Source organism: Eleutherodactylus coqui, chromosome 4, assembly GCF_035609145.1.
Source record: "Eleutherodactylus coqui strain aEleCoq1 chromosome 4, aEleCoq1.hap1, whole genome shotgun sequence".
Taxonomy (NCBI): Eukaryota; Metazoa; Chordata; class Amphibia; order Anura; family Eleutherodactylidae; genus Eleutherodactylus; species Eleutherodactylus coqui.
The window spans coordinates 227,153,427-227,441,784 of NC_089840.1; the positions used below are offsets into that span (position 1 = coordinate 227,153,427).

Sequence of the window (288,358 nt, forward strand, 5' to 3'; positions counted from 1 at the left end):
CTTTAATGAGCATTGAAATGTATAAACATTGTTTACAAGAGTTATATGACTGAGCCTTGTGGGCCTAAGAAAAATTGCCCGTTCGGCGTGATTACATGAGGTTTCAGGAGGAGGAGCAGGAGGAGGAGGATGAATATAATACACAGATTGATGAAGCTAAAAGGTCCCCATTTTTGATGGTGATAGAGAATGATGCTTCCATCCGCGGGTGCAGCCTACATATTGTTTAGGTATCACTGCTGTCCGCTGGTGGAGAAGAGAAGTCTGGGGAAATCCAGGCTTTGTTCATCTTTATGAGTGTAAGCCTGTCGGCACTGTCGGTTGACAGGCGGGTACGCTTATCCGTGATGATTCCCCCAGCCGCACTAAACACCCTCTCTGACAAGACGCTAGCTCCAGGACAAGCAAGCATCTCCAGGGCATACAGCGTGAGTTCAGGCCACGTGTCCAGCTTCGACACCCAGTAGTTGTAGGGGGCAGAGGCGTCAAGGAGGACGGTCGTGCGATCGGCTACATACTCCCTCACCATCCTTTTACAGTGCTCCCGCTCCCGCCGACTCAGCCTTGACTGGGGAGCGGTGACACAGTCTTGCTGGGGAGCCATAAAGCTGTCAAAGGCCTTGGAGAGTGTTCCCCTGCCTGCGCTGTACATGCTGCATGATCTCCGCGCCTCCCCTGCTACCTGGCCCTCGGAACTGCGCCTTCGGCCACTAGCGCTGTCGGATGGGAATATTACCATCAGTTTGTCCGCCAGGTTCCTGCGGTATAGCATCACTCTCGAACCCCTTTCCTCTTCAGGTATGAGAGTGGAAAGGTTCTCCTTATAACGTGGGTCGAGCAGTGTGTACACCCAGTAATCTGTAGTGGCCAGAATGCGTGTAACGCGAGGGTCACGAGAGAGGCATCCTAACATGAAGTCAGCCATGTGTGCCAGGGTACCTGTACGCAATACATGGCTGTCCTCACTAGGAAGATCACTTTCAGGATCCTCCTCCTCCTCCGCCTCCTCAGGCCATACACGCTGAAAGGATGACAGGCAAGCAGCATGGGTACCCTCAGCAGTGGGCCAAGCTGTCTCTTCCCCCTCCTCCTCATGCTCCTCCCCCTTCTCCTCCTCAACGCGCTGAGATATAGACATGAGGGTGCTCTGACTATCCAGCGACATACTGTCTTCACCCGCCTCCGTTTCCGAGCGCAAAGCGTCTGCCTTTATGCTTTGCAGGAAACTTCTCAAGATGCATAGCAGAGGAATGGTGACGCTAATGATTGCAGCATCCCTGCTCACCATCTGGGTAGACTCCTCAAAATTTCCAAGGACTTGGCAGATGTCTGCCAACCAGGCCCACTCTTCTGTAAAGAATTGAGGAGGCTGACTGTCACTGCGCCGCCCATGTTGGAGTTGGTATTCCACTATAGCTCTACGCTGCTCATAGAGTCTGGCCAACATGTGGAGCGTAGAGTTCCACCGTGTGGGCACGTCGCACAGCAGTCGGTGCACTGGCAGATTAAACCGATGTTGCAGGGTGCGCAGGGTGGCAGCGTCCGTGTTGGACTTGCGGAAATGTGCGCTGAGCCGGCGCACCTTTCCGAGCTGGTCTGACAAGTGTGGGTAGCTTTTCAGAAAGCGCTGAACCACCAAATTAAAGACATGGGCCAGGCATGGCATGTGTGTGAGGCTGCCGAGCTGCAGAGCCGCCACCAGGTTACGGCCGTAGTCACACATGACCATGCCCTGCCCGGTTGGAGGCTCAGCGGCGAAAGCCAGCGGTCGGTCTGCTCTGTCAGACCCTGCAGCAGTTCGTGGGCCATGTGCCTCTTCTCTCCTAAGCTGAGTAGTTTCAGCACGGCCTGCTGACGCTTGCCCACCGCTGTGCTGCCACACCGCGCGACACCGACTGCTGGCGATGTGCTGCTGCTGCTGACACATCTTGATTGCGAGACAGAGGTTGCGTTGGAAGAGGAGGAGGGTGGTTTAGTGGAGGAAGCATACACCGCCACAGATACCAGCACCGAGCTGGGGCCCGCAATTCTGGGGGTGGGTAGGACGTGAGCGGTCCCAGGCTCTGACTCGGTCCCAGCCTCCACTAAATTCACCCAATGTGCCGTCAGGGAGATATAGTGGCCCTGCCCGCCTGTGCTTGTCCACGTGTCCGTTGTTAAGTGGACCTTGGCAGTAACCGCGTTGGTGAGGGCGCGTACAATGTTGCGGGAGACGTGGTCGTGCAGGGCTGGGACGGCACATCGGGAAATGTAGTGGCGACTGGGAACCGAGTAGCGCGGGGCCGCCGCCACCATCATGCTTTTGAAAGCCTCCATTTCCACATCCCTATACGGCAGCATCTCCAGGCTGATCAATTTGGCTATGTGCACGTTTAACGCTTGAGCGTGCGGGTGCATGGCGGCGTACTTGCGCTTGCGCTCAAACACTTGCGCTAGCGACGGCTGGACGGTGCGCTGAGAGACATTGGTGGATGGGGCCGAGGACAGCGGAGGTGAGGGTGTGGGTACAGATCAGGAGACGGTAGTGCCTGTGTCCTGAGAGGGGGGTTGGATCTCAGTGGCAGGTTGGGGCACAGGGGGAGAGGCAGTGGTGCAAACCGGAGGCGGTGAACGGCCTTCGTCCCACCTTGTGGGGTGCTTGGCCATCATATGCCTGCGCATGCTGGTGGTAATACGAGTAGAGCAAATACAGAACGCTGTAATTAAATGAGCCGCTTATTGGCCTGTGGTTGGAGGCTGACTTCGCTTACGGAACGCACAGCAGAGCCAGGAAAGAATTTTGCGCAAGCCTGCTGTAACACTTAGCTGGCTGCGTATTAATTAGGACTACTACCCCCAGCAGAGGCGCAGTACACTCAGGACGGTCACAGGCAGCCCAAATAGAATGTTTTTTCCCAAATTTTTTTGGAAAAGCCCACTGCCTATATAGATAGTATATCTCTTTTACTGTCCCTGCCTCACCACTACTGGCCCTGGACTATGTAAAATTACTGCAGACTGTTTCCCTCTGGACAGGATGACAGCGGTGATGTGACGGGCAACGCAGAGCCAGGAAAGAATTTTGTGCAAGCCCGCTGTAACACTTAGCTGGCTGCGTATTAATTAGGACTACTACCCCCAGCAGAGACTCAGTACACTCAGGACGGTCACAGGCAGCCCAAATAGAATGTTTTTTCCCAAATTTTTTTGGAAAAGCCCACTGCCTATATAGACAGTATATCTCTTTCACTGTCCCTGCCTCAGCACTACTGGCCCTGGACTATGTAAAATTACTGCAGACTGTTTCCCTCTGGACAGGATGACAGCGGTGATGTGACGGGCAACGCAGAGCCAGGAAAGAATTTTGCGCAAGCCTGCTGTAACACTTAGCTGGCTGCGTATTAATTAGGACTACTACCCCCAGCAGAGACGCAGTACACTCAGGACGGTCACAGGCAGCCCAAATACAATGTTTTTTCCCAAATTTTTTTGGAAAAGCCCACTGCCTATATAGACAGTGTATCTCTTTCACTGTCCCTGCCTCACCACTACTGGCCCTGGACTATGTAAAATTACTGCAGACTGAGGACGCAATGCTCTGCACGGCCGATATACAAAAAAAAAAAAAAAAAAGTGCAACACTGCAAAAAGCAGCCTCAACAGTACTGCACACGGTCAGATGTGGCCCTAAGAAGGACCGTTGGGGTTCTTGAAGCCTAAAATAACTCCTAACACTCTCCCTATAGCAACTCCAGCAAGACAGCACTTTCCTTGAATTATGTCAGAATGCATCTGTGGCGAGCCGCGGGAGGGGCCGATTTATATACTCGGGTGACACCTGATCTCCCCAGCCACTCACTGCAGGGGGGTGGTATAGGGCTTGAACGTCACACTGGGAAGTTGTAATGCCTTCCCTGTCTTTCTATTGGCCAGAAAAGCGCGCTAACGTCTCAGAGATGAAAGTGAAAGTAACTTGAACATCGCGTGGTGCTCGCCTCTAGTAACGAGCATCTCGAACACGCTAATACTCGAACGAGTATCAAGCTCGGACGAGTACGTTCGCTCATCTCTATTTGTTATTTAAAAATAACAAAATCTCCAATGAAAGGATTAATCATAAATCCCCCAAACGATGTTCGGGGTCATGTACGGCCCCTGCGATGAGATCGCACGGAGCCATGCGGGTGTCATGGCAATCAGGGACCTTCTGAAAGGCCCCAGGGCTGTCATGGCAGAATGCCTATCAAGCCATCCTTGTGGGATGGCCTGATAGACTGCCTGCCTGATCACAGTATGATGTAATTACATCATACTGCAAGAGCAATTAAAGTATCACAAGTTGTTGTCCCTAGACACCTTTCTTGAGTATAACAATATTACATGCTATATTTCAAAATGGATGGTTACTTCAAAATGGGTGGTGATCCAAGGATTATTCTGATTGTATGAGCCTCGTGTGGTGCAGAGTGTAAACTCTCGCCTACGACCTGAAGGTTGCAAATTCAATCCCCGAATGATTCAGGTAGCCGGTTCATGGTTGACTCATCCTCCCGAGGTTGGTAAAATGAGAACCCAAGGTGGGGGGTAATAAGTAATGGGGACGCTTGGTGGGGGGGTAATAAGTAATAATTACCTGAAAGCGCTGCGGAATAAGTTGGCGCTATACAAATACCAAGATTTATTTTATTTTATTGCCAGATTGGATTTAGGAAGGATTTTTTTACCCTAAAATAAAACAAATTGGCTTCTAACACATTGGGGTTTCTGTTTGCCTTCCTCTGGATCAACATTCAGGGGGAGGGTGAATAGGCTGCACTAGATGGGCATATGTATTTTTATTCAAGCTTACACACTGTTAGGCCTCCTTCACACAAGTGTTTGCAGAAACGCACCCCTTTTAACGCTGTGTTTTCTAATGTTTCAGCAGTGCTGGCATGCGTTTTGCCAAGGAAGCTGAAAAAAAAGCAATACTCATCTAGCAGGCGCCATCCATGCCACTGCTCTCTGGAGCTGCGGGCAGGCTTCTGGGCACTTGTCAGTGCCAACAGAACATCTTTTGCTGGTAACGGGGTTTGAAGACCGCGGCTCAGCCAATCAGAGGCAGCGCTGGATGCACCAATCACAGCTATTCATCGAATGCTGGTTCTGAGGGTCTGAGCCAGCGCTTGAGGAACCAATCAGAACAATCTCTTGCTGGAGGCGGGGGTCTTCAAATCCCAGCAATAGATGCTTTGTCAGTGCTGATGTTATCGGACCACACCGGTACCAATCTGATTTATATTCCATGACACTGACAAGTGCCTGGAAGCCGGACGGAGATCCGGAGAGCAGCGGGAAGGACCCAGATGGCGCCTGCTAGGTAAGTATTGCTTTTTTTTTAGGTAGCATAACTAGGGCTTGTGCTTAGCACTGAAACCGCTGCCCATTAATTTCAATGGGCGACAACGGAAAACTGCTATAAATAGAACATACATTGCTTTCAAAAGTTCAGTATTGAAAACACTGCATTTTGACGCTTGTGTGAGCAGCCCTATTGAAATGAATGGGAGCGCTGTACAGTGTTTAGTGCTGCGCTGAAAAGGCAGCACTAAACGCTGTACAAAAACGCCTGTGTGAGACAGGCCTTAATGTTATGTTACCATGCCCTAGTTAAGTGCCAATGACCCTTTTTTAAGTACGGTAATAAACCTGTTACGGACGTGCAGGCAATAGGACAACGACTTACATGGACATAAAGCCTGCAGAGAGGAAAGAACACCGACAACGTGCATGCAACCAGCAACAACAGAACTACAATGCTATGACGGATAAATGGACATGCAAGCTGAAATCTAACAATGACTGACAAGCTCCAGAACACTTACCAAGAACACCAACACACATTAGCAGATGGAATAACTAATAAATACAATGTATTAGTTAGTGCTTTGGCCAAAGTACAGAAGCTCACAAGCCCACGTCAAGGGTCCTCGTTGTTTGGTGAGTTCCTACTCTAACAAGACAACTAAAACCCAGTAGGGACAGCCCCACACTGGAACCTAGGGGCCTGGCTCACCATAGATGGTAACTGGCATAAACACAAGACAAGGCAATTACAACATACAAACTGAACATGTCACTGTTCACACCAACAAACAGATGAGGGAATTACAGCATAAAAACAGAACAGGACAGTTCATGCCTAATGTCTAGTCACCTACACAGACACTAACCATGTCGCAGTTCACACCAACAACAGGCAAGGGAAATACATATACATGAACAGATAGTTGCTCACACCTCATGTCTGGTCACCTACACAGACACTGAAAACGTTGCTGTTCACACCAACAAACAGACCAGGAAATCCCACCCAGAACCTCAGTCATGCAAGCAACACCAAAGTAGAACATCCATGACTCTAGGCACCAGGGTTCTGAGAGGGAATAAGAATGACAAATGGATAAATGACCAGCACCCTCTAGTAAGAGGGGCTGACAGTTATATGCCGCAGCCAGGTAGTGATTGGTTGACTGGAGAACTCCACACCATTAGCCAGCCAAATCAACCACAACTGCAGCAGTGTGCTCTTAAAAACCCACCGAACCACAGGTCTCAGGAGCACAATGTGACAAAACCCAGTTGAACTTTAGCATGAGCACTCCGGAAAACTCATGCATGTACTTATATTCACCATATCTCCTCCTCCATGCCCCCCCCCCCCAAGCCTTCGACTGCCACAGCAGATTATTGAGGCATTCCAAGACTATTGCTCCCTTTACAAGTTATTTTCCTCCCTTTCAGACTTCAGGAATGTGGCACAACGAGATTGCATATGAACCTAACTTCAAACTTTAGGGTTGGGTCGACTTATACAGAAGTTCATTAACTCTACGGAAGCACTCATTACATGGGAGGAATTAGCCTTAAACTTGAAATACTCTCGTGCTGGCAAGGTGCCCAGTCCAGATGGCCATACTTTATCCTACTATAAAACTTTCTGTGAGCTTCTCTTCCTTCACTTTCTCAAAGCCTTTAATTTACTCACCTCTGGAGGCTCTCTCCCTAGAGACACATTGAAGGCACATGTCACAGTAATGCCAAAAGAAGGGAATGGCCTCTTTTTCTATCAGTTACCACCCAATTTCCCTCCTGAATGTGGAACTAAAACTCTTTGCAAAGATATTGGCAAACAGATTATCTCCCCTCCTTCAGTGTATTATTCATAAAGATCAGGTGGGCTTCATGCCCTGTGATAACACCACCAGGGTCATTAATATAATTCATTAAAGGAGATGTCCCGAGGCAGCAAGTGGGTCTATACACTTCTGTATGGCCATAATAATGCACTTTGTAATGTACATTGTGCATTAATTATGAGCCATACAGAAGTTATAAAAAGTTTTATACTTACCTGCTCCGTTGCTGGCGTCCTCGTCTCCATGGTGCCGACTAATTTTCGCCCTCCGATGGCCAAATTAGCCGCGCTTGCGCAGTCCGGGTCTTCTCCTCTTCTCTATGGGGCTCCGTGTAGCTCCGTGTAGCTCCGCCCCGTCACGTGCCGATTCCAGCCAATCAGGAGGCTGGAATCGGCAATGGACCGCACAGAAGCCCTGCGGTCCATGAAGACAGAGGATCCCGGCGGCCATCTTCAGCAGGTGAGTATGAAGACGCCGGACCGCCGGGATTCAGGTAAGCGCTGTGCGGGTGGTTTTTTTAACCCCTGCATCGGGGTTGTCTCGCGCCGAACGGGGGGGGGGGGGTTTAAAAAAAAAAAACCCGTTTCGGCGCGGGACATCTCCTTTAAGCTAACAAAGCAACCCTGCCACTATGTTTACTCTCCAAAGACGTAGGAACGGCATTTGACAGGGTTAGCTGGGATTTTATATTTGAGACTTTCCAGCATGTTGGACTAGGCGCTAATATGGTCAAATGGATCTCACATCTGTATTCCTCACCTGTAGCATCAGTGAAGGTGAATGGTCATATTTCTGTTCCATTCAAATGGTACCCAGCAGGGGTGCCCCTCAGCTTTATTTTGTACGTGGAGCCTTTCCTTTGCCATGCTTGCTCCAGTCCACACATAATGGGGGTCTTAGTGGTGGGCCCATATGCAGTACCCGCCTATGCAGACAAATAGTTTTTTCTGTCATCTCTGAGTATCTCATTACCAAACCTGATTGTAGATTTTCACAGTTATGCTCTTTTGTCCACCTCCACAAATTGGAGGTGTTGAACATCCACCTACCTCAATCTTTGGTAACTGAACTCATGGATTCCTTCTCATTCCATTGGTCTAAAGACTCTATAAAATATCTAGTTATTCACCTCACCTGAGACGTTTCAAATCTCTATGCAGCTAATTACCCATCTCTCTTAAATAATGTCCAGAATCACCTTGAGTCTTGAACAGAAGGGAACTTTTCTTGGTTTGGATAGTGTTCCATATTTAAAATGAACATTCTCCCTTTGATTCTTCATACAGGCACAGTCTGTTCTTTAAAACTTTACTCTTCCTGCTAACTAGGTTTATCTGGGTAGGCAGACCAACTCTTCTCACGCATTTAACACTTATCAAAAGTTTCAAATGACCTCCTGATGGCCACATCGAGGGGCGACTACTCCCTACTGACACTCCTCCATCTCTCCGCAGCATTTGACACTGTTGAGCATAAACTCCTCCTCAGTATGCTTCGCTCCATCGGACTAAAGGACACTGCTCTCCCCTGGTTCTTCTCCTACCTATCTGACCGCTCCTTCAGTGTCTCCTTTGCTGGCTCTACCTACCCTCCTCTTCCACTTGTTGTTGGGGTCCCCAGGACTTGGTCCTCGGCCCCCTCCTCTTCTCCATCTACACAGCCCCTATTGGACAAACCATCAGGAGTTTTGGCTTTCAGTACCATCTCTACACTGACAAGACCAAGCTACACACCTCCTCCCGTGACATTACAGCAACATTCCTCCAGAACGCCACCGACTGTCTGTCTGCTGTCTCTAACACTATGTCCTCTCTCTACCTAAAACGGAACTTCTCAAAAACTGACCTACTGGTGTTTCTGCCTTCCCAGACAGCATGCCCCATTAGTGGACTACCGGTTTGTGACATTTCCACTAGGTCACCAGATCAACTGTGAGTTAAGTGATCACAAAGTGGAGGAGAGAGACGTGCAACACCTAAACCAAGAACTGGATGACCCAAAAAATTAAATGAAATGGACAAATTGACATCTGGAAGGGATTGTTTGCAGAGCTCGTTTTTCCACTGTCAAGGACGCACTAAGGCTGCCTTCCACGGCCGAGGCGGAATATCGCTAGCGATATTCCGCCGAGGGGGAGCAGGGGGGAGAACTGACAGGTCTCCGCAGTGAGCCTATATAATAGATAGGCTCACCGCAGAAAATCGCGGCATGCCGCGATTTAAATCACAGAATCGTTGTGATTCTCCGCTTGTGAACTTCAGGCTGCTCTTTCTATAGTTCTCCAATGGAAAGCATTCACTGCGTTACCCGTAGACGGATTATCGCTGCGGATAATGCAATGACAACTCGCCCGTGGCAGGCCACCTTAGAATCTGCAAGTGAGTGGAAACCAAGTGGGGACCGCACACTATTGGATGAATGGGGTTATGCTGCTGCACACAAGCCATTCATCCTGAAAACATCATGATTCTTGCTCAGGTGTCCAAATGCTTTTGGTAAGATAGTGTATACCACAGGCTGTAGCTTAGGATATATATAGGAAAATGCAATGAGTTTGCAGTTACGTGACTTATTGTGGAGCCTAAATATGTGTATATGCAGTTTATGTATACTGTAAACTGGTGTTTAACGTTAGACATATGCCTTAAATGGGTTATAAATGTGATAAAATCTATTGTGAGGATACAGGAGGCTGTCAACATTCCACCAACATAAACACATTTTGTATCTGTGTACAGTAAATACACCTCATGTACAGTGATAAATAAAACCCACACCTCCGCAGCATGTAGCTACCACAATCAAAGCTCTCTGGGCCGTATTTGGGACATAGGTGAGCACTGCAATCAACCATGATTAAGGTTATCAATGTTGTTAATATTCTATATAAAAATGCATTGATGAAAACCGCTTCCAAAACTAAATAAAAACCCTCATTATACGTGTCCTATCTCAAGGACAGGAGGACAGCTCTACTCTGCCGGATGCATAAAGTTTCACTTTCTCTCTCCTATTTCTTACAAGTATTCTTGTAGGGCTGATGCACAATGTCCTGCTGTATGCAGCATTAATATGTTGCATCTGCAGCCACTGACTTTTTATTCACATTTATTCTGATTGTAGTTTTATATTTTCACTGTAGACTCCAAGAAAAGACGGCTATTGCTGTTATGGATGGTATGGGCATGGATCTGAGTTTTTTTTTACAGTTAATGGTCCAAGAGACTCGCATTTGGTGGGATCTTACAACATTGGAAAAATACATTAGCAAAAATATGGTCTAAGGATTAAAAAGATTCCGGCACATCTATTCAGATTTGTTCGTATCTGAATGGAACCAAATGCTAACGATTAACCCCTTAAGGACACTGCCTATTTTGGCGTTGAAGACCCAATGATTTTTGGGGGATTTTCATTTCCCCTTTTCGAAAACCATAACTTTTTTATTTTTCCGTTGACATGGACATATAAGGACTTGTTTTTTGAGTGGCGAACTCAAATGGTACCAATGTAGTTTTCATTTGTACCATTTTCAGGTGCATAAAATGTATTGTAAAAGCTTTTTTTTAAAAAAAAAACAAAACATCAATTATGCCTTTGTTTTTATTTTTTTTTTACATTGTTTTATTACACTGTTTATGTCCCTGAAGGGGACCTGTTCCATAGCAGCTATAATCGCTATGGTAAGGCATTGCAGGACTTCCGTACTGAAATGCCTAATTGCTTGTAATAGCGAACATAGGCAGAGGCGAGCCAGGACTCCTGTATCTGGTATCCTGTTGCCATAGCAATCTGTCGGCACTATGCGTTTACATTGCGGGGGTCCGACGACGTCACAGAGGGAGTGACCTTCCTCTGTGAACCCTGTTACCATGCGACGGTTGCTGGTCCTCCCGGGGGGGGGGGGCAGTGTGCAGGGCCCCGCGGTCGGGGCGCGTCCCCCCGGCTTGTTGTCTGGTTGCTGGGGAAGCGGATGCCTGGCCGGCGCCGTGCTGGTGGCACTCGGCGCCGTGCGCGCTCTTGTGAGTGCTGCTGCCATGCACAAGCTCCCTTTCATTATGATCTGTGGGGAGCAGGCTTTCTCCCTCTCTCCGCCTCTGGGCGGAGGCTTTTGTTTAAAGGTCTGGCAGGGACTTGCAGTCACTGCCAGTTATTGGTTTCCTTCAGTGTGCCAGCTAGTCAGCCTCTGTAGGTCTCAGCTTGTCTGCTATTGTTGCTACCATCTGCCAGGTTTTTCCATCTGATTAGTTTGTTCATGTTGGTTGCTTTTCATCTGCCTTTTCTGTCAGTATTCTACCCTTCCATCAGGTATGCCAGCGTCCCATCTCGGTCCCTAGTGAGAGTAGGGACTGCCGCCCAGTTGCCCGCCTGGGGTTAGCCAGGAGTGGAGGCAAGCAGGCAGGGACAGGGGTTGTGGGTAAGATCCAGGGCAACCCGTGCTGGAGTATCAAGGGTAGTATACCGTAACATAATAACTGGCCCTTAAAAATTGCTGAGCAGGTTTTTTGCTCTCCAATGGAGGCCATGAGTACCCTCGCAAGTCAGTTGCAGGATTTGGTGGTCGTAATCTAAGACCTGTCCGGTCATATGGTGGCCCAGGAGCAGCGGGAGTTAGTGCATGTTTCTGCTGCCCCTTCTATTCCTGAGCCCAAGTGTCCTCTTCCTGAGGTGTTTTCAGGGGAGAGGAGCAAGTTTTTTGTTTTTCAGCAGGCATGTAGATTGTTTTTTCGGATGCAGCCCCGCTCATCCGGCTCAGAATCCCAGAAAGTTGGATTGATTATGTCCTTACTTCGTGGTCCCCCCCCTGACATTGGCCTACTCCTTACCCGAGAGTTTGGCTTGCCTGAAGTCAGTTGATTTGTTTTTTCGGGAACTTGGAGGTATTTTTGTTGAGCCGGACCATGCGGGGTTGGCGGTATCGCATCTCATGTCTCTATGTCAGGGGCAGCAGTGGGTTGAGGACTATTGCTCTAAGTTTAGACAGTATGCTGGTGAAACATCTTGCAACAATTGCGTCCTTAAAGATGTGTTTTGTTGGGTCTTTCTGACTCTGTCAAAGATCTACTTATTTCTCATCCCGCCCCCGTGACACTCAATGATGCGATGGAATTGGCAGTCAAAGCTGACAGGAGGCTGAGATCTAGAAAAGAGGAACGTCAGGCCTGTAAAGCTAGGGAATCCAGCAGACCCGCTCCCACTTCTCCCATGCTAACTTCTGATGCCGACCCCATGGAAGTGGACCAGCTAAGTCCCGAGGAACAGTGATGGTTCCGGATAACTCATCGTCTCTGCCTCAATTGTGGGAAAGCCGGACATCATGTAGCGACCTGTCCTCAGAAGCATCTGCAACATCAGTCTAAACTGGCAGAAAACTTCAGATCCTAGGCGATTTTTGTTAAAGAATGCTCTGTCTCTGCACGTAGTAAAAGTTGGCAGCATCATCCGGAGGGGCCTCTGAGACCGTTACCGGTGCCTTCTCGTCTGTGGTCGCATTTATCGGTCGATTTTATCACCCATTTACCTGAGTCTCAGAAGTTTACCACTATCCTAGTTGTTGTAGACCGTTTCTCAAATTTGGCACATTTCATGGCGTTAAAGAAGCTACCTTCTGCGATAGAGTTTTCCAAGATTTTTGTAAAAGAAATCATTTATCTACATGGGGTTCCCAAGAACATTGTATCTGATTGCAGGGTTCAGTTTGTTGCGCAATTTTGGTGAGCTTTCTGTAGAAACCTGGGAATGTCGCTTTCCTTCTCGTCAGCATTCCACCAGCAAACTAACGGTCAGACTGAGCGGAAGAACCAGGATTTAGTGCAATATTTACGGTTGCTTGCTAGCGAAAACGCTCATCAGTGGGCAGAATTCCTGCCATTGGCAGAGTTTGCGCTAAGCAACCGTACTTGTTCTTCCACTGGCGTATCTCCATTCCTTTGCATATATGGTCAGCATCCTCGCTTCCTTACAGATATTTCTAATCCGTCTGCCTGTCCTGCAGCTGATGTCGCCACAGATTCTCTGCAGGCGGTATGGAAAGAAGTTCAGAAGAACCTAAAAGCAACGGAGGCTCGTATGCAGTTGCGTAGTGGGAGGAGTCTGTCAGTATCTGAACCTTACAGGATGGGACAGAAGGTATATTTGTCTTCCAGAAATCTCACATCGAAGGTTCCGTCTTTAAAACTGGCGCTGCGTTACGTGGGTCCCTTTGTCATCACGCATGTAGTAAATCTGCTTGCTTATGAACTTGATTTGCCAGCTACATGGAGGGTTTATAGGGTTTTCATAAGTCTTTATTGAAACCTTTTGTCCCTTCGGTAAGATATTAGCAACGGAAAAGGCTGCATACATCTCAACGACTTTATCTCAATTGTCATATTATAAGAAAAAGTCAAACAAATAATTTAACATATAATCAAAACAGAATAATGGCATTAGTATAAAAATGGCTGACAAAGGAGGGACGGTGGTTGTTATGAATCGGGATTTTCATTGTACACAAGTAGAAAAGCTCTTGAGTGATTCAGGTATTTATCGAAGATTATCTCCTCATCCTACTGAGGTTGTTCAAAAACAGTCACATTGATTCATATTGGAGGTTTTTAATTTGTGGGTTTTGACTTAGGGAGAATGTAGTTTTTTTGATGTCTCCAATCATGTGACACCTGTCATGTAGGCTCTTCCGAAAATACATAAGGATAGTGTTACTTCCCCTATGCATTATATCATCTCCGGCATTGGTTCCTTTTGGGAACTGTTCTCTGGATGGTTGGATTCCTTACTGCAGCCTTTACTCATAAGACTTCTGGGAGACATAGAGGACAGTAAAGAGTTGCTCAAACAATTTGAATCTCTGACTTGGAAGGAACATTACACTTGATTTAAGTTGTGATGTTTCTTTACTGTACACTTCTCTACCCCATCAAGTTGCAATCTTGGCTCCTGAATACCCCGGATTCAGCCCTTATACCCTGGATTTGAGACAATATACTATTTTTAAAGTTTTGTCTTTTTTTCATATCACAATTTTTTTTACCTTTTAATGATATTTTTATATATTCAGGTGTGCAAATGGATAGTAAGTACTCCCCGTCCCTGGTCAATGTGGTCATGGGTTGGTAGGAGGAACCCTATGTTTATGATTTTTCTAATCTATTTTATTCTACTTTGTGCTGGCATGGTAGATACATCGATGGTCTTTTGCTGATTTGGCTGGGAGATGTCTACTATACCAGCTTTCATGGAATATTTAAACAGTAATGATTTCAATGTATCTTTCAATCATTGTTGTGATCTGGTGAGGATTCAGCGACACCTATCGTTGTTGTATGATAATAATATCCTTACATCCTTATGAGATTTTAAGGGAGGGTTGTAGCCTTGTACATCGGAGAGCATGCACATTAGGCAACATTCTGTCACCTATTTTTTTCACGTGTGGTAAACCACATCGATCAACTTGGTTAACGCATAAAGGTTTTTTCAAATGCAGCTCACATCCCTGCCACACCTGTAATTTTGTTACTCCATGCCACACCTTCTTTAATTCCAGAGATACTAGTGAATATAAAGGACTATATAAATTGTAATTCAGATTTCATTGTATATTTCATCACATGCACCATTTTCTAATATGAGATATGTAGAGTGTACTACCGGAAACTTAAGGTTCGATTTTTGGAGCATCCAGCTGATATTAATGATCCTCATAATTGCAATGTTTCCGGTCTACCATGCCATTTCGTAAGTGAACACGATGGTAGAGTAAAATCACTAAGATTATTTGGTATTGAAAGAGTTAAGCATCTGAGGTAGGGTGGTGATCTGTATTAAACAAACAGAGGCCTTTTGGATATTACAACTACAATCTGTTGCACCTTTGGGTCCAAATATGTATAAAATTATTGCTTCAATATTACAGTTCATGTAGTCAAACAGTTTTTTTTAAACTTTTAATACTGGTTGTTTTTAAAAGAATTCTAATTGGTTAATCTATGTACAAGTGATTTACATTTCATTGGTTTGGATTTCTTTAAATTGATACCAGTTTTTTTTTTAGATTATCATGCTATGAGTAAGTTGAATGCTTATTGTCCGAAAGGCACATGATTATCCAATGATGCTCAATTCCGGTATGTCTTCATTATATTTTATTGGAAGTCAATAAATATCTGTTTTTATTATGGAAGATTTGAAGCGTTTGATTTATCTTGTATCCTGGAACAGAGAGACGTGAAGCAATTATCAAGTGAGAAACAAAATGATGACCATCAGTTGAAACCGAGGGTCAAACTGTTATTTGAAAGTATGAATTGGCATATGAAGAATGTTGGCTGCCCAAATAGAAGTTTAGAAGTTCTTAGATGGTCAAACAAGTGTGAATGGCCTGAATAAGACCTGCTCAAACCTTAGTAAGTAGCTGGAGAAGAAAGAAAGAAAAGAAGAAAAGGAAGAAAAGTGCTCTCACGGGGTGGTTGTCTACAGGCAGTCACAGAAGATAAAGTAGGTGGACTTTTGCACCCCTTTATATTGACAGCAAACTTCTGCTGCATTGCAGAGGAAGGACCTAGTCTATCCAGGGGTCTAGAGTTTCAAGAAATTATCATGGCAGTCTACTATCAGATTTTATCATGTAGCATCGGAGTCACCTCTCAGAAGTCTAGAGTTTTTTTTCCCCATGCATAAGCAATTGTTTGGCAGTGAGAAAAAAGACACTAGTTTCCAAGAGTCTAGGAGTAGGTTTTGAATCCTTTTACTTACAAAGACCTCCCATTTCGTATGTTATGGACTGTGACTGAGGGAATGGGAGCATAGACCCAAATCTAGAGTTTCTTTGCATAAGGGCAAACATACCAAGTATGTAGAATGTCTACTGGTAATTGACACCCTCTAAATAAATTAGAAAGGCAACCTGGCACCACATGAGCTTGTCTGAAGGGAACTAAATACCCTCTAAATAGATCTTTAAAGGCTATTCCAAACATGAGCATGTTTTGAGCACTCTTGCATGTAGACTCTCAGATATGTGTCACAAGGGCCAATAATCGCTTGGTTTTTAGGTGAACCAAAAAACAAGTTACTCCGACAAGTGAATGACTCTTGCTCAGGAGACTATCGGCCCATGTCAAAGTACCCTAAAGTTGGTGGGAGTGTACAGTTAAGGGCTCCGGATTTAATATTAATAATTGTGAGGCCTGAGACAAACCAAGCCTGGACAGTTCCAAAAGCAAAATCGGAAGCAATGACAATAGCATTAGGATATCACAAATTTTGTGGTGAATTGGTGCAATTTCAAAGCTTTTAATGTTGAGATTTACAGTTTTTATAAGCAGGAGAGATAAGAGCCTGTTGACATCTCAATTTGGCTTCCATCTCTGGGGTTCTATCATGGTGTTCTGTCTGGACCACTGAAAACTGCATCCAGATGTAGACCTGGTTGGAAACCTAGCTTCCATTACTCAAACTGAGACAAATAAGGATGGGGCTCTCGCCACTGCCGCCTGGCAACTTTTATGTGACGCAGGTGGTGCAATGATGTCATTGAGTCGCCAGCATGATTCCACAGCATGTTGGCTGAAAGAGGCCTGGCGGTGGACAGAAGTCACCGTAGGACTATGGGGGAGGTGAATGACTTCATTATTTTACTATAGTGGAGAATATGGCTGCTATTACAGGAGACATTTTGTATCTCTATGTATTACTGAAGGGGGTTACTATGACTATATACTACTGTAGGGGGACAGTTTTTCCATTTATTACTACAGGGAGACAATATGGCTAAGCATTACTACAAGAGAAAAGTATAGCTATATATTACTGCAGGGAGACAATATGGCTATATATTACAATAGGGGAACAGTCCTTATTTATTGTATTTACCCAAAGGATAAGCGCCAATTATACTTTCAGTTCAAGAAGTAAAGCGAAATTCCTCGCAGCATGCATTGAACTCCACTATTTTTCTTCTAGTATGGGGAGGGGCGGGGGCCATATTATATGTGGGCTGGTGAGGCTTGTGTGCCAGTGCTACTTTTTAATCTCAGACTAGCCCCTGGTCTGCAATCAAATGACAGCTGAGCATCAAGGAGTATGCTCAGCTTCTAACAGCAAGTTGTGCTCCAGATGCCAAGCTACACAGCATTGTTGGAATATAGGCTACCAAGTACATATATAATACTTTTTATTCTTTGTTGTCACTGAAATAATGTTTTATTTTGTTTTTCGGGGGAAGGGTTGCGGTGAAGTGTGTCATTTTGCTATTCTTTGTATGCAGCAGAAAGGCTGGAGCACCCCAGGACACAACTAAGACAGAACTACCCTCATGTGGTACCTGAAAGTATAGACAGGGATCAGCACAAAGGACAACACATGAACAGGATGCCCAATGGGTGTTTGATGCGAGTTGTACCCGAGAATCTCAGGCATAACTTTTTTACCACCCTTGTGCATGTACCCTAACACAGTATGGAGAGTGATTGCTCAGGCTTAACTGGATTGGCTAGAGATGGAAAAAGGTGAGTGTACTCGCTGACCGTTTAAGAAACAAACCATTGACGAATGTATATCCTATGGCCCCACGTCCACACGCAGATCAGATTCTGCATGTGGCAGCCCGCAGCAGAATCCCACCCTGCCCGCGGCTGAGTACCCTGCGTACCTGTGTGGGCAAGCAGCGGGTCTGCGTGGACCTCTCTTCTGCCGGGACATCTGTACTACAGATGGTCGATATGGCTCGCCATCGGACATGCGCAGTACAGAATTTAAAAAAAATACAATACAATTGCGGATCGTACGGCTCCTTTTGACTCCAATGGAAGCCGTCCGTGTAGGCTCCACACTGATTTTTTTTCCAGGCCGATAATTTGCTTTGTCTAAGGGTCATGCACTGCTCTTCTGTATACGTTTAACATAGCGCTCACATGTCAGTCATAAAAAAATTTAATACGGAAAAAAATACATTTGAGATTTACAGTTGAGCTAAAAATATATTCTGCTAAGAGAAAAATGACAAATTGCTCAGTGAAGGTGATATCTCTATTGGCTTGCACATTTCTTAAGCTGGATTTAGGAAGAACATGCAGTTTCCCTGGGGATAGAGTCATTCACCATGGCTGATCATATGAATTATTTTTAAGTCATTTCCAACCCCACCTCTCAGGAATAGAGCACAGACTGACACTGTGCAACTAGAGCACCGAGTACAAATATGCCTAGAAAATGCCATGACTTCATGGTCGTTAGAGGGTTCGACCTTGGATACACCCACAAATCTTGAGAACAAAAAGGCATTTTCTGTGTACTGTGCAAAAAAAAACTGTAATTGGAGTCACTGTACTGCTACCCTCCAGTCCTGGACAAAAAAAGATGGCCACACCAGCTTCTCTGACTACCTGATGCATACACATGCTTTGATTGACCAGCGCTGCCCACGTGAGCAACACTGGGCAGTCAGATCAGAATGTGGTGGTCCTAGACTGCCATTGCATATGTCAGACATGCGGATGTGGATCCGCGTTACTACACACCCGTTTGGCTGTTAGCTGGGCAGCACCTAGGAAACCCTAGATTTTTTGTTTAACCCCTCCAAATGGGATGCCGGCTTTGCTGTGGGGTCCCCAGGCCATTATACGCACAGATAGTCCCGGTGTGGCTGCTGACGCTGCACTGCCCTGAGGCACGGTACCTGAAGGTCTGAACTGACACATAGTAAATAGGCTTGGGTTGGGGTTGGCAGTACAGGTGTATAAACGAAGACCAGGCTTTAGGTCAGGGCAGATAAACAGAATTCATGATGCAGAACCGAAATCAAGAGGTACAGAGGTCAGGATTGTCATGTACAGCAGAGGGTCAGAACCAGGAACACAAATGAGGGCTTTTCCACAACTGATAGGATGAGACCAAATTGCTTTGGCACTCACCCTATGGGGGAGAAGGGTTGGATGCCTAATACAGCAAGTGCAGAAACCAGATTGGAGAGGGACAAGTAATGGGTTCGCGCAGAGGTGTAACTTGAAACTCCTGGGCCCCAATGCAAAACCTGTAACAGGGCCCCCAACTATAATGCTTTATTCATAGTACTCGCCTCCCTATAGGGAGAGGAGAGGCCTTATGGGCCCCCTAAGGCTCTTGGGCCCTGGTGCAACCACATCTCCTGCATAGTTACACCAGTGGGTTCGCGCATTGGCTCTTCAAGATGCTCGGTGGGAGCGTATGTGAACCCTAAGAACACTAATGCACAGCATGCATTCAGAGAAGCGGTTTGGCCATTTTTGTTTGTTGAAGTCTGGGGGGATGTTTTAACTAACCTCTGTTTTGATGACCGAATGAATCCTAGCCGTTGGACCCTAAAGGTTCAGGAAGAAATCAAATATTCTAATAATATGTAATATCATTTTCTGGTGGGAAAATCCCCTTAATGTTGTAAATCCCAACAAGAAGTAAAACTAGATGGTAGAAACTTCAGTTCCTTGTCTGGTCTAGAACTTTACAAAAGTATAGTATAACCTGCTTTTACTAAGTCTAAGAATTTCCATTTTAACTTATATAAAGTAGTATATTTACTACACGGTGGTGGAAAGGTTATTTCTGTGTTCTCAAGGTTGATGTATCACCTGTGCAAAATAAAATACTTTAACCCGTCTAGATAGAACATTAACTAGATCACAAACAATTTACTGGCAATCCAGTCTGATGCCAAAACATGGCGTATCCTGTGTTTGATAAACAGCAGTTCCAAAGTCACCTGATATCATCTCACAAGATTACAAAAATACCTGCTTGCAAAACAAACTTAAAATGGGTTTGGACTTTGATAAACCTTATGTTTTGGGTTACTCAAGAGGAAACTTTGATAGGATTGAGGAAAACATTAAAATATGGTGGGCACATCTTTTATGAACATGATGTGTGTGCCATTTTGAATTGTAGAGTTGGTAGGGACCTCTAGGGTCATCGGGTCCAACCCCCTGCAGGATTTTGAACCCTTTATCATTGCGCTGCCATATAAATATGGCCAACATATAATGAAGTCCTGCAATTTCTTAGATTTACTCAATACTCAATCTATCTATTACGTCAGTTTCATACAAATATATTACAGACACATATATGAACCGATAATACGGACAAAATGTTACAGCCTGAGGTGCTACCTGATCTCAGAGCATCATGGGAATCTATAATACTCTTGAGTTCAGATCAGTAGACCCGCAGTCGGTCCGGAGCCTCACCTGTATTATAGTTGCAAAAATGTGCCTGTAATACGCTCATGTGAAACTGGACTTATACGGCTAGTTTAGCTTTGGTTTACCAGGGTGTTCATAAGAATTTCATGAACAATAATTTTATGTATTAACTAGAGATGACCGAACGTACTCGGTAAGGGCGATTTCGCAATCGAGCACCGCGATTTTCGAGTACTTCACTACTCGGGTGAAAAGTACTCGGGTGCGCCGGGGGTGAGCGGGGGGTTGCAGAGGGGAGTGGGGGGGAGAGGGAGAGAGAGAGGGCTCCCCCCTGTTGCCCGCACCCGAGTACTTTTCACCCGAGTAGTGAAGTACTCGAAAATCGCGGTGCTCGATTGCGAAATCGCCCTTACCGAGTACGTTCGCTCATCTCTAGTATTAACCCTTTCCAATCCACTGTCTGACGTCTTTCAACACTCTGACTGAGGACTGTACAGCTCCGATGTCGGAAGACATCCGGCAAGGTATTCTTACTGTATATTACTGGCCACTCTGTTGGCAGGGGCCTCTCCAGCATGTCCCATACCGCAGTTCTGGCTCTAGCCAGCAGATGGTGATATTATATAACAGCAGAAATAGAAAACCCCCTAGGAAACCTTGATTCCAAAATTGGATTGCAAAGGGTTGAAGAGTTTCGGGACCTAGTTTTTGTTGGCTTATTTTTCCAATAGATCACCAATCGGTGAGGTTCCTGTGACTCCAGGATAATGCAGAGGTCTCTGTGTCTATACTGCATTTTTACGTATTTTCCCCAAAAATTGACTTAAAATTAAACACTACCACATATCTAACCGAAAATGATGCCCAAAAAATATAAAACTTGTCCGGCAAAAAACAAGGCCTCAAATAATTACTTGGCTTTAAGAAGCAGCAACATCACTTTATTTCATAGAAGCTTGTGTTTTACTTGAAGGTGCTTGTAGGTTTTTCTTTGCATTTCCACAAATGTACCCGTCACTTGTGCCAGTAATCGTTCTTGCTCTACCCAACCGTGGTTGGATTTTAACCTATCACTTTACTCTAGTTGGTCAGAGGTTGAACAGAGCTAATTGGCATGTTTTAATTTTCGGATACCTTCATTTTCCTGATTGATAAAGCTGAACTACATTTGCTGGCGGATCCTTTCTTTTTCCTGAGTTTCAGTAACCAGTAAGGTCGATGCGGCCTAGATAAAATGCCAAGAGTTTCTCAAGAGCTAAGAAGGTCACTGACTGTTTATACATAGACACTGACTACAATCATACAAGGAATGTGTGCGGACTCCAGCAATAACTAGAGAATACTTTATTTCATAGGATGCACAAAGTGTAGCATTTAGTCACAATGGATAAAAGTTTGATGGTCACAGAGTCTTTATAAAACTTGCCCGTTGCAGTGTCTGTAAAAGGGCACTTAGCTTGCTGGTTGCAGTTTCTGCTACTTCCATAAGGCACTCACTTGAACAGAACACAGGGCAATCAGTTAAGCCCAACAACCTGCTGCACTTGGCAGCTCCCGCAAGGCTTGATTATCCCACAGTGCAGACTTCTAGGTAATGGTTCAGAGCCACCGAATTTTCTAAAATGGACTCTCTCCAGTTCAACACAAGGCGACAGTAAATAGACTAAGAGGCTAGGGCCAAAGGGTATACACATTTCATCTCTGAAGGTTTTCTGAGGGATCTGGAGCAGGGATAGGGGGGACACCAAGCCTCATAACCTATGTCAATTTAGAAGCAATAAAACGCTCACTCTTTTTTGTGGACCAATTAATGATTTATTCTCCAACCTCATCCTGTTATTATTATTTATTTTACAAATGTAAATTAATCACACCATATCCCTGCTCTCTTGTGCATATATATGTGGCAGGAGCATTAATAACTATAAATCCGAGTTTTCTTGGCAGTTTTTGGCTGCAGAGTCCAGATGTGTATTGCTGTGTATTATTCACATATTGCATTATTTATTGCTATACTTTAAAGTATAAGGTTCTAGGGCTGAGGAGTTTGAGATGTGTAGTAGCCCAGACTTTAGGGCCACACAGCACCTTAATTACCTTATGTGATGTGTGTAATTGTATTTGTGATTACTTGTCTGTCCTCTGTACTGGAGGAGACAGGTGGTGGTTTTGTGTATTGTATAGAGTCATTGTCAGGTCAAATGTCTGGGGCTGTGTTCCTCTAACTTGTATATGTCTGGATGTGTGACTCCCTACCCTCTTGTGAGTCACCCCCAAGGCAGTCCTGGGATTGGATGGAGCAGGTAACCCAGAATCCCTGGGGGTTAGCTAGAGGGGAGTTTATAAATACCAGCGCAAGGGTGCAGACAAGAGAGTCTGAGTCTGTCTGCAGCCTGCCAGAGCCTAAGGAAGAATGAGGAAAAGCTTGTGCCTAGTCTAAAGCCTAGACTAAGAAAAAGGAAGGGGGAGGGAGTGGTCTCAGAAGGAGAGCCACGGTAACCAGAAAGTCTATTTCCGTTCCACTGGAAGAAGCATGCCCAGTGCGGGTAAGACCTTACATGTCCCTGGAGCAACAGTCAACCATGAGTAGAACTACCACTGAAGAGCAGCAGGTTATTAGCCACGGGAGTGCCAGCTTAAGTTTCCTTCATTCCTCCACAAATAACGTTACCTCCGGATCACTTAAGTTTATGGAGTGTCTGAGAGAAGTCCGACAAATTGTTATATCCGTTGAAGAATCAACGTTTTACTTGTTACCATAGAAACTGTTATGGACTTTGTTCAAGAGTTGAGTAAACTTTATACCCTTGGTTTACCATAACTTCTTTGGTCTCGACTGTTTCTATTATCGTCATCACCATAGTTAAGATAAAGGGTATTGGCGTCACGATTAACGGACTATGCCTATTTGCAACCGTTGGGAAGCTGGGCCATGCCATAGCCGAGCTACGGAGCAGAACAGCAGAGCCGCCTGTGACAGCCATCTTCTAAACCCCGCTGTCTCCCTCACCCGGTAAGGTCTGTGCCCGGTTACTGCAGATGTATTTTCAGACATTTGTACTAAATACGGGGTAACAGTTTTAGGAACATTTTCCTCACAAGTTCAGTGAAAGGCACATATAGATAAGTATATTTTTGTACAAAGTTGAAAATTGCAACACCTAATTCTATCTTGAAGAAGTTCTGTCACAATTCTAGACTTCTTTAAGGCCCACCCCCGTTCTCTAGTAGTTTTGGATGAGTTCTGTTCCTTCTGCGGGAAAAGCTCATTATAGCTTTGGACAAACAGAAGTCATTTTACTTTAAATGGCTGTAGCTCTGGTTATATCATGGCTACTAACAAAAAACAAGCCTGATACAAATCTGTTGGCTGAAAAATAAAAATGCCCTGGCCCTGGAATGTGACGCCACACAAAGTACTTTTGTAAAGAAAAAAGTGTTTCTACTGTGCAATAGTAGTAAAACGGAATAAAATCTCATTCCATTTGGTGTCCTAATCATAATGACCTGTATAAATATTATGTTAACTTTATCCTACAACGCTGGGAATGCCATAAAAATAAGTCGCAAAAAAAACAATGAGGACATACATTTTTTTCCATTGCCCAGAGCAAAAATATAAATAAAAGCTTTGTAATACGTTATATGAACTTGAAATTAGTTTCTATAAAAATTGGAACTCAACCCGCAAAATACAAGGTGTCATAAAGTTACTTTAACAAAAAAATAAACAAGTTATGACTGCTAGAACACATAAGGGGACATGAATTACTGGCTCTTAAGAATAAACTTTGTTATGCCAGTAAAGGGGTGGAAAATGCTCCTAAGGCGACTTAGTTCTGCGCGAAATATATTTACATGAGATATTCAAATTCTACAATTAATAAGTGACATTTTGGGAATTGTTTCAATTTTAATGTGACTGTTGAGGGGTAAAATAAATGTATCTACAAGATTACTTAGTAGAACTGCATAAGTGGGTGTAACTGTACCTAATAAATGTTGCGTAAAGGGCTACATGCATCAATATTATAAGGGAAGTAGTAAAGCTTTTCAGATGATCCATCCTGTTGCTGCTGAATGGCGTAGTGTAATCCCTAAGGGAAGGGAAACTCTGCTACCCATATAACCAGGGGCGTAACTATAGAGGATGCAGGGGATGCGGTTGCACTCGGGCCCAGGAGCCTTAGGGGGCCCATAAGGCCTCTCTTCTCCATATAGGGGGCCCAGTACTATGAATAAAGCATTATAGTTGGGGGCCCTGTTCCAGATTTTGCATTGGGGCCCAGGAGCTTCAAGTTACGCCTCTGCATATAACATGGATATCCTTCAGGCTCCTTTCCTGTTGGCACAATGTTCTGTTCCATAAAGAAACTAATGGTTGTCATGGACCTAATAATGTAGTCTGTAGGACTTTTCTTGGTGTCGAAAACATTGAAACCCCAACAGAAACCTGAGTGATTGGTATACATCGTAATTTGTTGGGAAACCTTTGAAAATCCTGTCATTGTTTCAATAAGACTAATAATAAGAATGTTAATCATGACATTAGTGTGAAGAAAGCCATATAATGTATTGAAAATTTAAAAAAATTCTACGCATAGTAAAATGGGAAAAATAATTTAAATTCCACCATCTTTGGGAGGGTATAGTTTTTATGGTGTACATACGGCAGCAATAATAACATAATACCGTTATTCTATGGGTAAGTACGATTACTACGATACCAAACTTCTATAGTTTTTTTTGTTGTACTACTTTTAAAGAACATCTTTGGAACACTTATCAGACCGCAAAATGAAGAGTGCATCGATCAGCTCTCCTGCGTGAATTGGTGGATTATGATCAGGGAACTATGTAAGGAGCTGAATGTTGGCTTCAATGTGGTGGAAACGATCTACCAATTTGCATGGATGAGCTGATCGAGACGCTCTTAATTTTGTGGTGTGACAGCTGTGCATGGCTGTACTGAATGTGGTTTTTCTTTTGCATCGCTGTCACTACTGTTGAAAGGTGCCATCCACCGTGTCACTCTAACATCTACTGAAGGTTCAGCAATAGAGATGAGCGAGTATACTCGCTAAGGCACATTACTCGAGCGAGTAGTGCCTTAGCCGAGTATCTCCCCGCTCGTCTCTAAAGATTCGGGGGGGGGGGGGCGGCGGGGGAGAGCGGGGAGGAGCGGAGGGGAGATCTCTCTCTCCCTCTCTTCCCCCCGCTCCCGGCCGCAACTCACCTGTCACCCGCGCCAGTCCCTGAATCTTTAGAGACGAGCGGGGAGATACTCGGCTAAGGCACTACTCACTTGAGCAATGTGCCTTAGCGAGTATACTCGCTCATCTCTATTCAGCAAGTGCCGATACATGTGCAATGTTTTCTGCATAGAGGAATTCAATGACACACCTTTGCTTTATATGCCCTTCCATGTCAGACTGCCCCTCTGCTGCCACAAGTCAGCAAAATTTTCTGGCTATTAGTGGGAAGGTTCAAACTATTGCCATACTACCAACATCCACTTCGGATGTCATGTGCCAACATTATAAGATAGGAGGCATTAGTTTTGGAGTGACCCCATAAAAATCCAAGCAATGTAAATGTATCTGAAACTTTTAATACAAAATCACAGACAACAAGAATTCTATATTTAAAACAAGTTTATTGACATTTTCTGTAGTTTTTTTTTTTTTTGCAAAATTAAAAACATAAAATAACCACAAAGATAAAGGCCATAGGCTGTATTAACCAAATGAACCAGCCACTTGGTTAAAGAGACTGACATTTAAGATTACAACTGGATATTATTGCATATACCCCAGGTGCGTTCATATAGTTGTAACATTTGGCAAGTTTACAAACTGAGCTTTGGTTGTGTAAAATCGATGACTATTACTTTATTCCTAAAGGGTCACAGCAGACATCAAGGTGTGGATTTAGGTTACCATTCCTTCTTTTTAATACGTCCTGCAACACCTCATGTTGCCTATATGAACATAGAACATATATTCTCCCCCCCGCAGGTCACCAATGAGTCCATTCCATTTCGTTGGTTATTTTTGCTGGTATATCATCAACAGGGGTATCCCGTTTTCATAGCACCTCTATCTACAATGTTAAACGTAAATGGCATTGCCAACATTGAACCCCCGTCGAAAACCTGAAGTTAATTAATGTTATGGCTTTCTGCAACTCTGGGGGAGGGGGGTAAGTAGTGGATTTTAGAGTTCATTAGGCATATCTTACAAATACACCGCTTTTACAAATAGGTGCCAAAATTAACATTTCACAGACAATCTGTCACGGCGACACATTTATTACTGCAGTATGTCCTGTTATGACTCAGGAGCTCCTGCTGTAGATATAGGCCAAAGCCAGGGCAATTGGACCTCTGGACCTTTTCCTATGTGGCCTATACATAACCAACACCATCCAAGATGTTAGTGGCTCACACATAGGTGCAGTAAAGCAAATGACCCATGCAAGTGGTTGGTCGTTTGCTGACGTCTGGGTCTTTGAACCATGGTGGCATCAGAAGCTATCCGGCCATGGCACATTATGTCCTTCCCAGGTGTATTGCCCACAGATTTCGATTGATCTATTCACATGAGCACTTAAAATTCAACAAATGATTTATGCCATCTGTAAAACTATTTACTGACCAAAGGAAACAATCAGCAATGACCCTATATTGGCGTAGTACCACTTAGGCTTTCAATGCAGAAAAGTTTTGATTAGTTGCTATGGCTGAGCGCAACTTTAGTACATGACTGCCCTAAGTGAGTATCATAAACGATATCAATAGGTTACATACAATGAATTAATCTACATTTTAACCTTGATTTACCAAATACTGCAAGACAAGGCAGGATATTCTTGTCTACCAAAATAGTTTTATAGAGGCATGTCACATAGCGTTTGGATCCAATTATGTTTTCAAGTACACTTGTGATTAAGTCATAGTCTGCATTAGCATTAGGAGAAGCATACGGACCAGACAAGGGGATTATTCTTCATATAAAAAGGCCACTAAGCCTAAAATACCGTACATGTTATACGAAAGAATTACTAATAACATTCACAAGCACATTGGGACTCTTTACGAAAGCTCACCTACAACAGCTATATATGTAGACGTAGGTTTCATCGGGTAACCTACGTTCTTGTCTGTAATTTAGAGATAATAGGCACAACATCAGTAATCTCAAAGTCCGCTACTATATGGGACCAGGTAAATCTAATTTGTGAATGTTACCAGGGGTCTTTCCGTATAGTGTTTGTATTTTAGGTTTACAATCTCCTTTTAGTGCCTCTTCACAATGGTGGTCCACCTTTATTTTAGGTTCTGTGGGGCTTAAATGCCACATGACTATTATATAGCAATTATGACAGTATGTATTGGGATGCAATATATTGGCCCAGGAGCAGCTTTGATCCTCCTTTCAACAATATGAATATTTTTTTGAATATATATATAATTAACACTGAAAATTCACACAACGACCAATTTAAATAAGTGAAGAAAGAGAAGATAAGGAAATACTGATATACAGGAAGCAAAATTCACTACGTAACAAAGGGGAGCTTCGTAGGCCCACCCTGGGCACAGTGTTTCAATGAAATGCTATGAAATCCACTCGGCTACAATAGAAGTGACATCCTGGCATTTTCTTTGAAAAAGACCTGTGAAAACCCATAATTTAAAGTGAACCTGATAACAATATTGGGCCGATGTAGCCACTTAATTAAGAATTGATTTGCATGTATGCAAGTGACATCACTGAGACATGAAGTGATATCATAAGATTCTAACCAAAGTATTGGCTGTACTTTCAATTTATATTCATCAGGCCACAAACTGGCTTACAACTTACTTAGATGTAGAGAAAAAATAGTTATGTTACCGTGCCAGCCAGGAAAAATATATGAGGTTAAATACTCTTCTATAAGAAAAAACATAAGTATTATATAGAGACGATAACTTTTTTTGGATAACCAGGAAAATTATATATGCAAGCCTTCATGGCTACTAGGACCTTTCATGGCTATAAGGCCCTTTTATCCTTAACAAAGGGGCCTTATAGCCTTAAAAGCTTGCATATATAATATTTCTGGTTATCCAATAAAGGTATTGCCTCTATATAATACCTATTTATAGAAAAGTATTTAAAATCATAAACTTTCTTAGAAGTAAGGCAGATTTAAGAAGTATGTATATCTTTAAGATATTGTGAATGATCCAAGTCTCAAGAGAATGTAAGGTGAAAAAGTCAACATTCTCTGCATTTTTATATATTCACAGTATATATTATGCAGTACTTTTGAAAAAAAATTTGTACAGGTTCACATTAAACCACCACTAGACCGCACTGAAGGTGGAAGACCACTGTGTAATAAATGGATGATACAACATGAGATAAGTACATATTTAGGTCACAATGACGGTAACATATTTTCTAGCAAGTAGGGTCTATAAAGCACCCTGCATAACCCTGTGAATAAAGCCCTTCTATGTTGAATAGTCTAACCTAGCATAGGCATTTCACATACAGAATATTGTTATATTCCAAGTAAGACAAATATAAAAATGGTTCCTTGCGAAGCTGGAAACCAGGTCATTGCTGGGTTGTTATGTCCAGGTTGATTATTATTTCTCTTCGTGAAAAGTACTTTTTAAATTGGGAATATACTTTCAATTCTTGGCGAAATTAAATTAACTTTTTTTTTTTTATTTCTTTTGAACTATACAGCATGATGATTCAGAATCTGATATACTTTTAGCCAGCAAGCAGACAATATAAAAAGTAGTTTAGTAATATATTTTAAGCCACGCCTTTTGTGCCCTGAGAGTTATACACTGACTTGATTTTCAAGGTATAGCGCAAAGTTAAAAGCCCAACACTGATCGAAACTCAAAGGTTTAGGTTTGACGATAGTTGATCTGAACATACCACTCCCCTTTATGTCATACGTTTAGGGTGGATCTAAGGTTGGCCATCCATATTAGATAGCTGTCAACTGAAAGCTTGTTCAGCCAACAGTTGTTTCCCCATACACATTCACATTCGACCAAGGGTGCATTTGTTCTGTATGGGAAGAGAGGAAGAAGTCAGTCGGCTTATATCCTTGAGCACAGAAAGATTGGGCATATTGAATTCAACGGCCATCAGACGAGAGTCAAGAGATGGTTGCTTAGTCCTACCAAAATCTGCCAAGCTGTGATGTTGGTAGTGTAGGGATGTGCAAAGCCTTGTTAGTGTAAATCTCTATACAACACACAATAGTGGCAGTCTATACAAGCCCATTCTCAGCGCAGTCATTGAATTAGATGGACATATTAGGTCATGTGTGACCACCTTTAAGTGTGAGATAGAGGGGAGGGTGAATAATGAGGTTAATTGTAGTCGCCTAGATTTTCAGATTTTGCCAGGAGTAAGGTTCAACCTTGTATTTGGCCAGTGGCTCTCAAGGACTAAAATGGGCAACTCTTACTAAAAGCGGCATAAACTACTTCTGCTCTGCTTTGCTTGATTATTATAAAGATCGTGCAATTTAGTAATTAAAAAAATACCTGAATCTGAAAAATTTCCGGTTTGCTAGATCGTTAAGCAGAAACGTATGCACAGACGGTTAGGTTTTAAACATGATTGTCGAGCTTTCCACCACTGAGGTTAGCTTGACACACTAGCCTGGATGCTACACAATGTTGATCCCGAGTTTTTAAAAACACAGTTCTAGTAGAGAAGATGGAACCTGTGCTCTACAACATACCGTTATTGTGTGTAAGCACTCGTCCATGTATTGGCTTAGTCTAACCGGAGAGGTTTTGCTCCAAATTGAGACAAATCCCTGTATTGAACATTATGTATATCGCCTTAGATATGTAGATTTACGGTGATCATAATGACCATTCAATTTGCCAACCAATGCCAATGCATTAACCCCTCTCCTAGGACACAAGAGGATCTGCAAGGGCCTTCTCCAGGTAAAGGTAACAAGCTTTTTTTTTTGACCTGCTTGAAGTGAAATTGTGCTTTGATCTTATAAAAAACAATAAATGCACACATGTGGATTCATATCAGTGCTTCAAAGTTAACTACTGTACAGCTTGTTTTAACGTTAAGACAATATTCATTTACATGTGTTTTCAAGTCACCGCTTAGGCAAAGGCCGCTGACGAAGTGCTCCAGAAGCACCACTTGCGCCTTGAACGATGTTTGTTAAGGACGTTGTCTTCCTTCTCCCGCTCCTTCTTCACTCTCTGGTAATGGTCTTCCTCTTTTAAGTACCAAACTGGTGGCCAACGTTGTCTTTCAAAATATTCCTGGTTTTCTGAGAAAAGCGAACATACAAATGTGGTCTGTTAGAAGATGGATGTGCATACCCACGAGTCTTTCAAGAATGACTGTATAGCACAAGTCACGGTACACAAACAGTCCATCAGACGTTCAACCGCTGATGTTTAAAGGGGTTGTACAGACCCTCAAATTTTTCCAGACTGCTCAATGTGTTGGAAATACATTAAATAAAAAATACACAAACTGACCTTACCGGATCCTCCACCGCTCTAAACGGCAGCAGTATTGAAGTCCCAACAAATGAACATGTGACAAAAGGTAGCACCCCAACTAGATACACCGGGGTCATAGCGGATGCGCTGCTCTGACCCCTGTATAGTGGACTCATAATTGAAGTCCATGGGAGCTGCCGCTGCAATTACAGGCACAGCTCCCATTGATTTCAATGACAGCCGTGCCTGCAATTATGAGCGCTGGCCACTACACAGTGGTCAGAGCAGCGCTTCCGCTCCAACCCCGATGTATCCCGATGGGAGTTACTTGGGTAACCCCTTCAATTACTGGCCGAAATGAGTTGGTGATTGGCTACATTAACCCTTTCCAATCCACTGTCTGACGTCTGAAGACATTCTGATTGAAGCCTGTACAGCTCTGATGTCGGAAGACGTCCAGCAGGGTATTCTTACTGTATATTACTGGTCGCCCTGTTGTTGGGGGCCTCTCCAGCATATCCCATACTGCAGTACTGGCTCTAGCCAGCAGATGGCGCCATTGTGAAATGGCAGAAAGAGAAAGCCCCCTAGGAAACCCTGAATCCAAAATTGGATTGCAAAGGGTTAACACGTCAGTGACATCATCAGTCCTGCAGCAGGAAGTGGAAAACAGCAGGAAAGAAGAACAGATGAAACGGGACTGGCAGGGGATCAGGTGAGTTTCAAAAACATTTTAAGGAGGGGGGGGGGGGGTTTGAAAAAAACCTTTAAATCTGTGTAGGTGCAGAATATCATCACATGAAACATTTCAATTCTATATGTACCTTTATCAAGGCTAGCTGTAATAGGCGGTCAGAGGAGATATCAGTGATGTGTAGAGGCATGACTAATCAAGCTAGTTCATAGTGTGATGTCACAATAAAGTGATCCGATACATAAGTTATATTGGAAAACTGTAAAGGCTTTCATTATCTACTGAATAACTTTTGCTTGCTGAAGTCATAGCCTATATGTAAGCTGGCCATACACTGTAAAATGTCTGACCTGCCTGTGCGATTGACAAGGCTTCATTTATTAGAACCCCCCTCAACTGGAAGAACAGCAGGGTTCTGATGCTTTGCAATTTTCTATGTAAAAAGTGAAGGGTTAAATAACTTCCAATAGATTTTCCATCATGTTGAAAAATGACTTCTTGGAGCTTATTCACATGGGTGTGTGCAATTTTGGCCCTTGAAAAAAGCAGTTTTTTATTGTTTGTATGTGCGTTTTTGCTGTGTATTTGGTATATTTTTGGTGCATATGTAACTTTTCTATCTTCGTATTGCATCTGTATTCACTGCATTTTTCAGATGAGCAAAAAAAAATAATGCAAGAGCATTTATTATTTGTATTATTATATATACCCCCGTGTTAATAGGCCCTTAAAGGGTTTATACAGGCAAAATGTTGGGTTTATTTTTGGAAAAGTTGCTCACTGTGATGGAAAAACCTAAAAAGAGGGCAATAAGGCAATCTCACCTCATTCAATCCCCTGCTGCTCCTGTTTCGATGGTGCTGCAGCAGTGATAATGTCCCTACAATGGGACATGTAACTGCTGTAGTAAACCACTGGCTGAAGGGAACTGATTATTATTGGTTGTCCCTGGTGTTGGTGATGTCATTGCTCTTGTGGAAAGTGCAGCACAGCGGGGGGACCAGGTACTGGTGAAGCAGGAGCTGCTTGTGATCGGTTGGGGCTTCTTTCATGCTTTTCCATTACAGTTACCACCTTCCCAAAAATGTTTTGCCTGGACAATACCTAGTAATGAGATATCCTCCCACACTGACTAATTATTACACGGATACCCTGTTTCCTCTAAAATAAGACAGGGTCTTATATTAATTTTTGCTCCAAAATATTTTACTTTTTTACATGTATATCTGCCTGGACACTATTTAAATTGACTTTTTAAAATTACCTGTAACTAGGGCTTGTTTTTGGGGTAGAGTTTATATTACAAACATCTTGTAGAATCATGCTGCATCCTCAAAAATCCTGCTAGGGCTTATTTTTGGGGTAGGTCTTATTTCCAGGGAAACAGGGGCAGTTGCACTGAGCAAAAATATCAGAAAATGTGTGGCCAGTTTTATGGTACCACATGTTGTAAGACTGAAGCAAAATAAATACACTAAGAGAAAAAAACCTGTGAAAATAGTGAAGAAATCACCTTGACGGGCAGCTGTGTGAAGGAGAGGTTAAAAATAGATATGATGGCTCATCTACTGTGGGAAATAGAGCAAAAATGATCGAAAACAGATGATCACAAAAACTAAATACGAGCCGCCAAAACCTACTGCTACAATGTTACTAATGTCAATGCACCGCCCTGGCAGTGTGGCAATATGCCGCAGGTTCCTCTAATGTACGGCCGTACACTTCTAGATCCTATTAGTACCTACCAGTTGATTTGGATTTGATTTCTTTCCTGAACTTTGAGCAGACGCTGTTATAATTGGTACAAATGTGGTGCAGGCACCAGGCCGCCAGCTGATGTGCATTGTGAAACTGGAAGACAAAACGCCGCAAAGTCATCTAAAAATGCATGCCATAAAACAACACATTGCTATATAGTTCAATGTACTGTAAACCACTGCAATCAATTGGATGGGATGTGCCAGTAAACCGTTTACGGCTAACATCTCGCCGCTTGCAATGGGTTATAGCACACTTACATAAACGCAAGATTTGTGCCCTGTTATGAATATCTATGTCTCTCTCATCCGATCAACACAATTCCAGGACCGCCTGATCTTTAGCCAAGATAATCTCTGCTGAAAGATAAAGACATTTACATCTGCTCTCCTGCTGCTGGTGCTTATATAGTAATATCCTCTGTGCTTGATGGAACAGAACCATAATACCAACCTGAGCAATTTCCAGATAGATCAGCACTTCCTGATCAATATCCACCCCGCTCACCGCCGCCTTGGTCAGCTCTTGCACAGCATGTTGTTCTGCAGGACAAAGCACATTTTACACTTTGTGACAACCATTATAAGGAATATAAATAATTCCGGTCGTCCAAAAAAACATGCAAAGCAGATTCTATTAATACTCTACATATAACATGACCTTACAATGCAGCAGAATTGCAATACGGGTATGCATTAAAAGGTTATGTAACAATATAGAATTATGTAACTGGGTGGGTTAACTAGGTGCCAGCGTCTATAATAGACCTAAACAACTATAAAATCTCTGTCTATATCCATTTTCAGTATATCTATCCATAGGAGGACCTCGGTATCAGTTTTACAATTAACAAGTAGGTTCAGCTCAACTGGATCTACACAGATACCCCAATAACGGTCTCTCCAGGGAGAATGTGGAAGGAAAATAGAAATTCATGAATTGAAAAAAAATGCCCAACCTAGGTAATTCAACTTCCTGCCTAGGAGAAGAACTTCTAAGCGTATCTAATGTCATCAATACAGATGGTGGTGGATTTGGCTCTGTTCACATCTGTGTTCATACATTCCAATTTCATGTTCCATAACGAGAACAGGAAAGCAGACTACCAGCCAGGAATATGAAGATGGGCACTGGTTTAGGCTTGGGTTCCCTTCTACTTTCTGAAGGCATCTGCCGGATCGGTTGGGCATCTAGGCGCACTTCCAGGAGCAAGAGGCCCAGCTCCTGCAGAGTCATTGTTCCCCAGTCTGTTTAAGTGAGGCCAACAAGGCCTCATGGTTGTTTTCAGGCCAGACCAGTACAGGGGTAGGCCTCGTTTTTTTAAATAAGCCGGCAGGGTTGCCACAGCCTGCAGCAGCTCAGTGCAGTTCTAGTCCGGGAACCGACCAAGAGGTGTCAGTCACAATCGTCTTTTTCTGCTTAACCGGAGTCTGTGTCCGAGAGAGCAGCTGTGGTTAAGCAAACCATGAAGAGGCAGTTCCTCAATCCCACCCGTAGTGGGCTACTAAGTCTCACAGTACTTTCAGGGGCCACCATAAAACAAGTCCTCACGTTACAACAATCTACAGCTCTCTGCACATCTCTTAGGTTACGGTCAGTGGTTTCCCGCCTGTGGCCAGACGCTTCTTGAACCCTCCCCCTCTGAAGGAGACACTACACAATATCTGAGGACATATCAGCAAACAGACGGAATCAAATGGCACCGGACAGACCCAAATGACTATATTGGGGTCAGTCCGGTTTCCATCATGCCATCTGACTTTTTGTAGACGAATTTGCGCCGAAGGCTTCAAATACATCTTCTTGATGCTGATGTCAACAGAGCCTTAGCAGACCCATATATGGGCTTTGAAACAAAAGCTGCTGAACAACTGTTTGCACAAATAGCAATTTCCAAATGTAATGAGGTGCTTCAATAATAAACTGCAGAAATGCAATGCACTGAACTCAAATGCAATTTCTCATATTACTAATGTAGCTTTAACAATAGAAAACAAAATCAAGCCCAAATCCTGAATAAACTCAGTCTACCACCTTTTCCTAAGCATCTTACCGGTGAGAGCCACCAAACGTGGAAGGCAGATTCTGTTTGCCAGTGCAATCAGCTCCAGCGGGTCCATGTCCAACGTGCACGACAACTGCTTGGTGTAGAGATAATCCAATACAGCTTGCATCGAAGATTTGCCTACATTAGGTAGGATAACCTACAAACGAAGAACAAGATATCAATGAGCAGCCATCTAATCAAAAGAATTTAGACAAAGAAGATATAATGTTCTTTCTTGGCATATCAACAGAATACCAATAGGATAATATGGAATCATGTGTATATTTAACATTGTGAGGTTACTAGCAGTGGTGTACAGAGGGTAGTAGAGAAGGGCACCATAGAACAGATCAAAATAGGCCCTCTGTTACAGTACAGCATTTGCAATCCAGGTCAGAAGATTTTGAATGTTAGCTTCCCCTTCATCTTCTTCCCATAATGCTTGGGCCAATTTCCCAAAAGCATTTTTTGGCTATCAATTGAGTTCCTCTGGAAAGAGACATTTTGCACCTCATCTAAAAGCAAAAAGGGCTTGCCCCTTTGTCTCCAAGGCCCCCATAGCAGGTACAACATTTGCTACTATGGTATGTATGCCCATGAATATTATGGGTAATAGGTTTTTGCTATATAATATTATCTATTACAGATATATACTCTCCTATGGAAAGTTGGAAGTGGGTTTCCCTGTTAGTTCATCAGCTTATTTGTGACCTACTGGAAGATTGGGCCCAATTAATCAAAAAGTGCCTACAGAAAACTGGTCTTGATGCTTATGGTTACATCTCTTAAACCAAAACCAATTTGAATAAATGGGGCCAATTTTAACAGAATGTATTTCGCAGACATCTGAGTTTTTGTTGCAGAGGGCTAATTAGGGGCAAATAGGTCAATAGTTAATTACTGAGAACCTGATGCTTGGGATTCCCGGTTGATCTCCCGGCTTGCTATCAGTGCAGTTGGTTGGACATTGTCTTTGGGGTTGGGAGCAGAGGTGCCTTTACAGCCTTCACTCTCATTGAAATCAATGGGAGCTGAAGCCTTCTATTACGCTTCCACGTCTGGCCCCGGGTTGTGTGGCAGAAGTGCAGCTGACTTTTATTTCTATGGGTGTGAAGTTGGCTAAGGCACTTCCGCTTCTGACTCAAGCTGATGGCCAGGGACCTTGAGCAGTGTGTCTTCAGTGATTAACTATTGACGACCTATCCTGAGGATAGGCTATCAAGAGTTTTTGCCTGGAGAACCTCTTTAAGTGCCCAACAGTCATCCCAGCGATTATTGCTCCTGTGCTTTCACATAGTAGCAATAATCATTCAATGAATGGAGGCTTCCCGCCACCCGCCTCCATTCACCATAAACAGGCAGTTATTCACAGATGAATGGCTGCCTGTTTACCCAGGCTGATCGCAGTTTAATTTTTATGCTTGCCAAAACTGAATGCGGAATGAGAGATGAATGAATTATTATTCGTCATTCACTCGCCGGCAGCTCTTACACTGAACGATCATTCGGATTTGCATGATCCAACGATAATCATTCGGTTTAAAAGAACCCTCATGCAAGGTTGGAGGTGGGTTTGCATGTTAGTTTGCCAGTTTATTTGTGACCTACTGGAACACTGGGCTCACTTTATCAAAAAGGCCAAACAGAAAACTTGGTCTTGTTGCTCACTGTTGCATCTCGTAAGCCAATTTTCATAAATGAGGCCCATTTTTAACAAAATTAGATAGCTGTAGATATCTTAGATTTGGTTGCAGAGGTTAATTCTGCAAATGCACAGGGGTGCTTAATTAAACAACAAGCAAAAAAAACTCCTAGAAATTAGCAAAGGGGTGAAAAAAATACCCTTCATATATATAAATATATACCTCATTATTTGCACTTTCCACAAATGAACCTCCAAACATTGCAGCCATCCATTCACAGCTACAGATTAGAAGCGGCTTATGGGCATTGATGCTTCCATCATCCAATTTAAATGTCACATCTGGAACCAAATATAGAAACATGATCACTAAGCCTGCAGCGACGCAGCTTCCAGGAATACAGGGAGAAGTGTCAGAATAACAGCAAAGCAGGAGAGACAATGTTATCACTTCACAATGCTGCTGGGTACGAATTAAACCATGCCGATGCCCCATGAGGTGCCAGGGAATCAGCTTCTACTGTTTATGTCTTTCATAATCGGTACACAAAATGGAAACAGATATTTTTATTCTACGAGTGAAGGGATTTATACATTCTATATATAATTAAACGTAACTGTAAATCTGCATACATGTTTGTACCTAGCCATTATATACTATTACAGATACAGCAGGGGCGTAACTGTAGAGGATGCAGGGGATGCGGTTGCACCCGGGCCCAGGAGCCTTAGGGGGCCCATAAGGCCTCTCTTCTCTATATAGGGAGCCCAGTACTATGAATAAAGCATTATAGTTGAGGGCCCCATTACAGATTTTGCAATGGGGCCCAGAAGTATCAAGTTACGCCTCTGAGATACATCATTGCATAGCGCAGTAACGCCTAGTAGACAATGAAAGTTTATGTAACTTTGTGATGGGTACAGTACTACTGAACAGCTCCCCCTGTCCCAAACATTGTATGTTAATCACCTCATTCTGGTTGACTGGGGAGGACAAAATGTTTGGCAATTCCATGTAAAAAAGTGTCAATGCTGGGTCAACCTTACAAGCTACATTCTCCAATTAGCATACACCAGGTGCCTTTGAATCCCGGTTTAAAAGAGGACCCGGTCCGTTATAGATCCCATTTAAAGGGGTTGTGCCAAGTTATGAAGTTATCCCCTAGCCACAGGAAACGAGATAACTTTATGATTGGTGGGGATCCGACCACTGGGACCCCCCACCGATCCAAAGAATGTCTCTTTAGTTCCTGAGTGAGTGGAGGACTCTATTCACTTCAAAGACAGAGCCAGAGAGTAAAGGCCCATTTACAACGATTATTGCCCCAATTTGTTTCAACGACTGCAAATGAGCGATAATCATTGCGTATAAACTCGGGCATCGTGCACTTTTCGTCTGAACGATGATTTTAAGGTGAGCTTAAAATCCATCGTTGAGCTGCAGAAAGATAAAGTATCTCTCAACAGACTGCATGCTGTATTCTCAGCGGGAGCTGGGAGATTACATTGTAATCTGCCAGCAGCACAGACGAGAATAATGCAGCTGTGTGCAGAGCCCAGCCCACTTGATATGCTATGCAAACAGCTCCTGGGGGTCTTTTTACATGCAAATGAAGATGATAAAATGTTAATGGACATTAGTGTCCATTAACACTTTATAGAAAATGATTGCTAAAACTTTCAATCATTCCATCATTTGAAAGATTATCTTTGTGTGTAAATGGGCCTTAAATTCAAGCATTGGCTGGCATGCCTATGCAACCTCCACTCCATTTGCTTGGGGGCTGATGGGACCACCAAGGAATTGGTGGGGGTCCCAGTGGTTGAACTCTCACTGACCATTACTTCATAACTTGGCACAATCCCTTTAAGGGAATTCTATAATCAGAATCAGTCATTAGAATGAAGGCTACCATATAAAGCGGATCTGTCATCTTTCCTGCTATAAGGGTATGGAAAGATTAGGGTATGTTCAGACATAGCAGATTTGCTAAAGATTTTCTGCAGCAAAAAAATCCACACGGATCTGCAGTGGAATTCAGTCCTTCAACGGAAGGGTTTAAATATTTTGCAGATGCACATTAAAATTAGCAGCTGCTAAAACCCACCATTGTGAGAACATACCCTAAGTAACTTATTGTAATTCCCTATGAAATAACAATTCTGGAGCATCTATTCTTATAATTCTGTGTTATGCCGTTCCTCTGCTATGGCTCCTAGAAATTTACAAATTAATTAACAACTAGATATTACCAGTCGGGGGTGGAGGGGATCAATATACACAGACACTGTCCAATCAGAGCTGATAGATTGTGTAGGCACAAACTCCCAGCTGGTAACACCCAGTTGTCAATTTATTCATAAATTTCAAGGAGGAATAATGGAGGCTGAAATGCAAGAAAAGGTGCTCTAGAATTGTTATTTCATAGGGATTATAAATATTTCTTAAACAGATATATCAGGAGTGGTGACAGTTACATTATAAACAATCTATATGTTGTCCATGAAACAGCAGACAGACTGATTGGATGACCGGGAAGCTGCAATAACAGGAATTTCCTGTACCTTCCTGTCTCAATAGTTGGGTCACTTTCACTTGTATAAAGAGCAATTCATTAGGGAACTGCGATTTATGGCCTCTCGCATAAGGGCTCAGTCACACGGGCGCATCGGTACCCGTACACCGGCGCCGATGCGCCAGTGTAACTGAGCTGTTACTGCAGAAAGAAGACGGCCGTACCTGAAGACGGATGTCTCTCTGCAGCGCTGATTAAAGAACAGATGACCGGCAATGAAGCTGGTCACATGTTTCCTCCGGCGCTGCAGAGAGACATCCGTCTTCAGGTACGGCCGTCTGCTGCCTGCAGTAACACGGGTACCTATGCGCCCGTGTGACTGAGCCCTGAAGGTGCAGGTTTAATACCAATGCACCTATTATTTATAGGACACCTTTGGGGGAAAAGTTTTTAGTCACCCAAATAATGCATGTACTTTAGGATGACCAGATTTGCAGTAGGGTTTAATTAAAAATTTAGCACCGTTTTTCTTCTGCAGCTTCTGCATATCACTGTATAGAGATACTGCAATCTAAGAGTCAGTAGGCGATCTATCAATGTGCTGGACTGATTTTCAGCCCTTATCTATCCTCTCCTAAATGTTCTTATTAGCAAATTTATGACCACAAAAAACCCTAAAAGAAGGTTCAGGAGGAGAGAACGGAGGAAAAATAAGCAGTCTGTCCAGTCTCACTGCCAGATCTCCTATTAAGACTTACACTGCAGTTTCTATATACAGTGATATGTAGAAGCTGCAGAAGACAAACAGTGCTAAATGTTTAATTAAACCCTATTGGAAAAAGTGATTGTCAGCCCAAAATACATGCATTTATGAGAATACAAATGCCCCCCTCCCAAAGGTGTCCAAAGTCTTTAATATATTCTAGCCGTTCAGTATTTTATCTCTAGTCTTCTAACATCCGTTTTCATGTACTTATAAGGGTTGACATGAGACTAAGGAGCTCAAACATAAATTGCAACTTAAGATTTGACTATTCCATAAGCAGATGTTTCAGAAAGATGTTCTGATGTTCTTTTTTTAGTGGTTAATAACCTGCGAGCATACTTTGTGGAAGATAATTAAAATAATCTTTAAGAAAAGGGATTTACCACTTCAAGATAAAGTATAAGCAGATACGGGTAAAGCATGAGGTCAATGAGGTGATATAGCTGAAAAGGGGTCATCGGCGCTGCCAGGGGCTAAAAACGTGACCAACAAAAGTACAATTTCAGGGCTTGAAGAGGTGTTTAGCAGATGGCACGGATGAATGGAAATCTAATCAAAAGAAAATCTGCTCACCAGAAAAGGTTGACTTAGAGAGACATTCTTTGATTCGATTTGCTTTCCTGACGTGAAACGCTTTTGTAATCTCCTGGTTCATAAAGGCTTCTTTGTTTGTGATGTTCTCTACCATCATCCGTAAATCAAATACTTCTAGAATTTCTGCAATTTGTGCTACTCGCATCAAACCTTTTTCATTTTCATCTAGCTGTCCTGTGTATAGAAACTGTAATACAGTTTTAAAAGGCCCATACTGTATAGAGGAGTCCATTTGGACCACGGTTACCGAACAAGTCCTATTGGAGATTGGGTTGAGCATTATTTCTTGGTGCATACTATGAAAGCCTTTGCTCCAAGACGATAAAGCAACCCAACTTTCATCTTCACAATCTGAAGTTAGTAAGGTATCATCGCTTCTTGAAATTCGAAGACAGGCATTTGATGGCTTCAAGGAAGCCCCATCGGTGTCCTCATCTGTATCAAGGCTTAATGTCCGCAGCAATAAATCCTTTGTAGGCTTTTCCTTCTTGCAAAACCTTTCCACTGGATTTTGAGACTCTTCATGTTCCATTAAAAAAAGGTCATAAAATTTCGAAGAGGAGGTAGCGAGGTAAATTTTATGAGCGAAGATCTGGTTTTGGTCCTGAAGGACAAACATGACATCTGCACACAAAGGATTGTCCAGCAAATCTCCAGCATCATTAATATTAGACTCGTTGGACTCAGGTATCTTTATAACCGGCGGCGGTGATTTAGGGGGGAGAAATGGAGCTTGTAGTAAAGGTCTCTGAACTCTCTTCAGATGAGACTTCCAAAACTGAAGATGTCTCCTGGAGATCAAGGCAGCCCTAATTGCATTGTCAAACACGTCCTTTATCCCAAATTGATCAAACACACTAGTTTCATAATATGGGATTCCAAGTTCCTTTGCAACTTCTCTTCCCCTTTCTGGTGGCAAAATGTCTCCTCTTTTTATTGGTCTGCAATGGGAATAAAACATAATAATCAGTGCATTGTTAACAAATTCCTCTCTTGAATCCTTCTTCACTAACATAGGGTACTTTTACACAGGCCAACAGTTGTCTCAATTGAGCAATTACAGGCAATTTTTGGTCTGCCCGAAAGGGCAAGTGAGCGAGAATTGCTTACTTGTCAAGAGTCTCTTGGTTTCCAGCTCACCCAAAAACCAAGCAACTATTGGCCCCTGTAAACAGGCAGTCGTTCATATATGAATGGCTGCCTGTTTACTTTGAATGGAGGTGGGCAGTCGGAAGAGATAGCACAGGTTCGATAATCATTGGGATGACTGATATTCTGTAAGAGTACCAAAAATACGGCCTGATGAAGAGGCCTAAGTAGCCTCGAAAGCTTGTAAATGTAATTTTTCTGGTTAGCCAATAAAGGTATCATCTCCATATTACTTCTGTCTTTCTTCTACAAGAATATTTAACATCACATAGAGTACTAAAGAGAAATCAGACTAATTACTGCCTACAGCACTTCTTCAACAATACATATTACTCAATGTCAGCTGACAAACTTCCTCCCCTCTGTGTGCACAGCAACAGAAAGGCACTGCGAAACTCCAGGGAAACAGGAAACATTCCAGCACTCCAGATGAATCGTGGATATGAAAGCTACTTTATTATAATACATTCAAGGAATTAAAAGTCATACAAGAAATTGCTGATCACCTACGCATTTCGAGTGAAAGCTTTTACTCATTATTTATTATAGTTATTTGTATGACTTTTAACTTCTTGAATCTATGACAATAAAGTACCTTTCATCTTCGCGATTTATCTAGAGTGCTGGAATGCTTCCTGTTTACCTCTTTAACAATGGTGTAAAATAAGATTTATGACACTTACCTGGCTAATGGCCGCCTTGCCCTGTTAACAGCTTCAAGATCGGCATAACGCAGGTCCAGCTGGCAGCCAACTAGAATGACAGGTGTGCGGGGGCAAAAATGCTTGATCTCCTGAGCCCACATCGTTTTCACATGGTTTAAGGAATTTGGATTTGCAATGGAGAAGCACAGAACAACAACATCGGATCTGAAAAGGAAAGCAAACCAGAATTACTCAATGATAAGAAGTCAATTTTTAAATATACACTTAAAAGTTAAAGGGTTTTTTCAAGACTAAAATACTGATGACCTTTTCTTAGGATAGGCCATCAATATCAGAAAGGTGAAGGGCCAACCCCCAGCATCCCCCGTAATCGGTTATTTGAGGGGGTCATAGAACCGAGGTGAACACTGTGGCCTCCTCTTCAGCCTGTGACAAAACATCCATTGGTACATGGCCTATGTGCAGATCAGTCCCATTCTGGCTGCCTGCATTTTCCTTCTCATGGATTTGAAAAGCCTCACACATTGTTTGCAGGCTCTCCTACATTCAAGTTAACATAACTGATAAGTTGGTTTCTTACACGCACAAGTTCAGTTCCACATTCTCCTCTGCTCTTTCAGAGGCTGTGTAGCATAACCACACCCACTCAATACTACACAGCTATCTCTCCTTCTCTCACTAAGTAGCTGCTGGTCCCCCTCACTGTTGATAAAAGCTGAAAATTCACCCGGAGTGAATTATAGCTCTCTGTAATAGTAGCTTTCTCTGCTCTGTCCTCCTTATCTCCTCCACTATCCCCCGGCATTGTCATACAGCCCTCTGTAATAGATCTGTGGAAAGACAGTGGATACACACTCACAACAGGAGAGCAGGCTAGGAAAGGAATTGTCTGACAGAATTTGCTAATATTTCAGTTCTCCAATCTGCAGTACCTTGGCAAACAATACAAGTATAGATATCAAACAACTGTCATTTAAAGAAAAAAAAGGGAAACTAATTACAAAAATTTTTCATGTCCAAAAACACATTATTTTAAAAAAGTGCAAAGATGTGGCCTTTGATCTAATTAAGACAGGTGATGTGGCAATTCCTAACTAAAATGCCCAATATAGGCAAACTTCTATTAATATTTGTACTTCTTCTGTATCGTTTCCTGTTCCCACAATAGCGGATGTATTGTCTAACTCTAGCAAATAACATCCAAATCTAAAACAAATGATGCACTAAATTCCTACATAGAGGTGCTAAATATAAAAAATGAATTCATTTGGAGCTCCTCTCAGCTTCCAAGTCAGACAGACTGCAGTTATTAACAGTAACAAACGTTCTATTTTAAGTGCTGTTATCGCCCCGATACTGTATGCGCTAATACATAAACAACAGATCCAAGAACTAATTGCCTCGTGATCATACACCTCCTGTTCTTTTTCTAGATCTCAACAGAATGGCAGGAAGATCACGCTAGATACATAGTTTCTAAAAATAATATGCTAATACACCAACACAGCAGGTTTCTCCTCGTTAGAATTACGAAAAAAAAAAAAAAAAAGTATATTTATGGCAAATATAAAATATCCGAAGTCTCGCTGCTTTGGTTGCTTGCTAAAAGGGCACCACCTAACTAATTACGGGTTTGTTATGGCAGTAATTGGTTTCTTTAATTTAATCATAAAACAGGTTTGTGCGCCTCAACCTTTACCAAACGACTTGTTACCGTCACCTAAATGGATGTTAACAAAATCAATAAGGCTACACTGAGCAGATCTCCCGCCGGCTACACAGTAGGCACCCTGTTTAATATTGTTTAGGTCACGAACGTATTCCGAGTCTCCTAGGCCGGGCAGTGGCGTAAGCACCATCATTACTGGCATATATCATATGACTTTATCTGGAACATAAGTGCAGATCCCGCAGTCCATTGCTAGTAATCTCCGTCATTTCAGCCTCTATAATAGTAATTATAGGGAGTTTAGAGAACACTGTTGAGCTCAGGAACACAATCAGTTATTCATTGCTGAACCGTAAAGACCTACTTTGAGCCCTATGAGCTAAGCTGAGTTTGGGGATGTAAGTATTATGCTTACCTCCCCCGTCGTTCCACTGGTTTCAGCGCTGCAAGCTGCCACTGCTATGCATTGAGAGGCACATTAAGTAGTCCACCCATTATGAAAGGAGAATGGGTGGACTACTTAGTGCACTGCTCAATGCATTCAGCGACCACTTTCAGCGCTCAGAACAGGGAAATGAAGGGAAAGGCGAGTACAAAACTTGCACACTGATGGGAGGCAAACACCCCGAAACAGCTGTCTGTGTATGGTTTTCTGGCTTGGTTTCCTATCCCAATCATTGTTTTACAGACTTGTTAACAAGTCATACATCGATTTGCATACTTCCTTACTTGCATAAATTACCCAGAGGAGCATGCATGGCCTTATAAGTCACCTCACTCACCTTTTCGGTGTCTTCTCACACTCCTTCTGGGTGCTCTCCTTGGGGAGAGACGATGCCCCTCTGACCCGCTTACCCCCAAGGTGTCTCTACATATTTGGGGACTCTCCCTAAGTAGAGATGACACCCCCCTTGACCTGTAAAACTTACATCTGACGGACGGAGCAACCATGTAGCCATAAATACTGACCAGATTACATTTACAGTGGCAAATACACATTTGTACTCTGAAAACCCCTTTAAGGTTGCTTTCAGACATCACAGATTTGCCGCAAATCGGCATTACCCTTTCCAATCCAATTTGTATCCTGGTTTTCCTAGGGGGCTTACTCTTTTACTGCTGTTATACAACAGCGCTATATGCTGGCTAAAGTCAGTACTGCATGAGATGACACGTTGGATAGTGTCCGACAGCAGGGAGGCTGGCAATATACAGTAAAAGAACCCTGACGGACGTCTTCCAACATCAGAGCTGCACAGCCTTAAATCATAATGTCTTCAGAAGTCAGACAGTGGATTGGAAAGGGTTAAATTTCATTCCTTCGATTTTAATTCACTTGGAAAGGCGAAATCCGCTGCAGATCGGCACCAAAATCTGCAACAAATCAGCAACGTGTGAACGCACCCTTAGATTTATTTACATAGATGCACAAAACAACTTTTATTTTGGTGTCGTTATATACTTTTAATGATCCTTTACACCTCAACTAAATCAAATATTTCTAAAACTATAACCTGCCACATAGAAAAAAATTACTGCAGGTCTTTAGAAGCTATATGTCATTTCTAGAGGGCTTTGGAAAAAAACGGTGTAGGTCTATACTGAGCAATACTGACCCTTGAACACCATTTTTTATCTAAATCGGTGAAAAATTCCGGACTACCGGCCACTACCACTAGAGGGAGCTTAGGAGCTTGATGGATAATGTTTTCTTGAGTTCCATGTATAAACAGTATATGCTAATCTCCGAGGTTCACCCTAGTCATGGCTCCAGGCAGGTAGAATTTTATCAGTGCCACTACAGAACATTTGGAGTAATGTGTCAATTCAACTTTGACAACTATGAACATTCAATATGTTGGACCTAAAAATGAGGTTAAAAAGTGCCATCACTGCTTCCGACAAATATTACAGCCCTCCTATGTTTTGTGACAAGCACTATCCAAGTCACAATAACAAAAAAAAAATCACTAAATAAAGTGCTTTATATAACTGCTCTACATATTTCTATCCTCAACATAAAAGACTTCTAAAGCTATAAATATCAAACCCAGGCACCGCTCCAAGTGTCTAGGAGATATCCAATAACTTTTTTTTTTTTTTTTTTTTAATAAAAAAATTTCAATCCAAGACTTTGCCCGGGGCTAAGTACTGATTAAGCCAGAGAGTGCACAGAAAAGTACTTAAAAGAGAAGTACAATAAAGGAAGCCAACCTTTTTGTATCCTTTGCTTGTAAAGATTATCATAAGCCGTAATAATAGAAGCTGTACAAATTGTGGCTGTGCCATCTCGCTACAATAATGCAATATACATACATAGAGTTGCTTTTTAGATCTAGGCTATTTAATCCACATCTTCAACCACCGTACAAGGGATGATGTTGGGTTGGATGCGGTAGTCCGTAACGTATAGCCATTATCAATGAAGAAAGGGGTTCTTTAAATAAGAGCAAACAATGATTCAATGCTATTCTATGGTTTTTAGACTGATGTTGTTACTTTAAGTGGTCAGCGGTATGGGTGACGTGGGCAAAATACACAATGGGTCGCGTTCTTTCCAGAATTTAGAGGTCAAGGGAGGACATAGAGGTGAAAAGTGAGGACTCCCTGCTCAGGTAGTGGCACAGTGCTATGTCATGTTCGGCAGAAGGGAAAGACTGTCTCATGGGCTGCTGTATGGAGACGGCCTTGGTCTTGGAAGGCTTGCATAGCCAGACTGTACGGATACGAACATACCAGAGAAGTTTAGATGAGTCCAGATTGCAGAGTTCGCTGTCTGCCCATCCGGGACAGTGTTCCAAGAGAACCGGATACAGACTGCTACCTTGTACCTGTACCCAACGACGGTTGTGAAGTTGTCAAGTTCCAGCATTAAACAAGAGTGAGCATGCAAAGGTGTCCTGAGTATGCAGTGAACCCCTACTGGGGAATGTGTAATTGGGCGTCCTTCAGCCATCAAGGTGCCCCCAACTTCAGTGTCTACAGAAGGGCAGTGCTGGAGAAGTCCCAAACTGAATCACAGCCTGACATTGGCAACCAGAACCCAGGACAAGTGCCTCCTTCCCCTGTGCTTATTCCCGAACCAACATCCCTGAGTAAGACAGTCGGAAAGCTTGTCAGATCATTAACGGATGCGAAGCATGCATTAATTGATTGTAATCTTCATCATCCTAATAAACACCCCAAATTATGAGTCAATGCGCCACTGAGCTAATAGTAGAACACCTATAAACAGATAACACAGGATACACCATTCCCAATAGGTGGTGATGATCACAGCTCACCTCCTCCTCCTCCTTCCTACAAAATGACCTTTGCACTTGTCACAGAGCACGTTCAGGTTATTCTCCCATGGATGTCAATGGGTCATCTCCTTTCTATTGTCTCCAATGGGCTATGAGGCTTCTGTAAAGCATACCTCTAAATGCTGTTTAAGAAAGTCTGTCCGCTGAGCTGATTGTAGCACTATGAGCTAATTTTATGATAACGTGCAAGAGGCAGATGAACATAACGGTACCTTTAATTTTCAAATGCTCCAAAACTGAAATATTTTTATTTCCATGCAGTATGCAAGTGCAGCTAGAGCACTTGAATGGCTGATTCACATCCAGCAGTGGTTCAAGTCCCCCTTCATTGGTGTAAATACACCCATCCAAGTCTAGACTGATGGCTCCAAATGCCTAAGCTGGAAAAACTCTGCATTTTAAATACTCTGTGCCTGCACATTAAAGAAGATGGAGCATGCGCAAGGCATCATCTATGAAGTGCGCGGCCTCAAGAGACGCCCCACATGCGCCAGATCCTCTAGTGTGGCACCAGCGCAGAGTGAAATGCATGGTGTTTCCAGGAAGTTGGAGATGTCAAGCAAGACTCGGGTGGGCATGTTTACACCAAAGAAGGGTGGGAGAGCCTGGACCAGTGGTGGAAATGAGTGACAGAAATGCAGTCCTAAGCTCTCGCTCACGACCTGAAGGTTACAAGTTCGATCCCCGCTGGTTCAGGTAGTTGGCTCAAGCTTGACTCAGCCTTCCATCCTTCGGAGGTCGGTAAAGTGAGCACCCAGCTTGCTGTGGGGGTAAAAGATGATAGGGGGAGGCAATGGCAAACCACGTCGCAAAAAATATCTGCCAAGAAAACGTCACAATGTGACATCACCCTAGGAGTCAGTCACGATTTGGTGCTTGCACCAGAGGACTTTAGCTACCAGATGTAGACCTCTTTTCCAGCCTGAGATCACATACATTGATCACATAGTATATGTGCAGCTCAGCCCCATTCAAGTGAATAGGATTGGTACTGCCAGTACAAAATGTGTCTGGTATATGATGAAGAGGCCAGAGTGCTCACTTGAATGCAGTGGCCTCGTCACACAGCTTATTGGCAGGAGTGACGGGAGTCAGACACCCACCGATTTGATATGGTTGACCTATCCTGAAGATAGGCCTTCAATATTTAAGTCCCAGAAGACCCATCTAAATCTGAGTTGGGGCTATTTTTCAAGGACGCAGGAAAAAAAATTGCTGGATTACATATGTGAAAACTGTGTATTAACTGCATTTGGAAATGCAAAGTTTCAGCCCAGGTACCAGAGGGGCATTTTTTCTTTAAGGACTCCCAGGTCTGCCTTGTAGGTTGCTATGGAGGTTTCTTATTGTAAGTTATACTGAACGTTAAGATACTGAAGAAGAAAGAGTTAATCAAAATGCTTCAGTCCCGAGTCCTGTAAATGTATGGTATGATTCAGTTATGCAGTTAAGCATTCATTACTTGTTTACTTGGTATCAGCCGACGACTATCTTAGAGTCAGTGGTAACTACATTAGGGTCAACGGTAACTACAAACATAAATTGAACTACAGCACAAGTAATAATGCCTCCCATAGAGGGCAGCACTGAACTTGCTTACAATGTAACACTAACTTTAACTTTATTACTTCACAAATCATCCCCAAAGTCCTAAAAACCTAAAATGGAGAAGCGATGCTGATAGACATCATAGAACCTATATGAAATCAAGGGTTTTTAATGCTGGAGCTAAGATCTCTGTCCTCCATATTCACTGCCCCGTGAGCTAGTCATAGCAGCCCTGCACTTCTACACGTAGATTCCAGACTATATTTAATCCTTAGTGTACACAGTTAAGTAATTAAATCTTTACTTGTAGTCGAGGAAGTTGAACCTTCCTGGGGTGAAGCTTCTGTCAACAGATTGCACGTAGTACTTATTCTTACTGCTGACCCTTGGTATAAGAAGACTAGAGTCCGCTGACAGGTGGTGAGGATTTGACATAAGAAGAATTAACCTGAATGAGAAGGTTCTGAATGCTTCTGAGTCTTACCTCTACTGCAGAGTCACTAATAACTTTATGCAAGAGACAAAAACAGGGAATAGGACTTTAAGTTTTGTGCAGTTTTTGTTAAGGGGGTATTCCTATCATTTACAAGAAATGCCATAAATGTCTGACAGGTTCGAATCCCACCTATGGTTGTTGCATACAGAGAAAAACAAGCAGAGCTCGTCTCTTTCTGTAACTCCAAAAGTCTACATCTCTCCAGTAATGTCAAAGGCTGAAGTGGACTCGTCACGGACCCCGTTCTGCTGGTAGGTAATGGCCCCAGAAGTAATCCCTGCACCTATAGTATTAGTGTTTTATGGAACAATGGATGGATATATCATAATGCTTTCTAAACTGCTTCTTTGGAATATCCAGTATGGGAACCATTGAAAGATGTGACATTAGGGGGTTATTTATTTGCTTAGGACCACCATCTTCCACCATAGGATGGTTAGCACATGTTCAGAAAATCAGTCCAATACCAGCAACTTTCTTTAAAGCCGGCTTCTGTTAGGTTTATTGCATCACAGCAATTTCATATGGCATTTCACACATTTATAGTGCTCAGGAACAAAACAAAATCCTGGCCGCCTGGCCTCTTACTACACATTTGCCCCTACCAACAGGCCTAGAGCCTCAAAACGGCTCACTAGTATACCGTAATATATATGTCCCAGCACAGCGGGTGTTTACTTCTCTGTCATGCCTTGTGCACACTGGCACTCTAGCATCAGAGTGAAGTCAAGACCCTGAAGCTAGAGTGGAGACCTCCCATCTCTTTTTCACAAGGCCTCTCAGGTGGTGCACAATGAGGCCATTCCTCAACAAAGAACCCTTTTCTATTGACCTTGTTCCTACACTACGGCCTTGTACCGGCTCAAACCCATTACTACATTGGCTGCGCTGCCACAAGGGGTATTCCCATTTCAGCAAGTTATACCCTATCCACAGGATAACGGATTGGTGGGGGTCAGATCACTAGGACCTTCACAGATCATTAGAATAGTGGTCCTGAAGGCTCCTAACTGAATGCGGAAGTGGTCAAGGAGGGGGCTGCAACTCCATTAATTTTAATCGGACTGCCAGAGATAGCTCAAGTGAGTTCGAGCATTCAGCTATCTCCAGCAATGAATAAAGTGGTGAAGTCCTGTCATTTGGGGACATTCAGGACCCCCCATTCTCATGATTCCCAGGGGTTACAGCAGTTGGACCCCATTGATCGGATAGTTATCCCCTACCCTGTGAATGAGGTATGACTTTTTTGCTGGGAAAACCCCTTTAATAGAATTATAGTTTTTTCAAGCACGTGAACAAAGAACTTAAACTATTTAGAAAATTCTTGAAGCTTGTAGAAATCACTATATGTTCTCCGCCACAGGCTGTCTCTTGGGAATTTCCAAAGCAATTTTGTGAAGTTTCCATAATACCTTAAATTACAGAACATGATTATTCTCATTCATTGTTTTCATAACATTTTCTATTGTTGTTAAACTACTCTTAGCCTTTCACAACTCAGTTGCAGACTGCACTTTGTCCCTGTCAAGTCACATTTTGTTCTGCTTGTCAACACAGACTGCAATAATGTATGTAGATTTATACCTGGACAATAGTTATGTTATTGATTCTAAATTCCATTTTTTTATTGTCAGACCACCCATAAATGGCCATAAATGCCATAAATGGTAAGCACCTACAGTACTGTACATTCAGTTCTATCTGTTTCAGCAACACAATGCTAGACTATAGTGAAGACTAGAGATGAGCGAGCATACTTGCTAAGGACAATTATCGATTGAGCATTGTCCTCAGCGAGTACCTGCCCGCTCGGAGGAAAAGGTTCGGCTGCCGGTGCGGGTGAGAGGTGAGTTACGGCAGTGAGCAGGGGGGAGAGAGATCTGCCCTCCGTTCCTCCCCGCTCTCCCCCGCCCACCGCCGTCAGCCGAACCTTTTCTTCCGAGCGGGCAGGTACTCGCTAAGGACAATGCTCGATTGAGTAATTGTCCTTAGCGAGTATGCTTGCTCATCTCTAGTGAAGACATTTAAATAAGATAGAGCTGGAGGATGACTTTGATCACTCGACAGCAAAACCTCCGCGATCCAGCGAGACTCTGAACGATTATTATTATTCCGTTTTTAAAGGGCCCCTTGGGTGGCTTCACATAGGAGAACTTTTGTCACTCAAAATAGTTGCAAAAGCGTATGAACAAATATTGTTTGTGTACTTTTCCACAAAGAGATGGTTGTTCATTTCTTGTTCAATCTTCCGATGACTTAACGAATAGTCAGGAGCATTTAGATGGGCCAAAATATTGTTCGTTGACTAGTTAGGGGGCCTAAGATTCTCTGGCAGGGGTGCATTTGAAATTTTCACCTCTCCCCAACGCATACTCATTGGCTGCAAAATCCAATGAACGCACATAAATACGTACAAGCTGTATTTGAGTGATGACTTGCTGCCGCGTTCTCTAGCTGATTCGACTAAAAATTTGTGTGTATATCTTCAAAAACCAAAATTAGCTATAAACTGTAGCAGTGAGTATTCTTTGGAAGACCAGCAGGAACTGTTCAGCCGAAGATCACTTGCTCGTATGTGTTTTTAGGAACCAATGAGAGTTAAGTGGGACGGCAAAATGTTAAAAAAAAAGTGGGAGCCAATCAGAGTTCGGTGAGAGGCGCTCAGAAAACAAGCGCACACCTCCCTGTAAAGGCATTTTCTAGTCCTTACAATGGTTACCTGTTTACACCAGATGATAATGAATCAACCAACGACTATTTTTAGGTAAGCTGAAAAGAAGTGACTAGTGAACAAATTCTCACTCGTCACCCAGTTGGTCGCCGTGCTTACATGGAACAACTGTCACTTACATTCGCTCTATTAAGCAACTATTTGGATGATAGTTGCAATCTTCAGTTTTAATTGCTGTGACGAAGGCTTCAGGGCGCCCATGAAAGTCCAGCAAGTGCCAGGACCATCACCTAAAGAGTATTCCGTTATGCGATCGGTTAAATACCAGTGCAGTGCTTGCTCAAGAATGGCAGCAGGCAGCTGTCAGTGCATCTGTAAGTGGCAGCAAAGAAGCCACTTCTCTCCAAGAAAAACATCAAGGCAGCAGCGTAACTATAGAGGATGCAGGGGATGTGATTACACCCAGGCCCAGGAGCCTTGGGTGGCCCATAAGGCCTCTCTTCTCCATATAGGGAGCCCAGTACTATGAATAAAGCATTATAGTTGGGGGCCCCGTTCCAGGTTTTGCATTGGGGCCCAGGAGCTTCAAGTTACGCCTCTGCATCAAGGACAGACTGACATTCTGCAGAAGTACAACGACTGGACTGCAGAGGACCGGGGTAAAGTTATTTTGTCTGATGGAGCCATCTGAAAGAATGATTGTCCAGAGAAGAAAAGGTAAGCACTTCTGTGTCATGGGAACAGTAAAGCATTTGTAGACCATTCATGTGCGGGGTTGCTTTCCATCCATGGGAGGGGGCTCACTAATTTTAACTAAGGACACTGATGTGAATAAAGAATGGGATCTATACATCCTCCAAGAGCAACTTCTCTCAACTATCCAGAAGCAATTTGGTGATGAACAATGTTTTTTTTCCAGCACCATGTCACAAGGCAAGAGTGATAACCAAGGGGCTTGGTGAAATTTGGGGTCAATTGCCAAGAAACTTCCCAGATATCAATTCCAATGACAACCAGTGGTCAATACTCAAAAAGCAGGTGGACAAACAAAAACACAGAAATTGTGATAAGCTCCAAGCACTGATTAGGCAAGAATGGGTTGCCATCAGTCAGGATTTGATCCGGAAGCGGATATCCTGCATGCAGCCAGGGCAAACAGCAGAAGTCTTGAAAAAGAAAGTCAACGCTATAAACATTCAGTATTTACCTAAACGTGATGTATTCGTAAAAAAAAACGTAAAAACTTATGCGATGCTTATAATTGTACTTCAATACCCATAGAAACATCTGACTAGAAGATCTAAAAACACTGAAGCAGTAAACCTCATTAAAAAACAACATTTTTGTCAGTCTCAAAACTTTTGGCCTCGAATGTAGAAAGAAGGGTACAAGGCGATAGCCCATAGGACCGCCGTAAGCGCTTGTCACCCAACATCTGTTGGACCAAGGTAAGTATGGAATAGCCAAATAGAATATAAATGTACTACAGTGCATTGGCGGCCAACAGAGAATCATAGTAGCTTGAAAGCTATATACTATATTGTCACATGAACCTGGAGCTCTTCTACAATCATCTAATAGCTGCACCTATATTTTTGGCTACTGAACAACTATCGAAAAGAAGAACCTATAACTGTATCACAAGAATCTAATGCATCTATTATACCTAAATGCTAAAGAACTATATATTAGACATGCTTACTCTATGAAACTGGATCCCAAACTCTGATTTCAGCATTTTTTAAGCTTGTGAAACCCATTATCCTTTGGATACTGTCATGTCTAATGTTGATATACATTGCTTGTTATGTAGGGAGTAAGCACTAAGTGTTTACCTTCCATAGGCAAAACGCCTGTCCTTGTGATGATCCCCAAAGGTGTCCCACAGCCTGAGAGAAACACTCACTTCATCAACTACGTCACGGGAGCGTTCAAGGACCTGAAGAAAGGATAGAAATATAATGATCAAGGTTTAATGCTGCAGCAACCTCTGTCTGTTCACAATTTCTGCTGATTGTGCTATTTCTAATGACATCACGGAATCTTTGCTGAAATTCAATATGCAGGACTAATAAAGAAAAGGTTTGTTCCAGGTCTGCGATTACTGCTATATGTTATTAGCTAGCAGATATTAAAGGGCACCGTAATGTACAGGGCAAGCCAGCTATAGCTGGAAGAGGACCCTTTAATATAAATATACACTGCATGGCCACTTTATTACAAACGCCCATCTAGTAGCACGTTGGACTAACTTTGGCCTTCAGATCCGCAGTTCTTCGTCATGACATACATTCCACTAGAATTTGAAATTGTTCTTTAGGTATATTAGCCCATGTGGACAGGAAGCTTCTTATAGTTGCTGCAAATCAGATGGAGGTACTGATGTGCTCGGAGGGGTTCATCGATTCATGCTGCTTGCGCCAATTTCTGACCTCCCATCAGCACGGTGCAACAGAAATCTGGATTCATCAGACCAGACATTGTTTTTCCACTCTTAGTGATCCAATTTAGCACTCTTTTACTCCGGAGTTTCGCCTTTTTGTTTCACTTGCACAGCAATGGCACTGGAACTGGTCAACTGTTATAGCCTATCTGTGCTGCGTTAGACACTTTAGGCCGGGCTCACCCTGGTGGATTTGTATTTCGGATTCCACGATCGCCGTCCGCATGGGAGATCCGCGGTAAAATGCGGACATTGAAAGTCATGCATTTTCGCTTTTTCGTTCACACTCGCGGATATGAATTGTGTATTCCATGAGCGGAAGAAAAGTCACAGCATGCTCTATTATGCCACAGAATCCACGCGGATGGCCTTCATTAATGTCAATGGAGTCTGTCTGACCCCAGCCCACACGCAATTAACATTGCGGGTAAGTAACGGCGCGGTAAATACAAATAAACCAAAAAAGAAACCGGCCTGCGCATGACTGCCTGTGAGCCTCCGCAATACAGTTATAGGAGGTACACAGCGTGACCGCTGTGCGCCTCCCGCATGTGGAATCCGACTCGCTCGTGTGAGCCTGGCCTTAGTTCAAGCACCAGTGTTGTATTTAGCTGGATTTGCTGAAGGGTGCTTATACACAAGAGGAAAAAGAACGCAGGATTAAGCATAAATGCAGAATTCAAGCCCTATAGGGACAATATTGTGGTGCAGAAATGTCCATGTGCACTAATTCCCTCCCATGTGAAAGAATCCTTACTGTGTGCCGCCTGTCCTGCAAAGCAATTCTTAACATCCTCCTCTGACAAGCTGTGTACATCTACAGGACCCTCTTTCGCTGGACGTTTTACCTTGATCACACCATTTTTGTTATATTCTCCATAGAGTTGTACGATAAAGCCCCACAAGGTTGGCAGTTTTTGAAATCCTGGCCACCACTCCACTATCCTAGCACCAGGCCGCATTCTAAGTTGCGCACATTGTTCTATTTTCCTTTTCTAATGTACATTCATACTGAAACTGATCCATGAAAAGCTTTCTCACTTAATTTTATGCTGCACTCCAGGGTCTAATATCCATATAGGAAACTCCAACTGTGAAAGGGGCATGTGGCTAATTAAATGACCCTGCAGTGTATATTGTATGCATTCACCATAATTGTTCTTTTGATACTTTACCCTGTGAATTCTGTGTATTGATATTTAACCCTGTTAGCAGGTAAACAGTCAATGTAAGGGTTAATTGCCATTTCAACTGAACACAAATGAATTAAGGTGATCAATGAGTGGAACAGGTTACCACGGGAGGTGGCGAGTTCTCCTTCAATGGAAGTGTTCAAACAAAGGCTGGACAATATGGGATGATTTAGTAAAACCTGCACTGAGCAGCGGGTGGGACCCGATGACCCTGGAGGTCCCTTCCAACTCTACCATTCTATGATTTTATAACACCTTTTGAGACAACACTAGGAAATGTCATAAAAAGCCAATACAGTAAGGATACTTGCATACGGCCCAGAAATCAGACGGACATGGGATCTACTTATGCAGTATCCAGCACATCGGATAGGATGTCTAATGCAAGTATTAGATAATGCAAGTAATGAGAATCTCAGGTGCAACATTAAAATCCCCCATGTGCAAGTAGCCTTAAGGGCTCCTACAGATAAGAGCAGATGTAGATACGCTTGCGAATGTGCGACATACTTGTGCTGTGAAGAGAGTGCTATTGCACGTGTGTTGGGGCATTTTACTGTACTTTTCAACGCTGCTAGGCCCATTCACATCAGAGCGGGACACGCCTGCGCTGTGATTTAAAAGAATGTGCAGGCTAATTAGTCCCTGGTGTTATTGATTTCACTGCAAAATCACGTAGTTAAGGGTGCATTCACATGAATGTATATCGGCTCGGTTTTCACGCCGAGCCGATATACGTCGTCCTCATCTGCAGAGGGGGGAGGCTGGAAGAGCCAGGAGCAGGAACTGAGCTCCCGCCCCCTCTCTGCCTCCTCTCCGCCCCTCTGCACTATTTGCATTAGGGAGAGGCGGGGCTAATTTGCGGAATTTAGCCACGCCCGCATCCCACCTCCTTTCATTGCAAATAGTGCAGAGGGGCGGAGAGGGGGTGGAGAGGAGGCGGGAGCTCAGTTCCTGCTCCTGGCTCTTCCAGCCTCCCCCCCTGCAGATGAGGACGACGTATATCGGTTCGGCGTGAAAACCGAGCCGATATACGTTCGTGTGAATCCAGCCTTAGTGAGCATTTTCGTATGGGTCGGGTGCACATTTGAGCAGCCCTATAGACTCCAATAGGGCCTTTGGTGCGCAAATGTGCACAAAAATAGAGCACATCACATATTTTTTTACACATGCTAAATTTGTGCGCAAAAATGCATTATGTTAGGTAACCCAATGAAATGGGTTCTATTCTCTGCATTTGGCATGTGCAAAAACACCCGTGTGAAGAAGCCCTAACAAAGTAAGCGCTCCTTCACACTGGAGTATTTGCATTTGTTTTTGCATGCATAAAATGTACATGTGTAATACACAAAGAATAGAACCCATTGTTTGTTCTCATTTCCTTTTTTGTGAGCGCAAAAAAAATTCGGCCAGCTCTATTTTATGCACATTTGCGCAACAAGGGTCCCAATAGAAGTGCATGGGAGGTGCGCTAATGCGTGCAGAGATGCGCAATACACTGTGCAATTCTATGAAAAAAAAGAACACATCTGGAACTCATTAGACTAAATAGCCATTTAAACCGGGGTGTGTTGATCTCATGTCTCCATGTGCAAAAAGTACATGAAAATACCCCGATATGCGCACAAAAAAGCCTCTTACATAGCGCTAATATGTTGCTCTGAGGACTGCGCAAAACCGCATCTGCACGTGTGAAGCCACCCTTAGAATCAGAAATCCTCTCTACCCTGTACTTGCTTAATAGTGATGTCAGCAGAATAAAATCTGCAGCTTTCAGTAGCCTGTACTCTGTCGATGGGCAGCAGATTTAACTACTGTTTCCTATTCCCTAGGGAGTAATTTTGGTAATAGGTATATATATCATTTTTATGGTCTTTTACTTCCTAGAGTTGCATGGCAAACAAATAACAGGTTAAAGTAAATCAAACCCAATGAGGAAAAGAGAAGCGATACAAGCAATCTCCTGCTTCAGACATACTAATGACTTACATTTAAAAAGCAGTAAATAGAACTACAGTAATGCAACCTGAGGGCGAGTGCTTGGGCTATAAGAAACATGCATTTGCAGAATTGAGGAACTTACCTCTTGACATACTCGATACTGATCTATTGCCCATACGGTAGGGACGTGGGTGGCCAGCAGCTGGTACTGAGTTAATGTAGTGTTACATGCTCTTGCGCAGATGAGTCGCGTCTTGCCCACCGCATTGTCCCCTACCACCACACACTTGATGGTTTCAACATTGGGTCTTTCGTAGTCCATATCAGTGTCCATTTATACAGCCCTGAGAAGAAGACAATGGTACGATGAGTAAAGAAAGGACAAGACTCTCTGAAGAGTTGCTCTACATTATGTTCCTCCTTTTATACAAAAACGCCTTCAGCTGTGGTGATGCACCTGGATGACATAAACATCATGACACCTATTGTTTGCACTAAACACAGACCAGTCTGTAAAGTGTTTCTGGAATGTGGCTGATCTGTAAGTAAAGTGACTTGTAATTCATTTAAAAAGGACCAAAACTGAAGTAACTGGGAGAAAAACAAACTGAGAAGAGCAAATAAATAACCTAAATGTAACAAATTGTGAAGAGTATATAAATAAACCAAATGTAACAAATTGTGAAGAGCATATAAATAAACCAAATATAAACTGTTCATATAAATACTACAATAGTAACCATAACATAATAGCAACTTTTCAGAAATACATAAAAGCCATGGCATATTGAAAAGAACTTCAAATGCCGTACTTCTATTTTGCTTGCCTTTCTCTCCGCACACATTTCTGGGCTTTTACTGCAGTGCAGTAATTATATCTGTTAATTTTCTACACGTACTCCCATAGGAAATAAGTTAGTATACCACTTCAGCTTCTCTGCTTTCTAGTCCACGCATCTATTCTCAGAGCTTGTTAACCAGCATCAAGAGAAAAATTATTCCACGCATTACAATGCCTTACGAGAGGCGATCTTCACTTGCTTTCTAGAAAACATGATCTGTGCTTAATTTTCTAGAAACCGTGTACTTGGCAGTGTGCAAAGTTAAAATAAGAGCAATATGGCAAGAAGATATAATCAAAGAGAAAACGATTGCTGGAGGTCTCCAAGATGAAGGGCTGCAGTGCTTGGAAGGAAGCTAGGGGAGTCTTAATTCTAGCGACTGAACATGATATGAAGAGCAATCCCACAGTGATGGTAAAATTTTAAAATTTGGGAGATTAAAGGGGTTGTCCCGCGCCAAAATGTTTTTTTTTTTAATTCAATAGGCCCCCCCGTTCGGCGCGAGACAAACCCAATGGATGTGTTAAAAAAAACCCCGTTTAGTACTTACCCGAATCCCTGCGCTGCGGCGACTTCTTCCTTACCTTACTAAGATGGCCACCGGGATCTTCACCCACGATGCACCGCGGGTCTTCTCCCATGGTGCACCGTGGACTCTGTGCGGTCCATTGCCGATTCCAGCCTTCTGATTGGCTGGAATCGGCACACGTGACGGGGCGGAGCTACGAGGACCAGCTCTCCGGCACGAGCGGCCCCATTCACTAGGGAGAAGACCGGACTGCGCAAGCGCGTCTAATCGGGCGATTAGACGCTGAAATTAGACGGCACCATGGAGACGAGGACGCTAGCAACGGAGCAGGTAAGTGAATAACTTCTGTATGGCTCATAATTAATGTACGATGTACATTACAAAGTACATTAATATGGCCATACAGAAGTGTATAACCCCACTTGCTTTCGCGGGACAACCCCTTTAAGTGCAAAAATAGTGGTTATTTATGGATCTATAGAGGCAGATCTCAGTCCGTGAATAAGGAATTCCAGCACCACCGAACGTCTCTCAAAGTCCCTTCTGCTTAGTACAAATTGCTGTAAGCTGGAGGACTTGTCCCTATCAGTGTGCACAGCTAGGATCTGTATTAAGGTCAGTCTCACTTATGGTTTACCATGCTACTTCCACCAATCCACTTCCTTGCACAATTTTGGGGATGAGGAGCACTACTCTCCATCTCCTTGCATTCACTGATGGGCCCTCTGAGGTCCGGGAGCATTGAGGCTCCTCTAGGCCCTCCACCTTCTAGCCTTGTGGTCAGCAGCTCTTTTAGTCTCTTCTCTGGCACCAGCACAGCTTTTTGTACAGCTAAAACTACCCCTACCATGTTTCCCCGAAAATAAGACAGTGTCTTATATTAATTTTTGTTCAAAAAGGTTTAACTTTTTTACATGTATAGCTGCCTGGACACTATTTAAATTGACTTTTTTAATTAACTGTTAGCAGGGCTTAATTTTGCAGTAGGGCTTATATTTCAAGCATCCTCAAAAAGCCTGAAAAATCATTTTGCATCCTCAAAAATTCTGGAAAATCATGCTATGTCTTATTTTCAGGCAGGTCTTATTTTCAGGGAAACAGGGTATTTATATCAATGCATCATCCGATCAAAGTCCAGTGAGCATGCTCAGTTCTGCTGCATGTGGCAATTCTGGCTAAGGTTTGGCCGTATCTCCCCAGTCAATCTCTATAGCAACATTAACCCCTTTAAGGTGAGTGCCCTACAGAGATATGAGGATTAGGGACCAAGTCACCTGTCTGTAAGCTGCCATTGCCTGCAAATAAATAGCAGCAGACCGGAAGCAGCATCACAGAGTGGTGACGAAGACCGGACGTTGCATTAAATTATGCGGTCAAGATGTGGTCCAGAGCCATGGTGCACTACCTACTCCAAAAAGTCTGGTATGTCATATATATTATAATGTATGACTTCTCTATATTCGCTGCAAACAGAGGCTCTATGCTTGTCTTTCCGCGCATGTACTATGGTTGCCATATGTTACAGCTTTGTTATACCTCGCTCAGATGTTTTGTGCAGTTATTTGCCCAAAACGTCATAATTCTGCCTGAATCTGGAGTTTTTCACTAAATCGCCACTATTTTTGCACTTATCTCCCAGTATGTGCAATGCAGTTTTTTTAAATTTTTTTTACTGTTTATGAACCCTTAACAATATGGCTCTCAAATTAGCACCATGCTTGTAGACCACGGGGAAGTGCTACCATCTTGGTTTTGAAGTCCCACAATGACAACCCCTGTCCACCTGACAATAATCCATATTACACACATGTAAACCGAGTTTCTAAAACTCCATTCACACGCAACTGAAATTTCTGTGCAGATTTTTGATACTGCTGAGGAAAACATATGCCACAAAAAAAAGTAGCGTACAATTCTTTTTTTTTTACTACGCAGATACTTGGAAAAGCTGAGGATTAGCCCCATTGAATGACAATGGAGCTCATCCTCATGCAGATCTTTGACCGCTCAAACTGCACATCTACGACACAAATCTGAGGTTAAGATTTTGGCTGTGGAGATACATGTCAGATTAAAATTAGATGTGTGCACATTCCCATATTACAGGTTGTGGTCTGGAGTCCTGTATTCTGACAGATTAGAGTTGAATTAAAGATGAGCGAGTATACTCACTAAAGGCAATTGCTTGAGCGAGCATTGCCCTTAGCGAGTACCTGCCCGCTCGAGGCAAAAGGTTCGGGTGCCGCCGGCGGGCACGGAGCTGCGAGGGAGAGCGGGGAGGAACGGAGGGGAGATCTCTCTCTCCCTCTCCCCCCCCCCCCCCCCCCGCTCCCTCCTGCTGACTGCCGCTACTCACCGCTCCCCCGCGCCGGCACCCGAGCCTTTCGTCTCGAGCGGGCAGGTACTCGCTAAGGGCAATGCTCGCTCGAGCAATTGCCTTTAGCGAGTATACTCGCTCATCTCTAGAGTAGATACTTTGAAATTCCTTCTCTCAAGAGGCTCCTGTAGGAAGGTGTTGGCAAAAATGTGACTAATTTAGGAAATTGCTATTTATCAGTTTCCTCAATTTGTACTATACTGTACTTCCATTTATATCTAAAACAAGTGAGGGAATTTGTGCTACAAGAAAAAGTGATCAACAGGATTATACACTGGTCAATACCTTCAGGCCCTCGAGGCCTGCAGTCATGAGAAACTTTCCCAAAACTGATGACCTACATTGATTATCTTGTAATTTGATGGCTTTGATTAAACTTGACAGTCTGTTGGCCTGGAAAATAGTTGTTAACGATTGTGGAGTCAAGATATTGAGTGTGGTAATTACCGACTGCTCAATATGGCATGTCAGCAGCTCTCTATAATAAATAGGAAGCAGGATACAAGAATGGTCATTTTAGGACCAATCAAGAGACTTTTTAATCTGAAGGCCACAGGGTTGAAAATAATTAAGTTCACATGCAGAAAAGCATTGGCACCCCTATCTTATGTACAAGCAGTAGAATACCCCATAGTATTTGTTTTTTTTTAAGGTCTTCCCAATGCAAAGAACTGCACTGGGCACAGCCTCCACCTTTAAAGAGACCCTCTGGTCCTGGACAAACAAAGATGGTCGCACTGCTTTTCTGACAACCTCATGCACATTGCGCATTAATATGCCTTGGTAGTCTAAAGGCCCATTTACACGCAGATGATCGCTCAAAATTTGTTCAAAAGATAGGGAGATTGACAGTTTTAGCGATCGTTTTGCATAAACTGCTTATGGGCACTAATGCCCATTAGCATATTATTACCGTCATTTGCATGTAAATGAAACTCCAGGAGCTGTATGCAGAGGACAGCAGGTAGTCTCTGCATAGAGCTCCATTGTTCTGCCACGGGGCTTTCAGCTGAATAGAATGTAATCAGCGCTCCCGTGGAGAACACAGCTTGCCGTCCCTGTTATCGACTCTGCGGCCGAATGATGGATTTTATGCTCACCTAAAAATCGTTTGGCCGAAAAGTAAATGATGGTAGCATTTACACGCAACGATCATTGCTCAAAATCCATCGTTTGAGAGAATTTTGAGCGATAATCGCTGTGTGTAAATGGGCCTTAAGACACTACATGCTGCTCACATGCCCAGAACTGCCAATCAAAACAATGGATTAAGTTGCCATAGACTAAGGCAGTCAAAGAAGCGGTGCAGCCATCTTTGTTTGTTCACGACCAGAGGGTTGCTTTAAAAAGATTATGCACACACAAAGCATCTCATGGCTTGTCCGCTTTTGTTCTGCAGTAAGTATGATGTAAATGCAATGCAAAGGGAACTTGTAACTGGCTGCAGAATCCAAGACGAATAGCAGTTTTCATGCAAAGGGAAAAATCTGGTGCAAGTGTCTTGTCACTGGATTGCACATACTAGGAAATGAATCACTATTATTAGTAAGCACTACAATAGAAGGGCAAATAGACAAGTGCGGGATAGTGGGGCGTGACGAGACTCCAGACTGCAAATATGAATGGGATGTCGCTAAATAATGAATGAAGTCTGCAGCGCCAAGTGCTTCATGTGCTGTGGGGGAGGGGATGCCAACCAGCCTCTACCTTAGACCGTATTCACACAGCCATATACATGTTACTTATGAGAATCTAAGGCGCAAAACGCATTGGTCAACCCGTCTGCATGCGGTCCAAGCTCCACGGACAGTGGACATTCCATGTTGTATAATCCGGACCAGAAGAGCACATTTGGTGATTCTTTTTCCAAGGCTGAACTGGCTATAATGGGTCTATGTGCTGTCCATGAAATACGCGGATGGGAAATATGGCCGTCTGAATGCGGCCTTATACTGTACTGTATATGTAAATGTGAGATCATCAATGATCTAGTTCGACCATATGATGGTGTGAAGTTTTCGAAGTTGTCAAAAACTTCCATAGGTTTACATCAAATGTTCATAACGCTGCGTAAATTCCAATGCAATAAAAAATTTGTATTCTACTATGACTTAATTATTTCCTTGTTTCCATTAGACTCTTCAGTCTCGGAAGATCCTGGAAAGCAGGATGCTTGTTTAGTCATTGAGGAAAAGCAACATAGCTTGATAGGAACATGTCTGCAATACAGTTTATATTAGTTCTCAACATAAGTTTACACAACCTGAAATGTCAGATGTCGTAATCCCATAATCCGTCTTACTATTATTTACTTTAAAGCGCCATTAATTGGAGGTTGCTACACATATGAAAACGGGGGTTTAGGTACATTACATAAGGTAAAAACAAGTACAATAAGCATGAACTAAAAGAGTGACTAACTGGCAGGGAGGGAGACAGGACCATGCCCAAGGGAAGGAGACAGTAGGTGAGGGTAGAAGGTACTCCAATGGTGGTGTGGTGGCAGTAGAGAGAATTGTAGGTTGTAAGATGTTTCAAAGAGGTGGGTTTTCAGGTTGCTTTTGAAGATTTAGAAAGTGAGCAGGATTCAAATTTTGGGGATTGCAAGTTCTAGAGTATGGGCGACATACATACCAGAGAAATCTGAAGGACGGCTGTGTTAGGGGCAGGTAGGGGTAGAGCAGAGAACTTGAGAGGACTGGAGATTACATGTGGGTAGGTATCAGGATATTAGGTCAGAGATGTATAGAAGGGACAGGTTGAGGGCAGTCTTGTAGGTCATTGATAATATTTTGTAGACAATATTAAATACACAGCAGCACATGAAGAGAAAATTTCCTGGCATTTCTCAAACCTTATTCCAAAACGAGGAGGGATATGCACAGCCCAACTAGGTCCGGATCAAAACCCAAATAGAGATCCACAGGAAAATATGGTCAAGGCAGCATCAGGTGAATTAAAAAAAAAACAATCAATTTACTCCTCCATAAAATAACTGGCGACGTTTCGACCTATCCAGGGGGTCTTTATCAAGCTCACTGAGATTGATAAAGACCTCTTGGATAGGTCGAAACGTCGCCAGTTATTTTATGGAAGAATAAAGTGATTGATTTTTCTATTCATCTGATGCTGCCTTGACCATATTTTCCGATTGATAATATTTTGGACTGTATTCGTTGGGTCATAGGAAGTCAGTGAAGGCATTGACAGAGAAGTAACACAGAGAGAGGTAGAATAGCCAGACAACAAAATTGAGCAGGACTTAGAAGGATGCAATCTTTTTTGATGGGAGGTCACGGAGGATGTAGTAGTCTAGGCGGGAGATGATGAGGGCATGAACTAGCATTTTTGTAGTCCAACTCCTCAGTAAGAGTAAAGAATGGTGAATACACAACAAGCTGCTAGCTATGCAAGCACTGTGCTGCAACTTTGCACGACTATTACGTAAATGGCAGCACAAAGTATGTAGTATCGCACTCATATTCTCATCCATATGATAATACAGTAACACAGATCCTTTGTGTTGTACTTTATACCACATTCACAGATAATTACATACGGTATTATACAAATCTTCCCAGTCCTCAAAATTTCTCGGGGAACAAATTTAAAGGGGTATTCCCATTTCAGCAAGGTTTTTCCTATCCACGGGATAGGGGAGAATTTAATTATCGTTAGGAGTCCAACCACTGGGACCCTAACTAATCTAAAAATATCTCCCCAATGTGTCCCTGCATTTTTACAGCGGTGGCCACATAAGTGGATCACTGCTCCACTCCAATGGGAACTGCTAAAGAGTTCAAGTGCCCAGCAATTTCTGGTCCCACTAAGGTGAATAGCACTATCGGCAGGGGCATAACTATAGGGGATGCAGGGGATGCAGTTGCACCCGTGTCCAGGAGCCTTAGGGGGCCCATGAGGCCTCTCTTCTCCATATAGGAAGCCCAATACTATAAATAAAGCATTATAGTTGGGGGCCCCGTTCCAGGTTTTGCATTGGGGCCCAGGAGCTTCAACTTATGCCTCTGATTATCGGATATTGGAAAAACCCTGTTAGTTGTATATAAAAAAAAGAGTACATAAGTAATTGGTATTCAAATTTGACCAATTAGTACAATGAGTCATTAATACATGTCATGGTTTTTGACAAAAGTATTCTCAAGCACATCATAACTGTTTATCTCACGGGACATTTATTCTTAACAAGTCATCATATACTTTCCAGTCAGCATAGAAGGTACCAGGTAATTTCCAGTTAAGTCACTGTAGGATGCCTTCCATGACTCACTATTCGTAAAAAGGAAATGAAGGTACTAGAAGATTATCATCATCATCCTTGATTTAATCATACTAATGACACACAAATGTATTCATAGCTTTAATTACACCTGTGCACCGTGTCCATTCAGCTCTAGACAAATACCGTATTTTCCAGACTATAAGATGCACTAGACCGTAAGACACATTTAAAGGGGTTGTCCTGCGGCAGCAAGTGGGTCTATACACTTCTGTATGGCCATATTAATGCACTTTGTAATGTACATTGTGCATTAATTATGAGCCATACAGAAGTTATAAGAAGTTTTTCACTTACCTGCTCCGTTGCTAGCGTCCTCGTTCCCATGGAGCCGACTAATTTTCGCCGTCTAATGGCCAAATTAGCCGCGCTTGCGCAGTCCGGGTCTTCTTCTCTTCTCAATGGGGCTCGGTGTAGCTCCGTGTAGCTCCGCCCCGTCACGTGCCGATTCCAGCAAATCAGGAGGCTGGAATCGGCAATGGACCGCACAGAAGAGCTGCGGTCCACGGAGGTAGAAGATCCCGGCGGCCATCTTCAGCGGGTAAGTAAGAAGTCACCGGAGCGCGGGGATTAAGGTAAGCGCTGTCCGGTGTTCTTTTTTAACCCCTGCATCGGGGTTGTCTCGCGCCGAACGGGAAGGGGGGGGGGGGGGGTTGAAAAAAAAAAAAAACCCGTTTCGGCGCGGGACAACCCCTTTAAGTTTAAGTTTTAGTTGGAAGAAAGAAAAAAAGTATTTTAAACTAAATGGTGTGCAAAAGTGTTTAATAGAGTAGATATCCATAGCCGATACACTTTTAGGGCAACATCTGCGTCCGATACTGATATAGGGACATGGTGGTCTTTCCTATAATGCAAAATATATGTAGATAATAAGGAGAGGGGTATTTGTACCTTGAATATTACACTGTTTCTCTTCTATATAACTTGCTTGGCTATTAACAATATGGAGCAGCAGTATACTGACAGGAGGACTTGTATTATTATGGCTGCCTTCTAGGCCACTCTCACACGGGTCTATTGTCATTACACGACATGCAATGCCAATAGCCTATTGATTTGTTTTTATTCGTGTGCATAGTAGTCGCATGAACAAAATGACACCATGTTTCATCTCAGTGCAAATTATGCGCACATACATGCCAAGATAGTGTATGGGGATTGGAGGCACATGGCAAGTACGCATGTCATTGTGTATTTGCTGCGTGCCTGGCGCAGCACGCCGGTATGCATATTCATCTGCGCCCGGCCTTATATACATAAGCAGGCTAGCTAATCAGGGAATGTTGTGGGGTAAAACAGAAAAAAATGTTGGACTGATTGTAGATTGACAGAGGGCAGAATCTATTCTTTGTCCCTCTGTCTATTACATTCCAAGCCAATGGGATGGCATGGTGTTGGGAATATCAGAAGGGGGGTTTTAAAAGATGATAAAGGTCACTGAAAGTCAGGACAGAGAAATGAAGTGGCAGAGAGACCCCTACTAACCCTCCCTCATCAGCCATAAAACTGACAGCAAGGCAACAAAACTCTCTTAGAAGACTCCAATTATTCAGAGCACATAGGGATCTGGCCTGCCACGCATATCCCTTCCTTCCCCCAGCTACCCCTTCCTTCACCCAGCTACCCCTTCCTTCACCCAGCTACCCCTTCCTTCACCCAGCTACCCCTTCCTTCTCCCAGTTACCCCTTCCTTCTCCCAGTTACCCCTTCCTTCTCCCAGTTACCCCTTCCTTCTCCCAGTTACCCCTTCCTTCTCCCAGTTACCCCTTCCTTCTCCCAGTTACCCCTTCCTTCTCCCAGTTACCTCTTTTTTCCCCCAGCTACCCCTTCCTTCCCCCAGCTACCCCTTCCTTCCCCCAGCCACCCCTTCCTTCCCCCAGCTACCCCTTCCTTCCTACAGCTACCCCGTTCCTTTCCTACAGCTACCCCCTTCCTTCCCAACAGCTACCCCCTTCTTTCCCTACAGCTACCCCCTTCTTTCCCTACAGCTACCCCCTTCTTTCCCTACAGCTACCCCCTTCTTTCCCTACAGCTACCCCCTCCTTTCCCTACAGCTACCCCCTCCTTTCCTCCAGCTACCCCCTCCATTCCTCCAGTTACCCCCTCCTTTCCTCCAGCTACCCCCTTCTTTCCTCCAGCTATCCATTACTCAAGATAATAAAATGTAATACTTAGTTGCACTGTTATGATAGGGGATTAATATGTATACATTGTGATACATACTTTTACCATGCACTTGAAATGTTTGCATGGTTACACTATAGTCATACACTAATGATTTATGGAATGATACAAATAATAATGAGCTTCAGCTTATTTACAGGAGACAATATGACAGATCTATCACTACTGTTTGTACAGATTGTGTTCTTGTTGTTTTGCAAGCTGTTTTCTACAGACGTCACATGATACAGAATATAGCGCCAAGTAACTATAACAGCTGTACTAGCAATGCAATATTCTCCTGACATCTGCCTGAGGGGAGAGCCAGGAGACCCCCATACATGTCAGATAGTCAGCTGATCCTGCAGGAATTAGTAGGTTTGGTCAAGCTTTATCTAATGTGTTAAACTACCATTATGCAAATAAGGGAGATGGAACAATACCTCTGCAGCGCCACCTATTGGAAGGCAGCATTGCGGGAATGCAGCCTTCCAATAGGTGGCGCTGCAGAGGTATGGTTTCAACTTCCTAACTTGCATATTACCCAGAGAAGCATGAATGGCCTTATAGGTCTCCTCACTCACTCACCTTTTAGATGCTCTCCCTAAGGCCCCCTGTACACGGGCGAGGCGGAGTATAGCTGGCAGTTCTCTGCAGTGAGCCTATCTGACAAATAGACTAACCGCGGAGAATCGCAGCATGCTGCGATTTGAGTCCTGTGAGTGGAGAATTGCTATGATTCTCCGCTGGCGGACAGGGGGCTGCGCTTTCCATAGCAACGCTATGGAAAGTGTGCACTGCGTTACTCGCGGACGGATTATCGCCGCGAGTAACGCAATGCAAGATCGCCCGTGTACAGGAGCCCTAAGGAGAAAAAAAAGTGTTCCTGAGACTACCATTAGTGTCTGGCAGCTATATGAGTGCCACACTGGTACTTAAAGCTACTTATTTGTCCACCCTTCTACAGCCTGAATGGCATATCATTTCTATATGGACACTGAATTATTTTAGGGTACAGTCACATATAGTGCAGATTATCTGCAGCATAAAATCCACACCAAAATCAGTATCATTCCCGAGGCACAAACCACGTCACAATCCACACCAGTGGTGCAGATTTTGATGAAGATTTTGGTGTGGATATGCAGCTCAATTCACCCATTCAACAGAAGAGGTGAAGTCTGCTGCGGATCCCCACTAACATTCTCATCAAAATCAGCCCCAATTGTGTGGATCTCACATAGAAATGATGTGGATTTTGGTGTAGATTCTCTACTGCAGAAAATCCACATTCTTTCCACTATGTTTGAATGTACCCTTATAAAGAGTGACATTGTGTTCCAATATTTTCCTGTAACACAAAGTAGGAAGTGGATGTTGGCCTCAAGAATCAAGTGGACTCATCGAGGACATCAAGAGACTCTTGTCAGCTACTTTGAATCCTATAAACACAGCTTGTGGCCTCAAAGTAGCTGACAAGCTGAGTTTAGGGATGCAACTTTTATATTACCCTTCTATGCCATTTCCCCGATGTCACATGTCAAACCCTCTGCTGCAATGCATTGAAAAGCACTGAGTAGTCCTCTCATTCTATGCATAGAACGGGAGGACTACTTTAACTCCATTTACATGGGACGACTGCTGGACAAACGATGCCTGACACTCATCCCTGCATGTACTCGCTCCCGTGCTGTTGCACAGGAGCGAGTATCGTCGACTCACAGCGGATTTCACTCCTCGCTCTCCCCCGCCCCTCTCCATTCACTTAACACAGCGGCCGTTCAGTACTGAAGGGCTGCGGTTTACACTGAATGATCATCGCTCAGAATTTTACTTGCATGTCCACTAGAAGTGGGGAGGGGACAGCAGGGAAACTAAGCATAAAACTTGCATCCCTGGACTCAGCATGTACTTTTAACCCATGAAATTAGTTTGTAGGGCTCATAGTAGCTGATTTCCTTAAAGCTTAGAAAAAAAATCTTAATGTGATCATCATACATGTGAGAGGTTCCCATTGGTAAAATCTCATCTTTGACCACCATTGACTTCAAGGATGACTGATGCATAGCCCTTTGGCACTGTTTAGAGATTTCTATCACTGGAAATCTGAATCGGACGTAACATTCTCAATTAATTCCCCTTTTACACGGCCAGATAAAATGTCCTTTCTAACGACTACTGACTAACAATAAGCATATCGGTCAGGGCTTGTTACCTCAATGTACACAGGCTGATAATCTGTTCTATGGGGACGGCTGATCAACAACACGATTGTTCGCCCCTATACAGCGGTTACTGATCAACTACAAGTCCGCATTCACACAGGAAGATATCTAGCAAGGTAGCGAGTATTTTTATTCTTGCATAAATGAGCCAAATACCCGATTAATGACAATTTAGTCATTCATTGGCTGATCACTGGTCCTTTACATGGTTTGTCGTGCGAATGAGTGTTCTGAGGAACACTTCGGGCCTGATAATTGGCCCACGTAGAAGGACCGTACGATCATTTGTTTTCAAGGTTGTGCAAGATGACTGATCTCTCATCAACGCAGGCTTCTCATATATATTAGTAATATATTAAAAGAACATGGAAGTATTTGGGGGGTATATAGTGGAGTAGGTCACCACGTCTTTCTCCACTTCTCCCCATTGGGACTGGCACATAGCTGTGTTACGAATGCTGTGTTTAGCTGATAACACAACCATGGGACTGGTTCCTAGACCACATCAAACCAAAGTTTTCATTGAAGGGCAAAATTAGGAAACACAGACGCTCACACTTCGGCCAAAGAATTCGAGTTAATTCATTGGAAACATCAAGAATGCTTGGAGTGGTTAGCGGCAAAAGGAGATCCGGCCGCCAAAGAATGCGCTGGTTTGATACTATCACAGCCAACACCAACATGTAAATGATCGAACTGAAAGAAGCAGTTCAAAACAGAAACACGTTATATAATAAAAGGCCGCCACTAGAGATGAGCGAGTATACTCGCTAAGGCTAACTACTCGAGCGAGTAGTGCCTTAGCCGAGTATCTCCCCGCTCGTCTCTAAAGATTCGGCTGCTGGCGCGGGTGACAGGTGAGTTGCGGCGGTGAGCAGGGTGGAGCCGGGGGGGGGGGGGAGAGATCTCCCCTTCGTTGCTCCCTGCTCTCCCCCGCCGCTCCCCGCCGGCCCCCGAATCTTTAGAGACGAGCAGGGAGGATACACGGCTAAGGCACTACTCGCTCGAATAGTTAGCCTTAGCGAGTATACTCGCTCATCTCTAGCTGCCACCTGTCAAGGCGCATTCAGACAGTCGCTTTTCCCGTCAATATGATGTCTATGTATTTTATGGCCCATTATAGCCAATTAGGCTATTCACATGAGCATTTTTTTAACACACAACCAATGGTATGCATGAAAAAACTTGCAGCATGTCCTATTTTGATCCAATTCACGGACCAGAATCGGACACGCAATGTCCACTGCTCATGCATATCGGACAGCACATGGAGATGTGTCCGGTGCTGTCTGGTGCGAGCTACGCCAGAGATTCTCTGTGCCCAAATTTGTCATCTGAATATAGCCTTAGGGTGGACACCCACTTGCGTTTTTTTTCAAGCGATTGTCAATGGGACTTTCTAATGTTAAAAAAAGATCGCACAAAAATCGCAAAGCACAAATTTGCGTTCTTAACATTAGAAAGTCCCATTGACAATCGCTTGAAAAAAATCGCAGTGATTGTCAATGGGACTTTCTAATGTTAAGAACGCATTTCAAATTTGTGCATTGCGATTTTTGTGCGATGCGTTTTTAACATTAGAAAGTCCCATTGACAATCGCGTGAAAAAAAACGCGCAAAAAAAACGCAAGTGGGTGTCCACCCTTAAAGTCATACTTTACAAGAGATGCTGGCAAGCAAGTAAGCAAGCACTTGGACTGCAAATACCTACGTTTCTCAAAAGCCTGGTCTGCCACAAGGCAATGGAGTTGGTAAGCCAAACTTTTGACTCCTCTAATTCTTCCACATCCCAACTCCACCCAGAACTAACTTGGACCCCACAACCCCTAATCTACCAGCTATAACACAGAATATGCCAACAATGAACTGCTCTCCAGCAGGTGTGAAACAAGACAGACCACTTCTCGCAACCTTCTGTTTATAGAACATGCTCAAACTTGTAGTTCTACAGTAACTAGGTAGTTAATTATAACAATAGTATATAAGAAGTCCAGTTAGAGAGTAAAGTTATTCACCTGTAAGTCCAGTTCAAGGTGAAATTTAAGAGTAGCTCTGAACATATGGAAGCATTTCAATCGCTCCTGATTGAGTTGTCAGTTGCGGCGAAACTCTGCTCCTGGCGTTCCCTATTATCGGATGTGGCTTCAGGTCTGATTGGACAGAGGCAGCTCTCTGAGCAGGAGGCAGTCAATAACCGTACTGAGGTTGAACTTTACTAGACAATGGGACAAATATGTGGGCTTGGATCCAGTCATAGGAACCGACATCCCGTGACTCACATTTGATGACAAATCAAAGAAGTTTCCAGGTGTGCCGCTACCTAGTCAGCACCTTACATTACAAGGTGCAGCTCCAAAACTGATAAACGCATTGTAAACTCTCATACATTCTATGCATAGTGAATACATTACTGAACACGGGTATCAGTTAAACACATTATTACAGTGTTTGTTGGGACACGTGTGATAATGTGACATCCCACAAAGGGGGAAAAAAAATGTAGTCATGGATGAATTACGCCACTTTCTTTAGATATTTGAATGGGACATAACTCGATAATGACCGATCAATCGGTCCCTGTTCTGCAGCACTCTTGTGACGGTATTGATACATTTCTATTACTTCCATTAGATACTAAGTAGCTTAATGTACATAAAATAATAATATATACGCATAAAGGTGGATATAATCATATTCCCTGATGAATATGGACTCTATTTTTAACCGATCATATGGCAGGTTTCTTCGCCTCAAGCCCCCTCACGCCTTCCTACAGAACGGTTGTCACAGCAACACACAACACACTCCATAGACACAACACAGCCTGAGCCTACGAATAAAGAAGCGCTGCCATTCAGCGTACACAAAGACAAATTTCTAGCATCATCATCACCCAAACATACACATGCATCCTCTAAATCAGCAGGCAGCGGCTCGTCAGGGTTAAATGCCCCATGACAACGTCCACTAAAAAGGAAAGGACACAAAGCCTCATTACATCCGCCTTGATCTGCTTTATTTCCTGGCTGGACTGAGAACGCCTCTCTTTCTCGTATTACCGTTATTTCAACGTGCCGCACAGCGACAGATCACAGAGTAGAGGAATCCAGAAGCGCATACCTGTGTGTATAGAGATCATGCAACATGTATGTGCCGCCGCATGCAACATCCTACATATCCAACACATGACAAGACATGCAAGCTGTGCATATGCAGGCCAGGGTTAAATGAACTGGCACAGCACTGGCAATCATGGGTTCTGATCTGAATCAAGCAACATCTGCATGGAGTTTGCATGTTCTCCTTGTGTTCCCTTATGGTTTTCTCGCACACTTCTTACGCTAATTGGCTTCCGAAGACATTGTCCCTAGTGTGCTGCCTGATAGAGTGTAATTAAATTGTCACCTTCACTGGGGACATGAGTGCATTCTGCTGGAATATATTGCTGCATAGTATATATATATATATATATATATATATATAGAGTCACATATAACATACCTGGTGTGTTCTCCTCCTTGGATCACTTGTTATCCCCGAGCCTCCAGCTCGCTATTGTTCTCCAGTGCACGCTTGCAAGGATGGAGGTGCCAGGCTAAGACTAGGCACAAGTTTGCAAAGCACCATAGCTCGATCTCATGGTCTTCTTTCTTTGCGATGACAGTCCCTACCCCTATCCATCTTAAGGGGCGATCTTTACCCTTTAAAGCATCTCCACCCACCCCACCCCCCTTTTATTTTTAATCTCCGCCCTCCCGCAGATACTTTAGGAAAGAAGAAAAAAATGTGAATCGAGGAGCGCAGGTCTGTCTAGTGCAAGCCGACCTCCAGCTGCAGTAGCAGCAGCTTCCCTTGTGACGTCAGCGCCCTCCCGTTCTATTTATATCCGCCCGATTGGATTTCATTCATGAAAAACAACGAACGTTCTAAGCAGCGAACGCGCGCGGCCGATTCACAGTGCGCGGCGTGTAATCTACGCGCGGCCCCGTCAATTGTCATTTACCCTGTGCAGCTCGTAAGCCTGCCGGGCACAATAACAGCACAGTGTACAATTAGGGCCGCAGGCTCCTTTTGTCACTTCAAGTGGAGTGACGTCAATGTAATGACAGCTTACATAGAGCATTGCACCTATTTGCAAGTCAATTGCATCACAAGGGCAGTTAAAACGCATGCGTTTTTTGCTTTGCGAGGCGAACAAAAATAGAACCCATTATTTTCAATGCGCCTGTTTTCATGGCCACAAACGAAAAATCGCAGCACGTTCTAGTTTTGTGCGAGTCTTGTACGAGACTAGAACATGCCGAAGTTCGGTCTTACGTACATCACACTGCACATGGACGGAATGGCCATGTCCTGTACAATGCAAGCTGTGGTTGATATTTTCGCGTTCGCCCGTGTGCATTCACCAGGGCGAGTGCAATATCGTCTGAGATACTCAGACTGATGCCGCACATGGAGACCCATGATTTTTATGTGAGTGCGATTCATTTTGCGAGAAAATTGCATCACACGCGCATCGCTACACTTGCGATTTTCATGCGTGTGAAAAGCGAGCATGAAAATCGTCCATTATTCCCTATGCAAGAAAAAAATGTATCACGCTTGCATGTACATGGGTGCACATTTTTTCCTGCACCCATATGGAATAATTGGCGATTCTTCAACAGAATTGCCCAATAATAGGACTGCGTTTTTTCTCTGCAAGATGCACAGAAATTGCATAGGGAAGAATGTATGTTTTTCACGTGCATAAAAATTGCAAGTACAGCACTTTGCATAAAAATCGCGTTTTTGTAAGTGCGATATCGTTCTGAGTTTCAGATATCGCACTTAAATGGGTAAATACACCCTTAAAAACAGTGGGTTCTTTTCCCATGCCATTTCCTGGCTTCTACCAATGTACAGAAATCTGTGGTTGGGGAGGTTGGTCTGTGTAAAGGCACCCTTAGCTGATGGGAGTCACCTCCAGTGTGAGAGCAGGAAACCCTCCTGAAGTTCCAGGCTGTAACCCTTTCACTACTGGAAAGGTGACATGTGCTCCTCACACAGCAGTGAGGACAACTAGTTGGGAGTTTAAGGGTTATTCAATGTCAACATTCCAGGGCCACTGAGCCCTGTAGTATGTATAGAAGGGCCCTGAAAGGGAGGGGCCACATACACTGAGGCAAATCAGGGATTTTCAACAGACGACCACTCAGGGCCCTTCTGCAGTGACAGGAAGAAGGCAGCAGGTTGTGTGTCATTAGTAGGTTTCCACAGAGGGAGGTGTAGTCTATGGAAAGCTTATTGTTTATTACAGTTTATTACACTCCAAGTCATACTTTGCAAAGGAGGTTAAAAAAATAAAACTGCGATACTTTTGGAGCGAGCGCCAAAGTCCTAGGGAAACAAACGTTGCGATATTCCTACATAACTTCCGTCCAATTGCGATATGGATGAAACTCGTACAGGAAAAGAACCCATTGATCCTAAAGCGGTTTGTACATGACTGATAGTCCGGGATCGAAAAAACCCAAAATTGCAGTATCTCCTATTTTGGGGCAGATTTATTATTTCCTATGGAAGCATGAAATAAAAACGCATCACATTTCTATGCCATGAAGTTGCAATTTCTAGCATTTTATGATTGAAACTACTGGCAATTTTTTTCTTTACATGTGTGAAAAATGCAACACGAGCGGGTCGGATTCTGCATGCGTAAGTCGCACAGTGGATTCCAGCTGTGAGCCCGGCCGGTGACTCTGCATACCTCCCTAAACTGTATGCGCAGTACAGTTTTTTTTTTTCAATTTATATTTCCCACGCCGTCGCTTAGCGATGATGCGGGTACATCAATGGAGGCTCTCCACGTGGAATCTGTGGCAAAATAGAACATGCTGCAATTTTTCTTCCATTTGCGGAATACACAATTCTTATCTGCTAGTGTAACCGAAAAATTGAAAATGCATGCCTTTCAATGCTTGCGTTGTACCGCAGATTGTCCACGTGGACAGCGGTCGTGGAATCCGTGTAAATACAGCCGTGTAAATACAGCCTCGGGCCAGTCTCACATGGGCGTATTGTCTGTGCGTGTTGCAATGCCAATAGCCCATTGATTTGCATTGAGCCACTCACAGCTGTGCATTTCCTCATGCATGCACGCCAAGATGTGCATGGGGATTGGCGGCATGCAGCAAGAATGCATGTCATTGTGTTTTTGCTGCATGCTCGCACATGTGGCACGCCTGCACTCACGTTCGTGTGAGCCTGGCCTACGGGGATTTTTCTAATTAGTAAATACATTAATGGCAGTGGGGGGCTGTGAAAGTTATATTAAACTAGGTGATATACCCTGCGTTGCATAGTGATTTTTCCCACTACAGACGTACTGGGACCCACCGCCTCCCCTCTGGAAGACTAGAACCATACAATGATCTTCTACTACAGTACTGCATTGAATATATATATATATATATATATATATATATATATATATATATATATATATATACATACAGTACTGATATACACACACACACCAGGCATTGAAGATGAAGAGTTATGCACACTCTGTCTTGGTTGATTCTCCCCATATTTGCCAAAAACAAAAAAAGAAGACTTCCGGACTTTGTAGAACTGCCCAAAGTGTTAGTTTCTTTCTAAGAATGAAATATACAGCGATAATAAGAGTGATAACGAGACATCCTGTCTAGATCAGCACAGGAAATCAATTAGAACATAGTTAGAAATGTTCATGCAAAGTTCAGTTGCTGAAAAGTTGAGATACAGGAAGGACTGAACATCAGCTCCACAGCATTTCTGAGAATCTATAATATAAAGCAGAACATTTCTAAGTATGCACTATTAAATTACGTGACAACACTTAACAGCACTAACTTTATTTAAAGCGACCCCCCCCCCCCCCCGATTCTGGTGAAAGAAAAATGGCCTCCCTGCTTTTCCTGACTACCTGATGCGAAGACACTTCATGCTGACCTGACTGGTCAGTGTTGTTCATGTGGTCAGTACAAATTCAGCAAAGCAGGTGAGGTGTCTGAGGTCAAAAACACATGACCGTATGCGCACATACGCTCGCTGCAGTTGTGCATGAACGTTTTTTTTTTTTAACCTCAGAGCATTCAAACTTCTCGCTATAGCGCACATGTTTAAATAAAACAGCAGGAAGATAGCTCCTGCCCTATATTTTTCTGCCCATACTACAAATGGGCGAGAATACCGCTAATGAAAATGAAACCATTGAAATCAATGGTTTAGTTTTATCCCGTTATGCAGCCGTGATTATCACAACCGCAGAGCGGGACAAAATCACGCAGATCTCAAGAAGCCCTTAGGATGCTTCTAGATGTAGCAATTACTGTTCAAAAAAATCGTTGACATGAAGTGAATGATAATCGTTTGGTCTAAACGCGAGCAAACGACTGAACGATGAACGGGGATTATTCGCTTTTCATTATTCAGTGTCTGCAGGCATAGAAATCATTGTTGGCTCGTTCACTTATCATTCAGTTTATATAGCAATTGTTCAGTACTAGAGATGAGCGAGTATACTCGCTAAGACACATTACTCGAGGGAGTAGTGCCGTAGCCGAGTATCTCCCTGCTCGTCTCTAAAGATTCGGGGGCCGGCGCGGGTGACAGGTGAGTTGCGGCGGGGAGCGGGGGGGAGTGGGGGGAGTGGGGGGGGGGAGGGAGAGAGAGATCTCCCCTCCGTTCCTTTCAGCTCTCCCCCGCCGCTCCCCGCCGGCCCCCAAATCTTTAGAGACGAGCGGGGAGATACTCGGCTAAGGCACTACTCGCTCGAGTAATGTATACTCGCTCATCTCTATTCAGTACCTCTTACCCGCTTATACAGGGACTAAAGGATTCTGAGCGACTCTGGTTTGAACGAGCCAACAAGATGCACGAGTGCGAACAGGTTAGCGGTGATGCCACTCACTCAGTCAAATAATATAATTGGCTTGTCTGAAAGGACCCTTAGGGCTCCTGCACACTTGCGTTTTTCTTGTGTGTTTTTTTCACGCAAATGTCATTGGGACTTTCTAATGTTAAAAACGCATCGCACCAAAATCGCAAAGCACAAACTTGTGATGCGTTTTTAACATTAGAAAGTCCCATTGACAATCGCATTAAAAAAAACGCAAGTGGGTAAGAGCCCTTAAATTAATGATACATACTAATGGACAGTATGCCTCCAGGGAAAGCTGGTGTGGCCATCTTTGTTTCTCTAGGACCGGAGCGTTGCTTTAACTATTTGGGCTGATTTCACACAGCGAGGAAAATCGTGTGAGATTTGTGCGTTGCGAGACGATCATTTCTTGCATGCTTTTATATGGAGTCCTATACATGAGTGATTTTTTTTCCACATCACATCATGGCGTGGGGAAAAAAAATTAAAAATTGCAGCACCATCGTTTTTTCACCGTTCCCTTAGAACGCCTCACACATCGTTTTCAATGAGGCCAAAAAGCACATTACATGGCGTGCAATTTGCACATGAGTGCGATGTTGGGTGTCCAATTGCAAACAATGAGAAACACTTGCCGATTCTCTGGTGTGGCTGAAAGTTGCACTGGAGGATCGCTACTTTACCTGAAGTCATAGGAGGTGTTTTTAAAGAAAAACACCTCGCATCCGCGGGTAAATCACATGTTCCCGAGTGTGATATCAGGCTGAGTTTCACAGCCCGATATCACGCTCGTCCCGTGTGAAATTAGCCTTAGGCCGCATGCACACAGGCGGGTCAGATTCCGTGTGCCGAATCCGGTACTGGCAGCAGTGGTGTCCGCACATACCTGCTTTCTTTTCGCTGCATCTGTACTGAGGATGGTCCATATGGCTCGCCGTTGGACATGCGCAGTACAGATTTCTTTTTATACTTCTGCTCTTCCCATGTCATCGCCTAGCGATGACGTGGAATCCGTGACATTTCCCAAATGTTAATTGGAATCTGTGGAATGCGTGCTGAGATCTTTCATCCGCGAGTGGAAACCGTAATTGTTTTCCACCCGTGTGCATGAAGAATCACTTTTGCATAACATGCTGTGGGCGGTATTTGCTGCGGAATCCAGAGGCGGACACCCGCTCTGGATTCCGCAATGCAAATCCATCCGCGTTCATGCAGCCTAAGTGTTGTAATTTAAAAACTAATTACGGAGCTTCATAGCATTGAAATAAGGGCTGAGTTAGCTGTGGTAGCACAGTGCTGTATAGAAATCAGGAAGCAAAACATACCAAAAAAGGTTTGATATATAGATGTGCTAACACACACTCAAACACACATATATACATTCATAAGTATACATATATATGGGTATAAGCACATAGATACGCACAGATGTATCCAAAAAACATATGCATACACAAACGTAAATGCACACATGTATGCAAAAACATAAACACACACAAGCATTAACATGTAAACATACATCATATTTTATACATAAATATATGCACACATACACATCAACATAAAACATGTCTACACAAATAAATACATGTATATACTATACACAGGTAAAGTATAATTAAAATAGAACCTGTCACCAGGGTCCCGGGACAGATATGCACTGTGTCTCAATGGAGCTCCGGCCTCTCCACCCACAACATGTTGACTGACAGCTATCTGCCTATAAACGTGGAATCATAACTTGTGCTATGCAGTTTGTGTAACTCCCATTAACCTTTATGGGAGTTATGGAAACAGTGCAAATACATTAGGAGACAATACAAGGATCTCTCCCATGATCTATTTATACCCAGCACTGTGACTGAAACAAGGGGGCATCCTCTACGTCTAGAAGGGGGTTCTTTACTGTAAGAGCAGGGAGACTGTGAAATTCTCTGCCTGAGGACATGGTGATGGCAAAACTCGATCGAGGAGTTTAAGGGGGAACTAGACGTCTTTTTAGAGCGCTACGACATGACAGGATATAGACATTAAATAACCAGAAGGATTGTTGATCCAGGTCTTGGAGTCAGGTTAGGAACCTTTCAAATGAGATTATTCTGACTGCCATCATGGAGTCGGGAAGGAATTTTTCGCCCCAAAATGGGGTAAATTGGCTTCTGCCTCATTGGTTTTTTTTGCCTTCCTTTGGATCAACAAAGGGGGTGGAAACAGGCTGAACTGGATGGACATTGTCTTTTTTCGGCCTACCATACTATGTATGGTACTATGTAACAGAGCTTGGCTGTTTCCATTGTCCTGGGCCACCTCATTATCAGCAGTATTGCCATCCTGGCCATATTTGACTAGAATGGCTAATGTAGTTTCGGAGACGCCACCAAATTCAATCAGCCCCCGGGATTGTTTTGAAATAAAAGAAGCATCCCTCACCTGTTCACTCAGACCATGTTCAAGATCACTATTGCAGTCTATGTTTCCAGTGCTGCAGTGATGACTTCACTGCTACCCACATGACAGCTGGAGCCACTTCTTGACCTGCGTGGGTAGTCGGTGATCTCATGCCGGTCAGCAGCAGCGATGACATGCTAGGCACCTCATGTAACCACTGCAGCCTATCATGTCCTCAGTAGTTATATGGGTATTCGGTGACATCATCACAGTGGTGTTGGAAAACAAAGACCAATGGGGAGCCACAGAGCATCAGAATGGAACGGGGACAGAATGAACTGGTGAACTATGCTCATTTTATTAGAAACCAATGATCTTCTATACTGTTGGTAAAAAATATGCATGCAATGGGGACAGAAAATCTGCCCGTGTGAATGAGCCCTTAGAACTATGCAAGTGTGGTAAAGGGATGGTGTTCTGTACTAAAGAATAAAGGAAAAAAATACTCCGTTTCTGCATTGATTGTTTGAGAGATAAGCAGAGGTGAAGCCCAGAGTTCTATACTGACAACAGGAAATCCTCTGACTTACTACATCAAGGATTTCCTGCAGTGGAAATAACCCTCTTTCAGATCTCCCGTGTCTTCCATGCATGACATGTTCAACATAAATATAACTAGTATAGGGGTGCCCTATGTTCCATTCATTAAAATGGGCAATTAAGTTAATTAGTTCAGTATGTGCTATTGTCATGCGCAAATGTGCAGGAAAATGGAGCATGCTGTGTAATTTTTGGCATGAACGAACCGCACGCGCAACATACGCTTATGTGAACGAACCCATTGAAATCAGTGAGTTCTATTCAATGTGTACTGTGTGCACAAATACGTCTGTGTGACACAAGCCGTGGACTGCTGTCATGGCATCACAGCCTGGTTGTGAATGGTGTATAATAGGATTAACATGGTATGTCAGCTCTTCAATGTACCAAATATAGAGATATTGGTATGTAGCGGTATACCGTAACCGCAGGTAGGTCCGCCTACTGGTCTCTGGGTGTTCATTCATGCCATGATATGTCATCTCTAGACTTCTGACCCAATGCTATGTTGCTCCCAGTTATTAATTAATCAATGGGTAAAGTAGGTTAATGAGGTTACATTTTGGCATTATAGTAGAGTTCTCTGTCCGGTCACATCCTAAGTTTTTCATTAACAAGTTGGCTTAAAAATTGATAGAAAACAGCTCAATTTTTAAAGAATTGCTTGCAAACATTTTTAGGGCAGTTTCACACTGGCTTTTTTTTTAAAGGAACTGCAGTCTTTTTAGCCAAAGCCAGAAGTGGATCCAGCAGGAAGAAGAAGTGAGTTCCCCTACTGGTGGCTGCAGGTAGTGCCAGGCCATATTTCACCATAGGCCCCATGGCAGTGCTTTGTCCTACATTTATATGCTACTGCCTAGTTTGTTCAAGGGGATTGGGGTGGAGGGACAATTCTTAGTTGTGCAATTCGTGTGAGCTCGCCTACGGGAGATTGGTACAGCGTATTATACCAACACGCTTGTGTGAGCCTGACCTTAATATATACCACTAATTAACAATACCATAAGACAAACTAATAACTCTCCAGCAGCAATGTATATTTATAGATTCAGTCCGTGTCATTATGACATTTTTTGAGGTCTTTCACACAGGACTAGAGAGAAAAAGCGAAATCAGAGCTACCAAGGAGGGCAATGAGTCATTGATGCCTCACAGGTTTGTTGCAGTGGGTAGTTCAGGCACGTTTCAATTGTCGACTTCCATTCACTTGTGAAGTTGTTAGATAGGTCAGAGCAAGGTGAAAATGACAAAAGATAGAATTTTGGAACAAAGCAACAAAGAGAAGGTCAGTGGGTTCCTTCTAGCAATGGTTATGCCTATTATGGGCTACCAACCAATCTATAGGGTTCCGCATGTTACTATTTGTCCCACTATAAAAGCAAATATTTAGCTGCATTGACGTGAGGGAAATGTCATTAATTAATTCAAACACCTGGTCGTTAAGGTGCGTCACATAGAGAATGTTAAGCCAAGCCTGTGGGAAGGAAAAACAAAAAACGGACACCTGTTGGTGGACTTACAACATAAAACATGAAGGTATTGGCTATTTTGTCATTACTTTATGCCCTAATGGGTAAGGAGGGGATTTATTTTGTAGAATTACATTAGAAGTTAATGTGTATAATTACGTACTTTGCATCATAATTAGCGGATATAAAACTGGAAATTCAGGATTGAGAATTGATTTCTATCAACACCAAATTTGACTCATTCTTACTCCTACAGGGTGGAGATATCTTGGGTTTTCTCAGTCTCCATGATATAACAACACTATTAGATGTCATGGTCTACCTTTCCAGTGAGTCCCGACTTAAGAACGCTATTAGAGATGAGCGAGCGTACTCGGAAAAGCACTACTCGCTCGAGTAATTTGCTTTATCCGAGTATCGCTGTGCTCGTCCCTGAAGATTCGGGTGCCGCTGCGGCTGACAGGTGAGTCACAGCGGGGAGCAGGGGAGAGCGGGCGGGAGAGAGGGAGAGAAAGATCTCCCCTCCGTTCCTCCCCGCTCTCCCCTGCAGCTCCCCGCTCTGTGCCGGCACCCGAATCTTCAGGGACGAGCACAGCGATACTCGGATAAAGCAAATTACTCGAGCGAGTAGTGCTTTTCCGAGTATGCTCGCTCATCTCTAAACGCTATCTTTTCTCCCTAGGGAGAGCACCTAGAAGGTGAGGGAGTGAGGAGACTTATAAGGTAATTCATGCTCCTCTAGGTAATATGCAATTAAGGGATATGGAACAATACCTCTGCAGCGCCACCTATTAGAAGATAGCATTTCTGCAAGTCAATGTTAGACTCTTTATACAAGCCTTGTTAAATAGTTACAGCACACTTAACTTTTCAGAGCAAGCTGAAGTGTGTGTACATGAGGAGCAGTGCTACTCTGGTTGTCAGGCAGATGGATGTGGACCCGTCTTGCCACACACCGGTTTGGCTGTGGGCTACCTGAGGTGGTAGCACCTGAAGAACACCAGTTGTCATGCTTAACTTTTCCAAGCAGGACATCGGCTTTGCTGTGGGGTCCCCAAGCCATTGTAGATAGTCCTGATTGTGTGGCTGTTGATGCAGAGGAACAGTACCGGATGGTGTGAAAATGTAGCAGAGGTCAGAGCTGACAGCACAGTAGCAATAACAAGGTCCAGGCAGAAGGTCAGGGCAGGCAGCAGGCAATAGCGAAGTCTAGTGAACAATGCCGAGGCCAGGGAGCACAGAAGTCAGAATAGTCAGGAAACAAGCAGGAGTCAGAACCAGAATACACGACTAACTAGGGCTTTGTCACAATGGCTGATGGGACCAGTTGTATCCACCCTAAATCATATGCTCACGTAGAGGTGACATTGTAGGAAAGGTATATGGCTTATATATACCCCATTTAGTTGTGGGTTACAATTGTGAACTAGGATGTGTAGAGGTGAGTGCCAAGTACCTTATCGCTAGTATTATTATGTTTTTAATTCTCCCATCTATCTCCGTCTTTTACTACTGTCTGACGACGTCAGTGCCTCCTGTATAACAGTCCAAAGTTACACTGTCATCATGCATACCGTCAATGCCAAAACACATCTATGAGGAAATAGAAAATAGCATTTCAATTCTGTAAGACAGAAGAAAGTTGTCCAAGTATTTTAATTATTTCTAGAAGATTAGACACAACCACAGTCATCTAATATACAGCATGAGCACCAAAGGAAATGACTCAGTCATTGGATGGAGTTACATAATAGGAGGTATTATGCAATAAACACCGGCTGGATCATTTGTACCATAGGCGGTTCTCTTCTATTACCTCTCTAATCCAAAAGTTGCCAGCTATCTGCAGATTAGTGTTTATTATTTGAGACTTGATATATGAGCTTGGTCTACATATTAATTATCCCATTGTTATATTCCGTAATCATGCAGCAAACAAAGAGAAATAATGTTGTACCACATCAAAGCAGGAAGCCTGTAGTTAAAGATAAGTTGTCAAACAATCCCTCTTTATTAGAAGAGTCTCATGATCATTAGCTGTTAAAAGGTGCTCTGCTGCTTGCACCGCATTGATCAGCTGCAATTTGTGAGACAATCTGGCAGCAAGCGTTCAATTTCCCAACAGTGCTCCCAGAGGGGAAATGAAGCATTACATGCTCACTATATGCAAATAATGAAGATGTAACATGACCTGGGTATGCTAGAGTCATATCCGCTGTGACCCATCCCACAATATCACTCTTTACCCACCGATAAATACACTGAGACCATATTAATTTGGGATATTTTGGCCACAGCAGCCATTTTATTTAAACAAATAACCAAACACATCAACCACTTGGAGGAGGTCCTTGGAATGACAAAAGGTCTGGGGCTTAAACACATAAAACTGAACCTTGCCTCCAACAGTACAACCGGCATGGAGACACTACTAGCCCCCCATCCTGGCCTCCTGGGGTTCCTTCCCTGGCCTTACCCAAAGTACCAGATCCAACCACACTGAAATAAAAGGGGGGAAGTCTTAAAAGGTGAGGCCGTGCCCACCAAACCTCCTCCACCCAATTTAAAAATCCACCTCCAAAGACCCCCCACCCGCCACAGGCTGCTAGGACAAGAAAAAAACACATTTCCCATAAACAGACCTATCTACCGTATCTCTAACCTTCCTAAAATGAATTTACTAGCTCTCAATCCTCTCTAAAAGGGAGGTTGGGCGGGACTCTCTTCTCCCTAAAATGGTGCTCCCACTCAAAGCCCTCCCCCCTTATATAACTTGATTCTCTCTAATTACCATATCCTTATCTACACAAATCCCTTTCTTCACCCTTTTTCATCCCCAACTCTGCCTTAGCCCTTTCCTCTACTCCTGATCCCTAGCCACCCTGTCATGTAAGGCCTCTTCTTAGGGCCCCTGATCCCACCCTGTACTTTACCTCTGCAGTGACAACTATAGGAAAGCAGCATTCCTGTAAATCAATCCAAGTCAGAAAACCATACACATACAGCTGTTTTCGGGATTTTGCCCCTCATCCGTGTGCAGTAGGATACTGCCTTGGCTAGTGAGAGGCCTATGATGTGGGTCGGGATAGGTATAGTTTCACCTTAAGGTTAGCACCTAGAACTTGTTTGAGGAGACACCTAGGAGATGAGTGAGGAGACTTATAAGGCCATGCATGCTCCTCTGGGAAATATGCAAATAAGGAAGATGGAACAATGCTTCTACAGCACTACCTAATGGAAGGCACTGACCTCATAGGTATCTGTTCACACAACTTCTAGGCATTCTCCTTAAGGAGAGACAATACCCTTCCTGACCCACAGTGCGGTAACGTCAAAGGCAACAAAACGCCACGCCATCTAGACCACATGAGTTGAAGTATTTTGCAAAGTTTCTATGAACACAGAGGGATGATTAGAATAATGAAAAAAAAAGTTGGACAACCTCTTTAAAGAGGTTGTACCACAGGAGACTTATCACCTATCCATTAGATGGGTGATGAAAGTCTGATCGGTGGGGATCTCACTGCTGAGATCCTCTCCCATCTATAGAACGAGGGTCCAGTGTCCCCTCTCATCCCCACTGCTCACTGCACCCCTTGTAGCGAGGGAAAGACTTAAAGAAGCGGCTATCTCACACGTGCAGGGAGCTGCTCCATTAATTTTTAATGGGGCTACTGATGGTAGCCAAATGCTTTGTACTCAGCTGTTTCAATCATCTCTATTGAAAAGAAAGGAGCAGCGCCACCCACCTGCGAGAATGGGGATCGTCGGGGACCGTTTAGACTGTTACACCTATCCTGTAGATAGGTGATAAAAGTCTATTGTGGTACAACCCTTTTAAGCGTACAAGCTTATTAGTAGCAAATTTGCGCTCCCAAGCATTCCATGCATGTCACTAACTACAAGCTCTCAAATCACAATACAGTAAAATGTCCAAGTAATAGACGGAATGTGAAATAAATTGCCATGCAGGACACAACAAACACAGGTTATCTAATCTAAAAGTGACAGAATCTTTGATGTGAAATGATAAAATTCTAATAATATTATATTTGTGCACAGACCAATTACATGCCAGACGGAGCACCCAAGCATAGCTATGCCAACGCTAATTAGTCATACTTCCAAGACAAAGACCCAACTCCATCATTGGCAGAATAAAGAGATTAATTCTGTCTAAAACAACAGAGCTCTGTGGAAAGATCAAAGTGATCAGTTTATATTGTCAGACAAACGGAGCATAAAAATAGACGAATTACTGCGACTCCTTCTAACTGAACTTCAACAGTTGTGTCTAACGAGATCTATTGGAAGAAAGCCATGCGCACAGACATTATATTATACATACATACATATACCGTGTTTCCCCGAAAATAAGACAGTGTCTTATATGAATTTTTGTTCAAAAAGGTTTAACTTTTTTACATGTACAGCTGCCTGGACACTATTTAAATTGACTTTTTAAATTAACTGTTAGTAGGGCTTAATTTTGGAATAGGGCTTATATTTCAAGCATCCTCAAAAAGCCTGAAAAATCATTTTGCAAAATCCTGAAATATCATGCTATGTCTTATTTTCAGGGTATGTCTTATTTTCAGGGAAACAGGGTATATGTATACTAGCAGAAATACCCCACTTCGCACGGCTCTATTACGTATAACCGTTTGAGGTTACGATCTTCGTTTGCTGCTGATATGAAGCCAACAGAATGTATTCAGTTCGTTCTTGGTGAGTAAAGAGAAATCATTGGGTTGTTATGCGCCACAATTTGACGTCTTGCCAGTGGTGTCCGGAAGAGATTTCAATTAACAAAGTTATTTGGTTACTGGAAAATCCGTCTTCAATAGGACCTCCCTGTATTAAAATAATAAAGTGGACTATATTTACCCCTCCGTGGCCTCTGGGATGAAGCGCTGCAGTCCCAGTGATTGCTGGAACAGAGGAGGTCACAGGAAAACAGGTGACTGCTGCAGCCCATTTGGGGGGAAGGAAAGGGGAATCCCTGTGGCCAAGCGGCTCTATCTCAGGACGGAACTGAATAGCGCTGAATGGACCCCAATGACTATTATGGGCTCTGCTCACTTTCCATTCAGCTGTCCGGCTTTTTGGGTGACTACCCACTACACTTTTTTTTCACTGCGAAATTCGCAGCGTTTTTTTTTGCAGGGGTCTATGGGACTTGTAATGTTAAAATCGCGATTTCGCGGTAAATTGCGATTTTGCGCGATCGCGATTTTAACATTACAAGTCCCATAGACCCCTACAGAAAAAAAAACGCTGCGAATTTCGCAGTGAAAAAAAAAAAGTGTGGTGGGTAGTCACCCTTAGGGCGCCTACCCACTGGCGATTTTTTTTCCTTTGCGTTTTGCGTTTTTTCTCAAGAGCAATTAGTTTTGAATGTACTCCTGTCCACTGGCGTTTTTTTTTCCAGTCCGTTGCAATTTTTAACATAGGAACTGTCAGTTGCATATGTGTCCTTATTTTTCTCTTAATGCACCCATGAATGTCAATGTAAATTAACGGAAAAAGCCGCGAAAATGCCGCGAAAAACGCGCCAAAACGCGCCGAAAACGCTGCGTTTTTCACGCACGAAAATCGCAAACGCCAGTGGGTGGGCGCCCTTAGATGGGAAAAAAAGCACCTTGTGCAGCACTTTTTCTTGCAGTATTTTGAGCCAGATCTGGGGTGGAACATCCAACCGGAGGTTCCAATGCAGATATGAAACCATCCTTATAGTACTGGGGATGGTCAGCTGCTGAATCTATCAGTTTAAAGGCATCATGACTTACACAGCGCACAACCTGTATTTTTTTGACTGCTAATAAATAAATTTTGATTTCTTAACAGAAGATTGCAGATTACCAAGAATCAGAGCTGATATATAGCGTTGTAAGCACAAGGCAGAATGACTCGCAGGCTTCTTGGTAATTTCTGAGACCGCAATGCATATTAGAAATATCATTACGAGGAAAGATTATGTCAGCAAAATGTGTAGTAGCATTTTATAGAATGATAAAAATCCCACAACATATTTCATGGTAATTTACAAACTACAAAAATAAAGACCAATTGTAAAAACAGATTCTACTACAACATGATGCAATGCAAGTGTAGCCTATACAGCTAATTCACTGATATGGTGTTTTGTCTTCCACACCCACGAACTGGCGAACTCAGACGGAACCACAGAACTGCGAAACAGACTTCATACTCATGGACAGACATAAACTAACGATTGACAAGCACTCAAAATATTCACCTGTGTGCCTACACAGATGGAATAACTATAGAATGTACAAGGTATTAGTTCGTATTTTGACCAGGATACTTAAGCCTGTGAGTCTACTTCAAGGGTCCTCATTGTCTTGTGGGTCCCTACTCTAACGAGACAACTAAGCCCAGGAAATCTGCCTGCATTCGGGGTGATCATCCCGAAAGGGATGACCCCGTGCTGGAACCTAGGGACCTACCCAATCCTAGATGACAAACAATCACCAGCAAGATACAGATCACACCACAGGTATAAAAACCTGCACAGACAAGCAGGAACATGACACTGTTCACACCTAAATACACTGAACAAACAGAGGAAAGAGCAGCAGCCTCTAGCAGAGGAGCTGGTCTATATGAGCAACAGACCTAGTGGATTGGCTGGCTGGAGCAATCCATACCTAGCCAGCACATTCATGGCACACCTGTGGGACTGTACTGCTGGAAACTCATGTAATACAGCAGATCCCAGCAGCACACTCTAACATACGGCAGGTCCTAAATAACCAGAAATTGAGTTTGCGAGCAAGAAACCCCCACCCCCGTCACTGATTTGAAGTGGGCATCCCCTGTTCTGTGCTGACAGTGCGATGTGAAGCAAGCAGTGGATTGGCCTGAGCCCTGCATTCTCAAAGCACTTAAGCATCTTGGCCCAACCCCTTTAATCCCTTAAGGACCAAGCATGATAAATATGCAGCGCTTGGTCCTGGGCTTTAACCTTGGCCAATAGTAGACATATGGTGCGGGATTAAAGCCTCTGCTGCTGCTATCAAGCAGGAGCAGGTTGAGTTGTCATCTGTTAGTCACAGCTGAGAACCCGGAGGAGAAGGTAAGAGTTGTTTTTAACCCCTTCTGGCTTCTCCTTTCCCAGCTACACAGCGCTCAATGAGCACTATGTACTTAGGAGTGAAAGCGGAAGTGTTAGCTCTGCTATGTGACCCGGCGATCACGTGACCGCTGGGTGCCCTCTGTCACAGTAGAGCTGCAGGGTCCAAGCAGTCCTTGATCAGCTCTGTTAGTGACTACTGTCACTACTGGGGGATGTTTTCCCTTGTAACTGGGTCTCCTATGGATGCCCCAGCTACAGTGTAAAAGTGTGTAATAAAAAAAAGACAATGTGAATGACCCACAAAGGTCTTATATGATGTCAGGGGGCTCATAGATGGTAAAAAAAAATTGTTAAAAAAAAAGTAAAGGAAAATTACAGAATAAAATAAAAATATATACATAAAAAAAGAAAAATGACCCACCGCCGCCAACCAAAACCATCGCCATATGTGCCCTGTAATGCGAAACTGTACAAATTATATATCAAAACGTCTGAAACAAGATGAGAAACCCAGTGCCATATTTTATTTTAGCATAAATATACTAATTGTAAAAATAAACAACTATACATTTTTAAAAACAATTTTTTTAGCTTTTTATCCCTAATAAAAACAAAAAAAAAACAGAAAAAGAAGGATGTAAGAAAATAGCCCTATATGTTACAGAAAAAAATGCAGCAAAAATAATTTTGGTAGCTGAGGAATAACAAAATAGGGCATTAAAACCACCACAGGGGGAAATCCCTAAAAAATGTCTGACCCTTAAGGGGTTAACTCAGAATGCCATAGCAGAGTATTTATTGGTGGGTTTTCTAAAGTCCAAACACAATGACCAACAGTTGCAAAAATATATAATGAAATGATTTGCTTATTTTTACTATCCCCTGAAATACCTGAGCTGAGCGTTGGCAGAAATCAGCTGTAGAAGGCGACTATAAATGAATGAGGACATTTGGGGCTGTGAGTACACGAATAAAACACTATTGTAGAATAGCTCCCTCTAGAGGCCATTCGTATTTACACGATGCAGTTTATGTAAGGAATCTTTCAAGATGACTATTTAAATATCCGGTCATAAAAAATAATACGACTGACTGACACAGATTGCCTGTAAACTCATCAGGCCAGTAATCGGGGCCACACAACGTCTTCACACGGATGGTTAGGATTAAACACTAATTAGCAGAAAGTTTTACTCTGCAATTGAATGTAAACACTGCTCTGAGAATTGTGTGGGTGGCCCGGCAGATTAAAGATGTACCAACCTCAATATTTTTCTTTATGTCATTTGCAGCCATGAAAAGCCGAAACTATTATCTGTTTGTATGGACTTACCCCCGCATGAAGCTATGCCATTGAAACCAATTGAGTTTATAAAAAAAATAGCAGATTGTCTGCTTCTCCCTTCTGTCATTTATACTTTACGGACAGGAGGCGTCTTCAGAAATGTGTTTATTAGTCAATTATGTAGAATGAGACGTATGGGGGAGAAAAGATGATGGGAAGATGTAGAATGACTTTAAAGGGTTTTATACTTGGGCTCTTTACACTGGTGAGAAGGGGTTAAAACAGATGCCATAATGCCCCGTCTTTAATACGTAATTCTACGTAATTTTGTACTTGCTACACCTCTTTTAATTGAGCTAAAAGCTGCAACGACTTCTACTTAAATAGCTAAATAGAGCCAGCTGTCTCCTTCACCGAGCGCCGCAGGTAAACTCCCTCCCTTTTTTTAAAGCTCCCATAGGAATCTATGGGAGCTTCCTGGGATTTTTGTCAGAAGATAGGTCCTGGCTTATCTTATGACGCTGCAAAGAAAAATTGGAGCTAAAAATCACTGTTTTTCAGTTGTGATTTTTTTCGCGCCACTAAAAATCGCTCATGTAAATGAATGTATTGGAATCCAATGCTTTACATGGTCTGAATTCTCAGCAACATTTTCTCATGGCTAATAGATGCGAGAAAATGCTCGTCTTAATGAGTCCTTAGGGGACCTTCACAAGGGATGTATTTACTGCCAACTATCCACAGATGAAAATCAGCAGCGAATGCGCAGAAAATCTGCAGGGGGCAAATCTACCCTAAATAGTGCATCTAGACGCACGATCTAAGAGCAGCTTTGTCCCATTTAAGTGAATGGGATTGAGCTACTATACCAAGGTACCACTGCTATGAAATGTATGGCGCTGTGCCTGGCATGCAGTGAAGTGGCTGGCTGCTCACATTAGACAGCTGATCGCCAGACCTTCACTGATCTGTTATATCACGAACGTATATCGGCTCAGTTTTCACGCCGAGCCAATATATGTCGTCCTCGTGTGCAGGGGGGGGGGGGGGGGAGGATGGAAGAGCCAGGAGCAGGAACTGAGGTCCCGTCCCCTCTCTGCCTCCTCTCCGCCCCTCTGAACTATTTGCAATGGGGAGAGGCAGGGCGGGGCTAAGTCTAGGAACATAGCCCAGCCCCCGCCCCTCCTCCTTTCATTGCAAATAGTGCAGAGGGGCGGAGAGGAGGCAGAGAGGGGACGGGACCTCAGTTCCTGCTCCTGGCTCTTCGATCCTTCCCCCCCTGCACATGAGGACGACGTATATCGGCTCGGCGTGAAAACCGAGCCGATATACGTTCGTGTGAATGCAGCCTTAGTTCTGGAAAACCCCTTTAAGTCATCTAGTGCAAGGTCAGCTCTCTCATCTCACTAAACGACGAGGGTCTATACAGAATTCCTTAATAGGCCCTGTATTTTGAGTGCACCTTTCTTTTGACACTTGTACAGCAAGAAGTCAACCAGAAGTTCCATTTTTAGTTACAAAGTCAAACCATGAGGAGCTGTATGCTGAATTCTATGATCTGAGTACAATATGGTCAGATGTAACATTTATTTACTGGTTTGGACAACAATGTTTTAGAGAAATATGCCAATATGTGATTTTATACTACAGTAACTATAAAAGTACATATGTAAATGAGGAATGTGTAGCATTTTACTAATTAGTGTTCAACAATGCAAGTAACAAACTCTTGAAGCATAAAAGTAATCTGCATAATTAACATGTTTTAACTTTAAACTAATTAGCTGTTGCAAGTCATGCTGGTGTTTGGTCACATGTTGAAATACCATGAGTGCTTTTTCGTTGAGCCGTGACTCATGGTACATTTAGAACGCAGTAGGCCTTCACACATCTCAGATATAAGTGGAGGGGTTACCAGGGGACAAAGGAAGTATCATGTATTGAGCACTCGGTGGTTTATTATTTTTAAAGGGGTTGTCCCACAAAATGAAGTTATCCTCTATCCACGGGATCGATGGGGTTCCGACACTGATAGCCAAAACAGGACTCCTAAGGCTGGGTTCACACAGGGTGGATTTGTCGCGGTTTTACTGCGGTTTTTCTGTTGCGGTTTTGACGCAGAAGAACTGCTTCTGCGGCAAAACCGCTTCAAATGTAAATTTTGGCTTGCGGATTTTGCTGCGGTTTTTTCCGCAGCGCTTTTTTACTTTTGTCACGTATTTGTCGTGTATTTGGTGCGGTTTTGGCTGCGTTCATAGAGGTTTATGGACAAAAAAGCGCTGCGGAAACGACCTAAGAATGAACATGCTGCATCTTTTAAAACCGCGCCGCAGTTGCATTTCCGCACTGCGGCTGTGCGGAAAAAATCCGTCCTGTGAGAACAGCTTTTTGGCAAAACTCATTTGTGCTGCATTGCACTGCAAACGCAGCGGTTTTGCCGCAGTGCGAATATGCAACGGCAATCCGCGGCAAAACCGCGGCAAATCCGCCCTGTGTGAACCCAGACTAAATGTGCTTAAGGATGATCTGAAGATTTCCACAGAATGCACTGAAAGACACAGCTTAACCCTTTCCAATCCACTGCCTGACGTCTTCAGACATTCTGATTGAAGGCTGTACAGCTCCGATGTCAGAAGACGTCCGGCAGGGTACTCTTACTGTATTTTACTGGCCGCTCTGTTGTCGGGGGCCCCTCCAGCGTGTCTCATACCGCAGTACCGGCTCTTGCAAGCAGATGGCGCCATTGTAGAATTGCAGAAAGACAGAACCCCCTAGGAAACCCTGAATCCAAAATTGGATTGCAAAGGGTTAATCTGTCTGCCTGTGGATTTTTGGTGCTGAATTTCCCATGTCTTGCGGAAAAATATCACTCATCTGAAAGCAACCTAAAGATCCATTTCATTGGGCCTGCTGAGTACAAGTGCTTGAATATCTTCACAGTCCCGTTGAAATGAATGGAGTGGTGGTGCATATACATATCCTCCACTCTGCCCATTCAGAGACCCTCTGGATCCCCACTCCTGTGATTAGTGGGGGTGGCAAGTCGTTGGAATCCATCAATCACATACCCGTGGATTGGAAATACCTTCATTTTCTGAGACAGCCTCTTCAAAAGGTATTAATACTTAAATCTAGCCCTTATAAATATTTTTTCCATGTTCGCTAATATCCCCAGATATTACAGGACTAATATTAGAGTGATGGCAAATATTACATGTTTGATGTTAGAATAGCGCCACCTGCTGTTTCTATTGAACAGTATTTCTGTGATTGATCCACCTCAGTTAATGTTCCAAGGTGGTCACATCTACTCAGTGTTGCTTCTTTGCAGTAATGCTATCTCACTCTCTTATCACTTGTTCATTATCTCTTCTGACATCAGAGAAGACGCAGCAACTTCTGAAGCAGCCCCTCACCACAACAAGGAACCCTCCCCCAGAGAGAGAAGTAGGACTAAGCGTGTGTGACCACCTGGGAACAATTACTGAGGGGGAAACAGAATAAAGACAGCAGGTGGCGCTATTCTAACATTAGTCCTGGACTCTTTGAGGAAAGAAACATTTTTTTATAGTAAAATGTAAATACAAAAATGTTTATAATTATGGTCTGGATTTAACTGTAAACAATGTTTTTCATTGGACAACCCCTTTAAGACACACACTATTTAGTACACTTGGATTTAGTGGAGAGGTTGTTTGCTGAACGATATTGTAAGCATAGGACAAAACATTCTGCTGAATGAAATATGAGCTGACTCAGCTTGTTTATTATACGTGCAGACAGATGGTGTTCTTGTGTGGGAATTATTGCATATTCTTTTAATTCAAGACTATTCATTTTACAACATAAGTTGGAATATATTGAGGTTACACGGTAAAGCCATAAAGTACTTGTTACATAGTAGGTCACTTCTTAAAGCTAATATACATTGGAAAACAAATAAAGCAATAACTGGGGAGGAAGGAAGGAAATGTGTTCAACAATTTGTAAGCAAATATCTATATCTACTTATTCATCAGATGCAGGTAAATGCCGCTATCCTGCCCATAGAATGTTAGATTATCCTAGTATTACTTAAAGGGGTTTCCCGGGCAGAAAATATTTTAAAAATATTTTAGTCCCAGAAGACCCTTTAACTCTAAGAAGTCCAAATGATGTGCTGATATTTTTTATAGGAACAGGAAATCCATTTTTATGATATAGGGCTTGTTTTCTTCTTCCCTTTACACAGCCGAACAGTTAACTGAATTCCAAACTTCTTTACTCACGACTAGTGGAAAGCTTCAAGTTTTTGTCACTTGTGCATACAACTTATACACTGAATTGAATAATCAATCAGTATGCAGTGAGCTTCTAAGCTCCCCCTAGTGGTGGCTGCAGACAGACAGAATTTTAACCTATGTCTTGTTTCAATCAGTATGCAGTGAGCTTCTAAGCTCCCCCTAGTGGTGGTGCAGACAGACAGAATTTTATTAACTTCAGTTCTATGCAGGTGATTTGTAGCTCTGTATCAGAAAAAATGGCCCAACCAAAATAAAGATCTTAATCAGAACAGAAATTTAAGATAACGTTCGGGCTAAAAATGATATGGTGTTAAAAGGAGGGCATTCCTTTTAATGGACAATCCTAGCAAACCTGAAAACCCAAGTCTGACTGAACCTAACTCCAATTGCCTACTAGTCTTTACAGAGTTATTGACAAGACACAAGGTAAATAGCTTTCTCCGGAAACTGAAGTTGTACTGTGCAGAGCCATTAGATTGATAGGGAACGTAATTCATAGGTTCCCTCCATGTCGACACTGTGGGCGCTGGGACTACTACAGCATCTCGCCGGAGGACCAAACCACACAGCCAAATACAGTAGACCTCAGTTTTCAGTAAGCTTGACTTGGTGTAATTAAGGGTCAAGCTTGTTTCAGTCACTTCTGTATTTTCTTGTTAACTCTTTACTTGTGTTATTCTTTGATAGTAATATTTTGGACGGTGTAGCGGGCAGCCCCACACCCTTCACATTGAGGACTTTATGTTGGCTGTACAACTCAGTTTGTGGTTTGTTTGCACAGTTTTCTTCCTCTTTTAAGAATAAAGAAGTGAAACTATTTTTTAAGAAAATGGTGCTTCCTCTCAAGGAGCTAGAGGAAAAAAGGGGATCTAGACAAGGAAGACGGAAGTAGGCCAGAGCAAGGAACTGGAGAGTGGTTAGTGCAAGAGAAGAGAGGGAGAAGCTGCAGGTCCTCTGCATCGGTCGCTGACCAGCAGGACTGCCTGCAAAGTTCCACAGAACTACGGGGCACCAGAACCTCTACGAGGGGGGAACATTCTCCAAAGGAGGACCCTTAGTGGGAAGAGGGAAATGCTGGGAAAAACGATGCCGGCTGTGTCCTCACGTTGCCTAAACCTATTGATCTGATGCTGGTAAGCGTAACCTATGTCTTGTTTCATTTGGTTTATTAAAAGTTCTGGAACAAGAAAGCGGACTTTGTGCTATGTGGTCGCAGCCCTTTAAAAGCCCCTGTATGTCCTCTTTGTGGGTAACACCTGCTATCGGGCTTTGTCCAGGGCTCACCCACTCCTCTATCCCTGGGGCCCCATGGAATCACATAACCCCGGCTGCCCCTGTGTTGCTGTCCCCCTCGCATGCCCATTGCTGAACTAGTTTTCAACAGTATGTTTTGCAAGTCTATGCAGCCAAGCCATAAAATGCAGCTCTATTACCACATCACAAACTTTGTATATGGGTGTGCAAAGTAGATATATGTGATGGGAAATGTTTTCTTACCACAACAGAGAAAGAAAAACAAGCCATCTTCAAGAATTCCTCAAGGAAAGCTGGCAAAAGGAACTGTTCTCATGCAGTCTGTTTCCTTGTTCCTGATTTGTTGATAGCTGTAAGGTAAAAACATAAAAACAGTGCTATATGAGCAACATAGAAGAAACGATTAAAAATATATCAGACCAATGCAAAAGTTGATGGCTTGGAGGACAACACTAGTGAATTCTGTGAATCCCGACATAGCATAAAGTCATCTCTGTCTATGGTTATGAGCAGGGGCGTAGCTAAAGGCTCATGGGCCAGGGTGCAAAAGTTTATCTTGGGGCCCCCCAACTTCTTTTAACCCCTTAACGCAGAGGCATAACTTGAAGCTCCTGGGCCCCAATGCAAAATCTGTAACAGGGTTCCCAACTATAATGCTTTATTCATAGTACTCGCCTCCCTATAGGGAGAGGAGAGGCCTTATGGGCCCCCTAAGGCTCCTGGGCCAGGTACAACTTCCCTATAGTTATGCCAGTGGTTATGAGTCTTGCCTTTATCACAAGAAGTATTGCGTATAATTAGGAAGTTGACTACAGACATGTGATGACCTCTTAAAATAGGGTGAAGGAGAAGAGCCATTGCCAGACATCCATGTTAGCACATATCTCAATGGAAACCAAACAATTAAACAGGTTAACTCCTGTCCTGCCACATCCCGTAAATATGTCTCATACGGTCGCAAAAGGTGTATGGAGTGGGCTCAGAAGCGGTTTTTGACAGCTGCTGGCAACCATTGTGATCAGAATTAGCTTTGATCATGGTAGTTAACTATTTAGATGCCACATTAAAATTTATTGTGTGTCTAAATAGCCAGCTTGAAGGAGGCCTCATCGGGAGATGCAATCGTAGGGTGCCAATGGGTTAGCATGGCAGCCTGGAGCCTAGTAAATGCTCCCAGGGCTCCAATGTATGAACAGCCAATATTGAAAATTATATACTGCAATGCTTCATGACTTGTGCTATACACTGCAATACTGAAGTATTGCAGTATATAGTACAAGTGATCAAATGATCGCAGACTCAAGTCCCTTATTGGGCCTAAAAATGTAGGAGAAGTTTAATTTTTAGAACCGTTAAAAAAATAAAAGATATTAAAAGTTAAAAACAGGCTTTTCCCATTTCCTCCTTAAAAAATTCTAAACAATGAAAAAAAAGAAATCATATATTTGGTATCTCCATGTTCATAAAAATCTGAAGGGTTAAGATATTGCACTATTTAACTGCTGGGACCCCCACTAATCAATAGAACAGGGGTCCTGAGCGTCCCTGACTGAATGCAGTAGTGGCCAGATAAGCACACTACCGCTCCATTCATTTTAATTGGAGTATGAGACTGCCAGAGATTGACGGATGCAAGTTGCTTTTGTTTTAATACGTATACATAGTATTATGCACTAGATACACATCTACAGATGTAGCAAATTTTAACTCATCTGTGATCACTTAAGGCCCGGGTTACATAAACAATCTATATTCAGCAAGCAGGTTCCTACAGCAGAATCCAGATTTTTTTTTTTTAATATTTGTTTTCCCAGCGCCATTCCTAGGCGATGACACGGGTGCCCGCAGCCCATCCACAATGTCAATTGAGGATGGGCTGCAGTTCGGACAACTTCCTTTGACTTCACTAGAGGCCATCTGTACTGAGTCCGCAGCAATATAGAACATGATGCGATTTTTCTTCCACTCACAGGATGCGCAATTCGTTTTCGCGAGTTTAAAGGAAAAAAGCAATCACGGATTCCACAATAGATATCCGCCCGTGTGAGGCCGGCTTGATGCAGAAAGTTATCTTAAGCCATTAAAAGCATATTCGTCTCTTATGTTAACACAACATATATTATAAACTGTACATTATACAGTTATTGAAAGAGTTAAGTGGTACAAAAAGATATCTTAGCACTAAGAAATAATAGGTTACCCACATTTCAAGCAAGATGGAAAAGATAGATTAAAGAGGTATTCTAGGGAGAATACTACTGATGACCTATCCTGAGGATAAGTCATCAATAGTTGATTGGCTGGGGATATCGACCGCAGCTGATCAACTATTGATGACCTATCAGGAAAGAAAAAAAAAAACACTGCGGAGGAGGGTGGGTGGGGCTAGATGACTTACGGTGCAGGAGGAGGAGCACAGCTACATACCTACTTATGCAAAAGGCAACTACTACTCCATAGCATCTCATTGCTAACATTGTCAGGATTCCCAGATGTATCCAGACCCATTCTTTGATAGGAATGTGAGATTAGAAGACAACTTCCGCACATGTAAACTTCTTCTGGTTCAAACTTTGTACAGTACTAAACATACTAATATAATCTTAGATGAACTGAGATGTATGTGTAGTACTGTAAAACTCGGAGCCAAGTAAGCTCAGATATGCTTACATGTGCAGAAATTGTCTTGCAATCTCACATTCCTAAAGCCGGATTCACACTGGTGTAAGTTTATTTGCGTGTGTTTTTGCACAATTAAAGTTGCGCATTTGCGCGCGCAACTGTTTTTCACTGTACTTTTCGCACCTGCAGAAAAATATGCACCGATGCTCCCGTCCACTGAAATGGTGTCAGATATGTGCAGGAAAATAGAGCCTGCTGCTTTTTTTGCGTAACACAATTGCACATGCAAGATACGTGCTTGTGGATGAACGAGTTCTATTTTCTGCTTATTGCACGCTCAAAAATTTAACACACAAATATGCGTGCAAATACACCCATGTGCATCCGCCTAAGATTTCCATATTTCTTCCTTTACAGAATCCTGTGGAAATTCTGATATTTCATTGCGATTAATTTTCTAGCTCTTTCAGTGCAACCCGCAAGAACTGGAATGAGGCTAATTCCAGAATCGGCCAAGGCTACCTGACAAATGCAAAAAAAACCATTCAGTGATCAAAAACATTTCCTTTGGAGATGATTACTGTGCGTTTTAAAGAGTAGTTCTTATTAAAAAAAATACAGTCACACGCTGGAAGCTTCCCGGGTAGATTCTACTCTTCATACTTGTCACTTTTGTTGAAATGCTGCTTATTCTATTATCACTGAATACTGTTCTGTTTCTACCAAGATTATACCATTAGTCAGACCTGATAAAAGACTTGGATTAATCATTCACTAGGCTATATGTAGCACCATTAGGCTGTTTTCACACATGCAATTTCCTTTTTAGAAAAACAGAGGAATGGATACAGAACAGAAATGTATCAGTCTTTCCTTAATTCTTTTCATTCCTGACTGTAGCTTGAAAAACTGCAGCAAAAATGCTTTAAAAACTGCATGTGTGAATTTAACCTTACGTGTACCTTTGAGAATAAGATGTCTGTGTATACATGAGGAATAACTCAATTTCTGACTGTTTTATGACTTAGCCTGCATTTATCACCAGTTTATCCTTCTGTAGACTCCATCTCTAATAGTCAGTTTTCACTGAGCTGGTCGGTGTAGACAATGATGTTCCCCATACACTACACACAAAGAAGAGGAGATTCTGCTCTCCCTATTTCTAGCTTTCATACACAGAGAATGAGCAGCAGCACAGAATGATCTTATACATCAGTAATATACAGTGTATTTGTGATTCCAGTAGCTCAGAACACTTACTATTACCTGCAGCAGCCTCAGTGTGTGTCTCTCTGCTTTTCTAACACTTCACTCTTCCTTTCCGCCATAGACTTCTATGGGTAGTATGTCTTATGTTTACAACTTTTTTGGAGGATGCAATAGCTTAGGGCGATTTTACATCTGCACTCAGGGTTTGCTTTCCTACTCTGTTGGGGGAGCAGGAAAGGGGAATCCCCATGGCCGAACGGAACCAAACTGCACAGAACGGTGTAACAGTGTAATGGGGTCCATTCGTTTTTCGCTCAGCTGACCAGCTTTTAGACGGAAGAAAAAAGCGATACATGATGTGCTTTTTTTCCCAGTATTTCGAGCTGAATCTGCGGCAGAACCTTTGACCATAAATTCCAACATAGAGGGGGTTAAGGAAAGGTGCCTGATAAGTGAAGAAAGATGTATTTTTTCTGATAAGATATATTACAATATTTCTTATATTCTTGTTCACTATTAACTTTTGCAAATTTTGTTGAAATGCTATGCGCTGCCTCTGATTTGTCACAGTGCTCAGCCAATCAAAGGCAGCACTTTCAGGGGGTGGGGATTTAAATTAAATCCCTGGCCAGAAGACAAGGAGAAGAAAAGTGCCGGCACCTGCAAGAAGACACTCCAGAGATGACAGTGCTTCCCAGGTGATGTATTAGTATTTTTTTTAACAGTCAAGTATTATTTTCGGGAAGGGTGGGGTGGGGTGGTTATATTTCAAGCCACGGCGAATCCTCTGCCACTGCTGTCACAGCAGTGGCAGAGGACTGCGAGCATCGCCCATTCATTTGAATGGGTCTGGCACTGCTGCTAGCCCTATTGAAATGAATAGGTGGGATCGCAAAAAGAATGTAAATGCCACGCATTGCAAGCATTAAAACATCGCAAATGTGCATGGAGACATTTGAAGCCTTTGGCTTCATAATTTTACGATTTCTCACAGCCTCGCAGTGCTGGAAAATCGTGCGATTCCTTCGCCAGTGTGAAGCCACCCTTAGTAGCAAACACACAGAGAACTAGTCTTCAATATTCATGCCACACCTCACCTGACCCTTCAGCCAGTAATTGACAGCTGTCTCTATGAATAGTGGTAGGCACACAGCTGGCAATTAGTGGCTAGAGGGTGGGTTAGGCGGGGTTAGCGTTCAGCTCATGAATATGGAGGACTACTTCCTGTAATCCTCTATGCATGTGCTTCTACTAATAAAATGTAAGTTTCTTCCAAACTACTGCACAGATGCACACAGCAGACATATCCCTGTAATCAGTGTGATTGTCACTATATTAAGCTGTCTCTTTAAGCATTTTAACTGCAGGAGAAAGAAATAACCTACAGGTGAAAGAGAAACAATAGGCAAGGTGATCTAAGGAAGTCTGACCTATACATAGCAATGATATAGACACACCCCAGTGATTAATGGGCGGAATTATTGGCATATGTAATTGAATGAGATTAATATTGTCTTCTATGGATTTGTATCTGCTTACATGTACAAGCATTACTGAAAATGAGTCAACAACCCTGCCTTACAGAAATAGTTCAGACCAGTCTTTCATGCATAACTTCACTCATAACGTATTACATTTGGATTTATCTAGCGGTCATTGATTTCCGTCAGCTGATCTGGTGAATACTGCGACTTGAGGAAAATGTAACTGCAATACTACACATCACCTATTTACATTGATGGTATAATATTTAGTCAGACTGACCGCTGCAGCGCAGAAGAAGCTTGTGCTCTGGCTAATAAGGTGTCATATGAAACAACCCTTTTAATTCAGCATGCAGAGTGCTCCTCCTGTACTGTTCGAAGGTACTACAAGCACGATCAAAGACATAGCGTTTTCAAACTCACGTTATAGCGTTTTATAACACACTCCATTATTGTGATGGGTGATGACGTGCGTTAAAAAAGCGCTAAAACACGCAAAAATTGAGCAGACAGAGCTCGAAAATCACGGCGTTAAAAACGCCTTGTTCGGGCGCTGCTCTGCCAAGCCCCATTGAAATTAATGGGGCTGTTGAACCACGATTAGCGCAGCGTTTGAAATGCCGTGCTAATCCTGGTAAAAAGCGGGCTGTGTGGGAGCAGCCTAAGGCTTCTTTCACAGCATTTTTACGCCTGCTCCGTATAAGCGACTGAATGGGCGTAAGCTGTAAGCTTTTTGCAGCGTTGGGCACTGCAAAAATGCCCCCCCCTCCCTTCTCTTTACCTGCTCCCATAGGAGTCTATAGGACCCTATATTGGCCAAAATATAGTTCTAGAACTATGTTTTGGTTGAGCGTATATACGCCGGCCACTTATATGTTCTATTTATCATGCTGCCATGATATTCGCCCATGTGACTTGCTGCATTGGAAACCAATGCTTCACATGGGTACCGTATATGCGCCCGGCCATGAAAACACGCCGTTCATGCTCTTGTGTAAAAGAAGCCTAAGGGTTCACACGAGTGTATTTTGGCTGCGTAATAGGGCGGTTTCATACGGTAGTATGCGCAACTATGCTTGCTGGTACGGCGCATAGTTGCACCTGAACAATGTTTTTTTCCCTTCTTCGGCCATTAAAGCTCCACGCCATAGTGCAGGAGTTTGAAAAAATACGCAGGAAGATGGGTCCTGCTCTATCTTTACTGCACATAGTATTCACTATGTACGGGAAAGATAGGGCAAGTCCTATCTATTCTCGCTCGTACAATTAACGGGCGAGAATCCCAATAGTGAAAACGAAACCACTGAAATCCATTAAAATCAGTGGTTTGGTTTTGTCCCGTGATTATCACGGAACGTAGCGGGAGAAAAACACATTCATCTGAAACATGATGTGCATATTTTTTATGCACATGACATGCAGAATGCATATAGCAGGTGTATTTACGGTGTAATATAAGCATCTATAGCCTAGAATGGTGCATATTATGTGCGTAATGCTCACCAAAATAGTACATGCTGCAGTTTTCTTTCATGCGTGTAATACATGCATATGACACAACGCAGGTCTGAATGGCCCAATGTAAATGAATGGACTTTTAGCATTGCGTAAAAAAATATGCATGTAATACACAGACAACATACACCCATGTGAGTGCGCTCTGGGTGATGCAGACTAAGGAAGACTGTCTGTCAGCCAGAGTTTTCTCCTTCCATCAGCATCTTGGAGACGGCTCTCTGAGATGCTGATTGGAGGAGAACCACAAGTGTGCTACTTTTCTGACCGCTCCATGGGAGTTCTATGAGACATAGAGCCTGTATATACATACTGTATGTACATTGTATGCTCATATTTGTAAACATGCTGGTAACATTTCCAAGACTTTTGCAACTATTTCCAACTGTCTACATTACCCTAGAGAATCCTATAGTATCAATTTCATTTCCTTGTGGCCAAATACAATACATACACAAAAAATAGAAGTTCCCTCCGTAATATAAACCGCGCAAAATCACTCCAGTCGGTCACATTTTCATCAAGCTGCTTCGTAGAAAGTTCATTTATTCACTGAAAACGTTACACAGCTGCATAATACAACTCTCAATCTAAAGTGGTTGAGCCGTCAGCCAAAGATAATCCTATTGAGATGCAGTTTGCATAGAAAATCCTTGTAGGAGGCATACCTGGTATGATAAAGTCGTCGCTGCCGCAGTCACAGCCTGTCTCTATATCACCTGGTTCATGTGTTTACAACACCTCACCTGTGCAAGCTTTTACTCCGTCCAGACCAAACCCCTAAAGAGGCCGTCACTCCCTCAACACACCTACAATGTCATTTTCTCTTGCAACACAGTTTGTTAAGACAACTGGCCTAGTGCACCTTATGACTGTTGACACGGCCGACTCTGTAGAATTAGGTCTCTGCAAACCAAACAAGCGGCCGTCACCTGATGTGATCGCTAAGTGCACCATTAGTAGAAGTGCTTATGCTCAGCATTATCCCCCAAAGTGAAATACCGCTGTAACGACTGATGCACATAAGCTAATATATTAATTAGTCTTAGCTAATATACCTAGCTGGTATATCAGTTTATTTCACATTTTGCAAACATGTTTTTCTGGTGTTGGAAAACCCCTGAAAAGCTAGTTTTTCACTGCAGTGTTTTGGTCAATATTAATAAGCCAAAACTAGGAGTGCAGAAGTAATACATCAGGCCAATGTCAGACGAGCGTATTATAACGCGTCTGTGATACTGATGGGTAATACAACTGTAGGTCATCAGTGTTTAATCACTCTTTGCCTCCTTTTTGGCTTAGTTTTTACTGGCCCAATAGAAAATAACACCAATATGGAGGCAAAAGCAGGTCATTTTTAAAAAATGACTGTGACAAATAGGGCCATGTGAATAGATACATAGATTTATATTAGCTACATATTATGGTCAACAAAATAGAGAAAAAAGAGTTAAGAATAAATGCTACATGCTGCCTTTTTTTTCGGCCAAAAGGCAGGCAGCTGGGTAGAAAGTGGATGGACCCTATTATAGTCAATGGAGTCCGCCAACGCTGTTCGGTTTCATCCAGAGACGGAACTGTTCGGCCGCGGGGTTTGCCCTTTCCTGCTCCCTGAACTTAGCAGTGAAGAGGGTTCCACAGTGCAAGTGTGAGAGCAGCCTTAGGGCTATTTCCCATGAGCGTATATCGGCCCAATGTTTTCACGGCCACCGATATACGCTGTGATCTGATGCATTGGATTCCAATGCATCAGATCAAATGGCCGTATTCCTTAGACGTAAAAGCGCCCGGCCAGCTGAGTATAGCGCCGGGCGTTTTTACGTCGGGCCCAAAAGATAGTCCGGCAACTATCTTTTGGCCGGAATACGTCGGCTGCTGCATGGGCTCCTATGGGAAGCCATGGCAGCGTCTGCAAGTGGGAGGGAATTTAGCAGTGTGGCTGCTAAACACCCTCCCTCTGCTCTCCTCCCCACCATGCAGGCTCCCCTGTCCTCTCCTCTCCGCTGGCTCTCTGCAATGGGAGAGGGCGGGACAGGAGTGGAGCTAAGCGCCGTCCTGTCCCGCCTCCTCCCATTGCTGGCTGTGGACAAGAGGCGGGATGTAGGTGTAGCTAAGCTCCCGCCCTCTCCCCGCCCCTTGTCCATAGCCATCAATGGGAGGAGGCACGACAGGTCGGCACTTAGCTCCGCTGTCTCCCAGTGCAAAGAATGAGCTGGGAGGAGAATAGAGGTGAGCCTGCAATGGGGAGGGAGGGAAAAGGGGCAACGGCATGGTAGTTTTGGCGCATATGCGCCGGGACCCATGCCATCTGAACGGGTGCACAAACGTTTGATTTCTGCACGTGTTCATCAATTTTATCTCTCCCAACATAGCGTATATCGACCGACTGTGAAAACGGCCAGCTGATATACGCTCGTGGGAAAGAAGCCTTAGAGAGACGTAAAGCCTAAAGCACCTGCACACAGCCGGGTTAGATTCCGCATGCAAGATCCTGCAGCAGAATCTGACCCTGTGCCTAGCCGGTGACCCCTGCGTACCTGTCAGAATCTGTATTGATGATGTGCTGCCGAGGCGCCGGCGCACATGTGCAGCACAGATTTTGCCGTGTTGCTGCTAGGCAATGATGCAGATACCGCGACCTTTTTGCAATGATAATTGCGGCAGGGTCGCTGGGCATATGTCTTCCATTGACTTCAATGGAAGCCGTCCCCTCGGAAGCCGCATAGAATCGCAGCATGCTGTGATTTCTTCGCAAATCACAATTGATTTCCACTTGTGTAGATGAAATCCCGTTTTGTCTCAGCATGCTATGGGTGGCATTTGCTGCGGAATCCGGAGGCGGACGTCCGGTCTGGATTCCGCAATGGAAATCTGCCCATGTGCAGGCAGCCTAAACTGAGCCCTAATGCAGGTGTGAAACCACCCATATAGATGACATTACATCAGAGTATGCCATCAGAATTTCATCAGTATTTAATCAGTATTTGCCTCTGTATTTACTGTAATTGTACCTCTTCTGTGTTTTGGATACATTCCTAGTTTTAGTTTACAAATATTGATGCAAAACACTGACTAAAATATGACCAGGTGAAAGGGACCAAAAGCAAAAAACAAACAAACAAGGCATATAAATAGAGCAGTTCAATTGCCATCTCCTTCTATATTCACCTAAATAAGCTACAGACCATAAGTATAAAGCCATCTGGATGAGCTGTGATCTCCACTATTATAACTGTGGGATAGAAGCTGTGTGATTATCATCCGTAACTGTTATAGGAGTGTCTGTTTCCCCCTCCAGGCAGTTTCTGTGGTGGGTTCCATAAAAACAAAACAACAAAGACTGTTAAACTGACTAGAAACTGAACACAAAACCCCAAGTAAATCTCAGCTAGTCAGAATTGAGATCACATGACCCTCTGAGGAAGCCAGGAGTTTCAGATAGAAATGAATAACTAACCAAGGTAACACTAGCTCACTTATATATACTAGTGGGATATCTACATAATGAATGGAAATAAAAATCACCGGAGTGGCCCTTTAATCAACTTATTTTAGGGTATTTTTTCAGACTTCAAGTCAATAAATCGAAACATACAATAACACTTTTGTACTACATTCTGTGTCCTGTTTGCAAAATATTACTAATAGCTTTCAGCTCACACATTCCAAATTAGTCATTAATTAGCAGTTAATTGCAGGGGATTTACAAGGCCTGAACCCTTATTATGGAGCATGAAATAATTAAGTTCCATTTACAATTTCCTACAGCCTCCACACTTTAGACAAAATGGTATTGAAGCAAACTTAATTAAGCAGCGCCTAGCACTATCTGAAATATTTATATTTACATGAACAGAACCCGCCGTCTCTAACTCCTGTTTCTAAAAAAACATTTTGTACAATCTTTTATTCGTTTGTGGAATGAGTTGACAAAAATAGAAGTGACTGAAGGGGTTGACCAGGATTAGATAAACATGTCTTCCAAAAACAGCGCCACACCTGTGCATGGGTTGCATTTGGTATTGCAGCTCAGCTCCATTGATGTGAGTGGCACTGAGTTGTAAAACCACTTAGAACCCGTGGACAGGTGTGGCACTGCTGTCTGATATTTATTCTCAATATCTCATAGGCCTGACCCTGAAAAAAATTGCTAAAACTCTTTTATTGCATGAACCCAGCCAATAATTGGGCATGAACATTCGTCGAAACGCTAATTTACCAACCCATGTGAAGCCAACGAACAAGCAAATGCTACTTAGTCAGATGTTTGCTGCTGAAAAAACAATCATTTTTGGCAGCACATCTCCCTTTGTGAATAGGGGATGTGCTACCAACATCAATTAAAAAATTGTTCACGTTTTTTTTGAAGGGGGGAGGGGAGGAGGAGGGTTGCTTGCATAATTGCCAACTGTCCAGAAATTCCTGGACAGTCTGTAAATATAGGGCTCTTTTTCCAGTGTCCGTGAAAAAAAAAACATCTGTCCATGATTGTTTTGGAGATTAATGATACTTAAACAGGTTATAAAGACTGTAATTATCATCATATTACAGCTCACATTAAGTACTGGAAATGAGTTCAGATCTATTTCTGTACTACAAACATGTATCACTTATAATCTTGATCATTCATTATGGTTTTCCAATGTGTCCATAAAAATATTGTCTGTCCATATTTTCCGGTTAAGTAGTCCAAAAAAATAAAAATTCAGGTTGGCATCCCTATTGGCTTGTATCCCCGCATTACGGTATGAGTAGTGCCACGTACTTGCCTGACAATTTGTAGAAGACGAAACGGCTCTACTCCCAGCTGCTGACACATCAGTGATCACTGCACTGAACTCCAATTTGACTGCCATGAAGAGTACTTCTCCGCAGCACAGTAGACACTGTTAGGGCTCTTTCACACAGATGCTGTGACTTTTAGCCACCCACATCGCGGCCGAAATTCGCTTGAACGAGAGGCAGCCGCGAACAAGTCACGGCTGCATCCCACATTTTCTTGCACATTCAGAGGGAATACCATCGGACGGGGGAACGAGTTCAGTTCTGCTAAACTCCCTCCCCCTTACCTCCTCTCTGCCCCTTGTGGGCTGCCGGCAATGGTAAGGGGTGGGAGCTTAGCAGAGCAAGTGTGGTAAACTCCCTCCACCTCTCCGCTCCTTGCTGACTGCCGGGGGTGGGATGGGGGTAGGACAGGCTGGAGCTTAGCAGAGCTAGTTGTGCTAAACTCCCTCCCCAGCCTATGGGAGCTGCTGGCAAAGCGAGGGGGAGGGACTTTAGTAACCCGAGACGCTGCTAAACTCCGTCCGCAATCCCTATGGGAACGGCTGATGTATTCCAGCAAAAGATAGGACAAGAACTATCTTTTCCAGCTGGCATGAAAGCGGCCATCTGGAATGCGCTCCATATGGGCTATCTTTTCCGGCTGGACGATTTTATGTACTGGAAAATCGCCTATCTGAACAAATGCATTGGAATCCAACACTTCAGATGGTCACGATTTCCGGACGGTGTTTTATTGCGTGAAACTTGTGTGAAACTAGTCTTAAAGGGGTTGTACCAGGATCACAAGTTGTCCCTACTCCATTCATTTCAATGGGGCTAATGGAAATACAAGAGTGCTTGTTATCTCCGGCAGTCCCATTGAAAGTGAATGGAGCCACAGCATGCTTGTGTGACCAATGCTTCATTCATTCTTCTCACTGCTGGGAGTACAGTAAGCCCATAGTGAGGAGGATAGGGGACATGGGACCCTCATTCTCAGGATCATTTGGGGTCTCAGTGGTAAGATCCCAACCAATCAGCAATTTATCCGCTGTATAGGGAATAGGGAATACCTTGCAATCCTGGTACAAACCTTTTAACTACATGTGCAATAATAATGATGATTAATATAACTGAAATTAATCATAGATTATACAGGGTGTCTCAAAAGTAAGGCGCAATTTAATAAATGTATTACTCAGCAGTGGTTAAGTTATTTCCTGATTTACATCATGCACAAGTATCCTATGTTTTACACATATTACATTGATTCAGTGTGAGCCACCTCGATGTAATGTGCATAAAACATGGAATCCACATGTCATAATTGAGCACAAGCAGGAAATGGAATGTCTTTTGCCTTGTGTCTCACCACAAACCATACAGGCCACACTCTTCTTTGCAGAGTCTGCGGTAACCAGCATATCCCATCTGCATATGCTGGAAAATCGGTTATGGCTGCAAGTAAATGATGGATCTGATGATTATGTCTACCAGCAGGACGGTGCACCACCCCAGTTTCACCTTCAAGTTCGTGCCTACCTCAACAACTTTGGATAGGAAGAGTGGAAAAAAATGACCAGGCCCTCATGCAGTGGCCCCGCAATTACCCGACTTAACTCCATACTTGTGGGACTAGGACAAAACTTGTGTGCCGCCTCTGTCATATAACTTTGATGAGTTGAGAGTAAGAATTTAGGAAGCCACAGACACTATGACACCAGGCATGTTAGGGAGAGTCTGGCAAAGGTTTGATTGCCGCATCAATGTTTGTCACATCACCCACAGATATAATGGTATTAAACTGGGACTTATTTTAGATGCACCCTGTATTTGTTTACGGATTTGAACAAGAATAGTTAGAGGGAGCCTCCAGCCCTGGACAAGCAAAGATGACCAAATCCCTTCTGATGCACGCTGTACATTAATAAGCATTGGTAGTCTAGGACACTACATGCTGCTCCTACTAGTGTTGCTCACATGGGCAGCACTTGTCAAGCAGGTGTAGTGTCTTAGAATAATGATACATACTAATATACAGTGTGCTTCAGGTCGTCAGAGAAGTGGTTCAGCCATCTTTGCTAGCCCAGGCCCAGAAGGTAGCTTTAAACTGGGACAAATTGCATTAAAAGTCATAGGGCGAGAACAATTTACACAGGTACAAAGGTTTTAAAAATAATGGAAGCACCTAAGATTGATAATGCTCTTGGTAATGCATGCAGTAATAATAATACACACATGGACCTTGATACCCCCTATATGTTATTAAAATTGTCCTCCTACAACTCAAAATTCCTTCACAGCAACTTTGTGCTTTTTGATTGCACCTGACCAGGACATGTGACCACTGCAGCCAATCACTGACCACAGCAGTAACCTTCCATACAGGGGCGTAACTATAGAGGATGCAGGGGATGCGGTTGCACCCGGGCCCAGGAGCCTTAGGGGGCCCATAAGGCCTCTCTTCTCCATATAAGGAACCCAGTACTATGAGTAAAGCATTAAAGTTGGGGGCCCTGTTACAAGTTTTGCATCGGGGCCCGGGAGCTTCAAGTTTCACCTCTGCTTCTATAGCGATTGATTGGCTGCAGCAGTCACATGTCAAGGTCTGCAACAACCAAGAAGGACAGAGTGGAATGACTAGTCACAACCACAGACACCAACACCTCGTCCTAGCAAGACATCTACCGAAGGGACAGAATCGGAGGGAAATTCAGGTCACAGCGGCACCTTAGTAACAAGATAGGAAAAGCAAAGAAAAAAGAAATTCCCAGCACTCTAGGTGTAGAAACTGGCTAAAGTGTATAGTAGAAACATAATTAATTACTTTGAAGGGGGGTTGTGATCCACAAGATTACCCCCTACGTTCCAGGTTCGCCTCAAGTGATAGTTCCCAAGATGACCGCAAAGGATTCGGAAGTATTTAGCATCCAAGAAAGTATGTAACCATATCCGGTTTATTCAGAATAGACAGAGTTACAGAGTCTCCTTTCTCAGGCACATTTGATACAAAACGCGGTGCTGACCATTATACACATACATAAGAATTATTTTACTGATCACTGGCAATTAACTTCATTAGTATCAATGAATTGGCGAGACGCCCAGTCTTCTGATACCAGAAAAACACATAGTGATGGGAACTCTAGTTTTGCCTCCTGCTTGATGTCGAATAGGTCAAGGGGTGTTGAATATATGTAAATGGCTGCAAAGGATACAGTCGAGAACACAACAAATAAATATAATAAGTATATGTCAAAATATTTCATCTCGAAATAAATTACTATATGTCAAAATGAATCAATAAAAATTTAAAACCATGTTGTCTCTCTTCAATTTAAATCTAAAGCAATCAATGTACATAGGTTAATATAAATACAATAGAATAAAACTAAACAAAACAGAACGATTCATAACACATGCCATAATAAAACAATCAAGATAAAATAGACCACCAGAAATACAAAAACATATAAATATACAAATATGTAAGAATATGAATAAAAGGATAATAAGTAGAGATGAGCGAGCGTACTCGTCCGAGCTTAATACTCGTTCGAGTATTAGGGTACTCGAGATGCTCGTTACTAGAGGCGAGCACCACGCGATGTTCGGGTTACTTTCATTTTCTTCCCAGAAAATGTTGCACCGTTTTCTGGCCAATAGTAACACAGGGAAGGCATTACAACTTCCTCCTGTGAAGTTCCAGCCCTATCCCACCCCCCTGCAGTGAGTGGCTGGGGAGATCAGGTGCCACCCAAGTATCTAAACAGGGGCCGGCCGCGGCTCGCCACAGATGCATGCTGAGAGACATTAGGGAAAGTGCTGTCTTGCTGTAGCTGCTATAGGGAGAGTGTTAGGCTGTTATATTCGTCTTCAAGAACCCCAACGGTCCTTCTTAGGGCCACATCTGACCGTGTGCAGTACTGTTGAGGCTGCTTTTAGCAGTGTTGCAATTTTTTTTTTTTTTGTATATCGGGCGTGCAGACCATAGCATCCTCAGTCTGCAGTCATTTTACTGAGTATAGGGGCAGTACTGGTGAGGCAGGGACAGTGGTACAGGGAAAGAGGTATACTGGCTATAAAGGCAGTGGGCTTTTTAAAAAAAAATGGAAAAAAAAGTCTTTGGGCTGCCTGTGACCGTCTTCAGTTTACTGCGTGTCTGCTGGGGGTAGTAGTCGCTCACTTATTACCCAGCTAGGTGTTACTGCAGCCTTGCGCATCATTTTTTCTGGCTGCACTGTGCTTTCAATAACCACAGTCATCCTCCAACAGGGAAATCCATATACAGGCTATATAGGCAGTGGGCTTTTTCCCAAAAATTGGAAAAAAATACAATATTTGGGCTGCCTGTGACCGTCTTCAGTTTACTGCGTGTCTGCTGGGGGTACTAGTAGTCGCTCATTATTACCCAGCTAAGTGTTACAGCAGGCTTGCGCATAATTGTTTCCTGGCTCTGCTGTGTCCGTTACATGATTGCCGTCATCCCGCCAGAGGGAAAGAGTATACATATATACGCTGCATACGGTATCTGTCTGGTTTCTCACCTCACCATTTAAAAAAATTGAAGCAAAATACTTAAGGCCTACCACTGGCCTTTGGCCACTTGACTGGTTCTTCGCTATGAATTCCAGTAGCTCAGTCATACGCACCTAGGTCTCACTACAGGCTTGCGCATAATTGTTTCCTGGCTCTGCTGTGTCCGTTACATGACCGCCGTCATCCCGCCAGAGGGAGACAGTATACATATATACGCTGCATACGGTATCTGTCTGGTTTCTCACCTCACCATTTTAAACAATTGAAACAAAATACTTAAAGGGGTTGTCCCGCGCCGAAACGGGTTTTTTTTTTTTTCAACCCCCCCCCCGTTCGGCGCGAGACAACCCCGATGCAGGGAGGTAAAGAAAGCTCACCGGAGCGCTTACCTTAATCCCCGCGCTCCGGTGACTTCTCTACTCACCGCTGAAGATGGCCTCTTCCTCCGTGGACCGCAGCTCTTCTGTGCGGTCTACTGCCGATTCCAGCCTCCTGATTGGCTGGAATCGGCACGTGACGGGGCGGAGCTACACGGAGCTACACGGAGCCCCATAGAAGACTGCAGAAGACCCGGACTGCGCAAGCGCGGCTAATTTGGCCATCGGAGGCCAAAAATTAGTCGGCTCCATGGAGACGAGGACGCCAGCAACGGAGCAGGTAAGTATAAAACTTTTTATAACTTCTGTATGGCTCATAATTAATGCACAATGTACATTACAAAGTGCATTATTATGGCCATACAGAAGTGTATAGACCCACTTGCTGCCTCGGGACATCTCCTTTAAGGCCTACCACTGGCCTTTGGCCACTTAACTGGTTCTTCGCTGTGAATTCCAGTAGCTCAGTCATACGCACCTAGGTCTCACTACAGGCTTGCGCATAATTGTTTCCTGGCTCTGCTGTGTCCGTTACATGATCGCCGTCATTCCGCCAGAGGGAAACAGTATACATATATACGCTGCATTCGGTGTCTATCTGTTTTTTCACCTCACCATTTTAAACAATTGAAGCAAAATACTTAAGGCCTACCACTGGCCTTTGGCCACTTGACTGGTTCTGCGCTGTGAATTCCAGTAGCTCAGTCATACGCACCTAGGTCTCACTACAGGCTTGCGCATAATTGTTTCCTGGCTCTGCTGTGTCCGTTACATGATCGCCGTCATTCTGCCAGAGGGAAACAGTATACATATATACGCTGCATTCGGTGTCTGTCTGGTTTTTCACCTCACCATTTTAAACAATTGAAGCAAAATACTTAAGGCCTACCACTGGCCTTTGGCCACTTGACTGGTTCTGCGCTGTGAATTCCAGTAGCTCAGTCATACGCACCTAGGTCTCACTACAGGCTTGCGCATAATTGTTTCCTGGCTCTGCTGTGTCCGTTACATGATCGCCGTCATTCTGCCAGAGGGAAACAGTATACATATATACGCTGCATTCGGTGTCTGTCTGGTTTTTCACCTCACCATTTTAAACAATTGAAGCAAAATACTTAAGGCCTACCACTGGCCTTTGGCCACTTGACTGGTTCTGCGCTGTTAATTCCAGTAGCTCAGTCATACGCACCTAGGTATCACTACAGGCTTGCGCATAATTGTTTCCTGGCTCTGCTGTGCGCTCCGTAAGCGAAGTCAGCCTCCAAGCACAGGCCAATAAGCGGCACATTTAATTACAGCGTTCTGTTTCTGCTCTACTCGTAATACACCATGCTGAGGGGTAGGGGTAGGCCTAGAGGACGTGCTTCCCCTATACTGCTGCTAGTGATATGTTACTGGGGCCTGTCTAGACTGCAACTACTACTGAAATGGAACTAATACTGTGCTCTCCCTATACTGCTGCTAGTGATATGTTACCGGGGCCTGTCCCTAATGCTACCGCTGAAATGTTACTAATTTTGGGCTCTGCCTATACCGCTGCTAATGCTATGTCACTGGGGTGTGGAAACGGAGGCTTCCCAAAGACATGATGGCGGCGAGGCCATTTCCCACCAACGCGGTTACTGTTAAGGTGCATCTAACCACGGACACGTGGAGAGGACACGTAGTGCCTCAAAAGCATCCCCCTCCTCCTCCAACAATGAAAACATTCTTGGCAAATACCTTTGCATTGGTCCGTCTGGTGGCAGTCCAAGAATTTCACCTTTAACGACACAACAAGAGAGCCCCCCCCACCATCCCCCCGCCACGGCCCACTTAATCCTGGCCACATTCCGAAAACCAGCTAAATAAAACCGCGCAACTAGGTCCGCAGTCGTGACCACATTCCCACCAACGCGGTTACTGTTAAGGTACATATTACCAGTCTGACTGGGGCATGCAGTGTGTGCCGAAGTCCACCTGTATTGTATCTGACGTTAGCTCTGCTGAGCAGGGCACTGCAATGGGATACATTTATGTACCGCCGGTGGGTTCCAGGGAGCCACCCATGCTGTGGGTCCACAGGGACTTCACATTACGGATTTGTACCTGCCAGTGTCTATGTATTAAAAACCCCGGTCAGACTGGGGCATGCAGTGTGGGCCGAAGCCCACCTGCATTTAATCTGACGTTACCTCAGCTGTGCTGGGCACTGCAATGGGATTTGTTTATGTACCGCCGGTGGCTTCCTGGGACCCACTCATGCTGTCGGTCCACACGGACTTCACATTAGGGATTTGTACCTGCCTGTGTCTATGTATTAAAAACGCCGGTCAGACTAGGGCATGCAGTGTGGGCCGAAGCCCACCTGTATTTAATCTGACGTTAGCTCTACTATCCGGGGCACTGCATTGGGACAAACTACAGGATCAATACAGCGCTAATGAGACATGCACAGCTACGCTAGCATTGGAGTCCGATGTAGGCACGTGATTGCTGAGGGCTTGTGCAGAGGCCTATGTCCTGGGTGCAGTGAAAGTCCGCTTCCAGCCTAGGATTGCTGAATCTGTGGGCCGAGGCCGAGGCCTATGCCGTGGGCGCGGTGCAAGTCTGCCATGTTTGGCCGCTCAGATCAATTTTTTGTTCATGTCTTGGGTTTCCTAGGACCCACCTATGCTGTTGGTGCAAACTTAGTTCCCATTGCGGTGTTTGACCTGTCTGGCACAAAGGCACTGACTGACTTGGGTAGGGGGCAGAGCGCTGACGGCTTTCCCCTTGCAGTGTGGATTGAGCTATGTGACACCTTGACAGAATGAATACTGTGTGGCACATGGATTCCCCATTGCTATGCCCACGTTTGCAGCTCCTGACGGAGGTGGCACAGGATTGGAGTTCTCATTGCTTCTGTACAGCATTGTGAGCTATCGCCCCGCCCCTTTTAAAGAGGGTCGCTGCCTGGCCCTGCCAACCCTCTACAGTGTGTGCCTCCGGTTCCTCTTCATGACAGACGCACTTATAAATAGACATGAGGGTGGTGTGGCTATGAGGCCAGCGTGTGGCATGAGGGCAGCTGAAGGCTGCGCTGGGACACTTTGGTGTGCGCTGTGGACACTGGGTCGTGCGGGGGGGGGGGGGGGGTGGGGTTGGGCAGCATGTAACCCAGGAGAAGTGGCAGCGGAGTGTCATGCAGGCAGTGATTGTGCTTTGTTGGAGGTAGTGTGGTGCTTAGCTAAGGTATGCCTTGCTAATGAGGGTTTTTCAGAAGTAAAAATTGTTGGGAGGGGGGAGCCCACTCTTGCCGCTATTGTGGCTTAATAGTGGGACCTGGGAACTTGAGATGCAGCCCAACATGTAGCCCCTCACCTGCCCTATCCGTTTCTGTGTCGTTCCCATCACTTTCTTGAATTTCCCAGATTTTTACAAATGAAAACCTTAGCGAGCATCGGCGATATACAAAAATGCTCGGGTCGCCCATTGACTTCAATGGAGTTCGTTACTTGAAATGAACCCTCGAGCAGCGCGGAAAGTTCGACTCGAGTAACGAGCACCTGAGCATTTTGGTGCTCGCTCATCTCTAATAATAAGCAACCAATTATCTAACACAAAGACCCAGTTATGAGAAATACAGGAGAGGAAGAGAAGATAAATCAGTGAAGTATGGTAATTTTGAAAGCATGAATGGTATAATGAATTAGTGGATGTGGGGCCCTGTCCTTCCAGACAGGTTGCCCACACCACGTGAGTTCATAACACATTCTTCTCTAGTCATACATTCATACCTACAGAGTGTTACGTGTGCTGCTGAGATCTGCAGTTCTAAGCTTCCTAGCCGCACAGCCCTCACAAGGACTCATGACTGCTCACCCTGAACACCAGACAGAGACTGACCAGGAGCTGGGTTTATATGTAAGTACAGAGATTGGCTAGCAGGACGTACCACACCCAGTCATCTCAATCAATTAACCCTGGAGTGCTGTCTTAATTCTTTTATAGCTTTTTATACTACAGGTTCTTCTTGTGTATTCTGGCCTCCGCTTTTTGGATTGAGCGAACCAGGATGGAGATACTATAGAAGGAATGGCCTATCATCCCTGGGAGGATTGTGAAGTCAGTTTTGAATGAACCCGACATTGACCTAAATATTAATGTATCCATGTTCTTGGGGTCCTTTGGGACTGGACATCTCGTGAAGTTTGTTCTTTCAATTCACCCAACTAAATATTGAGTAAAAGACTGCATCAAAACCATACCATACATTGGAGCTATCAGCAAAACAAACCCCCATCATACCCCCCTCCTTCCCAGTAAGTGTAACTCCTATACTTTCTTTGACGGATCACTATTTGTGGTTTCACACTATTTATTGAGCGCAGAAATTTTTGTTTTGCTGATAGCTCTTTTGTATTTCATTTCTTTGGGATCACTCTCTTATGAGAGACCCCAGTTATTTCTGCAGCTCTCCCCCGGGTATTGGAGGATCAAAATAGTGCTGAGTTCCACTGCATGTCAACCTTGAGGCGCTATCTGGTTTACCTTCTCGTGATACCATACATTGGATCTTTTTGACTATGTACAAGGATAATAACATTTCACCAAGGAGCTTGAGGAGCCTCATTCGGTTGGCCTTTCCTACAGGCCCTTCCTTTTCAGCAGAATGGGACTTGATACTAAATATTTTTTCTAATCTAATGCTCAATAAATTAACTAAAAATGTAAACTATTAACCCTTCAGGAAGTAAGTTTACATCCTGGCAGGGTGGTAGTTAACTCAACAAGACATAAACCTACATCCTAGGGAATGGATAGGCTCAGAAGTGAGCCCTTGCCATCCAGCAGTGGGAGCTGGCTTTGACTGACAGCTGGCCTCCTGCTGCAACAGTGATGATCGGCAAGAACACCGATCCCCGCTGTTAACCCTTTACATTCCACGATCAATGTAGATTGTGGCATGTAAAGGGTTCACAAAGGAAACGCGCTCCTGTGATGTCATTGTCCCTCTGCTATGTAATCGCTGAGGGACAATAGGCTGCCATGGCAACCAAATGCCAGACACTTGTGTCCGAGCCTGCCATGATCTGTGATGTTTAAAACATTCCCCTTTTGCACACTTTCCCCTCCTTGTATAAGAAAAAAAATCTCAAAAAACCCACATATTTGAAATCATTGTATCCGTAACCACCTGTACAGTAAATTGAACACATTATTATCTATCTTGCACAGAAATATATAAAAAATAACCCTTAAAGAGCTGAGGCAAAATGTTAACTTTGTTCATTTTGCCTTCCAAAAAAATTCAATTAGGCCTCTTACACATGTCTGTATGCGTATTAACAGTGGCTGCATTGCGGCCGAAAATCACGTGAAAAGAAAATAGCCGCAATCAAGTCCCGAGCTTAAGTAGCATTTTCTTGTCCATTTTCTTGTTCAGCACAGAAATCCCTTGGTCAGCAGAAATCCTCAGAATTACTCCAGTTGCTTAAATAGAGCCAGCTGTAATCTTTTCCCAGCGCTGGACACTGCTAAACTCTCTCCATTTTTTCAGCTCCCATAAAAGTCTATGGGAGCTGCCAGCGTATCTTGGCAAAAAGATAAGACAAGACCTATCTTTCCTGGCAACGTATAAAATTGGTCACTAATTTCAGTTGCATATGTCCTATTAAAGGCCGCAGGTTTTGAAGCTGCGCTTATATCACGTTTTTTCCGTGCGGTCATTCCGTGGGATTTCGGTTCCGTGTGAACTCGGCCTTAGTCCGCCCAGTGGCCCTAATTAATTGGAATTATTTGTTGATCTTGGGATTCTTATCAGGTGGAACACAAAGCTTTTTATAGTAGAGTTTTGAGTGATTTTAAAACTATTTTTTAAAGAGAAACAGGTTCCGTTACAATTAAAAGAAAGAACAAATGGAGATCTTGAAAAAGTTGGCAAACAATAGAGAAATAGTTATTAAGAATGCTGATAAATAATAATCGTCATTATTAAGGACTTTTATGTCCTAGAAGAACAGAGAATATTAGATGATAAGGAGTATTACAAGAAATTGAATGGAAAATGAAAAGTATTTTATTTGTTTTAATACTCCAGAGAGCCCATATTTCATTTTTTTTTTAACCAAAGATTCATAAATCCCTTACCAACCCACCAGGCCGCCCCATCATATCTGGGGTGGGCTCTATTACTAGTCCCCTGTCAGAATATGTAGATCATCAATTGTAACTGTTTGTTTCTTGTTTACCAACATATCTAAAAGCTATAGGACATCTACTTGGCCTGATTAAGAATATCCCATGGGAGGATTCCTTCCGCTGGATTATCCTTGAGGTGGAATCTCTTTCTACCAACATCCCCCATGACAAGGAAATCCTGGCTGTCAAACATTTCCTGAAATAGGATCCCCTGATGCCCACTCACCGGAGGGCTTTTATTTTGGATGCCGTTTATTTTATTCTAACAAATAACTATTTTACTTATAATAACAGTTTTTACTTACAGATGGGGGACTCCGCCATGGGGATGAATGTTTTTGCCAAGTTATGTAAACCTGTACATGGGTACCTTGGAGGAACAGATTATAGGTCCGCATATTAGGTTTTCTAAAAGATTTATTGACAATATTTTAACCATATGGGATGGTCTGGAAAGCAGACTTAGGGATTTTTTCTATAACTTTAATAGAAATTCCTGGGGCCTTGAGTTCTCTGAGTTTCTAGATTTAGAATTATATGTATATCCAATAATACGATCCACATGAGAACCCATTTCAAATCTGTATAGGTGAACAGCTATTTAAACTTTTCGAGGAGTCATGCTAAGAAATGGAAACTAAATATCCCCTATGGTCAATTAAGGAGAATCAGGAGGAATTGTACCACTGATCAAGATTTTATTTAGCAGGCTGAGATTCTTAAAGGTCCCTTTAAGAAAGAAAGCTACCCTGATAAATTAATCGAGCCAGCCTGCCTGAGAGCCCTGACATGAGACCAAGCCCCGTGACTGCAGAGATCTGTGCCAATGAGGGACCACTATTCCAGGACTCCTTTTATGATTTGTTTTAACTCTAGGTACTATATTTCAAGAAATATTAATTGTAAACATTGGGATCTTTTACACGAAGATCCATTATTGACTAACAACATTCCACATATCCTTCAGGTGATCTTCAGGAGAGCGAAACCCTTAAAAATTATTCAGTCCATCCTCATCAACAAAGAACACTACTTCCGATAGCCTCTCCAATCACTAGTATACATATTAGTGGCTCCTACAGAAGTTCAACCAGGAACTGTAAGTGCTGTTTCAACATTTGCCGTAAAAGAAGAAAAATCCCAATTAATAATAAAGAGAAATACCACACTGAGGGATTTTCTCAATTGTGGCACAAATTATGTCATCTGTCTCCTAGAATGACCATGTAGTCTTAAATATGTAGGCTGCACCAAGAATGCCCTCAGGATTCGCGCCAATAATCATTGATCAAACATTGATTCAGACAATGCACCGTAGACAGGGCATCAGCATTACCTTGTGATTTGCCTGGTCTATATTCGAGGGTGAACTTGAAGTTCTGAAGTGAAAGAAACCACCTCGTCACCCTCTCATTCTTTTCCTTATTTTGCTTCATCCAGGTCAAGGGGGCATGGCATAACACCAATTTGAAGTCTCTCCCCAAGAGATAGTATCTCAATGTTTCCAGTGCCCATTTTACTGCTAAACATTCACGTTCAACAATAGCATAATTCTTCTCCACAGGAGATAGCTTCTGGCTTAAATACAGTACTGGATGTTCTTCCCCATTTATGGACCGGGACAACACTGCACCCAACCCTACATTAGAAGCATCCGTCTGCACAATAAACTCTTTCGAGAAGTTAGCCGTTATCAATACTGGCTGTTGGCAAAGAGCAGACTTTAAACTTTGAAAGGCCTGCTCAGCCTCGACTGTCCATGCCCCCTTTCGTCAAGTCCGTAAGTGGTGCTGCAATGGAAGCAAAGTTAGGCACAAACCTATGGTAGTACCCGGTCATTCCTAAAAAAGCTCTGACCTGTTTTTTTGTTAAAGGTCTTGGCCAAGCCTGTATAAACTCTACCTTGTTGACCTGGGGTTTAATGACGCCATGGGCAATAACATTACCAAGGTACTTGGCTTCCTCCAGGGCTAGGGCACATTTTACAGGGTTTAAGGTTAAACCTGCCCTTTTTATGGCATCCATGACCGTCTGTACCTTCCCAAAGTGACTCTCCCAATCAGTACTATAGACTACGACATCGTCTAAGTATGCGGCAGAATAGTTACGGTGAGACCTCAAAATCCAATCCATTAACCTTTGAAAGGTAGCAGGCCCGCCATGTAATCCAAACGGCATGTCTTTGTACTGAAACAAGCCCTCTGCGGTTGAGAAGGCCGTTTTCTCTTTGGCCTTGTCAGTCAGAGGTATTTGCCAGTACCCATTAGTAAGGTCAAGTGTGGTGATATACCTTGCATTACCCAGTCTCTCAATTAATTCATCAACCCTGGGCATGGGATATGCATGAAATTTGGAGATTTCGTTTAACTTCCTGAAATCATTGCAAAACCTCCAAGTACTGTCAGATTTAGGGACTATCACAATGGGGCTTGACCACTTGCTTTTTGATTCCTCTATCACTCCTAATTCCAACATGTGCTTAACCTCGGCAGAAATTGCTTCCCTACGTGCTTTTGGAATCCTATACGGTTTTAAGTTTACCTTCATCCCGGGCTCAATTATGATATTATGTGTTATGACGTGTGTGCGACCGGGCAGGTCAGAGAATTTGTCTCTGTTTCTTTGCAGGAACTTTTTTGCCTCCTGTCTTTGGCACACCGAGAGGGCCTCACCTACTCTAACATCGGGCAGGGAGGGCTGCGGCCCACCCCTCCTGACGCTTGAGGTAGCCAAAGTTTCTCTATCCCTCCAGGGTTTTATTAAATTAACATGGTATACCTGATACGGCTTCCTTTTCCCCAGCTGGTGCACTCTATATTTTACGTTGCCTACCTTCTCAACATTTTCGTAGGGACCCTGCCATCTAGCAAGGAATTTACTCTCTACAGTAGGCACAAAGATGAGAACTTGGTCACCGGGACTAAAAGATCTCACCCTGGCAGAACGATTGAACACCTTGCTTTGGGCCTCCTGTGCCCTCTGCAAGTGTTCCCTGACAATGGGCATTACAGTATTAATGCGATCCTGCATCTGAGCCATGTGCTCTATGATGCTCCTATAGGGAGTAGACTCGGTCTCCCAGGTTTCTCTGGCTATATCCAACAACCCTCTGGGGTGCCGCCCATATAGCAACTCAAATGGCGAGAAGCCTGTGGAAGCCTGTGGTACTACCTGTATGGAGAACATGAGATAAGGTAACAGACGGTCCCAGTCCCGACCATCTTTCTTTACTACTCTCTTTAGCATTTGCTTCGGGGTTTTATTGAACCTCTCCACCAACCCATCCATCTGAGGGTGGTATACCGAGGTTCGTATGTGATCAATTTTAAAGAGTTGACACAATTCTTTCGTTACTTTGGACATGAACGGGGTTTTATTGAACCTCTCCACCAACCCATCCATCTGAGGGTGGTATACCGAGGTTCGTATGTGATCAATTTTAAAGAGTTGACACAATTCTTTCGTTACTTTGGACATGAACGGGGTCCCTTGGTCCGTGAGTATTTCCTTGGGAAGACCTGTTCTGGAGAACATAAGGGACAACTCTCGTGCAATGCTTTTGGCAGTAGGGCTTTTTAAAGGGATTGCCTCAGGGTATTGAGTGGCATAATCTAACACGACCAAAATGTATTGATGTCCTCTAGCCGACTTGACTATGGGACCCACTAAATACATTCCAATTCTTTCAGAGGGAACCTCTATAATCGGGAGAGGCACTAAGGGACTGTGGAAGTGTGACACAGGAGCAGTGATCTAACAGGTGGGGCACGACATACAGTACTCCTTTATGTCCTTGTACACCCCTGGCCAGAAGAACCTTTGAAGAATTATATTCTGCGTTTTTTCCTTTTATCGTTTTATCATATCCTGCGTTCCTAAATGTCCTCCTAATACATGATTATGTGCTAAGTCTAGCACCTTGTGCCTGTACGGCTTTGGCACGACCAACTGTTCCACCACTTCCCCGCTTATTTTTGTTACTCTATACAACAAGTTATTATTCATGGCAAAATGGGGGAACCGTTGGTCAGAACCCGGTTCCTGTGACACACCATTTATCACTACGACAATTTCTTTGGCATGGAGATGAGTGTGGTCCCTTAACTGGGCTGTCCCAAAGTTCCCAGGTGCATGCTCCAGTTCGGACACATCCTGAACCGAGGGGTAGACTTCCTCCTCAGCGTCATCTCCAGCCAAGACCTGTAAAGGCAAAGTTTCATTCTCTGGTTCAACGTCCACATTTACCCCGCTATCCTGCTAAGGTGTAAGGTCAGCTGGGTTTACGTCAGTCTCTTTGGAAGGGATTATCATTTTTACCCACAAGTCCCAGAATACAGGAAAATCACGCCCCAATACATCGTAGGTCACAGTTCCGATATGAGTTTCAAAGTTACACTGTGCCATAGGATACACCCTTGTGTCACCGTGTATACATACCACACTTATGTGCTACCCCGGTATGAAGTCTTCTGCAATCAGGCTAGCATGCACTAAGGTGACCAGGCTACCCGAGTCCAGTAGAGCCTCCACAGAATGGTGGTTTACACTTATGCGACACAGTTGTGGCTCAGTCTCTAGTCTCTGTGAGGCATTGCAAATAGGACGTGCAAACCAGGACCGGTGCCAAGCACCGTCACACTCCATAGGCTCATTGGTCATAGGGCATTTTAGGTCCAACAGTGCCTCTTCCGGTGGCCCGACCTCCTTCTCGCCATGCCACAACTTTCCTCAGGCATCTTGTCGTCTCTTACCCCGTGTAGGCCTAGAAGTTGTAGCGGGGGTCTGGACGGAATTCACGTCCTGGAGATAGTTCTAAGTCGCAGTATAGCGGTCGACCAGATCTACCAGCTGGTTAGCATCCTTGGGTCCTCCATGGCCGATCCAGCGTCTCAGATCTGCTGGCAGGGCACGGGTATAACGATCCACCACGACCTTATCGACCATCTGGACGGCTCTAGACATTTTTTTACCAGATTGTACAAGTCAAACATCTGCGACCTGGCTGATTGGTCGAACCTGTAGCTCCAATTGTGCACTCTCAGAGCCCGGATCGCCACCGTAACACCCAGACGAGCCAGGATCTCTGCTTTTAATCTGGCATAGTCTACCTCGTGAGCACTGAGGTCATGGTACACCTTCTGTGGTTCCGCAGTGAGGAACGGTGCTAGAACCTCGACCTACTCAGCCTTGGGGAGTTTCTTACGTTTGGCGGTTCTCTCAAACACGTCAGATAGGCCTCAATGTCATCATTAGGAGTCATCTTTTGCAGAATTTTCTACACAGTCTCCCTGGGCCTAGCGGTAGTCGAAGCTCCTTCCTTCCTTAAGGCCTGATGCTTTAAGAGGACATCCGTCAGCCGGTCCATCCGCGCCAACAGCTCCTCCATGGCTGGGGTTGGTGCCTGCATTGCAATTGCAGACTTCACCCAGGACATTCACCAGGTGCTGTTGCCCTCAGCAGTCTGGATTGCTGCCCGCATCCAAGCACAAAATGTAACAATGTTCTCCAGGGGTGGGGGTGGCAACGACACACTGGACACAAACGTTCATAGAAAAACTCCCTTTCATCTTTATTTTGACGTATGCTCCAGGCCAAACAAACAGCAACACAAAGTCCATGCAGTATAACAAATGAAAATGCTGCACCATGCAGGGTGCTCAGAGGCTTCCTCCTCAGGCTGTCTGGCACTGACTCCTTGGGAGCTGCAGCCTTTTATGCCCCAAGGGGTCAGTGCCTACAGCTGAGCTTTTTAAGAATCAGAGTGAAGTTGTGGACTGGACCGCCACCCTGTCCAGACTAAGAGCCTGGGAGGGAGATATACTCCATCCACAACTTCCCCCTTTACCTGCCTACAGTTTATATGTTTTTGGTGGTCTATTTATCTTGTTTGGTTTTATTGGGGTACAAATTAGAATTAATGCCAAACACCCCTTCTCCTATTTGACATCAAGCGGGAGGCAAAACTAGGATTCCCTCGTTCCCATGACTATGAGTTCTTCTGGTTTCGGAAGACTGGCCGTCTTAGCAGACCACTGATACCAATGAAGGTCATTGGAAGCAATCAGTAAAAAAAATCTTATGAGTATGTCTAGTGGTCGGCACTACGTTTAGAGAAAGGAGGCTGTGTGGGCCCTCTGAAACGAGTTGTATTATCTTTGGTCTGTCTATTCTGAGTAAGCTAGATATGGTTACATACTCTCTTCGGTGCTGAATATTTCTGAATCCTTTGAGGCCATCTTGGGAAACTATCATTTGAGGAAAACTTGAATCTTAGGGGGACTTGTGTGGATCATGACCCTCCTTTGAAGTAAGTCATTATCTTTCTATTATACACTTGAGTCAATTTTTACACCTGGAGCGCTGGGACTTTTCATTTCTCTACTGTAGCCAGACTGACTGCTGAGCTTGATTATTGTTTCCAACGTCATATCTCAGCCATTACAGTGAGTAGAGGCTACAACAAGATGAATTTTCACAGCAGATAGCAATTTGCAAACACAAACAAATGCATTAAGATGACTACAATGGTGCAATCAGCACAAATCCTGGTCTGCTGATAACTGGAAATGTAGTTTGCTCCGAAAAATCCTCATTTATGTTATTTTCCACCACCGGACATATATATGCCTGGCGAATGCCAAACAAAGCCTATCATCCCTCCTGTTTCCAGAGTCAAACATGATGATGGATCTGTCATGGTTTACATAGTAACATAGTTTGTAAGGCCGAATGAAGACAATGTCCATCTAGTCTAGCCTGTCTATCCTTCTATGTTGTTGATCCAGAGGAAGGAAAAAAACCCCAAGAGCAGAAGCCAATTAGCCCTTTTGGGGGAAAAATTTGGTTTGGTTTGAGCAGACACCTTATGGTTTTCCCCATTGTCACATTAAAAGGGAGAATGACTACCGAGGACTATAAAGACATTTTGGCCAATCAAGTCCACCAAGTGGTGCAGACATTGTTCCCTAATGGAGATGCGTTTTTCCATGATGATTATACCCCTATTCGTGCCGCTCTCTATGTCCAGATGTGGTTTCAGGTGCATGAAGATGAGGTTCAGCGTCTTCCATGACCAGCACAGTCACCAGACCTGAACATTAGCGAACCAATTTTTGGAAACAATACTAAGATCATGTTATCTCCCACCAACATCTCTATTGGGACTTGATAAGTTATTGCAATTGGTCTTATTTTTCATTAGTCACCATTCATGCTGCTTGTATGACTCCATTGCAAAATTCAGGCTGTATTAATTGCCAAAGGCGATCCTACACGGTATTAATGCAGAAAGCTCATGAGACATCTAGGTGTTTCCACTATTTTGATAAACCCCGTATTTGCAGTGTGCACATACCTGATCACAGCTAAGCTAAAACATATACACTGTACAAACAGATTAAAAGATGTTCCATAGACTGATTATAAATACATTTACATACACCAAGCCTAGCCCACTCGCTTACACATACACGAATAAAAACACTATATCAATAAACATTGATTTTCGGATCACAATGCCGCGATGGTCAATTTTGTATCATTATATGGCAACTCCACATACTGCAATAATATTAAAACAATTGGTCACATACCAATATATATCACATCATTATTATATCATAGCGTATTCAAAGTGAAAATGATCCATGATGTGGCCAGTGATCATCTTCTCAAACTCAAGAAGGTCAATATTGAAACTAGTATTTAGCGCAGCTTCACACGGGCATATTTGTGTGCACAATGCACAGAGAATAGAACCTATTGATGGGTTGTTCACATTTCCCTATTTTTATGCATTTCGATTACGCAAAAAAAAACCCAAAAACATGTTCTATTTTTCTGCGTATTTCTGCACAAAAGGTCCCCATAGAAGTCAATGAGGGGTGTGCAAATCCATGCGCAATATCCAAGGAGATGTGTAAGACACAGCGTAATTCCGCTGGAAAAAGAACACATCTGGAACTCATTAAGACTAATTAGCCATTTTAATCGGTGCATCTTTGTTTGCCGCATGCAAATGAACATACCTTGCGAGCGCAAAAAGTACAGTAAATACGCTGATGTGCGTGCAAATAAGCATTGTTCATTCCTCAAAAACGCAATACTTAAATGCATGCAAATACACATACGCTCATGTGAAGCCGGCCTAAGCTTTAGAACTCACTCACACAAGTCTATCTTCTCTGTGTATTATGTGCGTATATTTTAGGCTGGGTTCACACACGGCGTATTCCCCGTGGAAATCTTGCGGTTTGGTCACAGTGAAAAAACGTGAGATTTCCCCCGGGAAAGCGCTGCTTCAAAACCCGCCGATTTTGGAGCGGCTTGGCCGCACGCTTTTCCATTTTAGACGGCGCTCCCATAGAGGAGAGCGTGACCGCAATGGGAAAAAAAAGAATGGACATGCTGCCTGCCGGCGAATCCGCGCTGCAGCGTCGGCTTCTGCCGGCTTTGCCAACACAGGGAAAGCCTAGAAACTCCATGTAAATGAGAAGTAGAAAAAATCCAGCATGTCTCTCTGTTAACCCCTTGAGGACAAGCGTTGTAAATTTAAGGCACCTGGTCCTGGTCTTTAATCCCACCCGATCGCAGAAATACGGTGCAGGATTAAAGTCTCTGCTTCTGAAATCAAGCAGGATTAGGTCAGGTCCTCGGCTGTTTGTCACAGCTGAGAACTTGGAGGGGAAGGGAAAAATGTTTTTTAACTGTTTCTGCCTTTTTGGCCTACTAAAAAGGGAAAGTGGAATTTTTTCTTGCACTACACGAGCTGTTGATCATGTGACCACCGGGATTCCCTGGCCCAGCAGAGCTGCAGGGTCTCAACGGACCCTGATCAGCTCTGCCAGTGACTATTGTTACTACAGGGGGGGGGGGGGGGGTCCCAGTAACTGGGGCTCCTATGGACTCCCCAGCTACAGTGGAAAAGTGTGCAATAAAAATAAAAAAATCCCATGTGAATGTCCCCACAGGACATCATATATGACATCATGGGGGACATAGACAGTAAAAAAATAGCTACACAAATAAGTATGAAAAAAAGAAAAGGAACATAAAAAAGAAAATGACCCAAACCAACACCAACCAAAACCGTTGCCATATGCGCCCTGTAATCTGAACTCATACATTTTATATATCAAAATGTCCGAAACAAAATGAGGAACCCATTCCAATACTTTAGTTTAACGTAAATATACTAATTAAAAAAAAAACTATAAATCTTTTAAAAAATTACTTTTTACCCCCAATAAAACAAAGAAAATGAAAAAAAAAGTCAGTGAAAACGATATAAAAAAATAGCCCTATGTGTCACGAAAAAAAACTGCAGCAAAAATAATTTTGGTAGCTGAAGGTAAAAAAAAGGCAGTAAAACTACCACATGGGTAAAATCTCTGAAAAGTGTCTGGTCCTTAAGGTACAAAACTGGCTGGTCCTTCAGAAGTTAAGTAATTTTTGATGGTGGTCACCTGACCTGTTCAATGTCTGCAGTGCACAGAGATGAAAAGTTGCCAGCATGTATGTTAGAAAAAATGTGCAAAAAATGCAAAAACATTCCTGGATGCCCCATTTGGTATATGAGAGATTTGACGTCTGATACAAGTTTTTAAACTGCAAGTCGTGCTGCCAACATACTGAAGTTGACATGAGACACAAGTGATCAAATACTCTATGTAATGAGTGTTACAATTAGTTTATTGCTTGAGGTTGAATAAATTGCCAAAGACACATGAAATAAATGTTTTTTAGATATGTCGAATCGAACAACACCCGCCTTTGGAAGGTCCACATGTAAATGACCCAGGATGTATTAGCCAGGTGGCCAATGGAGCAATATGGCCAGAAAAAAAGATGATAATAATTGACCCAAGGTTGTGGCTTTCTTGGCTACTTTCCTACGACAATTGCGGAGAACAGATGTGAAAATAGGATCAATATGCAAAATAAGTGTATACTTCCTAACAACTTGGGATATTTCCTGAAATTCAGAACTAAATGTAACAAAAATAACTACTTTTTTTACTGTGAATGGAGCCGGGTGTCAAGAAGACTTCAGTCGCTTTGCCTCCATTGACTGAACATGTACTGCTCTTGTGTGAAAGCATAAAATCAGAAAGACTGTTGGGCACTGAAGTGCCTGACAATTGTCCAATCTTAAAAGACCCTTACTGTCCTTGTGTTTATCAACTACTGATTACCTATCCAAAGGATCCCTTATCAGTAGCTCAGTCCTTGTAAACCCCTCGAAGTCAGTTATTAATTCAGTGCATCACCAATGAGAAATCAACCCTGGTGTTGCAAGAAGTTGTTCCTGAATAGGATGGGTTAAAGGAATATTATCAGTTGACTTCCTCAAGGCTCTTGACAATGTATAGCTGTCCTTGTGGTTTCTACCTCTCCAAACAAGGACTCAATGCCAAAATGTAGTATTTCATGAAAATTGGATGAGAACCAAGTAAAATATTTGCTTCCTATTACTATTGAGGTCAAATGTTTAAAAATGCTCATGTGTAGACCTTTTGTAATCCCAGCACATAATTTGTGCAGAAGATACATCTGTAAACACGGATTGATAGAATAGTTCATTTTTGGACATTACATCATATCAAAATGTTACATGCAAATGTTATTTAGTTGTTTAATGCTTGTTGCATACCGGAGCAAAGACATATTTAGCTACAAAGAACAGATATTTATATATTACTCTCTGATCTTGAAACATTGGGAAGATTTACTAACACTATCTAGTATTCAGATAGTGTCAACGTAGACTAACAATTTCCAATCCACTGTCTGACCTCTGAAGACATTATGATTTAAGGCTGTACAGCTCTGATGTTGGAAGACGCCCGTCGGGGTTTTCTTACTGTATATTGCCAGCCTCTCCGCTGTCGGAGCCTATCTAATGTGTCACCTCATGCAGTACTGGTTTTAGCCAGCAGATATCGCCGTTGTATAACAGCAGAAAAAGAGTAAGCCCCCTAGGAAAACCAGAATACAAATTGGATTGGAAAGGGTTAAAGTGTGCCAGGTTTATCACAGGGAGGCCTCATTCACACAAGCATTTAGCAGAGCTAAAATGTCGGACGAAAATCGTGACCAAGTAAAGCATTGGATTCCAATGCATTCATTCACATGGGCACATAAAAAAATCACACCGTCAAAACGTCAAATCGACGGCCGATCGCCGTTTTTTGACACTGCGTCAAAAGATAGATCTTGACTAAAGTTGAGCAAACATACTCTGCCAAGCTTGATGCTCGTTTGAGCATTAGCGTACTCGATGGTGCTCATTACTCAAATGAGCATCAAATCGTGTTCGATCCCGCCCCAGTTTTTGGCTCCTCCCCGCTGTGACATGCCTGTTTGGCCCCTCCCCGCCGCAACGCAGCCCGCTTTATTGGCAAATTTTTTGTCTGGCAGGCAGGGGGAGAGAGAGAGGAAGAGACACGAACCAAGAAAAAAAAAAAAAGCTTGGCACCTGGCGTCCCACATACAAAAATGCTCTAGTCTCCCATTGTAGTCAATGGGGGTTCGTTATTCGAGTAAAGCTCTCGAATTTTACGAAAAGCTCGACTCGAATAATGCAGACTCGAACATTTGAGTGCTCACTCATCTCTAATCTTGACCTATCTTTTGACGCAAATCGCTGGAGGCTGCCATAGACTCCTGTGGAAGCTGAAAAAAGAGGGAGCCGTTGGGAGTTTACCTGCGTTGGAAAAGAAGACAGCTGACTCTATTTAAGCATTAGAAGTCATTATGCGGATTTCTGCCGACCAACAGAATTCTACGCTGCAGCATATTTTTCACTTGATACGACCGTATGAATGGACAAGAAAATGCTAATCAATCTTGGACCACAATCGCGGCTATTCTCCAGTCATGCGATTTTAGGCCACGATGCGGCCAGCGTAAAATCGCATTGCCCATGTGAATGAGGCCTGACTCTGCTGAAAGATAAATGGGTCAAATTTGAACACTGCCAATTTAATTTTATACCACCTTTTAGTCAGCTTAGTTTAAAACAAAAAATGCTTCACTTTTTTAATGCCATCTTTGGTGCACGGTGTCACATTTGGGCCATGCCCTCTTTTCTATGAAGGAACGCCCCTTTGCCAGACAGTGAAATGTAGTGCAAAGCATGTCAAATTTGCAATATTAAAAAAACCTTAGTAACTTTATCCTCTAAAAAAAACAACCAATCGTGCATGCGTAAATAGTTGCAGAAGTGTCAAAAGTGGCCCGGTTATTGCTGATAGAGATCCAAATAGTAAAAATTATGGGTTTTAATTATGTTTTTATAACATTTTTATTTCTGTGTCATCAAAAAAGCACCATAGAGCTAGGTCCTAATTCAGGGCGCCCTCATTGAGTCAGTCCAAGCAGCTCCCATGGTGGGGTAGGGAAAGGCTGAAATGGGATTACAGCATGGAAAACATTCAACGTATAGTTGCTAAATCGTTATATTAGACCATTGTAGGCACAGCAAGCTTGAGTCTTTTCAAAAGGCTATGCGTGTGCAAATAATGAATGGAAGTGCATACACAGAGCCTTCTGAGAAGAGTTAAGCTTGACATACGAGCACTTACTTTGCCAGGGAACACCACAGGTTTTTAGGGACATCACCTAAACTAGAAGGACCACAATTTAGGAGGCTTTTAAGGAGGCATTTTCTTGAGCATTTTTCCTCTGGACCTCAAGACCCAAGCTCAGCTCACCATACACGCTAGATAAATAGTCAGATGGTAACATTCAGTATACAAATAGAGACTTTTCATTATAAGTCTCTGCTACATTTACTAACATTTACCTACATCTACCAATATTTGTCTGTGATGAAATCAACCTTCAGTACATGGTTATTCTATTGTCTGATGATATCTATCTAATGTGTGTGGTGAGCTTAGGTCTTGAGATCCAGGGAAATATCTCAGGTGTCCCTCTAAGAAAAGGCCTCCTAAGGGCTCCCACACACTTGCGATTGCGTTTTTTGTTAACTCGATTGTCAATGGGACTTTCTAATGTTAAAAATGCAACGCAATGCACCAAAAACGCAGTTGCGTGTGTTGCGTTGCATTTTTTTACAATAGAAAGTCCCATTGACAATCGCGTTAACAAAAAACGCAATCGCAAGTGTGTGGGAGCCCTTAGTCCTTAATTTCATTGTGTTTCATTTCCTCTCAACAACTCGTACACATGCACACTCAGCTCTGCTAAACTTGTATGTGCTCTGAATAGAGAGAGTGATTGTAGGGTACTTTTACATGGGACTGCCCGACAGCCGTCTCAATGATTATCGCTCATATGCTTTCACATAGGAGCGATAATCAATGAATGAATGAAGGTGGAGTGACAGAGATCCCTTTCAGCCGCCTGCCACCATTTAAAATAAGCAGGCAGTCGTTCATCTATGGGCCAACAGTCGCTTGGTTTTTAGGTGACCTAAAAACTAAATAATTCCGATAAGTGAATGATTCTCACTCACTTGCCCTATTGGGTCTCATGTTTATATAGGACAACATAATCACAAATGAAATGTCTCATGAGATGTAGGGGGGTAAAAGGAATTCCCCGCTAAATATCACCTGCCTGATGCAGAGCTGGTTAAAAAAGATTAAAATCAACAACTCGCCGGATCTAGATGGAATACACCTAAGGATTCTAAGGGAACTAAGTGGCATGATTAATAAACTGCTATTTCTTATATTTAGGGACTCTATTGAGACAGGGGTTGTACCACTGGATCGGCACATTGCCAAGGTGGTTCCAATATACAAAAAGGAGTCTAAAAGAGAGCCTGGTAACTACAGGCCGGTAAGTCTAACTTTAATAATTGGGAAAATATTCGAGGGGTTTGTGAGAGATGCCTTGCTGGAATACCTCAAGGAGAACAACGGTATAACTTCTCATCAGCATGGGTTCATGAGGGGTCGATCATGTCAGGCCAATTTGATCAGCTTCTACAATGAAGTAAGTTCTAGGCTGGACCTGGCAGAGTCTATTGATCTTGTGTATATGGACTTCTCTAAAGCATTTGACACCGTGCCGCATAATAGGTTGATATATAAAATGAGGCAGCTCGGACTGGGGGAAAACGTGTGTATCTGGGTAAAGAACTGGCTCAGAGATAGAAAGCAGAGAGTGGTAATAAATGGTTCGTACACTGATTGGGCCACCGTTGCTAGCGGGGTGCCACAGGGTTTCGTTTTAGGCCCCATTCTGTTCAATATATTTATCAATAACCTGATAGAGGGGCTGCACAGTAAAATATCAATATTTACAGATGATACAAAATGATACAAGATAATTAATACAACAGTGGACCAAATAACTATGTTTAAATACATTAGGGGACAATAAGAGGATCTCTCCCATGATCTGTTTATACCCAGGACTGCGACGGTAATGAGAGGGCATCTGCTATGTCTAGAAGAAAGCAAGTTTAATCACCAACACAGAAGGAGGTTCTTTATTGTAAGAGCAGTGAGACTGTGGAACTCTCTTCTTGAGGACGTGGTGATGTCAAAATTGATAGAGGAGGTTAAGTGGGGACTAGATGTCTTTTTAGAGCACTATAACACAGCAGAATATAGACATTAAATAACCAGAGGGGATGTTGATCCGGGTCTTGGAGTCTGATAAGAACTTTCAAACGTTGATCCACGGAGTATGCTGACTGCCATTATGGAGTTGGGAAGGAATTTTTCCGGCCAAATGGGGTAAATCGGCTTCTGCCTCATTGTTTTTTTTTCCCTTCCTCTGGATGAACAAGGGGGTGGAAACAGGCTGAACTACATGGACATTGTCTTCTTTCAGTCTAACATACTATGTTACTATGTCAGCTGGCTTGAGCCAGTTGCAGTATTTATGCCGGCCGAAGGAATTCCATAAAAGTACCCTAAAGGCCCATTTAGACAGGACAAGTGTCGGACAAACGATGCCCGACACTTGTCCCTGCACATACTAGCCCCTGTGCACCTGCAACTGCTGCTGGCGAAAATTCAAACTACTAACGACCACTTGTCTGTTAGTATGTGAGTGAGTGATTCTCATGCTCTGTTCCCTGGTGATGTCATAGCCCCACCCTCTGGCAACATCATAGCCCTTCCCCTGGTGACTTCATAGCTCTGCCCCTGACACCGTCATAGCTGGTCCTAACACACTGAGAATTCAACTAAGCCATTATTATGTCCAACACAACTCAGCGGTCCTGACAGGAGACACTGACCTACCACCACCACAGAGATCTGGTGGGCTGAAGTACCTGTGGTGATGTCACTGCTGTGGGAGGAGCCATTCTGGAGTTTGGTAGTACTGTATACTGAAAAAGCCAACAGAAACTACCAGGACCTGTAATGACGTTACCGTCATGTGATCACTTGTGTGGGTGGAGAAAGGGATCACATAATCAGTGGCTCATTGCTGTATCCAAGAGCTGTGTGTGTAATGTGTGCAGTCAACATAAATGTAGTAGAGTTGCGAGTGGCTGTTTGTCTAATTTGCTGTGCAAGTAATGTGTATAAACAGCATGGATGTATGTCATGTAGCAGAGCTGTGTTTGTAACATGCACATGTCATGTAGCGCAGCTGTGTTTGTGATGCACATGTCATGTAGAAGAGTTGAGTTTGTAACATGCGCATGTACTGTGGCACAGCTGTGTCTGTCACTTGCATGTCATGTAGTAGAGCTGTGTCTGTGCTGTGACACGCATGTCATGTAGCAGAGCTCAGTTTGTATCATGCACATGTACTGTGGCACAGCTATCCTGTCACGCGCATATAATGTAGCAGAGCTGTATTTGTATCATGCGCATGTCATGTCTGTCAGGCACATGTCATGTACCAAAGCTGTGTCTGTGACATGCATGTCCTGCAGCAGAGCTCTTTCTGTGCCACGCATGCCATGTACCAGAGCCATGTCTGTCCGGAGCATGGCATAAAGCGCAGCTCTGTGTGTCTGTCACAGGCCCATGTACCACAGCTGTGTTTGTGTGCGTGATGTGCATGTAGCAGAGCTGTGTGACGCATTGGTACTATAATTTCCTAATAATTACTAGTACACATTAAATAGTCAGCTAGTTCGAATAATTTGGTGGGTTTTTGGTAACATTAATCTAACCCTTGTTGGAGAATTATACGGAAGATACTGTGATCTTCTATCTTTGCACTGATTGTAACACATTGATAAGAGAAAATAATATTAGGATCTAAATAAGATCAAATTTATGTTTCTCGGCATCTTGTCAAGTCCTCTACATATACCTAAAGCTCCATAATAAAAGTGCTATGCTCGGCTGCAGAGAGAGATATATCTTCTCCGAGAAGTAAAATAATGCTTGACTTTCTCTACTTTACCTCACATTTTATACATGCCAGAATCAAAGGGCCTGGCCTCAAGGTAATTCATTTTTGAGTAGACATTTTGGCTTCTCTGAATAGAAGAGACACAAATACCCCGAAGGTGCCTGTAAAAATATACCATAATAAAAATCCATTGTTACAAAAATTCCCTTCTCTTTGTTTATCTAACCAGGAAGCTATTCCATCTCCAGTGGCCCAGAGCAAGATGTAACTCTTCTAAAGGAGCCATTATGTTGCACTGTTACTATTAATATCAACAAATGTGTCTCTGTTATGGCAGCCATTTATAAGGGTAAAAATATTATTTATGCTATCCATTGGAATCGGAGTTTGGTGTAGGCCTCATACACTTGCATTATGAAGCAATTCGTATGCAGCCATATAGTTCTTCCATACGGCGCTGTATTATGGATTTATTTTGCAACTTTCTCCGGAGAAGAAAACTTTCTTAAAGGCCTTAGTCAGACGGGCGTTTTTTCGCGCGATTTGCGCATCGCATGTCGCATGCGCATGCGCAAATCGCGTGACCGGAGGCGAAAAATCGCGGGAAAAATCTGCACCTAGCCGTGTTAATCGTCGCAGCAAAACGCCCGTCTGACCGGAGAAAAATCGCCGTGCGCATCAAACTTAGACTGACCGGCGAAAAAAATGATTTTGGTGCGCACATAAAACGCCGAACGCAGATAGGCGCGATCTGCGAATCGTCGTGTCCTATAATTTATCGCATATCCGCATAAAAAGCGCACATGTGACCGATACCATAGCGAACCATTGGTTCTATATATGCGCGAATTGCATGCGCATGCGCAAATCGCGCGAAAAAACGCCCATCTGACTAAGGCCTAATACAGCATCCATAGGGGTAAGTCACATCAACAGACAGAGAAACTGTATGGGTCAGTATGAAATGGAAAACTCAGGCACGTACAATATGCTCCCGTAGACTTCTCGGACAACTAACCATAATACCATTAGAGATTTGTAAAACAAGCATCCTGTGTACATTGACCGCTTTTATTATAGATTTCTCCTTAAAGGGGTTGTCCCGCGCCGAAACGTTTTGTTTTTTTTTCAATAGGCCCCCCGTTCGGCGCGAGACAAACCCAATGCATGTGTTAAAAAAAAAAACGTTTAGTACTTACCCCACGATGCACCGCGGGTCTTCTCCCATGGTGCACCGTGGGCTCTGTGCAGGCCATTGCCGATTCCAGCCTCCTGATTGGCTGGAATCGGCACACGTGACGGGGCGCAGCTACGAGGACCAGCTCTCCGGCACGAGCGGCCCCATTCACCAGGGAGAAGACCGGACTGCGCAAGCGCGTCTAATCGGGCGATTAGACGCTGAAATTAGACAGCACCATGGCGACGGGGACGCTAGCAACGGAGCAGGTAAGTGAATAACTTCTGTATGGCTCATAATTAATGCAAGATGTACATTACAAAGTGCTTTAATATGGCCATACAGAAGTGCTGAACCCCACTTGCTTTCGCAGGACAACCCCTTTAATGTAATAAAGTAACTATGCTCAAAGCTTTGATGTAAATTTTACTTCCATTTAGATACCACAAATTATATTATCATTAAAACATGGGAGATTGAGAATTGCACGGTTGTTGCAAAGTAACTTTTGGATGCAACAGTCTATATAGATGGGCCGGTGTTCACTAATCAATACCAATGGAAAAACAGAAGGGAATAAGTCTAGATGAGTCTAGATCACGTGAGGTAGTTACCCCCCCTCTACTCTTCCTTAGTCAGACCTCATCTGGAATACTGTGTCCAGTTCTGGGCACCCCACTTCAAAAAAGACATTGATAAACTGGAGCAAGTTCAGAGTAGAGCTACCAGGATGGTGAGCGGTCTGCAAATCATGTCCTATGAGGAACGGTTAAAGGATCTGGGAATGTTTAGCTTGTAAAACAGAAGGCTGAGAGGAGACTTAATAGCGGTCTACAAATATCTGAAGGGCTGTCACAGCGCAGAGGTATCAGCCCTATTCTCATTTGTACAAGGAAAGACTAGAAGCAATGGGATGAAACTGAAAGGGAGGAGACACAGATTAGATATTAGACAGTGAGGGTGATCAATGAGTGGAACAGGTTGCCATGGGAGGTGGTGAGCTCTCCTTCAATGGAAGTCTTCAATTAAAGGCTGGATAGACATCTGTCTGGGATGATTTAGTGATCCTGCATTGAGCAGGGGGTTGGACCTGATGACCCTGGACATCCCTTCCAACACTACCATTCTATGATTCAGTTCCGTGATCCATGATTGAAATATCAGCATGGCATGAATTTCTCGTATTCCGACCAGCAACTATACACCAAGCAACAATTTGACTTGAGAAATGTTTCATTGATGCCAAAATGTTGGTTGATATATAATTCCTGACCTGAATGCAGGAAATTGATGCAATAGAGATGCCTATTCACTTCTGTTTTGCCAAACATATTATATTGGTCTCCTTTCTTTTTGTTTTAAAAGCTTTATTTTATTGACAGAGATTTCCGTATACTGTAGTTAAAGCATAGAACGATGCAACAGTTGGATGAGGCAGCAAGAGGTATGAGTAGGTGAATAATATATAGAAAGTATGCATATGACAACTGATCTACTCATGAAGCAGTCAACTCCATTCGAGATCAGCATTGATTTTTTTTAAAGTCGAATGTACATCTTTACTTTCATTTTTTCATTGTTTCAATCAATTTTAAATGAAAACATGAACAAGTTACCAAATAAATTAAATTAAATTATCATCATGTGTCTCGATTGTAAAACACGCCAAACAAAAACTGGTCTAGCCTGATCATACAATTCGTACTCCCATTCGTTCACTACATCATATTGACATACATTTGGTAGGTGCTAACCACTGAGCACTGAGGTCCTAAAGAGCTGACAGCTTCGGAAGCACCTGATTGAAGGCCTATTTACACGCAACGATTACCGCTCAAAATTCACTCAAACGGTTTCTTTTGAGCGATAATCGTTGCATGTAAATGCTACTATGATTTACTCTTCAGCCGAACAATGATTTTTAGGCGAGCATAAAATCCATTGTTCGGCGGAGAGCTGATAGCAGGGCCCACAAGTTGTGTTCTCCATAGGAAGGCTGACCACATTGTATTCAGCTTGCAGCCCCATGGCAGGACAAAGGAGCTGTATGGAGAGAACAGACCACCAACTGTTCTCTGAATACAACTCCAGAAGGCTCATTTACATGCAAATGAAGGTAATAAGCTGCTAATGGGAACTAGTTGCCATTAGAAGCTTATGCAAAACGATCACTCAAACTGTCATTCTCCCTATCTTTTGAACACATTTTGAGTGATCATCTTTGCGTGTACATAGGGCTAACCTATGTGCCAAATTTGGTGCAGTATGTGTGTATATATATAATTAACAAGAAATACATTGGTAAAAAAGCTGCTGACAAATCATATGTACATTGCATCAGAATTATCAAGCAGTTTCTATTGGGTCTGGAGCTCAGAACAATGTGTGTACAGCTCCTGTGAAGGTTGACCATGTCATTTTATAATTGGTGATTTGGAGTGACTTTTTAGGATGTTTTTATATTGTGATATAATTAAACCCCAAATTTTCAGGTTTCACTACAAAGGAATTTTACACTTCCACTTATTGACAGGTTACACCTACTTAATTCAGTCCTGGGCTGCTGCCAGTCACCACAAATGCACATTGATTATTTTGAGTAACTGAACATTATACTTTCTCAATGAGTCACACTGGCAGTGGTAATTAACCAAAATTTCTTTTCTAGGTCATTCAACTATAGGATAATACTGAGCCTATTGAGTCACCACAGGCTGGATGCTGCACATGGTACTGGGGAAAAAGAGCCAGCATATAATCTGCCATTAAATACACAGAAATTGATTTTTTTCAACGATGATTTAGTAATTAATAAACATTGAGACCAATGCATCTTTTAGAGATGAGCGAGCATACTCGATCGAGCATTGCCCTTAGAGAGTACCTGCCCGCTCGGGAGCAAAGGTTCGGCTGCCGGCGTGGGTGACAGGTGAGTTGTGGCAGTGAGCAGAGGGGAGCGGGGGGGGGGGGGGGGAGGGAGGGAGAGAGAGATCTCCCCTCCGTTCCCCCCTGCTCTCCCCTGCCGCTCCCCGCCCATCGCCGGCAGCCGAATCTTTTCTTCCGAGCGGGCAGGTACTCGCTAAGGGCAATGCTCGATTGAGTCATTGCCCTTAGCGAGTATGCTCGCTCATCTCTAGCATCTTTCTTTTGTGTTTCACTGTCTGTCCCTCTGTCCTTTCAGACAAAGTGCTGAAGAACAGGAAATAAATTAGTAGTTGATCACAGATGTTTTATTCAACATCTTTCTAGTTTTATCACAGTTTCTAAAATCTAATTATTTTGTCATACTTAGTAAAACTGAATGAAGTCATCCATCTATTATTATGGGTTGCAGGTAGAGATGAGCGAACCTAGTCGGCCACGCCCCTTTTTCGCCCGAGCACCGCGATTTTCGAGTACTTCCGTACTCGGGCAAAAAGATTCGGGGGGCGCCGTGGATGAGTGGGGGGTTGCAGCGGGGAGTGGGGGGGGGGAAGAGGGAGAAAGAGAGGGCTCCCCCCTGTTCCCCGCTGCTACCCCCCGCTCCGCCACGCCCCCGGCGCCCCCCCCAAATCTTTTCACCCGAGTATGGAAGTACTCGAAAATCGCGGTGCTCGATCGAGTAATTACTCGAAACGAGTATATTTGCTCATCTCTAGTTGCAGGTAAGATCTCACACATGGCATCCCATAGAACTCTTCTGCAAAAAGTAGTACTGCTAAAAACAGAAGACTTTAAAAAACACATTTCAATCCTTTACTATTGTCTTTTGGGTTTATTTCTGGGCCTTGGAGGGTAAACTCAAAAGTGCCAACTCAGAGGTTTTATTGTGCTTCTCATTATCAAGAAAAACACAAGATAATTGTTCAGCTATGTATTTGCATCAGCAAAGTTGTGAACTTTTGTAATGGATTAGTGCAGTTTTAACTTAGCAAGATAAGAAAAAAAGTTAAGGAACTAATGTAAATATTGGAAAAAAAAGCTTAGCCCACAATTCAGTGCAAGGCTGTGAACAAAGCTACGTGAAGGTGTTATCTGCGAGTTAAAGGAAGGAGATTGATATGGATTTCACAAGAAATTATGTAGAAAATAATGTTAAATATAGTATATAAAGAGTTTTGTCCACTGTGGGCCTCTGTTGCCTGAGTGACAGCTGCCCGACATTGCAGGTTTCAGATTCCCCAATGTATATCTCTGATGCAAGGTTCTGATGCTTGTAACTGTATTGGCAGTGTGGCAAGTTGGGGTTACTTGCCCGGGATCTCCTGCTTACTTTCCCCTGCCTAGGGGTGGCAGCACTGCAATGATGTCCAGAAACAGGGTAAAGTCCAAATGCTGGTTCCTCCAGCGTTTATTTAAGCATAGCAGGGTATTCAGTTTACAAACAGTCCAGCATATCATATGCAACGTGCAACTGCACACTGTTGTCCACCGCAGTGCTCACAGCAACGCACACCGCTTCTTCCAGCGGACCTTCCAGGAAGGCGGATTCGCCCCGACAGGCGATGAGTGAGGGGCCGACTACACCCTGTTTGCTCCATGCTTCCAGGTCCCTCACAGACCAGCACCAAGTCTACATAGACCTCAGGCCCCACAGGCCTCAATGGACCTAAGCTCAACAGGCTTCAAGGACACTGAGCTTGTGAGGGAGGGGAAATTTAAACTGTAGCCGCACCCTTGCAGGTGCAGGTTAACTAAACCAAACACAGTGAATGTGCCCTCTACAGGCCACTTTTGCTACTGCACTGTCACAGCATATATTGACACGCATTTCCTATAGGCTTCTATGTTAGGAAAAAAGAAAAAGCATGTGGTGTATAAAAATATGTATACTATGCATTGTTATACAGGTGAAAAATTGATTAATCAACTTTCACTGGCCCGATGGATTTCAAAAGGACACTTTTTAGCATCTGTGGGTTAAAAGGGGTAATAAGGATACATTTGGCATATGTACTGAACTCGTTTGTAGTGCTTATACCGAATGTAAGGAGAAATGTAATATGGGTATAACCTAACAATGCTCCATTTCATCTTATTTTTATAATAACGCTAAAAACGCTTATTGTTGCCCTCATCCACTCCCGCCTCGATTAGTGAAACTCGTTGCTGAGTGGCCTCCCCTGCTCCAGACTCTACCCCCTCCAATCCATACTGAATTTGGCAGCCAGGCTCATCTTCCTGTCCAGTGGACTACCTAAGTCTTTATTCACACAATACAATTTTGCTTCCTCTCGGCAGCTGAAGATGCACTTTATAGACCTCTATAGACACCTATGCATCCATCTTTAGCTGCCGAGAGGAGCTGACGAGCAACGATGGCAGCCAAAGAGGTACAGAGCTCTTAACACACGGGCATAGTACTCTCAGCACCTGGAGACCACTGAACAAAACTTTTGACATGTCACTCTGACATGTCAAAAGTTTTTAAAATGTGCAGTTACTCTTAAATTTTTTCATTCCAGATGCATTGAGCCAATAAAAAATAGCCTAAAATGTGGACCTTAAAAAAAACTAACTATATTATTACTCAGCGATCCCTTATTATTTTGTCATGTAAATTAATTTTAATGTTTTTTACTAGGTAAAGCCAGATAGTGAAACATATTCCATTTTTTAAAATCTGGTTTTATTATCTGATTGCAGATTTAGTTATTCTATTGTCTGCACATGACTATGAGAGTTAGTACCTGGTCATTAATGCAGAGGGGTTCTAAATAGTAGCTTTAAAAGATATGCTTTACAGCAGTAATCATGGGCCATTCACACTATAGATGGGAGTGGACTTGTTGACTTCTATGGGAGTCTATTTTAGGCGTTTACTGTGACTTGAACAGAAGTCATTATACAGAGAGGGGAGGAGGTAAGCTGTAACCATCAGCTATTGTGAATGCTCTATCCTGTGTTATTTGTTACGGGGGGGGGGCAAAAATATGGAAACACCGTAGAAAATGCATGCCTTATGATTTAGAATCTCATGTAACTTATTTCAATAAGACATATAGAGACTGGGTTTAAGTGGAGGTAATAAGACACAGATGCTGCCAAGCAAACGTGCAAATGTGCCAGAGCAACAAGGTTCTATTGGTCAAGGGTTTGAGCCCCTCAGCTGCTGTTACCAGCTGTTTTCCAAAACCACCCAGAGCAGGGCAAGAGGTGAAGTAAACACAAACCTAGTGGGAAAGCTCTCAGCCAAGCTGGGGTGAATAGGACAGCTCCGTGCAAATGATTAAAATTCTATTAATTCCATATGTGTTTCCATATTTTTGTCCACCCCCTTTAACTTTTATTTTAATTGCAGCATGTGATGATAATGAAATGACCGCTGCCGAATGGCAGCTTGATGTCTATTCACATGATTACAGCAATAGGTGAACTTCACATGACTTGCATAGCTATATAACAGGATTATTTCTCTTGTGAGAAGTTCTGCCTGCTATTAAGTTATTTCTCAGGATAAACTCCCTCAGCCCAGAACCGTTATTCTATATAGCTTATACAATGTTTATGCATACATATCTCCTATAGTAATTTATGAACCTGTTATTTTTGCCCTATAAATTTCCTATCTTCGACATTTATGGAAAATCCATAAACTATCCCCTAAATGTCTGATATGTGGGGGCCCCACTTCCGGGGCTTCTGCCTTCTATGCGAATTATGGTCCCCTGTGTTCTGTTCTTGAAATTGACATGGTCACATCCAGGCACAGACTATTTGGAGAAACTGCCAGTAAGTGAAACAGATGCAGAAGGGTCGTACATTACACAGATAGTGATGAGAGGCCATGTACAGACCTGAGCACCAGTGCAGTGTCTACAGGTAATTGGGTGCCATAGGGAGGGCATATTTTTTAAAACCCGCCATGTATACGCCCATGGATAAGAGGGGAATACAATAAAAAGAGAACCAGGAAAACCGCTTTAAAGGAGCTCCACCAGAAATAACCTTTAGCACCTATTCATAGGATAGGTGATACAAGTCTGATCAGTGGGAGTCTCACCATGAGACCCCAACCGATCCCGAGAACCCTCTCTTCTTGACACTGCGGAGATGTTCCTCCCACTCACAGTGACGTCAGATTGAATGGAAATCTGCAGCACCACCTATTGGAAGGCAGCATTCCTGCAAGTCAATGACTGGGAATTGAAAGCTAAGACAGAATCCATACATGTCTTTGTATGGATTGTGGCTTGACTTTCAACTCCCAATCATTGTTACAAGGCTTGTATAAAGAGTCTAACATTGACTTGCAGGAATGCTGCCTTCCAATAGGTGGCGCTGCAAAGGTATTGTTCCATCTCCCTTATTTGCATATTACCCAGAGGAGCATGAATGGCTATTATAAGTCTCTTCACTCACTCAACTTCTAGGTGCATTCCCTAGGAAGAAAAGATAGCGTTCCTGACCTAGATTGAATGGAGTGATGGCCGCACATGTGTCAGGGTTGGACATAGCATATATGTAGCTACATAGTAGTTCACTATCTTTCGAATATTAAAATGCACACAAGGGATTGTGTTAATGATTCCAGTGACTTGTAACTGTGGGTGGATTGGCACAACAGTGAGGAACTTTTTAAATAGCCAAGAGGATTATATTTAACTTGAAGTTATCTGCTACAGCTGAGTCTTTTTTCCTCTAGTAGCTTCCTCCTCCCCCCTCTTCTCTCCATAGACTGGGCAGCATGAGTCATCATCCACCTTTACTTGCTGTTTTCCATCTTCTTACCTCAGTTACGGAAGATGGACTTCACTTGACAACAAGCAATGGACAGCAAGAAAGGTAGACGCCTTAGTCACCAGCACCTTAATGGGATTATTCATTAATCCTTTCCCGACATACTGCATACACGTATGGCACATGTCTGATGTCTGTCAATGCAGGCTTGACAGCAAAGCCCACTGCATACATGGTGGGAGTCAGCTATCTTTGACGGGCGACAACTGCCAGAAACAGAATAACACAATTCACAACTATTAACCCTTTAAATGCTCTGATTGGCATTAGGGGATTCCGAATAGAATGGCCCCTCCTATGCAATGAGATTGCAGGGAGCCGTCTGGGTGTCATAGCGGGCCTTCTGAAGGCACTTGGGCTGCCCCCCCCTCCTTTCCACCCTTTCCAAGTTGTTGTATTAAAAAAGTATATAAAAAAACTAAAGTGGTATATCTGGGTCCGTATGAGTGCAGATTATTAAAATATCACATACTTAATCCCACACGGTGAATGCTATCAGAAAAAAAATACACTATGATAGAATTATGCTTGTTCGGTCCCCTTGTCTCTAAGACAAAAATTGAAAAAACAGCCATCAAAAGGTCACATGTACCCCAAAATCGTATTAATAAAAACTACGGGTCACCCTGTAAAAAGCAAAACCCTATCAATGAAAAAATAAAAAAGTAATGGGGGTTAAAAGATGGTGACAGAAAGTAGATATTTTTTTAAAAGGTATTTTGTAAGTCTTACTAGAGAAAAACTATATAAATTTGGTATTTCTGTAATTGTACTGACCCAAAGAATAAAAATAACATGTAATTTTTGCTGCACCGTGAATGCTGTGAAAACAAGCCCCACTAAAAAATGTTGCAACTGTACTTTATAATCAACTAGCCGATATAACCGACTTCGCCCAAGTTAATTTGGTACAAGTGTTTACGTGAAGTCACGGTTACTTCAGAGGAATGGAGGAATAAAATATGTATACACATAGAGGAGCGTTAGATTCTCCTCAGGTTGCATGTACCGATGTCCCTCTGCAGAATGTGCCACCCCTCCCACTCTCCTCACTTTATACCCTTAAAGGTAATACCCATTTTATTCAAACTTACCCCCAGAATGGAGGTTGCAGCCCTTTCTTAGCCTTAAAGGCCTGCTCAATCCCCGCAGTCCATGGCCACTTCCTTATGTACTTTACAGCCTTTCAGTATATGCATATAGAGGTCAGTCATATTGTTCCAAGTATATACACATAGAGGTAAGGTAAATTCTCCTCAGTATATATACATAGAGGTGAGGTAGATTCTCCTCAGTATATACACATACAGGTGAAGTAGATGCTCCTCAGTATATACAATAGAGGTGAAATAGATTATCGTCAGTATATATACACAGAGGTCAGTTAGATTGTTGTGCCAAATTTCACTCTTGTACGACAGCGGAAAGTTACATTACATAGGAGTACACTTACTTTTGCACTTAGCATTGAATAATCAAGTACTGACCCCTTAATTTATCCTATTTAAGCCCTAAAGAATGCTCATACCAAATTTCACACTTGTAAGACAGCACGAAGTTACATTACATAGGGGTGCTAATACTTTTGCAATTGGCATTGAACAATCGAGTTGTGACCCCTTTACTTTTCCTATGTAACACCTAAAGAATGGTCATGCCAAATTTCACGCTTGTACAACATCCTGAAGTTACATTACATAGAGGTGCACTTACTTTTCAATTAGCATTGAATAGTCAAGTTGTAACCCCTTTACTTTTCCTATTTAGGACCTAAAGAATGGTCGTGCCAAATTTCATGTTTGTACGATACCGGAAGGTTAGAGAATTAGTGCCGAGTCAGTCAGTCAGTGAGGGCTTTCATCTTTATACATATAGATTCCACTCTAGGGTAAACATGGGCAGAAATCTTATTCTGTTTACGAGGCTTCAAAAAATTACTATGCTATTGAGAAAAATCATCACTTTTATGAATAATTACATTGGAAAACTGTGATTGCTGTTGTTGGATTAAGGCTGCCCGTCCACGGGCGATTTTTCACGGCTGCGGGAAACACAGTAAATGCTTTCCATAGACTACTATGGAAAGCGCAGCCCCGCTGTCCACAAGCAGAGAATCACACCGATTCTCCGCTCGCGGGATTTAAATTGCAGCATGCCACGATTCTCCGCGGTGAGCCTATCTGCCGCGGCATATCGCTACGCCCGTGGACAGGAGGCCTAAGGCTGCTGTCACACCTGTGTTAGGGTCAGTTCAGGGTTTCTGTCTTTCTGATCCATTTTTGGAGTAGAGAAAGTGATATAAAACAGAAAAAAAGGAGAGCCAATGGAAAGGCTTCTCTTTGCTTCCATTCCATCAAGTTTCTGTTTTTTGGACGAAAAAATAAAGCTGCAGAATGCACTATTTTTTCATCCAAAACAACGGAAACCTTACAGAATGGAAGCAAATGGAAACCTTTCAGTTTGCTTTTCATTTTTTTTTTTATAACCCCAATGAGATCAATGGTGAAAAAAAAAAAAAAAAAAAAAAAAAATCGATCTATTTTTTAAAGTTTCTCTCGGAAACCCGGAACTGACCCTAACGCAGATGTGAAAGCAGCCTTACCCTTTAACCAATGGAATACTTTTTACATATTGTCAGGGCAGCTGTAATTGGCAATAGCAGTGGCTGGAGTCTCCTTCACTAATAAACCAATTGAACAGTAGACATAAGTTAATCAATATGGAACCCAACTTAATAAAAATCAATGTATTTTAAATATTTATGGTGTTCTATAGTTATAACTGTGGGATCCAAACCGATTATAAATCACAGCATCTGCCAAAGTGTTTAGGAGACATTAAAACTATTAGGAAGTTTCAGGCTTTCTGATTTATTTCACTAGAGCGAAAGTGAGTGCATTTATTTCTGTCTGTCACTGTGTAATCTATGGAAATCTCATTTCCTGGAAGACAAAAACTAATATACTGCTTACATGAATTTTCACTTTAGCTTACAAAATAAATCATTCCTTATTCTCTGATAAGAGAAATACTGGTCCAAGTCTGAAATAGTCACACAAATGCATTTATAATTACACATACACCATAGACGGTGAATGTTCACTTTCAGATGAGTTTTGCCAAAGGCAAGAGAAAAAGTTTTACTGAGAAGCTGAATCTATTTTTCAAAGGTTCTCCAGGTATAGCCCATTAGTCAGGTGAAAGTCTTCAGTAGTTCTGTACAAAACGGCCATTGAATGAAGAGAGCAGATAGTACAAGGAACAGTCATTTATTTTCTTATACTATGATGTTTGCTACAGGAGACATAGGACAGGTATTTGCATAAGACCTTCATATACCAGGATATTACTTTCAAGTTCTGCACTTGGTTTTATTTTTGCACATGATGATAAGACTTTGCTGATAACTTCATAACTAAAGTTTGTTTCTGGCTCTGGTAAAACTTCATGTGAATTCAACAATGGCGATGGAGCATATGGAAAAACATAAGTTAGGGGATTATAATGAAGCCCTCTTGTCTAATTGGACCATAACTAGTCTATTTGTGACTAGCCTCATTACAAAGCTAGGCGTAAAGTGGCATCTGGTGGCACAGCTTGTAATTAGTGACATAATATGGTAGAGGAGAGTAATGCCCATGCAGCATATTACTAAAGTGTAGTGTTAGCTGAGTGAGGAAGCTGAAGCCCAGTACCAGATCCAGAAGTCATAGATGCCAACTATGACATGATTCCAGAAGATCGGCAATTTTCTTCTAAGAGGCTCTGAATATTTCCAGAGAAAGAGCCATAATTCATGATCATCTGGACATGGAGGAAGGTGTTTTGCCAAGTGGGTCCTGAAATGTTTGTCAGCAGATCAATAGTGTGCCCAAGTGTGATTTACCGATGGACGCCAGTGGTGCTGCATCGGTAGAGGTAGGTTGAGAGTTGGACAACTGTTGAACAAGTAATCGACCAGTAAAGATTAGTTTCGGAGATGCAGCCATACACATTTAGTATTGCAATTCTTCAGACTAGCCATACATGTTCAACAACACTGGGTGATGGACACTAGACCTTTCTCGGAACATTCTTTCAAAGAAAGACTTTTTAGAAGCACAAAAGAACTTTTGTCCGATAATCAGACAAAAATTTTAAATATGGTTGGCTTCTTTCCACAAGATGACAATCTTTCATTGTTTGGCTTAAATAATCGTTCATTATTATATATCACCTGGTTAACAATCGTTTTGGTTGAAATTATCCATTTTCATCAACTTTAGGGCTCTTTCACACAACCGTATGCGTTTTAACGGTCACCCGTACGCGACAGAAAATCGCACGAATAAAGAATTGCTGTGATCGAGTCCCGATCTTTAGCTGTATATTTTCTGTCGATCACATGGGTGCAGTGTGGAATCCCTCAATTGGTAGAAATTCTTGGAATGACCACTCATGCTTAAATAGTGACCGTTGTCTTCTTTACCCAGCATTGTAAGCAGCTAAACTCCCTCCCACTTCCTTTTTTTTCAGCTTCCATAGGAATCTATGGGAGTTTCCAGCGTATCTAAGGCAAAAGATAGGGCAAGACCTTGGATGCAGTATAGAAAATCAGCAAATGTGAAATGTTTGCTAATGTATGATTTTTTTTTATGCGTCCAAAAATTGAGTGAATACATTGGAATCCAATGCTTCGGATGGTTACGATTTTTGAGCGATTTTTTAACATATATGTATGGTCATGTGAATAAGGCCTTAGTCTAAGGTGTATTGGTTATTTAACCCAATAGTGATTGCCTTTTTATGGCTGTCATTAATTGGTTTCCTCTGTTGCAGGAGCACTTTTATAGCACAGCATTGGAAGCTCTCATAGGTGTCTCATGTCGGGTATAGTAGGAGTTTGGCTGTCTAATAACAGCGAGACTCCTGCTTTGTGGTTGGGATTGGAGAAGCCTCTGATCCTGGCTGCTTAATCCTCTATCATGAAGATCCAATGGTTGCTACAACAGTCAAAGGCCTAACAATGGTCTTTGGGTCTGTCTGCTATCTAAGGGTACTCTTATGCCCCTATTACACAGGACAATTCTCGTTTGCTTGAGCGAATGAGTTGGTGACGTCATCATCATCCTTTGTAAAACACTGAACAAGCTGTGTTTAAACTGCCCGGAAAACTGAACATGCCGACATTGATTTTTATGGCAGCCAAAACTGAACGATGAACGAGAAGTGTGCCATTCTCGCTTGTCATTCAGTCATAGGCTATGTTTACAATGAACCATTATAGTTCAGTTTTGCTCATTTCAATGATTTTCTGAATAATCATTCAGTCTAAAATTTAAAAAAACTCCCCCCTCCCTTTAAAGCCCTGGTTATGTAAAAATTGAAAAACAACACAAATTTTCTTTTACTGCATTCATAATGACCCAAAGAAAACGTTATCATGTTATTCAACCTTCACAGTGAAATAAAAACAATATCACAAGTTGCTAATTTTAAATCACGCACTGAACAGAAAAACGTAATAAGGCATTTCTGTATTTTGCGCATGCATTTCGGTCGTGCAAAAAAGAGTAGAACATGTTGTATTTTTCTGGGTATTTGCACACCAAAAGTCCCCACAGAATTCAGTAGGAGAAGGGGTGAGGGAAGTGAGGGGGTTGGGGGTGCCCGAATACATGTGCAAAATGCAATTCTGCCTTAAAAAGAACACATCTGGAACTCATTAGAATAATTAGCCATTTCAATCAGTGCATCTTTGTTTTCCGCATGCAAATGAACATTACCCAGGACTGTGTCTGTAACAAGAGGGCATCCGCTACGTCTAGAAGAAAGCAGGTTTCATCACCAACACAGAAGGGGGTTCTTTACTGTTAGAGCAGTGAGACTGTGGAACTCTGTGCCTGAGGATGTGGTGATGGCAAAATCGATAGAGGAGTTTAAGAGGGGACTAGACGTCTTTCTAGAGCGGAAGGATATTACAGGATATAGACCTTAGGTGACCAGCGGGTTGTAGTTCTGGGTCTTACAGTCAGGTAGCAACTATCAAAGGTTTTTCCAGGGATTATTCTGATTGCCATTATGGAGTCGGGAAGGAATTTTCCCCCAAATGGGCTAAATTGGCTTCTGCCTCTTGGGGTTTTTGCCTTACTCTGGATAAACTAGGGGATTGAAACAGGCTGAACTAGATGGACATTGTCTTCATTCAGCCTAATATACTATGTTACTATGTTATGCTTTGTGGGCGCATAAAGTACAGTGAAATATGGTGCAAAAAGCATCATTCATTCCACGAAAAGGCAGCGTTGCTGGCCTTAAAAGCAATCCAGCAATCCAAAGTCATGTGAAACATAACACGGTACTAATAAAACTACAGCTCACACAGCAAAAACCAGGCCCCACACAGCTCTGTGGACGGAAAAATAAAACTGCCATGGGTCTTTGAACGTGGCAACACAATTTTTTTTTAAGCGTCTTTATTGTGCAAAAGTACTAAAACATGCAAAAATATATATACATTTACTGATTGTGCTAACCTAAAGAATAACGTTATCATGTTCTTTATACCGTACAGTGAATGGTGTAAAAAAAAAAATTAAAAATTAATGTCCCCCTTAGAGATGAGCAAGCATACTCGATAAGGCAAACTACTCGAGCGAGTAGTGCCTTATTCGAGTACCTGCCCGCTCGTCTCTAAAGATTCGGCTGCCGGCGCGGGTGACAGGTGGGTTGCGGGAGTGAGCAGGGAGGAGCAGGGGAAGAGAGTGAGAGAGAAATCTCCCCTCCGTTCTTCCCCGCTCTCCCCCACCCCCCGCCGGCCCCCGAATCTTTAGAGACGAGCGGGCAGGTACTCGCATAAGGCACTACTCGCTCGAGTAGTTTGCCTTAGCGAGTATACTCGCTCATCTCTAGTGCCCCCTAAAAAAATAATAAAAGTGATACATCGTATGCACCCCAAAAGGATGCCATTAAAAAATACAACTAGTTCCGCTAAATATAAGCCCTCATACATCTACGTCGACTGGAAACTAAAAGGTTACGACTCTTGGAATGCATAGATGAGTAAAAATAAAATAGGCCTCTTATTAATGTGGGTTGAAGTGCAGAAATGTTTTCAAAAGAATAAAAACATTGTTGTAAAAAATAATAAAAGAGGAAATATTCTCCGGCCGAAAGAAAAACATGTTAGGTTTGAACTGAATGACATTTGAATGTCGATTTAGTACATGAAGACGTGTAAATAAGCTGTTTATGTCCTCACATGACCTATCGCTGAATCTGGCTGTTTATCCCACCTCCAGCTACTGGTGGCTATATTGATGATTTGCTTCGGTGTTTACCACATTAACCTCAATCTAACCTCAATACTGCGGGTTTAGATTCTGGTTTGGCTTTATGGAATGATCCCTGTTTTCGAAGACAGAAGTGTTTGTCCTTCTCACGGCTGCATTGACTCGACCTGCTCAATAATGGAAAATAGATATGAGCAGGAACCTTTCATTTAACCAGAGTGTTCAATCTGTTACCTTGATCTAGACATCAAAAATAGAAGACTGATGACATGTGTGCTGATAATGCTCTGTCATATCCTTATAATGGGGATACCGGTGCCAAGATGCTTGTCTGCTGGGCTTTTTATATGCCCTCTATTAATAGCTCCTACATTTGATATGTATCCTCTTAATGACAGTTGTTTCTTGCATTGTATTAAATGCAAACATCATCCATAAAGCGTAACAGTCAGGAATCTGGAAGATACAAGATTGTATTTAAGAAAATCAAGAATCAGGTAATCAAGAACTAAACATAGTAAAGAAGAAATCTTCTTAGATTTAGTTCCCTGCTGCTTAGCCCTGAATGGCCGAAGGGGAGCGACAGATAAAATAACAGCCAATTCGAAGAACCGTGGAGAAGCGGAATGCTGATTCGGATTTACCCCCAATGAATGGCCCCCTCTCTCAAAACTTTGACTACCAGAAGCAAAAGCATCTTCGCTGCTCTTCTTACTCACTCAGTACTACTGTTAATGTGGCATGACTCTCTGGATAACCCATACTGACTCCTCTCCATCTCTTCCACTTACTTTGAGAGCATGACATGTGGGAGGAGTCAGGACAGGTTATGTAAAGAGCCACATTGTGTCAGCCGGTAGAGTGAGAAGAGGAGTGAAGATGCATTTACTGCTGGTGGCCAAAGTTTTGGAGGGGGGAGATACTATTCATAATAGGGGCCACATAGGGTATGCTACTACTATGAGGAGCTTAGTGGTTACTCTTACTAAGAAGGGCCACATTGGCAAGATTGTTACTAAGAGGGACCACATAGGGAAGACTATTACTAATTGGGACTACACAAGGGACACGATTATTAAAAGGGGCCACCGAGGCAACAGTATTAGGTTACTTTCACATGGACGAGTGCAATATCAGGCCAAGAATCTCAGCCCGATATTACGCTTGTCAACGTGCGTTTTACATGCAGTCTATGCAGATGAAAGGAGTTTTTCATACAAAAATGCCTTGCATCACTTCTCTGGAATTCCGATCCTCCGGCACTTGTTTCGGAGGATCGGCAAGTGTTTGCCATTGAAAATAATCATATCGATATGCATATGATGTGTTTGACTGTCTCATTGAAAACAGTGGCTGATGCTTTCGGAGGGACACGAAAAAATAAGACATGCAACGATTCTTTGCCTCGCAGCATCGATGTGAAAAAAAAAAAAAAAAAAAAAAATCGCTCATGTGTATGACTGCATTCAACAGAATAGAGTTCATATTCATGCAAGTTCTTTGCATCTCAGAATGAAGAAAACCTGCGTGAGATTCAAGCTCGTGTGAATGTAGCCTTACTAAGATAGGCAATAATACTGCTAAGAGGGGCCACTATTACTAAGAAGAGCCACAGAGGGGCACTAATACTGAGAAAATTATTGGAGATAGCAGCAGGATGGGGAGAGAGTGGGGAGATGAGTTGTGGCTGGCAGAAGTCTTCATGGCACTTAAGGCCCTGGATATAGAAGAAAAACGAAGACAGACGTCACCAATCCGAGAAGACGTCAGCTGTGATCTCTGCGGGTAACTGCACTGTAATCTCTATCACTCTGTAGAGATAGCAGCCGACTATTATTTGGTGACTGCATTATTTAGAGGCCTCCTAGAGCTAAGCCACTGTATCTATTATAAAACTTGTCTTGTAGAATATATGAGTACACCCCTGACCCTGGGGGTGGAGGATAAAACATGCAACATCTCACTAGGAGATGGCTAGGCCAAGGAGATACTTAAAGGGGTATTCTGGTTACCGGACAATGTCACTTTAATATGCCTCCTTGTTCTAAAATAATAAACCGAGCATTACTTACCTCTCCACCACTGCCCGAAACCAAAGCTGCAGCTCAGCTCTGGTAACAGCACTTGTTATGACATCATAATTAGGTGACTTCTGCAGCCAATCAGATGCTGCAGCATCATGCTCCCAAACTCCTGGCATCATGGCATACAGGCTGTGAGCGCAGATGCCAGGAGAACAAGTGGCGTCACTGCAGCCTCTGATTGGCTGCAGCCGTCGCCTGACTTCCTGTGATGTCAGCTGCCACAGCAAACACTATGGCTGCAGTTTTGTTTCCCGGCAGCGGTGGAGAGGTAAGTAATGCTTTGTTTATTATTTAACTACAAGAAGTCATGTTAAATGGAACCAGACAACTCGTTTAATTCTGTATAGATGGAAGGTAAACCTTCAGAATAGTTTCCTCTGGTGGGTCCTAGGTAACCTTGTCTGACACCGCATATGAAGCATGCAGTGTAATGATAAAGTCATCAGAGTTGCCTTGCCATTCTGCAGAAGGCAAGCTTGGCATGCATGTCATTCTGTCCATACACTTGTACAGCTGTGTAAGATGCAAGTGCGATGGTGTGTGATGGCGCAGCAGTGACAGATGGAGGCACTTTAATGCAGCAAAATAAACTTTTACTAAACAGAAATAATATTGCTGAGCTGTGCCATTGGCTGCAGCAGCCTGTGACATCCTGTACACAGGCTACTGCAGCCTATGAACAATCAGTCAGGGGGAAGAGCTGGAGTACTGCACTGGACACAGTTGGGAAACCCCTTTAAGCAATCTTGCTTAAAGGGGTTTCTCCTACTTAACCGTAATTGTCCTTTTGGCAATTAGCCTTTTAACAGCTATCCACCAGTACCCTCTAACTACCAGTACCCTCTAACTACCAGTACCCTGAGTACTGTAGGTTTTGATCTCACTTTTAAAGAAGTCTTCTACACCTAGGCTTATTGCCTGAAAGTATACGTCATTTTTCATTGGTTTGATGACTGGACTTTTTCCAACTGGATGGTCCCTCATTTCTTGTCCATTCTTCCTCTGTCTCAATATCATCTTTCTTTCCCTCCAGAGTTGTTACCGGTTCACACACACCAGCCTCTGGATCTTTTAGGCTCTTGATTGTTCGCCAGTGGGAATTCACTGTTCTTCTCCACCATTACAGTCATCTCTCTTATTCAGCTCAGCTGACCTTCTTTTCCACTGCTTTCTCTTTCTTGCCTGTCAGTTCTCCTCCACTTGCACACCTGGACTCAAACTTACATCTAGTCTTGCACACGGGAACACTTAACATTCCGGGACTGACTTTATATATCTGACTTTGATTTTGCTTCGACTCACAGCTGCTCTCAGCATTTACACCGGTCTCTCTCTATTTCCTTATTCTGGCTCACTGGTTCTTTCATTTTCTATCTCTTCCCAGTGTCTACATCGGCATACACCAACCACCGGCTGTGGCAATTCTCTTTCTCCTATCAAAGTGTTCACCAACTTCTACATGCTGGCCCCCAGCATATCTTCTCCAAATTACAAGAGATTCTGACTTCTCTTCACTTACACTCAATCTCTTTCACTCTCTTCTTACAAGCAGGAGCATCCTGGGTTTGTGCTCTCTGTGATTCACTTCCACCTTCTCTTCATCTCTGCAGTGTCAGTTGTGCAGAACTTTGCAAGGTCCTCTAAGTTTGCGGTTCTCTGTGTGCCTTGACAGTCTGTTTTCCCTGGTTGTGTCACTGGCCAGGGGTGGCACTTAGCTTTGGTGGCTGTTGCATCGGCAGTGGCCACTCAAGCCCTCATCTGAAAGGAGCGGGGAGCTACTTCCACCACCTTCCATTTGTTTAACTGTAGTATAATTGTAGGCTGAACACTAGAGGGTTATTAAAGGTTTAGGGAACTGCACACGACAGGTTAAGATTCTGGAAGTGGGATCCCACACCAGAATCTTACCCTGTGCCTGGCTGGTGACCCCACGTATCTGCCTTTCTTTATCTTTTTCTGTATTGCGGATGGTCTAGACGGCTCGCGTAGGACGTGCACGACCTTTCCACAAAGCTAATTGCACCTGACCGAAATATAAAGTTCAATACAATACAAGAAGAAAGCTCAGCTTCTCAGTTTTATTTTAAATCAGCATAAAGAGACGCGTTTCGAGGCAACGCCCCTTTATCAGTTATAGCTGGGGATACACCTTGTGTTGGCTGTTGATATGTGCATGGTGCACCACTGCATTGTATTGAACTTTATATTTCAGACGGCTGCGCCTACACCCATCACATTTTTTTCTTCGCTAATCCATCAGAATAGCTTCAACTGCCAGTGCGACTATCATTGGGTTGGCTGCACCCAAACAACTAGGTTTTTTCCACGACCCACCATCTTAACGAGAGAGAAGAATCACATCTTCGACATGTTCCTCTACCTATAATTTTTTCAAATCATTCACCCATTCAGGTAGCCCCACCCCTATCTTTCTACGCAAAGTTAATTGCGGAAGGGCCGTGAATCAGACGGCTTCCATTGAGCTCAATGGAAGCTGTCTGTGCGGAGCCCGCACAAAAATAGAACGTGCTGCTATTTTTCCTCCGCAAGCGGAAAATCGCAATTGATTTACATTCTTGTGCAGGAAAAGTGCTTTTCAATAGCATGTCATGGGCGGTATTTACTGCGGAACCTGGGGGCGAACACCTGCCCCATATTCCGCAATTCAAATCCAGCCGTGTGCAGCCGGCCTTAGTCGTCAGTAAGCATTTTAAAAATGGATGCCTAACTGCTAACCATTTTTACAATTGCGAAAATAACATGTATTCATTGGTTAAGACCACATGGATCACAGCATCTTGCACTTTAATATTATATTGGCCGATGTAATTAAAGCAATATATAAAATTACTAGCTGATATACCCGGCTTCGCCGGAGTTAATTTGGTACTGGTGTTTATGTGGTGTTCACACGGAAAATCTTATGAAGTCGTGGTTACTTTAGAGATACCGGAAAAACATATGTTCACCATTTTGCATAGTTCTCTGCGTTACCCAGGAAACACCACGGGGAGGTAACCATGCAACGCTTCCTTTATATAAAATGACATCAGGAAGTGAGAGAATTAGATTACATACATAAAATTTGGATGCTAATTCTTTTGCACTTAGAATTGAATAATCGAGTTGGGACCCATTAACTTTTCCTATTTATGACATAATCAATGCTCGTGCCAAATTTCACGTTTCTATGACACCGGAAAGTGAGAAAATTACATTCCGTACGTAAAATTTGGACGCTCATTCTTTTGCGCATACAATTGAATAATCGAGTTTGGACCCATTAACTTTTCCTATTTATGACATAATCAATGCCCGTGACAAACTTTAAGTTTCTATGACATTGGGAAGTGAGAGATTTAGATTATGTACGTTAAATTTCGACGCTAATTCTTTTGCGCTAGAATTGAATAATCGAGTTGGGACCCAATTACTTTTCCTATTTTGGAGATAATCTATGCTCGTGCCAAAATTCATGTTTCTACGACATCGGGAAGTTGGAGAACTTTTGGCGAGTCAGTCAGTGAGTCAGTGAGTCAGTGAGGGCTTTCGTCTTTATATATATAGATTTAAATGCACAATCGCCCATTTGATCTAAATAGTTAACTCAAAATGCTAATAGCATAATAATTATTGCTGATGACTCATGATGAGGAATGCACCTCAGTCATGTGACTCTACTTTGCATAAATCAGTTAAAATGATCTACAAATTGCAACATTAAATTAAGTGAAAGAAAAATTGATAGGTTTTCCAATCGGTTGGAAATAATAGCTAGAAATGGAACTTCAACTGCTTGTAAAAAATAGTCCATGTAGGTCATCAGTAGTAATTATATACATCTAGAAATGCACACCAGCCTTTGTTAGCATAAAAAAATCTAAGAAAATGCATCCACAAAAAAGCAACATATTTCTAATTTACCCATTTTGACACAAGTAGTAGAATATGCATTGCTCAGAGCTATGTGTGGCTGAGCACCTATTCGTTATGCTGTTTCCCAGCTGTTTTCATGTGTGTCCTTTGCAGGGCAGCAGCTGCCTGCCTTGGAGAGACCAATATGCTCAAAAATAAACTGCTGTCTTCTGATAGAATGGAAGGAGGTTCTATAGGAGCTCTTGGAGGAATTTAGGTAAGGCTGTGCACCATAATTCTGTTGTAGAAAACTCACAAGATTTTTGCACAAGCAGCACCTGTGCAAAAAAAAAATTGCAACTTTTTGCATTTTTCCACTATCGTATTGGTGGGCTTAGTGGAAGAGGGCAGGCAGAAAAATTTGTATCATTTACACAAGAAACTAGCATAAAGTATAGTGCAAATCTTTGCCAGTTTATGGCTGGCATAGAATTGACTTTCTGGTATGTGACAAGTAGAGATGTGGCAATAAATTTGGCACATTTCACTCCAGCAGACTTTAACCCTTTCCAATCCAATTTGTATTCAGGTTTTCCTAGGGGGCTTACTCTTTTTCTGCTGTTATACAACGGCGCTATCTGCTGGCTAAAGCCAGTACTGCATGAGGTGACACGTTGGATAGGCTCCGACAGCAGATGGCAATATACAGTAAGAGAACCCCAACGGACGTCTTTCAACATCGGATGCTGTACAGCCTTAAATCATAATGTCTTCAGACGTCAGACAGTGGATTGGAAAGGGTTAAAATGCCCTCTAAACAAGGGCTTGTCTGCATCGGCATTGCAGGTCTGTTCAGAACCCCTTTAACTGATCTGCATAAAAATCAAAATTTGCATAAAAAGGGCTGCGCTATAGAGCCTATTTGCACATGCGCTCGTCTGTCGAAGCCCTTAGGCCACTCTCACAATGGGGCTTCGCAGACTAACATTCGAACGCCACAATTTGAGTGCTGTAAAAAAAATTTTAAGCACCTCATCGCCCATCGTAATGATGAAGTACATTAGAAAAACACAGTTGAACGCTCTACAATGCGTTTGAAAATGTTGCTCGTAATCGTGGTAAAACGACACGTTTTACCGATGGTGTGTGTGAGAGTGGCCTTTGAAAAAAATGTGTATTCTACTAACCTGGACATTAAAGGGACTGCATGCCATTAGAAAAAGATGGCTGCTTTCTTCTTGAAACAATGCGACTCTAGAAACAGTGCCACTCTTATCGATGGGCTGAGTCTAACATTGCAGCTCAGCCTTCAGGCCTCGGTCACATGAGCGTGATTTTAGCACAGTATAGACGCATGAAAAGATCACAGCTATACCGCGCTAAAAAAAAAAAAACATGAACGGGTGATTTCCAGTTATTACATCTCCAGCTTAATTAGCAGTGAAATTGCCAACTCAATCGATCAGGAGCTACGTCTTTCATGTTATTCAGTTCCTATAGGAGTCTATGGAAACTCCTGCGCAGCTCGCACCAAAGATAGGTCAAGTTTAGTGATGAGCGAGCATACTCGCTAAGGGCAATTGCTTGAGCGAGCATTGCCCTTAGCGAGTACCTGCCCGCTTGAGACAAAAGGTTCGGGTGCCGGCGGCGGGCGGGGAGCTGTAGGGGAGAGCGGGGAGATCTCTCTCTCCCTCTCTCCCCCCCCCCCCCCCCCGCTCCCCACTGCTGACTGCCGCTACTCACCTCTCCGCTGCGCCTGCACCCGAACCTTTTGTCTCGAGCGGGCAGGTACTGGGTAAGGGTAATGCTCGCTCGGGCAATTGCCCTTAGCGAGTATGCTCACTCATCTCTAGTCAAGTTCTATCTTTTCTGGCAGCACAGACCTTAGATGCGAGTTTTGCCCACGCATGTTCTATCTTTGTTAGATGCAAGTTTAAAATTCCTTCATCTAACATTTCCATAGGAAACCATTGGTTCTGTTAGACACGATCTTTTCATGCACCTATTCTGCGCTCGTGTGAACGAGGCCTCATTCATAAGCGGTGCTGTTTCTGGAAGAAAAACAGCCACGTTTGCTAATTTTTTACCACCTTTTTAATGGACTGTTGAAAAAAAACATACGACTGAAAACTATTTTTTTTTTTATTAGCCGTTTTGGTCCTTTTAACTATATTGGTATCCTAGATGTCGAGAGGCTGCCAGTCCAATAAAGCAAGCCCCCAGTATGTTCTTTGCCTCTTGGCAAAACACATCTGAAAAATTTTGATACACGGAGAATTGCAACTGTCTTCCTTCTAGATATATCCTGGGGTTAATCTTGTAACAATATGGCAAGTGGTAAACATCAAAGACTCGTCAGAGCAGCGCCGTAATACTGTGGAAATAAGCTTTGCTATTTATAAACTCAGACGTTGTTGCAGACATGTGCGGCATTGTGATGCCCACCGACGGTTAATATTCTAGTAAGTGCTCTGTGCTCATTGTTTGTAAACGCTGATGAGATTCACTGTAACACTCTAACAGATGTAACAGTCTGCATGGCTTACATCTGCAGCCTTGCTTACCTCTACAGCCTACCTCATCGAGTTCACATCCAGCCAACCGGATTGACATTCAACTGATGTAGCAAACTGAACAGAACGTTTTCATTTCACATCTTTCTTTGGCGCTCAGCACATTCATGTTTTATAACACTTTTCGGTAACCATTTCCACTCTACAGTTCTAATCTTCTACAATAACGATCAAAGCTTTGCATTTCGTTGGTAATGATCATTGTCAGTCGCACATGCGTATTATCATTTATCGTCATTTTATGCTTTTATGTGCCCTGGTTAATTTTACTGTTATATCACAATAACGGAAACCGATAAAGAATGCAATATGTTAATTCTTCATTCCAGTAATTTCACATTCATTTTCCATTGTAAGGCCAGGTTCACGCGAGCATATTCGTCATTGCATGCACGTGTATTTGTAGAACAAGTAATGCTTTTTTGCGCACACATCAGCTTATTTTACTGTACTTTTTCCATGTGCAAGGAAAGTGCATTTGTGCATGGCAAAAAAATACACACTGATGTAAATGGCTAATGAGTTTAATGAGTTCCAGATGTGTTCATTTTCCTGTGCAATTAAGCAGTGTCTCATGCATCTCCTAAAGGCCCATTTAGACAACGATTATCACTCAAAATTTGCTCAAAAGCCATCTTTTGAGGACTAATCGTTCTGTCTAAATAGCTCTGCCATTGTGCACTGTTCGTTCATCGCTCATTTCTAGCCAGCTAGAAATGAGGGATGAGCCTTATCAGTGCCGCACACTGATTTTCTCAGCGGGCAGCACTGATAGCATTCTTTCAGCTGGTATCCCGCTGCGGCTTCCCAGCGGGATACCAGCTGAAAGTTCCAAGAACAAAGGAGCTGTCAGCGCTCCTGCTGTTTCTAAGAGCTAGCAGCTCAGCGGGACACCGCGAGAACAAAGCAGCTGTTTGGATATACAAAACAGCTGCATTGTTCTCGGAGCTATCGCGGGGTATTTGCGCATGCAAATACGCCTGGGTGATTCTGGTCTAAGTAACCCAAAATTGTGTATTGGAGTAATGAAGATTAATATGAAACCCCAGCTTTGAGCATTTATGCCACTTAAAGGGGATCTGTCAGCTGGAACATGCAGGCATCATATTATAGAGAAGAAGGAGCTGAGCAGACTGATGTGTAGTTTTATGAGGAAAGATTTAGTATAACTTGTATTTTATTTATTTATATCTCTGCTCATCCTAGGCGGAAAAGTCCAATGGGTGGTCCTATCAGTGATTGACAGCCTCCCTTGCATGTTCAGTCATTCACAGATAGCTGTCAATCACTGAAAGGTCCGTCCATTGGTTTTCAGCCCAAGATGAGCAAAGATATAAATAAATTAAATACATTTTATACTGAACCTTTTCTCATAAAACTATACATCAGTCTGCTCAGCTCCTCCGGTCCTATAATATGATGCCTGCAGTTCAGACAGCATGCTTCAGCTGACAGATTTCCTTTAAACAGGTTTTCCAGGACAATGGACATAAAATATACCTCTGATATCAATGTACTGCTAAAAGCTGCTTATCCAGAGCTGTAGATATATGTAAACAATACAGAGATAGCGGTGTGATGTCACATCCAAAGGTCACTGGTATGGTCTTAAGCCTATAGCACTGTGTGCATATGGACCAGTCTTATCTGTGCAATGTTGTCACCTATGTTCCATTTACAAGTGATGTCTGTAAAAAAGCTTAATAGTCCTTTTACACGGGCAGATAATTTGCTAAGGACCATTGACCGCCAATGAGCATGTTGCCCAATGCTCATCACATATGTGTGCACAATCAAATTACCTGTTCTACATGGACGAACGATCATCAATGCAATCGTTTGTCCTCTATACAGCTGTCATTTATCGGCTGCACATTTACCCATTTACACGGACAGATGTGTAACCAACCAACAAGCATTTTCATGCTCACATACATGATACAATCAGCCGTTGTTCATTGACTAATCGTTCTCTCTCAGAGTCACCGAATGATAAATATTCCAGACCAGACCCACTAAAACATATAAAAAGTACAACCCTCAGAGCCCCCAAAGCCATACATACATAACCATACATAAGAAACACATAAAAAATACAACTTCCCCCAAGACCAGATACCCTATATAAATACAGATCCTAGATCCCCCATAAATATCACAAACCCATACCCCTTAAATAAATAGAGACGCTAGATCAGATCCACTAAATAATTCTGTCCCCCCCCCCCCCGACCACGCTGCCTTAATCTATATGCACACCTAAAAACTAAGCCTCTAAATAGATACAAGCTCCAAACCAGATCTCCCTAAGTAAATTTAGACCCCTTAAATAAGAACAGACCCCAGATGTACTAAAAAATATATATATATACCCCAGACTAGCCGTGCAGATATTCACTTCTTCCCATTGCTGCAGTCTTATTCACTCCTGGGGGTCTGCCATACACAACCTCAGTAGTGCAAGAAGTAAAGCGGACTGCAGGAATGGCGAGAGACGGTTATATGTTAAAAAGGATGCGTGACATCCCAGAGATTTACTATAGGAAGATCTCCTGTTTTTTTCCCCCCAGATATTGCAGGAGGGCAGGCAAGTATGAAAAGAGCAGGTTAGTTGCAGGAGGTCAAATTACCCACCAAACACCATCAGCAAATAAGCGAGATGGAATAAATCCTCCACAGTGCCACCTATTGAAAGGCAGCATTCCTTCGAGTCAAAGTGGGACTTTTTATACAAGTCTTGTTACAATGACTGGGAATCAAAAGCAAAGCCAGACCCCATGTACATACAGCTGTTTCCGGGTTATTGCCCATCATCAGTGTACAGTAGGAGTCTGGCTTTTGCTAGTGAGAGGCCTGGGACAGGGGTCAGAAACGCTCTTTTCTCCTTAGGGAGAGCAACTATATACTATAAACTAAGTGAGGAGACTCAAATGGCCACGCACGCTCCTCTGGGTAATATGCAAATAAGGGAGATGGAATAAATCCTCCACAGTGCCACCTATTGAAAGGCAGCATTCCTTCGAGTCAAAGTGGGACTTTTTATACAAGTCTTGTTACAATGACTGGGAATCAAAAGCAAAGCCAGACTCCATGTACATACAGCTGTTTCCGGGTTATTGCCCATCATCAGTGTACAGTAGGAGTCTGGCTTTTGCTAGTGAGAGGCCTGGGACAGGAGTCAGAAACGCTCTTTTCTCCTTAGGGAGAGCAACTATATACTATAAACTAAGTGAGGAGACTCAAATGGCCACGTATATAGTTGCTCTCCCTAAGGAGAAAAGAGCGTTTCTGACCCCTGTCCCAGGCCTCTCACTAGCAAAAGCCAGACTCCTACTGTACACTGATGATGGGCAATAACCCGGAAACAGCTGTATGCACATGGAGTCTGGCTTTGCTTTTGATTCCCAGTCATTGTAACAAGACTTGTATAAAAAGTCTCACTTTGGCTCGAAGGAATGCTGCCTTTCAATAGGTGGCACTGTGGAGGATTTATTCCATCTCCCTTATTTGCATATTACCCAGAGGAGCGTGCGTGGCCATTTGAGTCTCCTCACTTAGTTTATAGTATATAGTTGCTCTCCCTATGGAGAAAAGAGCGTTTCTGACACCATCAGCAGACTCATGATAAGAGTCTGTTCAGCGAATGGAGTAAGTAAAGGGGTTGGGGCAGCATTCAGTACATTGGGGCAACTTTTCTGTGCCCTCTAATCACAAAATAAAAGCCACAAAATCAGTGTGTAGTATTCTGTAATATATTGTCTTGTACATCTGCATAATTAAGTTAATCAATCAGTTTACCAACTACATGCTCACTGTTAAATTAAATCGTCGGCCTAAAGCTTGATTGGCCGACTGCCATCTTGGCTGAAACACCCATACACATGCATGCTTGGCTCAAGAGAAGAGAAGGCTGCTGCTGGTGTGGCTTAGGTCCTAAGAACAAAAGGATAGGGCAGTTGAAATTGTTTTTTCCTGAACATTTGGTGTTTAGGGGAGAGTCGGGATGCCCCCATACATATACATGATCCACTGCACCTGCCAAAATCAGAGGGTTAGGTATTCCAAAATCTTAGGGTCCTTTTAGATGAGCCAATTATGAACAAGTGAATGAGCAAGTGACGTCACCGCTAGCTCATTCGCTCTCATGGTAACATAGTACGTAAGGCCGAACATAGACGTATGTCCATCCAGTTTAGCCTAATAACCCCCAATGTTGATCCAGAGGAAGAAAGTAATAGGCTGAACTACATCCTGTTTAAACAGGCAGATACATAATTGGCTCGTTCAAACAAGAATCATACAGCGCGGGCGTCAACTGTTTACTACAGCTGACACCCGCGGGCAATAACCGCGATCGGCCGGTCAGCTATTAACCCTTTAAATGCCGCTGTTAATCCTGACAGCGGCATTTAAAGCCCCCGAACGCTTTGAGATCAGGGGAGCCGTGCAGGTGTCATGGCTGCCGGGGACCTTCAGAAAGGCCCCAGGGCTGCCATGAGAGACTGCCTATCAAGCCATCCCCGTGGGGTGGCTTGATAGGCTGCCTGTCAGAATGCATTATGACGTAATGCTACAGCATTACGTCATACTGCAGGAGCGATGAAAGTATCGCATATTGTAGTCCCCCAGGGGGACTTAAAAGTAAAGTGAAAAAAAGAGCAATAAAGTTTTTTTAATTGTAAAAAAATAATAAAAGTTTAAATCACCCCCCTTTTGCCATATCTATAATTAAAAGTGTAAATAATAAAATAAAAATACATATTTGGTATCACCGTGTCCGTAAAAGTCTGATCTATCAAAATAGTGCATTATTTTCCCTGCACGGTAAACATCGTCCGAAAAAAAAAATAAAGAACACCAGAAATGCACTTTTTCAGTCACCCAGAAAAAACGCAATAAAAAGCGATCAAAAAGTCATACGTATCCTGAATTAGTACTAAGGGAAACTACAGGACATCCCGCAAAAAATGAGCTATTGTTGAACTACGTCTATGGAGAAATAAAAAATTTATTGTGCGCACAAGATGACCGCAGAAAATAATTGAAAAAAATTAAATGTCTTTGAAAAAAAAAAAAGAAAAGTATAGTAAAAAAAAACTATACATGTTTGGTATCGCAGCAATCGTACTGACCCATAGAAAAAAGTTATCATGTCGTTTTTGTTGCAGATTGTGTGCCATAGAAACAAGACGCACTGAAACATGGTGAAATGTATTTTTTTTTTTCATTTTACTCCACTTAGAATTTTTTAAACGTTTTTCAGTACATTACATGGTACTTTAAATAGCACCATTGAAAAATACAACTCATCCCGCAAAAAACAAGCCTTTATATAGTGACGTTGATGGATAAATAAAGGAGTTATGATTTTTTTAAGGGGGGGGGGGAGGAAAAAACGAAAATGGGGAAAAAAAGGGCCGTGTCATGAAGGGGTTAATAAATTGATTTAAAACCATATAGCGGTCTGCTTTATATTATTTAGGAATGTGGATTTTGTTAAAATATGTATTTATCAGTTCTGTGTCAGAAAGAGCATATGCAAAAAAAAAAATTCAAATTTTCTACTGGGGTCACATATTTTGTTTTTATGTCCTCAGGGCGCAGGAAGGAGATACTAATTTTAGGAGAAAGGCTTTAAAATAGACTATTTCTTACCAGTTGGTTAAGGCAGAATGACACATTTCTGAGATGCTGACTTATTACAATAAATTTCCATATTCATAATATCCCGCTGCGATCCCCAGGAGGGAGAAATTTCACCATGTTTTTTCAGGTGCTTTCTAAGCTGCTTAACAGACCGGCAAAGTAGTTTGTTTATTTACGTAGTAGCGCTCATAAATGGCTTCGAAACCTAATGACTGCACGGATCCGTGTTACCTGGATGGCTTTGTAGAAAGAGGTTTCAGAGGAGCATTAAATGTGATTATTCTTTTCTTTTAGAACTTGCTTGGGAGATGAGCGATGAATTCCACAGTCTGGAACATCAAAGGGCTCTACTTTATCACAATACATTTCCAATTCAGACAAACATTAGCAGACGTGGCTCTATTCATCTACGCTTCTGTATATATTGAGAACAATAAAAATTATCTATTCATAGACATCAGTTATACCTTCACCGTGGAGAACATTTGCAATGGAAATGTACACGTTGACTAGTCCCGTGCATATATGATGGCCGTTAAGGTAGAAAGAAGTTGTTGCGATCGATGACCAAAGTGGACTGGGTACGCATACAAGTTGCACACGGTATTCACATGGGTTTCAAGCAACTGACCCTCTGCTACCGAGAGGTTGACCTGGCCCTACCTAAGCAAGGAAATTGCCCCAATAAGGGCAGCCCAGCGGTCTTCGGATCTGCGACCTAGCTGATCCTAATAGCCACGCACCAGAAGAGGACTCATTCACATGCCACATGACAGGGACTAAACCACAGGACACACAGAGCCAGAATACACAGCATACAGCAGCCACAATGCAGACACTAATAGAAGATGATAAGCTGAATATAAATGCAAGGTGTTAGTTCATACATTGGCCAATGAACTTAAGCTGCAAGCCCCGGCAAGGCCCCTTGTATCTTGCAGTCCCTACACTAGCAAGACACATCTACTAGAGGGCCCTAGGGGCCAACCTAGCGTAGACATAGCAAACAAACTCAGCAGACCAAACTGACACAAAATAAATGTACAAACGTACATGAACTGCAAGGCACAGATCACACAGCAAGCTGCAACAGCACACAGATAGCAGGTCACACAGCAAACTTCAACAGTCAAGGATTCATGATTGCTCACCCTGAACACCAGACAGAGACTGACCAGGAGCTGGGTTTATATGTGAGTACAGACCCAGGAGATTGGCTAGCAGGAAGTACCACACCCAGCCAGCTCAATCAATTAACCCTGTGAGGGCTGTGCTGCTAGGAAGCTTAGAACTGCAGATCCAGCAGCACACGTAACAGAAGTGGTGAAAAATTAAGCGAAATGGCTGAAAACTGGTAATTCTTGATTGAGGAGTCCCTCATACTTCCAATTAAATAAGTATTTGGACCCGATGTTGGCTTTGGGGCAGCCCAAATAGTTTTGCGTTGTTGCTGAAGGTATTGATGTATGGCTGGTGAGTATAATGAATTAATGCACTATTCTACCAAGAGTATTTAGACACCGCTATCAGTAGAAAGGATTGTGCCTTATTAGTACCCCACTAAACCATGCTATATAAGATGCAGACCTTTGGAGGTGTCAATCATAGGGCTGTTTCACACGACCGTATGCTTCTTCATTTTCTCCGTAAATTCATATGAATAGATGATTTTCCACGATCACGGCCAGAAGTAATTAGCGTTTTCTTGTCCATTCACGCAATGTAGTTTTTAGTTAAAAAATATGTTGCACCCCGTAATACCCTCACCTGGCATAAATCTTTGGGATGCCTTTAAATGCCTAAATAGAGGAACCTGTAAGATTTTCCCCCAAATCCTCCCCCTCCCTTTTTCTTCCAGCTCCCATAGACTTCTATGGGAGCCGCCGCTGTATATCAGTCAAATGATAGTTCCAGAACTATCTTTTTACCCACCATATATTCGCCACCGCTGCCATATTTCGGTCGCGTATCTTCCATTTTTCATGGTACGACGTTTTTACGTGCGGTATATTCGCCCGTGTGAATGAATGCATTGGAAACCAATGCCTCACTTGGTCGCATATTTCGGTCGACTGTAAAAACGCGCCAATTATGCGTTCGTGTGAATAAAGTCTTAGTTTGTGATGGGAACTGCACATTATCGGATTTACAGGTGTGGCAAGTTGGGGTCTCTCACCTGTCGGATCACTATCTTCATGTCATGATCAGGGGCGTAACTATAGAGGATGCAGGGGATGCGGTTGCACCCTGGCCCAGGAGCCTTGGGGGGCCCATAAGGCCGCTCTTCTCCATATAGGGAACCCAGTACTATGAGTAAAGCATTATAGTTGGGGGCCCTGTTACAAGTTTTGCATCGGGGCCCGAGAGCTTCAAGTTACGCCTCTGGTCATGATGGTTGGCATACGTGCATAAAGGCTCAGGAGACTTGCAGCTCTTTAAGCCAGTATGTATTTCACATACAACAGTCAGTGGTACATACAGTTCCTCATAATTCACAAACCACAGGGTTGCACATCACATGCACATCGCACGCCATGCAATGTGTTTTCCTGTCCCATTGAAAACAATTGGTGATACATTCCAAAGAATGCGAAAAGATAGGACATGCAGCGATATGGGGTTCATATTTGTGCATCTCGCAACGCACATATCTCGCATGAGATGCACGGCTGTGTAAAAAGGCGGCCTTACTCATCCTTCCATCTACCCGACGGGGGGCAAGAGATTCTCCATAGACCTGTAATTGTACTATCCTGTTTAAGTACTCCTGCACGTGAGCGTACTCTTATATATGCTCGCGAGAGCTTTAGGTGATTGCGCTGCGGATGGAACACTCTTACATGCTTTCACGCATGTATGTGTGTATTCTACTGTACTTTTTTGTGTCGTCGGGCCTGTTCACATAGGCGTGGGGCACATGAATTATTGAACTGGGTGAGCAGCCTTATTCGTCCCTGGAGTATGCAAATATGCGATTTTGTGCGTACAGGGTGCTCTTTTGCGCACTTCCATAGATTCTTATGGTTCCTTGGGTGCGCAATTGCACATAAAATCGAGCATATCACGTTTTTTTTCGCACAACGTAAAAAATGTCATGAAAAAGGCTGAATGCGAATGGGTTGTGAATAGAATGGGTTCTATTGTTAGTGGCTTGCACAAGTAATTTTGCATGTGCGAAAATGTGCGCAAAATCACTGGTGTGAAGCTCTAAAAGGAAATATGGAAAATCTGGTCAAGTACTGGGAAGGGCATAAAATAATATGCACCCATTTAATGGTTCTCTGTAGAGATGAGCGAGCGTACTCAGTTCGGGTGTTTTTGCACGCGAGCACCGCTTTTTCCGAGTAACTGACTACTCGAAAGAAAAGATTCGGGGGGCGGCGTGGTGGAGCGGGGGGTTGCAGTGGGGAACAGGGGGAGTGCTCTTTCTCCCCCCCCACTCCCCTCTGCAACCCCCCGCTCACCCCCAGCGCCCCCCGAATCTTTTTGTCGAGTAGTCAGTTACTCGGAAAAAGCGGTGCTCGAGTGCAAAAACACCCGAAAAGAGTACGTTCGCTCATCTCTATTCTCTACTCCAGTGCAGCTGCTCTGGTCTTCGCCGCTCAGGTACTGTAATTTCCTGCAGCGGTCATGTGCCATTAATCATTTACATGGCTGCTGCTATCGCTGGCTTCGGCATTCACATGCTATACATAGCTATATCACCAATGAATCCAGTGATTGAACGCAGCAATCATGTGAATAATGAAGAGCACTTGACGCTTCCGGAGTTTCTGGGACTGGAGTGCTTGTGCTGGAGTGGTGGGACATTTAAAGGGAGAGTTCTGGATAACTTATTACTTCTTATTCTCTGCCCTTTAAAGGCAGCATAGTAGATGGAAATCTCCCTGCAATTCTAAGCCAAACTGAACAAAAACAATATTGTCCCATTTGGCTAACAGAGGCTAATAAAGAATACAATGAACAATATTTTTATGTGCTGTCGGGGCTGAACCTGTCTCCATAATATAATGCGCATAAATAGGGCAGCATACTATGTGACTAACCAGACAGCTGCAAAAAACAAAATTAGTCAGCACATCCATAAGGAGTGAAATAAATCTACTGTGACTACAGCGCAAAAGCAAACAAAGACCGCATTACAGTCACGGCACACATGCACCTGCACTTTGATTTCATTTTATATGGATGTGCTGACTGTGTTTTTTTGAATTGTACACTTGAGCCCATTGACTGTCCCCTTTTTTGTTGCGCACTCCTCCTACCTGTAGAGATTTCCTTCAAAGACTATCATTAGAATGGATGAACCATAATCAAGCAATGTCTAATGTTAATCACTAAGAGAAGAAGAAAAAGGGTGGAATGACTTCTGCTAGGAGAATGGACTAAAGAGTTCTCGCTTTTATGGGAAATAAGGTGCTGCCCGTCCATATATAACTGGATGTAATAACGTAACCTGCTGGAAAAAAAATGTGTGGGTGCAAGGCACAACTCTTTTGAGCAAGAAAGTTGTTGAAAAAACAGAATCAAGGCAATTTTCCTTATTGATTTAATTTAAAACAGCCAATATTGACGCGTTTCGGGGATGCAGCCCCTTCCTCTGAAATGGCTGGTGGTAAAACATCTAAAACTGCAACCAAAAAAAAAATCCTGCACTCCAAGTTTTTAAAGTACGATATAGAGAAACCAAATTGGTGAAACATTAGAGTACTCACTCAGTAGGGGCGTCAGTTCCAGAGATCCCACCTTTGACATCCAGGAATGCCAAAATTCGAATGGTATTCTTCTTCAAACACAAGGCTGAATCCAACGTTGTGTAGAGTATTCAAAATATTTATTATAGACCAAACAGGTACAGTACAGTGTGACACGTTTCGGAGAATTATATTTCCCTTTTTAAGTACAAAGAGTATAATACAGATAAAGTGTTTGAATGCATGACAAGTCATGTGACTCGTACAGAAGCTTAGAGAGCCCTAGGGAAGAATAGCTGATCACCGAGTCTTGCCGTGTGAGTGTGCGCCCGGAGGAGAGAGAGAGCAGACTGTAGGCATCCTCTGCTTCCTCAAAACACGTCTGGTTATGTTGGAACCAAGGCCAGGCCAACATATTTATATCTACAGTAAAAAACACTTTACCCATCCATTTCTGTGGAAAGGGTTGCACCCCTGAAACGCGTTAATGCTGGCTGTTTTGACCAAGAAAATTTTAGAAACAACGAAAGTAACCTGATTCTTCTTTATTGATTTAATTCAAAAGAGTTGCGCCTTGAGTCCACAAATTTTATTTTCGGCAAGTTAATGTTAATCACTGACTTAGGCTAAATTCACATGGGCGAGCGCGATATCGGTCTGACAAACTCGTCTCAATACCGTGCTTGCCAACGTGTTTTTTTTTACATGGATGCAAGGCGTTTTTCATTCAAAAGTGAGTCGCATAAGGCCATCAGAGAATCGCAAGTGTTTCCTATTGATTTCAATGAGAAATATCACATTGCACTCGCATGCACATCACACAGAATGCGTGACTTACTAGGCGACGCTGGGAGGGAGGCAGAAGGCCGAACGTCCCCCTCACAGTGGAAACGGTGCGCCCCGTCTGCAAAGGAGAGGGCAAAGGCAACTGATCATTTTTTAATGGCAGCGGTCGTCACAGAGGTGTGATGTGGCCCGCGGATCGCAGATCACTGCCGCCGGCCGGGAGGGAGGCGCCGTTGACCAGTAATACATGAGCGGCCGTGCGCCTAGCCCTCATGGTTGCACCGCTGCGCCGTCACAGACCTGTCATGCGGCCGGATGAACGGGAAGGAGCCGGCACAGGAAAGGGACAGGTGATCACCCACAAATGCCGGGCGGCCCGAAGCACACAGGCTGCAGCGTGTGCATTGATTTGGCTGTGCTGCAGCCTTAGCCCGACGGTTACTGTTGTTATTTGCCTTACATTATGAGATGAAAATGGTGGCAGGTTACACCGGTAACCTGGTAACCTGGCAGCATTTACAGATAATAATGTAAGGCTAACAAGTATAGTAACCATCAGGCTGCAGCACAGGGCCAAATCTATGTACACTGTGCTGCTAGGACCTTGTAGCCTTGACCCAATCGGGAGCTGGGGGTGTGACAGGGGTGTTCTCCCTATCAAACCCCTAGTTTCCGGTGGCATCAAGATACTCTATTACCCAGTGCATCTAGACAAAAGACATGACATGTATGACAGTTATGGAGGGGCCAAAAAATATAGACTTCGGGCCATTACACTAGAGGAACTTTTAAAAGGTGAGTACAGTTCTATCTTACTTTTACACACTTATCAGCTGTTTGGCCAGTTTTAGAAAATCTCAGAAAACCCTTCACCTTATAGCAACATCACACCCTTATAAGAGGTGGTGGCTCCCTTGCCTACAGGGTACCGGTGTATATGATATGTCTGCCCATCTTGATGTTGTACAATCAAGAGTAGTGGCTTCTAGAACCTCAGTTGTATTCAAACCGTGAAACTATTCCATAGTTTAAAATAAGTCTTCCAGCTATTAAGGCTCATTAAGATCGTCAGAGTTTGCCATCAGATTGTGAGTGCCAGCATAATTGAATTCTGAAATACCAAACCTTTCAGTTGACATACATACCTAGGAAGCAATTTCACATTTCGTTAAAAAGGTAGCAGGAGACATAGCCTTTAGATCAATGTCATGCTATGCCTTTATATACTTTTCGAAGCACTGGTCATTTTTTTTTTTTTAAAGCCATCATTTATCTTCGCCTATTACGCTCAACGCAGACTATTTAACAATCAAGAAACGGTCCTCCATAGGTCATGGGTATTATTAACTGCACGTGAAATGTCAATGGAAGGAGAAGACTCAGCAGGACGCGTGAAAGCAGCTTCCAAGCTTGATAAATGTTATATAAGATGTAAAAAGCATGACGGCACGGACGGTTCTGGAGAAAAACAGTGCGCATTACAGAGATGCCTGGATTGTTTTTGACGAGCGAGGTATACATTTATGACAGGGAAGATCATTTAGTAAGTGCTGCAGGAGATCTTTTTTAAAGATTGAGAAAATAACAGGCTTGTTTTTCATTCAGGTGTCTGGCTAAACCAGACATTCAGGTTCTATCCCAGTGATTGGAAAAGTACTAGGTAGCACATGATACAAATCATTACTATTCTGTGCGGTGCTGGAGAAACAAAAAAAGGGAGATTTTATTTGACACATGTAATGGGGCGAATCGTCAGACATAGAAACACAAATGTATACGATCGGTATCTAAAGGGTTGAGTGGAAAATAACCTCTTTCCTCTACGTAAAACTCCTAAAAATACATATTTTAATATCAGTATACAATGTTTCAGTGAAGACTTTCAGACTCACAGATAGATTAGAGGATACATAACAGTAACTATTATCGGTGTTATCAAATATAGGATATTAGATCTTGGAACAGAAAAATGACACCTACTATATCATGGCAGCTTTTATGTGTGGTGTATAAGTTTCTCATTTTGCAACTGCTGCAAACTAAATATTGGACATTTTTATAGGAGCTTAAAGGGAACCTGTTGCCTTGAAAAGGCCTTGCAATCTGTCGGCTAAATTTATAGAACTGTAGAAGCGGCACAGATTAATAGTTGATGTGGTTTGTGGAAAAAAGTTGAGTATAACTTGTAAATTATTTTTTTATTAAACCCCCTCCCCCCTCTCCCTGGTTCTTTTTGGGCTTAGAGTCCAGTGGGCGGTTCTAGCGGTGATTGACAGCCTTCCCAATACTTGCAGAGATGGCTAACAAGTACTCAGTTGGAATCTTTTCCCAGTGAACTATAGATTAAGCTGCTCAGTTCCTTCTGCTGTATAGCATACTTCTGGCAGATCACATTGCATGTTCAACATGTCAGGTTCTCTTGGCACAACCTGCAGTACTTATTGGAAGTCTGGTGGGGAGGGAGTTAAAACAAAGGGAATTTTTTTTTAATCAGCTGGCCAAGCGCCGCCCCTGGAAGCAGCTGCCCTAGGCACTGGATCTCAGGTCCTATCTTTTGCCAGTGCAATGTTTTTAGTGCATCTAAAAAACGTACATGTGACCACTTTCATTGGAAAGCATTGGTTCTAATAGAGCCAATTTTTTTCGCGCGCTTATACATGCGCTGAAAAAATGCTCATCTGACCGCGGCTTTATGGTGTTGGGTTTTGGCACTTGAAACAGAAAGACCCAAAATTTGGCTTTCACTCTATAGCTTTTACTTTATCCTTGGCTCATACCATGGTTTTAGTGCATTATAGGCGCGTGAAAAGATTGCGTCTAATAGAACCAATGGTTTCCTATGGAAACGTTCAGATGAAGGAATTTTAGAAGTGGAAAAAACTCGTATCTAACAAAGATAGAACATGCAACTGCAAATTTCGCATCTAAAGGCTCTTTCACGCGAGCATAGTCTTTTTTCGGTTAACCGTGTCATGGCCACAGCGTGACAGAAAATCGTGTGAATGGGAGCACAAATCTCCCATTTGTGTGCTCGTTCAGACGGGCCGGGTCCGGCGAGTATACGTTGGGCTCGTGATACCATCGAGTGGGGGGAGACAGTTTAGCTCTGCTAAACTGCCTTTCCGCTTACGTTCTCTTACTGGCTCTCGGCAAGGGAAGGGGCCGTAACAGGGTGGGAGCGAGTGTGCTAAGCTTCCGCCCCCTCTCCACCTCTGTTTTCAATGGGAGGGGGTGGGATGGAGCAGGAGTTTAGTAACTAGTTCCTGCTCTGTCCCACCCCCTCCCATTGCAAACAACTGGAAAGGGGCAGAGAGGAGGGAAAGGGAAGGGGGGGTTAGCAGACACGCTGCTAAGCTTCCTCCCACCTCCCTTCTCTGGTAGATCCCATAAAAGTCTATGGGAGCCGCCGCTGTATTCCGGCCAGGAAGATAGTTCCTGAACTATCTTTCCTGGCCGGTGTAAAAGCACCCAGCCGAAATGGGCACTGTATGCGCTGTATGCGCTATCTTGGCCGAGCGCTTTAACGCAGCGTCAAAACGCCCATCTGAACTAATGCATTGTAAACCAATTAGAGCGTGAAAAGCACACTTGTGTGAATGAGACCTAAGGCTAAACACCTTCTAAAAAAAGGACTCTATAGCAGCCGCACGGGATGCTACTATAATATATACATATTTTAATGAAGTCATTAAGCAGCCTCTTACATGTGATTTGCCCTTCAGTAATCATTTTTGTAAGCAGAGTTCATCACTGGAGAGAGTTTCTTGTACAGAAGGAGTAATTAGCCTTTTCCTGCAAGACATCAATGGGGAAGACTAGCTTAAGATATCTCTACACTGAACAACTATCATTGACATGGTCGCTCCGAAAAAAATCACTGAAGCGTAAGAACAACAGTTGTTTGAAAGCTTTTACACGGAGCGCTTAATGTTCATTAGTTGTTCCCTGACATATTGCTCGTAGGGAGAATTTTCGTCCAAATTAGTTCAAATACGACCAACTTTGACTTTACAGTTTTACCAGTTGACTTTTTGATCAACCAGCGACTATTTTTTTAGGTTGAGCTGAAATGAGACTAGTGAGCAAATTATCGCTTGTCACCCTGTCGGTGGCCATGTTTACATAGATTGAATGTAGTTTGCTTTCATTCTATTGAATGATTCGGACAATAGTCGTCCAATGTACTCTTTTTGGAGTCCCGGACGTCTCTTCTTATGAAACTCCTACTAACCAATAGATATCTAATGTCCGCAGGAAGTAAACACAATACTAATTGTATTAATTGATATTTTTCATTATTTTATATTAGGCCTCATTTAGATGGCAGTATTCTATTCTGTATTTGTGAGCTAAAGCCACAAGTGATACCTGCAGAGAGAAAGCATGATGGAAAGATTTGCGCCTCTTCTGTATTTTGGATCCAAATACTGACTGTTGCGTGAATGGGCCCCCTTACATAAATTGGGATTTTATTCTCATTACTTGTGTTTTTTCGAAGTATGGCTGTGCCTGTATCTTGCGTGGTGTTGGTATGCCTACTCTTAATATCCTTTGTAACAAGGTGACCTCTTTAACTTTAACTTGAGATGCAAGCAGTTAACATCTCATTGTGCTCAGTCATGCATGCATACTGTCTCTGCATTTTAAATTGCTGTGTTCTTTTTTGGTCCACTTCCAAATGTCGCCCTCTGACCCTTATATCTTTACAATATATTACAAATGGCTGTCTTCAAAACGTTATACAATAGAGATAAGGAACATATTCCTATGGAAATAATAATGATTTTTCCAATTTTGCATATTGTCACTTATGGTAGCTAGTGCAAAAAAGAGACAATATTTGGGGCGAAAATTGTTTAGCTTTCCTGCGCCAAATTTTTTTTTGCACATCGTCTGCTACAACAGGAAGCAAAGTATATCTGAGGGGCATAATTATAGGGGGATCACTTGAGACCTGGAGACTCACTGGGTCCAAACAGTCCCTCTTCTCCAAATGGAGAGACATGTACAGCAAATGTGATAGCTTAGTGGGTCACTTATGTACAGAGTTTGCACTGGGACCCAGGACTGTTACTTAGGGTTTTATCATAAGGCATTCTGAATAATAGCGTATTTTGAAGTTGTGTGCTCTCCATCTAATTCCACGGACAGAACACAACCCCATTATAGCCTATTAGGCTATACACATGGACACATTGGTGTGTTCTCTTTAGAAGGGAGTGTTCCACAGGACAGAGAAGCTGCAACTTATTAGGTAGGGGAATGGAGAAGCTGCATGAATGTTACATTCAGGTGCTTAACTATAGGGGATGCGGTTGCACCCGGGCCCAGGAGCCTTAGGGGGCCCATAAGGCCCCTCTTCTCCATATGGGGAGCCCAGTACTATGAATAAAGCTTTTTATTTGGGGGCCCTGTTACAGATTTTGCATTGGGTCCCAGGAGCTTCAAGTTACGTCTCTAGTTATATGCTTATGCAAAACATTCTCTGTACTTTGGGTTAGGAAGAAATAATATGCAGAGGATATATTGCTGTTAATGTGAAATATTGCATATCAGCACAGAACATAAAGTGGGTTGTATTGTAGGGGCCAGAGAAGCTGCATGAACACAATATGCCTATACAAAATGTTTAATGTACTTTAGGCTGGATTCAGACGAACGTATATCGGCTGGGTTTTCACGGCCAGCCGATATACGTCGTCTCTCTCTCTGCAGGAGGGGGAGCCTGGAAGAGCCAGGAGCAGTGCTCTGAGCTCCCGCCCCCTCTCTGCCTTCTCTCCGCCCCTCTGCACTATTTGCAATGGGGAGAGGCGGGATGGGGGCGGGGCTAATTCGTAGAACTTAGCCCCACCCTGTCCCGCCTCCTTTCATTGCAAATAGTGCAGAGGGGCGGAGAGGGGGTGGAGAGGAGGCAGAGAGGGGGTGGGAGCTCAATTCCTGCTCCTGGCTCTTCCATCCTCCCCCCCTGCAGATGAGGACACCGTATATTGGCTCGGCTTGAAAACCAAGCCGATATACGCTCGTCTGAATCCACCCTAAGGAAGAGGTAACCTGAAAAACATATATTTCTGCTGTTGTCACTGTATATAGCAGCAGACACAAACTACACTGTTGCATAGGGGAATATTGCAGTTCTGTCTTAAAGGGGTTGTCCCGAGGCAGCAAGTGGGTCTATACACTTCTGTATGGCCATATTAATGCACTTTGTAATGTACATTGTGCATTAATTATGAGCCATACAGAAGTTATAAAAAGTTTTATACTTACCTGCTCCGTTGCTGGCGTCCTCGTCTCCATGGTGCCGACTAATTTTCGCCCTCCGATGGCCAAATTAGCCGCGCTTGCGCAGTCCGGGTCTTCTCCTCTTCTCTATGGGGCTCCGTGTAGCTCCGTGTAGCTCCGCCCCGTCACGTGCCGATTCCAGCCAATCAGGAGGCTGGAATCGGCAATGGACCGCACAGAAGCCCTGCGGTCCATGAAGACAGAGGATCCCGGCGGCCATCTTCAGCAGGTGAGTATGAAGACGCCGGACCGCCGGGATTCAGGTAAGCGCTGTGCGGGTGGTTTTTTTAACCCCTGCATCGGGGTTGTCTCGCGCCGAACGGGGGGGGGGGGTTTAAAAAAAAAAAAAAACCCGTTTCGGCGCGGGACATCTCCTTTAAGCCTCAGACAATATTGAAAGTTGCAAGTCTGGCCAATTACTAGCATATGTGACACAGCTACTTCTGGGGTGAGGGGAAGTAACTGAAGGTCCCCAAAACAGGGTGGTGGTAGAGGATGGGCTAAGTTGGCATTTCATGCAGCTGTCACTGAAGCAATGACTCCACATTCTGCCGGAGGGGAGGCAGGCCCACTATCATTCCTTAGAAGTGACTCTGCCTATGGGTTACATCTGCAGCATGCAGGACAGGTCGTAGAGCACGCCTCAAGTACCATTACTTCCATTTCCTCCCAATTGCAGCCACACAGCAGTCATTCTGAACCTATCAGCCATAATTATCCCCCCTCTACTTCACCTCATGCCAAATCCCCTGCAGTCTCTAAAGCAGTCCACACGGATCAGTCTAAGGAGCTGTTTGACTATTCAGTGTCACTGATGTCAGCCGGGCAGTCCAAACAACCAGAGGTAGAAGACCAAGACATTGAAAGTACTGATGCCCAACCATTTTTTATTTCCTCTGAAGAGGAAGATGACATGTATACTATGTTATATACAACTTTTTGGACATTGGAGCATGCCCTTCTCTACTTAAGTGCAGCCCAAGCCAAATTCATCAATAGGGCACTACTCTAATGACGAATTGGCCGTAGGCTAAAAGAAACCAGGTTGGACCTTTTTTGATAATATCCCACCAAATTTTTACGTTATATTCAATCGCCATATCCTTTATAAAAGAGAAAACTGGCATAAACACAAACTAGTCCCATTGTCTTCATCTAGTTAGTTTTATTGAACTTTTTGTGTATAACTCCCCCCCACCCCCCCGTACAGCTGCTCTCCAGCTACTAGCCAAGAGATAATATAAAGGGCAATGTGACAGCTCTGGTGTGTATTGACATCCAAACATAGCGCCTTTAATTATCCTTGATAGCTGAATATTCATGTATTTAATATGTTATTTAATGAGCATTGGCTCCAGCAGTTAATTAAACATGTTGTATGGTGGAGTAACAATTTTTGCAATTGATTTTAAATAGGTATCAGGTCAATGAATCATTGAAAATGTATTTATAATCTCAGGCCAAATTCATTATGTCCTCTGAACAGTGAAATTGTTTGTTAATTAAAGGTTGCTGGTTCATTGAGCCATTGGCGACCAGTAGTTATATTGCAGAATCTAAATGTGGCAGAGTACTGGTACTATGTGCAAAGCCTTCACATTTTCATACTGATCCATCGACTAAAGCCTTTTTCAGGTACATGTTAAAATATTCTTCCAAAGATTTAATACAGAATGCATTCTTAGGGTTCGTTCAGACGAGTGCTGATTTAGCGCAGTATAGACACGTGAAAAGATTGCTCCCATACTGCAAGATAGCGTGAACGAGTGAATTCCAGCTATTTGACCTGTTCACACGATCCGAGGTGCGTGCTGGGTACTTTCCAGATCCCATAGGAGTCTATGGAAAGCACGCACCAAAGATAGGTCAGGTCTAGAGATGAGCGAGTATACTCGCTAAAGGCAATTGCTCGAGCGAGCATTGCCTTTAGCGAGTACCTGCCCGCTCGAGACCAAAGGTTCAGGTGTCGGCGGCGGGCAGGGAGCTGCGGGGGAGAGCGGGGCGGAACGGAGGGCAGAAGATCTCTCTCTCCCCCCAACTCCCTCCTGCTGACTGCCGCTACTCATCGCTCCCCCGCGCCGCCACCCGAACCTTTGGTCTCGAGCGGGCAGGTACTCGCTAAAGGCAATGCTCGCTCGAGCAATTGCCTTTAGCGAGTATACTCGCTCATCTCTAGTCAGGTCCTATCTTTTCTCGCAGCACAGACCTTAGATACGTGCCTTGCATTCACGCATGTTCTATCTTTGTTCTATAGGAAACTATTGGTTCTAATAGACGCAATTTTTTGACACACCTATTCTGCGCGAAAACGATGTCCGTGTGAAAGAGCCCTTGCTTTGGCCTCATTCATGTGGGCGTCATTATGAGGATTTCTACCAACGGAATTCGCTGCTGCAGCGTATTTTTCATGTGAATGGACGAGAAAACGCTAATTAATCTTAGGACTTGAGCACGGCTCTACTTCACTGAAGCGATTTTCGGCCGTGATGTGCCCGGCGTACAGCCGATTCACCCATGTGGATTAGGCCTTTATCTGTAGGGCTCACATGCACTGCTCTGTCCTGTTATAATTCCCAGACCCGAGAGCCAAATCACCAATGTAAATCTAGACCATACTGTTGGGGACTTTTCACACAAGACAGAACAGGTTGCATGACGCAATGCAAGCCACTGTTAATTCCGCACTAAATTCTGCAGGCTACCTGCAGACAGCTGGCTTTATTTTCCTGTGCATTAAAAATCCCCATAGAAGTCAATGGGCATGCCACATGCGCACGCAATATGCTGGGAGGTGCGTGAAACACTGCAAAGGAAAAATAACGCTTGTTGAACTCATAAGACTAAATAGCCATTTCAATAGCTGGGGCCACCGGTGTTTTTTTTGGCGCGCACAAAAAAGAACAAGATATATATTGATACGCACGCAAAAAAGCATTGTTCATTCCATAATTACGCAGATGCACGCGACCATATTTATGCATGCAAAATTTGTGCGCACAATATGTAGTGAATAGAACCTATGCGCAAATACACACGCATGCGGTCATGCAAATCTGGCCTTAATGAGTCAAGCTGAATAAGCAGCAGCCGCGTGTTTCTATCAGTAGTAATTAGTATATTACTTTCCGACTAATCCTTTTATCTGGGAATTGCAATGCTTTTTGAATATGTCTGAATGTAATTACATTTCACAGAGTTACTTTTTTCTTGAGTTTCTGTTTTAGAAAAATAATTTCAGTCTGTGCATGTATGAGACCGCTAATGCATTTATATTAAGCACTTCAATTAATCTTACTAAGAGGCTCTTCACGAAACTACAGAGTACCAGAAATTTAGGATATGTTCTCAATGCTCATACAAAATATAGGGCTAAATTTGTGGATCTGAATAGCCACAGCATCATATGCAATATGCATACAACAACTCATTAGAGGGGTTTTCCAGGATTAACCCTTTGCAATCCAATTTTGGATTTAGGGTTTCCTAGGGGGCTTTCTCTTTCTGCCATTATACAATGGCGCCATCTGCCGGCTAGAGCCAGTACTGCGGTATGGGACATGCTGGAGAGGCCCCGACAACAGAGCGGCCAGTAATCTACAGTAAGAATACCCTGCCGGACGTCATCCGACATCGGAGCTGTACAGCTTTCAATCAGAATGTCATCAGACAGTGGATTGGAGAGGGTTAAAACTATTGCTGACCTATCATGGTGGAAAAGTGATGGATTTTAACTGCGGATATCATTTACTGGAATGCAATTATAAAGGAAATAGAGAAGCTTTTCAGATGATTCATCCTGGTGGGGGTTGGTCTATGTCAAGGAGAGACAGGGGGGACCCCGACTGATCCCGCTCCAGTCGCCAATTTGTCATGGATCGACTAATCTGAGCGCCCTTTCCACTACCAAACACCACGGTAGAGCCACGATCAATCACTCTAGTTGGGTTGCAAGCGCAGAATACAAGTGGATTTGTACTCAGCTTTCCCACACATGCAGAACAAAAGCTCAAATCACCCCCTGGACGGTCTAACGTCTCCAGCACTCTACAGTACCAACATGCTACTGCTGCCACCACCAGCTTGTATGTAACTGGTAAGGTGGAATGAGGACTGTGAGTTATGTACACAATTTTCAAAGTTATGGTTCATTTTAAAACGGACAAGGCTTGACTGATGAATTTTAGATTTGTTGTAAAAAAAAGGATTAGTAGTGCTAAATATCTATATGTATACAAAAATATACAGAAAAGGATGTTACAGTGGAGATAAGGTTTACAGACATACACAACAGACAGTGATTTAAAAAGAAACAAGGGGAATATAAAGAAAGGTACCAGATTTGGAATATTTGGCAAGGTTCTGAGTTGTGTGGCGTCACTGAAGCACATGGGAAAGCCTTACGCTGTAACGTATCTCCGAAGTCTGATGAAAGCGGTTTATTGAGCTCCGAGTTATAAAAGATTCCCCAGAACACACCTCTCCCCCGCGCCCCCTGAGATCATTTAGAAAGGAGTGGGCAGATGCAGACGACCTCTGAAAAACCAAAACTCCTCATTTTGGCAATATTTCTGCAGGAAATTCTCTGATCGGGAATATATGTTGGCATATTTCTCGTCATGATTTTATCTATTCAGTGATATCAAGCATGACACGTAAATTGTAACCAGGTACACGGATGCACCAGTTGGGTGTGTTCTGGGGCCTGTACTGCCACATGTGTAGATGTGTTTTATCGTAATAGTGAGAACCCACAGAGGCCCCAGCAGTAATAGTGACACCCCAGAGAGGCCCCAGCAGTAATAGTGACCCCCCCCCACAGTGGCCCCAGCAGTAATAGTGACACCCCAGAGCAGCCCTAGTGGTAATAGTGACCCCCCACAATGGCTGCAGTGATAATAGTGACCGCACACAGCCGCCCCAGTGGTAATAGTGCCAACCTACTGTAGCCCCAGCGGTAATAGTGACACCCCACAGTGGCCCCAGCGGTAATAGTGACCCCCACAGTGGCCCTAGTAGTAATAGTGACCCCCCACAGCCGCCCCAGCGGTAATAGTGATAGCCCACAATGGCCACAGTAGTAATAGTGACATCCCACAATGGCCCCAGTGGTAATAGTGACATCCCACAATGGCCACAGCGGTAATAGTGACATCCCACAGTGGCCCCAGTAGTAATAGTAACATCCCACAGTGGCCCAAGAAGTCACAGTGACATCCCACAATGGCCCCAGTGGTAATAGTGACATCCCACAATGGACCAAGCAGTAATAATGACATTCCACAGTGGCCCCAGTAGTAATAGTGACATCCCACAGTGGCCCCAGCGATAATAGCGACATACCACAGTCGCCCCAGTAGAAAAAAGTGACATCCCACAGTGGTCCCAGTAGTAATGGTGACATCCTACAGTGGCCCCAGTAGTAATAGTGACATCCCACAGTGGCCCCAGTAGTAATGCTATTACTACTGGGGCCAATATAGAGGACACTATTACTAATAGTATTCCCTATATCAGCCCCAGTAGTGCTAGTGCCCCCCTGAGACCCATATATTTACCCCCTCCTCTGCTTGGCACTGCTGCTGGCGCTAACCCCAGGTACACACTGTGACGTCAGAGTGTGCTGCCGGCCACCTCCTCCCCTGCTCCCGCGGAATCATGAATGAGACGACAGGGGAGGGGGAAGGGGAGGAGGATCCCGGCTGCACACTGACATCACAGTGTGCGCCAGGATCAGCGCTGCTAGCAGCGCCACTTAGTGAATACCGGCAGGGGAGCCGTGGCACCCTGTCGGTATTTATTACTATGGTGAGCAGCTGCTGGCGCACATGGCAGCAGGGTGGGCTCTGTGTGCCATAGGTTCGCCACCACTGCACTAGGGCCTCTCAGCGATGCTACTACAGAAGAGCCAGGCTATGTACCGAGGTATATAGAAAGAACTTCTCCCCGACTCTGTGAGTTTGTTTATGGTAGCAGATATCTATATACATGCTGAGGAATAAGTATAAAAATGAATAGAAATATAAGTAGCGTAAGACAAAAGTTCAAGTGAAATATAAAGGAGATACCTGGATTACATAACATTACTTATACTAGTGATCATTAGCTCATACAGAGGAGGAAGGAGTTGGGTTTCAGTGAGAGATCTACCCCTGGGCCACAGGAGACAATGGTGCTTTCATTTTCAGTAAAACAAGATATACGTGTGACATAGAAGGGGATATGACTATTAGAAGAAGATATGATATTCGACAATTCTGCTTCTTACTTCCAATCACAAGGACATCAGACGTGTATATTTCATATAAGCATTGAAAGGGAGCTTTATCATAAAAGATCATGACATACCAAGATAGCAAGCACACCATCGTGATTGGCGTGCTACAGCATTAGTGTAGCTTGCGTATACGGTACTAATTGCATAGTGTGTTGCTCATCCACTATGTATTGGAATGGCCAAGCTACACAAATCCACTATAAGAAAAAATAAGCACTTCCATAATGCAGCATATCACCAAAATAAAATCGTAGGAATCTGATATGAAATTGCTCACCTTGCTGGGTTGATTATCGCCCCTTCTAAAAATCACTTAAAGGGGTTGTCAAGTTGTAAACTACCGATGAACTATCCTCAGAATAGGTCATCAATAGTAGAACGGCGGAGGTCCACCTCCCAGGACCACTGCCAATATTGTGTTCGCTAGGCCGATGCACTTGTACACTAAGCTGATTTCTGCAAGAAGTAGACAGCTCCGTTCTCACTGCAGTGGCCAGGCATGGTATTACAGGCAAAGTTCCTATTTGAGTGAATGAGTACTTTTCCTGTATACCAAGCCTTGCTGCTTCCTCAAGAAATCAGCTCAGTGCAGAAGCAAATCAACCCTAGCAAATAGCTGAGTGGCAGACCCTAGCCAATATACTATTGATGGCCTATCCCGAGGATAGGCCATGAGTAGTTTACAACTGGATAACCCCTTGAAGACTACTGTATGATTCCGAATGTTCTCTAGCTGCTGATATGCCATACGTAGAGATGCTCATTCCTTCACAGTTTATTCCTGCTTTGCTAGATTTTTTACGGTGCCTACCACTCCATCACCGGCTTCGGCCAATGATCCTAATCAGTGTTTTTGACTGGTAACACCATAATGCATCAAAATGGGTTAAAATGTTTACAAAAAGAGTAGTATAAGACTTTATTTCAGGAGATTTACAATGTTGTACTTTGCTTGTTCCTAAAATACATTTTTTTTTGCATTGCATGTACCCAACTCTTCTATTGTGGGAAATGACTTGAGCTGAAACTGAATGGGGCCAGGAAATTCACAGCTGGCCTAGCAATGCTTCATAAACTCCTGGAGTTCGGCTTTGATGAATACGTTTTCACAAATATTCTTCAAAGACATCTGTCCAAATACACACAACTGGAAATTAGCATATAATTAAGATGCAAGGGATCATACGCATATCCAAAACCACAGCTGAGACTGTGCTGGATCCTTCAGTGAATGATTCTCGCATCTTGATTATTATTTGATTATTAGGGTTTGTGCATTGGGCGTCTCGGTGTAGTATAATGTCAAAGGAGATTAAATTGCTTCATATTTCATTGACATTAAAAGAAATCTTTTTCAGATTTAGGCCGCTTTCACACAAGCTACAAAATTGCGCAATTTTCTCGTGATACGATAGCGCTACAAATTGCATGTATGTGAAGCCCATGCTGTCCAGTGGGTTCTTTCACACGAGCGTTGTTTTGTAGGCTGCTGCATTGCGAGAAAAAGAATTGTGTCATGCTGAATATTGCCACGATTTGTGATGTTTTGGAGGCCATGTTTCCCTGTGGAGCCTTCCTTTGTGTTGCATCGCATCGCACAAAAACGTGGTTTTCAAGTACTGTTTGGCTGTTTAGTACAGAACTGTTTAGCGGTGAGACCTCTGTCTAATGCACTGCAGACATAGAAGATATAACTGAAATAGTTTGCAGTGGCCCAGGAAATATCACAGTACTGTTTAGTGGTGAGACCTCGGTTTAATGCACTGCAAGCTGAGAACAGTATAACTGAAAGGCTCTGCACAGGCCTAGATGCGTTAAAAAAAAAATTGGTGCACTACTGCTCCCAGCCAGCCACAGCTATAATGCACACGGTCAGATGTAGCCCTAAAAAGGACCGTTGGGGTTCTTGTAGAGAGGATCCCTACGGTAAAACTTTCTCTGGCCAGAAGAACCTTTTACATGCCCTACTGTAAGCAGCAGGGAAGCTATTGGCAGTGTAGGAGTTTTCTGCTCCTATAGGAGGCAATGGAAACTCCTGCAAAACGCGTACCTATGTCCTATCTTTTTTAGGAGCGCGCTGCTTTGCACTTCATATTCTGCGCATATGAACGCTTCTATCGGAATCCATTGTTTCTTTTAGAAGTGTGCATTATGGATGCGCAAAACACACGCTCGTCTGACCCTGTCTTATGTCAATCATTTGAAATCACAGTTTTAGAGTGCGGGCAGACGAGCGTAGGCGTATTTACGTTCGCACGAGCGCAACGTATAATCGCCCGAGCGATCGTTTTTCACCGACCATGACCAGAGCTAGAAAGCGTATTTTCGTTTGTTCCTACTTTGCAAACGGTCTTTTCGGCGATCGAATATGCGTTGGCACGTATTTCGGTCGCATATGTTCCGTTTTTTTTCGAATTGCCGTTTTTACGCACCGTAAAATCGCCCATGTGAACGAATACATTCGAAACCATTGCCTCAGATGGTCACGTATATACGTTTGGTCGCAAAAACGCGCCGTTTATGCACTCGTCTGCCCGCACCCTTATCATGTAGGCTATCATATAAGCACAAGTTGACTGAGAAGTCACATTATCTTCCATTGATATGTATCACAATTATGCAAAACAATTGATAACACAAATGATGAAACGTATCGTGCACTTTATAAGTTAATGTACATCTTTTATTATAGAAAGTCATAGACTGAAATGTAACACTGACACAATTGTATATACATCGTCTGTTGTACCATGGATTCAAATAGCTTACTTAAAAATATCTTGGCACACAAGCCATTCAAAACCAGCTGCTACCGGATACTCTCAGTATTCCCATAGTGTCACACACACAAACACACACATACATATTACATATACAGTACTGTGCAAAAGTTTTAGGTAGGTATGGAAATTAAAATGCTGCAAAGTAAGAATGCTTTTAAAAATAGAAGTGTTAGTCAATTAACGAAATGCAAAGTGAATGAACAAAAGAGAAATCTAAATGAAGATTTTGTAGGATTATAGATGCATGATTAATCAATTATATGAAAAAAGGTGATAAAGATAATCATTTTCATATGTAGGTTGAAACACTGTCATGAACTGCAACACAACAGAAACAATTGTGTGAGAGGTGTAAAAGTGGGTGAAGACCAGCTGAAGTTTGCTACAAAGGTGAGGCTGTGGAAGACAGTTTAAAACTATCATTTATATATATAGTACAGTGTAAAGGTTTTGGGAAGTTGTGGAACATCTTAAGACCTCATTCTGCTTTCAAATCCTTGCCTGGGAGAGACCTTGCTGATGCAGTACATCTAACTTATGTCTTGTTTGTGTGCTAAAACTTTATGTAGTGTTAAACTGACTTCCACAGCCTCACCTTTGTAGCAGAGTATGGCTGGTCCTCACCCACTTTTACACCTCTTGCACAGCTGTTTCACAGCCTCTTACACAGTCTAAGCCTTAGGGCTCCACAGACAATTGTGCATTGCGTTATTCGCGGTGATAATCCGGCCACGGGTAACGCAGTGCACGCTTTTCATAGCATTGCTATGGAAAGTGCAGCCCCCTGTCCACGAGCGGAATATACAGAGAGAAAATACAATGGAAAGATTTGCATTTCTTCCATATTTTGGACCCGCTCCTGGTTTTGGCTTACAAAATACTGACGTTTGAATAAGCCCTAAGGCTGTCGGTCTCGGGTGTGACTGCATACAATTTGATCCACAGAGTCTCCAGATCCGGCCGATCTCTAGGCACAAAATTAAATTCTAAGCTTGTTAGCAATAGAATCAATTACATCCACACTTACAGCCTTAGAAGACTTGCAGCTCTGCTATGGACCAAGTAGGTTTTTGTTATCGGCACATCTCAGCACGTTCTGCATCTGCAGTCCTTCACATTCTAAGTTCTTCAACTCTTCCTTAGACTTCAACTTCTGCTAGGGTTGCTTCATCCCCCAATTCAAGCTGAAGGATTGCAATATGGCTGGCATAACCAACATTTTTGTTCAGGTTATAACAGAAGGACTTGTAACGATTTCTTATTAAAAAAAGGATATTTATGGAGTCTTCATGAAGATTGCAGAAAAAAAATAGATGTCTGTTATGGAGGAGCCATGTCAGATCCCTCCCCAGCCTCCAGTCTGTGTGCTGTGTATGTCTGCCAGAAGTGTCATATAGTACAAATATAGACGTAACATACTGTACATGGTAGTAATGAGTACATACTGAACTTCCATCCCCCCTTGTGTGCTAAAATAGATGGTATAAATCAACTGCCAATGTCAGCCAAGTTATTAGTTAACCTTTCATCCTTTACATTGAATACCACTTACATTAACCCTTTCCAATCCACTGTCTGACGTCTAAAGACATTCTGATTGAAGGCTATACAGTTTCCGATGTCCGAAGACGTCCAGCAGGGTATTCTTACTGTATAATCCTGGCTGCTCTGTTGTCGGAGACCTCTCCAGCATGTCCCATACCACAGTACTGGCTCTAGCCAGCAGGTGGCACCATTGCATAATGGCAGAAAGAGAAAACCCCCAAGGAAACCCAGGCAACACAGGAACCAGGGCACAATGTGGACACCAGGCTTGCAAAAATATATATTTCTATATAATTCTATATAATAAATAAACTTTGAGGATTAAATGGCAATCAACGATTTTGTCATTTGCACGAAGTTAGGCCATTAGCATGGAAACATCAGATGATCTAACTGGCCCCAATTAAAAGTAGGAGTAGCTTTAACATTAAAGAGATGATATAACAATCTCTGGTTAATCACAACGTTCTGTAATATACTTTAACCATAGGATAAGTAATATTACCACTGAACGTATGAGCCCAGTAAGTAATGGCGGTTTACTGCCCATATTCTGAATATTACTTAAGTATTAACTGATGACTTGTCCACAACTAGCAGATACGTATTTTTGCAATAACAGTCTATAAGTTCCTGGCTTATATATAGTCACACTTTTGTAGTTTTAGTGTTTGCTTGAGCACATATGTTGTGATGGGCAGTTCTGCCTATTCCCTGAAGTCTGGGGGTGTGCACTCAAGTGGGTTTTTTTAAAGGACCGCTCTCAACTTACAGTTCTCTAGGCATCCTGTGCTATGTTTTCTCTCCTTGCTATGTCACAGCTTCTTTCTGCCACCTCACACAGGCCTCAGACCTACAAGGAACCTCTTCCTTTCTTGCTGTAGGAACTTCCCCTGAACCACATGACCTGGCCAGCCAATAACGTTTTTTCTTTTATACAAGAGGTGCGAGCAGTAATGTAACATTGGTACCAGTGGAGGTCATAAGTGACCCACATTATGCACGGATCAATACAATGGTAACAATTAAAACAGAAAACTCAACAAGCTTTCAACAATGGAAGGTCAGCATCAAGGTGTCGGTTTAACAGCATGTCACTCCTGTTACATGGGCACAGAAATTGTGCCTGTGCGACTAAAAAACACTATGACAAATTAGCTTTTTTTCTCATTACTATTAAAATAGTACCACTGAAAACTACAACAGTTCCTGCAAAAAAAAACCAAGCCCTTTCACAATGTTGACAGAAATATAAAAAAACATATGGCTGTCGGAATGCTACAACACATAAAGGACTTGTTTCCATAGGGCTGGAGTTACATGATAACTTTGACCGCAGCCCACGTGGGCCAAACTTAGTAGTGTTGCCCTGCCTTTGTCACAAGTAATGCATCTCAATGAAAGTGAATGCCACGTTGCAAACTGCAAGTTGCTGTGATTGCGACAGTCAAAAAGCCCAGCAAGTGTTATGTTTTAGAAGGATGCCAAACACCTTGTTTGGAACGGACGCAGTACTAGTGCAAACAGGACAGATGTATACACAACAAACAGACTCAGAATGGACAAAACTAAAGAGGAAGATACAAAATAGAGAAAAAACAAAGACAGAAATATGGGGCTAGACAAGCTATATATAACCTATTAAGGAAACAAAGGCTCTGCCTCATAGGGGCTGGCCCCACATCGGGAACATAGGGACCTCATCTAACCCTTGATGAAAAATAAGTAAGATGAAAACTGCAAAGGGAATTAACTAAGGATACTTAGCTGAAAAACTGCTTTGCCCAACACCATAGACAGGACAGGACAAATATACAACACTCAGGTAGAGGTTCGACTGGAAAAAGGATACATCCAACATGGCTGATTGGTTGACTAAGGGAAACACCTCCCTGTCGGCTAATCAATACAACAAAAGAGATGTAGCAGAATGGTAGAAAAGAAGGAAACTGAGGTATTTCAGAAAAATGACACAACAGTGTTAGGCGTCGCTCTACTGTTGCTGTGTAGGTTTGGCGCCTTGGTTTCTCCAGTACATCAGGAGTTAAGCTTTCCCAAGGTACTTCAACTCACCTGCAGACTATGAGTCATTAACTCCTCTATTTAACTGAGCTGAAGACCCTCATTCACGGCTTGGACCTACTGTTACGGACACGGGGTTGTGGACCCACTTGACCAATTCACCAGTTCGACGTAGGGTATCATGATGGCCTCACCGATGAGTTGATGGCTGAACAACTCCCGCAGGGAGTCCTGTTTAAAAGCATTCAATAAGAAACATTTTGGAGAAAGCTTTGAAAATTATTTTATTGGTGGCTTATTATGTTGTGTTTGAGCATGATGCCAAACACCTTGTCTGCAACGGATGCAGTAGGACAGGGCAATATATACACAACAAACAGACTCAGACTGGACAACACTAAAGAGGGGAACACAAAATACAAAGACAGAATTACAGGGATAAATAAGTTATCCCTAACCTACTAAGGAAAGACAGGCCCAAGCAGGGCAATCGTCCCAATAGGGATGGCCCCATGTTGGGAACCTAGGGGCCTAATCTATTCCTTTATGGAAAAAAGGGAAGATCATAACTGTAATTGGTTAACTAGGGGAAGCAGCATGGTAGAAAAGAAGGAAACTGAAAGATTTCTGGCAAAGGACAAAACAGGAAGTTTAGTAATGACAAAAGGATTGGTGGTCACGTGGGATAAAGCTGATGTGCAGACATTATCCCAGATTGTGTCCTGCATGCTGCAACAGCAGGTTTTAGGTTTCTTTACATGTCGATCACAGCAACTTTAATTCATTTTAAAACTGTCTATGTTGGCACTATCTGGTGCCTTCTCACATTAATTGTGCCCCCTTAGTGCTCCACATAGTAATAATGCTCCTTAATTTCCCACACACTTTGATTGTGTCCTCTTTGTTTGGCACATAATAAGGCCTCGTTCACACGGTAGAAGTTCACTGCAGATTTGGGCATGTATTCCGCTTCCAAATCTGCTGTAAAATCCACACCATATTAGCATTTTATTGAATATTACGTAAATCTGCCATGTAGATCTAACATGGATCTATTCATTCTGTGCCCTTATGAATATGTCCTAATACTATCCAGTATTACAGTAATAATATCTCCCTAGTGTCCCCTGACAGTAATGATACCCCCTTACTGCCTCCTCACACAGATGAGTGTCCTCCTTAGTGTCCCCACACAGTAAGAATGTTCCATTAGATGCCACCTGCTGCTGTGCTCTTCTGGAATGTCCTCCGACCCAACAAGCAGTGCCTAAGGCTCATGTTACTGATGTCTTGGCATTATACTCTACTCACTCCTCCTACCACTGAGGAAGAAGACCAGCATTGGTTGCTACTAGGTCCCTCGACTTTCCCAGCACTGCTTGTAAGCATGGCTAAGTGAATGTCCTCCTCCAAAAATCTGCCAACAGCAAGGTCACAGAGTGAGTGGATTGCTTGCTGTTCCACCATTATAGTCAACACCATCTGAGTCCTGAGCATACAGATACAGTTAAAATTGGGACCTACAGTAGGCTTCTGAGACAGCACCTGAAATCTGTGCCCGACCCGCTGGACCTGATCTTCTTGGAAGGCATATGTATGCACGATAAACTATCTATGGTGGCTGCATTAACCCTTCATTGTCCCCAAGACAAGGAACACAATAGAGATGAGAAGTTCATGGAAAAGCATTCCACCTGCATCTCCAAGATCTATTTCTAGGGTGCATGTGTCTCGTGTTGGGAACAATATTAAGACATCTCAGATTTATGAAAGGAAATACTGTACCGGATGCAATTATCATAAAGCACGGGATGTGTAAGATATGACTAAGCACTTGGCTTGTGCTGTTGTTTTGGTAACTTTCATCAATAATAATTACAATGTGTCGTAAGGAATCCGTAAATAAACAGTCTAGAATTAGTGTAATGAGAGGGTGGTAAAAATTATATCCGTGACGATTCCACAGCCTGCACTGAAACTAATGCAAATAAATGCCAGGGTGCGGATAGGGCGTTATTAAATGTTTGAAAGCATGAGTTCACTATTACTTACATATTTGTGAGCCTACATCATCTTTATCCTCGGGAACTCCTCATCACGAGGTGTTTGAGCCAGATAGTGACTTCTCCTACTACATTCCACTACATGGATTAGTGCAAGGTAAAGCAATCATGCAAAGATACACGTTTACAGGAAGCAGAGGTCAGGATTTACCTTGCTGGAAGATAACAACCATATATAGCAATAGGTGTTTAGGATAAGATAAGCATTTATAGGTGCAACAAAGCTGTTCACACAAAAGCAGGGCAGAAATCAAGAGTTCAAAAGGACTAACAAATCCGATAGACAGGCTGGTGGACTGTGGATAATGCCTTAATTGAATGTACTTTCTAAAACTGCATAGATGAGAATAGTAAATAACCTCCGTTGTAGTGACACCTACAGGCACTACTACGTACTACACTCTCAATTCAGAGAAACATAAGGTTTGAATAACGATGTAAAGGTGTAACCTAAAGAACTTTATAAAAAGCTTTTAAGGGTGTTTTTTTTAACACCCCAGACAAGCCACAGCTATTAGTCTGATCACTCAGCACAACCTAATGGATTGCTTTACAGGTTTAGATGCACGTGGAATAACTCTTTGCTATACTGAGTGAAGAAAAATAAACCACACACACAGTATCACTATAGTCATCATAGCAGTATAATTATTTCCATAATGTCGCCGTATAAATCCTACTACACCATTACAGCATTACAAGTAATATCACTATATATAAGGGGCATATAATATCCCCAGACCATGACCACATAATACCAAGACAGTGTTGCTGAAAAAAACACTACACAAAGTCCAATATTACCCCCCTGCCCCTCCACACACACATTTACACACACTGACCATATAGCAGTATACAGTAGATCTACACAGTATTTTTGCAGACCGTATAAATGATTACAGTACCGTTATATTCAGGGATCACAGGTGACATTTTCTCTGTCTGGATTTGCTCGATTTCCCTTTTTCTTCATCTGGCCCAGACCGTCATGATGGCTCATAGCGGTTGCAACTTGTCTCTACAGAAATTAACACAGACATCTTTGACTCCTCAATTTTCCCAGGATCTGGCTTCATTTTCCAAACTTCTATATAATCTCCCCATCCATAGTGCCTCAGAGGTGACTCACACAGTAATAGTATCCCCCTTTTTGTGCTCTTTTTCATGTCCCACACACAGTAAAAGTGCCCCCACTCAATAATAATGTTCCTCTAATGTCCCCACTCAGAAATAATGCACCAAATAGGCTCCACTCTGTAATAATGTTCCATATTAGACCCCCCACACAATAATAATGCTCCTCTTATGCCCCCTCTCAGTACTAATGCACCTCTTATGTCCCACACTCAGTAGTAGTGCTCCATAGAGGGTCAAACTCAGTAGTAATGCTTCATATAGGTTCCCACTCAGTAGTAATGCTTCGTATATGGCCCACTTAGTAATAATGCCCCATAAAGGCCACACTCCGTAATAATGCCCTATATAGGCCCCATTCAGTAATGATGCCCCATATAGGCCTCACTTAGTAATAATGCCCATAGGTCCCCTCCTCCGTAGCGATGCGCCTCTTAGGCTCAAGCACCTGTACTCAGTAACAGTGTCGCACATAGGCTTCAGCTCTCCCTCTAGTAGCAGTGCCCTTTAGATATACCGGTAGTAAAAAAAAGTTATACTCACCTGTGCCAGCATGCCGCTCCTCCCGCTGTCAGCCACACCATCACAGTCCATACCCTCACAGCTCACCCACTGACTTTCGAGTATAGAGATCATGTGATTACATGTGTGTGTCACACGATCCCTACCCAGAACTCTGGGTAGAAGCAGGTAGGATGTGTGGGCACAGACTACACAGAGGTCAGGAGCAGGAGGAGAGGCACGCCAGCACAGGTTGGTATAACTTTCTTGTTTTTGACATTTCAGCAAAAAATGTCCTACCCTCCACTGGCCGTTGGAACCTACCAACCCACTAGAATTGTTCTGCCCTTCTGCTGGCATCATACCTTGTTAGTTCTTTTCGGCAGCTGAAAATGCATTCATGGATGTATATTGCAGCTATGCATCTGTCTTCAGGTGATGGGCCGAGCCAACAAGGAATGATGACAGCTGGAGCTTCACAGCTATCTGTTAAGTACTTCTACCTCTTCATTTCAGTGATTGTCAGGGGTCTCAGTATCTGATCCACCACTGATCAAAACTTTTGACATGTTAAAGGTTTTTTATAAGTGCAGTTACTCTTTAACACTATAGTTTTCCACGTAACTAGACTGGCATAGTGGCCCCGGTTACAGGGGACATTTACTCTGTTTAGAGCCTTTTATCCAGCCCAATGATTGGACAAGAACCATCCTAGGAACATTTGTTTGCCAATCATTGGGCCGTGTGAAGCTGCAGATGGTTGGCATACAAGCGAGCATACCCTTTCGTTTGTGGGTTGATCACATCTTTTATGAATGGGGATGCACTGGTGATAGTGGTGCAACTGTATGGGAATGAATGACTGTATGAATGATCAGTTGTCCCTCATACATTCTAAATTGGCCTGCATGAAGGCTACTTAAATCAGTGCCGATCAACAATATCAGATGATATCTACCAAGGCAGAGGACCCTTACAGTGACGATTGTTACTGTTAAAGCCCTGCTGGGTCTAGTTACCCATAGCAGTGCCCTCATGTTTTTGGCATTCTGGCAATTATACAGTCAGCAGGTACCGGAACCAACATAGGCAGCAACACTACTTGTGCCTCTATTCTATGTAGAGTGTTCATTGAGCACTGTATACATTAAAACAAAGACAGTAGCAGTGAAAGCTGCTTGTATTACCCTCCTGAGGCCCGGTAGTCCTTGACAGCTGTCTACCGATAGTCGGTTACTCCATAACTTAAACAACCAGTTTAAAGAGTAACTGCACTTTATTATTTTAGTTTACAGAATTTGCAACTATAAGCATTATTGCAATGTGTTTTATCAGCCTATTCTGTGCTTTTTTTTCACAAAACCCCTATGCAGCTAGATGAAGACGGACAGCGCTGAGAAATCTGTCTTCAGTAGAGATGAGCGAACGCGTTCGTCCGAGCTTGATATTCGTGCGAATATTAGGGTGTTCGGGATGTTCGTTATTCGTGACGAACACCATGCGGTGTTCTGGTTACTTTCACTTCCTTCCCTGAGACGTTAGCGCGCTTTTCTGGCCAATTGAAAGACAGGGAAGGCATTACAACTTCCCCCTGCAACGTTTAAGCCCTATACCACCCCCCTGCTGTGAGTGGCTGGCGAGATCAGGTGTTCGCCTAATATAAAAGTCGGCCCCTCCCGCGGCTCGCCTCAGATGCGGTGTGAGTTAGATGAGGGACAGTGCTGTTTATACCGGAGCTGCTGTAGGGAAAGAATTGGTAGTTAGTGTAGGCTTCAAGACCCCCCAAAGGTCCTTATTAGGGCCACTGATAGCTGTGTGTTGGCTGCTGTTAGCAGTGGGATTTTTTTTTTTTTCTCAAAATCGCCTCTGCAGACCGTTGCACCTGGCATTAGGGACAGAAGTGCTGCATAGGCAGGGAGAGTGTTAGGAGTGAGTGTAGCCTTCAAGAACCTCAACGGTCCTTTCTAGGGCCATATTTATCCGTGTGCAGTACTGTCCAGGCTGCTGTTGGCTGTGCTGCATTTTTTTTGGGCTTCTCAAAATCGCCTCTGCAGAGCATTGCACCCTCCATTGATACTGCAGGGAAAGAATTGTATAGGCAGGGCCACAACACAGTTATTATTCATAGAATATACGCAGTGCTGCCTGTTGGTGGGAAAAAACTGAAAACAAATCTATTTGTCCAGCCTGTGTCCGTCCTTACGCCTGTGTAGACGTGTGAGCTGCGTGAAAAACATTGCTAAATCATACGCAGCCAGCTACGCTTTACTGCTGGGTTCGCCATTTGCTTTCCTTAATTGGGAAAAAAAAATACCTGCTCTCCAAGAGTTATAATAACTCTGCTACCCTCACGTTCTGTGACACATAAGCAGGGACACAGCGCAGTTATTAAACTTCGCAGGTTCATTGAATATACGCAGTGCTGCCTGTTGGTGGGAAAAAACTGAAAACAAATCTATTTGTCCAGCCTGTGTCCGTCCTTACGCCTGTGTAGACGTGTGAGCTGCGTGAAAAACATTGCTAAATCATACGCAGCCAGCTACGCTTTACTGCTGGGTTCGCCATTTGCTTTCCTTAATTGGGAAAAAAAAATACCTGCTCTCCAAGAGTTATAATAACTCTGCTACCCTCACGTTCTGTGACACATAAGCAGGGACACAGCGCAGTTATTAAACTTCGCAGGTTCATTGAATATACGCAGTGCTGCCTGTTGGTGGGAAAAAACTGAAAACAAATCTATTTGTCCAGCCTGTGTCCGTCCTTACGCCTGTGTAGACGTGTGAGCTGCGTGAAAAACATTGCTAAATCATACGCACCCAGCTACGCTTTACTGCTGGGTTCGCCATTTGCTTTCCTTAATTGGGAAAAAAAAATACCTGCTCTCCAAGAGTTATAATAACTCTGCTACCCTCACGTTCTGTGACACATAAGCAGGGACACAGCGCAGTTATTAAACTTCGCAGGTTCATTGAATATACGCAGTGCTGCCTGTTGGTGGGAAAAAACTGAAAACAAATCTATTTGTCCAGCCTGTGTCCGTCCTTACGCCTGTGTAGACGTGTGAGCTGCGTGAAAAACATTGCTAAATCATACGCACCCAGCTACGCTTTACTGCTGGGTTCGCCATTTGCTTTCCTTAATTGGGAAAAAAAATACCTGCTCTCCAAGAGTTATAATAACTCTGCTACCCTCACGTTCTGTGACACATAAGCAGGGACACAGCGCAGTTATTAAACTTCGCAGGTTCATTGAATATACGCAGTGCTGCCTGTTGGTGGGAAAAAACTGAAAACAAATCTATTTGTCCAGCCTGTGTCCGTCCTTACGCCTGTGTAGACGTGTGAGCTGCGTGAAAAACATTGCTAAATCATACGCACCCAGCTACGCTTTACTGCTGGGTTCGCCATTTGCTTTCCTTAATTGGGAAAAAAAATACCTGCTCTCCAAGAGTTATAATAACTCTGCTACCCTCACGTTCTGTGACACATAAGCAGGGACACAGCGCAGTTATTAAACTTCGCAGGTTCATTGAATATACGCAGTGCTGCCTGTTGGTGGGAAAAAACTGAAAACAAATCTATTTGTCCAGCCTGTGTCCGTCCTTACGCCTGTGTAGACGTGTGAGCTGCGTGAAAAACATTGCTAAATCATACGCAGCCAGCTACGCTTTACTGCTGGGTTCGCCATTTGCTTTCCTTAATTGGGAAAAAAAAATACCTGCTCTCCAAGAGTTATAATAACTCTGCTACCCTCACGTTCTGTGACACATAAGCAGGGACACAGCGCAGTTATTAAACTTCGCAGGTTCATTGAATATACGCAGTGCTGCCTGTTGGTGGGAAAAAACTGAAAACAAATCTATTTGTCCAGCCTGTGTCCGTCCTTACGCCTGTGTAGACGTGTGAGCTGCGTGAAAAACATTGCTAAATCATACGCACCCAGCTACGCTTTACTGCTGGGTTCGCCATTTGCTTTCCTTAATTGGGAAAAAAAATACCTGCTCTCCAAGAGTTATAATAACTCTGCTACCCTCACGTTCTGTGACACATAAGCAGGGACACAGCGCAGTTATTAAACTTCGCAGGTTCATTGAATATACGCAGTGCTGCCTGTTGGTGGGAAAAAACTGAAAACAAATCTATTTGTCCAGCCTGTGTCCGTCCTTACGCCTGTGTAGACGTGTGAGCTGCGTGAAAAACATTGCTAAATCATACGCACCCAGCTACGCTTTACTGCTGGGTTCGCCATTTGCTTTCCTTAATTGGGAAAAAAAATACCTGCTCTCCAAGAGTTATAATAACTCTGCTACCCTCACGTTCTGTGACACATAAGCAGGGACACAGCACAGTTATTAAACTTAGATAATTCATTCACTAGAGGCAGTGGGGCCTTTCGTTTTCCAAAAAGGGCAAAAATTATATTTGGCCTGCAGTCTTGCGCCAATTTATTTCCTGCCTGGGAAATCTAATCACTGGTAATACAGCATGCTGAGGGGTAGGGGTAAGCCTAGAGGACGTGGACGTGGACGTGGCCGAGGACGCGGAGGGCCAAGTGAGGGTGTGGGCACAGGCCAAGCTCCTGATCCAGGTGTGTCGCAGCTGTCTGCTGCGCGATTAGGAGAGAGGCACGTTTCTGGCGTCCCCACATTCATCGCCCAATTAATGGGTCCACGCGGGAGACGGTTATTAGAAAATGAGCAGTGTGAGCAGGTCCTGTCCTGGATGGCAGAAAGTGCTTCGAGCAACCTATCGTCTACCCGCAGTTCTGCGCCGTCCACTGCTGCCAATCCGAATCCTCTGTCTGCTGCTCCTCCTTCCTCCCAGCCTCCTCAGTCCACTACAATGACACCTGCTCAGGAGCGGGAACACTCCCAGGAACTGTTCTCGGGCCCCTGCTTAGATTGGGCAGCAGCGGTTCCTCTCCCACCAGAGGAGTTTATCGTCACTGATGCCCAACCATTCGAAAGTTCCCGGGGTCCGGGGGAAGAGGCTGGGGACTTCCGCCAACTGTCTCAACAACTTTCTGTGGGTGAGGAGGACGATGACGATCAGACACAGTTGTCTTGCAGTGAGGTAGTAGTAAGGGCAGTAAGTCCCAGGGAGCAGCGCACAGAGGATTCGGAGGAAGAGCAGCAGGACGATGAGGTGACTGACCCCACCTGGTGTGCAACGCTTACTCAGGAGGACAGGTCTTCAGAGGGGGAGTCAAGGGCATCAGCAGGGCAGGTTGCAAGAGGCAGTGCGGTGGCCAGGGGTAGAGGCAGGGCCAGACCGAATAATCCACCAAGTGTTTCCCAAAGCGCCCCCTCGCGCCATGCCACCCTGCGTAGGCCGAGGTGCTCTAAGGTCTGGCAGTTTTTCACAGAGACGCCTGACGACCGACGAACAGTGGTGTGCAACCTTTGTCGCGCAAAGCTCAGCCGGGGAGCCAACACCAACAGCCTCACCACCACCACCATGCGCAGACATATGATGGCCAAGCACCCCGCAAGGTGGGACAAAGGCCGTTCACCGTCTCCGGTTTGCACCCCTGCCTCTCCCCCTGTGCCCCAACCTGCCACTGAGATGCAACCCCCCTCTCAGGACACAGGCACTACCGCCTCATGGCCTGCACCCACACCCTCATCTCCGCTGTCCTCGGCCCCATCCAGCAGTGTAGTTCAGCGCACCGTTCAGCCGTCGCTTGCGCAAGTGTTCGAGCGCAAGCGCAAGTACGCCGCCACGCACCCGCACGCTCAAACGTTAACCGTCCGCATCGCAAAATTCATCAGCCTTGAGATGCTGCCGTATAGGGTTGTGGAAACGGAGTCCTTCAAAAGTATCATGGAGGCGGCGGCCCCGCGCTACTCAGTTCCCAGTCGCCACTACTTTTCCCGATGTGCCGTCCCAGCCCTGCACGACCACGTCTCCCGCAACATTGTGCGCGCCCTCACCAACGCGGTTACTGCCACGGTCCACTTAACTACGGACACGTGGACAAGCACAGGCGGGCAGGGCCACTACATCTCCCTGACGGCACATTGGGTGAATTTAGTGGAGGCTGGGACAGAGTCAGAGCCTGGGACCGCTCACGTCCTACCCACCCCCAGAATTGCGGGCCCCAGCTCGGTGCTGGTATCTGCGGAGGTGTATGCTTCCTCCACTAAAGCACCCTCCTCCTCCTCCTCCTCCTCTGTCTCACAATCAAGATGTGTTAGCAGCAGCATGTCGCCAGCAGTCGGTGTCGCGCGGTGTGGCATCACAGCGGTGGGCAAGCGTCAGCAGGCCGTGCTGAAACTACTCAGCTTAGGCGATAAGAGGCACACGGCCCACGAACTGCTGCAGGGTCTGACACAGCAGACCGACCGCTGGCTTGCGCCGCTGAGCCTCCAACCGGGCATGGTCGTGTGTGACAACGGCCGTAACCTGGTGGCGGCTCTGCAGCTTGGCAGCCTCACGCACGTGCCATGCCTGGCCCACGTCTTTAATTTGGTGGTTCAGCGGTTTCTGAAAAGCTACCCACGCTTGTCAGACCTGCTCGTAAAGGCGCGCCGGCTCTGCGCACATTTCCGCAAGTCCCACACGGACGCTGCCACCCTGCGCACCCTGCAACATCACTTTAAGCTGCCAGTGCACCGACTGCTGTGCGACGTGCCCACACGGTGGAACTCTACGCTCCACATGTTGGCCAGGCTCTATGAACAACGGAGAGCTATAGTCGAATACCAACTCCAACATGGGCGGCGCAGTGGGAGTCAGCCTCCTCAATTCCTTTCAGAAGAGTGGGCCTGGTTGGCAGACATCTGCCATGTCCTTGGTAATTTTGAGGAGTCTACCCAGGTGGTGAGCGGCGATGCTACAATCATTAGCGTCACCATTCCTCTGCTATGCATCTTGAGAAATTCCCTGCAAACCATAAAGGCAGCTGCTTTGCGCTCGGAAACGGGGGCGGGGGAAGACAGTATGCCGCTGGATAGTCAGGGCACCCTCCTGTCTATTTCTCAGCGCGTACAGGAGGAGGAGGAGGAGCATGAGGAGGATGAGGAGGAGGGGGAAGAGACAGCTTGGCCCGCTGCTGACGGTACACCGGCTGATTGCCTGTCATCCTTTCAGCGTGTATGGCCTGAGGAGGAGGAGGAGGAGGAGGAGGATCCTGAAAGTGATCTTCCTAGTGAAGACAGCCATGTGTTGCGTACAGGTACCCTGGCACACATGGCTGACTTCATGTTAGGATGCCTTTCTCGTGACCCTCGCGTTGCACGCATTCTGGCCACGACGGATTACTGGGTGTACACACTGCTCGATCCACGGTATAAGGAGAACCTGCCCACTCTGATTCCCGAAGAGGAAAGGGGTTCGAGAGTGTTGCTATACCACAGGACCCTTGCGGACAAGCTGATGGTAAAATTCCCAGCCGACAGCGCTAGTGGCAGAAGGCGCAGTTCCGAGGGCCATGTTGCAGGGGATGTGCGTAGATCGAGCAGCATGTACATCCCAGGCAGTGCAACAGTCTTTAAGGGCCTGGCCAGCTTTATGGCTCCCCACCAAGACTGTGTCACCGCTCCCCAGTCACGGCTGAGTCGGCGGGAGCACTGCAAAAGGATGGTGAGGGAGTACGTAGCGGATCGCACGACCATCCTTGGTGACGCCTCTGCCCCCTACAACTACTGGGTGTCGAAGCTGGACACGTGGCCTGAACTAGCCCTGTATGCCCTTGAGGTGCTTGCTTGTCCTGCGGCTAGCGTGTTGTCGGAGAGGGTGTTTAGTGCGGCTGGGGGAATCATCACAGATAAGCGTAGCCGCTTGTCAACCGACAGTGCCGACAGGCTAACACTCATCAAGATGAACAAAGGCTGGATTTCCCCAGACTTCTGTTCTCCACCAGCGGACAGCAGCGATACGTAAGCAATACGTAGGCTGCACCCGCGGATGGAAGCTACGTTCTCTCTCACCATCCAAAACGGGGACATTTCTGCTTCATCAATCTGTGTCTAATATTCCTCCTCCTCCTCCTCCTGCTCCACCTCCTGAAACCTCACGTAATCACGCCGAACGGGCAATTTTTCTTAGGGCCACAAGGCTCACTCAAATAATTTTTCAGAACAATTTTTATAAGTTTCAATGCGCTTAAAAGCATTGGAACTTTAACTTGAACCAATTTTTCGTTACACTGGGCTGCCTCCAGGCCTAGTTACCACTTAAGCCACATTAACCAAAGCGATTAATGGGTTTCACCTGCCCTCTTGGCTGGCCATGGCCAATTTTTGGGATGTACATTAGTACTGTTGATACAGCAATTTGTGTGGGCCCTCGCCTACAGTGTAATCAAATTAATTTTTAGCCCACCTGCATTACAGCTGACGTTACCTCAGCTGTGTTGGGCAATGCAATGGGATATTTTTGTGTACCGCCGGTGGGTTCCAGGGAGCCACCCATGCTGTAGGTGCACACTGAGTTTTTAATACTTCTGTACACTTCTAAAGAACCCGTCTGACTGGGGCATGCAGTGTGGGCCGAAGCCCACCTGTATTACGCACGACATTACTACCTCAGCTGTGTTGGGCAATGCAATGGGATATTTCTATGTACCGCCGGTGGCTTCCTGGCACCCACCCAGGCAGTGGGTCCACAGGGAGTTAAACCTACATGTGTCCACTTGTAAAGAACCCCAGTCTGACTGGGGCATGCAGTGTGGGCCGAAGCCCACCTGCATTACGCACGACATTACTACCTCAGCTGTGTTGGGCAATGCAATGGGATATTTTTGTGTACCGCCGGTGGGTTCCAGGGAGCCACCCATGCTGTAGGTGCACACTGAGTTTTTAATACTTCTGTACACTTCTAAAGAACCCGTCTGACTGGGGCATGCAGTGTGGGCCGAAGCCCACCTGTATTACGCACGACATTACTACCTCAGCTGTGTTGGGCAATGCAATGGGATATTTCTATGTACCGCCGGTGGCTTCCTGGCACCCACCCAGGCAGTGGGTCCACAGGGAGTTAAACCTACATGTGTCCACTTGTAAAGAACCCCAGTCTGACTGGGGCATGCAGTGTGGGCCGAAGCCCACCTGCATTAACCCTTTCCAGTCCACTGTGTGACCTGTGAAGACATTAGGGTTTAAGGCTGTACAGCTCCGTTGTTGGTAGACGTCCGTCGGGGTTCTCTTACTGTATATTGCCAGCCTCTCTGCTGTCGGAGCCTATCCTACGTGTCAGCTCATGCAGTACTGGCTTTAGCCAGCATATAGCGCCGTTGTATAACAGCAGAAAAAGAGTAAGCCCCCTAGGAAAACCATATACAAATTGGATTGGAAAGGGTTAAGCACAACATTACTACCTCAGCTGTGTTGGGCAATGCAATGGGATATTTCTATGTACCGCCGGTGGCTTCCTGGCACCCACCCATGCTGTAGGTGCACACGGAGTTTTTACTACATCTGTACACTTATAAAGAACCCCAGTCAGACTGGGGCATGCAGTGTGGGCCGAAGCCCACCTGCATTAAGCACGACATTACTACCTCAGCTGTGTTGGGCAATGCAATGGGATATTTCTGTGTACCGCCAGTGGGTTCCAGGGAGCCACCCATGCTGTGGGTCGACAGGGACTTCACAATAGGGAGTTGTACCTGCCTGTGTCTATGAATTAAAAAGCCCGGTCTGACTGGGGCATGCAGACACCTTGACAGAATGAATAGTGTGTGGCACATAGGTTCCCCATTGCTATGCCCACGTGTGCAGCTCCTGATGGCGGTGGCACAGGATTCTATTTCTCATTGCTTCTGTACAGCATTGTGGGCTATCGCTCCGCCACTTTTAAAGAGGGTCGCTGCCTAGCCGTGCCAACCTCTGCAGTGTGTGCCTGCGGTCCCTCGTCATGGCAGACGCAATTCTAAATAGACATGAGCGTGGTGTGGCATGAGGGCAGCTGAAGGCTGCGCAGGGACACTTTGGTGTGCGCTGTGGGGGGGAGGGGGGGCGGTTGGGCAGCATGTAACCCAGGAGAAGTGTCAGTGGAGTGTCATGCAGGCAGTGATTGTGCTTTGTTGGAGGTAGTGTGGTGCTTAGCAAAGGTATGCCATGCTAATGAGGGCTTTTCAGAAGTAAAAGTTGTTGGGAGGGGGGGGGCCCACTCTTGCCGGTATTGTGGCTTAATAGTGGGACCTGGGAACTTGAGATGCAGCCCAACATGTAGCCCCTCGCCTGCCCTATCCGTCACTGTGTCATTCCCATCACTTTCCTGAATTGCCCAGATTTTCACACATGAAAACCTTAGCGAGCATCGGCGAAATACAAAAATGTTCTGGTCGCCCATTGACTTCAATGGGGTTCGTTGTTCGAAACGAACCCTCGAGCATCACGGGAAGTTCGTTACGAATAACGAACACCCGAACATTTTGGTGTTCGCTCATCTCTAGTCTTCAGCTATATAAGGCCTCCCTCACACAGGCATTTTCAACACTGCATTTACTGCTGTTTCAGCCTGATTTCAGCAGCGCCGGCATGCGTTATGGCTGTGATTAGTGCATCCAGCGCTGGCTGTGATTGACTGAGACGGCTGTCACTCATCCGGCTCAGCCAATCAGAGCAATCACTCACTGGGAGGCGGGGATTTCAATTCCCATCACTAGCAATAGATGCTTTGCTGGCTTGACAAGGGCCCGTCAACCGGCCTGGAACTACAGAGAACAACAGCGGGGACCCCTACGGCACTTGCTAGGGGAGTATGGATTTTTTTCCCCTCAGGTAGTGTAGCTAAGGCATTTAGCGCTGCCAAAAATGTGGTACCAAGTTGTGCCGCGTTTTGGGTAGAGCTGAAACCACTGCCCATTCATTTCAATGGGCAACGCAGAGCAGAAAATGGCCAAAGATAGAACATGCATCGCTGTCAAGGCGCAACGTTGAAGACACTGGGTTTTGACACTTGTGTGAGGAGCCCAATTGAAATGAATGGTAGTGTTGTACAGTGTTTAGCGCAGGGCTGAAAAAGCAGTGCTAAACACTGTATAAAAATGTCTGTGTGAGCGACAGTTGAATCTGTACTGTATCTCTAGAGCAGGCACATCTGCTCCATACAACTGTTTATTTATAAAGCCTCTTTATAAAGTATTTTATTAATTTTCAAACATACTTCCTCTGTGCCCCCATGATCTCTCTCCAAGCACTGCATTGATCGCTCTCCTGTCTCCGTTACTCTGTCCTCTGGCGCTGTGTAAGGAGAAGCAGTCCTGTGCTGCAGACAGCTTCTCTCTTCAGGCCACACCCATTCTCTGCCAGACCCAATGCACTGTCAAGGTCTCAGCGCATTGGGTACTGCCTGTCAGAAGATGATGCACTGAAACCCTGACAGTGCATGGGGTCTGGTAGAGAACGGGCACTGTGAAGGGGAGTAGCCCTATTCAGCACAGAACTGTGTCTCCTTATACAATGTTGGGGAATGAGCAGTGGAGAAAGGAAAAGAATAAAAACAGCACTAAAAGATAGATCAAAGGGGCACAGAAGTATGTTTGAAAAACAATAAAATATTGTATAAAGAGGCTTTATAAATAAACTCTTATTTGAAACAGCTGTGCCTGCACTAGAGAGAACAGAGCAGGCGCAGCTGGATCTTCCTCTTCCACTATGCAGCTTGCTAGTTGAAGGCTGATTTTTCAGCACCATCTTTACCTAGCTGCGTAGCTGAATAAGGGCCTTGTACATAAAATGTACAGAATAGGCTGATAAAGCCTATTGGAAAGAAAATAAATTAAGTGCAGCTACTCTTTAAACCTGCATTGCTAACATGCAATTGTGCATATTTAAATGGGTATTCCAGTTATGCAAAGTTGCTGTCAAATCAATCCTAATCAAAAGTTATTAACGTTTGTAATGTGGTTCTACTTTCAATTTTGTGTCTGTAGCTCTAGAAACCATTACCTTCCCCTGGCATTTGAGAAGTGTTTATTCCCAAGTTGCCCTGGATACGACCTGTAGGCATACCAGCACTACTGGATGGGCTTGCTCAGTAAGAAAGACTAGGCACAACTTTTTTTTTTATCTTCAGCTCCCAAGCCTTGATTACTGACTAATAGCAGGGTTGCACTTAAGGCCCATTTACATGCAACGATTATGGCTCAAAATTTGCTCAGAAGTCATTGTTTTAGCGATAATTGTTGTGTTTAAATGCTCCCATCTTTTACTCTTTGGCTGAAAGATGATTTTTAGGTGAGCATAAAATGCATCGTTCAGCCGGAGAGAAGATAATACAGACCGCATGCTGAGTTTGCTGTCCATGGTCCTATATTCTCCACGGGGAGCGCTGATTACATTGTATTCAGCTTGCAGCCCCACAGCAGAACAACAGAGCTGAATGCAGAGAACAGACCACCCAACATTAGTGTCCATTAACAGTTTATGTAAAACTATCGCTCAAAACAATTATTTTTGCCTGTAAATGGGCCTTTACTGAGGATATTTACAGCAAGAAAGTACAGAGGAAAATGTGGTAAATGTAGTTTCCAATTGCATGTCAGCAGGGATGTGGCCACCATCTTGGAAAATACTGATATGGGGAAACATCAGAAATGCAGGACAGGATAGAAAGTTAATGGTTGCTTGATTTATACCCATAAACAGCTGTGCATAAACATGGCACAAACACCCTTCATATATGGAATTTTGGAAAATTTGTTCAGAATACCCCTTTAAAGACCAGGACCACCACCTGTAAAAGTACAGTAGGTAGACTTTAAAAAGTCAAGTATTGGAGCCAAATGCGTTTCTACTTTGAAAAAGGATCAATTTACATTTAATGGATGAGTCATATTCTTTTCCTAAATACATTGAGTGTATTAAGTGCATTCCAAGTTCGCTAGATATTCTTCATAGCCTAATCATAAGAAATGATGGATAAGAATCTAGTTTCCCTACAACAAAGGCTGGGATTGCCCGCTGACAAACACTCCAGCATGTCTAGCTTCTAACAAAGCCATGCAGATTTTTTTTTCCCTTCAGAATAATCCCGCCAACTCAAGTAAAGCTACTTTTTAATGCCCAGTACTCCTGAGGCTTTATTCTTCCTTCTCCTGTCAAATCGTGTTTATTACTGATGCCAATCCTGCTGTAACTGAATCACCACTAAGTGAACCAGCAGATGTTGGAGACCTGAGAAGAGACTGAGTAAGATAAGAAAGCACGGTTTTATTTTATCATGCAGAATTTATTGGCTCCTGGTGAAATTGGTCCTAGTCTCCCCTTAGACGAAAATGGAAACAGGATTCCTGCATTAGAACAAGATATGAAAAGACAGAGATATCACGTTTTCTGCTTTTATGGTAACTATGCACTATATGTGACAACATATGTCAATATTTAAAACTACAGTCAAGGGCATATCTTATGAAGGCCGCGGTTGCATTTACACCTTTGTCCACCTTGGCTTTGCATATACTATATCACTTGGTTCCAGAGGCGTAACTTGAAGCTTCTGGGCCCTATGCAAAAACTGTGACGGGGCCCCCAACTATAATGCTTTATTCATAGTACTGGGCTCCCTATATGGAGAACTGAGGCCTTATGGACCCCCCAAGGCTCCTGGGCCCAGGTGCAACCGCATCCCCTGCATCCTCTATAGTTACGCCCCTGCTTGGTTCTTTCCTTATCACCTGCTCATTTTTGGAGAACAAAAAAAGCGCAATCCCTGCTATTGAATGACATTTCACAATATTGCACAACCTAACACTACATGAAAAGTTGAGTCACTTTGTAAATGCTTTACTTTACTTATCTTGCTCAGCTTTGAAGTGCTCCCCACTCCTCTTGCAGCATGCTACTAGTAAGGGCTTATGCAAGCACTCCATGGGACCATGATTCTCCTTTACAGTCCTCTGCATTTGTTTCTATTAGTTTTTCCATCAATGTAGCAGAAAAAAACATGGTTAAGGCTCTATCAGATATATTGTGGTGGTATTCTCCATAATACAATGTTGTACAAAGGGCATATTCCGCATCCCTGCGCATTTGAGGGGGTTATTTTATTTAGTGGGTAGCATTTTAAAATTTACTTTTTAAGTCGGATAACCCCTTTAAAGGGATTACCCCATGAAAAGAATTGATCTCTCTTTACAGTATAGGGGCTTCATATCTGATCAGTGAGGGTGCATTTGATGGGAACTCCACCAATCATGAGCGACCCAAGTGTCCCAAAGTAAATGGAAAAGTGGTCATGCATGTGCACTACCACTCTATTTAGCTCAATGGGATTGCCAGAGATAGCCAAGTACAAGCTCTAGGCTATTTCCGGCAGTCCTGAAGAAAAGAATAGAATAATAGTAAGCATGGTTGACTACCACTGCTTTCATTCAGGGACACTCGTGACCTCTGTTCTCGTGATCGGTGAGGAAACCAGTGGTTGATTACCACTGATGAGATGCTTGTCCAGTGAATGGGCAGTGAGTTTTTTTGTGAGAAAACCCCTTTAATGCAGACAACTGTATTATTGAGTTCAATGGTAGCTACATAAATCTCTATTTAGCAAGCTCCCTCTAGTGGTGGCTGCAAATAGCCAGAGTTTTGTTGTTTAAATCTATGGCTGTGTGAAGAGAAGCAGGGGATTTGACCCCTATGAAGATATTAATATTCTCACACAAGAATTTAAGGCTAGAAAAGTAATGAGGTTCAGAAGTGGACTCAAACTTTAAAGGGATTGTACCAAGTTTAACTTTTATTACCAATCTACAGGAAGGGTGACAAAAGATTAATTGTGGTGGTCTTATCATTGAGACCACCATCAATCCAGAAAACGAGGGTCCCTCTTACCTCCTCACTGTGGGCTCGCTATATCCCCCTCACGGATTAGGCTTTTATCACCTATCCTGTGCATAAATGATAAAAGTTGATCTTGGTGCAACCCCTTTAACCCTTTTCAATCCACTGTCTGATGTCTAAAGACATTATGATTTAAGGCTGTGCAGCTCTGATGTTGGAAGACGTCCGTCTGAGTTCTTTTACTGTATATTGCCAGCCTCTCTGCTGTCGGAGCCTATCCAACGTGTCACCTCATGCAGTACTGGCTTTAGCCAGCATGTAGCGCTGTTGTATAACAGCAGAAAAAGAGTAAGCCCCCAAGGAAAACCAGAATACAAATTGGATTGGAAAGGGTTAAAGGGGTTTTCCCACTTCACAAAACCTAAGACTATGCAGTGATTTAGTACACGACAGTTAATTTTTCGATGGAATGTCCTACCTGTTTGTAGGTTTGGCGCTCCCAGACATGATCATGGGACTCCAGGTCAGTTTCGGGACTTCTGCAAATTTTAGGAGCTCTGGCAGGCCAATGTATGCCATGTCACTGGTGATGTCACGTTCATTGCCTGGCCGGATGATCTGCTGGGTAAAAATCGTTGGGCACGTGCAGTGAGAAGCATGATGCCACATGTGAATTGTAATCGCTCTATTTCAATATTACCTTATTGCGCTTTGGTCTAGCTAGGTCAGTGACCTCTACAGGAGCCGTAAACTGGTGTCAGAGAAAGAAACCACAGCAAATAAATAAATAATAATAATAATAATCTTTATTTGTATAGCGCCAACTTATTCCACAGCTGTTTAAAAATCGGACGATCGGTGGAAATAGCTGCATGGGGTTTGAAAAGCTATGAGATGGTAATGGAACTATTCAAAAACTTTAGTAATGACATGTAAGCAGCTTAAAAAAATCATTATAGAGTGGGAAAACCACTTTAACTTTATTTACTTAACCCTTTCCAATCCACTGTCTGACCTCTGAAGACATTATGATTTAAGGCTGTACAGCTCCGATGTCGGAAGACGTCCGTTGGGGTTCTCTTACTGTATATTGCCAGCCTCTCTGCTGTCGGAGCCTATCCAACGTGTCACCTCATGCAGTACTGGTTTTAGCCAGCATATAGCGCCATTGTAAAACGGCAGAAAAAGAGTAAGCCCCCTAGGAAAACCAGGATACAAATTGGATTGGAAAGGGTTAAAAGCACAAAATTGTTTTCATGTCCTCTATCAATTCTCATCTGCATATATTACATAATAGAAGGTTATAACTATTATGGAGATAGTCTCCTCTTCTTGTTCAGGGCTATAACACAGCATAAACTAGAAAGTATATACTACAATGTTAATTGCATCATTTCATGTGTACTTACCAAATCTATCAGTCCTGTGTGTATTATACACCAGTCTACCACAGCTATAGCATTGTCTTTCATATGATCCCGGATAGGAAGCAGTATTACAGCACAGTCCCCGGTGGATACTTGATCTGCTTAGACTGTATGTGTAAGCAGTGGTTTGCTTTGCTGGCCTCTAAGCAGAATTTCTGCAGTGTGGAAAGTCTTGTGCATGGGTTTTTGCAGTCTCACACTCATAAGAAAATAGGAAGACAAATAATAATTGGTCTCGGTGTGAGTTTGAAAACTTGACATGCTAACAAGATTTGCCGGCTAATCAATTCTAATCCTCGTGCGGAGTTGCCCTGCTTCTTTCACTCGAACCAAATAAAATTATGTCAGCTCAAGAAGAGAAGGCATTCTACTTAGCTGAAGCCTCATCTTCTCCGTTATACACTCTGAGAATTAATAAAGAGGTGTGTTGAGCTGGCATTGCTCAGACTGGATGCTGTATACCATCAAAGCCAATATCAGGCTGATAGTTATTTCCCAATAAAGGAGTTATTAAAGTTAAAGGGACATTTCCATCTTAGAATTTTATGACCTTTCCATAGGTTATGTCATTCTTTGGGACCTGTACATATCTCCTGCTTTGATTACAGACACAGCCAAGTGGACTTTGCTATGCTGTTTCCATAATTCTCATAGAAGTCTATGGCAATTATGCAAACAGTGTAGCACAGTGACTCGCTGTGCTACACTGTTTGCATAATTCCCATTGACTACTATAGCAGAAAAGGTGTAGCCCAGCAATGCTCATCTGTGTCTGTTAGCTCAACCACCCAGCTACCTCATATTGAATAGAGCAGTGGCAATCTACAGTCCTCCCATTGAAATGAATGGAGCTGCTTCACGCACGAGCGACCTGCTCACCATTCATGCAAGGACCTTTGGGATTCTGTTCTCAGGATGGGGTCCCTGCAAACTTTACTTTATTGATCATAAAGTTATAACTTGGCACAACTATTGGTCTGCTGTGTGTGTATATATATATATATATATATATATATATATATATACACCAGTCCCTATACAAGAGAAAGCTGGTATCCCTTCACTCTAGGGTTTTGGTTTTCCTGCATGCCTGTTATATGTGTGAACAGGGTCTTATCCAGTGTCTGTGCAGGTAGGTGACCAGACATTAGGTGTGGACAGTCCTGTTCTGTGTGTTCTCTCTTGCATGTTAGCCCTAGGGTGTTGATGTGAACTGTGCCCTGTCCTGCTGGGTCGATTATCATCTCTGGGCTAGTTAGGCCCTTAGGTTTCAGTAGGGGGCCGCCCTTATTAGGGTGATTGCCCTGCTTGCAGGCAGGGTTCTGGTGGATGTTTTTTCGTTAGAGTAGGGACCTGCGAGACAATGAGGAACCCTGAAGTTTGGGCTCCGTGGGCTTAAGTGACTTGGCCAATTCATGAACCAATACCTTGTACTTTCTATAGTAGTTCAATCTGTTATTTGTGCAGGTATGCAGGGTGAGTGTTTTGGTAATTTGTCAGTCCTTATGTCTGTCTGCGAGTCTTGTATGCAGTTCACTGTCCCTTTGGTCCCTTTGGTGTTGCAGCCAGCGCATCTTGTTTGAATGCGATACTGCTCCTGCGTCTGTCCTGCGGCAAGGTGTGCCCGGTGGATGTGACGTGTAGAGGCATGTGATGAAAGCTGCAGCCCAGCAATGAATCCTATGATTCCAATAGCTTAACTACATCGATACCATGGTCAATAGTGACCAAACCAACTAAGGAGCTTAACAGAGTTGAGGTGATATTGCAAAACATTATAAACATGATCAACTAATCATACCTTCAAGTTTAATGAGATTAAAAACAAATGGAGTGTAGCCATTGTTTAATTTTTTTAAATGTATAGAATATATGATTCTAAGTATTTTTGCAATATTTTTAATTAGCCTATTCTGTACATTTTTGCTAAAAAAATCTCCAACTCAGCCCTGCAGCTAGAGAAGCGTTGCTAAGGAATTCTGTCTTCAGCTAGCTGCATAGCTGAATACAGACCTTTGTTCTTCACTATACCTGCAATGTCCTTACCATACTTTATTGATAATTACTGATCTCTATTTTATTGATATATGTAAATATTTCCCCAATAACTAAGTGTTAAAATCTTTTTGCCTCTTTTGTTATGTCACCCCTAGCACTATGAAAAGGAGAAGCCATCCCATCTTGTGTTGCAGACAGCTTCTCCTATTTACTCCACCGCTGGGCATGATGCACTGTACATAACTGGACACAGGTGGACGTTCTTAGGGGGACTCAGAAGAACACCAGGGGGTGCCAAAGCAAGAATGTAACAGTAGTATCTAGACAGAGGAGTTGTTTAAGAATAATTCCCTTTGGAAAATAGTTACGTTTTGGTGATCTAACAGTAAAATATCTACTATTTAATAGCATTTTAAATAATTTCTAAATGGCCCAATAAGCATTAAAATTGTATTAAGAGTTAAACAGGCTATTTGCTAATATAGTGCAGATGTTTCCTACAAGCTGGAGACACAATTTATGCTTCAACTGAAACACACAAGATAGGAAAGATCTCTGCCAGTGAAGTAAAGACAACCTTACATCTGCATAGTAGCGAAGATAAACTATTGAACTGTGCGGAAAGTAGAGAATGTCCTGAAGGGATTAAATATGTCTCTTTGAATTAAAACAAATCCAGTTTTGCTTTTCCTTGTAGTCAAGACTTTCATTTTAAGTTTATACTAAAATATATTGTTTATGCATTTCATTCTCCAACAAAATGTTATCAATTATAAGAACCCATCAATGATCCTGATACTCATTATTGCCTTCGCTAATATTAAAATAACCATCTATTAAAATACTTAGGCCTTAGTCAGACGGGCGTTTTTTGCCGCGATTTGCGGATCGCATGACGGATGCGCATCCGCAAATCGCGTGACCGGTGCGCGCAAGTCGCCCGAAAATCGCCCGAAAATCTGCTCCTAGCCGCGTTTCATTAGAAACGGGCCGGAGCTGTCCAGCGCATTGCATTCAATGGAGACGGCAATACAGCCGTCTCCATTGAAAGCAATGCGCTGCGGGCGAGCCCGGGATGAATTGTCGGTAAGGGCTTAAATATATAAGCCCTTACCTGCAATCCATCCTAAAATGTGTTAAAATAAAAAAAATTGCATTCTCACCTTCTGCCTGCAGCTCCGGGCAGCCGTCCTGCAGTGGGTGTGAAGGGGGTGTGAGTCAGACCTGCCCCCTGATTGGCTCAGCGCTGAGCCAATCAGAGGCATGCCTCACTCACACCCATTCATGAATTCATGAATGGATGTGAGTCAGACCTGCCCCTGATTGGCTCAGCGCTGAGAGGCAGCAGTCACTCACCCATTCATGAATTCATGAATGGGTGTGTGAGTGAAACCGGCCTCTGATTGGTCAGGCTGTGACCAATCAGAGCAGATCATTCAGCAGGCGGGGATTTTAAAGGCCCGCCGGCTGAATAGTGCCGCGAAGCAGTTCAGGAGAACTGACAGCGGCCGCGGCTGGACTCCGGCTGCAGCGGAAAGGTGAGTATACAATTTTTTTTAATTTTAACACATTTTAGCATGAATTGCAGGGAAGGGTTTATATATTTAACCCCTTCCCGACAATTAACCCCGCGCACGCCGGCAGCCCATTGCTTTCAATGGAGCGGCTGTATTGCCGCTCCATTGAATTCAATGGGCAAACATCGTTCTTCTCTGCCACAGCTGTTACAGCTGTGGCAGAGAAGAATGATTTGTCTTCTATATGTTCTCAATGGGGTCGGCGCTGCTGCCGCCGGCCCCATTGAGCGCATATACAGAAGCGAACAGGAATCGCAGATCGCAGATAGGTGCGATCTGCGATTTTTTGTTCTATAATTTTTCGGACGAGCGCATACAAAGCGCTCATGTGTCCGATACCATTGCGAAGCAATGGTTTTAAAAAATCGCCGGACGCATGCGCATGCGCAAATCGCGGCAAAAAACGCCCGTCTGACTAAGCCCTTAAAGTGTAAGCTAAACCCAATTTTGTCGCGCCGAAACGTGTTTTTTTTTGTTTTTTTTTCCATAGGCCCAACGTTCAGCGCAGGACAACCCCAAAGGATGTGTTAAAAAAAAATTTTTTATTACTTACCCGAATCCCCGCTCTGCGACATCTTCCTTCACCAAGATGGCCGCCGGGATCTTCACCCACGATGCACCGCGGGTCTTCTCCCATGGTGCACCGTGGGCTCTGTGCGGTCCATTGCCAATTCCAGCCTCCTGATTGGCTGGAATCGGCACACGTGACGGGGCGGAGCTACGAGGACCAGCTCTCCGGCACGAGCGGCCCCATTCACCAGGAAGAAGACCACACAGCGCAAGCGCGTCTAAAAAAGCAAGAAGACATCAGAATTAGACGGATCCATGGCGACGGGGACGCTAGCAACGGAGCAGGTAAGTGAATAACTTCTGTATGGCTCATATTTAATGCACGATGTATATTACAAAGTGCATTAATATGGCCATACAGAAGTGCTGAACCCCACTTGCTGCCGCGAGAGAACCCCTTTAAGCTCAAGAATAAAGTAGTCTGCTTTTGAGCTCCCTCTAGTGGCGGCTGCAGGTAGCTAGCCTGCTATCTTTTAATTCTATGTGTATTTTGGCGGACGTGCTGCTCTGTATCAGAAAAATGAAGCTTCTGGCTGTTAAATTATTATTAAAAATAATGAATCAATACAATTTTTTTTACCTAAAACTGACATGGTGATAAAAAGACTAATTTTAAGCTTATGCCGCTAATAGCAAGATGCATTCATGTTCTTGTTAAGGAGTGAATTTATTGTTTATTTTATTCTGTACTGTAGAACCACAGGAATACGCATGAGAATTTTTCATATGTTTGCATCAGTTCTCACTAGTTTTCATCAGTTCTTTATTTAATCTGTCATCCTCTGACCTTGATGAATAAAAATACAGATTATGATGGATCATGCAAAAAAAAATCAGAGGATAATAAAATTGCTGAAAGCTAATACCCTATAGAAATGATTGGGATTGGTACATGTATCATGATTGATGCGCAAGGCTGGAACAAGGTATTTTTGTGTCTCAGGAAGATTAATTTGCAGCACAACTCACTAAATCAATTCAAAACTACTTGACTTCAAAACTAATCGCACAATCAGGGACAGGTGTATACTACCACTATACAAACACCAATACAACCATACAGTGCCCATATAGTGGTCGGAAATCAGTTCTGTACAGGTGAATGGGAGTGCATCATAACCCTGCAAACTATACACAAGAATACAGCACTGCAGTCACAAGTAGACTACAAAACAATTACATTTAGTGATTCACAGGGGAAGCCTTTTCTGATTGGAGTCATTCTCATTTCTTTTCTCCTCCATTTGACCCATACCACCATGACAATAATGACTGACTGTACTGCAAACTGTATCCAACCCCACACCAGATACCTTAAAACTAATAAGACCCATGAGCAGACCTCCAATTTAAAGTGGTATTCCTATTAGTGAAGAGTGATTAGTGGAATAATCGATTCATGTTGATATCGGGCCAATTTCATGAAAATCGGTGAATTGGGATGTCCCACATATGTTTTCCTAGATCAAAAATTGTGCCAACGAAGACGGCAGGTGTGCTGCTTGTTTGAAAAGAAATGTCATAAATTTTACAATTACAAATTCTACTAGGTGAACACAACACTCAAGCATGGGGATGCTCAAAGGAAGAGCTATACAGCTACCAAATATTGTGCCAAGGAATACCTGCATGGTTCTTGTTTTAAAAGCAAAGTCTTAAATCTAACAAGGACACATTCTGCCAGAGGAACACAACACTTAGGCACAGGCCTCCTACTCCTCCTCCAAAGAAAAGCAGTAGAGTTACCAAAAATTATAGCAAGGGAGACAACAGGTGGGGTGCTTGTTTTAAAAGCAATGTCATAAAGTTTGTAAAGGACAAATTCTACCAGGTGAACAGAACAGCCAAGCAAGGGCCTTCTCCAAGGAAAAGCTGTAGAGCTACAGCGGTTTACAATGCTTTACAAATTTTTTGTGTTGGGGAAGGCGGAAGAGGCAACATGGCAAAAACAAGAGTTGAGCATCAGCAGTTCCACCACCACAGCACCTTGTGGGCAAAGTGTACTCCTCATTGAAACATGAGAGCTGTAGCTCTGTATTTCCATATTTTCCATTTGTGGGGGGGAGTTGGAGGAGGAAGCATGGCAGAAGCGGGAGGAGAGCAGCAGCACTTCTACCATCACCAACAGCAACAGCACAGTGGGGTCTTTGATATGTCAGTAAAATTTTCCAAAGTGCACTTTGTCTGCTTTGCTGCTATATATACGTTGACAGCAGCAGAAATATACCTCTTTCAATGTACAGAAAATGTTTCGTATAGGCATATAAACATGATGCAGCTTCTTTTTCTGCTTCCTACAATTGAACCCTGTTTAAGTTCTTTGCTGATATACAAGCTTTCACACACCCAGCATCAATATGTCTTCTGTGGAATATCTGTCCCTAACAACAGACCACATTTTATATAGGCAAATGAAAATGCAGAAGCTTACAAATACTTATGCACAGATATACACTAGTTGAGCCAAATTCTTTTTTAGGTAGTAAAATACCTCAAACCTACTTTTTACTCCATATTCAGCATATACGGTATGCCAGGAAATGCTTTTAATGGATAAGTGTATGGCCGCAATATATGCAACTGTGAATACCATACACACCAATACACGTATTTGTGTCCATGTGTTATGTCTAAACTCCTGGGGAAAAAAAATCCAAAATATGCAATGCCCAAGGAATGATGCGCTACATCTAGTCAGAATGCCCGTTGCTTTGCCCTCTGTATTGTACATCGGCTTCTTTTGCCCCTAATGAAGAGGCTTCTTAGGTATGTTACTGTTGCTAGGATTAGTGTCCCTAGATACTAGAAGTCTACTGTTTTTCTGTTATTAACTGAATGGGTAGTAGAGGTTCATCATTTGATGGGAATGTAAAACATTTTAGCCAATTGTAATGGTAATACTGACAAGCTCCTTCGCATATGGATTAGATAGACTGTTTAATGACAGCAATTCACTATCCCGGACAGCTGGCAGTCATCAACCTAAATCTATCTATCTCTATCTCCTTCCTTTCCCAGGAATGGTTAAGGCCAGCTTAGGGAACTGAAATACAGCATTGGTAGGTGTTGCTACACTAGTGCTTCCCTGCACTCTGGGTCTCTCTCTCCCTACTCCCCCTCCTGGCAGGGTATGGGACTGGAGGAGATGGGGCCTCCGGTACTCATATTCTGAGCGGCTGAACCGCTTACACTGTAAAGGAGGGTGCACCCCCTTACACGCACACACACACATATATATATACATACAGTGTTAGAGGCACGAGAGGTAGAAAAGAGATAGCATACACTGAGCTATTGAGAGCGGCTTTGTATTACAAGCATTACAAGCTATTATTAGATAGACAAGGATATATTGATTAAAGGCAACTTTCTGAAAATCACAACTCGTGTCTGCTTGATTATTGATCCGAAAATGACAAAGCTTAAGTAACAGGACACCTATTTACGCACCATTTGATTTCCAGGTTTCCTTTGTTCTGTAATTCTGTGCACATGTCAGTGTATTAATACAGCTCCTTGTCAGATTCTGTATGGAAGTGGATGCACAGATTGAATGAGGAATGACTGACTGTTATGGTCATGAAATATGCCTGTGAGCTCTGCATAGATGAAGAGCTGGTTGAAATGTCAGAACGCTATAAAAGGTAGCAGATTAGCTATCACACAGAACAAATGTGACATTTCCCTACTATGAATGAATGCAGAGTAGTGTGGAAAGCCGACCGCACACAGACAGAATTGTCTTATAATGTACCTTTCACATTCATTTCAAGTATCAACAACATAATCTACATTCATTTATAGTTATTAAACGCAAAATTAATTCAATGTCTAATTAATTATTCATCATGAACAAGTCAATATTTAGTAGAGGCACCTTAGACATTAATAAGATGGGAGTAACTACTATGGTAGTGCATAGACAGAAATGGATCAGTCTGTATTCTTCATACTGCTATATGGGTACCCAAGTGAGGGAAATCAGAGCAGCAGTTCCAGACACCAAAAATAGAGCCTATATAGCAGTGAGCGCAACAATTGGACTTGCTCTTGATCATAGCCTGTCAGCCCTATATCTGAAGCAACTATCTTTTCTTTTTTGCATGTACTATAACAGTGAGCATAGCAGTTGACATGGGGTCCAGTTACTAAGGGGCACAACTTTACTCAGAGGTGAGTTGCTGTAAGTGATAACTTTGGATGATGAAAGGCAAGGGTGGGAAAATAAATGCAGATGAGGGAAATCAAGACCAAGGCAAAAAGAAAAAGACAGAGGTTGGAGACTAAAATAGTCTTAAGTCTGATGGAGTGGGCTACTTCTTGCTATGGGGTCTCATGCTTGCTTGCTACCAGAAATTTACATAGAGGTTAAGGGATCCATCATTTTGTCACAAACTCTGCGTCCTTTGTGCTTTTGGATCCAGATCGGTGGCTTACCTAGAAGAGGTGCAGAGGATGCAGTCGCACCTGGGCCCAGGAGCCCCAGTGAGCCCATAAAGTCTCTCAATGAAGCTTTATAGTTGGGGGCCCAGTTCCAGATTTTGCACTGAGGCCCTGGCAACTTCATTTTTAAGCCTCTGATCTAGACGGCTCTGCTATTCAATTCCCCGGCTTTGCTATGTCACTCACCAGTGAACAAATGGTTAATCACTCCTGTTTTGGAGTCCACCACTTCTAACCTGTTTGGTATTTATTCAGTTTCGTCTGCTATATATTCCTATGTGTTACCATAATCTGTGTTTGAGGGTTAAATTCCAATATTCCTTTGTCTGTTCCTATGTCCTGGTCTATGCCTTGTTCTGTTCCTGACCCAAATCACCTTACCTCTTCTGATTTCTGTTCCTGTGTTCTTGCATTATTCTTATTTTATTTGACTCTCCATTGTCAAGAATCCTCTCTGCATTAACGTTGTATTTTACCAAGTAACTTGCCATGTGTGTGATTTCTGCAAGGACCACATCTCACCTAGGGGACCCTCGTCCCGTAACACATTTTATTTTCTTGATCCTTGGGGATTCCTGCATGGGTTCACATCATCCTTTGAAACTAGGGATAAGGCCAACCTGGTCGGGGCATATTCTCTCCAGGAGTCCCATAGCAGTTGTATAGACTGTTTCTATAGCACATACACCCTTGCTTGTTACACACCTGATCACTGCTTTTAGTCTGAATGATTTAAGTGGTCATACAGCAAGATATGGCAGGTAATTCTGTCTTTCTTTCTTTAATCGTGTAGCGATGAGATCTCATCCTTGCTTTCAGTTTCTGTCCTGTTTCTCCAACATAAAGGCCACCAACAGGCCATTCACTGCACAGGATCAGGTACACAACATTGGACGTGGTACATGTGAATGTCCCAGGGATCTTATAGTCCTGCAGTATGTTCGGGATTTGTGTTCTGTCCATGGTCCATACTTGTGAGCAGGTCTTACAGCTCCTTACGTTGCAGGGATAAGTTTATTTTTGTGTGTCAGTGGGCAATGCACTCCTAATTATAAGGTTCCTCAAATTTGGGGGTTGCCTGTAACAGAGATGTGAAGGGTCCGGGAATATGGTTCTCAGACAGTCATCCTTGTGTAGGGAGGGTATGATGGAGTTTCTTTGCGATTTTCCTGAGTACCTCCAGTAGTAGATTGTAGGTCACTACTGGGGATACACGATTGTTTCCTTACTTCTCTGTGTATTGGAGTAGGTGATTTATGGATATCTGCAACTCCAAGACACCAACATTGTTGTTTTTAAGACATTTCTGTCTAGCTTATAACTTATGCTTGCGGTTGTTTTCTGGAAAATGTCCCTAGTTGCAGTCATCTAGCAGACTGCAGAAAGTTTTCCTCCAGGATTTTGTTGAATTAAATCTACTCTTTACCATCACGTCTTCCAGAACCATCCCGATGCAGGATGCTGCCAACACCTTATATTAGTGCAGAAATGTTATTTTTCTTTCTGCAAAAACCTTGTCCCGGAGCTGTTTTGAATGTTATTTTGTTTTCATGGTATAATTTTTTCAGGAAATGGACTCATCACCAGTTGGACTGTCCAGAAGCACATATTTACATTACAATCAATTCTCCATTAAACTAAAGCTACCCATACACCTTCAATGACTGTTGCCTGAATGCTCATTTTGCCAACAGTTATTTCTCTCTACGCCCCCATACACAAGAATTCTTGGTTCAACTGAGTGTTCTGCCAGACATCTCTGACAGAGGCTTATTTCCAGGAAGAACAAAATGGTTGGGTTCTAAAAAATTCAGCATGCCTGATCCTTCTTCCCTCCGACCTCATCTGCTAAAGGAAAGTTCAATGACCAACATACACATATGGCAGTCATCCAGCATAGTTGAAATTGGTAGGTTTGCATGACTCTCTACTAATATGTATGGGAACTTTATGGATCCTTGCACATGGCAGAGTCACTAAAGCTCCATAGTACTGTGTGGCATTGCACAGAGATCCATGTGACACTGCAGTACAGGGTGGCATGATGTATGTATCAGACAGAAAAAATCTCTGCATGCCTCTGTATTAAACTTTAAGCATTTGGAGGTTAAGTAGGCCCCATAGAAGTTTATGGGTGCAGTATTTTGGCTTGCTATGACTCCAAAAGCATACAAAGCTATAATATACTCATAACCACATGCCCTAATTATGGTACTTCTAAATATGCTCTGAATGATCACTGCATTAGCAACATATACTCAGTAACAGGTTGGTCCACCTTTTTGGTCAGTCATGGCTTTCAGACATCAGGGAACAAATTCTACAAGGTGGCAAACATTCTCCATTCTCAACTCAAAACATTCTTGCATGTTGGTGCAGCCTTTGTGGATAAGTGGGAGCAGATCTCACAGCCCTTTCTAGAATATCCCAAACATGTTCGATGGAGTTATAGTCAAAAGAGTTTGGAGGTGAAGGCAATATGGAGAATTCATTGTGCTCCTCCAACCACTCCGTAGTGGTCCGAGCTTAACAACACACAGTGCTGTCCTGCTGATGTCCTGAAAGATGTGGTTGGGAAAGACTTCTTGAAGATATGGCTGCAGATGGTCAGCTAACACATGCCTGCAGCATTCACCATTCAAGTATTGCGGTATGATAAACAATGGTTCTAGGCCTTGCCAAGAAAATGCACCCTTGACCATGACACTGCCACCACTGGCCTGTTCAACCCCATTGGTGTCCTCATAGGATATGGGTTCATGCTGTTTATGCCAGATGTGGACCCGGCCATCCATATGGTTCAGCAGGAATTGGAACTTGTCACTCCAGATGAACTTCTGCCATATGTTCAAGGTCCATTGATGTCTTTCTGAGCCCATGTGATGCAGGATCATAAAGGAACGTCCTTGTCAGTCTTCAGCTATTGAACTCCAGTCAACAGAAGGTATGCCGCATGATCATTCTAGAAATTTGTCTAACTTCCCCGCTGAGTCAATTGGTCCACTATGACACATTGCTGCTGAAATATCGGACATGTCACCAGATAATCGCCTCTTGAATCAATCACACATAGCCTGCCGCCATGTGATATTCTGTTGGATATCCGCCTATGGTTTAACCAGAGTTGGTTCACTCTCGATACCATGGTAAGGGAACTGTTTCAGAAATACTGGCACTGCACCTCTGAACACCAACAATCTGCCCACAGCTAAAGTCACTCACGTCGCTACGTTTACCCATGACTGCCAAATGTTGCCTTCTGCTGTGCAGAGGAGAGTTCTGCACATTATCGAATCACAAGATGTAATGTGCCAGCTGTTCCTAATGCAGTGATCGTTGAGTGTACAATTTAACCCTTTCCAATCCACTGTCTGACGTCTAAAGACATTATGATTTAAGGCTGCACAGCTCCGATGTTGGAAGATGCCCGTCGTGGTTCTCTTACTGTATATTTCCAGCCTCTCTGCTGTCACCTCAAGCAGTACTGGCTTTAGCCAGCATATAGCGCCATTGTATAACAGCAGAAAAAGCAAGCCCCCTAGGAAAACCAGGATACAGATTGGATTAGAAAGGGTTAACAAGTTATCTACTTTTCCTTGTTTTTACAATCTAACACAGGTTATACCATTTTGTACAAAAAGCATAATATTCTCTTTACATCTCTGCCCATTGTAGAATGAAAGTAGAATTTTAATAAATACAAGGATGTTCCTCATCTTCCCAAGCATATTAAATAATTGGAATAAGCTAAGGTTAGAAATTCCGCAATACAATATAGAAGGCATTTTCATTCCGAGCAGTCAAGTGCTCAGCTGAGGCCTTTACTCACCACACATATTAGTTACCATGCAACCATAAAACATAGATGCGAATCTGCTTATACCATGTCATTAATTAACTCTACATTATGTACAAGAGTATAATAAAACAATCACTTCCATCTGAATTCTGAACTATCCTTAAGATGCAAAGGGCATTATATTTAACCCCTTAGTGACCACCCTATAGTGTTTTTACGTTCCGCAGCTGCAGGACGTGTATGGAGGGACATAGCGCCGCTATCTCCCTCCATACAGCGTGGGCGTCAGCTGTTTATTACAGCTGACACCCGCGGGCAATAGCCGCGCTCGGCCGTTCGTGGCTATTAACCCTTTAAATGCCGCTGTTAATTCTGACAGCGGCATTTAAATCCCCCGAACGCTGTTTGGGGGTCCCGCACGGCCCCCCCGTGGTGAGATCGGGGGAGCCGTGCAGGTGTCATGGCAGCCGGGGGCCTAATGAAGGGCCCCAGGGCTGCCTTAGCAGACTGCCTATCAAGCCATCCACACAGGGTGGCTTCATAGACTGCCTGTAAAAAAGCAGTATGACGTAATGCTATAGCATTACGTCATACTGCAGGAGCGATCAAAGCATCGCATGTTAAAGTCCCCCAGGGGGACTTCAAAGTAAAGTAGAAAAAAGATCAATAAAATTTTTTAAATTGTAAAACAAAAAAAAGTTATAAAAGTTTAAATCACCCCCCTTTTGCCATATCTATTATTAAAAAATCTAAATCATAAAATAAAAATATGTATTTGATATCACCGCGTCCGTAAAAGTCCGATCTATCAAAGTAGTGCATTATTTTTTCTGCACGGTGAACGTCGTCCGAAAAAAAAAAATAAAGAACGCCAGAAATGCATTTTTTTAGTTACCCTGTCGCCCAGAAAAAATGCAATAAAAAGCGATCAAAAAGTTGTATGTATTCCAAATTGATACTATCGGAAACTCCAGGACATCCCGCAAAAAATGAGCCCTTGCTCAACTACGTCGACGGAAAAATAAAAAAGTTATTGCGCACACAAAATGACCGCAGAAAATAATTGAAAAAAAATTAAATATCTTAAAAAAAAAATACAAGTACTACAGCAAAAACAATACTATACAAGTTTGGTATCGTAGCAATCGTACTGACCCATAGAATAAAAATATCAGGTCGTTTTTGTTGCAGTTTGTGCGCCGTAGAAACAGGACGCACCGAAAAATTGTGGAATGTTGTTTTTTTTTCCATTTCTCTCCGCTAAGAATTTTTAAAAAGTTTTTCAGTACATTATATGGTACAATAAATAGTGCCATTGAAAAATACAACTCATCCCGCAAAAAACAAGCCCACATACAGCGACGTCGATGGATAAATAAAGAAGCTACGATTTTTTAAAAGGGAGTAGGAAAAAACAAAAATGGAAAAAAGCAAAAAAGCCCGGTCACTAAGGGGTTAGTTTCTTCTCAATGAGATCCTACCAGTTCCTCAGTAGTTGCAGTTGAGTATGGTTTACCACCTGAAATGAAATCGTCACCTATTTCAAGCCTGAGGCCATATTTCACGGCCATGGTTGAGCACTGCCAGAAACCATGTGGTATGCATTTTACTATGGACAGGCAATGGAACCACACTGATGAATGACAAAAAAAACTGTCAACATTGCATTATGTTGTAGTCTAAAGGGAATATACCATCTTGAGCATACAGTACAAACGGCAGGCATGATGTTATAGAGCAGGAGGAGCTGAATATAGTTTTATGGGGAATGATTCAGTATGACTGGTATTTTATTCAGTTGTATCTCTGCACATTCTGAGCTGAACAGTCCAATGGGCGGAGCTATCAGTGATTGACAGCTGTGTATGACTGTAAATACAGAGGAGGCTGCCAATCACTAATAGCTCCGCCCATTGGACTGTTCAGCTCAGGATGAGCAGAGATATAAATGAATAAAAAACAAGTTATACTGAATCTTTCCCTACAAAACTATATCCATCTGCTCAGCTCCCCCCACTCTATAACATGCTGCCAGCAGTTTGGAAAGCACGTTCAAGCTGACAGACTCCCTTTAAAGTACATGCGTCAAATTCAAGGCCCGATTGTGTAAGAGAAGCCGAATACGATTGTGTAAGAGAGGCCGAAAGAGTTGCTTATCATGACATAAATGAGTAAGGCCGGCTTCACACGAGCGTATGCGCAAATACGCTTGCCTCAGCACAACATACTTGCACAGTGAACTTTTTGCGCATACAGGGCTAGTTAACATGAACGTGCGACACCGCCTTTCCATGGTTTAAAAGGCTATTAAGTCTAATGAGGTTCAGATGTGGCCGTTTTTTTCCACTGAATTGGAAATGTGTATTTAGCGTTTGTTCACATTTTGAGTGCATATTTACACACCTCATATAGGCTTCTATGGGCCCTTGGAGAGCAAATATGCTGAAAAATAGAGCAAGTCCTATTTTTTACGTGTGCACACGCAAAACATGCTCATAAGAACATCAATGGGTTCTATTCTCTGCACATTGCGAGTGTATATTGTACATACACAAAAACATGCACAAATACGGTCATGTGAAAAATCCCTTAACCCCTTAAGACCAAGCGCGTTAAATATACAGCACTTGGTCCTTGGCTTTAACCCTCTCCAATAGCAGAAATACAGAACAGGATTAATGCCTCTCCTCCTGCAATCAAGCAAGAGGGGGATGTGTTCTCAGCTGTTAGTCACAGCTGAGAACCCAGAGGAGAAGGGAGAAGCAGCTTGTAACCGCTTCTGCCTTCTCCTTTCCTGGGTACATAGCACTCACTGAGAGTCATGCACTAAGAAGTCATGCACTAAGACTGCGAGCTGGCAGTCAAGTGACCGCCAGGAACCACTGGCACAGTAGAGCTACAGGGTTCCGGCAGACCTGATCAGCTCTGCCCGGACTATTGTCACTAAAGAGGGATGTTTTTTCCTGTAACTGGGGCTTCTATGAATGCGGCTCCTATGGATACCTCTGCTCCAGGGAAAAAGTGTGAAATTGAAAAAAAATACCATGTAAATGTCCCCCAGAGGTCTTGGGCGTCATAGATGGAAACAAAATAGTTACGAATTAAATTTTTTAAAAATCACAGAATAAAATATATATATATATATGAATTAAAAAGAAAATGACCCAAAGCCGACGCCAACCATCGCCGTATGTGCCCTTTAATCCGAAACCATACATATTATACATCAAAACGTGGAAACAAAGTGAGGAACCCATTCCCATACTTTAGCGTAAATATACTACTAATTTAAAAATATATTTTTTTCAGATTTTTACCTCCACTAAAATGTCAGGGCAAGAGCTATTAAAAAATAGCACTATATGTCACGGGAAAAAAACGGAGGAAAACTAATTTTGGTAGCAAAAGGAAAAAAAATAGGGCAGTAAAATCACCACATGGCTAAAATCCCTAAAAAATGTCTGCTCCTTAAGAGAGGAAAGGAGGCTATTTTGGTTCTTTGCTTCTGCTTATATTATGAACTGTATACCAGGAGGGGTAAACTAATATGAGAAATATAGTCTCACTGCTGGAGGGTTAACAATACGCTTCTTGTTATGTTTCCTCAGCATTTCTATGTCATGAATGGAGGCACCAGCACATTCACTGCATAGTTCAATACTTTCTGGGTCATATATGTAACCTTATGCTTATGAAATCTGTTTGGAAGGAGATCAAATGACACCAAGGAACGTATATCAACATTTTCATATAGAGCAAGTCAGTAGGGACTCCTGACTGCAGGCCAGAATTACACGTACGAAAGAGAGCAAAAACAACGTAAACATCAAGCTGGTCGGTAATTAAATGTAACATATAGCAGCTAGAAAAAATAGGAATATTCTCTGCACATTATCATAAATTCTATCACATATGCACATCTTTTGTTTTATCCTTGTCTTCTCAGTTGGAGGTTAAACCTTTTTGGCCTTTCAAATTGTGGCACTTTATATCTTGATGCAACTTTTTCATTAACCCCTTAGTGACCGAGCATGTTTGCGCCTTAATGACCAGGCAAAATTTGGAAAATCTGACATGTGTCACCTTAAGGCTTCATTCAGACAAGCGTGTTCTACATGCTCCCTACAATAGGTTGCTATGGAAGCGCTCACATGGACCCTTTTTAGAAGCACAGAATCTGCACTTCTAAAAAAGAACGGACAGTGAGTGCCGACTCGCTTGTCAGCTCCGTGGTGCGTGCTTTTCAGGGTGCTTACCATAGGCTCCTATGGGAGCTGTGGAAGCAGGCTGGCCACACCACGGAAGTGTGAACAGGCTGCTCAGAGAAGCTAGGGGTAGCCAGTTCATGCGATCTTTTCCTTCATGTCAGGAGCGTAGTTTACACGTTGCTAAGCAGCATGTAAAGCACGCTTGTCTGAATGAAGCCTAACATAGAATAACTCTATAAACGTTTTGCATATTCAAGTGATTCTGACATTGTTTTTTCACCACATATTGTACTTCTTTTAGGTGGTAAAAACAGACCGATGGAATTTGTATATATTGGGAATATATTCGCCAAAAAGTTTGAAAAAATTGTAATTTTTTCACATTTTCAACTACAATATATCAAATATGTGCAAAGATACTGTGCAAATTTTTGATAAGATATGTATTTCCATGTTTAGAAAAACTTTAGGTTTTTTTAACCATTTAGGAGACGTACAAATTTAACGGAAAAAATTACGCTTTTTGGCAATTGCGTCATTTTTAGAAACAGGGTTTTTTTTAATACAGCACACATATGAATGCTGACTTTCACCCCAAAATGGATACCCCTATTTGTCCTCTGTTCAGAGACATACCCATTTTGGCCGTAATACTATATCTGTATGCACAATGGGACCCAAACTGAAAGGAGCTTTCAGAACAGACATTTTGCTTGAAGGTGTTTCAGGTCCCATTGCCCACTTGTAGAGCTCTTGAGCAGCGAAAAGTATGGAGAACCCCCACAAATGACCCCATTTTGAAAACTAGACTCCCTAACTAATTCATCTAGGGGTGTACCGCGTATTTTGACGCAGAAGGAAAATATTACAATTTTGTTTTTTTTTGAGATTATGTCATTTTGAAAACTACCTTTAGTAGCCAGGAGAAAGGAGATTTTAAATTTCCCAGGCCCTGCCCAGCTTCTGCGCTTGCGTGCGCCAATTTGGCAAAGGGTGCATGCATCGTAGCTGGTAAATGGCCTGCGGATAAGGATTCTATCGGCGGACATCGCCGGTGGCCTTAGGTAAGTAATTTCACTTCCTCTCACGGTTCGGATCCGTGATTGGAGTTGAAACTTTAAATTTTTAAAATTTTTACGTGATTACTGTTATCCATTGGATAATGGCAATCATGTGACCAAAAACTGCGTACTGCGCCCCTTTCCCCCCGTGAAATCTCCAGGCTTTCGGCTATGTTTGGTAGCCAGGAGCAGGGAGATTTTAAATTACCCAGCAATCTGAGGCTTTTGCACATGCGCCCGCCATTTTTACGACGAGCGCGTGCGTAGAAGCCATGGTAGGGTCTGCGGATAAATCCGGGGGCCTTAGGTACATAATTTCATCTACCCTCATGAAAATGAGAGGAGATGAAACTTAAACTTTTTAAACTTTTTGTTACACTTTTACACTTTTTTTCTTTACTTTACATGTTTGCCACTATCCATTGGATAATGGTGATCATGTGACTGGGAACCACATACAGCCACATGCTAGCCGGGAGCCAGAGATATTTTACATTTCCTGGGCCGCAAGCCCTTTTGCACGTCCATGTGACATATGAAGTCTGGCGCGTATGCCCAGAAAGCATCGTAAGGCCCAGGAAGACCAGAACAGCGCAGGACATCACGGAGGATGGCAGTCAGTAATCTCAGCTCTCCTGTTGGAACCGTTCTACGAGGGGAGAGGCATCTTTAACTTATTTTCAACTTTGTATTTACTTTAATACAATCGCCATTAGCCATTGGCTAACGATGATCGCATGACCTGGGGTCGGACATCCTGGCCCCCCCAAGACAGCTCCAGGTTGTTGGCTACCTCAGGCAGCCAACAGCGTGGAGCTGTCACGTCCACAGCCCTGCAGCTTTAATTCCCAGAGCGAACGTGCTTTTACGACCCTGGGGATTTAAGCTCACTAAAGCAGGACGTAAAAAGTCTATGGAGTAGTCATTAAGGGGTTAAAGGATTTTTCCACGAGAAAATCTTGGTGACCTATCCTCAGGATTGTCACCAACAGCAGATCCACAGGGGTCTGTCGCTCTAGACCCCTGCTGATTAGCTGTTGGGGAGCTGATATGACCATCCGAAACTGTCAAAATGCCATGGTCTGGTTTGCTATTGTCACTCTCTCCAATTCACTTCAGGTCACTCTGCTATTTGTAACCTACCTTGAGGATAGGTCACCAATAGTTTTCTCCTGGAAAACACCTGTGATTACAACAGCAAGTTGACCAATGGTGGTATGGGGGGCTGACAGTATTGGGCTGTGTAGGAAATAGGCAATGTACAACGAAAGTTGCCACCTAAGTAGTAACGGATGAAGTTTAGTCTAAGTGGTGAGCTCTGTAGAGTCTGCTGAAGATGTGTAGGAACTTGTGGTGAGGTGAACGGTACTGTGTGCAAACCCAGGGAAGGTTGTAGTTAGCTCCTGTTGGGAACTGGGGAACTGGGGAGGATCCCTGTCTTTGCGGACTGGTGAGACAGCTACATTAAGGTCTGGTTGCCCTGCAGGCTTAGGGTGTGGCCTCATTGTACAGTCTTAAACTAGACTTAGTGGAGTAGACAATGAGAGGAGTGGTATGGTGGGAGCCTTTAAATTTGTTCACATGATGGAATTTTGGCAATAGCAAACGAGACCATGGTGTTTTGTCCATACAATATCAGCCCATTCCCTTACTATTAACAATGGCTCCACTACCCCACCTTTTACCTGGAAGCATACATCATAGCTGAACACATTAAATTAGGCCTTCATATTTTGTAAAGCAAAGTAGGGGGTGGTGACGAGATCTGATGTTTCTTAGCCTTCCAGACTTTGCTCTAAGGCCAAACGAGAACTTTAGCACAAACAGTTTTTTCTTTGTACATCCACTGTACCTTAATCCCACCCGGCTTTCATCTACTTGTTGAATGGTCAACTATGCAGGACTTTGTGAGGATATCTCTGCTTTTTACCTTAGGGTGGCCAAACACATTAGATGGATCGGCCGACTGTTTCACTGGTGTTCATACGGAAAATCTTATGAAGTCGTGGTTACTTTAGAGATACTGAGGAAAAACATATGTTCACCATTTTGCATGGTTCTTTGCATTACCCAGGAAACACCACGGGGAGGTAACCATACAATGTTTCCTTTATATAAAAGGACATCAGGAAGTGAGAGAATTAGATTACGTACGTAAAATTTGGACGGCAATTCTTTTGCGCTTAGAATTGAATAATCGAGTTGGGACCCATTAACTTTTCCTATTTATGACATAATCAATGCTCATGCCAAATTTCAAGTGAGAGAATTAGATTCCGTACGTAAAATTTGGACGCTAATTCTTTTGTGCTATAATTGAATAATCGAGTTGGGACCCATTAGCTTTTCCTATTTATGACACAATCAATGCTCATGCCAAATTTCAAGTTTCTATGACATTGGGAAGTGAGAGAATTAGATTATGAACGTAAAATTTGGACGCCAGTTCTTTTACGCTAGAATTGAATAATCGAGTTGGGACCCATTAGCTTTTCCTATTTATGACACAATCAATGCTGATGCCAAATTTCAAGTTTCTATGACATTAGGAAGTGAGAGAATTAGATTATGTACGTAAAATTTCGACACTAATTCTTTTGTGCTTAGAATTGAATAATCGAGTTGGGACCCATAAACTTTTACTATTTATGAAATAATAATCAATGCTCGTGCCAAATTTCATGTTTCTACGACATCGGTAAGTGAGAGCATTAGATTACGCACATAAAATTTGGACGCTAATTGTTTTGGGCTAGAATTGAATAATTGAGTTGGGACCCATTAACTTTTCCTATTTTAGACATAATCTATGATTGTGCTAAATGTTTCTACGACATCGGGAAGTGAGAGAAGTAGATTCCGTATGTAAAATTTGGACGCTAATTCTTTTGTGCATAGAATTGAATAATCGAGTTGAGACCCATTAACTTTCCCTATTTATCACATAATCAATGCTCGTGCCAAATTTCAAGTTTTTATGACATCGGGAAGTGAGAGAATTAGATTCCGTATGTAAAATTTGGGAGCTAATTCTTTTATGCTTAGAATTGAATAATCGAGTTGGGACCCATGCCGTTTCCTATTTATGACATAATCAATGCTTGTGCCAAATTTCAAGTTTCTTTGACATCGGGAAGTTGAAGAATTAGATTCCGCACGTAAAATTTGTACGCTAATTCTTTTGCGCTTAGAATTGAATAATCGAGTTTGGACCCATTAGTTTTTCCTATTTATGACATAATCAATGCTCGTGCCAAATTTCAGATTTCTATGACATTGGGAAGTGAGAGAATTAGATTACGTACGTAAAATTTGTACGCCAGTTCTTTTGCGCTAGAATTGAGTAATCGAGTTGGGACCCATTAACCTTTCCTATTTTAGACATAATCAATGCCCATGCCAATTTCAAATTTCTATGACATTAGGAAGTGAGAGAATTAGATTACATACATAAAATTTTGACGCTAATTCTTTTGTGCTTAGAATTAAATAATCGAGTTGGTACCCATTAACTTTTCCTATTTATGACATAATCAATGCTCGTGCCAAATTTCATGTTTCTATGACATCGGGAAGTGAGAGAATTAGATTCCGTACGTAAAATTTGGACGCTAGTTATTTTGCACTAGAAATGAATAATCGAGTTGGGACCCATTTACTTTTCCCATTTTGGACATGATTTATGCTTGTGCCAAATTTCATGTTTCTACGACATCGAGAAGTTGGAGAATTAGTGGCGAGTCAGTCAGTCAGTTAGTGAGTGAGTCAGTGAGGGCTTTCGTCTTTATATATATAGATGTTATTAATACTTACCAGTTAAAAGGTATTTGGCATCGCATTTGAGCCCCATAAAATACATTATGGGTCTCAAAGGTGAAGGGACGGGAAGTCCGGGGAGCTGCTTTTTATACTCACTGGGTCCTGCGTTCTAGCGCTATGCTCCCGAGAAATCAGTGCGTGAACAATTTGACTCTCTTGACAGGACTGTGTGCGCTCACTTCCGTAGAGATGAATGAGAGCGTGCATGCAAAGAGCCTTGTGAAAAGTCACCCAGTATGCGCTCTGATTTCTCAGGGGCACTGGAATGGGGAACCCGGTGCCTATAAAAAGCCGCTCCCTGGCCCCCCTGTTCTTCACCTTTGAGACCTGTAACATAGTTTATAGATTTCAAATTTGATGATAGAGGCCCTTTAAGTATGACATCATTCATGTAAATTCTGCCCAAGTCACGCTCCTAATGATTGCCAGCACCTTGCTTGCTTTAAATGTCATCATTGTATAGTGGCATTCCTTTAATCTTGCACTAATCTGGTTCTAAAATCCCAATAATCTGGGATCTGTAGAAAATAATCCCAAAAACCTGTTTAATCTAAAACTAACAGGATTTTCAGGGTACAATGACATATGCAAGGCCTCTCACGCAGAACATGCCCTATAGCTGGCACTTTTATACACTACACTCCGTTATTGGGCAGTGCAGCTAGTTTAGTCAAGGGCAGTAGTGGTGGGCTCAGTTAGGGGGGCCCCAACCAATATGGTGCTGCGGAGTAATGCCCCAAACGCCATATTGGTGGAGAACCAGATAGTGACTGGTGTAGACTACGTGAGTGTACAAGGGCATAACATGTCAGGTGATAGCGAATATTATGCTAACTATAGAGTGCGAGTAGCAAGCTATGACAGGTGTGATACAGTTTTATCCAGGAGGGTTAGTAATTGCTGGAACCATTGTATGTGAGCACCAACTGTATACATTAATCCCTCTATATACCCTTAGTATCGCAGTAATTGTGCTGATCCAGATAAGAAAGCTATCATGTTATTTGTATGGAATGGTAAATACTTTACAAACAAAACCCAAAAACAAAGGCAAGATTCCTGGACTCTTTTTCCATCCCCCCGCCCCTTCAAAAAAAATGTAATAAAAGTTCTAAAACACTATTTACCTCAGAGTGGTGCCATTGAAATATGCAACTTTTCTCCAAAAAATAAGCCCTCATACAGCTATGTCAACAAGTTATGGTTCTTGCAATGCGACAATAAAAATTGTCCTTAAGGCACAAAATAGGCCAGTCATTAAGGGATTAATATAACCTGATTTTTAAGGCCTTTTTCACGCAACGATTATCGCTTAAAATTCGCTCAAACAATGTATTTTAAGTGATAATCATTGCGTGTAAATGCTACCATCATTTGCATTTCGGCGGAACAATAATTTTTAGATGAGCATAAAATCCATTGTTGGGCTTGAGATCTGATAGCAGGGACTGCATGCTGTGTCCTCCATGGGAGCAGCTGATTACATTGTATTCACCTTGCAGCTCCACTGCAGTATAAAAGGACCTGTATGCAGAGAACGTACCACCTGCTGTTCTCTGCATACATCTCCCGGGGGCTCATTTACATGCAAATGAAGATTATCAGTGCCCATTAGCAGCTTATGCAAAATGATTGCTAAAATTGTCAATTTCCCTATCTTTTGATGAATTTTGAGCGATCATCTTTGCGTGTAAATGAGCCTTTACTCAGATGTTAATTAATAGTGTCCTGGGAGATCTCCACTTACATAACTCATTGATCTGCTGTACCTCCTTGTGTGTTCCACTCCCTCTTCTGGGTCTCCTTGATGTGTATTATGTATGACTCCATCCAGAGGCGTAATTTGAAGCTGCTGGGCCCCAGTGTAAAATCTGGAACTGGGCCCCCAATTACAAAGCTTCATTAATAGTATTGGTTTGCAATATAGGGCAGAGAGACTTTATGGACACCCTAGGGCTCCTGGGCCCAGGTGCGACCGCACCCTCTGCACACCCTATACATACGCCAGTGACTCCATCTTCCCTTTGGTGGATGGTACAGAGATGAACTTTTCAGTCCAAGAGTTATATGGGCCAGATGCCGACAACTCCTCCTTGCTTTGTAAATTTACCTGTGGTCGATCAGGGCATCAGACCAGGGAGGAAGAAACAGAGGAAATTGCATTCATAGCGAGACCGGGTGCCGATGCCATCTTGTCAGTCTTCTCCAACTCACCAGCCCGCAGACTTGACCTAAAGAAATGTTGGCTGACACCAGATTCTCATTAGGATCTCCTTCTAATGAAGCTTCTTCTTTTTTATTACTTTCCCCAGGCATTCCAGGTAGGTATTGGCTGACTGTAGAGAATAAGTTGCATAATGTGGAAGCTCAACTGTCATGCATTCACCACATTATAGGCAAGCCATGTCCCAATATTTATATGTTTTTCATTTTTTATTGGAATAGCAATAAGCAACATTGTAGTAAATGGCACAACCCAGCCCAGTTGGAGACCACACAACCTGTTGTGGCTGCTCTGACCTGTTCACCATTGTTCTGAATTGAATACCCCAAGGCTCCTTGATCCAGAAAAAGGTGAAGAAAACTCCAAGAAAAATGAAAAAAGCACATACAGAATCGGAGGAATTGGGCTAAGCAGCAGCACATGTGAAAAAGACCTTGGTATACTAATAGATCATAGACTGAACATGAGTCAACAACGTGATGCAGCAGCCAAAAAGGCAAACACAATTCTGGGATGTATTAAAAGAAGCATAGAGTCTAGATCACGTGTGGTAATTATCTCCCTCTACTTTTCCTTAGTCAGACCTCATCTGGAATACTGTGTCCTGTTCTGGGCACTCGACTTTAAAAAAGACAGACAAACTGGAGCAAGTTCAGAGAAGAGTTACCAAGATGGTGAGCGGTCTGCAAATCATGTCCTATGAGGAACGGTTAAAGGATCTGGGAATGTTTAGCTTGCAATAAAGAAGGCTGAGAGGAGACTTAATAGCTGTCTACAAATATCTGAAGGGCTGTCACAGTGCAGAGGGATCAGCCCAATTCTGATTTCTGCAAGGAAAAGCTAGAAGCAATGGGATGAAACTGAAAGGGAGGAAACACAGATTAGATATTAGAAAAAACTTTCTGACAGTGAGGATGATCAATGAGTGAAACAGGTTACCACGGAAGGTGGTGAGTTCTCCTTCAATGGAAGTGTTCAAACAAAGGCTGGACAGACATCTGCCTGGGACGATTTAGTTCTCCTGCACTAAGCAAGGGGTTGAACCAGATGACCCTGGAGGTCCCCTTCAACTCTTCTATTCTATGATTCTATGACCTAAGCGGGAAAAATATTCCTTTCTGACCATAGATGTGGAGATCAGATATCACTCTGGATCTAATCTGTCCTGCTGCATGTTATTGTATATCCGTATACAGGGTGTAGTCAAAAAGACTGATCCAACGCTATATCTCAACACTGGTGTCATATATACGATACATCATTGGACCTGTGTTCATTCCAGGGGCTTTCAATGTAGATTGGTACATGAATATCTTGCAGAAGATGGAGGATGACTTCCTGAGTGATCTGCATATATCATGGCAATATGCCAACACGTGACCATGTTTACGGAGCTTGACGAAACGGAACTATTGATTTTAATGGCTTTGCTCTCACAAACGTGTTTCTTGCGTGCAAGTTCCTGCACACAAGAAAAGATAGGACTTGCCCTAGCTTTCCGCTTTTTTCACACGGAGCAACTATCATTCGCTCAGAAATGTCACTGAAGCATACGAATGACTGTCATTCTTTTACATTTACACAGAAGAATGATTGTTCATTAGTCTTATGCGGAGATATCATTCATAGAGAAGGTCTCCATGCTAATTGATTTGCAAAACAATCAAATACTAATGACTGTGACTTTACACCAGGCGACTTTTGATCAACCAGTGATTATTTTTTAGGTGAGTTGAAACAAAACGACCAGCGATTTTTCGTTTATCCCTTTGTTGGTGGCCATGTTTACACGAAATGACTTTCCTTTGAATTTGTGTTTTTGAGCTCTTGTAAAGGTACCTTTACCAATATGAAAAATGAAAGAAAAACACGCCACATTTTAAAGGGGTATTCCTAGAATTGACATATAACATCTATCTACAGGATAGGCGATAAATGTCAGATTGATGGGGGTCTCAATGTGTGATTTGTATATTAGATTAATTGGTTGTGGGGAGGGGGCGAGCCAACAGACAGGCTGGGGCTGTTTTGTCAACCACAGAAGCCCATTTATACATGTATGCTCCTATATACTAATTCACACTTAGCAGGTTCATGTTAAAATATACAGTACTTATATTTTCTCAGTATTTTTATTCAATAAACAAGAATGTGCTGCCTGCCCCCTGAATTTGTCAGTTGTTTCCATATTACAATGCGGCAATATAACTTGTCAATTTAGCGGTAGTCATGTTTAGATCAAGAATCACAGCATGACTGAAAATGGCATGAACAGGTGCACAAATCTACCGTTTGTGCGCCCATTCAGACGGCCCGGGTCCGGCGCATATACACTGAGCCTGGATTGCCATTGGGTGGGGGGAGACATTTTAGCTCCGCTATACTACCTCCTCCTTTCCGCCCCTCGCCAGCTCTCAGCAAGGGAAGGGGCCGGGAGGGGGCAGGAGCTAGTGTGCTAAGCTCCTGCCCCATCTCCACCCCTTGTCGGCTGCCATCAGCGGAAGGGGCGGGGCGGGAGCTTAGCAACTAGCTCGGCCCCATCCAGTCCCCTCCCATTGCAAACATCCAGCAAGAGGGGGAGAGAAGGAGGGAAGGGGGTGGGAGTTTAGAAGACACACTGATAAACTCCCTCCTACCTCCCTTCTCTGCAGCTACCATTGGCTCCCATAGGAGTCTATAGCGGCGGCTGACGTATTCCGGCCAAGAAGATAGTTCCAGGACTATCTTTTCAGGCCAACGTAAAAATGCATTTTTATGCGCTATCTTGGCCGACCGGGCGCTTTTACTCTGCGGGAATATGCCCATCTGAACTGATGCATTGTAAACCAATGGGCAGTATATAGCCGGGTGTGAAAGCGCGGCCAATATACTCTTGTGTGAATGAAGTCTTAGAGTCAGTGCAATGTCTGAAGTATCCCATCATCACAATCCATCAGCTCCACCAATATCATCCTGCTTTGAAGAGCATACAAGTCCTTATGAGCAATCAACAGCTCATTGACTTATTTATTAAAGTAGACTTGATGCTGCAAACTCCACCTACTGTAGTCAGCATATATCGCAAATGTTCTCTTCACTTTCAGTATAGTACATGTTATTGACAAGAATGACAGTTTAGTTAAGATTAAGTCATGATTATATGACTCTTTAAAGAACATTTCAAGCTGTTTGCATCAGAATACTGAAATTGCATCAGAAGCCAGTAGGGATGGGGGCTCAGCTGTCTGGTGACAGCCCGGCAACCTATAGGGACTGGAGACACTGGCGATTCTTGCTGCTTTACATGCTGCAGTCAATGTGACTTCAGCATGTAAAAGGCTGACAGTGGAAGGGGGTTCCCTCTGTCACCCATCAGACTTCCATGATGCCCTCATATGGCCATGTCAACAGGTAAATTAAAAAGTTATGGCTCTAGGAATGCGACAATGAAAAAAAACTGAAAGATAAGTCATTAGGGCATAAATTGGGCCCATCACTAAGGCCTCATGTCCACGGGCAAAAGAAGAAGTAAAATCCGCAGCGGATTTTAACTCTTCTCCCGCACGCGGATCCGCACCCCATAGGGATGCATTGATCACCCGCGGGTAGATAAATACCCGCGGATGGTCAATAAAAGTGATTTTTTTAAAAACGGAGCATGAAAAAATCTGGACCATGCTCCATTTTCGTGCGGGTCTCTCGCAGGCTTCTATTGAAGCCTATGGAAGCCATCCGGATCCGCGGGAGACCAAAATAGGAATTTACTCACTCGCTCTGGTTCTTCCCTTCGCCGCGGCGCCATCTTCTCTCCGTCGCGGCCGGATCTTTTTTCTTCGGGCTGGCGCATGCGCGGGGCACGTCACCGACGTCATCCTGCGCATCCGCCGGGCCGAAGAAAGAAGATCCGGCCGCGACGCAGAGAAGATGACGCCGTGGCGAAGGAAGGATCCGGAGCATGCGAGAGGTGGGTTTATTCTTATTTATTCTTCTTTTTAGCGCTCATGTCCGTGGGGCAGGAGGGACCCGCTCCGGTTTCTCCTTGTAGAATCCGTAGCGGGCCTGATTTTCCCCGTGGCCATGAGGCCTAAGGGTTAAGGACATATGATTAAAAAAAAACATTTGTACAAGTTAGCTAATATCATTTACATTGGCCTTTACCACATCTTATTATATATCTCATAAACCTGAGACCACCAGCTGTAGTGAAGACACAGAAAACAGTTACCATCTGTGACATTAGTTTTTATTTCCAACGTCAGGACTTGAACTGACAGCAATTCAATTCTGGATATAGTTACACAGTTACGGCATAAGCAAAGCTATACAAACAATAATTGCACTGAGTTTAGAACATCATCTTCCTGTTAAAATTAACTTTTCACTGCACTTAGTGACATCATTACTACACATCGCCATCTAGTGGAGTATTTTAAAACTAGATCATTTTTCTTATGTAGTGTATGTGTAATGGGTGGATGGTACGTGCGGCGAATATAGACAAAGGCAGAGGCGACACATTTTTTTCCCAAAGTCAACTTTACTGAACATCACCCAAATAAATATACTTCTTCCATGGGAGGGTTTGTGTACTTTAACGTTACATAACAAACCAGCGGAAGCTCTCTTAAAGTGACGGTACTCAGAATAGCTACTGCAATCCAAAATATACTTGTTCTTCACTTGGTGTCTCTCATCAACATATACATCTCAGTATTTCTTTCTCCTTGGTAGCAGCACGACACATAACTCTTCACAGGATTATCCGACTTCCCCTCCAACTTCTATCTGCGGCGTAGCTGTTACCTGCATCGTCTCTTTGGCCATAGGCCCCGACATCACATGCTCCATAAGAGGTGCATCCTTACACACAGATTGCTATCACGTCTTAGATATCATCTTCCAGAGGTCATCATTCCATAATGGTGGCTCAATCCCCACGTCACATCAGTCCTCAAATATCCTATACTACCTCAGGTGCCTTGCTGTCCCATTACATCTTTAACCCCTTAAGGACCAGGCTATTTTGTACCTTAAAGGGGTTGTCCCGCGGCAGCAAGTGGGTCTATACACTTCTGTATGGCCATATTAATGCACTTTGTAATGTACATTGTGCATTAATTATGAGCCATACAGAAGTTATAAAAAGTTTTTCACTTACCTGCTCCGTTGCTAGCGTCCTCGTTTCCATGGAGCCGACTAATTTTCGCCGTCTAATGGCCAAATTAGCCGCGCTTGCGCAGTCCCGGTCTTCTTCTTTTTTCAATGGGGCTGCTCGTGCTGGATGCCGGCTCCATGTAGCTCCGCCCCGTCACGTGCCGATTCCAGCCAATCAGGAGGCTGGAATCGGCAATGGACCGCACAGAAGCCCTGCGGTCCACCGAGTGAGAAGATCCCCGCGGCCATCTTCATCAGGTAAGTAAGAAGTCACCGGAGCTCGGGGATTCAGGTAAGCGCTCTCCGGTGTTCTTTTTTAACCCCTGCATCGGGGTTGTCTCGCGGCGAATGGGGGGGGGGGTTGAAAAAAAAAAAAAAAAACGTTTCGGCGCGGGACAACCCCTTTAAGGACCAGACAATTTTAGGGATTTTAGCCATGTAGTAGTTTTACTGCCCTATTTTTTTTACCTTCAGCTATCAAAATGATTTTTGCTGTGTTTGTTTTTCCGTGACATATAGGGCGATTTTTTAATATCTTTTTCACTGACTTTTTTTTCCCATTTTTTAGTTTTATTGGGGATAAAAAGCTAAAAAAATTATTATTTTTTTAATTAGTACATTTACGCTAAAATAAAGTATGGGAATGGGTTCCTCATTTTGTTTTGGCTGTTTTGATATATAATATGTATGGTTTGGGATTACAGAGCGCATACAGCGACGGTTTTGGTTGGCGCCGGCTTTGGGTTATTTTCTTTCTTGTGTATATATTGTTTTTTTTATTCTTTATTTTTTTACTTATGTATGTAATTATGTTTTTTACTATTTATGTCCACCATGACGTCATACAAGACCTCTGGGGGACATCCACATGTTTTTGTTTTCTTTTTAATTTGATTATTTCCCACTGTAGCTGGGGCATCCATAGGAGCCCCAGTTACAAGGGAAAACATCCCCTGTACTGCCATTAGTCACTGGCAGAGGTGATCAGGGTCTACTACGACCCTGCAGCTCTGCTGTAGCAGGGAATCCTGGCTGTCACATGACCCCTGGGCACGCGTGGGTGAAGAAACACTTCCACTTTCACTTTTAGTACATATTGCTCATTGAACACTGTGTACTCAGGGAAGAATAAGGCAGAAAGGGTTAAAATCCACTTCTCCCTCCTCCTCCGGGTTATCAGCTGTGACTAACAGATGACAAACCGTCCTGCTTCTGGTTTATTACAGAAGCAGGAGGCTTTAATCCCCGCCATAATTTTACATACGGCTGGCCTTAAAGCCTGGAACCAAGCGACATATTTTTACAGTGCTTGGTCCTCAACGAGTTAAACAATTAGCATAACATCATACATACTACTATGTCATAATTCTTGTAACATTGCAACTGAATGCAAGGCCTTGTATTAATTCAAAAAACCATGGTGCCAAACCCATACTCCCACAGTCCACATCCTCCACCCTGGCCAAGGATTTTACACAAAAACATTCCAGGGGAATAAATCCACTTAAAAACATTCCCAGCATCAGGCACCGGTTCCTTCTGCATAGCAGTGACTTTCTCGGCACTGCTGCCACAGTGACAGGCAATTGTGTGTTTGGGAGACTCCCTCTTCTTCCCCGTGTTGTGGGCCTTTGTCCCAGTAGTTCAGCTGCCACTTCTCTATTTTTGGGTCTTCAGGGCCATTGATAGTCGCTGTGGAGCTCCCCAACACGGGGAAACTACCTTCTGCACTGCACCATGATCACAACACCATTACCACTATATACTGACTGAGCAATAAGTGAAAAAAAAACACTATTCAAAGACCAATAGCATCAATAATATCACTACAACCGACCCAAATATTAGTGCCACACCATGACCATTATTGTTATCACCGCAAAGTGGCTGAATAATATTACCATAATGTCACTGATTGAAAATCACTGTACAAAGGCCAATATTACCACCATACAATGACGGTATAATGGTAGATATCAGCTCTACACAGATTCTCTGTAGACCGTGTGTGATTACAGTACCGTTATAACTTATCATAGCAGTTAATTTCTACGATGACTGAAGTCGTTCACCATTCTCTTCTTTTCCATCCCGCCCAGACCACCATGATGATCTCTTCCAGCCACAACTTATCTTTGTAAAGTCTGTAACACAGACATCATAGGCTCCCCATTTTTCAAACACCCCACCAACAATTCCCCAACCTAGAAGTATTCCAACACTTAAAACCGAAAATAATCTTTATTATATCCATATAAAATCCATAGTAGCAGGTTACACGTTTCAGCTAAGCTTGGCCTTACCCATAATATAATAGTCCTGGTACTAGAAGCACATTTAAAGAGAACATGGAAATGACATACAAATCAGAGTATAACCCCCACAAATAAATGAGAAAGATGTTAATAAATAAACATTAAATCCAAAAGAATATTGAGACCAAAGGGGCTTTGCAATGTCATAATCCAGTAGGCTTCCCGAGAGAGAAGCTTTTTGAACTGGTCCTCAGCTCCGATTGGGCGGGAAACTCTTAAAATGCCAATTTCTTTAATGAGCTAATATCACCCTGATGTATATCCAGAAAGTGGTGAGAAACTGCAGATAAAGAACACTTGTACATACCTTGATTGGAGATGGCAATATGCTCGGCAATACAATGCTTACGTTTTCGGGAAGTGCAGCCTATGTATTATTCATGGCATGTGCTACATTATAGTATATAAACTTCATACAGTACGTATTGTTGCAATTAATGAAAAATAAGTATTAAATGACTTATTAGTAACAAATGACATGAACGTTTTCGTTTGTATTAAATATTGACATAAATTACACCAATTTAAATGCATTTGTAGCAACCTTTATATGCTAAGCAGTTATGTACATTAGTAGGACTATTTGAATATAGGAGACACGCTACTACCGTGTTTCCTCAAAAATAAGGACAGGGGGGTGCTTGACATATAAGACCTCCTCCAAAAAAAAAGGCCCAGCTGCAGTAGGTGAAAAAAAAAACAGCAATACTCACCTAACCTTCAGCGGCGCTCGCGATCATTCACAGCCATTCAGTGAATGACATCACTGAATGGCTATGATTGGCTCATCGAGCCGGCTCTGATTGGCTGGCACTTGATCCAATCACAGCGCTCCCTTGCTGGAGGCGGGGTATTTAAAGCCCTGTTACCAAGAAGAGAATCCTCTGTCAGCGCTGAGGACTGCACTGTAGCCTGACACAGCTTTGAGGAGACCAGCGCGAGGGACCAAGATGCCGGTGGCTAGGTGAGTATAAGACATACCCCAAAATTAAGACACTGTGCCTCTTTTGGGGAAAAATTTATATAAGACAGTGTCTTATTTTCAGGAAACACAGTATATTTCCAATGGTGCAGGACAACCAAAACGAACATCATTTGCATTAATAGTGGTAAATTTTTTATAAGCATTTTTTTTATGTTGGGAGAATTCGCCCTACAGTTGGTCGACAAAGTTATTGGGAAGTCTCAGTTGTCTACCCCATCATGAGACATGAGGGATGTTAGGTAGCCATTTCTAGAATCGACTATATGAATGGCTCTATTAATGATTTCATTCCTCGGGGGTCCTGTTTGAAAAGAAAACATCTAGAAAAATCATTAATGAAGCCAATCTTAAAGAAGAACTCTGTTTCAGATACAAGAGTCAAGAATGCTGGTTTTTCTTCATCAGACTTGGATTACCCTATCAAACCACTTTTCCGATACCAATGATGGACAATCAGCTTTTTCTGCTCCACAAGATTCTGCAGATCAGTCTAAACACCGTGCAAAAAAACGCAGAGCAGAGTCAGTAGGAAACATGGCACAAACAGAAAATATATACAGTATTACATGTGGAAACGCAATTTAAAATCTTAGATGTGAATCATGTTTCTTCAGTTTTAAATTTGTCCTCCACGATTTGGACCATTGACCAAATATATGTGTTATCCAGAGAGTTAAGTTTAGCACTTACTTGCCAAATGTATCTATATGAAACTCTTAAAGAGTATAACAGCTGAGCGTTCAGAGCATAGAACAGCTGGATGCAGAAGACAAGCGGCCTCACTTGTCTTCTGCATACCCCTCTTGGACCACAAAGTGATCGCTTCATGTTTGAGCGATCACTTTGCCCTGTAAATACACATAACGATTATTGCTCAAAAGTCGCTCAAAAGACATCTTTTGAGAGATAATTGTTGTGTCTAAACCAGGCTTTAGTCAGAAATGTGCATTGAAAGATTTGGCAAGCAAACAGCATATTATAGTTCACCCTGCAGATAAGGAAGGGTCTATTGTAGTCATTGGTAAGCTTTTATGTGAACAAGAAATCTTGTCCTTATCATCATATGGCTCTACTTGTCATTTACTACATTATGACTAGAGATGAGCGAACGTACTCGGATAAGCACTACTCGTCCGAGTAATGTGCTTTATCCGAGTACCTCTCTGCTCGTCCTGAAAGATTCGGGACGCGCTGCGGAGCGGGGAGCTGCAGGGGAGAGCGGGGAGGAACGGAGGGGGGATCTTTCTCTCCTTCTCTCCCGCCCGCTCTGCCCCGCTCCCCGCTGCAACTCACCTGTCAGCAGCGGAGCGCCCCGAATCTTTCAGGACTAGCGGAGAGATACTCGGATAAAGCACATTACTCGGACGAGTAGTGCTTATCCGGGTACGTTCGCTCATCTCTAATTATGACCCTACTTCAAATTTTAAATTGGCTTTGTCCAAATTATTACAGGAAGGGCTGTCTTTAGGATTGATAGACCAAAAACAATGGGATTATTTTTTAGTCGATTCTCCTCTTTGACCGATTTTCCATGCTTTCCCCAAGACACATAAAATACCTTTGCTCCACCATTACAATCAAATGTAGCCAGCAATGGTTCCCTTTTGAACATCCTAGTGGTTGGCTCAATAACTTGCTACAGCTTCTTGTTGGCAGAACTACTGACTTTTTTAAAAGGCATGAAAGCCCTCTTTCAATCTATTGATAACTTAAAATGGTCTCCAAACCCTTCTTGGATTGCAGTTGACATGTTAGCTTTATAAACCATTACTCTACACTATAAAGCATTAGCTACACTAAGACTTCATCTAGAAAGCTATACAAATTATTCGTAACCATTGTTATTGCTGTTACTCTTTTTTTGCTTTCTCTGAATTTTTTGTCCCTGTCCTTTTATAAGTTTGTCCAAGGAAAAAGTCATCCAATCTCAATTTGCCCTACATATGACTATGTTCAACCTAGATTTTATCCACTTAGCATTGGAAACGCAAAAGTGATTCTGAGCCACTTAGTGACCAGGGGTGTTTGCGCTTTAATGACCATGTGTTAATTTAAAATATAATAACTCCACAAATTCTGACATTGTTTTTTCACCACATATTGTACTTTATTTAGTTTTTATGGCAACTCCGCTGCAGAATCACCCCCTCTCCCTCTCAATGCTCTGACAATATCCAATGGCAAAATGTTAAATGTCTTACTGGACAAGGAAAGCAATTGGACGGAATGTGGATTGGACGAAAGAAATTGGATGAAACGCCCTAGCAGACGAGGAAAGCAATAGACAAAATCTATGAAGTGGACGAGATTTGGATGGGACAAAAAGAATTGGACGAAATGTCCTGAAACCTATTTGTTCATTACAACCAATTGGCATTGAAAGAGTCTCCCTCCCCAGTTCAAAAACTTCACTCTTGGGAAGCCTACTAGACTTTGACTTGCAAACCCATTTCCCTTTTGGTCTCAATCTTCATTCAGATTTAATGTTTATTTATTAATATATTTGTCATTTAACATTTTTGGGTGTTATACTCTGATTTATAAGTCAAGTTCGGGTCAGTAGAACTACAAGGAGTGCCTGGGTATTGTAATTGGGATATTGACCCTAAAAAGTTTCAAGGAAGTAAAAGACAAGTGCATTGAGCATGGCAGAATACTGTACATGTGTAGCCGAGAGCAGAGAGATGTCACCATGAGATGCTGTATGCGGTTCCCGGACACATGATCGCTGCTATCCAATGGATAACAGCAATCATGTTAAGTAAAAAAAAGTCTTAAAAAAGTTTAAAAAAAAAGAAACAAAAGTTTAAGTTTCATCTCCCTTCACAGATCATATCCATGAGGGGAAATGAAATAACGTACCTAAGGCCCCGGATTTATCTGTGTACCTCACCACAGCTTCTGCGCAAGCGCCTGCCGCCAAGGTGGCGGGTGCTTGTGCAAAAGCCACAGATTGCCAGGGTAATTTAAAATCTCTTTGCTCCTGGCTACCAAACGTAGCCGAGACCCTGGAGATTTCACGGGGGCCCGCAGTACGCGTAAAAAAAAGTTAAAGTTTCACCTCCAATCACGGATCCGATCTGTGAGGGGAGGTGAAATTACTTATGTAAGGCCTGTGGTGATGTCCCCCGATGGGATTTTTATCCGCGGACCTTTCCCCAAGTTTGGTGCATGTACCCATTAGCAAACTGGCGGATGCAAGCGCAGAAGCTGTGCAGGGCCCGGGAAATTCAAAGTCTCCTTGCTCCTGGCTACTAAAGGTAGCTAAGAGCCTGGAGCAGTGACTGAGGGCTGCAGTGAGTGGTCCCCGGTCACGTGATCGCTGTTCTCCAATGGATAATGGTGATTATGTAACAGTTGAAGTTTGATGCGCCTTTCGGTTTGAGCCCCGTTATGCATACGGACATAATTTTAGGACCACAACGGGTATGTTTCTGAACACAAGACAAACGGGGGATGCATTTTGGGGTGAAAGTCTTCATTCAGAGGTGTGCTGTTCAAAAAAAAATGTTTTTAAAATGACACAATTGCCAAATAAATTAAAATCGTAATTTTTTCCATCTGCTTTGCTTAGATTCATTCAAAAACTGTGGGGTAAAAATATGCAATACACCCCTATATGAATGTGTTAAGGGGTCTAGTTTTCAAAATGGGGTCATCTGTGGGGGTTCTCCATTATTTTACCCCTCAAGGGCTCTACAAGTGGGCAATGGGGCCTAAATCACCTTCAAGCAAAATGTCTGTTCTAAAAGCCACTGGCTGCTCCTTTCGTTTTGGGCCCCGTTGTGCATACGGATATAAGATTAGGGCCACAAAGGGTATGTTTCTAAGCACAGGACAAACAGGTGGATCCATTTTGTGGTACAAGTCTTCATTCCTATGTACACTTTACAAAAAAAAAAACGTTTTAAAAGTGACATAATTGCCCAAAAAAATGAAAATCGTACTTTTTTTCCTCCTGCTTTGCTTAGATTCATTCAAAAACTGTGGGGTCAAAATGTGTATTACACACCTAGAGAAATTCGTTAAGGGGTCTAGTTTTCAAAATAGGGTCATTTATGGGGTTCCTCTATCGTTTTGGTCAGTCAAGGGCTCTACAAGTGGGCAATAAATCGCCTAAATCGCCTTCAAGCAAAATGACTGTTCTGAAAGCCACCGGCTGCTCTTTTTGGTTTGGGCCCCATTGTGCAAACGGACACAAGATTAGGGCCACGATGGGTATGTTGCTGAACACAGGAGAAATGGGAGTATCTATTATGGGTGCAAATACTTATTTATATGTGCAGTATAGAAAAAAATCCTGTCTTTTAAATGCCATATTTGCAAAAAATATGGAATTTTATTTATTCTCCTCTAAAGTGCATTATATCCTGAAAAAAAAACTGTGGGGTCAAAATACTCACGACCCCCCTCAGTGAATAAATTAAGGGGTGTCATTTTTGAAATGGGGTCATTTTTGGAGGTATATATCATTCTGAGACCTACAAGCCTTTGCAATCTTGGCTTGTTGTAGGATAGGAAAATGTTTCTCAAAATGTTAAAAATCAATGTTAAATTTGCACGTCTCTTAAATGGTTGAAAAAAACTGAAGTTTTCCAATGTGCATCCAGAATAAAGTAAACAGATGGAAATATGTATCTTATCAAGAATTTGTACAGTATGTTTGCACATTTTTGAGATATTGCAGTTGAAAATGTGAAAAAATGACAGTTTTTTCAAAATTTTCCCAATTTTGGCGCTTTTAATAAATACACACAAATTCCATCGGACTATTTTTAGCGCCTAAACGAAGTACAATATGTGACAAAAAAAACAATGTCAGAATCACTTGGATATGCAAAACCTTTACAGAGTTATTCTGTGTCAAAGTGACACATGTCAGATTTCCAAAATTTGGTCTGGTCATTAAGGCACAAACAGGCTTGGTCACTAAGGGGTTACCATCAGCAATTCTCTCTTCCTATATCTGCACTGCAGTCTAAATTTTCTTCCAATCTCTGCAATAAGGAATGTTTAGCCTTGCACATTTCTGGAGATATTGGCAGGCCTCCTAAAACAATGTAAGGGAGTTCTATATAAAATACGTGTATAACAAAAAATACTGCTCTGCTGTAAATAATAATCCATTGGGATTCACAATTTACCATCAAACTGAGAAGCTAAATAATCAGAGATACTAAATTATTTGAAAAAAAATCTATCAAATTCACTGCAGTGTGGAAGGGAGCATTTCCACCCATCTGGTTCGCAGTCAGTATAGTAAGAAATGAACATCTGGCTGGTAATACATGAAAAAGTTTATTTTCAACTAATTACATTTTGAGTAGGTTATCAGCTTTTTCAGCTTTGAATTGTAGGCTCTTGTTAAGCAATTGCATAAACAGTAATTCCTTAAACCAGGGGTGTAGCTAAAGCCTCAAAAGTTCATCTTGCTGCCACCTCCCCTTCCTTCCTTCCTAACTTCTCTTCATGTCTGAAGTCCTTACAACTTTTAAGGTGGATGAAATAAAAAAAAATAATAATGAAGAGATTTTATTTTTTGGGTTGTGTTTTTATGGTGTACTAAGTACAGTAGAAATGACTTTATTCTGCAGCTCACTACGATTACGGCAATATCAAATTTTTATAGTTTTTTTATGGTTTATTACTTTTAAAAATTAAAAATCTTATTTTAAAAAATACTTTCTGTTGCACTTTTTATCCTGTTGGTTTTGGGAGACAGGGTGCCCAAAAATGTGCAATTCTGGCATTATTCATAGTTTTCTTTTTTATTTACCTTAATTGTGTTCACTGCAGGGAATAAATAATGTCAGTCTACTCCTTAAAGGTGTTTTTCCAAGGTCTAGAAAAATATTTCAAAAGGCAGCAAATGGTTAAAAATAACAAACTGAGCTGCGCTTGCTACTCCGAACACCCACCAGTCCAGCACCATTGTGCCCATCCATACCACTGATTTCTGTTTACTTGGCTATGCAGCAGTGATGTTCAGTGTATATATATATGTCACCACTGCAGCCAAAGTAAATACAGCCTAATGGGGAGGATAGGAATGGTGGTGCTGGACTGGTGGGAAGGAGGGGGACAGGAATGGCGGTGTTGAACTGGTGTGAAGAAGGGGCATAGGAATGGTGGTGCTGGACTGGTGGGAAGGAGGGGGACAGGAATGGTGGTGCTGGACTGGTGGGAAGGAGGGGGACAGGAATGGTGGTGCTGGACTGGTGGGAAGAAGGGGCATAGGAATGGTGGTGCTGGACTGGTGGGAAGGAGGGGGACAGGAATGGTGGTGCTGGACTGGTGGGAAGGAGGGTGACAGGAATGGTGGTGCTGGACTGGTGGGAAGGAGGGGGACAGGAATGGTGGTACTGGACTGGTGGGAAGGAGAGGGGCAGGAATGGTGGTGCTGGACTGCTAGAAGGGAGGGGGAGTGACAGAAAGGTGGCGCTGAACTGGCAGGAGATCTGAGCGGTGAGTACACATTTCTTTGTTTTTAGATGTTGGAAAATGCCTTTTATTGGTGGACTTGTGTAAAGAGAGAGACCTATGAGTCAACATTCTGCGGGCATGGAGAGCCCAGAGCATCCCACCTCCTTGTTTTAAGCGCTAAGTTCCCAGGCATCAGGCAAACTTCAAAGTCACTTATATGGGGGCACTGCGCACATCTGTCCTGGGTTTATGCTGCCTGTGGATGCTGATGACAGGTCAAGAGGTGGTGAAGAGCTTCTTATGATGGTGATAGACCAAAGTCACCAAATGACCATTTATCGATTGAGGTACGGCACCCTCTTGACTGCTAAGCCAATATTATAATATTCTTAAATATGATAACATGGGATAATGTACCTTCCTACTATATACTATATATACTATTTTGATTACAGTAGGACACACATAGAAGATGAAGAAATTCAATTTTTTTCACATCTTTAAATGCAGTGTTGGGCCATCTTTGGCCTCAATGAGTGCAGTGACCCTCTTAGGCATGTAAATTCCAATAGATTTATGGAGGGATTTGCCTCCATTCCTCAATGACAGATTCAGAGAGTGATGCAGGGGAGGATAGGTATGTTGGGCGTGCATGGATACGGTGTTCTAGTTCATCCCAAAGATACTTGATGTGATTGAGATCTGGACTTTGTCATACAGCACTATGTGCTGTATGACTTAGTGCTTTGTTATGTTGGTAGAGACACAGAGCTGTACTCAAGTATTGCCACAGGATAGATAATGCCACATTGTCCAGAATGTCTCTGTACCCATTGGCATTAAGGGTGGACTTTATTATGAACGATAGAGCTAGTTCTTTCCAACCAAAATACACCCATTCCATAACAGAACCTCCTCCAAATGTCACTGTTGGGACAACACAGTCACGTAGAAACCACTCTCCATACAACCACCACACCCAACTGTGGCCATCCGATCAGAAGATGGTGTACTGTGATTTAGTTGTCCACAACACTTGCTTCCACTCATTTACAGTCCAAGAAGGACTCTTCAAGTACCATGGCAGGCATCTTTGTGCATATACTGCTTTGATGTTGACTTGTGTGCTGCTGCTCATCCATGGTAACCCTTCGCGTGCAGCTCTCTATGGATGGTTCTGGTGCTAATGGATGTTTCAGTGTGAGACCTCCTGAGCGAGTGTTTCAGAAGATGATGTGCATGATGTCTTCATACCCCATACAAGGCTTCGTTGTTCACGTTCTGTCAGTTTACAAGGTCTCTCTGAACGTGGCTGCACCAGATGTTCTCCATTTCCGAATAACATTGCCAACAGTGGACTCTGAAAGGTTCAAAAGTGCTGCGATGTCCGTACTGATTGCTTGTTCAGGTGACTTCCCATCATGACACCCTGTTGGAAGTCTGTCAACTCTACACCTCATAGCATTCTGATGGTTTCTGTACTGGGAAATGCCTGTGTGATACTCTCCTTTATACCTAATGCTCACACACCAAATTTGCATATTCCCTTCACCTGACAGGAAAGGACCAGTAATTATTAGGAAATTACAGTACCAGTGTTTCTAGTGGCACAATGTGCTATCAGCACTTTTGGGTCCATATCCCTCCAGTCCCAAGAGTGATGTCCTACCCAGCTTGACTGATGAAGAGGTTCACCCTGAAATGCATATCTTCTGCTGGTTTTTAATTAATTTAATTAAAGAGAAGTTGAATATTTCATCCCACTGTCTTATGACTTTCATTGGAGAGTGGTGCCAAGATACTAGTTTTTTGTCTTCACATATTTAGCTTGCCCACCATTGGCAATCCCTTCTAAGGCATTTAAGTCCTGGTTATTCATCTGGGACTTGAGCCTCTGACATTATTGGTATGCTCAACCCCTTTCCTTTTTCTCTTTCCCCATTGCTGCAGAATCTCTCTTTGAGAAGTAAGGGGGAAATTCTTGTCTACTATCTGTTTCTAGCCCTTGACCAAATGAAGTCTGAGTTCTTAGAGGTATAAGGCTGAGATGCTGCACATGTACTTCTTCTTTCCCATAATTATATACATAAATCTATGTAGAGTCCGGCTTTATGGCTGAGTTATAGAAGGGTGTTCAGGTCAAAAGCTGTTGATGACCTATTCTCAGGAGATGAGCATATTTTTCAAAAGTTGGGTTCGGCCAGTTTGTCATATTTCATCAAAAAATTTGGTTAGGTCCAAATTAGTTTGAATTGAACCAGAGGTTCATAAAAATCCCTAACACTAGTATTGAACACTTTCTAAGAGCAATGAAACAATGGCAGTTGAGGTGCTCCTTCAATGGATTTGACTTAGTGGCTAGCACTGTTGCGTTGCAGTGCTGAGATCCTAGGTTCAAATACAACCAAGGACATCTGCATGGACTTTATAAAACTTTATGCATATGTTGTCCTTGCACCACTGAACCAAATTGCTTCTTTTCTTTCTCCTATTCTGGTGTAGGAGAAGAACAAGAAAAAGAAGAAACATAGGAAGAACATACAAACTCCATATTCATGTTGTATGGAGTTGGTCAGATTTCAACCTAGGCCCCTAGCACTGCAAGGCAACAGCTCTAACCACTGAGCTAATGAGTTTCTTATTTCTTTCCTTTTCCTCTCCCTGCTTCTTTCTTTGGAGGAGGAAAGGGAGTAGAAGGAGGAAAACGACAAAAAGAAGAAGGAAAATAATTTATTTGTTTTCTCCTGCTTCTGTCTGTCCGCTGTCTATAACACTATGTCCTCCCTTTTTCTCAAACTTAACCTCTCGAAAACTGACCTTCTCGTCTTTCCACCTTCCAACCGAGCTCCCCTCGACATCTCCATTCCAGTGTCTGGCACCATCATTACCCCCAGACAGCATGCCCGCTGCCTTGGGATCACACTGGACTCTGACCTCTCCTTTACCCCACACATCCAATCTCTGGCCCGAACATGCCACCTGCACATTGCTAAAATATGGCCGTTCCTCACCACTGACACGCTAAAGACACTCATCATCGCCCTCATCCACTCCCGACTCGACTACTGCAACTCGCTATTTTTCAGCCTTCCCTGCACCAGACTCTCCCCTCTCCAATCCATATTAAATACGGCAGCTAGGCTCATTTTTCTATGCAGCCATTACTCAGACGCCTCTGCATTATGCCAGTCGCTGCATTGGCTGCCCATCCACTGCAGAACTAAATTTAAACTCCTCACCCTCACCCACAAAGCTCTCCATGGCGCCACAATACATTGCCTCCCTCCTGTCCGTACACCACCCAGCGCGCTCACTCCGATCCGCTAACACACTCAGACTAAACATCCCTCTAATATGAACCTCACATGCTCGCCTACAGGACTTCACCAGAGCAGCACCCATCCTCTGGAACGCTCTACCCCAAGGCATCTGGACAATTCCTGATGCATGAATTTTCAGATGCGCCTTAAAAACGCAACTCTTGAGGGAGGCATACCAAATGCCCTGACCTAGTCCCCTGCCGCTCCCTATGGCTCCCCACACCTTCTACCCTGCCTATCACATACGACCTCTACCCCTGCACCTTCTTACCGCCCCACCCCGTTTGCTTTCTAATAACTGATTTCCACATAAAATCCCCTACTGCCTGTGTTCCCCATGCCTCGCTCCTCCCCACCCCCCCTTGCACCTCCTGTACCACTCCCACCCCATTTGTTTCAAACTGATTGTATCTCACATTGTAATTGTTGTAATGTTTGCATTTCTCCCATACTTGAAAGCAGTGTGGAATAAGTTGCCGCTATACAAATAAAGATTATTATTATTATAATTATTATGTTTCTCCTCCCTTTTCTTTTCTTCCTTCTTATTCACTGGATAACACCTGACCGCTGCAGCATCATCATTCCAAACTTCTGGCACCATGGCACCCAGGATATGAGTGCTGATGCCAGGAGAGCAGACGGCGATGCTGCAACCTCTGATTGGCTGCAGCTGTCAGGTGATATCTGCTGACACCACCTTCCACATCAACCACCAAGAAGGCGCTAGGGCTATAGCGCTGGATCCCTGTGGCAGAGGATTGGTAAGTACAGCTGCTTTTGTTATTTTAGCATTGTTGGACCTATAGGGGCAATGTTGTCCAGTAACCGGACACCCCCTTTACGGGGCTGCATGATAGTCTGAAATGCCGCAGAAGGTGTTTGTCTTTCTCCAGTTGGGAGTTTATTAATCTCAGTGAAGGCTATGATTTTAATGGATGCAGGATAATGTTTTCCTGCTTTCACACTTGTTTGAAATCCATCAAGTTCTGAGCTGGTTCCCACGAGATAACCACTTACCCTTGACTCTTGTGAGGCCTTCTAGAGTTGGGAGGGTATGTTGACAACTCCCTCACTTTTGTAGAGGGCTTGTAATAGATCTCACCCTTGTAAAAATTCAAGGGGCACGACAGCACCAAGTTATGGAGAAATGCTACATGCAAAGTTGCAAACAAGGACTTAGGCCTCCTTCCCACGAGCGTGACGGGGTCCGCCGCGTAATATTACGCAGTGAAGCCCGTCACGGCGCCCCCCAGAGCCCCTATACTTACCTGCGGGAGATAGCGTGAAATCGCTTCCCCGCCCACCACCGCCGCGTCACCGCCCGTCACCGCCCACCACCGCCGCGTCACCGAGCGTGTCACGTGACGCGGCCGGCCGCGTCATTTGGCGTCAGATGACGCGCGGCGGTGGGCGGGAAAGCGTTTTTTCACGCTATCTCCCGCTGGTTACAGCGGGAGATAGCGTGAACGGACGGCTTCCATTGACTGCAATGGAAGCCGTCAGTGCGTACAGCCCGTCCTCACCCGCAGAAAATAGAGCATGCTGCGGGTGAGGACGGGAGAAATCGCGGTGCGTAATTCCGCGCTGGAATTACGCATCGTGAGCATTGTGCTGTTAGGTTCAATAGAACCTAATAGCTGCGGGCAACTCAGCGGATGTTCGTGGGAAGGAGGCCTTAGTCTCTAAATCTCCCCAGCACTGTAATCCTCAAAAAAAAAAAAAGACACACAATCGACCTCACTTATGGATCTCCTATGGAAACGTAGACTAAAGTGTCTATATACAGTAATAGTAGAAGCTGCCGTCAACAAATGGTGCATAATTTATTTAAGCTCTATTGCAAAACTGATTATGAGCCCCAAAAAACACGCATTTATTTAAGTGCTAAAAATGGTGTTCCTAGCCTTTAAATCAAGAAAATAAATGAAACCTTTTAGTAAAGATAGCTGCTTGCCTTTAAAAGAGCATATAAACCATGTGGCATGGACTAGAACCAGTCGCACTGTTATCAAAGGCCAGGATCTGGAAATGAAGACTGTTTATGGTGCAGATGTGATTAAGATATAGAGATGATACAATATAAGCTGAAAACTAAAAACAAATAGTGTCATTTGCTGCCATCTAGTGTAAATATCTGATATGACATCATCAGAAATATACTTTGTGATTTATCACTAGACTATTTTTAGAGTGTAAATGTAGACTGTAAAATTAAGTGGCTTTACTATAGAGGGTTTAGAGGAAAGCCCTGGGAGGGCTGAGGGGGCCTAAGAGGTTCTACCTGTTTCATACAGGATGACCAATGTGACAAAATGATGTGTGATAATTGGGGGGCCCGGATGTTGCATTGGGCGCCAGGAGCTTCATGCTATGCCTCTGCATCTAACAATGATTTGGTTATTATACATACTGTCTTTTACAGTTCTTCATTTAGGTCCTACCTATTTTGGACCATCTTGAATTCATTCAACTAATTGGCCATATCAATGGCTAAGCACATTGGTGCGCACAATTGCGCACAACTTGTGTGGGCAAAAACGCTGCACAAATGTGCACGCAAATACGCATACGCTCATGTAACAAAGACCTTAGTCTTTAACACCAGAATAGGTCACGTTTAGAGATGAGCGAACACGCTCGGATAAGTCAGTTACTCGAGCGAGCCTCGCTCTTCTCGAGTAACTGCATTCTTGTTCGAGCATGCTCGGGGGGAAGGGGGGGGCGAGGGGTAGCGGGGAGAGAGAGAGATCTCTCTCACTCTCTCCCCCGCTACCCCTTGCTATCCCCCGCCGCCCCCCTGAGCACGCTCGCTCGAGTTACTGACTTATCTGAGCCTACTCGCTCATCTCTAGTCACGTTCACTCATACCTGCTAGGAGTCCCTTTACCTTCGATATGAAAGTCTTCATGCTAGGGATTCATCAAGGTGCTGGGAGTGATTCTGTTCCATGGTGACATGATGGCAGAGTTACTGCAGGTTGGTCAGATAAACATTAATTTTGTGACTCTATCATTCATCTACATTCAATAGGTGTTCTATTGGATTGAGACATGGTAACTGCACCGGAGATTGAAGAATTGGTTGCCATTTATTATTATGCCAATCATATACAGATGTGAACACCTATGCCAGCTCTGTGCTAGGGTTAGTGGCATGATGATGATGATCCGTTCAGTTGAGGCCGACTTTTGGTCACTTTATGGATCATCGTTCTCCATGCTTTCCTATTCTTCACAGCTTCTTTCAGGTCTTCCATGTACATGTTTGTATCCGCCTTGATTGCGGGCAGCCAGTGTGTTCTTTGGTGTCCTCTTCTTCGTGACCGACTAACTGTGCAAAACATCAATCTTGTTTTCCGAGAACTGGCTCACATGATATGTTCAAAGTATGAGAGCCGCTGTTTTTTCTGATTTTCCCCTTCTAACGATATTTTTGGTTTGTTATGCTCTAGGACCATCTCGCTAGTAAACATTGTCGAGCATGGAATATGTAGCATTCTTCTCCAGCACCATAGTTCAAAAGCATCAATTTTTCTTCTATTTCTTCTATTTCAAGCCCCTCCCCCCTGAAAATCTTCGCATGTAGTGCTACAAAGTTGCGATATTGCTGTGCGAAGACGCAGCGCTATTGCACGGACCGGCAATGCAATATCGCTGCGATTTTCTCGTGGCGATGCCGTGTCGCCCGTGTGAAGGAGGCCTTAAAAAGAATTTCTTACAAAGGACCTGTCATGTGCTCATATCAGTGGGTTGGCTCCATAGCCTTACAGCCTTGGCCCTGCTGGCTCCAATGTCTTTCCCTTGGTTTTATTTTATTTTCTCTGACAACGTTCCTCATGTGGGCATTCTATCAAGCAGCCCAATGGGCACAGCTTGATAGGCATTCTGCCATGACAACCCTCGGACCTTTCAGAAGGCCCCCGGCTGCTATGACACCCGCACCGCTTCCTTCAGTCTCATCGCGGGGACCATACGAGACCCCTGAAAATCGTCCAGGGAATTTAAATGCCACTGTCAGAACTGATAGCAGCATTTAAAGGGTTAATAGATCGGATGAGCCGCACGGCTTATCGGAGCTGTTGCCAGCGAGGGTCAGCTGTAAGAAACCGTGCAATCTCCCTTCATACATACCCCGAAGCTGCAGAACGTAACTATAATTCCTATAGCATTAAGGGGTTAAAATGATTGTGTGGGTTTGCCCCATGCCCATGTAAGCAGTGCCTGGAAGTGCAAAAAATACCGTAAAAAGTGCAGATATGTGCAACATAGTGTAACCTTCACTGCGCAAAATGTCGCGCTATCATGAGAGATTTTACACTTATGCTCATCTGAAGGAACCCTAATACACAGAAACAATCTCCCATACAGTTTCATTGCGCTGATCACTTGAGCTGCGTGAAACACACATGCAGAAAAAATGCAGCATGTTCTATCTTGGTGTGTATTATGTGCGCATGCATGCCAAGAAAGTGTATGGCAGCACGCAGCAAGTACGCATTGTCAGTGCATAGTTGCTGCCGGTTCATGCGTGGCGTGTCTTGTAAGCCCAGCCTATAAATAAGCAATTGTTATGTCAGAACTAGAGATGAGCGAGTATACTCGCTAAGACACATTACTCGAGCAAGTAGTGCCTTAGCCGAGTATCTCCCCGCTCGTCTCTAAAGATTCGGGGGCCAGCGGGGGGCGGGGAGCGGCGGGGGAGAGTGGGAAGGAACAGAGGGGAGATCTCTCTCTCCCTCTCTCCCCTCCGCTCCCCGCTGCAACTCACCTGTCACCCGCGCCGGTCCCCGAATCTTTAGAGATGAGCGGGGAGTAGAGATGAGCGAACGCGTTCGTCCGAGCTTGATATTCGTGCGAATATTAGGGTGTTCGGGATGTTCGTTATTCGTAACGAACACCATGCGGTGTTCTGGTAAATTAAACTTTCTTCCCTGAGACGTTAGCGCTTTTTTTTGGCCAATATAAAGACAGGGAAGGCATTACAACTTCCCCCTGCAACGTTTAAGCCCTATACCACCCCCCTGCTGTGAGTGGCTGGGGAGATAAGGTGTCACCCGAGTATTGAAATTTGCCCCTCCCGCTGCTCGCTATGGATGCATTCTATATGCGCTCAATGGGGCCAGCGGCAGCAGCGCTGACCCCATTGAGAACATATAGAAGACAAATCCTTCTTCTCTGGCACAGCTGTAACAGCTGTAGCAGAGAAGAACGATGTTTGCCCATTGAATTCAATGGAGCGGCAATACAGCATGTTCCACTGAATGCAATGGGCTGCCGGCGATCGCAGGATGAATGGTCGGAAAGGGGTTAAATATATAACCCCTTTCCTGCAATTCATCCAGAAATGTGTTACACTAAAAATATATACCGGCGTATAAGGCGACAGGGCGTATAAGACGACCCCCCAACTGTCACCTTATACGCCGGTAATACAGTGGAGCAAAGAATAAAAATCATTACTTACGTTTTTAGATGATCTGCGGCGCTCCTGCAGGCTGTCACTCCCTCCTGGTCCACGGCAGAGTATTGCTTTCTCCACGAAAGACTTTAAATCCCTGCCTCCAGAAGCACACGTGCCTTCAGCCAATCACAGCCAATGACAATGATGTCATTGAATGGCTGTGATTGGCTGTGTTTCTGGAGGCGGGGATTTCAAGGCTTGAAATCCCCGCCTCCAGAAACACAGCCTATCACAGCCATTCAATGACATCATTGTCATTGGCTGTGATTGGCTGAAGGCACGTGTCTTCCTGGAGGCAGGGATTTAAAGCCTTTCATAGAGAAAGCTTGTCTGCCGTGGATTAGGAGGGAGTGACAGCCTGCAGGAGCACCGCAGATCATCTAAAAACGTAAGTAATGCTTTTTATTCTTTGCTCCACTGTATTGCCGGCGTATAAGGTGACAGTTGGGGGGTCGTCTTATACGCCCGGTCGCCTTATACGCCGGTATATATTTTTAGTGTAACACATTTCTGGATGAATTGCAGGAAAGGGGTTATATATTTAACCCCTTTCCGACCATTCATCCTGCGATCGCCGGCAGCCCATTGCATTCAGTGGAACATGCTGTATTGCCGCTCCATTGAATTCAATGGGCAAACATCGTTCTTCTCTGCTACAGCTGTTACAGCTGTGCCAGAGGAGGACGATCTTTATGCTGACAGTGGGGGGGGGGGGGGGGCACTCTTGCCGCTATTGTGGCTTAATAGTGGGACCTGTGAACTTGAGATGCAGCCCACCATGTAGCCCCTCGCCTGCCCTATCCGTCACTGTGTCATTCCCATCACTTTCCTGAATTGCCCAGATTTTCACACATGAAAACCTTAGCGAGCATCGGCGAAATACAAAAATGTTCTGGTCGCCCATTGACTTCAATGGGGTTCGTTGTTCGAAACGAACCCTCGAGCATCACGGGAAGTTCGTTCCGAATAACGAACACCCGAACATTTTGGTGTTCGCTCATCTCTAGCGGGGAGATACTCAGCTTGTTCAAGTAATGTGCCTTAGCGAGTATACTCGCTCATCTCTAGTCAGAACCGCTGTGTATATTTGTTCTGCTTTTACAATTAGGACGCTTTCACATATTATTGTCATTGCAAATTGCGCAAGCAATCTTCTCACACGCAAAAAGCGATAAATAGCATATTGATTTCTATTGGGACACTTGCATCAGCGTTTTTTTTCGCATGCGTAATACTTGTGGAAAAAAAAATTGCAGCATGCACGATCTTGGCGGTATTATGTGCACATACATGCCAAGATAGTGCATGGGAATTGGCAGCAAGTACACATATCAAGTACACGACACCCTGGTGCGCGGTACACGGTCGTGTGAGCGCGGCTGTGATTGAAGAACTGTGATGTTATAAAATGCTATCAATTGTACAATCTTCATAGAACAAAAATGTAGATAAATGTTGAGTCTCGCCAGTTAGGGAATATATCGAGTCCCAGCATACTAAATAAATAATCTTTGCATGATGAACTTCAGCCGCTGGTGAATTTCATTTTTTAAAAGCCATACAGTAGAAGCATCTAAATAAAGTGATGGAAATGAGATATACAGAAGTAATACAAATAATACGCATGAGATAATGAGATATATAGAGATTTACACTTCAGAATTACTTCAGTTTCATCTCCAATGCCTGAAGTAAAAAATATAACTGCTAATAACATTCACTGCTTATTGATTGTGTAACAGGCCAGAGGTGGGGGGAGGTTCGTGTTTACGGTGGCTATATACTCCTACGCCCAACCAGCTAAGCTACAAGTGAAAATGAAAGGAAATGGTATCGGTTGTAGGTCGTAACGCCAGCCTGAGTGAGGGGCAGCTTGGTGATTGCACTCTGACCGGGTATGCTGCGAAGATGATGGATGATGTTGGTTGTAGGTTGTGATGCCAGCCTGTAGCAGGCCAGAGTGAGGGGCTGCTTGGTCATTGCACTCCCACCGGGTCATGCTACAAAGATGATGGATGATGTTGGTTGAAGGTCGTGATGCCAGCCTGTAGCAAGCCAAAATGAGGGGCAGCTTGGTGATTGCACTCCGACCGGGTATGCTGCGAAGATGATGGATGATGTTGGTTGTAGGTTGTGATGCCAGCCTGCAGCAGACCAGAGTGAGGGCAGCTTAGTGATTGCAATACCACCAGGTCATGCTACAAAGATGATGGATGACGTTGGTTGAAGGTTGTGATGCCAGCCTGTAGCAGGCCAGAGTTGGGGGCAGCTTGGTGATTGCACTTCCACCGGGTCATGCTACAAAGATGATGGTTGATGTTAATTGTAGGTCATGACGCCAGCCTGTAGCAGGCCAGAGTGAGAGGCAGCTTGGTCATTGCACTTCCACTGGTTCATGCTACAAAGATAATGGTTGAAGTTAGTTGTAGGTCATGACACCAGCCTGTAGCAGGCCAGAGTGAGGGACAGCTTGGTGATTGCCCTCCCACTGGGTATGCTACAAAGATGATGGTTGATGTTGGTTGAAGGTCATGACACCAGCCTGTAGCAGGCTAGAGTGAGGGGCAGCTTGGTGAGTGCAATCTTACCGAGTCATGCTATAAAGATGATGGTTGATGTTGCTTGAAGGCCGTGATGCCAGCCTGTAGCAGGCCAGAGTGCAGGGCAGCTTTGTGATTGCACTCCTACTAGGCCATGCTACAAAGATTATGGATGATGTTTGTTGTAGGCTGTGACGCCAGACTGCAGCAGGCCAGAGTGAGGGACAGCTTGGTGATTGCACTCCCATCGGATCATGCTACAAAGATGATGGCTGATGTTGTTTGTAGGTCGTGACGCCAGCCTGTAGCAGGCCAGAGTGAGGGGCAGCTTTGTGGTTGCTCCCCCGCCTGGTCTTGCCACAGACAAAGATGATGGGGGGTAATAGTCCCAGTTCCCATAGGGCGGTGTAGTTTAGCTTAGTGCAGGTGTTCCTAGTGGGAAGGAGCTCAAGGAGATGAGGGTAGGGGTGAAACGGTTTAACTTATGTTTATTAGGATATAACTGGCAAAAACAAGGCAACTTCGAAATACAGTCCAATTCTCTTTCACATCTAGAATTCAAAGTTTAGATTTAAAAAGTTTATTTTCCTCTTTGTTTTCTTTTCCTTATTTTTTTCTGTAAACTACCCCTCTCCTTCACCACCACACGACTACTCGGTTACTAACTTACTGAACAACAACTCTTCTCTGTACACACTTGTTGACTAACTTCTGTAATTTTGGTTTATTCTGTATTTTCATCATTTTGTTTTACTTATTTATGTAATTATTCTTTTTACCATCTATGTCCTCCATGACGTCATATAAGACCTCTGGGGGAAATTCACATGATTTGGGTTCTTTCTTATTTGACACTTTCCCACTGCAGCTGGCACATCCGTAGGAGCTCCAGTTACAGGGAGAAACATCCCCTGTATTGACATTAGTCACTGGCAGAGCTGATCAGGGTCTCCCAGGACTCTGTAGCTCTGCTGTGCCAGAGGTCATCCAGCGGTCACTGACTGCCGGCTCGCATAGTGAAAGAAAGAATTCCACTCTCACTTTTTTAGTACATCGCGCTCATTGAGCGCTGTGTACTAAATAAAGAAGGAGGCAGAAAGGGTTAAAACCCTCTTCTCCCTCCTCCTCCAGGTTATCAGCTGTGACTAACAGCTGACAACCCGTCCTGCTTCGGATTGATTGCAGAAGCTGGAGGCTTTAATCCCCGCCGTGATTTTACATACAGCTGGACTTTAAGCCCGGACCAAGCACCGTATATTTACCGTGCTTGGCCCTAATGGACTAAGCACACAGAAAGAGTGTTTTTACCTAAACTTTTACATTAAATGATAAATGTTTGTGCTATGGGAAAAAATAGTGGGGGCAGACATATTCTCTGCATATTCTCTTGACGTTTGTGTCCGTTGCTTTGATGAATAGGAGAAATATCAATTAAGACAGCCTGTAATAGTTATAGTGTTCTGTGAAGTCTGAATAAGAGAGCTGAGTCAAATGTGACCCAGAAAAAGTAAGTAATATGATATCAATACACGATGATTGTCTAGAAGGAGTTGTCACAATCAAATGAAACTTCCTTCGCATGATTGTAATTAGAGATGAGCGAGCATACTCGCTAAGGGCAAATACTCGAGCGAGCATTGTCCTTAGCGAGTACCTGCCTGCTCGGAAGAAAAGATTCGGGTGTCGGCGAGGGGCGGGGGGGGCGGTGGGGGAGAGCGGCGGGCATGGAGGGGAGATCTCTCTCTCCCTCTCTCCCCCCCCCCCCCCCCCGCTCCCCCCTGCTCCCTCCTGCAATTCACCGCTCACCAGCGCCGGCACCCGAATCTTTTCTTCCGAGCGGGCAGGTGCTCGCTTAGGACAATACTCACTCGAGTAATTACCCTTAGCGAGTATGCTCGCTCATCTCTAATTGTAATGTATAATCAATAATATAAGTAAGTGATTACAATATCAGAGTAAAAGGATAATTTATTTCGGGAAACTGACCCCTTGAAGGGAGGCTCTAGTACGCTTTTGTACCACCTCTAGCTTGGATACAAGATGTGATATGGGTGGGCATGGAGGCTCTAGTGCCCTGTTCGTCCACCTCTAGCTTGAATACAAGATATTACATGAGCAGCATGGAGGCTCTAGTACCTTGTTGGGTTGCCTCTAGCACACTACTGGGTTACGTCTAGCTTGGATACAAGATGTGATAGGGGCAGGCATGAAGGCTCTAATACGCTTTTGTACCACCTCTAGCTTGGATACAAGATGTGATATGGGAGGGCATGAAGGCTCTAGTGCCCTGTTCGGCCACCTCTAGCTTGAATACAAGATATTATATGAGCAGAATGGAGGCTCTAGTACCTTGTTGGGTTGCCTCTAGCACACTATTGGGTTGCCTCTAGCTTGGATACAAGATGTGATACACGCGGGCATGGAGACTCTAGTACGCTTTTGTACCACCTCTAGCTTGGATACAAGGTGTGATATGGGTGGGCATGGAGGCTCTGGTGCCCTGTTAGGCCACTTCTAGCTTGAATACAAGATGTTATATGAGCAGCATGGAGGGTCTAGTACCTTGTTGGGTTGCCTCTAGCATCCTATTGGGTTGCCTCTAGCTTGGATACAAGATGTGATACAGGCGGGCATGGAGGCATACAGGTTCCGTATCGTTCCACATTCGCTGTAACTGAGCTTCTAGATTATACAAACTTGTAGGCTGTCAAGCTGGGCATCCCTGATGGTCCCATACATGTCCTATTGGCAACCTAGCAGGTCATGGAAGTATGGCAATGTAGGGGAGGCATTCCTGTAACACCCTTAGGGTTCATTCAGACGAGCGTGTTTATGTGCGTACACAGGTGGGCACAAAACCTCGCGTCTATTTAGAACCATTGGTTTCCTATGATCTGTTCACATGTCTGTTTTTTACAGGCGTGCAAACGCGCACACCTGCAAAAAATAGGACATGGGTGCACTGCATAGGTCCATGGTGCATGTAAATATTACCAGCGGGGAATCCCCTTGTCACAGTCTTCAGTAATGATGGCAGTATATAATCCCCTGTGACAGCTGAGGCAGAGAATCGCAATGTTCTCCCATTGCTTTCAATGGGCCCAGCACTGCTGCCGGCAGCCTCATTGATTTTCGAGGAAGGGCTTTAAATATAAGCCCTTCCCTGAAAATCATCCCAGCTGTACTGAATCTCTTTCAATAGGTGGGGATTTAAAATCCCAGCCTGCTGAAAGGGCTGCATCTGATTGGCTGAGCGCTGTGACCAATCACAGGCAGTTCTCAGCTGTCATTCAATAAATGACTGGCGGATAATAGCAAAGTATAGCAGGCAAGATGACAGAAGCAGGAGACCAACCGAGGGAGACTAGCTAGCACATTCAGGGCAACCAATAACTGGCAGTGATTGCCAGTCTCTGCCTGACCTTTAAACAAAAACCTCCGCCAAGGGGCAGAGAGAGGGAGACAGCCAACTCCCAACAAAACATAATAAAAGGGAGCTCGTGCACAGCAGCTGCACTCACCCATGCCCCCGGCAGCCAGACAAAAGCCGATGGAACGTGCCCCGACCACGGGACCCCGCACACCGCCGCCCCGGGTGGACCAGCAACCGCCACATGGTAACATACTTATATTATTGCTTATACATTACAATCATGCAAAGGACGTTTCATTCGACTCTGACAACTCCTTCTAGCTGTCTGATTTTTTTGACAATCTGTGTATATTGATATGTTATTTACTTTTTCTGGGTCACATTTGACTCAGCTCGCTTATTCAGACTTCACAGAACACTAAAACTATTACAGGCTGTCCTCAATTTTTTATTTCTCATATTCACCAAAGCAAAGGACACAAACGTCAAGAGAATGTGCAGAGAATATGTCTGCCCCCACAATTTTTTCCCCTAGCACAAACATTTATTATTTAATGTAAAAATAGGTAAAAATACACTTTGTGTGCTTAGCCCATTAAGCACCAAGCATGGTAAATATACGGCGCTTGGTCGGGGCTTAAAGCCCAGCTGTATGAAAAACCCTATGAACCCTCCATGTAGCTGGCAAATTAAGTTCATAAGCAAGTGGATTTACTGCACGCGTGATGACAAAGGGACCTACGTAATGGGGCGCCAGTTTCAAAGACGTAACCTTCAATTTGAGATTTCTAGAAGACAAATATACCTTCTGTCCCATCCTGTAAGGTTCAGATACTGACAGACTCCTCCCACTACGCAACTGCATACAAGCCTCCGTTGCTTCCAGGTTCTTCTGTACTTCTTTCCATACCCCCTGCAGCACATCTGTGGTGACATCAGCTGCTGGACAGGCAGGCGGAGTAGAAATAGCTGTAAGGAAGCGAGGATGCTGACCATATATGCAAAGGAATAGAGATACCCCAGTGGAAGAACAAGTACGGTTGTTTAGCACAAACTCTGCCATAGCAGGAATTTTGCCCACTGATGAGCCTTTTCGCTAGCAAACAACCGTAAATATTGCATTAAATCCTGGTTCTTCCGCTCAGTATGACCATTAGTTTGTGGGTGAAATGCTGACGAGAAGAAAAGCAATGATCCCAGGTTCCTACAGAAGGCCCGCCAAAATGGCGCAACAAACTTAACCCCGTGATCAGATACAATGTTCTTGGGAACCCCATATAGACGAATGATTTCTTTTACAAAAATCTTAGAAAATTCTATCGCAGAAGGTAGCTTTTGTAACGCCACGAAATGTGCCATCTCTGAGAAACGGCCTACAACAACTAGGATAGTGGTGAACTTCTGAGACTGAGGTAAATCGGTGATAAAATCTACCGATAAATGCGATCATGGATGAAAAGGCACCGGTAACGGTCTCAGAGGCCCCTCCGGACGACGGACGCCATCGACTTTTACTGCATGCACAGACAGAGCATCCCTTAACAAAGTTGCGGATCTCCTGAGACATGCCTGGCCACCAGTAGTGTCTAGTACAAAGATTCAGAGTCCCCTGAACCCCTGGATGGCCTGCAAGAATAGATGAGTGAGACTCTTCAATGACTGTGAGACGCAAGGTCTCTGGCACAAACCATCTGCCCTCTGGCACCCCCGAGGGAGTGTCCTGCTAACAATTTTGTAGATGAGGAACGAGATCAGATTCTACAGCTGCCACCACCACCCCAGGTGCCAAGATATTCTCGGGAGCCACTGTCTCTCTTTCCAGCGAACCGAAACTCTGTGAGAGGGCGTCCGCCTTCACGTTCTTCTCCCTTGGAATATATGTAACGACGAGGTTAAACCTGGCGAAAAACAATGCCCACCTGGCCTGACGAGTTGTGAGTCTCTTAGCATTGGCGAGATATACCAAGTTTTTATGATCAGTATACACGGTAATGGGATGACTTACCCCCTCAAGATGGTGACACCACTCTTCTAGAGACCACTTAATTGCCAATAACTCACGATTACCCACGTCGTAGTTACATTCCGCCGAACTGAACTTCCGCGAGAAGAATGCACATGGACTATATCCAGGTCTCCCACTGACTTCCTGAGACAATACAGCCCCCATCCCCACCTCAGACACATCGACCTCAATGAAGAACGGTCGCTGCGCGTCAGGCTGTACTAGCACCGGGGCAGCCGTAAACGCCCTTTTGAGATGACTAAAAGCCTCTAGGGCCTCTGGCGACCATCTTACCAAGTCGGCACCCTTCTTGGTTAAGCAATAACAGAATAATTCTTAATGAATCTACGGTAGAAATTTGCGAAGCCTAAAAACCGCTGAAGAGCTTTCAGGTTATCTGGGCTGAACCATTGGGAGATTGCTGCCACGTTATCAGACTCCATTTGAATCTCCGTTGGTGAGATCACATAACCAAGGAAAGACACTTGTTTAGTACCAAAATGCATTTCTCCAACCTGATAAAAAGTTGGTACTCACGCAAACGGGTCAGAACCAGCCTCAGGTGCCGCACATGTGAGACCCAGTGTGGGGAGTACACCAGACTGTCATCGAGATATATGACTATAAATACCCCCAGGAAGTCATGGAAGACCACGTTCATAAATCCCTGGAACACAGTGGGGGCATTACAAAGTCCAAAGGGCATGACTAGAAATTCAAAATGTCCGATCGAGGTGTTAAACGCGGTGTTCCACTCATCTGCCTTTCAAATGCAAATTAAATTGTAAGCCCTCCTTAAGTCCAATTAGGAAAACCAGTGGGCCCCTACCACCTGATTCAATAAATCAGGAATCAGGGGCAAGGAGCACTGGTTCTTTACTGTAATTTTATTCAAAGCCCAATAATCCACACAAGGCCTCAATGTCCCGCCCTTCTTCTCCATAAAGAAGAGACCTGCCCCGGCAGGGGAACTGGACAGCCTGATATGTCGTTTGGCCAGAGACTCCGAAATATAGGACTTAAGGGCTTCGTGCTCACGCCCAGACACATTGAAAATGGTTCCCTTAGGGATGGGACTGTCGAGGATCAAATCAATACCACAGTCCCACTCCCTATGGGGAGGCAAAGTCTCTGACAGCTTCTTGGAAAATACATCATGTAAATCAGACAAATACTCAGGAATAAGTATGGTATTTGCTTAACACATGGATATAGTAGCTAAGTGACTATGACAGGACAACCCCCAATGTGTCAATTCCCAAGTGGACCAATCAAATCGGGGATTGTGCAGTGCCAACCAGGACATATTAAGCACTACATCAACAGACATCCTTTCCATTACCAAGAACGACAGATTCTCAGAATGGAGAATCCCTACAGTGAACTGTAACATGGGAGTCCTCCATTGTACAACCCCTGCAGACAGAGGGGTAGAATCAATACTAGTGAAGTGTACGGGAATCTTTAACGCAGAGAATTCAGTCAACAGAGGTCTGACAAAACTTAAACTAATCAAATTGTCGGCCGCACCCGAATCAATGAATGCTTGACCGGACCGAGTGAAATTCCGGAAGCCAATCTGACAAGGTACCAACAACTTAGGGAGTATCTGTGATCCTAGGCAATCCTCCCAAAAATCGCTTAGGATCTGAAGTTTTCCGCCAGTTCAGACTGAAGTTGTAGACGCTTCTGAGGACAGGTCGCTACACAATGTACAGCTTTCCCACAATCGAGGCAGAGGCAAAGAGTCATCCGGAACCGTCGCCGTTCCTCGGGACTTAGGTGATCCACTTCCATAGGCTCGGCACCAGAAGTTGGCAAGGGAAAAGTGGGATCGGGTCTGCCGGATTCCCTAGCCTTACGGGCCTGACGTTCCTCATTTCTAGATCTCAGCCTCCTGTCAGCTTTGACCGCCAATTCCATCGCATCATTGAGTGTCACGGGAACGGGATGAGAAATGAGTAGATCCTTGACCGTGTCAGAAAGACCCAACAAAAACACATCTTTAAGGGCGCTATCCTTCCAAGAGGTTTAACCTGCATACAGTCTAAATTTAGAGCAATAGTGCTCTACCCACTGCTGCCCCTGACGTAGAGACAGGAGATGGGATACCGCCAACTCTGCATGGTCCAGCTTATCAAAAATACCTCCAAGTCCCCCCAAAAAACAAATCAACTGACTGCAGGCAAGCCAAACTCTCGGGTAAGGAGTATGCCCATGTATGGGGGGGACCCCAAAGTAAGGACATAATCCATCCAACTTTCTGGGATTCTGAGCCGGAGGAGCGGGGCCACATCCGAAAATACAATCTGCATGCCTGCTGAAAAACAAAAAACTTGTTCCTCTTCCCTGAAAATACCTCAGGAAGCGGACACTTGGGCTCAGGAATAGAAGGGGCGGTAGAAACATGCACTAACTCCCGCTGCTCCTGGGCCACCATATGACCAGACAGGTCTTGGATCACAACCACTAAATCCTGCAACTGACTTGCGAGGGTACTCATGGCCTCCATTGGAGAGCAATTTTAAGGGCCAGTTATTATGTTACGGTATACTACCCTTGATACGCCAGCCCCGGTGCCCTAGATCTCACCCACAACCCCTGTTCCTGCCTACTTGCCTCCACTCCTGGCTAACCCCAGGCGGGCAACTGCGCGGCGATCCCTACTCTCACTAGGGACCGAAACAGGGACGCTGGCGTACCTAGATGGAAAGGGTAGAATACTGACAGAAAAGGCAGATGTAAATAACCAACATGAACAATACTAAGCAGAACTGAGGCAGATGGAAAGACCTGGCAGATAATAGCAAAGTATAGCAGACAAGATGACAGAAGCAGGAGACCAACCGAGGCAGACTAGCTAGCACACTGAGGGAAACCAATAACTGGCAGTGATTGACAGTCTCTGCATGACCTTTAAACAAAAACCTCCCCCCATGGGCGGAGAGAGGGAGACAGCCAACTCCCAACAGAACACAATAAAAGGGAGCTTGTGCACAGCAGCTGCACTCACAGGTGTGTGCGCGCACGGTGCTGCGCGCCACCAGCACCATGCCACCCACGCCGGCCAGGCACCCGAGCCCCTGGCAGCCAGACAACAAGCCGGGGGGACGCGCCCCGATTGCGGGACCCCGCACACCGCCGCCCCGGGAGGACCAGCAACCGCCACATGGTAACATACTTATATTATTGCTTATACATTACAATCATGCAAAGGACGTTTCTTTTGATTGTGACAACTCCTTCTAGGTGCCTGATTTTAAAAACAATCTGTGTATATTGATATCATATTACTTACTTTTTCTGGGTCACATGACTCAGCTCTCTTATTCAGACTTCACATAACACTATAACTATTACAGGCTGTCCTTAATTTATATCTCATATTCACCAAAGCAAAGCACACAAACGTCAAGAGAATGTGCAGAGAATATGTCTGCCCCCACAATTTTGATTTTCAGGGAAGGGCTTGGCATATCCATGGACGCACGCTTTTGGGCTCACAAGTACATGCTCATCTGAATGAGGCCTTACTGTGGACAGCCAAGGAATATGCTGATGGAAAATGCCTCTTGGAATCCCCCATGAGAGGCAACATATGTGGCTGCAGAGTTTCCTGAACATATCACTAACATGTCATTGTCCCTCATACAACCAATTGTTGTATGAGATGGCCCTCCATATCTTCACACCAACAGTGGGGGCAGTCTGCAGCTCTACAGCAGCGGCAGGATTAAAGCGCTCACCCTTAGGATATCAGTGCCCAAACTAAACCTGTTTATGTCACTGAAGTCTACCTGGTTCCACTCCATAGCAGTCCAGTTTCATTGTTCATGACACCACTGCAAACTGAGGTGACGATAGACCAAAGAGAATACATGTAGTGGGCACTGTGAGCCCATTATTCTTCAGACAAAAGCTTGGAAATGGTTCCTACAGACACAGGGGCCTGTAACAATGGTGCCACCTGTTTCTGGATGGTAGCCAACGAAACAGTTGGAGCTGCTCGTGCTTGTTGGACGATCAGATGATCCTCTCTACTGGTGGTCTGTTGAAGCGCATCCTGAGCTCGGTTATTTGCATGCCCTCATGCATCCACTGCTCCCAACACCTCCTAACAGTCTGGTCAGAATGGCCCAGGTGGTGGGAAATTTGCCAGTGACTATACAGCCTCTTGCATTCATTCCAATAATGCGCCTACTCTCAAACTCTATTTACAAGGTGAAATCTCTTTGATTGTGTAGTAGATGCATGTCTATGGGTCAACAAGCTGTACAGAAGCAGAAAAAGAGGTCACTAAACACAAGTAGCGTTTTTTATGAGCCAAGAGTGGAACCACTTTTAGGGCCTCAGCTTTCAAGACTGTCCATCTAATCATACCACAACTCTAAATTTGCATATCTGCCTGAGATAAAACTGCATGCCCAGTTTTGCAGTAAAACAACAATTCCTTCTAGGTGCGTGTTTTTTGTTTTGCCAAGAGTGTAGATTATTGTTAATTTTTGATAATTGTTGCTATAGTTCAGTGGTGGTGAACCTATGGCATGCGTGCCAGAGGTGGCACGCAGAGACCTCCCCGCTGGCATGTGCACCAGTGACCGAACACCACGGTAGTGAATACTGTCCATGGAGCTTTGGCCCCCTACCAGTATTCACTAAGCGGTGCTGGTCCCGCCGCACAGTGTGACATCAGTGTGCACTCGGGATCCTCCTTCCCTGATGTCTCCTCCTTGGTTCCGCAAGAGCAGAGGGGAGGAGGTGTCCGGATACACATGCTGACATCGCAGTGTGCACCTGGGATCAGCACCAACAACAGTGCCAAGCACAAGAGCAGCGGCACTTCGGCGAGGAGGAGGGGTAATTATACGAGTCTCATGGGGGCGCTATTACTACTGGGGCTATTATAGGGGATATTATTAGTAATTGTGATCCCTATATTGGCCCTGGTAGTAATAGCATTAATACTGAGGCCGCTCTAGGGGTCACTATTACTATTGGGGCTACTGTGGGGGTCACTATTACTACTCAGGCTACTGTGGGGTCACTATTACTGCTGAAGCTGCTGTGGGGGACACTATCACTGCTGGGACTACTGTGGGCGTCACTATTAATTCTGCGGCTCCTGTCGGGAACACTATTTCTGCTAAGGCTACTGTGGGGGTCACTATTACTGCTGGGGATACTGTAGGGGTCACTGTTACTACTTGGGCTACTGTGAGGGTCACTATAATATTAATTTTTGTTTATATAGCGCCAACATATTCTGCAGCGCTTACTACTGAGGCTGCTGTGGGGGTCACTATTACTACTGAAGCTACTGTGGGAGTCACTATTACTGCTGAGACCGCTGTGGGGATCACTATTACTACTGGGGCCACTGTCGGAATCACTATTACTACTGGGCTACTATGGAGGTCACTATTACCGCTGATGGGGATCACTATTACTGCTGAGGCCAGTGTGGGGGGTCATTATTACTACTGAGGCCACTTTGGGGGACACTATTACTACTGAAGCCACTGTGGGGTCACTATTACTGCTGAGGCCACTGTGTGGGTGACTATTACTACTTCTGCATTCAAAAAGCAGTCAAAATCTGCACCCTGTCTATTTTGAAACAGCCCTGTCATTTTTATAATGACGGAGGTAAAATCATACATCATGCTAAGCCCCGTCCCCTGACGTGTTGGCACTTTGTGATTAATAAGTGGGTTTTGGGTTGCAGTTTGGACACTCGGTCTCTAAAAGGTTCACCATCACTTATATAGTTACATCCTCATATGAGGTGCCAAAAGTTTAGGAAGAATACAAAGAATGAATACTGTGTAAATATGACTTCCTTTCCAGTGAGATCACTTGACTCATTGTCTTGCGCTATGTTCACTTCTGCATTTAACCTTTCTGTCACTTTGGATAGCAAGAACAGTACAGCCTGTAACACTATCATTGCTGTCAAAATGACAGAAATCTCAATGGAATACCAACGGACCGTACTATAAGTCCACAGCGTCCATTTGGGCGTTATATTTTGATTTGCTGTTTACTATAAATGGAAGCCATAATGCAGATCTGAACGCAGCCTTATTTGCACTATAAAAAAAGTATTATAGGGGGACCTCAGCAGAAAGGGTACAAGTGTGGCTTACAATGGGGCGTGATTGTAGCCGACACCTTAGGGGGAGGAGCATTGTGCCTGCTGATCAGGAGTGTTGTGACTGGCAGTAGGGCAACATTGTAGCAGACATTGAACAGTTTGTTTATCTTTGGGGCATTTTATGGGGGCATATAGTGGCTGGAGCAGTATTGGGGCGCAAAATATGCCTGGTGCTTTATGGAGGCACACAGATCACAAGTTAGTGATAGGTAGAAGGCACCAATAACTGCAACTGCTCAGGTGTGTATTATGAAAAATAATGTAGCCCTTTCCTTAAAATATTAAAATACTGTAAAGTGAAATTTTAATTAAATATGCTCAAAAAGAATCACGGCGACACATTTTTTGGCACTTGTTAGTAGATCCAGATGTATTAATGTCAGTGACACTCAGCCAGTAAAGCATTTTCCAACTCTCAGAACATTCAAGGGTACCATCACTGCCACCATAGTAAAAAAAGAATTGGTCCATTAAAATTCTTAACCTACTTTTTATTACACTGCATGCTTCATTTGATTACATGACCTCCAATTGTGGTTCCAAAAATGTGACTGTATTTGGCCATCCCAACTGTCATATGATGATTCATAATGCAAAAAGAAAGAAAGCGGAAACCAAAAACTAACATTCATACCCATGTGATAGTTGGAAGAAATGCAGTTGCGTCACAATCTATATTTAAATAGATTAGTGTAAAGCAAGAATAGTGCCCAAAGAGGGAAAGGGATTAAGCAGAGAAACCACGATGAGTCTGCATTTATGAAACTAGACAATTGCATAATCATATTATTAGCTATATAGATTAATAAGCCTACAATACTGCTAGTTACTACGAGAAATGCTGTGCTTGATAGAATATTTATTCGGGTGTCACAAACCAGGAATCCTCAGCATGTGACATGGGTGTGACCGCAAGGGGTTGGTCTACTTTCACTCCCTCCTTACATTGCCCAAAAAAAACCACTTTGGCAGCATTGACTGACTGTAAGACAAGTCAGATGCCTAAAGGCCCTTCTAAACAGAAGGATTGTCATTCAGAAAATCTTACAAATAAGCAAAAATTAATGATGATCATCCAGTATAAACGCAGTTAAAGGGGTTGTCCCGCGCCAAAACGTTTTTTTTTTTTTTTCAATAGCCCCCCCGTTCGGCGCGAGACAAACCCGATGCAGGGGTTTAAAAAAAAAACGGATAGTACTTACCCGAATCCCCGCACTCCGGTGACTTCTTACTTACCTTCTGAAGATGGCCGCCGGGATCTTCACCCACGGTGGACCGCAGGTCTTCTCCCATGGTGCACCGTGGGCTCTGTGCGTTCCATTGCCGATTCCAGCCTCCTGATTGGCTGGAATCGGCACACGTGACGAGGCGGAGCTACGAGGAGCAGCTCTCCGGCACGAGCGGCCCCATTCAGAAGGGAGAAGACCGGACTGCGCAAGCGCGTCTAATCGGGCGATTAGACGCTGAAATTAGACGGCTCCATGGAGACGAGGACGCTAGCAACGGAACAGGTAAGTAAATAACTTCTGTATGGCTCATAATTAATGCACGATGTATATTACAAAGTGCATTAATATGGCCATACAGAAGTGCTGAACCCCACTTGCTTTCGCGGGACAACCCCTTTAATGATTGAACAAGAAATGATAAATTTTCGTTCATTGTTAATGTTTTGCAGGCATAACAAGTATTGTTGGCTCATTTACTTATCGTTCAGTTTAAATACCGATCATTCAGTCATTCTCATTCACTTATACAGCACATGTGAAAGACTGAATGATTTCTCATTTGAACGAGCCAAGAATGTATCTGCCTGTATAAATAGGATGCACGAGCGAACATTCAAATGAGAAATCGTTTGGTGTATACATACCCTTAGCTTGTTAACATACCAGGGTATGAAAACTCACTGCACTCCAACAGTCCAAGATAACAGTCTTCTCAGAGACTATAGGTTCTCATAGAGTAGCAAGGACTGAACTTATTAAAGTTTAAAGCTTTAATATAAAAAGATGCAATGCTTATAAAATTTACAAAAGGATATACAGTACAAAAATAAAAGGGAATAGAAGTAGAATACCAGATTGGATTGACTAAATCTGGGCGGAGGAGGTATGCTGGAAATATGCAGGCCTGTAGGAGTCTGACAGGGTTCTTTGACTTGGACCACACTTTTAAAATGTTCCAGCCACACACTCATGTTGTAGTAATAATAATATAAATGTGTTTCTTAAAGCAGCCTATGCAAATATATGTATGTATATATTCATATATCCACCTTCATAGAAACTAGCTAGCAGTGAAATGGTTAACTGGTTTATTCTTATGCTGGTATCCTGAAATACACTCCTACACAAGTTCTACAAGGTCCTGGGATGTGTTTCCCATGAGAAACACCTGTGATGCCCAGCGCTCATAAAAGGGGGGCTACTTCTTATCTATGTCTTGGATTCCTTAGTCCAGGCAGAGATATTGATAGTCTATTCTAGTTGTATTTCCTAGAAATTACGTGTTCACATAGCAACATACACCAAGGGCGAAACATATGTTAATCATCAGCGTCGTTGCATACCAGGCCAATCATGAGTTGTTATGATGTTGGGAAGAGTATGCATGTAATTGGTGCGTCATATTCAGTATAACTGTATTGTACTTCCTTACGATAAACCAGAAGGGCATGGGGGCTCAAGGGGAATACCCCTGAGTCCAAATACATATATTCATGCATGAAGCTTCTCATTATAACCAATCTGGAGCAAACCAGTGAAATCTTTCGGAATATGATTTATTCCTATAACACCCATAACCCTCTACCTGACTATGTAATAAAGCCCAGATAAGCATATGCAGGAATATACACTTTTACATTCATAATTCTTATTTTGTTCATATTTCCTCATAGAAAGGACCAAGAATACCATATTGGATTGGCTAAATCTGGGCAGAGGAGGCATGCTGAGAATATGCAGTCCTGTAGGAGTCTGGCAGGGTTCCTTGACTTGGACCACACTTTTAAAATGTTCCAGCCACACCCCCATAGCCCTCTACCTGACAATGTGATAAAGGCCTAGGGAGAAACTATGACCAGTATGTTTCAGTACTTAAATTTTAAAATCTATTAAGGGTGTTACCTTGTATAGCTTACTAGGTCAAGCAGATATTGTGTTTTAAAGGTCTCCAGGGCTCTCCAATTTTGCTGTTTGAACCATAAGAAGTGTCTGTATTCTTAGAGCATCACTGGCATTGCCCAAAAAATGAATTATTATGTTGGCAAAATCTTAAATTCTGATATTTCTTTTGTAGCCTGCAGGCCTACTGAGATTGGAGACATTGAGACTGCCTCTAGGCTATGTCTAGGGGCATCTTAATTAAATAATTACTTTTAGCATTGCATGAGGCATTTATATAGCCATTCAGGCCATTGGTGTTGAACTGGACTATTGTTTACACATAAATGATAAAACTGGTTTCAGACAAAGGTCAGATTGTCTTTGGTCAACCAGCTCACACAGAATTTGCACATTATATGACTTGAATCTAAAGACCTATTTAGACACAACGATTATCGCTCAATATTTGTGGGATAGACATCTTTTGAGCGATAATCATTGTGTGTAAACGCGGGCTCATCATGCATTTTTCGTTATCTATTCGCTCATCGTTGTCTTAAAATCCATTGTTCGATAGTTCAATTTTTGTTTGGTTTAAATGACATTCGTTCAACGATTTGATGGGAGTGTTTGATCATTTTGCGAGGCGTACATTCAGCCGCTAAAAGCAGAGCGATTGGCTGTTGGGAGGACAAAGCTTGGATTTTAACACGCCCACCTGGTGTTCAGCTGGGAAACACCTACACTAGCCATTGTTTTATTTTTCAGTAATTAGGAAACTTGACACTTACATAATTTTTTAAAGGTCAATTCACAATTTCCTAAACACAACCACAGATTCTTTTAGGTCACTAATAGGTCAATACACAAAACTACATGTATTTTTGACACAGATGACCTAGAGATTATTTACATTCCAATGACAAAAATACTATCGTTTGTACCACCTAGTTTTTTTCATATAACTCTTTCATAATTGTTTAACATTGATTGCCTATAATAGGCCTCTTTTTTACTTTTATATTAAAGACATCTAGCTTCTTTCTGTCACTGCTAAACAGCTAGGTATTTCTTAAAAACAAGATAAGCGCACCCACCATTTTCATGAGTCAATACAAAGAAGGAAATCTCCCCAGACTGTAGTAATATGTAATTTCTGCAAAAATGAGAAGTCTTGGTGTGGTAACAAAGTTTGCAATAGCTCTTCAGGAGGTCTATGAGCTTGAGCCTGAAGATCGCCAATTAGGATACCCACAAATCTCCTCCAGATACTAGTTACTCCTGGGTCAGGAGGAATAGCTAATAATTTGTATAAAGCACTCAGAGGTGTAATCGGCTAAGGATCAGGCACCAGTGGCTTCCTGAGCCCCTCCCAGGTCTCACAAAGGGCCCTGAGTAAGGGGTCGAATCCCTTAGTTCTGAGGATATTCTTTTTTGGTAACCAAAGTTCCTCCAATAGGGTCTCCCCATATGAGTTCGCCACCAGCTCATACAGTAGTAGATCTCTAATGGGGTAAGTCAGGTCCATCCATTAGCTGATTTGAATGGCTTGGTAGAAATTGTGGACACAAGGCGGATCAATTCCGCCCTCCCAGCATCTCTTAATCATAAGACTTAATCATAAGGCTAAGCATGGTCTCCTCTGTCTACAGACAAAACCCGAAAAAGCAATACATATGGTTTTGAAAAATGACATCGGCAGATAAATAGGGAGCATGCAAAGTTTGTATAAGATAATGGGAAGAACATAGGATTTGAGGATATTCCTCCTGCCAAACCAGGAAATGAGGGGAAGGTCGTATAGGTGGAGTGTGGTCTTAACCTGGTCTATTAGAGGTTGAAAATTATACGCATAAAGGTCTTCAGTTTTTTTGGTTTGTTTGACACCTAGGTAATCTATAGAAGTTTCTGACCAAGTGAAGGGTGAACTGGATTTCAGGGAACTACGGCTAGGCTTAGGAATAGATACGTTTAAAATTGTCGATTTAGAGGAATTCACTTTAAAGTCAGAAATAGTGCTAAAATCTTCCAGGAGTGAAACCAGTCTTGGGATGCTTTTCTCAGTGTCCGTGATTATGAACATGATATCGTCCACGAAAGCAACGGTGGATAGTGTGTAAGAGGGTAGCTTAAGGTCTTTAATAATTGGGACTTGCCTCACTTCTTGTAAAAGGAGTTTCATAGTTAGAATAAAAAAATAGAGGAAGGTGAGCAACCCTGCCTAGTACCATTGCAAATATCAAATGGGGAAGAGAGTATGTCATTGACTTTCAGTCCAGCATGTGGCTTGGCATATAGGGAAAAAATTGCAGAAATAAAGGAGGCAGGAAAATTGAATCTGCATAGCACTCTTTCCGTATAGAGCCAGTCCACCCAGTCAAAGGCCTTTTCCGCATCAGTCTCTACAAAGGCCATGGAAATGTTGTGTAATCGTGCATATCTTGAGGCACGTAGCAACCTGAGGCAGTTGTCTCTACCCTCCCTCCCCTTGACAAAGTCCGCCTGTTCACTTCTGATCAGATCAGGGACATACCGTATATACCGACGTATAAGACGGCTTTTGAACCCCCAAAAATCTGCTCTGAAGTCGGGGGTCGTCTTAAACGCCAGTAATACAAAAAAAAGAAAGTGTCAAAAAAAAAATCATTACTCACCTCCCCCGGCATTCTGCGGCGCTGCTGCAGGCTGTCGCTCCCTCCTGGTCCCCGGCAGAGCATTGCTTTCTGAATGCAGGGCTTGAAATCCCCGCCTCCAGAAGCTAGTACTGTGATTAGTTAACACACGCCATCAGCCAGTCATTGAATGGCTGTGATTGGCTGAAGGCGCACATGTGTTAGCCAATCACAGCCATTCAATGATGTCATTGAATGGCTGTGATTGGCTGATGGCGTATGTTAGCTAACCACAGTATTAGCTTTCTGGAGGCGGGGATTTCAAGCCCCGCGTCCACAAATCAGTGCTCTGCCGGGGACCAGGAGGGAGCGACATCCTGCAGCAGCGCCGCAGCACGCCGGGGGACGTGAGTAATGATTTTTTTTTTTGCTCCACTGTATTCCCGGCGTATAAGGTGACAGTTGGGGGGTCGTCTTATATGCCCTGTTGCCTTATACGCCGGAATATACGGTAGGCTTCCATTCTTTAAGCCAATAGTTTAGCCCAAAATTTTACATCTAAATTCATCAGTGAGACGTGTCTGTAGTTGCCGCACAGCTCAGGATCTTTGTTATCTTTCTGGATAAGCGTAATATGTGCTTCCTGAGACTGTTTCGGCTGCTCACCACCCTGTAGTAGGGCGTTAAAAAGCTCCGTCAAGTGAGGGAGGAGTGTGGCCTTGAAGGTTCTATAGTATGCCATTGACAGCCCATCCGGGCCAGGACTTTACCCCTGGGGACACGAGGCCAGGATACTTTCTACTTCTGCGCTTGAAATCAGACCCAGCAGGGATGCCGCGACTTCATCATTCAGTCTAGTTAAATTTAATTTGCCTTAAAAGGAGTCTATTTGGTCCCGTACTTTCTCATGGTCAAGTAATGTAGTTTTATCTCTTAAATTATATAGGCACGGGTAAAATCGCTGGAATTCACTAGAAATTTCTGTGGTCAAGGTAACTAGGTTACCTGCTTGTGTCTTAATAGAATAGAATTCCTTGCGCAAGCTTTCTTGAGTAGAGCTGTCATGTATTTACTCCCCTGGTTACGGTGGGCATAAACTACATGTTTGAGGAACAGGTGTTTTTTTAATTAAATTTGGAATCAAGGCAACATCTAAGTTTATGCCTCAATGATGTAAGCTCTTCAAGGCTTTTTACAGACTGGGAGAGCTTAGCCTCCTGTTCCAATTTAGTTATCCGGGATAAGAATTTGTCTATTTCCCTTTGCTGTTGTTTTTTAATTCTAGATCCTAAAGGTATCAGGAGTCCTCTCACATAAGCCTTATGGGCCTCCCAAACCATTGGTGTCTCCTGACTTCCTACTGAGTTGATCTTAAAATATTCCTCAATCCCATTCGAAATGTGTTCTGTCTTCCAGTGAGTCTAATAACGCCTCATTAAGCCGCCATCTCCACTCACGATGTGTCTCCCTAAAGGAACGTCAATCTACATGTACTGGGGCATGATCCGAAACAGTCATTGGATCAATCCTAGTGCTTTCTAGGTATGGCAGGAGACCAGAGGAGATGAACAGATAGTCCAATCTCTGAAAGGATGTGAGAACCTGGGAGAAGTAAGTAAAGTCTTTAGTAGACAGATGTAAGAAATGCATAACATCCACAACTCCCAACTCCTGAAGAAAGCGATTCAGCTTTTTTATTTTTGCTTGCAAGACCTGGGACCTGCCCACCGAGGAGTCTAGCACGGGATTCAGAGTAACATTTAAATCAGCCCCAAATAGAATATATCCTACTGCAAACTGTTTAAGGACCTCCAACTGTTTGATCAGCCAAGGAATTTAATTCGAGTTAGGGATATATAAGTTGGCAATAGTTAATTTGATGTAATTGATTCAGCCTTTAATAAAAAGAACTCTCCCCTCTTTGTCAGCATATTGCGTCTCTAGACTAAAGGACAGTGACCTATGGAACAGTATTGAGACCCCTTTTGAAGCTGAACTAGGGTGCATACTATGGTAACTTTGTTGAAAGGATCTCCCCAGTAAGGCCCAGTGTTTCCTATTTTTAAAATATGTCTTCTGGAGCAGGAGGATCTTAGTACTATACCCTTTCAGTAGTTAAGCCATATTGTGTCTCTTGTTGCGCGAGTTGAGACCTCGGACATTGAATGAAGTAAGACTGAAAGCATCCATAACGGTACTGGTCCTGAAAAGAAGTGGAGGAATCCAGAAACCTGCACAGGAAACTAGATCAGTTGGGTAAACAAGAGCATACAAATAATAGTTAAACTTGTGCCTGTGGTTATAATATTTTAAGATATACACCTGATTGGTTTAAGACTGACTAATCTGACTCCACAAAATGGAAGGGAGGGGGGGGGGAGAGAATAGAAGTAGAAAAGGGGGAAAGAAGGGTAGGGAATAAAGACAGTAGTACACAAAGCAAAAGAAAGAGATCTGCACAAATGGAGAAGGCGTAATTTACCCTCTCAAAGGAGAGAGTCGTTATCCTGCAGATCATAGCTTGCTAACCAGGCAAGGGAGTGAGCGGGGGCGTAAGGTCACTATCGACCTAGAACATGGAGAAGTAACTTAGCCTGATCAGACAGCTACAGTCTCAGGCCGTAGCTGTCTGGGGAACCATTGTTCCTAACGAAAAACGTAAAACACTTTGATAACAGTACAAGTGAACAAATTTGTATGGCAAGGGTAGGAGCAGGGAAGAATGGTATGCCGGGCTGTCACATAAACACCATCAGCCGGGGGGGCCTCATGTAACATAGATGTTACTGAATTAGTTAAAGGGGTTGTCCCGCGCCGAAACTGTTTTTTTTTTTATTTAATAGGCCCCCCCGTTCGGCGCGAGACAAACCCAATGGATGTGTTAAAAAAAAAAACGTTTAGTACTTACCCGAATCCCCGCGCTGCGGCGACTTCTTCCTTACCTTAGCAAGATGGCCGCTGGGATCTTCACCCACGATGCACCGCGGGTCTTCTCCCATGGTGCACTGTGGGCTCTGTGCGGTCCATTGCCGATTCCAGCCTCCTGATTGGCTGGAATCGGCACATGTGACGGGGCGGAGCTACGCGATGACGCGTAGAAGGGGACGGAGCCAGAACTCCGCTCGTGCCAAGACCCAAGAGAAGGAAGAAGACCCTTCTGCGCAAGCGCGTCTAATCGGGAGATTAGACGCTGAAATTAGACGGCACCATGGAGACGGGGACGCCAGCAACGGAGCAGGTAAGTGAATAACTTCTGTATGGCTCATAATTAATGCACGATGTATATTACAAAGTGCATTAATATGGCCATACAGAAGTGCTTACCCCCACTTGCTTTCTCGGGGCAACCCCTTTAAGTCCAGGAGGCCAGGCAGTCCTGAGAAGGAACTCAGTGTGTCTCTCAAGGAGGTATCGTTCCCATTCTTCTTCTTTCGTCCTTTATGGGACTTTCGATTCCTGACTACCTGCCAGTTCTCTGGGGTAGGTAAGTGTGGAAATTTTGGAAGGCCAGGAATTGGGAGCCAGCATGGCAGGTCGATCAGCTCGAAGTCTAGCTGCTGCCAGCAGTTTTATAAGTCCTCAGGAGATCTTATATTAAGTGTTTGGCCTTTGTGTGTGATCCCAAGGCCAAAAAGGAAAACGCCACGCATATTTAATGTCCTTTGCCCATAGGGCTTCTAATAATGGCCGCAGCATATGACACTCAAGCAATGTGATGGGTGCCAGGTCTTGGAAAAATTGTATGGGCGCCACTGCATATTGCAGATCTTTCCTGTTTCTCGCAGCATCTAATATGGCCAGTGCATCTGGGAATGATAGCAATTTGCAGATAATGTCTCTTGGGGGTTCTGAACGCTCTTAGCGCTCTGTGTATGCGCTCAATAGTAATTGATGCCGCTCTATCTGTACTGAGCAAGATGGAAAACAGTTCTGACACCACTTTAGGGAGGACACCTGCAGCCCATAACTCTGGGAGGCCCTTAATTCTCACGTTGCTGAGCCTATTACGGTTTTCAATATCCTCTTGCATAATCAGTGCCCTGTTTAAATGTAAATGTTGTTCCCTAATAAGCTTGAGCAAATTCTATAGAATGTGCAGTGATAGTGGCTGAAGAGGATTCTAAGCCCTCCACACGTCTTCCCATATGTCTGACCTCCTTTATCACTGATAATTCAGCCATCACTGGTCGCAGAGCTTTAGTTATCAGATCTCTCATTAGGTTCTTTGAGATGAGCTCACCTTCATCTGCATCGGTGGAAGCATCATCCTCCTGCTCTGTGCTGAGGGTTCTTGCTGCTGTCTGGCTCCGCACCATCTTGTCTGCAGCATGAGGGGACCTGGCACTCCATTCTTTAAAGAACTTCTGCATGTCCGATTGCCCTCTGGCCGGGTGCGGGGTGCCTAGGGACTCTCCTCCTCTGTCGTTACCGATTTTCCCCATCCTTAGCGACTTCTTGCTGCTGAAATAGCCCATTTAAGGTACCACTATAAGGGAGCTTTCTCCTCAAGTTTCCATCAAGCTCCGCGGTCAGGCTCCGTCCCAAGACCAACAGGATTTAAACATTTTCATTGTTTTGATGATGCATATAATATTGTACATACTCATAACACCAGGCAACTATGGTATATATAGTTGAAGAGTGTTATAATAACTAGTAAGTGTTAGAAGTAGAGATGAGCGAACGTGTCCGTAACGGACACATCCGCACCCGGACACCGGCTTTAGCGAACACTGCAGTGTTCGCGCGTAAGTGTCCGGGTGCCGCCGGGGGGCGGGGAGATGCGCGGCGGCGCGGGCGGCAGTAGCGGGGAACAGGGGGGAGCCCTCTCTCTCTCCCTCTCCCCCCCACTCCCCGCCGCACCCCCCCGCGCTGCCACGGCGGCCCCCGAACTTTTTCGCCCGAACACCGAGGTGTTCGCAAAGTTCGGTGTTCGGGCGAAAAAGGGGCGGGGCCGAACGTGTTCGCTCATCTCTAGTTAGAAGACATGCCATTACATGGCACAGTGTGGAGTGAGGTATAAAAGTCAATAGCAACATGCAAGTAGTTGTTGTGTTACCATGGTGGTGAGGAGAGGCAGAAAGTGAGAGCAAGTGGAGCAACATTAGGTGTGGTTGAGCAGAAGAGCCATACATATGGCTATGAAAGCCTATGTGAGAAGTTTGGAATAACAGAGTCTTCTGAGCTGTGCGAGAGATCTCTGGAGCCTACCGTGACGAAGATGTGTGCCTAGACAGTTGACTGTCGAAGCTGAGGCAGATCCAGTCGAGAGAGAATTCCTCCATAAAGACTGTGAGTGTTAAAACATTGAATAATGTGTTGAATAAACACAGAACCCTGAGAGGTCTGCTGAATCTAGAGATGTATGTAACTAAAGTGACCTGCAACTGGGTATATTTAGGAAGCATGACTTGCAATAGGCCTGTGTTTGTGCTAAAGACTATAACTTGTTCCTGCAAAGGCCAACGAGCCATAAAAAGTGTTGCTAGAGAGATCTAGACTGTGTTGTAGCAATCTGAAACTGTGTATCAAGTTCAAGTTAATGTATCGCTGACTCCTGCTAAGTGGATGTATCAATGATTCAGCCGCCAAGTAAGGTTTATTGTTGATTATCAGATTCTGTGCTCCATCTCTTATGCCAGCTGCACATGGATGACTCCCATATGTCCTCAACCTACCGTGTACCATTAGCCCCATGAAGTACCAGCAGTGTTGCTCTTGGCCTCCCCAGGCACAAGGGTCTAAATGCAACTGTTACCTTTGCATCTCTTAGAGCTAGGCACCTGGCCATAGAAACCCTGTGCAAAGATCTCAGCAGATGGCCCTTATACTACGATAGTCTATTTATTTCCCTGCATAGCAGTCTGCTTTAAGCTAGTGGTGATGAAGATTGACTCCATTGCTTGTAACCAAAGCAACCAATACTTATTATTATAATGTAGTATGTACTGTATTTTAATTATAAGGCAATAGACTTGGTGATTTATGAATATTTCATTCATGTTTGTAATCTAGAAGAAGAAGAAAATATCAGTGACAAATGATAATAAGAAAATGAAAATGGAAGATAAATGAATGATTAGCAAAAAGAACACATATGTACATTATGCTATTCTCCGTTTTATTTGCATTGAGTGTTTTTCTCAGTAATTGGCTTGATTCATTTAGAGTGTGTTACTTGCACAGCATGACAATTTATCCTGGGAATTCAGGAACAATGAATGTAAATGTTCCTTTGATTGATTATCCAGACTGGTTATCCTAAGAACGCCATCCACAATTTATCTTTGTGTGAAGATATATTGCCTGAAACCAGTTTTCAGATGTAGCTGACGTTCCCTCTTTTCAGTCCTTTTAAAAAATAAACCATGTCAACCAAATTCTTTTATGTCCCAAAGCAGAACATTTTTCAAGGTTATAGAACTTACATTTTGTATAAACATTTCTGTTTTAGGATTATCCTCCAAGAGAACTTTTCTTTTTTGTTAAATGGTAGTAATATGACTGCTAATGCAAAAGAATATTTATAAAATGTATCGAAACTATTAAATATTTGCAAAATTGTGCCCCTCCCCAATTTAAAAAAAATTAACATTTTTAATGCATTTTATCATTGGTTTAATTTGATTTGTAAGATATCAGAGGGTGCTTGTACTGAAGTGGTAAATCATGTAACAAGGTATATATTCCATTTCCTTAGTTTAAGAAATCCTGTAACATCCCATGAGTCCCATAAACTAAATTTATGGGCACACACAGCAAAAGGCACTGAGTCCGGTATGAGACTTTTAAACTCACTTGCCTCCCCAATCCCTCGCTTTCTCCAACAAAGCCAGTGGTTGGTCCATTGGGCAGACTCCTTCTCTTCCTTCCATACCTGTGTACACACCGTTCATAATGAGAGCATGGTATGTTCTTGCAGGCAATGAAGATAAGGAGAACTACGCGTAATTAATGGGGCATATAAGACCAATCAGGGTAACCACTAATTGTGTCTAGCACTCAGGATCCCCACTGATCAGCTGTTTGCTGGGCCCACTGCTGGTGTGGACAGTGCTGGAAGCGCTGCCAATATTGCAGAAGTCTGGTTTAGTACTACAGGCACAGCTCCCACTGAATTCAATGGAAGCTGTGCCTGCAGTACCAAACTGGACCATTGCAATATGGACAGTGTCATGGAATATAAAGTGTTAAGTTTCAGAATGCAATAAGTGTATGTTTCTTACTTTGTATTGGACTATTGACCCTTAAATAGAAGACTAAAACCTATGCTTTGTAGTGCCAGTAACTAGGATTTTAAGATAAGAAGTCAACAGACAAATTAAATAAGGCTAAGCTATGTTAACAGAGAAGACATACAACTATTGCAGAAATATTGTCTAATGCAACAGCAATATCCTGACTTAAGTAATTTCTATGTCTGAGATGGGCCTTAAGAGCTTTGAGACTATTTGGTAGATGTCAATGTCTTATGATCAATAAGTATTTTCACCTTTGTAACACTAACCTATGTAACACTAATCTTTGTACCAAGTAACTTGTGAATACGCCCTCGCCTTTCTGTATAAGAGTTGGTAATGTTCATAATAAAGTAGAATTCATTGGAGAAGTGTCTTGACTAGAGATGAGCGAGCGTACTCGGAAAAGCACTACTTGCTCGAGTAATTTGCTTTATCCGAGTATCGCTGTGCTCGTCCCTGAAGATTCGGGTGCCGCTGCGGCTGACAGGTGAGTCGCAGCAGGGAGCAGGGGAGAGCGGGCGGGAGAGAGGTAGAGAAAGATCTCCCCTCCGTTCCTCCCCGCTCTCCCCTGCAGCTCCCCGCTCCGTGCCGGCAACCGAATCTTCAGGGACGAGCACAGCGATACTCGGATAAAGCAAATTACTCGAGCAAGTAGTGCTTTTCCGAGTACGCTCGCTCATCTCTAGTCTTGACATAACATGGAGTGATTTCATGCTATTGATAGATAATTGCTAGCATAATCTCCTCATCACGGGCTTCCAAATCTATCAATTTGGCACCTGGCAACGAGGTCATCAGATCGGTACCGGTGTGGTCCGATAACAGCCGCGATATCTGCTTTAAACACTGTATGTACTAAAAGTTGTGGCCCGAATCTGTGAATTGGTGGAAATCCCAAGTGGTGGACACCCAACTATCAACTGTAGGATAGGTCATCAGTAGATGATGGATTAACCACCCTAATGGATTTCATCAGTGGTTTATTTTAATTAGTATTGATTTAGAAGTAGGATTGTCTGAGCTATCACTACAGAAACCATACAAAATCTTAACAGAGAGTTCGTTATGCAAAAGCAATTTGTTGAATCTAATATTTGTAGCATTAATAACCATTCAAAATGTAAGGAAATAGATTTCAAAAGTATTGTATTTTCAGCACAGCATCCAGCAGGGTCCCGCTATGTCTTTCTGCAATATTAATACTAAGTAGAAAAAAACAGCATTGATAGAATAATGTGAATCATTTGTCCTAATTTTACACAATAGTTTAAATGTTCTGTAGTCTACCTAAAGCTATGGTTAGATGACAATATTTGCAGCATGAATGCCTGTAGCTATCACAGTTGGAACATTTTTTCCACAGTATTTCATGTAATTGTAACATTTTGTTCTAAAATTACAATTCAGAACCAATTAGAGGTCACCACAACAAACTGTAAAAAAAAAAAGATTATCTCTGCGCACAGCAAGGGCGACCACTTTTTCAAAACATTATATTACAACTTTGCACTGAATTTTTTAGTTGTTCAAGTGCATTACTAAATTAATCAACTTTCTAAATAGGCTTCATTAAAAATGTCCTACTATATTACTGTTGTAGAGTCTGTGTAACTCCTTCACATAGCTAGCTGTCCTGCTACTTCTGACATAGATTGAGAATACACTGCTGGCAGCACTGGCTGTGTGAGCTCTCTGCTCTTCCGTTCCCATATTTTAGTGATAGAGATAGTAGCAGGGAAGGGGAGGAGGATGTACATTAGCTGATCATAGTGTAGAGAGGAGGAGAGTATCTAAAGTTGGCCACACGCATCAGATAGCAATAGATTGAGCAGTCACTGAACAAACAATGGTCTGGTTAATGATCATAGCACAGATAGTCAAGTTAAATTAGACATAAAAAGTGCTCGAGCTCGCAAAAGATCAAGTAGTTCACATTTTTTTATATGTTGTTAGGACCTAAGCCAATAGTAAGAAACCAAGTTTGCAGCTTTCAAAGGCCTGTGCGAGCCAAGTAATACCCAAAAAACAGCTAAATTTTCTGAATTTTGTTAAAATTTTTGCTCAATATCTTCTAAAGTGTGCATCTCACAGAAAAAGTCAAATTTGCTTAAATTTGAGCCCTCCCCTATCTCCGTACGTTCAGTACTTTCCGAGATTCAGCTCTTCAATCTTCAATGTCAAATATAGTAAAAAATAAACATCTAACGAGGACAGTCATAGTTAATGAATTTGAAATACATTTATTTAGTTTTGAATGAGGTGCCTGCCTTGTGTGAAATATAAAGTATTGAAAAAATCTTTTGGGCTTCATTGTGACAAGGCGACTTGCCAGACCTTAAGAGCCAAATTCAAAACTGCAATGAATAAACTGGAAGCCCATGGTTTCACATCAAAGCTGTGGGTTCAATATTTTTGCATGTCTACTCTCATGAAGCTAGTCATCCAGGCAAAGCAGATGGGTGATTGGAAGCTTCACCTGGACACTGTTCATAAAATGCTACCATTCTTTCATTCAGCCGGTCAATTGTTTTACGCAAAGAGTGCACATCTATACCTGCAAGATATGATGGCTCTAGAACAACGAATGGATCCAACTGAGTTTGAGATGCTAACAAAAAGAGGTTTCACAATCCGCCAAAATGATAAGTTTTGGTCCGGCCTGTGGACAAGACGCTGATGAGGTCAATGAAAAGCTATGGCGGATTGACACACGGGTGCAGAATCTCCAGCAGTGTGCTCGCATGGTGGACCGTAGGAATAGTGTTCATGATGAACAGATGCCAGGAAGGGGAACGTATCTATGACATCTCCTGTCCTACTGCTGAGCAACATGTAGATATAAGGCCTTCTCAAATCATTCAAGATAGTGCTGATGTGGAAAAACTGGTTCATTTTCCACCATCCATTTCCCATTACTGATAAGTTGCTTTCTATCAGTAGTAGAATTGTAGGAGGTCAAGACATAAATTGCCACATGACCCAAGAACTGGGAACCGAATGAGTGATGAAAGTTGTTGGTAACACATTTGGTAAAGTAACCTTCAAGCATAAGGACAAAGTAGCCACATTGAAATCCATCACCAACTCCATTAAAGTGGCAAACAAACGTCGATCCAATTACAATTTTCCAGAGGATGTGCATAACAAAGAAATCCAATGAGGAATTAAAAGATCATTTCAAGTACGAATTAGCCGCATTCCCAATGTCTTTGTTCAATGAACAGGGGATGCGAAAGGGAACCAAGTCCAGTCTCTGCTCTGCTTTTCACTATACTCGCCAACCACATGCCAATTGACACCAATACACATGTAGTTGTGGATGGTGGATACCTTTTACACAAGTTTGTCTGGCACAAGAAAAATTTCGTAACAGCCATTGTCTCAGGTTATGTCAGCTTTGAAAAAAACACTTTGGAAGCAATGTCTCAATTGTTTTCGATGGTTACCCTGAGTAGGCCTCCAAGTAAAACACCAAAAGTGCTGAATGACTGCAACGCCGTGCTGTTAACTTCTGCAGTGACATACTTTTTGAGGAATCTACAATCATCCAACTACCTCAGGAAAAACTATTAGCCAATGAAAACAACAGGAGGCACCTCATCACACTTCTTTGTGATGCATTCGAGCAGCGAGGCGTAAAAGTGAAAGTAGCCAAAGAAGATGCTGATCGGGACATCATTGACGTGGCACTATCCAAAAGTCCAATATTTGACCGTGTGATCATAGTAGGAGAAGATGTGGACCTCCTCATCCTCCTCAATGGTTTGGGCTCAGGGGCAGCAAACGTCTACCTACAGAAG

General features: G+C 43.5%; 1 protein-coding gene and 1 long non-coding RNA gene across 7 annotated transcripts; both read right to left on the bottom strand.

Moving 5' to 3' along the window:
* Positions 1-27,797: 27,797 nt before the first annotated feature.
* RHOBTB1 (Rho related BTB domain containing 1) lies at positions 27,798-188,114 on the bottom strand. 5 transcript variants are annotated; one of them, XM_066600806.1, is made up of 11 exons: positions 187,796-188,114; positions 96,897-97,003; positions 58,079-58,280; positions 54,195-54,298; positions 42,689-42,874; positions 40,836-41,797; positions 37,204-37,322; positions 35,345-35,495; positions 33,745-33,833; positions 33,279-33,384; positions 27,798-30,661 (listed from the first exon to the last, which is right to left on the bottom strand). In XM_066600806.1, exons 3-11 carry the CDS (start codon positions 58,268-58,270, stop codon positions 30,489-30,491), a joined length of 2,082 nt encoding a protein of 693 aa, XP_066456903.1. In that variant the 5' UTR covers positions 58,271-58,280; positions 96,897-97,003; positions 187,796-188,114; the 3' UTR covers positions 27,798-30,488. The 5 variants fall into 5 exon arrangements, with proteins under 5 accessions (XP_066456903.1, XP_066456904.1, XP_066456902.1 ...); XM_066600807.1 differs by lacking the exon at positions 187,796-188,114 and adding an exon at positions 171,482-171,502; XM_066600805.1 differs by lacking the exon at positions 187,796-188,114 and adding an exon at positions 104,152-104,219.
* A 19,071-nt stretch (positions 188,115-207,185) lies between these two features.
* Positions 207,186-210,320, bottom strand: LOC136624880 (uncharacterized). 2 transcript variants are annotated; one of them, XR_010792470.1, is made up of 3 exons: positions 210,168-210,320; positions 209,237-209,376; positions 207,186-207,272 (listed from the first exon to the last, which is right to left on the bottom strand). It is a non-coding gene; the product is annotated as an uncharacterized lncRNA (long non-coding RNA). The 2 variants fall into 2 exon arrangements; XR_010792469.1 differs by having other exon boundaries at positions 209,237-209,379.
* Between the last annotated feature and the right edge of the window lie 78,038 nt (positions 210,321-288,358).

What these genes read in the sequence shown, in the direction of transcription:
- RHOBTB1 (XM_066600806.1), bottom strand. Translation starts at nt 58,270, where the DNA reads ATGGACACTGATATGGACTACGAAAGACCCAATGTTGAAACCATCAAG. An exon ending in AGTATCGAGTATGTCAAGAG is followed by an intron (nt 54,299 to 58,078) that starts GTAAGTTCCTCA and finishes TCCTTTCTTCAG; the next exon opens with GTCCTTGAACGCTCCCGTGA. An exon ending in AATCAAATCCAAATCAACTG is followed by an intron (nt 30,662 to 33,278) that starts GTAGGTACTAAT and finishes CGCTTTTCTCAG; the next exon opens with AAAACCAGGAATATTTTGAA.